Here is a 288,358-nt window from a genome sequence, read left to right as displayed (position 1 = left end):
TTTTGCTAATAAAGTGCTTACCTTATTTGAACACTGCTTTCCCCCAAAACTTACCAAGGTTAGAGCAAAGTCTACAAAGAAGCCATGGATTACTCGAGGAATAGGGGTATCTTGTAAAACAAAAAGAAAACTGTATCTGTCAATCCGAAACATTTCCAATGTTGATGCTATAGCACATTATAAGAAATACTGCAAAATATTAAAGACTGTAATACGGATGTCAAAGCAAATATATTACAAGGAAAAGATAGTCATATCAGATAACAAAATAAAGACAATATGGGATATAGTGAAGGAGGAGACCGGTAGAACCAGACATGAAGAGGAACAAATAGCATTAAGAGTAAATGATGCATTGGTGACAGATGTGTATAGTGTTGCAGAACTTTTTAACAAACATTTTATAACTGTTACTGAAAAGATGGGGTTGTCAGGTTCGGTAGATGCTGCTATGGATTACCTTAGACCAGACATTTCAAGTAACTTCCATAATATGAATTTGACCCTCACTACCCCAACAGAAATAATGTCCATCATAAAATCTTTAAAATCAAAAACATCTAGTGGGTATGATGAAATATCAACAAAGTTAATTAAAGAATGTGATTCTGAGCTAAGTAACATATTAAGCTATCTGTGTAACCAGTCGTTTATCAGTGGAATATTTCCCGAATGGCTGAAATATGCTGAAGTTAAGCCACTGTTTAAGAAGGGAGATAAAGAAATAGCATCAAATTTCCGTCCAATTTCACTGTTGCCAGCATTCTCAAAAATTTTCGAAAAAGTAATGTACAGTCGTCTTTATAACCATCTTATCTCAAATAACATACTGTCAAAGTCACAGTTTGGATTTCTAAAAGGTTTTGATATTGAGAAGGCTATCTACACTTACAGTGAAAATGTACTTAATTCATTAGACAAAAAATTGCAGGCAACTGGTATATTTTGTGATCTGTCAAAGGCATTTGACTGTGTAAATCACAATATCCTTTTAAGTAAACTAGAATATTATAGTGTAACAGGAAATGCTGCAAAATGGTTCAAATCTTATATCTCTGGCAGGAAACAAAGGGTGTTATTAGGAAAGAGACATGTATCAAGCTATCAGGCATCATCCAACTGGGAACTAATTACATGTGAGGTCCCACAAGGTTCCATTTTGGGGCCCTTACTTTTTCTTGTGTATATCAATGACCTTTCATCAGTAACATTACCAGATGCCAAGTTTGTTTTGTTTGCTGATGATACAAACATTGCAATAAATAGCAAATCAAGTGTAGTCTTAGAAAGATCAGCCAATAAAATATTTGTAGACATTAATCACTGGTTCCTAGCCAATTCTTTGTCACTAAACTTTGAAAAAACACACTACATGCAGTTCAGAACTTGTAAGGGGTGTCCCAAGAGTATATGTCTAACATATGATGACAAGAAGATAGAAGAAGTGGACGGTGTTAAATTCTTGGGATTACAGCTTGATAATAAATTCAACTGGGAGGAGCACACCACAGAACTGCTGAAGCGTCTTAACAAATCTCTGTTTGCAATGCGAATTTTGTCAGACATAGTGGATATAAAAATGAAAAAGCTGGCATACTATGCTTACTTTCATTCCATAATGTCATATGGGATTATTTTCTGGGGTAATTCATCAAGCCAAGCTAAAGTTTTCCGGGCACAAAAACGTGCAGTAAGAATTATATGTGGTGTGAACTCAAGAACATCCTGCAGAAGCCTGTTTAGGGAACTAGGGATACTAACTACAGCTTCCCAATATATTTATTCCTTAATGAAATTTGTCATTAAAAATATATCACTTTTTCAAACCAACAGCTCAATTCATGGAATCAATACTAGAAATAAGAATAATCTTCACAAGGATTTAAAGTCACTTAGTCTTGTACAAAAAGGTGTGCATTATTCAGGAACACACATTTTCAATAACTTGCCAGCAGCCATAAAAAGCTTAACAACCAATGAAATTCAGTTTAAGAGAAGCCTAAAGGATTTATTGGTGGCCAACTACTTCTACTCCATTGATGAATTTCTGAGGAAAACCAACTGATTTGTATATAAGTACAACATAACTTCTGCACAATTTCAGTGCAGTAATGTGTTCACTGAAAATTTGTGTGTGTGTGTGTGTGTGTGTGTGTGTGTGTGTGTGTGTGTGTGTGTGTGTGTAAGTATAATCTAACTTCTGCACCATTTCAGTGCAGTAATGTGTTCATTGTAAATAAGTATTACAGTAGTTGTATTACATGTTTCTTACCTTATAAAGAAATATAAAACTTTTTTATTTTAAATTCAGTGCAATAGTATTTGTAAAATGACTCTTAGTGTTCATTAAAAAATGACGATCATTCCACTTGGGACCTGTGGAATGGTACATTAGCTTATTTGTTTTAGTTTAAATATTTGTCATGTATTGTTGTTTTTCTGACAAGTTCCACATCCTGGAGGACCTCCTCACTACGGATCAATTGGAATGAAAGTAAATCTAATCTAATCTAATCTAATAAGAGCAGATATCTGACTGTTGCTCAAAAGACTCTCAACGAAATACGATCCTGGACTGGGTGTCGCCAAGTGTAACCTCCCCACAAAAATTTAAAAAGACAGTAATGTTATTTAGGAATGCCAATGGACATTGCGGTAAGTGTAACCTCTCCACTGAAATTTTAAAGACAGAAATAATAAATGAATAGGAGCCAAACGTAACCTCCCTGCAATTAAATTTAATGACAATAAAAGTGAGAATCGCAATCTGACTCAAGTATAAGTTCTTCATAAAAATTAAGGTCCATTCAGTGATAAGAAAATCTCAGAAAAATGATAATAATGATTCAATTAAACCGAAATATCGGTCTTGGGCCCTGTGCAAAAATCAAAATTAAATTCTTACCTCATTGCAACACCTAGTCAAATTTCTGCTCTTGTTGTTGCGCACCGCTTGGAGGAACTGCATTGCAAATAATAATATTCCCTTTTTTTTTTTTTTTGCAATCTAATTGAAAACTGAAACTTTTGTTTAAGGGAAGTAGAACGAAATAGTTACTTCAATTAAATGAAAATTTTATGTAAAATTGCTTTTGAAATCAAAGTTATTATTGGGGGCACTTGTTGAAAATTAGTTACAATAGTTAAACCTTACATTATCCGATGATTATCTTAATTAACAGTATACCTCATTCAGCATCTTGACCAGTGTTGTCGCCAGACCACATCACGCAATCCCACTGGACTGCTACCACTGACCGACCGCTCTGCATGACGACTACTAGCCTACTGCACGCGACGACTACTGACAGAGTACTGCCCTCAACTAGACAGAGCTACAGACTCGCAACGACTGACTGACAGACTGAGAACCGCTCGCAACACTCGCGCGGTCAAGCGCATACTCTCTGGTCACAGATGCTACAATGCCTCGCCATCGCTGCTATGTTACATACGTGTTTCAACGTCCAGGGATACGGCCTAGCACTGAAAAGTCGCCGACAGCGCATTGAAGGCCTTGTTAGCGAGCAAGCCGCCGAAAGAAATGTAAACGTTCTGAAAATGTCTGTGGGATAGGGAAACTGGCGCCCAGACAATAAGACTCTGTTTCAAAACATGTTTTTGTCAATGCACAAAGCTGTTTCCATGTTTATGGTCATTCTTTGCAAACTTTGAAATGGACACAACAGGGATGATAAAATGTTCAAATGTGTGTGAAATCCTATGGGACTTACCTGCTAAGGTCATCAGTCCCACAGGTTACACACTACGTAACCTAAATTATCCTAAGGTCAAACACACACACCAATGCCCGAAGGAGGACTCGAACCTCCGCCAGGCAGGGGAGGTAATAAGCTATTTATGGAGGGCTGTGCCTCCACCCTGTATTGTGTTAGCAAAAGACACGGCAAAAGTGTGGGAAAGAGACCACGAAGCTGAATTTTTCTGTTCCCTTCTAATTAACTTTAAATTTACTGATTGGTCAAATCTGTTTGCAGTGCAAAGGCTATTCTCTGAGCTTGCCGGCCGGGGTGGCCGAGCGGTTCTAGGCGCTACAGTCTAGAGCCGCGTGACCGCTACAGTCGCAGGTTCGAATCCTGCCTCGGGCATGGATGTGTGTGATGTCCTTAGGTTAGTTAGGTTTAAGTAGTTCTAAGTTCTAGGGGACTGATGACCTTAGAAGTTCAGTCCCATAGTGCTCAGAGCCATTTGAACCATTTTTTTTTTCTCCGAGCTTAGAACGCCAGGCTCCAGCTCATGATTGGCTTCTGTGAAATGGGTGAAGTCAAAAAGAGAAATGTGCTTTTGGAACCGAGCTGAGGAGGAAACGGAGAGGAAGGAAGGTTAGGCCGGCCGAAGTGGCCGTGCGGTTAAAGGCGCTGCAGTCTGGAACCGCAAGACCGCTACGGTCGCAGGTTCGAATCCTGCCTCGGGCATGGATGTTTGTGATGTCCTTAGGTTAGTTAGGTTTAACTAGTTCTAAGTTCTAGGGGACTAATGACCTCAGCAGTTGAGTCCCATAGTGCTCAGAGCCATTTGAACCATTTTTGAAGGAAGGTTAGCACTCTTGTACAAGTCTCTTGTACGGGCGCTTTGCTACTAAAGAACTGCAGGTCTCTACCTAAATGGTGAGACTTGCGTTCTTTGCAGGGTTGTGACTTAGAGCCTGTGCCAGTCACCTTCTGAAACGTCAGAGGTACTGCTTATATCATCACGGTCACAATGAGTGACATGCGCGTGTACTCATTTGTCTTGAGTCGGTCGTCTAAACATTTGACGTATTCCGACATGCACAGTCGTGGCACGGAGTCAAATTGGTTTGGCAGACCAGCAAACAGGTCTACCTGCACTCTGGAATCCATCTGGGTTTCAGAGACTCTTAAGGAAGTACCTGCGTTTTGAATTAACCCTATGTGAGACCGCGTACTTGTATTTTTCGGGAACACCCATTTAACTTCAGTCGCCGAACGCATCGTGGTGCGCCGCCTTGATCAGCAGGACGGTAAAGTATTCGCTGCTGTGACGTAGCACTATAATACATATTTCTCAACACCCTGTTCTTTTGAACCATATTTTTCTTTCCTTTTTCGTATGGTAGAATATAGATGCTTCGTGGTGGCCTAGTCTGATGCCATAACCTGGATTCTCGTGTATGAAGTCAGATAGAGCGAGTAGTGTTCTGATTAGTGTCGTGTGGCGATCCCCAGCAGATCACTTCGTCCACCATAGATCCCATTTTAGTAAGGCTTTTGTTAAATAAATATATTTTGTATAATGTTTCTATAATAGTTTTGTTATCTTGCCATGTTTAAGATCAATAAATCAATTGTGAATTAGACTACAACTTCTCCCTGAGTTCTGATTAACAGTTCCTTCACATTTTTATGGCAGATCTAAAGCATAAGGAGCAGCTCACTTGGTGTCCACTGCGTGGATCCTTACTTCATTAACAGTAATCTTCTTTCGAGTATTTATATTAGTTTTAGTCTAATGTGGGGTTTCTCTTGAATATATATTAGGTGGGGCGTTTATGTATGCCCATGGTCAAGAATTGATCCATACACACGTGATAACGGTGCTGGATTCGATACCACTAGCGCTAGCCTTACCTCTGCCGTTCCTGGGACGAGAGGACGCAGGGCCACGACAGTGTGCGCTCGGTCGGCTTGCTATTGAAGTGACTCGCCCACAGTAATGATCGCTGGAAATCCGTTTTGATGGAGCACGTGTGAGCCTTCTGCTTTGACCGAAGAGGTGCTTGATTACTGGCTTTAAATTCATGCATCACGGTTTCTCATGTGCGTTCTTAATACGAGAGTCGCTCAATACGTCATGCAACACATATTTTTCCCTGAAAATATCGTTTCAAAATGTGCACAATTTCTTGTGGGACATCGTGGAGCGTTCCCACTTCAGCTCCTATACTTTCGTAAAGTCCCGATAGGTGTTAGCGTTATACGTAGCGTTTAAAATGGCTTCTGTAACGGAAGTGCTTTGCAAGGAGATAGCTATCACCGAGTTTGTTTTTGTGCAGAACTGGAGGTTCTCAGATATTCACAGTCCCATTCAGAATGTCTTCGGACACCTGGCGGTGAATAAATGCACCGTGAGTCGTTGGGTGAGGTGTCTGTCATCATCGCAACAAGGTCGAGCAAACCTGTAGGATCTCTCGCGTGCTGGCTGGCCCCACTCTGCTTCTACTCCTTCAGTGTTGGAACGTGCGGACACTCACATTCGAGGAAATCGATAGATCAGAATGAAAAACCTTGCTGCTCAACTGGACGTGTCTGTAGGTACTGATGACACATTCGTCCACCAGTTGGGGTAATCGAAGGCGTGTGTCAGCTCAGTTCCTCGCCACTTAGCAGAAGACCATAAAGATCAACGAGCGACCATCTGTGCCGAATTTCTTGCTCGTTTCGAGGCTGATAGAGAAAATTTACTGTCGAACATCATCACAGACGATGAAGCATGGGTTCATCACTTTTAACCGGATACAAAACGGCAATCCATGGAGTGGTCCCACAACACCTTTTCTCGGAACAAATACTTCAAAGCCCTGCCCTCAGACGGTAAAGTCATGGAGACGGTCTTCTGGAACTCTGAAGGGGTTATTTTGTTTGATGTCCTCCTTCATGGTGCACAATCAACACTGCACCTACTGTGAGACTCTCAGGAAATTGCAAGACCATCAGCGTCTTCGTCTGCACAAAAAAAGCAAGCAACAGAACTTCTCCTTCTCCAAGACATGGCCAGCAGACACAAAAATCTGTACATACAGAAGTTCTCCCTCATCTACTCTACAGCTCAGATCTCACATCATCAGACTTTCATCTGTTTGGATCAATAAAGCATGCCCTCCACAGGGAAGGAGTACATGGATGATGGAGGGGGGGGGGGGGAAGGCAATCGCATTGAAGCTTTGTAAAATAAGATTTTGTAGCCAAAAGAGTGGAGAATAATATGATGCAATAAAACCAACCTGCTTTAAAAAAGAGAATGTGTTGTATTTCTTATTGAGCACCTCTCGTCGTTGTGACATTGTTACCATCAAAGACTGTGGGCCAAAGGGACCAGTTTCTTTTCGATAACTAACCAGGTACTCGTGGATTGTGGCGAAAGTGTGTTAAATGTCTAAAAGTGAGCAGAGTGCCTGCCATTAATGCTCTACGTAAAGGGTTGCTTTCTGATGTCTACTTTGGTACATTACCTGCCCTGTTCTTTGTCCCATGTTCCCAATGTTCTAAAGCATTTACTGTTTGTTACAACAGTGTTTTGGGCGCCTCCTGTTAAGGTTACCCATAGCTTTCTAGCGTCACATGTTATTCAGAATCCTGCGCTTTTTGGAAGTATTGTTTGTCCAGTTTGTTTTGCTGTTGCTGAAGGTGCTTGTAAATCTACTTTACGCTTTGGATTTGTATTTCATGCTGCTTATTTTTATGTGTATGTTGTTGGACACGTAATCCATTACTTGAAGCATTATTGTCTGGTACCTCACTATGCCTTAGTTAAAGCTGTGACGGTAGTCGAAAAAAACTGATCATACGTTAGTGAAAAGTGATGTATTATTCTAAGACAATTGGTTAGCTCAGCACTTAAGTCCGTGTTACTTGCCGTTTATTATCTTGGTGACCTGGCCCTCTGCCTATTAATTATTTGTCAACTGTTTATTTGGTCGTGCTCCCTGAGCCTTGCCTAGTCTGTCGGTAGATTGGAGTGGCTACTGCCTTTATTTACTGTCCTGAAGTTAACTGTTGGTTTCGCCTGTGGGCGTCCTGCCATATAAGCTTAGAATACTACTGTGCTTGGCCACTGGGCGGTAAGAACTTATTGTATAATTATTAATGGGACCTGTGTTCTCATCAAATTTCGGTGAAAATCCTAAGGTAGCTCCGCCAATTCCAAAGTTTGCTTAGTGGCTGCCGGCCATTAGGTCGCTGCAAATCTCGTAATTTTTGAAATTTTATTCTAGCTCTAATTTTAGGAAAGAAACGCTGCTTACAGGAAACCTGAAATATAAGCTACGCCTGTTGCTTGCTTGGCCACTGTGCTACGAATCTCACTATCGTTGCTAGTGGATTTCTTGCATTTGAGGGGGAATTGCAGTCAAACGTTAAAAGAACTTCAGCTATTGTGAACTTGTGTTCGTGGCCACCAGTCGTTAATTCGGTTCACCTTTACATGTCCTGACTCATGTGAATACTGCTGAAGGTCAGTGTCGATGTAACTTTTGATGCACTTAAAAATTGGTGTTCGTTTCATGGTTGCTATTAAGTTTATTGGGCCATATTTCCTTTGATGGAAATTTCAAATGTAAACCATTGATCTGATCTTCTACATTTTGAATCGATAGTTATTCCTTGTGCCTGCAGATTTTTTTATAAACCGCTTTCGTTACTGGCCCTTCAGCCGTTGGGGCAGCGGATAAGAATAATTTTGTATTTACCTTCTTAACTGTACATGGATGTAACAAAATAACTTTTCTGGCTTTCCGGTGAAACATGCCGTTCATGGGCCGTTAAGCCATTTTTTCAGTTGCTAAGTTTGTCTCTTGGTTTCCTTTGCCTGTTTGTGAACAAAGCCACTAGACTATTAACTACTTAGCAGCAGTTTCATTTCTTTTTATTTGTATGCCACAGCAGCAATGCTAAAATTAAATTTTGTTTTGAGAGGCGTTTGCTTTTTAGCGCTGACGCTTTTATTTGTTCTTGGTTTCATTCTTTGTTAATACATGTGATTGTGATCCTCCTATTGCTGCCTTTCCACTTCCCAACCTGCTCCTTACGGTTTTCACTCTGTTGGTTCATTGGATAGGACGGACATAAATGCTAATGTAAGATTTTTCACTACTCTGCAGCTGAAACATGTCTGCTGACATCGACTGTCGCGGCACGGGTCGATGTCTTTGCGTAGGACGGTAGAACACGTGATGTTAGGTAAAAGTTTTTCTCGTGCGACGAGTTGTCATTTGACTGCCGTACATGGAGCGCCTGCTGTAGAAATGTAAATGGTCGAACACAGAACACAGCATGTGATCAGTGTACATGGAACTTCACAGAGGTAATGTGTGCATATCCATCTCAGACAACGTGATACTGGCATACAAGGCTTACTGCATTTCCAGTCAAATTTCACATTTCATTGTGATTTGTTTCAATCCATTTTCCTTTATTTGCATTTTCAATACACTGCATGACAATGGGGTTCCATCTGCGTTTCCTCAATTTGGCGACCACGATGCTTCCTGCAAATACGACATGTACTATATTGTATGGAACTGGGGACCTAGAAACGACGGAGAGGCTCCGTCCCCGCCGTAGTCGCAGTGGCCCACAACCCCATGACAACTACCGCAGTCCACTTCACCCCTCCGCCGCCCCACACCGAACCCAGGGTTAATGTGCTGTGGACAACCCAGGGAACATCTCACAGCAGACAAGTGTAACCTCAATGTTTGCGCGCTAATTATGGTGTACGCGTACGTGGAGAAAGTGTTTGCGCAGTAATCGCAGACATAGCGCAACTGAGGCGGAATAAAGGGCACTAGCCCGCATTTACCGAGGCAGATGGAAAACCGCCTTAAAACCATCCACAGACAGGCCGGCACACCAGACCTCATCACTAATCTGCCGGGCGGATTCGTGCCGGGAACCGGCACCCCTTCCCGCCTGGAAATCGGTGAGTTAGACTGCACGTCTAAACGGGCGGGAAAATACGTCCTACTGCCAGCTCTCCCTAGCTGGTAATCAACACAACAGTTTTCCATGTTATTTAAGATTTATTTAGTACATACTACACTGTTAAGGTGGTGGTGGTGGTGGTAGTGTTTAACGTCCCGTCGACAACGAGGTCATTAGAGACGAAGCGCAAGCTCGGGTTAGGGAAGGATTGGGAAGGAAATCGGCCGTGCCCTTTCAAAGGAACCATCCCGGCATTTGCCTGAAACGATTTAGGGAAATCACGGAAAACCTAAATCAGGATGACTGGAGACGGGATTGAACCGTCGTCCTCCCGAATGCGAGTCCAGTGTGCTAACCACTGCGCCACCTCGCTCGGTTCACTGTTAAGGACTGAAGCACCCGAAGAGGAGGAAGAAACGAAATGAAACCTCACTGGCTGAGGGGGTACGTGATGATTTTTCTGTAATTGTAAAACCGAATAAATAACATAAATAACTCGGCGTATGAACCCATTTCTCTGTTTTTCAGTATGATAAACATCCCTCCTGATTTGTTTGCATGCATTGAGTGCCATAAGGCCACTGCATCCACTCCTGAGTCAATCTGGCCCACAACCTCCTGAGGGTTCCTGATCATTACCTGATATTCTCTGTAACTGAGCAATCACAATTTTTTAATTTAAGAAGTATTTGTAATTTTATGTTTGACGTCAGAGCCGGGCTTGTACATGATCGATCGCGAACAGAGCCGCAGATCTTGCTGTCACAGGAGTAGCTCAAAACCACGCAGACTGTTGATAATAGACACATGCGAGTTGTTGACGAGCATGTTGTTATTGTCGTCTTTAGTCCGATGACTGGTTTGATGCAGCTGTCCTCGCTACTCTATCCCGCGCAAGCCTCTTCACCTCTGAATAACTGTTTCGTGCATCCATCTCTTGGTCTCCCTTTACAATTTTTAGCCCCCATCCTCTCCCCCCCCCAAACCCCCCCCCCCCCCCTCCACGACACACAAACATTTTCGTCCAGTACTAAACAGATGATCCGTTGATATCTCAGAATGCGCCATGTCAAGTGATGCCCAGTCACGTTGTCCCACAAATTTCTTTTCTCCCCAATTCTATTGAATAAATCTTCAATAGTTAAGTGATCCGCCCATCTAATCTTCAGCACTCTTCTGTAGCACCTCATTTCAAAAACTTATATTTTCTTCTTGTCTAAAATATTTGTATGCATGTTTCACTTTCATGCACTGCTACACTCCGCACAAATACCTTCAGAAAAGACTTCCTAACATTTATGTCTACATTCGATGTTAATAAATTTCTATCAGAAATGTTTCTCTTGCCATTGCCAGTCTACATTCTGTTATTTTGATGCCCAAATAGCAAAACTCACCCACTTGTTTGTATCTCGTTTCCTAATCTAATTTCCTCTGCATCAACTGATTTAATTCGACTTCTTTCTTTTATCCTCCTTTTTATTTTGTCGATGTGCATGTAACTTCTTATATACAAGATTTCCGTCCAACTGCTCTTTCATGTCATTTACTTTTCTTAAAGAATTACAGTGTCGTTGTCAAACCTCAAAGTTTTTATTTCTTCTCCCTGAACTTTAATTCGTAATCCGTATTTTTCCCCTTTACTGCTGTACAGACTGAAAACAATCGGTGATAGGCTACAACCCTATCTCACTCCATTGTCAATCACTGTTTCCCTTTCATGCCCCTCTATTCATATAACTATTGTCTGGTTTCTGTACAAGTTGAAAATAGCCATTCACTCCCTGTATTTCACTTCTGCTACCCTCAGTATTTCAAAGAGAGAGTTCCACTGAACATTGACACAAGCTTCCTCTAAGTCTATAACTGCTGTAAACGCAGGTTTTCCTTCTCTTAGCCTTATCTTCTGAGGGAACTTAAATGGCCAGGATTGCTTCGTTTGTTCCTACATGTCTCAGGAATCCAAACTTATCTTCCCCGAAGTCGGCTTCTACCAGTTTTTCCATTCTTCTGTGAAGAATTCGCCTTAGTGTTTTGCAAGCAAGTCTTATTCAATTGATACTCACACCTGTCAGCACCTGCTTTCTTTAGAATTGCAGTTATTACATTATTTTTGAAATCTGATGGTGTTTCGTCTGTCTCATATTTCTTGCAGACCAGATGGATACTTTTGTCATTGCTGGCTCTCCCACGGCTTCCGGTAAATCTGACGGAAAGTCGTCTGTCCCCAGGGCCTTGTTTCGGCTTAGTCTTTCAGTACACTCTCAAATTCTTGACGCAGTATCATATCCCCCATCTCTTCTTTATCCACGCACTCTTCCATTCCTACGTCATTGCTTTCAAATTCAAAACCCTTGTATACACCCTCTATACACTCCTTCCACTATTCAACTTTCTCTTCTTTCCTTATGAGTGAATTTCCACCTGAGCTTTTGATATTCATACTGCCTTCTCTTTTCTCCAAAAGTCACTTTATTTTTCCTGTAGGCAGCATCTATCTTTCCCCTACTGAAATATGATTCTGAATCCTGACATTTGTCTTCTAACCATTCCTGTTTAGCCATTTTGAACTTCGAATAAATCTCGTTTTCAGACGTTTGTATTCTCTTTCGCCAGTGTTATGCAAGGATTTCTACCAGCCATTATCTCATTACTTATTTCATCCTCTGCTGCCTTCACTATTTTATCTCGCAAAGCTACCCATTCGTCTTCTACTGTATGCCTTTCCACTGTTCTCTTCAATCGTTGCTCTCAACGTCCGGTTATTCACAACACATCGCCTTACTGTCCGACCTTTTTGCAATATCTTCAGTTTTAATCTATAGTTCATAACAAATAAACTGTGGTCAGGGTCAGTCCACATGTTCCCCTAGAAATGTCTTAATTCACAATCTGGTCCTGAAATCTCTCTCTTACCATTATACATTCAATTTGAAACTGTTCAGTGTTTCCAAGTCTCTTCCACGTATACAACCTTCTGTAATCATACCTAACTCAAATGTTAGCGATGCTTAAAATAAGCTCTGTGCAAAATTATACCAGGTGGCTTCTTCTTTCATTCCTGTCTCTACTCACATATTTACCTAGAGTTTTTCAATCACTTTCTTTTCCTACTATCGAAATTCAGTCCCACATCACAATTAACTTTTCGTCTCCCTTAACTATCTGAATAATTTTTTTATGTAACCACACATTTCTTCCATCCCTTCATTATCTGCGGAGCTATTTGGTACATAAACTTGTACTGATGTGGTCGTTGCTGACTTTGTGTCTATCTTGGCTATGACAATGGTTTCACTACCATGTTGATAGTAACTTACCTGCATTCCTATTTTCTTATTAATTATTACACCTACTCCCTCCTTACCCGTATTTTATCTTGCATTGATAACCCTGTACTCACCAGACCGGAAGTCCTCTTCCCCCTGCCACCAAAATTCACTAATGCCCACTACATCTAATTTCAAACCTATACATTTCCCTTCTCAATTTTCTAACCTTCCTGAACAAATAAGGGATTCAACAATCCACGCTCCGATCCGTAGAACGCCCCTTTTATTTCTCCTGGTGATGACGTCCTGCTGAGTAATTCCCACTCAGAGACCCGAACTGGCGTGTCGACTGTACTACTGAAAAATTAAACCACAATACTGTAGCATGAAAGATAACATATGGTAACACAGAATTTTCGTGAAGTAATAGTCTGGCTTCGGGTTTCACTTAATCACTGCCGGGCGCGACCAGAAGTCATCCCTGGTAGCACCTCACTCTGTGACAAAAGTAACACCGATGCTCATCTCCTAAACACTGAAAGACTGGGACTTCTCCCCTTGTCGCCATCACACCGCCGACGATCGTTACCCGCGACTCGCCGCTGAACACCCTGCTGCACCATTAATAAGCAGACTCTTCCAGGCACCACTTCCAACATGTCTGTTTTTGTTAGAGCATGTGACGGTAATTCCAAAGTCCGGATACTGCTGGCCGCCGATCAGTCGTGCGGAATGGCACAGAAAGCTGCATGGAGTCAGTTTCTTGTTCTACGATGGAAAATACGGTTGTGAAGGAGTTCCGATGCAGTTCGCGTACAACACAGTGATCCTCGCTTGTAGTGGTCAGACGTGGTTCCAGAATGTCGATGTCGAGTACGTTTGCGTTCACGTCACCATGGAGTCCAGCATCGGGCCACTGTCACGTACGATGCCACACAAATCTCAGTACTGCACGATTCGACCAGCCGTCCAAATGTGGTCCCACACTGAGCTCGTTTCAATTTCTGTCAGGTGTTGATGAAGTTGTTTCACAGAAATACACAGAATCTTCGTGCGCGTTACTAACATCACTTGACATCTTGCACCTTATATACTCTACCAAGCCTGGTATAATGCTAAAAACAAGTAACACTGAAGCACCATAGTGGCCGTTCTACCTGTCACAGAGAACTGTGACTCTACTTACATACTCTCCGATTGTTCGTCCGTGCACAAAGTTACACTGACGTCCGACCACACTTTCTGGATACTTAACTTTTTTGTCAGAGTGTTTATTTCCGAAGTTCTTGCTTTGGCTTGAGCTCACGTTATATTTACTTACACGGAAATAGTTAAATCCGAAATGTTGAAGCCTGCCCCGAAATTTTTTTTATACGGAAAGATTGTAGTTAAAGGAATGTACTATCAAAATTTTAGCTGCTGAGGCGAACAGGCAATATTTTTTGAAAGATGCTAAACATTTCCATATTCGCAGCCCTCCAGGCATCTGGCGAAATGCAGCTTTCGAAATGTGTATCTCTACCAGAGCTGTGTCATACTGAGCATGCGTGACACGGCAGGCACATTTACTTGATTGAAGGAGCAACAGTAAACAGATACACAACGCAATGCATTTGTACTTGTAAAAGGATTTCAGTAAGTGTCAATAATAGACATAAAAGGAATGAATACTCATTGTGTTCTTGATAAATGATTGCTAATGGCATCCGTCTCTACAGGTTCCAGAGTTTCACAGTAAGGCAGAATCGAACGAACCTTCTCATTCTTGCAAAGGCGAAATATAAAGAACTTGGAATGCAGGTGAAATCACATTTCTCCTGGAAACCTACGTATGTGTTATTTTTCAGTTAATTTCTAGGACAATTATTTGAATGATGTCGACTTTTTTGTTGGAAACTGTGGAAACCTTAAAAGAAATCGGCAGTACCTCTGACAATTCCTTGAATTGTAGTTCGAACAATAATTTTTGTTCCAATAAGAATCCGGAACAAGAATATCTCCCTGACCCCCCCCCCCCCTCCCCCGCAAAAAACACCTACAGTAATAGCTTCCAGTGACAAAGAATAGGCGTTGAATCTTTGATTAAACGAAGGTGCGAGAAAAAACTTGAAATTAGGCAGTGTGCAAACTAGATTCGTTTTGTAAAATTTGAACGTTAATTTTATGAACGTAAGAAAGACTGACACAAAGTAAGAAATATGCACCAAAATGAAACTCGAGAAAATGTGAAACAAAACCTCATCCAAGGACTACGGTATTTACTACAAGACCGCGACCTTCGAATATCATTTGAGATGAAAATTGTTGGTTTCGAAGCTTCTTCAGCATGATTAAACAGTTTGAAGAAATCATACAGAATGAGAAGTAGCAAAATTACGAAATCTATTTCAAGTCAACGTGTAGAGGAGACGGCTCTAATTGGCGTAATACAAAGAAATTCGTAGCTGACGTGAAGACGAAGCTTACTGTTATTCCTGCATTTGTTGGACATAAAGCCGATCACTCAAATTTCGTGAAAGAATTTACATGCAAATTGCACTACATCATTTCGAAGCAGAAACAAAATCGGTGTACGTTGTGAGACATTCGTATACAATAACGCCAGCGATGCGTGTGAGTGGATTACTGTTTCTGCACATTTGTATCTATTGTTAGGAACCTCAAGGAAAATTAGGGCTGGAACTAAAAATAAAAGAGACTTCATTTGCAAAAATCTTGCAATGGATTTATCAAAATCGGAAACAATGGGAAAGAATAATTTTAAACATTTTATTCTATACGTCTTCTTACCAAGTGCCTGATGTAATTCTTCTTTTTTTTTTTTTTGTTGGACCTTGGACCTGGGCATAACGACACCTCCCTATTCTAGTACAACGACGAAAAGACTGTTGATATTATTTGGATTCAAGCAAGAGAAATTACTGTGCCTATACCTTTCAATAAAAACTTTCTCGGCATTGGAAAACATTTTTCAGAAAACTGCATGGGGAATGTAACATCCGATAGCTCTTTGTCATTTCTGGTTTAACATCGGAAAAGTATTCTCAACCTGCAGTCATTTATGCATTATCAATTTTCGTCAATACGCTCAACATTCGGAACAACGACATCTATTTCCAATCTGCCTAAACAGAACTAGTAGTACTGTGAAGCGCCTAACCGCATTACTTTTTCGTTTATCAGCTGTATCTAGTGTAAAAAAGGTTGTTTTCATTATTCAACCGACACTGCGCATTTTTGTGACAACTACAGGAAATAAACAAGGAATTCTTTCATTTTAGTAAAATATGCATTATTCATAAATTATCATTAGAACGGTATTACAAGCATTGTTAAAAAATTAAGTATGTGTAATAAATATTTCATTTCGACAAATTCAAACGTCTCGAATGATGGAAGTCGTCTGCAATGTAACATAAAACATGCCCTTGTTATTTTTTCCTCTGCCAGTCACCTTTGTAAGCATTACATCTGAACAATATAGTTATCGATATGACCTGCTAGTTATTAAGAAAACTTATGACACGTGACATTTTTGCTATGGCTCAAATGTTTAAAGTTCACAAGTAAGAAGTCTGAATTTTGGCGCTACGCTACGGTGTCTTGTCAAGGTTGCTTCTGCTTATTCGATGCAGGAAGGGCTACACAAGCGGCCTTAATAGTAAGAGGTTCTTCACTCTTCAAAAATTAGTACCTTCAACATTTTTAAAAAATACTTGCAGTCTGTCTTAGCACGTAAAATTTTGACATTGCCATTATTTCGGTGTATTCTTCCTGTGTACAAAATTACTGGCTAAATTTCGACATGTTGCACTGGATCGTTCCCTTGTTAGTCCGATTATTGTACGTCAGTTTTCTTCAGTTCACAGTTATTGTAACTTTTATTACGTCTACAGTGTAAAAGAACTAAACGAAAACGTTTGCTTCGCAAGGTCTATGGGCACCTTCATTTGTAGTTCGCTACCAGGATTCTCTGAAGATCAACTACAGCAGTACGCTTTTAACAGCCCTCAGAAATTCTGTCTCTGCGCAGGCTATCTTCTGATAGTCGTTTATTATGTATTCACATTCACATCCACACAAAAACGTTCGTACTGTGACAGCTTTATACTGTTTAAGTTATGTATCTCTTCTGTTACTTCAAAAACTATTTAATTGTGGCACGTACATACCGCAAATTCAGTAGCTCTCTGCTCGCATCATCGTTCAACGTGTACGTAGCATCAGACACAAGATACCGGAAATTGATTTTAAAATATGTAAAGTCGCCCGAGAAAGAATTTCCATTTACATTAGTCGTGACGCTTGTGGGGGCAGAACTAACTATGGGTAATCACATTCATAGCTGAATATTTTTTGTAAGCTATTCACATTCAAAAACCAACGAAGCAGAACGTTACCTAACGCGAGACTGATACTGACTACTTCTGTAGAGACCCAGATGGAGCTGTGCTTCCTACGGAGCGGCAGGAATTCTGTGCAGTCATCTTACGTTCGTTTTACGTCACAGCGAGAGCGCAAAAATCATTCTATGGACGCTATGCAATTGGACATAGCTTGCCTACTTTTTTCGTATAGCGAAATTTTTTGCAGGGAAGGCAGAAGAACAGTATTAACAATATTTGTAACAATATGGAAAACATTTACAAATTACCTTGAAGGTTCTGGCATAAATACATAAAAAAATTTCATGCAACAGTGTCCATTCTGAAAATCTAGCGTTCCAATGAAAACTAAATGTACAGTCGTGGACAAAACAAGCGAGACCCAACGCCTTTTCGTTATGCTGATCCGCACGGCTTTAAAGTCTGCTACACAGCATTACAGGCATGGCGACGAAGTGCTACCAATATAATATGCACAGGCGTGAAATTGACAAACTATCTGAACTTTTTTAGACTGTTTTCAACAGTTTGTAAGACTATATTAATGCTGATTAGTGTGTTAAATACAACACGTAAATATAAGACAGAACTGAAATAAGTAACGCTAATTGGTATGAACTGGACCAATAAAAATGAATTTCAACTTACCGAGATAACTGTTTCAGTAAGACAAAGAACCCCAGATCGTTACGAAGCAGCAAAATATTACCCGCATTCGGCCGCGAAACGGTCTGTGTCAACGTTCAGACCAGTCATACTGGATTACCGTTGCTGACCTACCATGAAAGTGTGCAAATTTAGCAATGCGTGAAGATTCGTAACAAAATTCAGTTAAAAATCAATCAGTGCCACGCTTAAGTCAATTCCATTACTGACAGAAGCAGAAAAAGTAGGCAGTAACATGTATGAAATTCTACAAGAGTGTCATATAGACATCCACAGGGCGCCAGCACACAATAAGGGTAGCGATAAAACGTATTGGGGGCGTTAGAATCTCTTAAAATTGCTTTGCTGATGTTCTATCTGCCTCCATAGAGATTAGAACCGAAAACAAACCAGACCTTCCTTTCACTACGCTAGCAGACAACCCAGGCAAACAGCCCTCTATTATTACCACAGACATGAACAAGCCGTCAATTACGCAATGAAAATCTGCAGTTTCTGTTGCATAGAGCTTTCTGGACTCAAAAACATGAATTTTCTTCCTTTATGTCACCGCTTATGTGAAAATCATTCGGGATGTTTACGAAATAACACAATACTGTTATTAGAGAGTAAATTTTGTAGGATAATTCTGCACCACCCCAGGAAATAAACGGCTACATAGCTGCCAAACGTATTCTGCACTGTTTCGAATTCTCCACTAGACTCGCCACAGCCACAAATCGTTCATTAGCCGAAGTGTTTCTTAAGCTAGCTAGCAATGGGAACGTTCGCACTTCTAGAACGCGGTGGCATTAATACTGGGATGTGAATTACCACGTGTATAGGCAAATGGATTCTATTTGCATTCCTGTAAACGTGATTTGGATCGAAAACGTAACTACGATTAATATGCTGATGTATCGACTGCAACTAGTACATTTCGAATAAAGAGAAACGGGTGTTATTTATGCAGCCCTCATTTTCAGTAGCTGTCGTAGCTGTTTTCGTTGTTAGGATTTCGTCACCTAAACCGGTAAAAACGGAACCCTACTAGTCTCACTTTCTTGACCGTCTATCGGTCTATCCAACCATTAATACCCGTTTACCTCCAGAACGGGTGGACATAATAAGCGGAAATGTATCGCACTTCTTGCTGTAACCGGTCCCTTGGTGGTGTAAAAAAGTGAGCTTCTATGTCAACGAAACCTAAAGATACGACCGTTTATGTAAAGAAATTTAACGCGGAAGGTCAAAAAATGACTTCAAGAACTATGCGACCTAACTGCTTAGGTCATCAGCCCCTAGACCTAGAACTACTTAAACCTAGCTAGCCTAAGGGCATCTATGCCCAAGGTAGGATTCCAACCTGCGACTGAAGCAGCCGTGCGGTTCGTGACTGAAGCGCCTGGAACCGCTCGGCCACCGCTCCCGGCGAAACCCCATTCACCTCATGTATAATGATAGTATATACTGTCTAGTGAGGATAAACTGTATTCGCCAGCAACTCAGATCGTTTGATCACGGAACTTTTACGAAGCTATATTTAATCTTTGTTCGAAGTCGTCTGCAATATCCATTTATAAACACCCTAGGAACGTCGTATGCGATATCCACTTCTGTAGACGCTGGAAGATACTGCAATACTATAACAAGTAGGTTGGAATTTATTGTTATTGGTCCATGCTTGACTCTTTATTTCAATATCCATTTAACGCACCTAGGTGTTCGTATATGGCTGAAACTAATGAACAAAAAGTAAATAATTAGCAAACAACTTCGATGTTCAAATCAAACGAAAGTCACATGTCGTAATTACAACATAATTCCGTTGTTACATCTACATGACTACATCCACAGGATTTCTTGGCAATCCGGACTTACGTGCCTGGCAGAAGGTTAGGGGTTATTTCTCTACCGCCCACTCATTAACAGTGTGCGGGAAAAAGGACCACTTAAAACATTTCTTGCGAGCCTTGAATTACATTATTACTATGGTTTCTTCCAGTGTAAGTTCCCGAGGAAATACCCTGATCTTGCTGAATCATCGCTCAGTGAAAGAGGGGACAAAATAAGCGAACACGTGCCTCGGCTTATCTCCTTACGCTTTACCGCTTCTGAGAAAACGACGGCCTAAGTTTCCAATGCGCTGTTGGCATAGTGTAGATACCTCTTAGCGAGTAAGCATTCAACTGAAGCGGTGGCTCTGCGGCTGCCATAGCTTCTTCGGAACTTTGCGCTGCGAGTCGAAACCCGGTTTTTCCTTTTTTTTTACCTCTCACTCACTGAATTATCTACGAATGTTTAATCCAATTTATGTTGAAACGCTGTTGTCGTTATTCGTCAGTTAATTTACTGTGTAAAGAAATAAGTTAAAAAGGGAACACACAGTGCGTAGTGGGGCGATCACTCTGTTGTAGAAATAATTCTGAAGCCAAGATCGCCTAAATACTGTCTACTGGATAGCCGGTTTCAACACACTAAAGGTGCCATCATCGGATCTGAATGTAGATAAACATTTATAAACCATTTGGATATAACGATACATGAGGCAGACCAGATGATTTTAGATCAGCTTGTCTCATTCGTTTATTTTTTTTTTAAATTCATTAATTACACATAAAGTTAATTGGCGAATAATGACAACATTATTTCAACATAAATTAGAAAAACAAATTCGTAGTTAATTCTGATAGAGAGGCAGGAAAAAAAATAATAAAAAAACCCAATACGGTCTCCAACACGGGTATCAAAGTTAAGAAGGAACGAGGGTAGCCACTGAGCCACCGCTTCAATTGCGTTCTCGGCTGCAGACGGTATCTACACTAGAGCAACAGCGCGTTGATAACTTTGACCGTCATTTTCTCGGAAACGGTCGAGTGTCTGCAGATAACCCGAAACACATGTCCGCTTATTGTGTCCTCTCCTTCACTGACCAAGTTTCCAGACAATCAGCCTATGACACTTGGCGAGTTCCCCTCGTTAGTCGAGTCGGTTCTTACGCCCGGCGAGTATTAAGTATGCCTCAGAATAAACTGCGCCACTTGGATACACGGCGAGCGGGGATAAACACGTTTTCCTTCTTATAAGGCAACCTTCTACAGATAAAATTCAGGAAGTGTTCTTCAGCTTGTCTCAGATATTTCAGAAATGTTTATTGCGTTCGGCCAGCCGCATATGCAAAACGTAAACATTACATTTCATGTAACATTTATCAGGATAAGACATGACAAGAGTGGACCAGTCCCTTCTGAGAAAAATTACAGATTCTAAGTTGCTCCTCTATGTAATGACACGGGTACGGGCTTGCGATCTCTCGTTTATGCCATCGATTTCCATGTTACACATACTCGGCCACTGCGTTGTGGCTGCCATCGTGGAGGAGGCAGTCTGTTTCCTGCCAGCGCTGTTTCCGCAGCCGATATTAACCGCGACGAATCATTCAGTCAACGCTAAATGGCCCATCTGGCTGAAGAAAACAAGGGCGCTTTAATAGCACTTCATGCAGAGGGAATTTCAAATGGCTATATAGCAAGAACTATGGGTCTTCACAAGTCGACGGTAGCCATGTGGATCAGACGAAAGGAAGAGTGTGGTAACATGAATGGGAGGCCTCGTGGCCGTCGCCGCAAAACAACAGCAGCTCAGGACCAGCAGATACGCCATTTCAGTGAGAACCATCCATTTGTCAACGCACGACCAATTCAGCAAATTCATGACGCTTGGAATGAGTTACTTGAATCTCCTAGCAATGTGGCTCGAGTTGTGGGCTCGATGCCCAACAGACTTCCAGCTGTTGTGGAAGCCAAAGGGGGCTATATGCGATACTAAGCAGCATCAGCAGAGGTGGTTTTTTTTTTCAACCCTTCGCCAATCAGCTGCAAAAGCTGTTTCGTTTTTATTTATTTATTTTTATTTTTTTACAGACGTATATTTTATATAAGTTCAGGGAAACGCAGTAAATGGAATGTGGACAAACAAATTAATTCACAGCAAGATATGTAATATTTAAGAGAAGAAATACTCACCTTATATATTCGTACAGTCTCTATAAAATACATGACACACGTGTATATGCAAGAAGGGTACAAAACAGTTCAGCACAAATTAAAAATATTGACGAGAAGCTCGCCGATGAAGGCGTAATTGGAGAACAAAAGTTGGGCTAGAAGGAGAGGTAAGGAGACCCGAAAAAGCAGAGAAAATTGAAATACCCAATGTACCTTGAGTCGTTGTCACAGCAAAGGGCGGTTGGTATATGCGATTCGGAGCAACAGTAGAAGATTAGTTTTATTTACTGATTTTTGAGGCTTTATTTTGTGACGGCTAATCAGTGCTGCATCATGAGACCCGCTATTTGTCCACATGTGGCTGAACAGCAGAGGTGTAAAAAAATTTGAGAGGTGCCGAAGTTCTCTGGAAGAGTAACGTGTTTTAGACAAGAAGATGATTTTTAGTTCATTTCATTTTAACCTTTCACACTATGCTTCGACATTCTAATGTTTGATTTCATTTTATTATTATGTATCCTTTCTTCAGTGAAAGTCAACGGTAGTAAGTTTCAAGATATGAAGAATAACTGGAAGTTTTTAATTTGTGGAATAACGAATTTAACAGTTAATATTTTCTACAAATCTTTAGTTATAGAACATATAAAGAAGCAAGTCAAAAGTGGCATTGTGGAAAGATTAGGTTGGTCTCTAAAGAGTACCGACGGTAAAATAGCAAATACGAAACTGTGGGTAACAACTATTGTTGATGGTGAGGAGCCGTAATCGATATGCCACTATTCTGTAATTGTTTTTCTGAAGTTTATCGTCAATCCTAGGACTGACACCGAAACTCTGTTTTACGTAAAGAATATAACCTTCAAAATTTATTTAGCAGCGCAGAATATTATATCACACTTAATAGATCAGGAACCTAATCCAACTGCCTTTAATTTTATTCTCACGGATGACATTGAGACAGTAAATAACAAGAGAATTAACAAAACTCTCAGAATCAATATAGAGAATTCAAGTGTCCAGTGGATTCAAAAGTTTGCTATAATAGCGAATAATTGCTTTTACAGACTCCTTCATGCCAACATTTTCTGTCAAACAATGATTGAAACTAGGACTAACCAGGTAAACAATTTTTCCACAGATTGTCAAATTGGAAGTTGGAGAGCCAGTTACATAAATTACGATGACAACAAACGTTTTTCAAGTAAACTGGTCACAGGAGGCATCCAACGCATTTATTGTGAGTTACATGCACAGTATGTAAACTGGCAACGCCGCCAACACCCAATACCACTAACAAGGGAACATCACTATCACATCGCCCTCAGATTTAGTTATAAGTTGGCACAGTGGATAGGCCTTGAAAACTGAACACAAATCAATCGAGAAAACAGGGAGAAGTTGTGTGGAACTATGAAAAAATAAGCAAAATATACAAACTGAGTAGTCCATGCGCAAGATAGGCAACATCAAGGATAGGGTGAGCTCAGGAGCGCCGTGATCCCGTGGTTAGCGTATGCAGCTGCGGAACGAGAGGTCCTTCCTTCAAATTTTCCCTCGAGTGAAAAGTTTAATTTTTTTATTTTCAGACAATTATTATCTGTTCGTCCGTCCGTCCGATGCGAGGTAACTGCGCCGTAGTATGATGACGCTACACCTAAGCAAACATCGAAACACATGACGTCAGTCGACTACAGCGCACGGAAGTGAGAGTATTCCTCCTAACGAGGCTCTCTGGCTGGCAGTTGACTGTTCGCTACTTCGGACGAGAGTGCATTAAATACGTGAGATGAATTGTGTGGGCAATATGAATCCAGCAAATATAGCTCGAGACTTTAATAACAATGTCAATGAATATTTTCCGAACTGTAAGGCATCGGAAAATTCCTAAAGGGATAGAACGATTGTCGAACATTTGTATGATTATTCCCTACATTTGTTGATAAACAGTACGTGTGGTAATGATTGTCTGAAAATAAAAAATCAAACTACTCACTCGAGGGAAGACTTGAACCTAGAACCTATTGTTCGGCAGCTGTTCGCTCTAACCACGCGACCACGGCGCTCCCAAGCTCAAACTATCCTCGATGTTGCTTATCATTCGCATGGACTACTCAGTTTGTTTAATTTGATTATTTTTTTCATAGTTCCACACAACTTCTTCCTGTTTTATCGATTGATCTACGTTCAGTTTTTCAAGGCCTATGCACTGTCCCAACTTACATCTAAATCTGATGAGGGTGCGATGGGGAGGTTCCCTTGTTAGCTATGAAACAACGGTAGCAAAACGGAGCATCTTCGTTCTCCATGTGATGGATAAGACGACTAATTCGCAACATAAATGTTAATGTAAGCATCAGTTTCTGTTGGAACGTGTTTCCTGGACCAAATAACATACATTTCCTACGTCTTCAATGCGAATCATGTAGCAAATGTAATTTAAAGGACATAAATGTATCGAGTGAATTTACTAACATAATTAAGAAAATACTTGAATTTGCATTCAACAGGCAATGTTCAGAAGTCTGGTGAAGGGTCTGCTGATAGGGAAGTCCTCTCTCAAGCACTCGACCATCTCGTCATATATTTGTAAAATTTTACCTTTCCCAGTCTTGATCGATCATCCGTCAAGGCAATTCATTTCTAGACGAAAATACTCTTAAGACTACAATGGTTTAATGACATCGTTAGAACCAGTAGCTTTCTACAGGCGTAAAATTTGTAAACAAGTTTAGCATTGTCATATCGTTTTAGATATCGTGAAAGAAAATTCTGCTGCTGATTAATTTCTCTTTGATAATTACTGTTGCGTTTAGTAAACTAATGGAAAACGCAAATAAAATATTCACTTTACTAATACAAATTAAATTCAGCTTACTACAGAAACATCACGACGGCAGTCTATCTTAATAAAGCATTAAGTTTCTGTGAGATGATTGAGCCTATTTTAACACGAATTAGTAGGATATTACCGACTTTGACTTCGATAATATCTGTATTTATTTCGTTTCCTGTACCATTCGTAGGCATTACGAAAATGTGACATTACATAGATAAAATTATGTATTCACAACAACAACAAAAATGTCGGCAGAAAACAAAAGTGGCATTATGAATCTGGCAGTACCGTAAGGTTTTCACTCTGATTCTAAGAGTTACTGAAAGTAGCAAGACGAATTTTGCTCGAGCGTTGTCTTACGATTCCCTTAGTAAGTTTTTATCTGCCTGCTTGTAGCTGTGCTACAAAAAATTAAAAATCTGGCTTTCAGCAAGTCTCGAAAGGCGAACGAAAGCAGCTTGCACCTGGTTACTAAGCATGTTACCTGGGAACTGGTTTTTTCCTAAAGTGGGAAGACATCCTTTTGTGGTTGAATTGGCAAATGTCAGTCAGACGTGTACCGTTGGTCTAAGCGTTTCGGTGGGTTGAATTTGTACCAATGATTTTTCTACAGGTTTTTTCTGTCCCAAATAGAGAATTGACGTCTCTCATTAGTATTTTCACGTCATCTTGGTGACTTTTGATCATAGTATTTTCGAGTGTGTTCCAGAATTTTTCGACATTGTCGGTGTTTTTCTTATTTTCGATGTTGGTGGGGACACGTGCATTGATGAGTGTATATTTTTTACATAGGCTCTGAATGACCATGGTCATAAGACGCTTGTTGAAGGGCCGGCCGCGGTGGTCGAGCGGTTCTAGGCTCTTCAGTCCGGAACCGCGCGACTGCTACGGTCGCAGGTTCGAATCCAGCCTCGGGCATGAATTTGTGTGATGTCCTTAGGTTAGTTAGGTATAAGTGGTTCTAAGTTCTAGGGGACTGATGACCTCCGCTGTTAAGTCAAATAGTGCTCAGAGACTTTGGAACCTTTTGATTGTTGATGGCTGTCATTTCTTTGACATAGTTGATAGATCTGTGTACGAGAAATGCAATGCCGAAGGTTGGTACGCCTTTCGCTACCTTTTGTTGTATTTTGCTCTTGAAGATGCAATGGCTTCCCTTATGCAAGGTTCCATTATCAGTTAGTCGTGGTTCTTGAAGAGCAAGGATGAGAATTTTTTGTCGGTCGATTCTTTTTGTGAGATTATTTAGTTTTCGTGTTTGGACCAAGGTATCGATGTTTACTTCTAAATTCATGTTTTTTGCTTGTAGGGAAATTAGCCAGAGATCTTCGATATTCTCTATCGTGCTAACCTGGCCTCCCCAGAATCCGAAAATACACTGCCGCCTGTCGACAGCCGTGTTGTATACCACCTGGGATAAAGTTGACTTTGACTCCATAGTTCATGTTTGCTTGTGTTTCATTGGTTGTGCTTGGATGATACCAGGACCGGACAGGACCAGTGGGTGTTGAAGCCTTTGAAAGCAAATATTATCAGCCAAGCTCATTGAGCTATCAGACGGTGACCAGAGTAGCGGTGATTTTCACTCTGACGTGTCTGGGTTTTGGGTTCAACGGATTGAGTAGCCGTTCAGGATTGTGTTGGTATTTGGTTCACACCTAATATTTGATTTCCTCGGTACCACCCATATGGGGGAGGGTTTCCCCTATCCGCCACACGCGATTATAATTATTATTATTATTGTCATTATGTCTCACCAAATCCGATATGGTGTATCTTCCCACCACTGAAATAGATGTCTATTGTTCGATTCAGTATTTCCATCACATAAATGTGGGTTATAATTACGTTACATTGCTACTAGTAGACATATTTCACACTTTTTCTTAGACAGTTGCTACCTGTTACTCCATCATAGGAATTTATGTGTGGAGCATTGTAGCAACACAGACGTTCAAATTATCCGATTTCTGTAATTTCATTTCGATACCAGTTCGTTCTAATCAGATTCAGCCAGGTAGTCTTAATATGGATATCCGACTACGACTCTCATCATATGGTAGACTGCGTAAACCACATTCTTAATCGGACTGCTGAATATAGATCACTTATCTATGACAGGGCCTGAATTCTTAAACACTGTGGAAAATAATAATCCAATGTGCTTATTACAAATACGTTATTTCAATATAAATATATGAACTAACGAGATAACAGTTTAGTTACAGGAGCAGAATAAGTGTTCAAATGTTCAAATGTGTGTGAAATCGTATGGGACTTAACTGCTAACGTCATCAGTACCTAAGCTTACACACTACTTAACCTAATTTATCCTAAGGACAAACACACACACCCATGCCCGAGGGAGGACTTGAACCTCCGCCGGGATGAGCCACGCAGCCCATGACTGCAGTGCCGCTGACCGATCGGCTAATTCCGCGCGGCTACTAAAAGTATACTCGTCCACAAAACCCATGTGGACAATTATCTGATAATCGGAAAAGCTTTGCTTTGTCGCAGCTCTTTAGGATACAACCCCCTTTACTTTCAGGCTCCTCCTCATAATTCTTGCAATGCAAGGTAATTGAAAAAACTCATCCACTCGTCGCCAACTGAGGAACTGACTGGTGCATGTGTTGTTCAACACACAGTAGTTGTCACCCTCACTGTAATCAATGACTGTGTGCGTGTGTGTGTGTGTGTGTGTGTGTGTGTGTGTGTGTGTGTGAGTGAGTTTTCGTGTTCATGAACAATCTGATTGCGATGGGAAGCTACAAACTGAATTTTCACCCAACCCACGTCCTGCATATTACGTTAAGTAACATGTATTAACTCCATAGTATCGTTAGCAGAGACAGTGCGCTCTTGTTGTCGAGGCCTGCGACAAGCGCAGCGATCAGCAGTGCCCAATGCCGCCGCGATTCGCTTATGTTGGCTGAGCGTGGACACAGCAGCAGACGCTTCGCCATAAACAGAAAGAAATCACCATGGCTCTGACTGCAGTGAGCGGATATCACTGCCTGCGTGTTCTTATAGTAACCAACGTGAGACTCCACTCACAGGTGCCATGGAGCAATTGCAACGGGTATCATGTCATTAGTCATCAGAATATTAACCAGTGATGAAATGTCCACTCTATTTGAATCCCAAGAAAATAGGAACGTTCTCTCAAAGGAATGTGAGGTGATATCAAAATTTATCCAACATACAAAAATTAACTGCAGGGCTTTCATGTATGCAGTAGTAGCACACAAGGAAGTATTATGTCTTGGAAGCGTATATTTCACTTCCTCTTCTCATATTAACGCCCTTGTTTTAGAATGAAGTGAGAAAATTAACACGAAAATCTTAAGTTCCTGAGAAGCATATAGGTCATTTCCTCTTCTCATATCATAGCTTTTGTTTTAGTATGAGGAAAAAAAATAAACAGTTTAGGGTTCTGAAACATAATATGACACCAGATTCCTATCGTAAGCGCTACCTGAAACGCAAAAAGCAGGGGGCTGTCCATTCTCTTGTCCAAAAGCCTGTTTCCTTTCATGCATTACTGACGCTAGGAGTTTCTTATTTAAGGACTTGTGAGCATCAAGTTCTTCAGCAGAACCAGCCTTAAGTTATTGTGCTAATTACAGTATGGAAAAAATGCAAGAAATACGAGTTCCCCTAGAGCAGTGAGGATTTTTGCACATGTCTGTATACAGCAATGGCTGTCAGCTGCCACAACACTTTACAGAATCCTTGCGCCAGGTAACATAACTGTGCTTGCACTTCAGACTTCATTCAGTAAGACGTCAGGAGATGGTTGGAAACGTCAAATTAACGTTGCTTTCAGAATCGTATTCACTACAGAATGAGGTGTTATTAAGGTAGTTTAACGTTCTAGCAATTAGTGTGAAACCATCTGCAACTGCATTAACATCAAACTGCAAGAACTTAAGATAATACGTGGACTCTTCTCTTCACTAGGCGACCTATTACTGATATTTAGGATTCTCTCCGTCCTAGGCGTGATGCAAATGGAACTTCAGAGGCGCTTTCCGCTATTCTTCACAAACATGAGAAACTTGTAATCACTGCGAGTTACAACTGCGTGATGATAATGTTTCAGGTTGTCAGTAGTTGTGGTGGTGTTATGCTGTCAAACTGCTTACAGCAACGTTAATGGTGGCGCACATAATTTAGCGCTGACTACCTACTTAAGTAAAGATAGTGTTGTGGCGTCGTCGCTTGACTTTATTTGGCCTCAGCTTGAGTAATCCGACTTAACGAACACAGTACTACATTCGCGGGCTGCTAATGATACAGTAAAACTACATAGATCATCGTGCGGGTATTACATTAATTCTGCAATGAAGTGCTTAAAAAATATTACTCTCAGCTATGCAGCTGGAATGGCTCATTACACAGGTACACTATGTTGCACTTGGTTAAGTGATCAGTTCGCTGCAATCCTGCTTCTACTGTTTGTAAATACTTGTATACTTCAAAAATGGTTCAAATGGTTCTGGGCGCTATGGGACTTAACGTCTGAGGTCATCAGTCCGCTAGAACTTAGAACTACTTAAACCTAACTAACCTAAGGACATCAGACACATCCATGCCCGAGACTGGAGTCGAACCTGAGACCTTAGCTGTCGCGCGGTTCCAGACTGTAGCTCCTAGAACCACTCGGCCACCCTGGCCGGCATACTTGTATACTGACCATTCGTTATTTGACTAAATATGAACTACAATCTAATTCGCATGTATATGACATGGGTTAGCGCCGGCACAAAGGTATGACTAAGGATTCGATGCCGTTGGAGTCCCGTTATTTTGATGGCAAGACAAATGTTCGCAAATCACCTCTATCGCCTCAAAATACAATTGCATCTTAAACATCGAAGGACCGATGTCCACACTGTCACAGCACGTTAAAATACAGCAACGTCGGCAGATGAAAATGTGTGACCGACTGTGCTTCGAACCTAGACCTCCTGCTTACTAGACAGACTTGCTGATCACTGCACTATTGTTTTTCTTTTTGTTTAAAGTTTGAGAAGACTTTCAGCCCCAGGTAGGCGGAGGCAAAGAGGGCAGGGGTTGAAAATACGAGGCCTGGCCACAATGCCTCCCCCATACCTGACACTGAGCAGCTGCACTATTCACATGTATTACATGCTTGCACTTATATATTCCCTTAAATTGTAGAACAAAACTGAAGTAGTAATTAAGGTAAAATAAATTACAGATTGTCGCCTCCAATGGCGTGCGTTCCTTGTGGAACATAACTTATAACAGTGAGCAGGGCGACGGAAAAATAAATAACAAACATTCATTCAGAAATATATTCACAATTGAAGTTTATATGCACTGGATGCATATGAGGTCTGTAACAAAGCCATTTATTCTTCAACAAATGGAAGAAGTTTCGGAGCCGGAGGGGTTATGCCGAATTAGAACAGTTCTGATTTTAGAACCAACGTAAAAGAATATTCCAGAAATGAAAAACGTGGAAGAGTAGTATTCTGCTTCTAATCAATAAAACTGTCTACCTCTTTGTAGCCTACACAACGCATTAGAAAAAAATAATTTAAACCATTCCTTATATTTGTTATTCTTCTTCAGCTTATAATGTTCTTGTGCAATATAAAACATGCACTCTTCTAAGTTCTAAGTTTTGTTTATTCCGACGTAAAATAGAAACTGTCCCAGCAGCCACGAATAACTGTTATTCTTTGCGGACGGGTAACATTTTCGGGTTGTGATGCTTCAGTTATCGTTATATGTCTTTCTGCGGTTCTGTTGATAGTGCTAATTTCTTCCTAGTCCAGTTCCAAATTCTGAGTCTATTTTCACATAAGGTGTGCGCTACAGTTTCTACAAGCCCACATTTGCCGCAGTATGGAGATGGTCTCAATTTGATTTTTCATAATCTTTCCGCTCTGGGTATGGTTTCGTTTACAGCGTCGCACCATACGGCACTGACTCTAGTTGGTATCATTTTACCGTTGATATTTTTCCTGACTTTCCTTCAGTTTTTTGTAGGTTAATGTAGACAATGTTTGGTAATATAATGATAGACGGTTCTAGTGTTGGTTTGTGCCGGTGGAAGTTTTATACAGCTCCAATCGCCATGGTACTTTCGGACGTAATCTACGTTGGCGTGCTACATTAACATGAGTGTTCCTATCCCCAAGATCTAACGAGAGGAACAGAAGTTTCATGATGCCTGTCTTAGTGGCGTGTATTAGTTTAATAGCACGTCTTTAATTCCAAATCCTCTGTCTTGCCTCTGCAAAGTCGTCGTGTGGAAGGATGGTTTGAAGATATTTTGTATCCACACGTACCAAGAGGCTACAGCTAATATTTTATGTGCAGTGACCTGCAGTATCGGTAAGACTGCTGCGACATGACAGATTTTGCTAACTATACATATATTTATAAAGTGAACTTTCTGGAGTCAGTCTAACGATCGCATGTCATGGGCCTTCAGCAAGGTTCCGATGACATTAAGTTTCCGCTCCCAATTGTTCGTCGCCATGCGTTTGGGTTTCGCCCTTAATCACAATTCGAGTTGGAGTCTCTCTTCAGTTACATCTAACCAATGCGCACCTATTGCACTATTGTAGGAACCGTAATGCAGTACTTTGGATTTAAAATTTTGTAAATTTGTGATAAGAACTTATGAGAACAAGCCCCCCGGTCATTATTCCACTCGCTCGCCCCCACACTGTATTCCCGCGTGGGTTCGGACGATGTCATTCGGCCGGCCGCGGTGGTCTAGCGGTTCTAGGCGCGCAGTCCGGAACCGCGCGACTGCTACGGTCGCAGGTTCGAATCCTGCCTCGGGCATGGATGTGTGTGATGTCCTTAGGTTAGTTAGGTTTAAGTAGTTCTAAGTTCTAGGGCACTGATGACCACAGTAGTTAAGTCCCATAGTACTCAGAGCCATTTGAACCATTTTTGATGTCGTTCGTCTAGCACTGAAAACTTTAGATGAGCCGCCGAGACCCAAATAATTATACAGGATGTTTCAAGAGAAATAGTAAATATTGTAGGAGGTGTTAGTACAGACAAATTGCAGAAGAAATTCCAGATAATATGTGTCCAATTTTTATTTTGTACATGCAGCTGGCTTCAATGCATATCCGCTTAGTATGTTGGTGCTTACAGGACCCAGTTGTCTACACTTCCTTGAAAATGACTTCCAGCGTTATTGGAAGAGGTTCATTTGGCTACAGGAATGCCTATGTTCCTCCAGCATGACGGGGCTCCAGCAAATTATAGTCGTCAAGTGACACATTATCCAAACCTAACATTTCCCGGAAGATTGATCATTACATATGGGCACTTTTCTTGGACTTCGAGGTCCTAGGATGTTCTCTCCTTGGATTTTTGCCTGCGGGGATGGTTAAAGGTGAAGTCTACAAAGAAAAAGTAAACCCAAGAGCCGATTTGATCGTTCGGATTATGAATAGTGCAGCCCTCATAAAAGAACGCAAAGACGACCCCAGAAGAGCTACACGTGGTGTTATCAAAAGAAGTCAAATGTGCATTGAAGTTGGTGAGGGAATTTTTGAAAATCAACTTTGAAGGTCCTCATTTGCCTTTGATTTGAGTTTGTTAGGGTTACGTACTAACAGCTGTACCTCTGTCCTCAATAAAAAGTGGACGCATTTATATGGAATTTCTAATGCAATTCGTCTGTACTACCACGTGCTAAAGTATCTACTATTCCTCCTGAAACACCCTGTATATGGATATATGTGTGGTATCTGTTCTTTCGGACATGTCCGAACGAAAATGCTTCATTGCATTCTGCAACGACCTCCGATATAGTTGTACGGGCTGATAGAGATTTCAGAGGTGCTTGGCTGCCTGAATAAAAGTAGATGCTACGATTTTTGTGGGGTCTACTCTAATTCTCCTCCGTGCACATGCTGGTATAAGATGTCATGTAATACTGTGGGCATCTTCCCTAAAGAGATTCTAGGCAGTACACCAGACCCGGTACTTTCATCTGTTTTCGACCTGTCAGTGAACCACTATATTATGTCTCCTGCACGGTGTAGTAGTTCGTTCTTCCACTGCTCCCTGCATCCAACTGTTACATAGCAACGTTTATTGAAACAGCTAGAAGTTGTTGTATAGTTAGTCGGCATTTCCCGAGCCGCCGGCGTACTGATTTGGGATTACGTATATTCAAACTATATCTAGCTATTTCCAATTTTTAGCCTGTATGTCCCTGCCGCTGCCTCCATTTTAAGCCACTAGTGTAAGGCGGGCATGCCTAGCGTAATATCAATCCCAAGAGTGGATGTCCTGCTAATTCCATCTGTTTGTGAAAGCAGATCAGTCTCTGCACTTTGCCAGACTCCCTAGCAGCCACCTTCTGATCGACTTTGTTCATATAATAGGCCAGTAAATTATCAATGGTCTTATTGCAGAGGTGAATATCCATTAAGTACTGGGTTTAGGCCCCAGTTTACCCTACAGCAGCTTCTACTGCTTATAAGATTGTCTTTGGCAGTGGAACACATTCTTTATGTGAGGTGTTCATAATACTTTTCCATCCAGGGCTACCTCTACATACACTACAACCCAGCTATATGTATGTACAATAAAAATTGGACACATGTTATATGTCATTGTTTCTGCAGTTTGTCTATACTACCATCTCCTCCAATATTTACTATTTCCCCAGAAATATCCTGTATAATTATTTGGGTCTCGGCGGCTCATCTAAAGTTTTCAGTGCTAGACGCACGACATCGTCCGAACCCTCGCGGGAATACAGTGAGGCCGCGAGCGAGTAGAATAATGGCCGGGGGGGTTGTTCTCATCAGCTCTTATCATAAATTTACAAAATTTTAAATCCAAAATACTGCATCTCGGTTCCTACAATTGTGCAATAGGTGCGCACTGGTTAGATGTAACTGAAGAGAGTCTCCGTCTCGGATTGTGGTTAAGGGCGAATCCCAACCGCATGACCACGAACAATAGGGAGCGGAAACTAAATGTCATCGGAACCTTGTTGAAAGACCATGACTTGCGATCGTTAGACTGATTGCAGAAAGTTCGGTTTATAAATACATACATACTTAGCAAAATTTATCATGCTGCAGCAGTCTTACCGATACTGCAGGTCACTGCACATAAAATATTTGCTTTAGCCTCTTGGTATGTGTGGAAACAAAATATCTTCAAAGTATTCTTCCACACGGCGACTTTGCAGAGGCAAGACAGAGGATTTGGAATTGAAGTCGTGTCTTTAAACTAATACATGCCACTAAGACAAGCATCACGAAACTTCTGTTCCTCTCGATAGATCCTGGGGATAAAAACGCTCCTGTTAATGTAGCACGCCAGCCTAGATTACGTCCGAAAGTACCATGGCGATTGGAACTGTATAATACTTCCACCAGCACAAACCAACACTAGAACCTGAGTAAAAATTTCTCGGTGTACATGCCGCGTCAAATCAGGATAAATCTCCGAGCTTTCGACCACTACCTCCATGGTCGTCGTCAGGGCTAAAACTGACTGTCGTGAACTAGCGAGGTTCCCACTTTTATATGCAAAGGACGGCTTCTTATTGGCTGGAATACGTCAGCGATATGGCGCGTAGCGAAGTGGTGCCCTCTACTTCCATAGATGTAGTTGCTATCCCGCGTTGCTTGCAGCGCCATCCCTTAAATCAGGAGGTAAAGTGCGAGAAGTTTTTCTCAGCGATTTTTCTTTATCCAGTGCACTCTTCCAAGTGTTGCTAAGTGCATAGCCGTTGTCTCTATTAAAGTTATTACCGCTAAGCCTAATTTCGACTGCTTCCCGGATCACAGAGTCCCAGTAATTCGATGTGTGGGCTACTACTCTGGTTTCTTCAAATAAAATCTTATGCTTGTTAAGCAGGCTATGTTCATCCACCGCTGATTTTTCCAAATACCTGTATTTCAGGTGACGTTGGTGCTCGATGCAGCGAACGGCAACGGTTCTTACAGACTGGCCCGCGTAATTCTTGCCGCATTCGCAAGGAATAGTATAAATTCCCGCCACTCTTAAGCCGAGACTATCTTTGACTGGTCTCAACATTTCCTTAATTTTCCTAGGTGGTCGGAAAACTGGTTTTATTCCTTGCCTCTTCAGGACTCTGGCTATCTTGCTCGTTGTAGCACCGCAAAAAGGAAGCCGCGCTATGTGTTGGTCCTCTTCTTGTATGTGGCCGGCATCGTGTCTTACTTTCTTGGACAATAGTGATTTAATTTCACCGGCAGAATAACCATTCCTCTTGAAAACAGTCGTCAAATGGTTGATCTCGGGACCGAGGTGGTCCTTGTCGGAAATAGTCCTGGCTCTGTGTACTAAACTATTCAGCATAGCTCTCTTCTGAGACGGATGATGGAAGCTATGGCTATGCAGATATAAGTCTGTATGGGTTGGCTTCCTGTACACAGAATGGCCCAGTCGTCCATCCGGCTTTCGCTCTACCAACACATCTAAAAAAGGTAACTTCCCTTCCTTCTCTACCTCCAATGTAAATTTTATGTTTGGATGTACACCATTCAGATGTTCGACGAACTGCTGCAGCGTGTCGCTGCCGTGTGGCCAGATTAAAAAAGTATCGTCGACGTATCTGTAGAAGCATGATGGGCGGAGGTGTGCACTGCTCAGGGCTCGTTCTTCAAAGTCCTCCATGAAAAAATTCGCTATTGCTGGTGACAGTGGCGAACCCATGGCTGTTCCATCCGTCATTTCATAATAATTTCCACTGTATAAAAAATAAGTCGTCGTCAAGGTATGCCGGAACAACTTCAAAATTTCTGAGGAGAAATGAGCAGACAACAATTGTAATGTGTCATCCACAGGTACTTTGGTGAACAGAGAAACCACGTCGAGGCTGACCATGATATCACTTGGGCCTATCTTCATCTGTTTTATGATATCAACAAACATTTTTGAATTTTTAATATGATGTGGGCAGTGACCAACTATAGGCGCCAACAGTTTAGTTAAGTGCTTTGCAAGCTTGTACGTAGGAGAGCCAATAGCGCTAACAATCGGTCTCAACGGGACGTTCTCCTTATGAACCTTTGGCAAACCGTACAGTCTTGGTGGCCTAGGTGCTCTCGGCCGTACGTTCTTCACCAGTTCGTCGGAGAGGCCAGAGTTTTTTAGTAGCTCCCTTGTCTTCCTGCTGAGCGCCGATGTGGGATCCCGTCTGAGAACCCGGTATGTGCTGTCCTCCAGTAATAATCCAACTTTCTTATGGTAATCTGTAGCATTGAGGATTACCGTGGCGTTCCCCTTGTCCGCAGGTAAAACAACTAGATCTTCATCCTTCTGCAACAATTTCAGTCCTTTTCTCCCCTCTCTGCTGATGTTTGACTTTGGCGGCTTGGATGTCGCTAAAATCCGGCTAGTAGCAAGCCTTACGTCTCTCAGAAGAGAGCTATGCTGAATACTTTAGTACACAGAGCCAGGACTATTTCCGACAAGGACCACCTCGGTCCCGAGATCAACCATTTGACGACTGTTTTCAAGAGGAATGGTTATTCTGCCGGTGAAATTAAATCAGTATTGTCCAAGAAAGTAAGACACGATGCCGGCCACATACAAGAAGAGGACCAACACTTAGCGCGGCTTCCTTTTTGCGGTGCTACAACGAGCAAGATAGCCAGAGTCCTGAAGAGGCAAGGAATAAAACCAGTTTTCCGACCACCTAGGAAAATTAAGGAAATGTTGAGACCAGTCAAAGATAGTCTCGGCTTAAGAGTGGCGGGAATTTATACTATTCCTTGCGAATGCGGCAAGAATTACGCGGGCCAGTCTGTAAGAACCGTTGCCGTTCGCTGCATCGAGCACCAACGTTACCTGAAATACAGGTATTTGGAAAAATCAGCGGTGGCTGAACATAGCCTGCTTAACAAGCATAAGATTTTATTTGAAGAAACCAGAGTAGTAGCCCACACATCGAATTACTGGGACTCTGTGATCCGGGAAGCAGTCGAAATTAGGCTTAGCGATAATAACTTTAATAGAGACAACGGCTATGCACTTAGCAACACTTGGAAGAGTGCACTGGATAAAGAAAAATCGCTGAGAAAAACTTCTCGCACTTCACCTCCTGATTTAAGGGATGGCGCTGGAAGCAACGCGGGATAGCAACTACATCTATGGAAGTAGAGGGCACCACTTCGCTACGCGCCATATCGCTGACGTATTCCAGCCAATAAGAAGCCGTCCTTTGCATATAAAAGTGGGAACCTCGCTAGTTCACGACCATTCGAGGGTTGGATTCCCTCTCTTCTTCATCGAAGAGTTTCACCGCCTGGGCTACTCTCAGGGTGCGCCTTCGACGTGGAAGATCCTTGCCGTGTAGTCTGTTTGTCGCCGCCTTCCGGTCCTTGCCGCCGCCGCCGCCGCCGCCTGCCGGGGCTCGTCGCCGCCTGCCGGTCCTTGCCGCCGCCGCCGCCGCCGACGCCGCCGCCGCCTGCCGGGGCTCGTCGCCCGTCGCCCCCGCCTGGTCGCCGCCTGCCGGTGCTCGCCGCCGCCGCCGGTGCCCGCCGCCTGCCGGTGCTCGCCGCCGCCGCCGGTGCCCGCCGCCATCCGGTGCCTCCTGGTCGCCACCATCGCCGCCGTCCTGACCCTGGTCTACGGCCGTCTTCGTCTTCATCCGTCTTCGTCTTTGTCTGTCCCCGGTTTCTGTCCTCTCCTCTTCGTTCTGTTCGTTCTTGTTTCTCTCTCCCGTCATGTCCGCCCCCACCACCACTGTCACTACTACCACCACCGCCATTGTCTATACCTCCCCTTCCGCCGCCTCCACCACTATAACTTGGTGTGCCCAGTCCCACCTCCCTCCTTCCATTCCACCTCTCCTCACTGTCCCTTCACCCTCTCTCTTTGTCGCCCCCTCTCCCGCTTCTTCCTCCCGCTCCTCTCGTTCTGATCCCTTCCCCCCACTCCCCCAGCCTTTCACTGCAGCTCCAGCTCGGGTGGTGGCCCGTCGGGCCACTGCCCACGCCCAGCTCTCCCCGTCACCTTCGCCATCACCGCCGCCTCTGCCGCCGTCATCGTCATCGTCGCCTTCACCGTCACCGTCACCATCTCCGGCGCCGACTCCGGCCCCGGGACCTGCCCCTCCCCGCCACATTCCCGTTGTTCCCATCCCCCACACCTCCTCCACCGCCGTCAAGCGCCCCGGTGGCACCCCTGCTTCCTCTGCTTCCAAAAAGGCTGCACCTCGTCCTCCTTCCCCCACCCTTGATGCCATGGAAGTCTCCCCGCCTGTCCCTGCCCCCTCATCCTCCTCCTCTCTCCCTTCCTCCTACCGCTACCTCCTCTCCCGTCCTGATCCCTCTCTCCTTGAAGCCCGGAACCTCACCCTCTTCCTTCGCCAGCATTGTCCTGGTGCCCCCATCTCCCTCCTCACTCCTCGCCGAGATTCTGTTCTCATCTCCTCCCCCAGCCCAACCCTCCATACTGACATCCTCTCCCGTCTCCCCATCACCCGTTTTGGTCCCAACGCCTCCCTTACCCCTGCTCCTTCTCCATCTCCTACCCGCCAACCCCAACCCCCGCGTCGCCCGCCGACCCTCACCGCCGTGATCACGCGGCTCAGTCCGTCGATCACGGAGGAGGAGGTGTTGGCGGAGCTCCAGGCCCATCCCACACTGGAGGTGCGGGCGGTCCGCCGCATTTTCAACTCGGCCGGCCCCACCCGCCTTATGCGGGTTTTCTCTGAGGACGCCCCCTCCATTGACCGTCTCCTGAAGGAGGGTGCCCTCCTCTTCCACCAGCGGTACAAGGTCGACCCTTCCCGTTCCCCTCCTCAATCCCTGCGCTGCCAGAGGTGTCTGCGCTATAATGCGCACCCCACAGCTGAGTGCCGCGAGGCCCCCACCTGCCCGCATTGTCGGCAGGCGCACTTCCTCCGGCAGTGCCCTAACCTCCAATCCCCTCCCTCCTGTAATACCTGCAATCTCCCTCATCCCACCTACTCCCAAAAGTGTAAAGCCCGACCCCCTCCAACCACTCCTGAACTCACCGTACCTGTCCGTCCTCTGGACGCCCCCACCCCTCCTGGCAATTCCCTTCGTCCCCCACCCACCGCTGAGGACATCATCAGGTTCCTCACCATCGTCCTCCAGAATGTTCATCCCTTTCAGCGCCCTCACACCCTCCAGCAGATCTCCCTTGCTGCCCGTTCCATCTTCCAACTCAAGATGTACGCCACCTACTCCAACAACCAGGCCCATTTCACCTTCTCCCGTCTTGACACCCTCGTTTAAATCCCAGTCATGGCGCGACAGCAACGTATCCTTTTCAACAACATACGCTCCCTTCCCGCCAACAAAAACCTGTTCCTGCACACCCTTGCCACCCACCGCGTGGATGCCTTCCTCCTCAATGAAACCTTCCTGCAACCCCACCACACAGTCCACACTTCGCCCTACCTCCTCCACCGCTCCGATAATCCCCTCCCGATTGCGCGTGGCGGAGTTGCCATTGGTCACCACCGCCAGATCCCCGTTCGGCTCCAACCTCTCCTTCCCGACCCCACCGAACACCTGATCCTTAGTCTCTTCTTCCCCGGCCTTACCGTTACCTGCGCCACCATCTATGTCCGCCCCAACGCTCCTATTCCCTTCGACTTCCTCTCCCACGTCGATCGTACCTTTTCCTCCTACGTGATCGCCGCCGACCTCAACATCCATAGTCGTTCCGCTGCCCAGTTACGGCGATGGCATCGGTTCCTCTCCACCCTTCAAGGTGACCTCGTCCCCATCCCCCGGCATACCCGTCCTGAATCCAACTCCACTCCTGATGTTATCCTCTCCTCCCCCAACCTCCTTGGCCGCATCACGGTGGATGTCCTGGAGCCTATTGGTAGCGACCATCTCCCTGTCCTCCTCACCGTTTCAGACGGTCGTCGCCCTCGCCCCGACCCTCGTACTGACCCTCCCCCTAAGTATGTCCACGACTATTCCCGAGCCGACTGGAATGCCTACCGGGATACCCTTTCCACCCAGGTCGATAGCCACCCTCTCACCTACCACCACCCTGACGATGTCACCCATGCCGCCTCCTTTCTCCAGCGGACCTTGTCTGAGGCCGTGGAGGCCCACGTTCCTACTGTCGCCATCCACCCCCACCGTCCTACCTTACCCCCACAGGCCGTTCTCCTCCTCCGTGAATCCCGTCGTCTCTACCGTGCCTTCCTCCGCACGCGTGACCCGGACACACTACGACGCCACCGGCAACTCCAGCGACACGTTCGTAATTTGCTCGCGGCTAAGAAACGCCGGGACTGGCGACAGACATGCACCCGTTTAAATGCAACCCTACCAATCAACTCGTCCAAGTTCTGGTCGGCCTTCCGTCGCCTTACCGGAACTAAACCCTCCCCCTATTATCCTCTTCTCCATGATGATCACCCTTTCCCTGACTCCCTTAGTAAGGCCAATCACTTTGCCTCCTACCTCTCCGATGTATTTTCTGTCCCCGATGATCCCCAGTTCGATTATTCCCTCTTCCCAGATATCCGCGATCGAACTGACACCTCTTCCCCTCCCCTCGCTCCTGGCTTCCAGTACTTGGACAACATTACACACACGGAACTCAATGCCCCTATCACTACACAGGATCTCATTGCTACACTCCGCACAAAACGCAACACCGCTCCTGGTCACGATCGTGCCACCTACCGTCACCTTCGTGAAGCTCCTGTCTCTTTCCTCTCCACCCTGGCCAGGCTCTACAATGTAGTCCTGTCCACCGGTTACTACCCCGACCTGTGGAAAACCTCCCGTATCCTCATGTTCCTTAAACCTGGCAAACCGCCGTCCGCCGTCTCCTCCTACCGTCCCATCAGCCTTACCTCGGTCTTCAGCAAGGTCCTAGAATCTATCCTCACCCGCCGCATCCACCAGCATCTCCGCCAGCACCGCCTCCTTCCCGTCACCCAGTGTGGCTTTCGGCCATCCTTCTCTTCCGACGATCTTCTCCTTCACCTCACTCATCTCCTTTCCGAACAGCTTAATTCCCGTCGCTCCGCCATCTTCCTCTCACTTGACCTCGAACGCGCTTATGACCGCGTCTGGCATTCCGGTCTCCTCTTCAAGCTCCAAACCTTTGCCCTTCCCATTAACTACGTCCGTCTGATCGGTTCCTTTCTCTCCCGCCGTCCTTCCTATGTCACCATCCATAACACTGATTCCTACACCTTTTTCCCCTCCGCCGGTGTGCCCCAAGGCTCCGTCCTCTCCCCCCTTCTGTACCTTTTGTACACGGCGGACATGCCGCCGCCGTCGCCCCCCGTCCACCTTCTCCAGTTTGCCGATGACACCGCCTTCCTCGCCCTTGCCCCCACCCTGCAACGCTCCCAACGCCTTCTCCAATCCCATCTTGACCGGTTCACCGCTTGGTGCAACCAGTGGTTGCTCAAGGTCAATCCCTCCAAAACCCAGGCGATCATTGTAGGCAAAACCACCCCTTCCTTCCGCCTCCTTGATTTCTATCTCACCGTCTATGGCCGTCCTATCGCCCTCACTCCCACCCTTAAGTACCTTGGCGTCACCCTCGACCGTCGCCTCTCCTGGACTCCCCATCTCCAGACAATCCAAGCCAAGGCACGTTCCCGACTCCGTCTCCTCAAGCTCCTTTCCGGCCGCACGTGGGGTCTGGACCCCTCCACAATCCTCCACACCTATAAATCCATCATCCGCCCTATCCTTTGTTACGCCCATCCAGCCTGGATCTCCGCCCCCCCTACCTTCTATAAATCCCTCCAAATCCTTGAACGCCATGCTCTCCGCCTTGCCTATCGCATCCGTCTCCCCTCCCCCACACGGATCCTGTATGATCTCATCCCTTTCCCCCACCTCCTCCTTTTCCTTGAAAGGATACGTATCCTGTACACCTCACGTAAACTTGATCCTCCTCACCCGCTCGTTTCCTCGCTCCTCTCCCACCCCCGCCCGCTGCCGCGCCTGTATTCGCACGTCCCACCCGGTCTCCATCTCTCCACCCTCCATACCCTCTCCCAAGGTGGCTTCCGCCAGCTCCCTCTCCCTGATGATGTCCTCGTCCCCTCCATCTACCCCTCCTATCCACTTTGACCCTGCCCCACCCCCCACTTCCCGTGTCCTTTCCTTTCGGCACCCTCCCTCCCTTCTCTTCTCTTCCCTTCTTTTTCCATCTCCCTGTCCCCTCCCTTCCCCCTCTTCCCCCGGGCTTCCTCTCCCCCTTCCTCCCTCCCCCCTATCTCCCCTGCCCGTGGCATCTCTGCTCTCCCCTCTCGCTCTCCCACTCCCCTTCCTCCTCCTCCTCTCTTGGCAGGTCCCCGGACTCGCACACGTATAGTGAACATTCGCGCGCCGGAGATCGTCGCCTTTTGTGCTTCGTGTGTGTGACGTCATATAGTGTTTTTGGTGTCCGCCATCCCACTCCTACGTTCACTTGTGCCGTCGGACTCACCAGTGTTTTGTGCGCCGTGCCGACGTGTTTTCCGTGTTGTTATCGTCACATGTGAACGACTCCGTGTTTTTTTATGTCTCTGTGACCTCTCTCTTTTGCCCGTCACTTTGTTCATTGTTATTCACCATGTTTTATACTCTTGTAAAACGCTATGGCTGAAGAGCGGCGTAGTGTGCCGCTGCCAGCCTACCTGAATTGTACAGGTTTTAAAATAACAATAAAGTAAAAAAAAAAAAAAAAAAAAATAGTTCACGACAGTCAGTTTTAGCCCTGACGACGACCATGGAGGTAGTGGTTGAAAGCTCGGAGATTTATCCTGATTTGACGCGGCATGTACACCGAGAAATTTTTACTCAGGAAATACGTCGCGAAAGACTTCGTAGCCAACACTAGAACCGTCTATGATTATATTACCAGACATCTTCTACACAAATCAACTCCGGTAAATTAACCTACAAAAAACTGGAGAAACATCTGGAAAAATATCTACAGTAAAATTATACCAACTAGAGTCAGCGCCGTATGGTGCGACGTTTTAAATGAAACCATACCCACAGCGGAACAATTATGAAAAATCAAATTGAGACCATCTCCATACTGCGACAAATGTGGGCTTGTAGAAACTGTAGCGCACACCTTATGTGAAAATAGACTCAGAATTTGGAACTGGACTAGGAAGAAATTAGCACTATCATCAGAACCGCAGAAAGTCATATAACGATAACTGAAGCATCACAACCCGAAAATGTTACCCGTCCGCAAAGAATAACAGTTATTCGTGGCTCCTAGGACAGTTTGTGTTTTACGTCGGAATAAACAAAACTTAGAAATTACAAGAGTGCATGTTTTATATTGCAGAAGAACATTATAAGCTGAAGAAGAATAACAAATATAAGGAATGGTTTAAAATTTTTGTATCTATTGCTTTGTGTGGGCTACAAAGAGGTGGACAGTTTTATTGATTACCAGCAGAATACAATTTTTCCACTTTTTTCATTCCTGGAATATCCTTTTACGTTGGGTTTAAAATCAGAACTGTTCTAATTTGGCATAACCCCTCCGGCTCCGAAACTTCTTCCATTTGTTGAAGAATAAATGGCTTCGTTACAGACCTCATATGCATCCAGAGCATAGAAACTTCAATTGTGAATATATTTCTGAACGAACGTTTGTTATTTATTTTGCCGTCACACTGTTCACTGTTATAAGTTATGTTCCACAAGGAACGCACGCCATTGGGGGAGACAATCTGTAATTTCTTTTACCTAAATTACTACTTCAATTTTGTTCTACAGTTTTTAAGGAATATATTAGTGCAAGCATGGAATACATGTGAATAATGCAGCTGCTCAGTGACAGGTATGGGGGAGGCATTGTGGCCAGGCCTCGAATTTTCAACCCCTGCCCTCTTAGCCACCGCCTACCTGGTGCGGAAAATCTTCACAAACTTTAAACAGAAAAAAAATAGTGCAGTGGTCAGCACGTCTGTCTAGTAAGCAGGAGGTCTAGGTTCGAAGCACAGTCGGTCACACATTTTCATCCGCTGTCGTTGCTGTATTTCAACGCGCTGTGTCAGAGTGGACATCGGTCCTTCGATGTTTAAGATGCTATTGTATTTTTAGGCGATAGAGGTGATTTGCGAACATTTGTCTTGCCATCAAAATAACGGGACTCCAACGGCATCGAATCCTTAGTCATACCTTTGTGCCGGCGCTAACCCATGTCATATACATGCGAATTAGATTGTAGTTCATATTTAGTCAAATAACGAATGGTCAGTATACAAGTATGCCGGCCAGGGTGGCCGAGTGGTTCTAGGAGCTACAGTCTGGAACCGCGCGACAGCTAAGGCCTCAGGTTCGACTCCAGTCTCGGGCATGGATGTGTCTGATGTCCTTAGGTTAGTTAGGTTTAAGTAGTTCTAAGTTCTAGCGGACTGATGACCTCAGACGTTAAGTCCCATAGCGCCCAGAACCATTTGAACCATTTTTGAAGTATACAAGTATTTACAAACAGTAGAAGCAGGATTGCAGCGAACTGATCACTTAACCAAGTGCAACATAGGGTACCTGTGTAATGAGCCATTCCAGCTGCATAGCTGAGAGTAATATTTTTTAAGCACTTCATTGCAGAATTAATGTAATACCCGCACGATGATCTATGTAGTTTTACTGTATCATTAGCAGCCCGCGAATGTAGTACTATGTTCGTTAAGTCGGATTACTCAAGCTGAGGCCAAATAAAGTCAAGCGACGACGCCACAACACTATCTTTGCTTAAGTAGGTAGTCAGCGCTAAATTATGTGCGCCACCATTAACGTTGCTGTAAGCAGTTTGACAGCATAACACCACCACAACTACTGACAACCTGAAACATTATCATCACGCAGTTGTAACTCGCAGTGATTACAAGTTTCTCATGTTTGTGAAGAATAGCGGAAAGCGCCTCTGAAGTTCCATTTGCATCACGCCTAGGACGGAGAGAATCCTAAATATCAGTAATAGGTCGCCTAGTGAAGAGAAGAGTCCACGTATTATCTTAAGTTCTTGCAGTTTGATGTTAATGCAGTTGCAGATGGTTTCACACTAACGGGTTCTTTTGGCTATCGGAATACTCATATGGGAATTATAGAAGTGTAATTGCTAGAACGTTCAACTACCTTAATAACACCTCATTCTGTAGTGAATACGACTCTGAAAGCAACGTTAATTTGACGTTTCCAACCATCTCCTGACGTCTTACTGAATGAAGTCTGAAGTGCAAGCACAGTTATTTTGCCTGGCGCAAGGATTCTGTAAAGTGTTGTGGCAGCTGACAGCCATTGCTGTATACAGACATGTGCAAAAATCCTCACTGCTCTAGGGGAACTCGTATTTCTTGCATTTTTTTCCATACTGTAATTAGCACAATAACTTAAGTCTTGTTCTGCTGAAGAACTTGATGCTCACAAGTCCTTAAATAAGAAACTCCTAGCGTCAGTAATGCATGAAAGGAAACAGGCTTTTGGACAAGAGAGTGGACAGCCCCCTGCTTTTTGCGTTTCAGGTAGCGCTTACGATAAGAATCTGGTGTCATATTATGTTTCAGAACCCTAAACTGTTTATTTTTTTACCTCATACTAAAACAAAAGCTATGATATGAGAAGAGGAAATGACCTATATGCTTCTCAGGAACTTAAGTTTTTCGTGTTAATTTTCTCACTTCATTCTAAAACAAAGGCGTTAATATGAGAAGAGGAAATGAAATATACGCTTCCATGACATAATACTTCCTTGTGTGCTACTACTGCATACATGAAAGCCTTGCAGTTAATTTTTGTATGTTGGATAAATTGTGATATCACCTCACATTCCTTTGAGAGAACGTTCCTATTTTCTTGGGATTCAAATAGAGTGGACATTTCATCACTGGTTAATATTCTGATGACTAATGACATGATACCAGTTGCAATTGCTCCATGGCACCTGTGAGTGGAGTCTCACGTTGGTTACTATAAGAACACGCAGGCAGTGATATCCGCTCACTGCAGTCAGAGCCATGGTGATTTCTTTCTGTTTATGGCGAAGCGTCTGCTGCTGTGTCCACGCTCAGCCAACATAAGCAAATCGCGGCGTCATTGGGCACTGCTGATCGCTGCGCTTGTCGCAGGCCTCGACAACAAGAGCGCACTGTGTCTGCTAACGATACTATGGAGTTAATACATCTTACTTAACGTAATATGCAGGACGTGGGTTGGGTGAAAATTCAGTTTGTAGCTTCCCATCGCAATCAGATTGTTCATGAACACGAAAACTCACTCACACACACACACACACACACACACACACACGCACACAGTCATTGATTACAGTGAGGGTGACAACTACTGTGTGTTGAACAACACATGCACCAGTCAGTTCCTCAGTTGGCGACGAGTGGATGAGTTTTTTCAATTACCTTGCATTGCAAGAATTGTAAGGAGGATCCTGAAAGTAAAGGGGGTTGTATCCTAAGGAGCAGGGACAAAGCAAAGCTTGTCTGATTATCAGATAATTGTCCACATGGGTTTTGTGGACGAGTATACTTTTAGTAGCCGCGCGGAATTACCCGATCGGTCAGGGGCACTGAAGTCATGGGCTGCGTGGCTGATCCCGGCGGAGGTTTGAATCCTCCCTCGGGCATGGGTGTGTGTGTTTGTCCTTAGGATAAACTAGGTTAAGTAGTGTGTAAGCTTAGGTACTGATGACGTTAGCAGTTAAGTCCCATACGATTTCACACACATTTGAACATTTGAACACTTATTCTGCTCCTGTAACTAAACTGTTATCTGGTTAGTTCATATACTTATATTGAAATAACGTATTTGTAATAAGCACATTGGATTATTATTTTCCACAGTGTTTAAGAATTCAGGCCCTGTCATAGATAAGTGATCTATATTCAACAGTCCGATTAGAGTCGTAGTCGGATATCCACATTAAGACTACCTGGCTGATTCCGATTAGAACGAAATGGTATCGAAATGAAATTACAGAAATCGGATAATTTGAACGTCTGTATTGCTACAGTGCTCCACACATAAATTCCTATGATGGAGTAACAGGTAGCAACTGTCTAAGAAAAAGTGAGAAATATGTCTACTAGTAGCAATGTAACGTAATTATAACCCACATTTATGTGATGGAAATTAATAATAATAATTATAAACGCGTGTGGCAGATATGGGGAAACCCCCCCCCCCCCCATATGGGTGGTACCGAGGAAATCATATACTGGGGGTGAACCTAATACTAACACAATCCTGAACGACTACTCAATCCATTGAACGCAAAATCCGGACACGTCTGAGTGAAAATCACTACTCTGGTCACCGTCTGTTAGCTCAATGAGCTGGGCTGAAAATATTTGCTTTCAAAGGCTTCAACACCCACTGGTCCTGTTCGGTCCTGGTATCACCCTAGCACAACCAATGAAACACAAGCAAACATGAACTATGCAAGCAAAGTCAACTTCATCCCAGGTGGTACACAGCACAGCTGTCGACAGGCGGCAGTTGGATTTTTCGGATTCTGGGGAGTCCACGTTAGCACAACAGAGAATATCGAAGAACTCTGGTAAATTTACCTACAAGCAAAAAACATGCATTTAAAAGTAATCATCGATACCTTGATCCAAACACGAAAACTAAATAATCTCACAAAAAAATCGACCAACAAAAAATTCTCATCCTTGCTCTTCAAGAACCACGACTAACTGATAATGTAACCTTGCATAAGGGAAGACATCGCATCTTCAAGAGCAAAATACAACAAGAGGTAGTGAAAGGCGTACCAATCTTCGACATTGCAATTCTCGTGCACAGATCTATCAACTCTGTCAAAGAAATGACAGCCATCAACAATCGAAAGGTTCGAATGGCTCTGAGCACTATGGGACTTAACAGCGGAGGTAATCAGTCCCCTAGAACTTAGAACTACTTATACCTAACTAACCTAAGGACATCACACAAAATCATGCCCGAGGCTGGATTCGAACCTGCGACCGTAGCAGTCGCGCGGTTCCGGACTGAAGAGCCTAGAACCGCTCGGCCACCGCGGGCGGCCCATCAACAAGCAAGCCCATGTAAAAAATATACACTCATCAATGCACGTGTCCCCACCAACATCGAAAATAAGAAAAACACCGACAATGTCGAAAAATTCTGGAACACACTCGAAAATACTATGAGCAAAATTCACCAAGGTGACGTGAAAATACTAATGGGAGACGTCAATTCTCTATTTGGGACAGAAAAAACCTGCAGAAAAATCATTGGTTCAAATTCAACACACCGAAACGCTTAGACCAACGGCACACGTCTGACTGACATTTGCCAATTCAACCACAAAAGAATGTCTTCCCACTTTAGGAAAAAACCAGTTCCCAGGTAACATGCTTAGTAACCAGGTGCAAGCTGCTTTCGTTCGCCTTTCGAGACTTGCTGAAAGCCAGATTTTTAATTTTTTGTAGCACAGCTACAAGCAGGCAGATAAAAACTTAATAAGGGAATCGTAAGACAACGCTCGAGCAAAATTCGTCTTGCTACTTTCAGTAACTCTTAGAATCAGAGTGAAAACCTTACGGTACTGCCAGATTCATAATGCCACATTTGTTTTCTTCAGACGTTTTTGTTGTTGTTGTGAATAAATAATTTTATCTATGAAATGTCACATTTTCATAATACTTACGAATGGTACAGGAAATGAAATAAATACAGATACTTTCGACGTCAAAAGTCGGTAATATCCTACTAATTAGTGTTAAAATAGGCTCAATCGTCTCACAGAAACTTAATGCTTTATTAAGATAAACTGCCGTCCTGATGTTTCTGTAGTAAGCTGAATTTAATTTGTAATAAAACAGTGAACATTTTAATCGTATTTTCCATTCGTTTACTAAACGCAACAGTAATTTTCAAAGAGAAATTAATCAGCAGCAGAATTTTCTTTCACGATATCTAAAACGATATGACAATGCTAAAGTTGTTTACAAATTCTACGCCTGTAGAAACATACTGGTCCTAACGATGTCATTAAACCAGAGTAGGTTTAAGAGTATTTTCGTCTAGAAATGAATTGCCTTGACGGATGATCGATCAAGAGTGGGAAAGGTAAAATTTTACAAATATATGACGAGAGGGACAAGTTCTTGAGAGAGGACTTCCCTATCAATATAAGTGCCCGAGAGACGACATTCCTATCAATCTCCTGGATAGTTTTGTTTCTCAAATCAACATAGTGCGTTATCATGCAGTAGCTTAGGTGATGTAGTTTTGTTGCTCGATTTTCTTACACTGCGACCGAATGGTGTCTCAATTGTTGGCAACAAATTCCACCTGTGTTGCACACACCCTGGGGGCAGAATTCGAAGCCCAAACCACTCTTTAGGATTCATCAGATGTAAAATATTATGTTCACACTACTCTTTCCTCGAGTTTACGTCTTTTGGTGGGGCTCAGCCTTTCATTTCTTCTTAGGAAGTCAACGATAAAGGCATCATAACACGTCACCAGTAACAGTACTGCATAGGAATGCTCGATGAGTGACCTGATGACGTTCAATAATAGTCACTCCGTTTGATTTTTGTTGTTTCGAATTAGAGCATACAGTACTCCTACACCAGACTTCTGAACTTTGCCTGTTGAATGCAAATGTCGCATGATGGTAAAATGGTAATCTATCATATATCACTAGTCGAGACTTCCTTAATCTGGAAAATCATTCATGCCAGAACGATCTTTGTTAAAACACGAATATCTTTTTCTGGCGTATTTTTCCCAAAAGCACTCGCTCCAAACACAGTTCAAATCTTTCTGGCTGCCTGCTCTGCATTGACCCCTCTGTTATACCAAAAGTAAACGTTGTGTTGCCGACAAAAAAAAAAAAAAAAAAAAAAAAAAAAATTTGACGCGAACAGGCGACCATGGTTTAGAATGCACGAAGATTACTACCTTTTTTTTTTTTTTAAGAGTATGGAACTGAAAAGTAGTAAGTGCACTCGTTGTGTCGAGTTGGGGACGCACATTACTAAAAACATGCTAATGGTTGAAGAAAAAGGCATAAGGAAGGAGAACAAAGTGCGCGGCTAAGGAAACCATGAAACAAAACTGAAGGGTGGAATCCATACCACCATTAACCAGTGATACATCTTGCACTGCATGGGAAACAAAAACTGCGGAAACCTTTATCACACCGGGGACAAAAAGAGGAAATGGGGCAAATACTGCTACAGAGTGTGAGGGTTCACGACGAAACTCACCATCTGCTGTATCATCCAGATATGACTTCTCGTAATGACCAAGGTAGATCCCACGTTGTACCGTGTAGTGTTCTATCACCGTCTTGTAATTTTAGCTTCTCTTACCCGTGATGTTCCAGCTACGTGGAGGGTCGTGGAACGCACTTCACAAATAATTGGAAAAATATTGTCAATACTTTGGGTTACGAAGGATCTTGCAATATCGTTCCTGCAAATAGTTCGAAAAGTCGAAAGTATTCTCAGTGCCGTCTTGAAACAAATAATGCCGTGCATGTCCACGAAGCCACGTCATTGCATTAGTTTTAGTGCGTGGGTAATACGTCTCATCCGGGAATAAGATAGTCTTGGGGTCGATATGATTCGGCGATACTCGAAGGAAGTATGCTGACATTTGCCTCACTAAGTGCCACACTGTCGCCGACTCACCACAGCTAAGACGGTGTTCATCGTCGTCTTGAACGCCACAGCTCGTGCACGTGGGTGAGTCTACCATGTGGATCGCATGTAGCCTTGATCTGGTCACCTGCTTACCGTTGACAGTGATATACCACATCGCCGTGACGTCAGTGTCCAGTGTTACGTGGTGAATTGTCCTCCACGCTACTCGCCAGTTGACGTTCGGGTGCTTCCTATCCACGACGTTATCGGGTCGTCCACGTTGCAGGACCCGATAAACCGTCTTTTTCATCGCCAGTTGGGTCGCTGGTAAGGCAAGTCGAACGTAACTGAATTCGAGGCAAAAGACACCAATGTAGAAGAGCGAGGAGGGGACGTGGTGTATCGGCACAGGTGGCAACAGGGAGGGCGGTGCTAGTTCTTCTATTAACAAACTCGTCAGACTGTCCGGACGGCGATGCCATAGTTTGAATAATGTGCTCACAAATAGGGGGACAGCTCTGCCACTATACCATGGGCTCACACAATCCGAGAACATCTCGGAAGTAAACAAAAATTCCTCCTAACACTTCCGCATCTAACAGTGTTGCCAGATTTTGCAGATGGCCGGACTTTGAGTTGTCAGGGCGGTCAGTTTTATTGGCCACATTAAGTGAAAGACTCGGACTTAGTCTCTGTGGCGGCCGGCCGGCGGTCAGTTTTTATGTCTAAGACTGTACACTTGAGATGGTGGCAGACGATGCTGTGGCGTCTTCGAAGCGCGAGCTTCGTCAGTGCAAGATATCTCAGCACAGCTGAGCGAACGTTTTCTTCCTGCTGCTAGTCTGGTGGACAATGGCAATACTGTAGAACACTTTTGACAACTATGCGACCATCGATTTATGTTTGTGAGTGGTTCATAATTATGTTAGTAAATTCATTCGATATTTTTATGTAGTTTAAATTACATTTGCCACATGATTCGCATTGAAGACGTAGGAAATGCTTGTTATTTGGTCCAGGAAACATGTTCCAACACAAACTGATGCCTACATTGACATTTATGTTGCGAATTAGTCGTCTTATCCATCACGTGGATAACGAGGATGCTCCGTTTTGCTACAGTTGTTTCATAGCTAACAAGGGAACCTCCCCATCGCACCCTCCTCAGATTTAGTGATAAGTTGGCACAGTGGATAGGCCTTGAAATACTGAACACAGATCAAACGAGAAAACAGGAAGAAGTTGTGTGGAACTATGAAAAAAATAAGCAAAATACACAAACTGAGTAGTCCATGCGCATGATAAGCAACATCCAGGACAGTTTGCGCTCGGGAGCCCCATGGCCGCGTGGTTAGAGTGAACAGCTGCCGAACGAGAGGTCCTTGGTTCAAGTCTTCCCTCGAGTGAGTAGTTTGATTTTTTATTTTCAGACAATCATCACCACACATACTGTTTATCAATGTAGGAAATATTCAAACAAATGTTCGACAATCGTTCGATCCCTTAAGGAACTTTCCGATGGCTAACAGATCAGAAAATATTCATTGACATTGTTATTGAAGTCACGAGCTATATTTGCTGGATTCATATTGCCCACGCAATGCATCTCACGTATTTAATGCACTCTCGTCCGAAGTAGCGAACAGTCAACTGCCAGCCAGAGAGCCTCGTTAGCAGGAATACTCTCTCTTCCGTGCGCTGTAATCGACTGACGTCATGTGTTTCGATGTTTGTTTAGGTGTAGCGTCATCATACTACGGCGCAGTTACCTCGTATCGGACGGACGGACGAACAGATAATAATTGTCTGAAAATAAAAAATTAAACTTTTCGCTCCAGGGAAGATTTGATGAAGGACCTCCCGTTCCGCAGCTGTTCACACTAACCACGGGATCACGGCGCTCCTGAGCTCACCCTATCCTAGATGTTGCCTATCTTGCGCATGGACTACTCAGTTTGTATATTTTGCTTATTTTTTCATAGTTCCACAAAACTTCTTCCTATTTTCTCGATTGATCTGTGTTCAGTTTTTCGAGGCCTATCCACTGTGCCAACTTATAACTAAACCTGAGGGCGGTGCGATGGGGATGTTCATCTGTTAGTGGTATCCCTTAAGCTTACATACTGTGCATGTAACTCACACTAAATGCGTTGGATGCCTCCTGTGATCAGTTACTTGAAAAACGTTTGTTGTCATCGTAATTTATGTAACTGGCTCTCCGACTTCCAGTTTGACAATTTGTCGAAAAATTGTTTTCCTTGTCAGTCTTGGTTTCAAACATTGTCTGACAGAAAACGTAGGCATGAATGAGCCTGTAAAAACAATTATTCGCTATTATTGAAAACTTTTGAATACACTTGATACTTGAATTCTCTGTATTGATTCTGAGAGTTTTGTTATTTCTCTTGTTCTCTACTGTCTCAATGTCATCCGTGAAAATATAATTAAAGGCAGTTGGATTAGGTTCCTGATCTATAAAGTGTGATCAAATTTCTGCGCTGCTAAATAAATTTTGAAGGTTGTATTCTTTACGTAAAACAGAGTATCGGTTTCAGTCCTAGGATTGACGATAAACTTCAGAAATACAATTACAGAAATGTTGCATATCGATTATGGCTCCTCACCATCAACAATAGTTGTTACCCATAGTTTCGTATTTGCTATTTTACCGTCGTTACCCTTTAGAGACCAACCTGATCTTTCCACAATGTCATTTTTGACTTGCTTCTTAATATGTCCTATAACTACAGATTTGTTGAAAATATTAACTTTAAAATACGCTATTCCACAAATTAAAAACTTCCAGTTATTCTTCATATCTCGAAACTTCCTACCGTTCACTTTCACTGGAGAAAAGATACATAATAATAAAATGAAATCAAGGATAACAATGTCAAAGCATAGTGTGAGTGGTTAAAATGGAATGAACTAAAAATCGTCTCCTTGTCTAAAACACGTTACTCTTCCAGAGGACTTCGGCACCTCTCAAATTTTTTTACACCTCTGATGTTCAGCCACATGTGGACAAATAGCGGGTCCTGTTTTGGTTGGCAGGAGAGCCAACACCGTGTTACTAGAGGAGGCCGAAAGGCATACGTTTTACGTCACGCAAGCTGGCGTGAGGTCTGGAACAGGACAAGGAAATTAGAATTTAGAAAAACGGACGTAGCTGGTGGAATACTTAACTTTAATCCATTAATGGTGAACGTCGGTCTGGACGGTAGAGTCAATATCAATAGTAACTGATAATGGTGACTTGCTAGGTCGTAGCAAATGACGTAGCTGAAGGCTATGCTAAACTATCGTCTCGGCAACTGAGAACGTATTTTGTCAGTGAACCAACGCTAGCAAAGTCGGTTGTACAACTGGGGCGAGTGCTAGGAAGTCTCTCTAGACCTGCCGTGTGGCGGCGCTCGGCCTGCAATCACTGACGGGTTCGATTCCAAGCGGGGTCAGGGATTTTCTCTGCCTCGTGATGGCTGGGTGTTGTGTGCTGTCCTTAGGTTAGTTAGGTTTAAGTAGTTCTAAGTTCTAGGGGACTTATGACCACAGCAGTTGAGTCCCATAGTGCTCAGAGCCATTTTTTTGCAATCACTGATATTGGCGACACGAGGGTCCGACGTATACTACCGGACCGCGGCCGATTTAAAGGCTACCACCTAGCAAGTGTGGTGTCTGGCGGTGACACCACAGGTCCCATGATGTAGAACTGTTTAGCCGTCACAAAATGAAGCCTCAAAAATCAGTCCACATTCCACTTGCTGCGTTTCCTTGAAATTACATAAAATTTACTACTGTAAGTAAAAAAAAAAAAAAAAATTGAGACGGCTGATTGGTGAAGAACTGAAAAAAAAACACCTCTCCTGAAGGTGCTTAGTATCGCGTATAGCCTCCTTTGGCTTCCACAACAGCCCGAAGTCTGTTGGGCATTGAGCCTACAACTCGAGCCACTAAACTAGGAGAGTCAAGTAACTCATTGCAAGCGTCATGAATCACATCAGAATGCTGTCGGCAAGTCGACGGTGACTGCCCCTTTTCTCGTATTACTCTGACCATTTCTGCCCAAATATTCTCAATTGGGATTCATGTCAGCTTCTTTAGGTGGCCATTCCATTACAGTAAATTACTATGGTCGTCGAACCACCTCTTAACCACACGTGCCATATGAATAGGCGAGCGATCATGATCATTGCCAAATCTTGCTGTCACAGCAGGCAACATCACGTTCTCCAAAATTGATATGTAATTGCACGCATCGAATCTTCCTTCCACTTCCAACAGGAACCCACACCCTTCGGCCGATATCCATGCCCATACCGTTACCGACTACCTGCCACTCCTTCGGCAACTGTAAATATATTTTCGATTATACCTAGCATCGTTACGCCGGTAAACAATTACTTTTCCGGTTGATGCCGTAGAGAAAACTATTTCTGCGTGAAAATCACTCGCCTCCAAAACTGGAGAGGTTTGTAGCCATTTTCAGTAGCAAAAGCCAGGCAAGCTTCTCTTTGGGAAACAGTCAATGTCTCTTTCGCAGCAGCGCTTCTTGCTCTCAGTCCACCTTCCCTTACACGACGAGTAACGGTCTTACTGCTAACATTGAGAACCTAAGTTTGCTGACTTTGTCGTGCGTTGACAAATGGGTGTTTCTCACTGAAACGGCGTATCTGCTGATCCTGAGCTGCTGTTGTTTTGCGGCGACAGCCATGAGGCCTCCCATTCATGTTACCACTCTCTTCCTTTCGTCTGATCCACATGGCTACCGTCGACTTGTGAAGACCCATAGTTCTTGTTATATAGCCATTTGAAAATCCCTCTGCATGAAGTGCTATTATAGCGCCCTTGTTTTCTTCAGCCAGATGGGCCATTTAGCGTTGACTGAATGATTCGTCGCGGTTAATATCGGCTGCGGAAACAGCGCTGGCAGGAAACAGACTGCCTCTTCCACGATGGCAGCCACAACGCAGTGGCCAAGTATGTGTAACACGGAAATCGATGGTATGAACGAGAGATCGCAAGCCCCTACCCGTGTCATTACATAGTGGAGCAACTTAGAATCTGTAATTTTTCTCAGAAGGGACTGGTCCACTCTTGTCATGTCTTATCCTGATAAATGTTATATGAAATGAAATGTTTACGTTTTGCATATGCGGCAGGCCTAACGCAAGAATCATTTCTGAAATATCTGAGACAACCTGAAGAACACTTCCAGAATTTTAGCTGTAAAGGGTTGCCTTACAAGAAGGAAAACGTATTTATCCCCGCTCGCCGTGTTTCCAAGTGGCGCAGTTTACTCTGAGGCATACATAATTCTCGCCGGGCATAAGAAGCGACTCGACTAACGAGGGGAACTCGCCAGGTGTCATAGGCTGATTGTCCGGACACTTTGCTCAGTGAAGGAGACGACAAAATAAGCCAACATGTGTTTCGGCTTATCTACAGACACTCAACCGTTTCCGAGAAAATGACGGTCAAAGTTATCAACGCGCTGTTGCTCTAGTGTAGATACCTTCTGCAGCCGAGAACGCAATTGAAGCGGTGGCTCAGTGGCTACCCTCGTTCCTTCTTAACTTTGATTCCCGTGTTCGAGACCATATTGGGTTTTCTTATTATTTTTTTCCTGCCTCTCTATCAGAATTATCTACGAATGTTTTTTTCTAATTTATGTTGTAATAATGTTGTCATTATTCGCCAATTAACTTTATGTGTAATTAATGAATTAAAAAAAAAACGAATGAGACAAGCTGATCTAAAATCATCTTGTCTGCCTCATGTATCGTTATATCCAAATGGTTTATAAATGTTTATCTACATTCAGATCCGATGATGGCACCTTTAGTGTGGTGAAACCGGCTATCCAGTAGACAGTATTTAAGCGATCTTGGCTTCAGAATTATTTCTACAACAGAGTGATCGCCCCACTACGCACTGTGTGTTCCCTTTTTAACTTATTTCTTTACACAGTAAATTAACTGACGAGTAACGACAACAGTGTTTCAACATAAATTGGAATAAACATTCGTAGATAATTCATTGAGTGAGGGGTAAAAAAAAAAAAGTAAAAACCGGGTTTCGAACTCGCAGCGCAGAGTTCCGAAGTCGCTATGGTAGCCGCAGAGTCACCGCTTCAGTTGTATCCTTACCCGCTAAGAGGTATCTACACTATAGCAACAACGCATTGGACACTTTCACCGTTGTTTTCTCAGAAGCGGTAAAGTGTAAGCAGATAAGCCGAAACACGTGTTCGCTTATTTTGTCCCCTCTTTCACTGAGCGAAGTTTCGGCAAGATCAGGGTGTGACACTTGGCGTGTCCCCACGTAAGTGGCGTGCGTTTGGATTCAGTAGACAGAATGTGTCCACTTTCCTTGACTAGTCATTGATATGTTTGGAAACTTTCTTTCCTGTAGTGGCACTTTGCATTATGAGGGCTGGTTTTCCTGATAACGAACTACTTATGGACTTAGCTCCTAATTTACGTTACTGTGTAGTAGACCTACTGCAACTACTTAAACCGGAAATGTTTGCTTGTTTGGATACTCCGCTTCTTAGTTGCTACATTTCGCTAAAATATTTTCCTTTGTTTCAAAACTTCAAGTTAAGATGACCACTGTAATATGGTAAGATCAGTAACAATTTAACACGTTGAAACAGTTATGTGTAGTGTACGACGAGTGTACTCTGTTGAAAGAGGAATACATTAAACACGAAAGCTGCGTCCAATAACAATAATTAACTTTCGGTTGCATGACGAAACACAAGTCGAAGCACTATCAGTTCATCTAAGTACCCAGTAAAACTTAAACTGTATCGATCGAAAACATACTTTTGTGGGGAAGGCAAACGAATGACTACGTTTTATTGGCCGCACACTACGAATACGCAACAGGCCAACTGAAAACACTGCCTACACTACGATTGTCCGCCCACTGCTATAATATCCTTGACAGACGTGATTGACTGTGCACGCAAAAACGTCCAAGGAACGGTAGCACAATTTGTAACGTCACGAAACAGGGGAGAGATGATCCCAGATTTGATAATCTAGTTTTGGTAACATTCATGAAAACATAGGCGTTTTTCGTTGCCACGAGATCTTTTCACGAAATTTCAATCACCGCAGGAAGAAATCATAGTAATAATGTAATTCAAGGCTCGCAAGAAAAGATTATGTGGTACTTTTTCCCGCACACTGTAATGAGTGGGACGGTAGAGAAATAGTCCGAACCTTCTGCCAGGCACGTAAGTCCGGATTGCAAAGAAATCCTATTGAAGTAGTCATGTAGATGTAAGAACGAAATATGTTGTAATTGCGACATGTGACTTCCATTTGATTTGAACATCGGAGTTGTTTGCTGTTTATATACTTTTTGTTCATTAATTTCAGCCATATACGAACACCTAGGCGCCTTAAATTGATATTGAAATAAAGTGTCATGCATGGACCAATAACAATAAATTCTTACCTACTTCTTATTGTACTGCAGTATCTGCCAGCGTCTTCAGAAGTGGATATCGCATACGACGTTCCTAGGGTGTTTATAAATGGATATTGCAGACGACTTCGAACAAAGTTTGAATGTAGCTTCGTAAAAGTTCCGTGATCAAACGATCTGAGTTGCTGGCGAATACACTTTATCCTCACTAGACAGTATATATTATCATTATACATGAGGTGAATGGGGTTTCGCCGGGTGCGGTGGCCGAGCGGTTCCAGGCGCTTCAGTTACGAACCGCACGGCTGCTTCAGTCGCAGGTTGGAATCCTGCCTCGGGCATAGATATCTGTGATGCCCTTAGGCTAGCTAGGTTTAAGTAGTTCTAGGTCTAGGGGCTGATGACCTAAGCAGTTAGGTCGCATAGTTCTTGAAGCCATTTTCTGATCTTTCGCGTAAATTTTCTTTACATAAACGGTCGTATCTTTAGATTGCGTTGACATAGAAGCTCACTTTTTTACACCACCAAGGGACCGGTTACCGCATGAAGTGCGATACATTTCCGCTTATTACGTCCACCCGTTCTGGAGGTAAACAGGTTTTAAGGGTTGGGTAGACCAGTAGACGGTCAAGAAATTGAGACTAGTAGGGTTCCGTTTTTACCGGTTTAGGTGACGAAATCCTAACAACGAAAACAGCTACGACAGCTACTGAAGATGAGGGCCGCATAAATAACACCCGCTACTCTTTATTCGAAATGTTCTAGTTGCAGTCGATACATCAGCATATTAGTCGTAGCTACGCTTTCGATCCAAATCACGTTTACAGGAATGCAAATAGAATCCATTTGCCTATACAGGTGGTAATTCACATCCCAGTATTAATGCCACCGCGTTTTAGAAGTGCGAACATTCCCATTGCTAGCTAGCTTAAGAAACACTTCGGCTAATGAACGATTTGTGGCTGTGGCGAGTCTAGTGGAGAATTCGAAACAGTGTAGAATACGTTTGGCAGCTATGTAGCCGTTTATTTCCTGGAGTGGTGCAGAATTATCCTACAAAATTTACTCTCTAATAACAGTAATTTGTTATTTCGTAAACATCCCGAAAGATTGTCACATAAGCGGTGACATAAAGGAAGAAAATTCTTGTTTTTGAGTCCAGAAAACTCTATGCAACAGAAACTGCAGATTTTCATTGCGAAATTGCCGGCTTGTTCTTGTCTGGGGTAATAATAGAGGGCTGTTTGCGTGGGTTGTCTGCTAGCATAGTGAAAGGAAGGTCTGGTTTGTTTTCGGTTGTAATCTCTATGGAGACAGGTAGAATATCAGTAAATCAATTTTAAGAAATTCTCGCGCCCCCAATACGTTTTATCGCTACCTTTATTGTGTACTGGCGCCCTGTGGATGTCAATATGACACTCTTGTAGAATTTCATACATGTTACTGCCTCCTTTCTCCGCTTCTGTCAGTAATGGAATTGACTTAAGCGTGGCTCTGAATGATTTTCAAGTGAATTTCGTTAATGAATCTTCACGCAATGCTAAATTTGCACACTTTCATTGTAGTTCAGCAATGGTAATCCAATATGACTGATCTGAAGGTTGACACAGACCGTTACGCGGCCGAATGCGGATAATATTTTGCTACTTCGTAACGGTCTGGGGTTCTTTGTCTTACTGAAACAGTTATGTTATCTGGATAAGTTGAAATTCATTTTTATTGGTCCGTTTCATACCAATTAGTGTTTCTTCTTTCATTTCTGTCTTATATTTACGTGTTGTATTTAGCACACTAAACTGCATTAATATAGTCTTACAAATTATTGAAAATAGTCTAAAAAAGTTCAGATAGTTTGTCAATTTCACGCCTGTGCATAGTATGTTCGTAGCACTTCGTCGCCTTGCCTGTTATGCTGTGTAGCAGACTTTAAGGCCGTGCGGATCAGCATAACGAAAAGGCGATGGGTCTCGCTCGTTTAGTCCACGACTGTACATTACATTGATTCTGTCTCCTTTGACTGGAAGAAACTAAATCTGAGATCTATATCGTAGCGTCAGAAATTCATCGCGTCTGAATCGGTACTATACGTCAGAATACTATAGTTACGATACGTACACAAGGAGTGGCCGACGAAACTATATAGATCTATAGATGGTGCAGGAGGATCGGAACTAGTCGTACTGTACCATTGCGCACCTCAGTGTGGAAAATGAACGATAGATGAACAATTATTTTTTAAACATCAATACAGTTGCTGAATTCTGTTGTGATGAATATGTCGGCTATAGTGAGACGGTGCGAACGTCACAGCAGTATATATAACTACAGACTTAAATTGAGACTCTTAAAGTTCGCCCACTTTTACGCAAATAATTTATAAATTATTTTTTTAGTCTAGAATTTACGGTTCATGTCAATATTAAAACTGATCATACAGACAGCACAGTGATAGGATTGTGTGGGACATAGTCAAATGCTGATCTACCATTCAATTTAGGAGGTAGTTTGATCATAGGTTATGACACGACACAAGGCAATGCAATTACCTACTTTTTGTTCCAATTTGACAAAAAATAATAATGACTAATTCATCTAGCTGCTTGGTAGTATTATTATAGGTGTTCAAAATCAATTGAAAACAAATGTAACTCTATGATCACGCACGTAACAAAAACAAGGATAAGAAGAAGTAAATTGTAATTTTGGTACTGAAAAAACATTACTAATTTTGATCATATGATTCACTGTAATAATGAATAGGAAATGGATACGTTCAACAGATTTCATGAGTGCTCACACAAAACCTTTCTCTAATTCAAGTAAAATGTAACAGATCTAACAATATATTAATAGTGGAGTCTTAATGTGTCAGCCAAGGGAGTGGAGCCTTTAACGCACTTTTATTGTCAAAACATAAGGAAATTTACATGAAGTACGAGTGTGAAATTTTGTTCGAAGAAAAGTTTATTAATTATTAATTAAAAGTAATTAATTAAGGTAAACGAAACCTTATGCATTGCCCATGAGGCAGAAGAGTAAGCAACGATCGATCGCATGATGATGCAAACGACAATGGAAAGCACTGCATTAAGGACACAATGTGTATGCATTTGACATATGGCCTGTAAATGAGAAAGAGTCATGGTGATCTTTCCGTTGGCAAAAAGAAGCCGGACTAGTCCCCTAATCGGATCTCCGGGAGGGAACGATCTCCGGTAGGGAAATGGCAAGAGGATGGTGACCACGAGAAAAAGATTTAACAAACAATTAATGTATAAAGTTCTACGTGTTGGGGCGTGGAGTGTCCAACGTTTGAAAGTGATCGGAAAGCTAGAAAATTTTAAGAGAAAAATGCTAAGGTTCAACTTAGATGCACTGGGGATCAGTAAAGTGAAGTGGAAAGAAGACCAAGACTTCTGGTCAGATGAATATAGAATAATATCAACAGCAGCAGGAAATGGCATAACGGGAGTAGGATTCGTTATCAAGAGGAAAGTAGGCCAGTGAATGAGATACTGTACTCGTAAACAGTATCGTGTCAGAGTTATTCTCATCAGAGTGGACAGCAAACCAACTCCGAAAATAGCATACGTGCTGACGTCGCAGCCAGCACATGAAGAGATAAGGAAATATATGGGGATACTGAAAGGATAATACAGTACGTAAAGGAAGATAAAAATCTGATAGTCATGGGGAATCGAATGCGGTTGTATGGGAAGGATCAAAAGAAGGGGTTACGGGAGAAAATTAGCTTTGCAATAGGAATGAGAATGACTAATTGAATTCTGCAATAAAGTTCAGATGTTAATAGCTAATACTTGATTCAAAAGTCACAAGAGGAAGGAACATACTTGGATAAGGTCGGGAGATACGGGAAGATATCAGTTAGATTACATCATGGTCAGGCAGAGATTCCGAAATCAGATACTGGATTGCAAGGCGCACCCGGGAGGAGATAAAAACTAAGATCACGATTTAGTAATGATGATGTATAGGCTGAAGTTTAAGAGGAAAATAAAGAAGAAAGAATGCTAAAAGACGTGGGATACGGAAGTATCAAAAGGTACGCTTGAAGTTTTCTGAAAAGCTCAAAAGGCAGTTCAACTGAAGAAGAATGGGAATCTCTGAAAAGGACAAGCACAGAAACTGGAAAGAAAAAATAGATATAAAGAAGGCAACTGTGAAGAAACCATGAGGAACAGAAGAAATACTTCAGTTGGCCGATGAAAGAAGGAAGTACAAAAATGCTCGGGGAAATTTAGTAACACAGAAGGAGAAGTCATTTAGGAATGAAATAAACAGGAAGTGCTGGAAAGCTAAGGTGAATTGGCTGCATGAGAAATTAATATGGATACATCGGAAAAGAGGATTGTCGGAAGGACTCACATAACACATAGAAAAGGCAAAACAACCTTCGTTGAAATTAAAAGCAAATGCAGTAAAATTAAGAGTGCAATGGTAATTCCATTGTTCAATACAGAGAGAGCAGATAGGTGGAAAGAGTACTTGTAAGCCCTCCATGAGAAGTATACTTGTCTGATGATATGATAGAAGAAGAAACAGAGGCCGATGTAGAAGAAATAGAGGTTCAGTAATAAAATCAGAATATAAAAGACCTTTGGAAGACTTGTAATCGAATAAGTAAGAAGAGATAGAAAACATTCCATTAGAATTTCTAAACGACTATTCACTCTGGTATGTAGAATGTATAAGTCTGGCGATGTACCATGTGACTTCCGGAAAAAAATATCATTCACACAATTATGGAGTTTGCAAGAGCCGACAAGTGTGAGAATTCTTTGTTGATCCATTATGGATCCACCTAGGGCTGTTGCATAGCGGTTTGATTCATGGATCCAGGTATAATGGCTCCTTCCGTGTATAGTGATTTTACGACTATGACGTGTGGGGCCTGAAGATGGCATCAATGTAATGCCGAAACTGGTAGCATATAAGAAGTTCATAACATAAATTTCTACAATACAAACGGCTGTGAGTAAATTATTGCATCACGAAAGTGTGAGAATTATCGCACAATCTGCTTAACAGCTCATGGATCCCAGTTCTTGACAAGAGTAATGTATAAAAGAATGCAAAAGGAAATTGAGGATACGTTAGATGACGATCAGTTTGGTTTTAGGAAAAATAAAGGCACCAGGGACGCAGTTCTGACGTTGCAATTTATAATGGAAGCAAGACCTAGGAAAAGTCAAGACACTTTCGTAGGATCTGTCGCACTGGAAAAAGCGTTCTACTATGTAAAACGGTGCAAGATGTTCGAAATCCTGAGAAAAATAGGAGTAAACTATAGGGAAAGACAAGTAATGTACAATATGTACAAGAACGAAGAGACAACAATAAGATTGAGAGACAAAGAACGAGATGCTCGGATTAAAACGGATGGGAGACAGGAATGCAATCCTTTGCCCCTACTGTTCAATAAAAGTTAAGGACACAATGACTGACATAAAAGAAACCTGCACACGCCATAACTGAAGGTAAAAGGCTAAGATTCGCTGATGAAGAATTACAGGGCCTGATAAACTGTAAAGAATGTGGACTTATAGTAAATAGAAGAAAGGTGAAAGTAGTTAGAAGTAGAAGAAATGAGAACAGTGAGAAACTTAGGATGAGGATTGATAATCATGAAGTAGATGAAGTTAAGGAATTCAGCAACCTAGGCAACAAAATCGCTCATTACGTACGGACCAAGGAGGACATATAACGCAGAGCAGCGGTGGCAAAAAGAGCATTCCTGTCCAAGAGAAGCCTACTATAATCAGTTCATCATAAGAATAAACCTGATGTAAACATTGCACTATGTATTGTTCCACATTTGCTGGAACCTCATTGGATTTCCGTATCAAGTGGGACTGCAGCGAAGTTGTCTCGAGTACTGTCAAGTAAGATAATACGGGTACGTTTTGTGCTGTGCGTTACGCGCACATCGACTTAGCGATAATACGGGACAACAACTTGAACAGCACTGGCTGGGCAGTTGGTACAGCCAGCCTGCAGTGACGTAGCCAGCTGCTGTTCACACGTAAAAGGAGATGAGCAGAGTAGCAATACAGAAATAAAATAATACACCGCAAATCTCCCACAATACGCTCCTTAGACGAAAACCGCAACTCGTTATCGTTTTTAGCTAACATATTATTGTAATTAAAAACAAGAATGATGAAAATGTCTTTACTTAACGACATGGTAATTTTCTGCGTAAGCTGTGTGTAACGTAGGAGAGTATTGATGGATTTCACCGTGTAGTTAAATATTGAGGCCACCGAAGTTATTCCTTAATGTCACTCGTCTGGTAATCTCTTAGCTCCTTCCTTATCCGAATCCGAGAAATGCATTTCAGTCCTGTAAGCGTCACCTGCTACACTGATAACGAGCCTATCAACAACAGAATCCACGAAACCAACCAAGTGCAGCATTTTCTCTTCTACTTTTACGACGAGCCATTCTATATCCCATCAGCATTCGACAATGACATGAGAAAGCTGCGTGCGTTAGTTCCAGTACATCTGGCAGCTTAACATTCTTGTTACTTCTCGTGCCAAATCCTGTAGCTTTGCTCTAGATCAGTTCTGTTGGGTCCATATTGTAATGGAACAGTAGGAAACGTAAAAATGCAACATTTGTGTGGTATCGATAGCTACGATGCCACGGCGTTGGTAAAAGTTCTTAGGTTGGCAATACGACACCAACAACGACGACAGCGCCCTCTAGCCGGCGCTGTGCAGCTCTACGAGCTTCGCTCCAGATCCTACCCATTTGATTCCGAATAGGCGACCACGCAACATTTTTTCTATTTCATAGTGGGCGAGCCACTACAGATTTTGCCTTTGTAACTTCTGGCCAATGTAGATCTGGTTGATGTACAGCTTCGAACCTACGTGCTCCTCTCAGCCAAGGCTAAGTACAGTTGATGTAATTACGGTAATATTGTTGTGATATAGTAAAAACATTTCTAAGAGCAGTACCGAGAGACTTTTTCCTCACCTGCTCCTACTCGCTTCCTACATTCGGCCTACCGTTCAGTTTACTGCATCTGACCCAAGCGCCGCCTACCAGGCGGGATACAAAAATTTGTATGATATGCTCAGTGCTATGAAAATGGTTGTTCTTCATCTGTGGTATAAAATGATGGACATAGTCCAAATAAAGAGGATTTGGTTTTTCATTTTTGCCTTAAAAATGAAATTGTTAGGTTTTCTTAATTTAAACAACTTTTATGAACAGTCTTTCACAAAAATCGATAATTAAAAATTTGTTTTTGAATTGGAAACAGGATTTCGCATCCAATTTGTAATTAGAAATAAGAAGATGTGCATAATTCATAAAAAATTAAGATTAGTTTTATAATTAGGAGATGTAGGTATTTCAAATTGAACAAGAATAAATATTGATAGTGGGGAGATTTGAACCAACACGTGAATAATCCCATTTTGTTCACTTTCCATTACGCCACCGACTGTGAGACAAGCTGAGTCTCTATTGAATCATTAACTACATTATCTACAACGCTGAGAAAACTTCAAAGCCGATGATCTCCATAAATTTACGAAAATCATTAAGAACAGCCTATTTCTCTGCAGTTTTTAACCGTGTTCCACGTGTGTATTTCACTACGGAACAGAATGCAGTCTCAGCCATTTTCATATTGCGCATTAACATTGCGACATTCAGCACAAGGCTGCAGAGGCTGTTTTTTAAATAAAAACTACGTAGCTAAAGCGTTATTAAGAAAAATGTTGATTGCTATTAATACATTTGAATATCTTGATTTAACGTAACTTAGTAATAAGATATCTATTACATAAGTAGGACCTACATCCAAGAACGTGACAGCACCAGTGTACGTGTGCTGCGGCTTCTGACCAATCATCGCGTTTGTGTTTCTTTACATCGGGTTCATTCTTATGATGAACGGATTATAGTATCAAAAAAAAAAATGGTTCAAATGGCTCTGAGCACTATGGGACTCAACTGCTGAGGTCATTAGTCCCCTAGAACTTAGAACTAGTTAAACCTAACTAACCTAAGGACATCACAAACATCCATTCCCGAGGCAGGATTCGAACCTGCGGCCGTAGCGGTCTTGCGGTTCCAGACTGCAGCGCCTTTGACCGCACGGCCACTTCGGCCGGCTATAGTATCAAACATAGGTCTTAATTTGAAGAAGAAATTTCTGACAATGTACGTTTATAGTACAACATTGTATGGCAGTGGGACATGGACTGCGGGAAGCATTCGTGATGTGGTGCTACAGGCGAATGTCGAAAATTAGGTGGACTGGTAAGGTGAAGAATGAGGAGGTTCTCTGGAGGATTAGGAAGGAAATGAATATATGGATAACACTAACAAGAAGAAAGGAAGGGATAGTAGGACATCAGTTAAGACGTCAGGGAATAAATAACTTCCGTGGTACTTTACGGAGCGGTAGAGAGTAAAAGCTGTAGAGGAAGACAGAGATTGGAATACATCCAAGAAATAATTCTGGATGTGCTTTAAGGTGAAATGGTGGGCACAGAAGAGGAATTCGTGGATTGGCGCATCAAACCAGTGAGAAGTCTGAGGAAAAAGGAACTGCAGGTAGTGGCGTTGCCCGCAACTGATTTTGTTCTGGCGCCTGATGGCGATGGTTCGGTCACACTTCACATCACTCGCAGTTCTTTCTCTCTCCCTCTTTCCTCTCAACTTCATACAGTTTCAATGTATTCCGGTTTATATCCTTTGCTCATATTAACTCGATGGTCCTTCCAGTTCTTTCTTTGGAGTGTGCTCGCCTGTATTCAGCAAGAAGTCCATCGCACTCTGCTGTACTCCATGTCAGTACGGAGCGCGGCTTCGGACAGAACTCGTTGGGCGATGCAGGCGGTATGTAATACCAGACGGGGCGGCCCGCTTGCGGCGTTTTGACGCTGGCCGATCGCACGCCCGCGTAACTGGCTGGCTATAGCCCTGTATTGGATATCGGCCGCGACAGCGGATACGAGGACGCAAGCAGGCCGGCACGGCACCGCGCCTGAGCGGTCTCCACCTAACGAGATCATCTTTTTAATAGACGCAGCGTACGATGGGGAACAGGAAAAACCTGACGAGTCACAACGAGGTGGAGGAGAAAGTGAGGCTATAGCCACTTTGTTATTAAAAAGCGCTCGTGACGGGCACCCTGAGTTGTAGGCGTTTGCACGACAGGTAACGTTCTTCCGTTTGGTTTGATGCGGCCGGGCACTAATTCGTCTCCTCCAATCACCTCTTCATCGCAGAATAACACTTACTCCCGAAGTGCTTAATTTTTTTGGGGTATTCTAATAACTGTCTTCCCATGTAGTTTTCACCCCTACAGTTCCCTCTAGGACCATGGCTGTTATTCCTTGATGTCGTAACACATGTCCCATCATCTTGTCCCTTCATCTTGCCAGTACATTTCAAACGTCCTTTTCCTCCCGTATTATGCGGGGAACCTCCTCATTCCGTTTCATATAAACTTCTTCGAGTCATCAGTCTTCCGTTTGGTTTCATGCGGCCCGGCACTAAATCGTCTCCTCCACTAAACTCGTCATCGCAGAATAACACTTACTCCCAAAGTGCTTAATCTTTGTTGGGGGTATTCTAATCACTGTCTTCCCATATAGTTTTCACCCCTACAGTTCCCTCTAGGACAATGGCTGTTATTTCTTGATGTCGTAACACATGTCCCATCATCTTGTCCGTTCATCTTGCCAGTACATTTAAAACGTACTTTTCTTCCCCTATTATGTGGAGAACCTCCTCATTCCGTTTCAGTCTACCTGATTTTTAACATTTTTCTCTACCACCACATCTCAATCGCTTCGATTCTCTTCTGCTCTAGCTGTCCTACTGTCCAAGAGTGACTACAATAACTTAAAATACTGTGACTACAATTACTTAAAATACGGTGCCCGAAACATACTTTCCCAAAAAATTCTTTCTCAAATTAAGTGTATGTCTGATAAATTTCTATTCGCCAGGAGTGACCTCTTTGCCTGTCCGTGCTTGAATTTTACGTCCTCAGTACTTCATACGTCAAGGGGAACGTCCTTTCTAAGGTATCACAATTCCTTAACTTCGTCTACTTCGTGACCACCACTATGGATGTTAAGCTTCTCGCTGATTTCATTTCTGCTGCTACTCACTACCTCTCTCTTTTCCCTCTTTATTCTCCATCCATATTCTGTACTTATTAGACTGTCCATTTCATTCATCACATCACGTAATTAATCCCCACATTTACTACCGATAGCAGTGTCCTCATCGAATCTTATTATTGATATCTTTTCACCTTCGTTTTAATCCAATTCTTGAAACTTTCTTTTTTTTCATCATCGATTATTCGCTGTGTAGATGGAATATTATGGGCGAATGACTGCATAGCTGTCTTAGACCCGTTTTAATCCGAGTGCTTCATTGTTATTCTTGTTCTTCCCGTTAGAGGCTGCACATATTCTGTATTACCTATCTATCCCTATACATTATTCCTGTTTTCCTCAGAACTTCGAACTTGCAACATCTTACGTTCTCGAACGTTTCGTCTAGGCCTACATATCTAATGAATCTTGTTGATTTTTCGTCAGTCTTGCTCCAAGTATCAAGTGCAATTTCTGAAATGCCTCTCTGAATCCTTTAGCTCTCCTAAAGCCAAATCGATCTTCTGTATTTGTCAACAGTTTGGTTGCACGAGCTGTAAAGCTGATTCTGCCATATTTGATGATAAAAACTTACTTAATGCAGCCTGCGACACGCTTAATGAAATTGCTATGCTTTAGAAATACTCTAATTTAGCAGTCGCTCTACTGTATGAACCGATTTCCATTCTTTCTCGCACAGCAAATCCGAAATCTGCGCCATGCGGTGGCTATGAAATATGAGCTATCGCCCTACTATCGAAAAAGTGGCGGGAATGAAGTAGCGTGGCAGCACAAAACGAGTAAAAAGGTAAACGAAAAAGTAAAAAAGTTAAACTCAACACACAGGCCGCGAATTTCCTTGCATATTTCAGCCACGGTGGGACTGTGCCGAGTCTGTGACAGCTTTTCAGAAATTCAAGGCCCAATCAGCGGCGTTCGCATGTTGAGGGGTTAATAATTCCCTGCGGCTGGAGCGTAGACCCTGGGACAGCGTGATAACTTTTTAACGCGCGGTGAACTCCGGGCTAGCGATACGTACACACACACACATATATATATATATATATATATATATATATATATATATATATATATATATATATATATATTAGCGTCTCAAGCTCTCGGTAGTTCCGTCGGCCTTCGATTGCATTAACTGCACCCCATGTAGCATTCCTTTCACACGTCCATTCAGCTGACTGCTGCCAGACGCACACTCCTGAATTTTATATGGATATGACTCCACCCAGACATTATTCACCAATCACATAATCATGCAACAACTGGTCTTCGTGCCCCATTGCGAGCAAATCATTATTTTTTTCATGGTAGGTACGACAGGTAATCCGTACACCAAATGTCGATTCTCTGTAGGTCTTACTACATCTCACTACAATTTTCTAGTACTGCGACTTCTCTGCATACGAAAAGTTGTGAAGCTCCGACGTTATCCACTAGGTAATCGTGGAAAATAATGTTTCTATAGCTCTCTGTTGCGATACAGCCGAACCTACTTTTACGGCTGAAGATTAATGTGAGGTGCTATGCTTCCTACGAGCTGTTCAGGCCAGTCAAGCAGCTGGTCTTATATTCCATATGCTAGCATTTTGCTCATTAGGCGGTGGTGCGGTGCACGAAAAACTTGAACCGTTTTCGCAGTCTGAGAGTTACTTCTTCAATCGCAATTATTTTAAAAAGTTTTGACTGAAGTGTCGGCAGAATTTGTGCCACTCGTTCCAGTACACGTCCGTAAAAATCCCAAGTTGGATGTGTGTTTTACAGATGGAACATAATTACAGTAATAGCGGATTGAGTCGCAAGAGATGGTAGTAGTTTTGTTTTACGGTTCACTCTTAATCACGGTTCACTTTTATTTACTCTCCTTACTAGTTTAGGCTAAATTATGCCGTCCTAAGATTTAAACTTATGGTAAATGAATATCGTTGCGACCACCGACATAGGCTATTGCACCTCGTTACAGTTCATAATTTTCGCCATTCTGATGGGCCGTAACATATTGCTCATAAGTATTCCAAAATACATTTGAGGCGCGGAGAACCATAAGAGCCTAAATCACACCGTTATAGATGTTGATATTGCTCCATGAATGCGTTCTCCTGACAACTGTTGATCTTATGGTGACCCTGCTTCATCTGTACCCGTAGACGCATACTATATAAAAACATCCAAGAAAAGGTGTGTCGTCGATTTCTCGGATACTCATTTCCATAGAGGCTAAAAGCACAAATGGAAACTTTTGTTGGTCTGTGTTGCTCAGTTATTGTCTAGTTTTTAAACTATAATTTAGTATCTACATCATGTACGTAGCAGCAATACTTCATAACCGGAGGTGTATAGGCAGTTTTATCTGAACCTCAAGTCACAGAGTGCGCTTAATGAAAATAATGATAACGAGGATCGCCCAAGTGTTAGAATGGGTCATAATTGTGTGTCGATGCAGTTAGTATCTGTTCTTTATTAGTAATTTCCGAGAACATTTCTTGTGGAGAATGTTCTGATTCAAATTTCACATTAATTATAAATATCGCAACAGTAAAAAGGCACTATTGTCGATAGCCTGTATACGGAAATTTAGTGTAGTAACAGTAAGAGTAAATATAATCTTAAATATTAACAAATATTTCATAAAAATATGGGTACTTCATTTTTAAATAGGAATTTTTGGATGTTGAGACTTGGTTAAAAACAGTTTGGACTTATGTGTCTGCTGGTTTTGCTATAAATTTGATTTCCACGGACATCTATTTTTCTCGAAACTTTGTTTCTGTCCTTCGGGTGATTATGGTTCTCAGTGACACAATTGATATCTTACTCTCACACACTTTTAATGCAGTGTAATGGCACATTTTTCTTTGCAGTGATTACTGGTTTCGTTCATATTCTGAACGTTTTCTGATCCACTTTGTAGCTGCAGAACAACTCATCAATTTTATGTGCCTTTTGCAACTTTCTGAGTCTCTGTCACGCTGCCGCTTTCGCAAGTGTATTCTACTTTGCGACTTCTGTGTATACAACAGTATTATCCATTTAGGGAGACTGCACGCAAAACATGCTAGCGGTCTTCGAAAACTTAGGTTACACATTATTATGGCAGGCCAAGTAAGTTTTATTGAATGCTGTTCTACACTTCAGACGGACGCAAATACGTCAACACTAGTCTTCATCACAGTCCCTATGTGTCTCTAAACAAGGGTCGGAACGTTCAACAAACAGTTAAATTGCTAGACCATAGAAATACTAACCTTGGTGACGGAGACATTCGAGAAGCGATGTCTCATTGTCCCAATCACTGGAAAATTTCTTTCCTCAAAGTCCTTTCTTTTAGCTTGCCGAAAACATAATATCAGTATGGAGCAACATCTGGGCTTCTCAGTTTGTTGTATCACCCAAATCGCTGCAACATTGTGAAATTTTTGGCGTCATCTCACGCTGAATCTATGTGAAATTTGGATGTTTTGTCTACAATAATTGTACTGTCTCGAGTACTTAGCCGCGCTGGGTAGCCGTGCGGTCTTGGGCGTATTGTCACGGTTCGTGCGGCATTCTCCGTCGGAGGTTCGAGTCCTCCCTAGGGCATGGGTGTGTGTAAGTTATCCTTAGCGTAAGTTAGTTCAAGTTAGATTAAGGGACCGATGACCTCAGCAGTTTGGTCCCATAGTCATTACCACAAATTTCCGAGTATTTTGGACAACTTACATTCTTCCACGCCATTTTAATCACGCAATGTCATGCCCCTGCCACAGCAGAACTGCATCTTCTGACAACCCACCGTTCTTGTTGTGCAATGGTCTTAGGGTGGGAGGACACATGTAACTTTGTATTGTATTGTATTGTATGTTAACCGGGGTTCTAGAAACGACGGAGAGGCTCCGTCCCCGCCGCAGCCGCAGTGGTCCACAACCCCACAACGACTACCGCAGTCCACCCCTCCTCCGGCCGACACCGAACCCAGGGTTATTGTACTGTTCGGCCCCCTGTGGACCCCCCAGGGAACGTCTCACACCAGACGAGTGTAACCCCTATGTTTGCGTGGTAGAGTAATGATGGTGTACGCGTACGTGGAGAGCTAGTTCGCGCAGCGATCGCCGGCATAGTGTAACTGAGGCGGAATAAGGGGAACCAGCCTGCATTCGCCGAGGCAGATGGAAAATCGCCTAAAAACCATCCACAGACTGGCCGGTTCAAAGGGACCTCGACACAAATTCGCCGGACGCATTCGTGCCGGGGACCAGCCGCTCCTTCCGGCCGGAAACCCGTGCGTCAGACCGCACGGCCAACCGGGCGAGCGTTACATGTGTAATTTACTCTCTAAAATTCCTACGTAAAACTGCCTGGTTGCTCTGCAGTTTCAATGGATCACGAGACATTCAGAATATGATTATTGTCGTTGCACAGACAAATGCGACAATAGAATGCAGTAAAACATATTCGAACAATAGTTCAGATGTCGCAGATTTATCTCCGCTAAGCATAATGTTAAGCTTTCATACAATTTGTGACATTAAACCGCTGTAATTTTCTTCTGTTCATATCGTCGCTCTTTTGTCGAGCACTGCATCATTATCTAGCGTTTTTCGGTTACTTGTTTATCATTATTTCCCTGAAACTTCACTTTTATACACTGATAGTCAGGCGATTGCTGCCTGACCTGACGAGGAATGACTGTTGTCAGACACAGGCACGGTGCATGTAGTATCGGTGAGCGAGCTGTCCCTGTGTAGAGTGGGGAAGGCGCGCAACCTATCGGAATTTCACCAAGGGTGGATTGTTGTGGCCCAGAACCTCGGCAGGAGCATTTCGGAAACTGCATGACTTGTCGAGTATTCGAGAGATGCTGTGGTGAGTGTCCTGAACCAGTGGCGGAACCATGGTAAAACCACTACCGGTCGTCGTAGGATTGGGCGGCCACCTCTCATTACAGATGTCGGACGTCGTAGGCTGGGCGGACTGGTAAAACCCGACAGGCGGCGAACCGTGGCGGAACTAACATCATAACTTTAATGCTGAATAGAGTACAAGTGTGTCTGAAAACAAAGTGCATCGAAAAATCCTAACGATGAACCTTCGCAGTCGACCATACACCGTTATCATTAAGTGAGTTGAATAAAATTATAAGTGCGCTTCCAGTTACTCACCTCTCATGCTTAATTAATCATAGTTTCAGAAGTAGCAGGCACAGGCCTGTAGACGTAGTAATTTAACAATCAATGACAGTATTCTCCCAATTTTTGCATCAAGATCAGTTTTCTCCAGCTAACTATAATCAGTGACCACTTGCTTGACTAGCGGGCTGTAGAGCGTTTGATGTAGAGCAGTTTTCTTCTCCTTCTTCAGTTCATATGTTGGACAAGTTTCAAAGATAAATGAAAACAATCTCCACTGTTTTATTAGATATTTATTGTGTTACGACCGGTTTCGTTCGGAGAACATCTTCAGGTTGTTGATTTGGGCTAAAGTAATGACACAAATGGTCGGGCTGTAGTATTCTGTCGACCGCCTGGGACAAGTACGGCAAGTGGGCACCGCATTCCACCGGCAGTTAACTTTTTACTGTTCCCTTACCGATATTAATCGCTCTAACGTTACAGAGACAAATATTTTGAAAAAATTATTAGTTAGTGTGAATATTACAGTTGTTCCTTTACGCCCTGTTGTATGCTAGGAATCCGTCCTGTTGTTGAGGCTACAGTGGGTACAGCAAATACGTTTATTCAATCACTCAGTGGGATACTGGCCAGTCGCAAATAAAACTGGTGATGCGGCTGCCATCCCTGAGCCGTATGAGAAACAGCTCGTGGCTCACTTGGGTGAGTCTGATTAAGCATTTACTCTGTATCCGAAGTTATGGTTTGTAAATAGGCTGTTTAGGTATTTATGTTGGTAACGCAATGTAGCGCTCTATATGAAAATCACTGGCTGTGCTGTGTGAAGTCTGTGGCTGGTTTACATTGTTGGAATTTGCTGTTGCAGTGTTGGGCAGTTGACTGTTAACAGCACGTAGCGTTGCGCAGTTGGAGGTGAGTCGCCAGCAGTGGTGGATGTGGGGAGAGAGATGGCGGAGTTTTGAGAACGGATGATCTGGACGTGTGTCCATCAGAGACTGGATGTCATATATATATATATATATATATATAGAGAGAGAGAGAGAGAGAGAGAGAGGTAAATACATTGTTTGTTCTTTATCAAAATCTTTCATTTGCTAACTATGCTTATCAGTAGTTAGTCGCCGCGCGGGATTAGCCGAGCGGTCTTAGGCACTGGTCATGGACTGTGTGGTTGGTCCCGGCTGAGGTTCGAGTCCTCCCTAGGGCATGGGTGTGGGTGTGTTTGTTTTAGGATAATTTAGGTTAAGTAGTGTGTAAGCTTCGGGACTTATGACCTTAGCAGTTAAGTCCCGTAAGATTTCACACACATTTGAACAGTAGTTAGTCCCTTCAGTAGTTAGAATCTTTTATTTTGCTAGCAGTAGTGGCGCTCGCTGTATTGCAGTAGTTTGAGTAACGAAGATTTTTGTGAGGTAAGTCATTCACGAAAGGTATGGGTTATTGTTAGTCAGGGCCATTCTTTTGTAGGGATTATTAAAAGTCAGATTGCGCTAAAAATAATATGTGTCAGTTAAGTGTTGGTCAGAATAAGTAAAGAGAGAAATGTCTGAATACGTTCAGTTTTGCTCAGCTGTTTGAAAACAAATAATGTAAGAGGTTTATCAGCACATTCATAAATTTTTCTAAGGGGACGTTTCAGGTTCAACGGCCAATACTCAGGCGTCAGATCCTCGTCTATTAGGTGGTGTACACCACTGGCAGGCGAGGTTGACGGCTGGATAAGATAGTCTGTTCATTCACATTATCCCATCAGTAACTCCTACTTTGATCATTTTTCAAAAAATATTCAAGATAGCGTAAATCAGCGGAAATACCATGGTCGGTACTTTCAAATTCAAGCCACAGCAACTTCGGCGCATGGGAGCACTTACCTCTGCCATGCTCAGAGAACTAGCGCCGTCAGAGGTTCACCATGAAGAGTGCAGGAAGACCGAGCTGCCCTCTTGGCTGAAATCAGGAGGAACGGTTCTCGTTGCTACCATCAGTCAGGGAGGGTGGCTACAATGACCTTCTTCTATCGGATGAGTCATACTGCGTCCGAGGTTACATAACTACTCGGACAAGCTCTCTCAGTCCATTTCGTTTAAGTTCATAGTCGGATTCATTTTCTGGCTAGCAGTAGATTGGCAGCTGCCGTCATTTCTCGAGACATCATCATGTTGGCTTCCATTCCTTGGAAGTAGTCATGAGTAAGTTCAGTCAGCTTTAGACAAGACGTCTTGCGGTAGACTGCTCATGGAAACTTCGTCCACGATTAAGATGCAGAGAGGCGATTTGGATTGCGAGCAACCAGCTTTACGGCTCTACTGATGTTAGAGCGGATGCTTATTCTAGCTGCCCCTTGTATTTTCTCTTTGAAATGATTTTAGAAAAGACGTTACACATACGTTGAAAAATACTCATGTCTAATTCACAATGTGAATTGAACCAAATACGTAATAACGAGTATCGTGTGTGTGTGATTTCGCAGAAAACAACAAAGACATTACAAAAACAAGGTGGCAATTTTTTTTTTTTTTTTTTTATAAAATGTTTCAACTCTCTGGCTAAGTACCGCTGAGCTGAATGGAGGTACTAATCGTTTGATCGATTTCTATTTCTCAAGGTCTGAAACAACTATTAATTTCTTGGATTGCATTTGAAAATGCATTTATTATTGAAAAGTTTAAAACAATAGGCTTTTGTTGGTGTAAAAGTAGCGTCCTCTCGTGGGCAATGCAATATTAAGATTAGAGGAATATTCTCATTGCTGGCCGCCTTTACGTCGCATAATATCGATTTTGTTAAATACGGCCCAGAGAGACAAGTTTTACTAAAGCGGGTTTATACCGATGGTAGATCAAAATGTCCAGGCTGATCAGAGTAATAGCAATACTGAAAGTAATTCTGCTTAGAGTACATTTAGAAGTGAAGTCATTACAGTTTTCATTTACTGTTTTAACCTACAACGTGTTTACATCACAGACAATATTCACCAAGTATTTTTCATGCTCTACTGATAGTCACAACACACCACACCAGAAAGAGGATTTACTTTTTATTGTTTCACTCTACAATGACACTCGATAAGGTTGGGCTTCGTTAAATAAACTATATCGCATACATGTGTATGTAGATGTATATAATGTGTACAATTTGTTAATGAAACTGTGTTTTTCTTTTTCATGTATCTGGAGATAGAATTAAACGAGATGGACGATCAAACAAGCGTATGAGATATACACTGTACTGAACGATATGTGAAGAAAACTAAGTCGTAAAAGCCACACGCCTTTGTTAACGTGCGCAATCTATTCAGGGTAAGGACTTGACATGCATGTTCTGTGAAATTTCTGGAGACGTAACAGTGAGCCTGCGGAGCATGCATCGTTGAATTCTGTATAGGTGATATTAACAGGCAGTAGCAATTCACGCAAGAATCATGTCAAAAGCACCAACTGTTGCAATATGTTTCGCTTGCAGCCAGACAATTTCTGGGTATATTTGTGTTTACTATTAAGTTCTTTGATGTATATATTATGTCATTTGTGTGTCCTACTTGTACAGTACCACCTTATTAGAGAAAAATAGGCCGAAACGTAAGGATAAGACTGGTGTTGAACACAAGTGGTCACGACGCGGATAGCCAAACCATGAGCGAAATGATCACTACTAAAATCCCACCTTAGGAACCGGCAAGTCACAACGGGGGTAAACTACCCGTGACGCCGATAAAGGGTTACCAGAGAAAAAGAAAAATACCCACCATGCCTGATGGCGGGAATTATGAATATCACAATGCTGTTATCCTATACCCAGTAAAAACCGAAAATTATTTTCTTTCTATGATATTCCAGAAACGGGTAGGCAGGAAAAGGAGGGGATTTTAGAAAGACAAAGAGAGTTGGGGCAAGTAATGAAGAAAAAGAACATTCTTGCCGAGTTTCAGCGAGAAAGGGACAGGAAGCTGGCGGTTCTAGAAAAGGAAAGACGAAAAAGTTAGCAAGGTTAGAAAAGTAAGGAGATGAAAAACAAGCGCTCAGGGAGAAAGAATTGGTTAGGCAGCTAAATGAACCTTTAACAAACTGTGACAGGTATGATAGGGAGCTTACCACGGACTGAACCAGCTACTGAACACTCGTGGCACAGCTATCACTGGTCACATTAAAGGGGTCTTAACGAGTCTTCGAAAGGAAATACGCACACTCCAAACAAAGTGTAAGGATCTACTACAAATGGTAGAACAGCTGAGCGTGGATGCAGCTAATATGTATGTAGCTCAAAACACACCATAAGAACACGTAAAAAATGTAACCCAGTTGGTAGATGGAATCACTTCAGATATTCTGCAAACGATAAAGGAAGAGTTCACAGCAGAAATAGAAAATGTAGCCGTGGAACCTATCTTTGACGAGGCAGAGGCCTGCCATGGTTTGCAGACTGAAGTAGGGAGCATACAAGACATTCAGTTCACATTTCCTACTTGGCAATGAAATAGGTAAGATTGGGTTGTGGAAATTGAAAAATAAGGAAACAATGACAGCAAGACAGGACATGATCACGTGTCTTCTATTGTAACATAGTATGGGGATACAACCTTAGTTCAACCAGTATTCGAACGAATGTACAGAAAAGATACTGGACAATATAGCCCAGTGGTTCCACAAGCCAGTGGGACTGGTTCTGAACTAGGTATAGCAACCTTATCCAATTTGATGCAGGAGGAATACCTAATAAAACATAGGCAGTTCCAGACTTTCAATGAAGATAAAGTACTGTACATCCAGTTGTGTTCATAAAGAACTTTCCCAGGTTGTGGAGAGATCTGCAAAAGTTTCAGTTTCTAATACCTGACATAATCGGGGATGTCTCACTTTGAGCTCTTAATGTTATAAAAAAACCACAATACATTTGTAGGTTATGAAAGATATTTCTTAGGACATTTCCGGTTAACCTGTGCGCAGAAGACACTGAGAAAACTTGTCTGTAGCCGAGAGGCGTATAAAGCAACGCAAGGCAACATATGAAAGTTTTTCCAAAAAATATTAGTATGACGATGTGCTGGTCCTACCCTACTTTCAGCAGGGATGTGCTCAGGACACTGAAGCACATTTACCCATACAAAGCAGGGGAAAGACAGTACGTGTGCGGATACGGACTTGGAACACTTCTTCTCTATTACCGATTCCTTCGATCTAATCTAGGAGGTGAAGAGAAATCGAGTGAGAATAATTGATCTAAAAGTTTTAACGGAAAGAAAACCGGAATCATGATAACCATCGTAATGGTGGGAATAAAAAAAATGATTTCTGATAGAGCAATGACTATCGTAACCAAGATTCCTCTAACAGTTCTACACATAACAAGAGTTCGCAATTCAATAGCGACAACTACAGTTACAGTAACAGCAGTTACCAGAGCAGTGATACAAACTTTAACTGCAAACGAAGAAACAGTAATGGGATCAGAGTAAACCGTAACAAAAATATAAAATCTTCAAATGGTTCGTGGCAGATCAGATATCTGTTCGCTGGTATACGAACCCAGGACAAAAGCGACTACAAAAACAAAAAGTAGCTTCAACCAAATGACTGCGACTCTGATGTCCGACTCAAGTCGACAGCAGCTTTGGCCCCTTTTGCAACAGAATATAAATCGGAATCAACCACAAACGCCTAGTGCTTACTACTTCTGAATCCTTGTTGGCCCCCGGTAGCTGAGTGGTCAGCGCGACGGAATGTCAATCCTAAAGGCCTGGGTTCGGTTCCCGGCTGGGTCGGAGATTTTCTCCGCTCAGGGACTGGGTGTTATGGTGTCCTAATTATCATCATTTCATCCCCATTGACGCGACAGTCGCCGAAGTGGCGTTAAATCTAAAGACTTGCACCCGGCGAACGGTCTACCTGACGGGAGGCCCTAGTCACACGACATTTACGTTTTACAACCGTCAATCTACGCGCAGCAGCTTTAAACCTTTAGCAGATGGTCCCGGTGCAGTGTCAGGCGCAAAATATAATGTGTTAAATATGCTGAGTTACAAGAAAGAATATGACCTTATGCAAGAACTGTTAGAGGAACCACGTACTTGGAAAAGGTAGACCATTGAAGTGGTTCAAGCTGCAATAAATGGCAGCACTAACGTTACTGACGTACAGTTGGTGACTGATACAGGAGCGTCATATTCTGTTAAGGACAGCAAATTTCTCAAAGGGGTTAATCAAGTCAGAAAATTAAATACATTTCCTGAGCAGAACTCTAAGGAGATAAGAGCTATCGGTGCAAAAAGTCAATAACTTATGCACCAGTTACAGGCCGACGTAATAATGGGAAAAGAAGTCTACAGATTCACTTCTCTGCTCGTAAATAATATGTCGGTGCCTATCGTCCATGGCTGAGAATTTCTGCGCGAAACCCACGCAAGGACCGACCTCTCACGTGGACTCTATTCGTTGATAGACAAAGGAGAACATAGGGCACTGGAAATGGTTAAGACTATTGACGTACATGGAAAATATTGTAGTGAGATTAGCGTAAAATGTACCATCCCGAATGTTTTGTTTATGTTGAAGAACCAAATGAAGGAGGGTTATTGTGACATAAACATTACCAAAATGAATCGTATACTGCGCCATGGACCATATGTTATTTTTAACAGCCAACATCAAGGGCTTGAATGGATGTGCATAGTTAGTGTGAATGTTAAAGATTTTTCTTATGAAATGTTAAGGAGTGTACTCTTGATAGGATGCACTACCATAAGGAGAGTAATTCAGGAGACGGGATAATTCCTTGGTAGAAGGACTGAATACCTATTTAGTCTGTTCTTGAAGTAATTAGTGTTATTTGTATGGGTATAATCATTTTGTGTATGTCTCATTTCCTAATGTACAGAACCCATGGTTTTATTTGTTTATCGTCATAAAAGTTAACGATCAGTTACAAAACAATGGACCAAGTGTGTTTAAATAGGTACATGCAGCATACACTTCCTGGTACTTGTTCAAGATCATAATATAACATCACTATCGTATGTCGGGAGTATTTGATCCATTTACTTTTTAAGTTGTTGTTGTACGTAATAAGGTCGCGGTTTACTCTTCCTGGCGAAAGTAATTAGTGTTATTTGTATGGGTATATTCATTTTGTGTATGTCTCATTTCCTGATGTACAGAACCCATGGTTTTATTTGTTTATCGTCATAAAAGTTAACGATCAATTACAAAACAATGGACCAAGTGTGTTTAAATAGGCTACATGCAGCGTACACTTCCTGGCACTTGCTCAAGGTCATAATCGAACATCACTGTCGTATGTCGGGAGTATTTGATCCATTTACTTTTTTAGGTTGTTGTTGTACGTAATAAGGTCGCGATTTACTCTTCCTGGCGAGTTTGTTTCTCAGTGTGAAGAACGGAAGTCTATACATACAGGTCCTCTTTTTATGCAGGAAGGTGCAAAGAACTAAATTCGAAGAGTGAATCTTTGTTGAATGCTACAGTAAAACATAATCTTCAGTATGTAGTTCGGTATGATCAGTTGATATAATATTCAGCAAAGGAAGTTATTTATTTGCAAAAGTTATTTATTTAAGCAAACCTTATGTACGAATGGCAACGGCCTTGCCGCAGTGGATACACCGGTTCCCGTAAGATCACCGTAGTTAAGCGCCGTCGGGCGTGGCCGGCACGTGGATGGGTGACCATCCAGCCGCCATGCGGTGTTGCCATTTTCGGGGTGCACTCAGCCTCGTGATGCCAACTGAGGAGCTACTCGACCGAACAGTAGCGGCTCCTGTCAAAGAAAGCCATCATAACGACCGGGAGAGCGGTGTGCTGACCACATGCCCCTCCTATCCGCATCCTCATCTGAGGATGTCACGGCGATCAGATGGTCCCGATGGGCCACTTGTGGCCTGAAGACGGAGTGCTTTATGTACGACTGCATCCAACTGTCATAATGTCATAAGATATATTCAAAGTAAGTGATTGAAACAACCACGCTCTCTGTACTAACTTTGTGTGCGAGCGATATTCATGTAAATAAACTGGGGAAACATTCTTGTGGTGTTGTCAGTGAGTTACGAAAGCTCTGTGAGCGAAACATAACTATTAAACTGAACTGAAAGACATCCACATAATAAATGTTTAAATAAATAATATGAATCAGATCTTAGAGATAAGCAGATGTGTGTAGAAAAGATACAGGGTGTTTCAAAAAAGACCGGTATATTTGAAACGGCAATAAAAACTAAACGAGCAGCGATAGAAATACACCGTTTGTTGAAATATGCTTGGGACAACAGTACATTTTCAGGCAGACAACCTTTCGAAATTACAGTAGTTACAATTTTCAACAACAGATGGCGCTGCAGTCTGGGAAACTCTATAGTACGATATTTTCCACATATCCACCGCCGGCCGAAGTGGCCGTGCGGTTAAAGGCGCTGCAGTCTGGAACCGCAAGACCGCTACGGTCGCAGGTTCGAATCCTGCCTCGGGCATGGTTGTTTGTGATGTCCTTAGGTTAGTTAGGTTTAACTAGTTCTAAGTTCTAGGGGACTAATGACCTCAGCAGTTGAGTCCCATAGTGCTCAGAGCCATTTGAACCATTTTTGAACATATCCACCATGCATAGCAATAATATGGCGTAGTCTCTGAATGAAATTACCCGAAACCTTTGACAACGTGTCTGGCGGAATGGCTTCACATGCAGATGAGATGTACTGCTTCAGCTGTTCAATTGTTTCTGGATTCTGGCGGTACACCTGGTCTTTCAAGTGTCCCCACAGAAAGAAGCACAGGGGTTCATGTCTGGCGAATAGGGAGGCCAATCCACGCCGCCTCCTGTATGTTTCGGATAGCCCAAAGCAATCACACGATCATCGAAATATTCATTCAGGAAATTAAAGACGTCGGCTGTGCGATGTGGCCGGCCACCATCTTGCATAAACCACAAGGTGTTCGCAGTGTCGTCTAAGGCAGTTTGTACCGCCACAAATTCACGGAGAATGTCCAGATAGCGTGATGCAGTAATCGTTTCGGATCTGAAAAATGGGCCAATGATTCCTTTGGAAGAAATGGCGGCCCAGACCAGTACTTTTTGAGGATGCAGGGACGATGGGACTGCAACATGGGGCTTTTCGGTTCCCCATATGCGCCAGTTCTGTTTATTGACGAAGCCGTCCAGGTAAAAATAAGCTTCGTCAGTAAACCAAATGCTGCCCACATGCATATCGCCGTCATCAATCCTGTGCACTATATCGTTAGCGAATGTCTCTCGTGCAGCAATGGTAGCGGCGCTGAGGGGTTGCCGCGTTTGAATTTTGTATGGATAGAGGTGTAAACTCTGGGGCATGAGACGATACGTGGACGTTGCCGTCATTTGGACCGCAGCTGCAACACGGCGAACGGAAACCCGAGGCCGCTGTTGGATCACCTGCTGCACTAGCTGCGCGTTGCCCTCTGTGGTTGCCGTACGCGGTCGCCCTACCTTTCCAGCACGTTCATCCGTCACGTTCCCAGTCCGTTGAAATTTTTCAAACAGATCCTTTATTGTATCACTTTTCGGTCCTTTGGTTACATTAAACCTCCGTTGAAAACTTCGTCTTGTTGCAACAACACTGTGTTCTAGGCGGTGGAATTCCAACACCAGAAAAATCCTCTGTTCTAAGGAATAAACCATGTTGTCTACAGCACACTTGCACGTTGTGAACAGCACACGCTTACAGCAGAAAGACGACGTACAGAATGGCGTACCCACAGACTGCGTTGTCTTCTATATCTTTCACATCACTTGCAGCGCCATCTGCTGTTGAAAATTGTAACTACTGTAATTTCGAAAGTTTGTCTGCCTGAAAATGTACTGTTGTCCCAAGCATATTGCAACAAACGGTGTATTTCTATCGCTGCTCGTTTAGTTTTTATCGCCGTTTCAAATATACCGGTCATTTTTGAAACACCCTGTATATGCGGTGTTTGAAATTGTGAGACAGACTGTGCCTATGCAGCGCTCAACAGACACTCCAAACAGTTTCTTGGAAGTAGCGAGCACTGAGGAACCCGACAAAGTGAAATGTCAAAAGACAGATAAGCACTTGCATCGCCAGAACACTAATTTACGTGAAAACTCCTGATGCAAAAATGTTGAAACTGTGATTAGCCGGAAAAGAATAACAAAATGCCAAACAGATTTTGGACTATTCAATGCTTAGCACAGCACGAACATGAACAGTGATACTACAAAATGTGAATGACAATCATTAACCACTTATCTACAGGTATTATTAACTGTGTACTTTGTGATATGATGCTAACCTTATCTTTTCACGGTCACTCGGTGAGGGGAGGTGTCTCCGAAGATAGTGGCCTGGACTTCACGACCGAGTGAGCTAGGAAAATTTCAACCTTTCCTTCACGCAGCTGATTCACGGACTGGACTGGCGGACAGCGTGTAGAGGCCTGGCGTCCGTCGTGCGTCAACGATCTACGGCTAAGCCTAACAATGACTCGAAGAATGAAGAAAGTAATATTTAAATAAGGACATGAAACCCCACATAACTTAACAAGTTCATTCCAAGTCTTATGAACAATAAATTTTACATGTATTTACGAAACAGCTCCGTATATGCTATTTTACGAATTGAAATTTTGTACCGTAATCTCTGTGTTTCAAACCATGTTTGTAATTTTATGTGTAATACTGTACGTGACATTAATATTAAGATAATATGAATCACAGACATCCAAGTCACAGTATCTTACACATGTCAGATGGTGCGTGTTTCCCTTCTTGTGTTTTCCCATGTCTTGTAACCCAAATGGGGGAGCATTAATTTAATTAAATCTCTAGAAGTATCCAAAGTATTTTCGGGATTATATCCATTCTGATGGGCACCACACAACCACACAGTAGTTTACACCACGTTTTCAAAATACCAGTTAATTCTTTAACAATAACGAATGATGAATGACACATGCCTGAGGGAAATTACTTATACAGGGTGTTACAAAAAGGTACTGCCAAACTTTCAGGAAACATTCCTCACACACAAAGAAAGAAAATATGTTATGTGGACATGTGTCCGGAAACGCTTACTTTCCATGTCACATCTCATTTCATTACTTCTCTTCAAATCACATTAATCATGGAATGGAAACACATAGCAACAGAACGTACCAGCGTGACTTCAAACACTTTGTTACAGGAAATGTTCAAAATGTTCTCCGTTAGCGAGGATACATGCATCCACCCTTCGTCGCATGGAATCCCTGATGCGCTGATACAGCCCTGGAGAATGGCGTATTGTATCACAGCCGTCCACAATACAAGCACGAAGAGTCTCTACATTTGGTACCGGGGTTGCGTAGACAAGAGCTTTCAAATGCCCCCATAAATGAAAGTCAAGAGGGTTGGGGTCAGGAAAGCGTGGAGGCCATGGAATTGGTCCGCCTCTACCAATCCATCGGTACCGAATCTGTTGTTGAGAAGCATACGAACACTTCGACTGAAATATGCAGGAGCTCCATCGTGCATGAACCACATGTTGTGTCGTACTTGTAAAGGCACATGTTCCAGCAGCACAGGTAGAGTATCCCGTATGAAATCGTGATAACGTGCTACATTGAGCGTAGGTGGAAGAACATGGGTCCCAATCAAGACATCACCAACAATACCTGCCCAAACTTTCACAGAAAATCTGTGTTGATGACGCGATTGCACAATTGCGTGCGGATTCTCGTCAGCCCACACATGTTGATTGTGAAAATTTACAATTTGATCGCGTTGGAATGAAGCCTCATCCGTAAAGGGAACATTTGCATTGAAATGAGGATCGACACATTGTTGGATTAACCATTCGCAGAAGTGTACCCTTGGAGGCCAATCAGCTCCTAATAGTGCCTGCACACGCTTTACATGGTACGGAAACAACTGGTTCTCCCGTAGCACTCTCCATACAGTGACGTGGTCAACGTTACCTTGTACAGCAGCAACATCTCTGACGCTGACATTAGGGTTATCGTCAACTGCACGAAGAATTGCCTCGTCCATTGCAGGTGTCCTCGTCGTTCTAGGTCTTCCCCAGTCGCGAGTCATAGGCTGGAATGCTCCGTGCTCCCTAAGACGAGGGTCAATTGCTTCGAACGTCTTCCTGTCGGGACACCTTCGTTCTGGAAATCTGTCCCGATACAAACGTACCGCGCCACGGCCATTGCCCCGTGCTAATCCATACATCAAATGGTCATCTGCCAACTCTGCATTTGTATACATTGCACTGACTGCAAAACCACGTCCGTGAAGAACACTGACCTGTTGATGCTACGTACTGATGTGCTTGATGACTGTAAAGCAATGAGTCCCATGTCAACACAAGCACCGAAGTCAACATTACCTTCCTTCAATTGGGCCAACTGGCGGTGAATCGAGGAAGTACAGCACATACTGACGAAACTAAAATGAGCTCTAACATGGAAAATCAGCGTTTCCGTACACATGTCCACATAACATCTTTTCTTTATTTGTGTGTGAGGAATGTTTCTTGAATGTTTGGCCGTACCTTTTTGTAACACCCTGTATAGAATGGAGCGCCAAAGAAGCTGGTACAGTCATGCGTATTCAAATACAGAGATAGGTAAACAGGCAGAACACGGCGCTGCGCTCGCCAACGCCTATGTAAGACAACAGGTGCCTCACGCAATTGTTCGATGGGCTACTGCTCCTAACATAGCAGGTTATCAAGATTTAAGTAAGTTTGATCGTGATGTTATAGTCGGCGCACGAGCGATGGGATACAGAATGTCTGCGGTAGCAAAGAAGTGGGGATTTTCCGGTACTACAATTTCACAAGTCTACCGTGAATATCAGGAATCCGGTGAAACATCAACTCTCCAGCATCGCTGCGGCCGCAAAAAGATCCTGCAAAAACGGGACCAACGACGACTGAACGGGAATCGTTCAACGTGACAGAAGTGCAAGTCTTTAGCAAGTTGCTGTAGATTTCAATGCTCGGCCGTCAACAAATGTCAGCGTGCGAACCATTCAACAAAACATTATCGATATGGATTTCGGAGCCGAAGGGTCACGCGTTTGCCCTTGATGACTGCACGACAAAAGCTGTACGCCTCGCCTGGGCCCGTTAACACCGACGTTGGACTGTTGATGACTGGAAACATGTTGCCCGGTCGTTTCAAATTGTATCGAGCGGATGGACGTGTAAGGGCATGGAGACAATCTTATGCATCCATGGACCCTGTAGAACTGCTGCAGGGTGGCTCCAGAACCACTCTTATGATTTTAAACATTTCTGCTGGCCACTAAACTCCCCAGACATGAAAATTATCTGGGATGCCTTGGAACGTGCTGTTCAGAAGAGGTCTCTACCACTTCGTATTCTTACGGATTTATGGACAGCCCTGCAGGATTCATGGTGTCGGTTCCTCCAGCACTACTTCATACATTACTCGAGTCCATGCCACGTCGTGCCACGACACTTCTGCGTACTCGCGAGGGCCCTACACAATATTAGGCAGGAGTACCAGTTTCTTTGTTTCTTCAGTGAACTTATCGCGTCAATATGAGCGAGCTGTCTGTTACTGAAAGTGCCAAAATTATATATCCTCAGTTACTTAACTATGTTAAACTAACTCGACGATACGTGTAATGTTTAAGCCACAGCACTTGGTAAAAGCCTGAAACGTTCCAAGGGGCTTTGTGTCGTCTCCTGAAACTGACTTAATATAGACTTTAAATACACGTTAAGAAATACTGACGTCTGCGATGTTGAGTAGCGTGCGAGTGTGATCTCGCAGAAAAATGTTCCATCACTCTTTGAAATACCGCTGAACTGATTGGACATACATTTTGCTCTAAAGGTCTATAACAATTCATAATTTCTTAGTTTCTGTTTGAAAATACATTTATCATCGTAAAATTTACAATAATATTCCTTTATTGGTGTAAAAGTAGCGTCCTTTCCTAAGTAGTACGATATTAAGATTAGTGGACTGTTACCATTGCTGGACGCCTTTAGGCGCATAACATCAGTTTCGTGAAGTATGGTGCAGAGAGCTAAATTTGGCTAAAGAGAAGTGATAAGGTCTTAACACCTGAATAACACTAATAAGAATTTTCATTTTTTCCTTCAACTTTCACTCGTACTGGGTTGCATATGCTGAGTACCTCATAGAGCTATAAAGCGAAAATTTTACATTACGTTACGTAAACGACATCCAGTGGGCTTAGCCAAATAACAGGTGTATTGTCTACATGTAGATCGATCCAGATAACTAATAATAGAACTCATGATCCAAGAACTTGTAGCTCAAGGACTGAGAAAAAAGGATTTTCCGTTACGTAATCATTCCACAGCTCTTCAAGGACATTTGAAAGCAACATTGAAAGTAATTCTGCTCAAAGTTTATTTAAAAGTGAGATCATTAAAGTTACTATCTACATGTTTAACCTCCAATGGGTTTAAAGCAAAGACAATATTTACCAAGTATTTTTCACGCTATGCTGACAGTCAAAAGATAACACCAGAGTAAAGGGTCTTTATTTTCTAATTATCTCACGCTGCATCTTGTCAGTGTGCTCGCTTTACAGGACTCTTCGTGGCTAGCTACTTTCGTTCATCACTTTCAACTCACAACATTCATCTTTGTTTTGGCTATTATCATTCTCTGCGGAGACAGGGCGAGTAATTGTTGTTTCTCGTTTAAGTCTACATACGTCTAGCTTAACCTACAGCAAGCTGGCGGCTCACCAAATAACCTAGACTTTTGGGCTGGCTGAATCCCATGCTGTGTGGCAAGACTGCCTCGATTTATGCGTTTTTATCAACAACATAACAAGTTTAATTACAGCTCCCTGTCTTTTACTAACGTATACTTCTGTCCCTGTTCATTTCAGTAATCAAATCATTTATATTGCCAAAATATTCCTTGCTGCAGGGAATGCAGTGTTATTGGTTCAAATGGCTCTGACCACTATGGGAGTCAACTGCTGAGGTCATTAGTCCCCTAGAACTTAGAACAACTTAAACCTAACTAACCTAAGGACATCACAAACATCCATGCCCGAGGCAGGATTCGAACCTGCGACCGTAGCGGTCTTGCGGTTCCAGACTGCAGCGCCTTTAACCGCACGGCCACTTCGGCCGGCTGCAGTGTTATTCCTCCAAGGTCCAAGGAACAGAAGATCAGCGTGTGGTATTAAGTTATTGTCCTCGAAAGTACCGGGTGATCAAAAAGTCAGTATAAATTTGAAAACGTAATAAACCACGGGATAATGTAGATAGAGAGGTAAAAATTGACACACATGCTTGGAATGACATAGGGTTTTATTAGAACCACCCCATATTGTTAGACGCGTGAAAGATCTCTTGCGCGCGTCGTTTGGTGATGATCGTGTGCTCAGCCGCCACTTCTGTCATGCTTGGCCTTCCAGGTGGCCAGACCTCAGTCCGTGCGATTATTGGCTTTGGGGTTACCTGAAGTCGCAAGTGTATAGAGATCCACCGACACCTCTAGGGATGCTGAAAGACAACATCCGACGCGAATGCCTGACCATAACTCCGGACATGCCTTACAGTAATGTTCACAACATTATTCCTCGACTACAGCTATTGTTGAGGAATGATGGTGGACATATTGAGCATATTCTGTAAAGAACATCATCTTTGCTTTGTCTTACTTTGTTATACTAATTATTGCTATTCTGATCAGATGAAGCGCCATCTGTCGGACATTTTTTTAACTTAAATATTTTTCGGTTCTAATAAGACCCCATGTCATTCCAAACATGTGTGTCAATTTGTACCTCTCTATGTACATTATTCCGTGATTTATTTAGTTTTCAAATTTATACTGACTTTTTGATCACCCGGTATGTTATAACACGTACGGTGGGATCTGTGTAGACTGCTCGACTGACGACTCCGGCAGCCGACCACAGAGCGTGCGCAGCATTGCTGGCGCGCCTGTGACGTCACGCGGTCCAGGCGCGCACGCGTGCGCGCGCTCGCAGGCCGCGGCCCCATTACGGGAATACGCGACGTGCCGCGGCTGCGAGCCAGCCAGGGCGCGAGGCCGCTGCCGACGCCTCCGTGGGGATTCACGGGGGCGCCTGCGGCCGGGGGATTCCCCCAGGGGACCAAAGAACTAGGCCGCCGAAGAAACAACTCTCCATCGTTCGAACAACAATGTGTGTCCGTTTTGCGCGTCGTTCCACTGATGGACGCTGTGAGGCGGATGGTTTGAGCCTGGGAGAGCTTTCTTAGGTTCATACTATTAGCGGTGGCATGAGCATTCGTAAGAACATCATCAACATAATGCCGTGTTAGCAATGGTAGATTACGTTAGGGAAAACAACCAAATGTAGCAATGTGTCACTCACGTATGTGACCATTAGTGCTAGGACACTAATCTAGAATGACTAGCAGGAAAAATGTGAAGGAACTGAAAAAGAAATTTTCATGACCAGACGAAATTACAATCACCCAATCGCATTTCTGGGAGATGGCTCATTGCAATTACAACAGATGAAATATTTGTTCACTTTAATTACATCCATGATATAAAGATATTCTTAGCTTGATACAATCCGTTACCACAGCAGTGCCTGACAGTTTACAGCTTGCATTCACTATTACAGTATCTCTTGATGCACACAATTATATATCATGCCATGAAGCACTATGTTCATCGTTTACAAAATTACAATTTCATGTGAGACTTGATTAACTCTTTGGTCCTCCTCAGTGATGATGATGATATTCTTGCCGCTGACTGCTTCATCTGAGCTCCTGAGCTGGGCAGAGCGCTTCCATGCTCGCCGGCCGCGGTGGTCTCGCGGTTCTAGGCGCTCAGTCCGGAATCGCGCGACTGCTACGGTCGCAGGTTCGAATCCTGCTTCGGGCATGGATGTGTGTGATGTCCTTAGGTTAGTTAGGTTTAAGTAGTTCTAAGTTCTAGGGGACTGATGACTACAGCTGTTATGTGCCATAGTGCTCAGAGCCATTTGAGCTTCCATGCTCCACTCTATGTTGACCTCCGTATGAGGATGTTACTCTGCTGGGAGCGATGGGGTGTCTTCTTCAGCCGCTCTCATTCGTCGTTGCAGATTGCAGCGAGGCTTCGCTAACGGCTGTATTATCGATCGGCGTTGCCGACATTTGTGTGGCACCGCGATCTCTAGCGATACCACGGAAATTTAGCTGCATGTCTGAATGAACAGACGTTACTGATGAGTTCGAGTTCTGGTCTGGCACAAATTTTCACGTGCCACTACATCTATCCCTAACACGACTGATTTCAAGATATTCTCATTTAGCGAATTTATTTCGAAAAACGAAATTGTTGTCAGAAAGAGGTATTCACCCTACTGAAGAGCTAAAAATAACGTTTGGACTTCATACAATGGGGCTTGAAGAAATAAGTTTCACACTATTAAAACAGGTCAAGTAATTTGTATTAAATACTGCATGGCACTCAATGTCTTACAGATACATGACACTATGTTTCAACACAATCACCATGTCTCTGTAAACAACAATTACAATGATCTACTATCATCACTTTTTTGACGACAGAAACCCGCTCCTAGGTGACGGAGACACTCGAGAACATCGTTCTGGGAAAATCTCTTTTGTCCCAACTGTTCGTCTTCGAATCCTTCGATACAGTCGTCTGTTCTCAAGGTCAATGGCCTCCCTCACCGATGTGCGTCACTAATGTCTGTGCGGACTTCATCAATTTGTTGACACCATTTCACTACAGTCAAACACATCATGACATTAGCTCCACACATCGCCAGAATTTGCCGGTAAATCCATATGCGTTATAGATGTTTTGCCTTCAAGAATCGTGCTGAACTGTGTACTTCAACCTTAGAGTATGTGTCCAATAGCCGCGCTATCTCAGTCGCATACCATGTTGCTACTGTTAGGTGTATAGCAGCAGAACTATGTCAGCTGGATGTCCGAAATGTGTACTATCTTTTGAAAATAAGCCAGTCTTGTTGCGTAATGGTCTTAGTGTGGGATAACGTGTGTAATTTACATTCTGCTGTCCTTATAACACTGAGAGTGAAAGAGGAATTCCAGTGTCACACACAGAGGAGAGAGCAAATAGGTGAAAACAGTACATGAAGGCCTGTAAAAGAGGAAGGAACTTTGTAATACCGTGACAAGATAAGAAACAGCTGCCTCCATATCTGAGTAATACAAAACTTTAATAGACGTAGGAAAGAAACATTCCTTCAAACTTCAGATTAAAATCTGAAGAATGGAAATGGATTTTGAGGATCTGTCACACGCCAATCAGATTATCTTCAGGAAAGTTAAAGGCACCAGAGGTATTTCTTACGACGCTCTCAGTACTTTAAGCAAGAATTACCTACGTATAAGATATAAGTTCATCGATAGCATCCATCAGCCATGAATCTCCTAGCATTTTCTTTTTCCTTTCTTTCATCAGTATTCTGACTGTTTTGATGCGGCTCGCCACGAATTCCTCACATTCGACGTTCCACCAGCCAACAGCCTTAAGTCGTTCTGCAGCCATTAATATCATCTATCTACGTTATTGTGCCGATTGTCACTGCTATCGAATAATTCATCTAGCCACACAGTGAAAATCCTATTCTTGACACGTGTACGTCACTGCTTCTATACAAGATACGTGTTTCACCATTAATTCTCATTATATTTCATTTTTCCATTACTAACTGGCAATTACTTATTATCAGTTGTAGTTTCTTTTAGTGGTCTGCTGTATTCATTTTATGTAACTTAGACAAACGTCATCTATGACGATACTAATTTGTCAAGTTACGCTTCAGAAAGACAGTATGAATTTTTTTTCGTTTTAGGCGGAGAAGAATTTTTCAGAACAGCCACAGTGCTGAACCAGTGTAGAAATGGATCTAGAATGTGTTGTCAGGGAAGCAAAAGGACATATCAGGCCGATGTGTGACTGCACTGGAGAGTCCCTAGTAAACAGCACGTCATTCCGAGCGGAAAGAAAACTTCAGATGTAAAAGTAATTTCGGGGTTCCAAGGGAGTAATAAGAGACCATTATTTTTTACAACGTATGTAAATAACGTTAGGAGAATGTCAGAAGTTCTTTGAGGGTATTTACTGGGGATGTCATTGTATACAGAGATATCACAAGGCTAGAAAATTCTATCCACACGCAAGATACGTACAGGATAGTCGCTTGGTCAGGGATTGGCAGTAGCCGCGCGAGATTAGCCGCGAGGTCTCAGGCGCTGCAGTCATGAAGTGTGCGGCTGGTCCCGGCGGAGGTTCGAGTCCTCCCTCGGGCATGGGTGTGTGTTTGTCCTTAGGATACTTATGGTTAAGTAGTGTGTAAGCTTAGGGACTGATGACTTTAGAAGTCCCATAAGATTTCACACACATTTAAACATTTTTTTTTTTTTTTTTGATTGGCAGTTGAACCGCACCATAAAGTAATGCCAAACATTGAGCTTAAATGGGCGTAAAAGTCCATTACTGCATGATTACATAATAGCAGAATTATCGCTGGAGGTAATTGCATATCTAAGAGTACAGATGCAGCGGATTTAAAGGGGAACGGCCATATAAAGTTACCTACGTGTAAAGAAGATACCAGACTGATTTAGTAGAAGGATTTTGTGGATGTGTAATCCTCCAGCAAGTAAAGTAATTAAAATACTCCTTTAACCAATATTGCTCATTAGTCTGAGGTCTAGCCTAAATAGAAAAGATAGAGTAAATACAGGATATTCAGAGAACAGGTCGTATCGTAACTGATTCATTCACTAAGTGAGACAGCGTCACGGATGCGCTCTGTCAACTGCAGTGGCTGACGCTATAAGTGACACGCTCTCCAAAACGAAGCGCTTTACTTTTAAAATTCTAACTTTCCTAGAAGAAACACCGCGTACGCATCTCACGAGAAGGCCATGAAAGTAAAATCAGAGAGATTCGAGCTCACTTGCATGCTTCCCAACAATCGTTCCTCCAACGGACCAAGCGCGACTGGAGCAGGAAAGGGAGCAATTGACAGCGGTACACAAAATACCCTCCGGCACACACCGCTAGGTGTCTTATGGAGTATGGATATGGATACGTTTAAATTAATTTCTTCCGTCAATCACTAGCAACCGGGTCCAAGGTAGCAACGCAATTCTATATGTCCTGTAGGTTAATGGTGTGGTCAATATTGGGACTGTCAGACGAGGTGAATGTACGTTCAAGATTGGAGACGAAAGAAGTGGCTTATCGTACACATTCTTAGGGAGAACTTGGTTGTTGTTTAGGAGTTGGCACTGTGGAGTGGGAATACTGCCTATCAAATGGTTCAAATGGTTCTGAGCACTATGGGACTCAACTGCTGAGGTCATTAGTCCCCTAGAACTTAGAACTAGTTAAACCTAATTAACCTAAGGGCATCACAAACATCCATGCCCGAGGCAGGATTCGAACCTGCGACCGTAGCGGTCTTGCGGTTCCAGACTGCAGCGCCTTTAACCGCACGGCCACTTCGGCCGGCTACTGCCTATCAGATGGCGTAAAGCTGTCTACTACTATTTCGAGTTTTAGCATCGTCTATTTAGTGCATATCTGTTGTCACTCTCCGCGTCTTCCTGCATTTAGAAGATTAGCAGTGAATCCATAAATGTGGCCTACGCATGGCTACGGGGGAAAATGCAGCAGAGTTGAATGCCACTGTCGGGTTCCAGTCAATCTTGGCCGTAGGTTGTATAAATACGTATAAATACGACAATTGTGAAGAGTGTGGTCATAGCTTCAGTTAAGGTTTCTTGACGGATATAAAATGGACAGTACCAAGCTGGACAATAAACTACGTGTTAAAGGACGAGTCAGTGTGGATGAGGAACAATAAGAATGTGAATAGTGGATCTTCAAAGGCTGAAGCTAAAAAGTTTTGGTTTGGGGTCGTGGAAAGTAAAATGAAATTGATAGAAGAAATGTTATTTTAAGAACTACAGCAACGAGCCACATTTTTACGTATTTTTATTTATGTCAGTGCTCGTTTCGGGCTTTCATCCATCTTCAGTTGGCGTAATACGTGATTGAGTCTCCACTGTTAAAACATTAACAGCATGTTTGATGCTGCAGTTGCCTTTCTATTCTACTTCTTGTTATTCCGATTTTAGTCTTTCTAAATGTGAAACGAATACTTTTTCGCCTACATATTGAACAAAAACAGCCCAATGATCGTTGGTCCGCACTAATAGAAAGACGCGCCGCCATGTCATGGATTGCGCTGCCCCTCTCGCCGGAGGTTCGAGTCCTCCCCCGGGCATGGGTGTGTGTGTTGTCCCTACACTATTTGATCAAAAGTATCCGGGCACCTGGCTAAAAATGACTTACAAGTTCGTGACGCCCTCTATAGGTAACGCTGGAATTCAATATGATGTTGGCCCACCCTTAGCCCTGATGGCAGATTCCACTGTCGCAAGCATAAGTTCAATCAGGTGCTGGAAGGTTTCTTTGGGAATGGCAGCCCATTTTTCACCGAGTGCTGCGTTGAAAAGAGGTATCGATGTCGGTTGGTGAGGCCTGGCACGATGTCGCCGTTCCAAAACATCCGAAAGCTGTTCTATGGGATTCAAGTTAGGACTCCGTGCAGGCCAGTCCATTACAGGGATGTTACTGTGGTGTGACCACTCCGCCACAGGCCGTGCATTACCAACAGGTGCTCGATCGTGTTGAAAGATGCAATCGCCATCCACGAACTGCTCTTCAACAGTGGGAAGCCAGAGGCTACTTAAAACATCATTGTAGGCCTGTGCTGTTATAGTGCCACGCAAAACAACAAGAGGTCCAAGCCCCCTCCATGGAAAAGACAACCACACTACTACACCACAGCCTCTGAGTTTTACTGGTGGCACTACACACGCTGGCAGATGACGTCCACCGGACATTTGCCATACACACACCATGCCATCGGATCGCCATATTGCGTACCGTAATTCGTCACTCCGCATAACGTGTTTCCGCTATTATCGTCCAGTGTTTACGCTCCTTAACCACCGGAGACGAAGAGGAACATAGATCTGTGGCCTTTCTTCCTTATGCTGGAGGCTTATCGTTTAAGATTGGACGAATTTTAAGGAGTTTTAGCATTAAGAGTGTGTTCCGTCCACCCTCTAAGATTAGGGCTCTGCTCTGTGAAGGATGATTTGGGACTTAGAAAACCCGGGGTGTACAAAATCCCGTGTCAATGTGGGAAAGCTTACGTTGGTCGTTCTATTCGCACAGTGAATGACAGGTGTGTGGAAACATCGCCGTCACACGAGGCTACAACAGCCGGAAAAATCGGCCGTAGCAGAACACTGTCTGAATGAGAGACACAAAATGAAATTTGAGGAAACTGTTGTAATTGCCAACATTTCCGGTTTTTGGAATAGCGTGTATAAAGAGGCGATCGAAATTAGGTTGGCTGATAATTTAATCAACAGGGACAATGGGTTTCCTCTTAGTAAAACGTGGAATCCTGTATTATCTCGCATTAAAACAGAACGTTCTTCGGTGCGGCCTTGATTGCGATATATCGTTGCCATCAGTGTTTCACTAAGGGCGGCGCCACCTCCCTGTTTTGGAAGTCAGAAACCGTGATGGGCGGCGCATGCGCCGTGTACTGAACGGTGGCCTATATAGGACGTCGAATTGCAATCTTGCGTCAGTTCTCAGCGGGACTCATCAGCAGAAGCAGCATTCCCTGAAGATGGCGAACAGTTGGATCGCCGAAATATCGAGTCAAGTTGATTTTAGGATCCGGCAGCAAACCCGAAAAGACTTTCAAGACTTATTACGCCGGGAAAGCCTACGTAGTTACATAGCATCATAATGATGAAACATTTCGAACAATCTGAATTTTCCAGTCTTGTGAAATATTTTGAAGACATGTTGCATAAGAATCAGTACCTGTCAAACCCATACAGCCCCTCAGAACGTATCCGGATTTGCTTAATCATATTACCTGAACATTTACGACATATTATTTTGGCAGGACGTTACAAAGACGACATTGAAGCCTTTCAGGGACTGTTACAAGAATTAGAAATTGACACTGACAATCGCGGAACGCGAAAACAGGAACACAACAATTACAGGTCACATCCGTTGCAATTCCGCGATGAAAGAAATAATAACGGGACACGACAAGGCTATTCTCACAACAACAATCGTGACCAAAGCAGACAGCACCCGTATGACAACCATTGGCAGAATAATAGTTACAGAGAAAGATCGCTTTTCCATAGTAATGAATGTCACAGAGACAATCAGAGAAACAGACAATATGGCAACCAGAACTATTATTATCAAGGGAGACAGAATAACTTCAGACGCAACAGTCCACTGCGCAGTAGTGATTCTGGGAGAAATTCTCCACCACATGACTGACAAACATGAAACTATGTAAACTACCGACAAAATGACAGACCTGAATGTTATCAGAACTGGCGGGATTCAAACAGAACAGGGCACTCTCGACAAGGTGAATTTGTAGAAGTTAGGTCTCCTAATCCCAATAACGACGCATGCCAACAAAGATATAGCAGACAATTACTCGCACCGCTGGCGGCCACGTGCGCCAGCTGGCTCAGAGAAAAATAACATAGACGCTAACCTTGAGAAAAATTTGAGCATTCTTTACCGATGTACCATATACCACATGATAATTCCGTTGAAGTTGAAACTCTGTGTACTAGGAAGAGAAAAGGTTTACACCACATTTCACATGTAAAACCGTTTCTTGGATGATAATCTGTTTTTTAACTTAGTCTTTGCTACAAAATTATTCACTTCACGTTACTGGTACTCTTTGTCACACTTACAAAGTGTTAACATGCAACCATGTTTTAAAGTTAACTATCCAGTTAAGAACCTAGGGAACTTAGACAAGTAATTATGAATGCATTGTCATAGTGAACAGACGACATAGTGCTGTTATTAGTACATTCTTGCTTGTTAGTTGCACCATTACATAACGACTATCAGGCATATGTACTTAGAGCATATACTGGTACTGCTTATGAGATTTTAGTGCAACATTTTGGTTTACTTGAAAATACATTCTGGATTTAAAGTACTTTCTCTGAGATACCAGATGACACAGTGGTTAGTTTATGTGAAAGCTACACGATTTTATCACGACGCTACTAATGAGTGACAATACACAATGTTGCTTTTGCGGTGTTTCTGTTTCATATCTGCACAGTTTTTCTGAATTCTTCTGGAAAGGAAAAAATGTTTAAGTAGTAACTTTTGTGGTATAGCTACAATGAGACTGGCTTTTCTGTAGCACAACAATACGTTACAGCACAGTACTTTCTTCATCACGGCAATAAGCGTAATAAGTAAGATATCTATAAGCAAAGCATTTCACTTCTGTTTATCATGAGGTAAGTACATTGACTTCATCAGAACTTAGCTTTCGGAGGACGATAACTACGAGACTTCCACAGAGATTATCTTACAAGAAGACACACAGTTTACCGCTACAGTACACGTATTTGAATGATTAATTTTGTGCTTAAACATTTATTTTTAAAGATTTTTGAATTACAATGATACAAAGGTTTTCCCTGATACATTTCATTCCATTGCTGTAATCTGTAACACCGGGGGGTATAATTACATTAATCCTCACAGGGGTACACGCTTACTTTGTGTACCATGTGTTTGGCAAGCACAAGGAGCCCTAGACAATATGGTATTTGCTTTTACAATTTTCCACATCGGTACCATATTTCTCTAACACAGAATTAGACAGCTATCTGATTATTTTACAGAGAAGGAAACATTTTTTTTTAATACGTCAGTGACACATGTTTATGCAGTTACACAGTTGGATAATTTCACACTTATGAAATTGTATTTTGTCTGTACCTTGTGAACTGTTCATATTTTTTTCGGAACCATTGTGATACAATGAGAGCTTTGAATGACGTATTTGGTATGGGCTCATGATTTTTAAAGTACATCTGAGGTAGATGACACTATTGAAATGAGCAGAGAATTGTTTTTAGGTTTTGACATAATTGCAGAAAGCTAAGGCGTTTTAGAGATTTGACTGAGGTGTTATGATGTTATTTTTGCGATGACGATGTGTATTATGCTGTTGAGGTATGTTTATGATCAATAAGCTGTTGCTATGTGAGGAATTTGATTATGCTATGTATTTATTGTGATGAAATATTGAAGAAGTGTCTACTAACATGTATATGTGTAATAAGGTAAGGAATAATGAGTAGTGGCTAGGAACTCTGATTTGTGAAAAAAGTATGTTGGAAACCAAGAATTGTACCTTAAGAGTTATGAAATGTGTGTAATTGCGTGAATGATCACAATGCCAGCGAAAATTTTTTGCATACTATTATACTCATAAGATTTTGTTTCTACACATTTGCAACGTAAATTCTCGACCTGTGAAATTTTTTATATGAGACTGTCACCATAGTGCAAACTGGTGTTGTAAATATTTCGGTAAGGAAGGTAGGTCACTGTAAGCACCCAGCTCGCCTGGATAAAAAGCCATTAGTGTGTGCCTTTCAGAGGCACAGGTGGAAAAAAAAGAGGCAATTATCATCGCTATTGACGTTTCTTTGTAGAAAGCATCACAAATACGACACGCCCAAACTTGAAAACATATGATCAAACTGTGGAACTCTTCATTTATGATATTTACTGGAATGAAATGATGAGAAACATTTCACGTCTATTGTCTTGCTAGTTGAAAGATCGTTTACTGCATTATGAAATGCCGTATGGCTAGTGAATGACGTTTCACACCTTGCTTTGCCTATTTCCTTTAATATCTAGTTTCTAGCTGCACTGCAGCATTGGTTACAATAAAATTTAATGAATGTAATAATTTAGATATTTTATGCCTACGTACCAAGTAAATGATAACTTAAAAAAGAACAAGGAGCACAAAAAGACTTTTCCCTTCACAGGACTTGCATACATAATTTTCTATTCAAGTACTTGGTAATTTTTGTAGAATAAGTTTTTGTGGTGCACCACTTTAATTACATAGACATTAAGATGTTAATAGACATTTCCCTTATCTACATTGTTGTCTTTAGTGTAATATTTTTTCTGCTTAGGCTATGTCTTGTTTAGGTATAAGTTACTGCATTTGTTGCTGCTGTTTGCCAGGCATAGTGTTACTGAATTTGACTTTGTATTATACTGTTAAGCCAGTCTTACTAATGATTTATTTTTATGTTTGTTGCGCATTGCCTTATATTAGTTGTAATATTGCATTTGCTTTGCTAATTCATGCTGCTTGCTTTGCCAATTTGCATTTTTTATCATTGCTGTTTGTGTTAATTGTTTTGCACTGCTGCATTACCTCGTCCCTTAGTTTAGCATCTGAGCTCAGTAGATTTAAGTTAGCTTAAGATGGGGTAGGCTATATAAGAGAACGAGTTGTGATGAATTGGAAGAAATGCATTGAGAAGCTACACGAAAATGGTTTGGCCAAAAAGTACTTTGAAAGAAGATATGAACAAAAAAGTAAAATAAATAATGAGGCAAGAAATATGTGAACATATAAATACAGAAAGGAAGCTTGGACTGGATTTTTTTGGTGGAAACAAATGTTGAAATAAGATGAAAGATCTATGGAATGAAGTTTTGGGTTGGACTGCAGTATCAAATGTTACCCTGAAAACGAACTCTGTCTTTCCTTTTGTATTATTCCGCTATGTGTTTATCTATCCTTGTGTATTTGTCTTTTTCCTTTCTTTATGTGTTTAGCTAATAAGGTTTATGTTGTAGAATTTTTCAAATACCATGTTATTTTCTTTGTAAAGATGTTTAGACATTATTTATTCTGTTCTGTTTTAATGCTCATGTGTGAAGTTAGTGTTTCAAAAGTTATTCTGATCTTTTATGTATGTACTTATGTCATAATTCCTGTAACACTGATGTATATGTTTATTTCTAATCTTTTGTAAAGCCCATATTACTACAAATGATATCTGTATTGTTATGTTCTTTAATGATGTATTTTGTACCTTTGTCATTGTATTTTCACGTTATAAATTTGTAATTGACACCAGTTCATCAAATTAAGTAACTTGTAAGCAATCATTTCACTTCACACATTTCTGTTGGTCATAGGATATGTACAAAATGTGAGAAGTTGGGACTCTTAGTGATTGCATGTGAGTTAATAATTCAGCAAGGGACTGGATAACAGCGTTGCTGATTCTGAGGACCATTACAAAAAGTTTGTGCATGCACAAGTGGTGGTTGATGGACTTGCTATATTCTCTGCACGACTCTTCCATGGTGATTGTGCACCTGCACAGTCGCAACAGATGGCTGCTGGCCGTCTCTACAAGGACTGCAGTGGGTCTGCACCTTTGATGACCCACCAATACCATTATTTCTACAAGGTCTACAATGGGTCTGCATCTCTGGTGGCCCACCAATACCATAACCTCTACCAGGAATACAGTGGGTCCGCTCTGTGACGACCTACCTACCAATATTCTTCAAAACTTCGACTGACTCTGCTGTGGGTTTGCTCTGTTGTGGCCCATTACCTGTCTGCATGTCAAGAGTCAGCACTGTCTTTCCGTTGGAAGGACAACACTACTACTTCAAGACTGCATGGAAATCCGCTATTTCTGTGAGCATTTTCTTTTACTGCTCAGACTTTGAGAAAAACTCTGCAATTTTACTGTGATGAATGATCAGGACTGTCTTTATGGACTGTAAGAAAATGTTAGCTTTTGACCAACATTGTATTAATAAGTGTGTTAATTTGATTTCTTTGTTATTGTAAGTATGAAAAAATTTTTCAAATCTGTATTGGCCACTGCCCAAAACAATTTGTAAAATTTTTTGTGGGGAGCATGGGGGCTATGTAAGTATGCTGTTTAGGTTTTTTTATTGGTAACGCCACGTAGCGCTCTGTATGAAAATCACTGGCTGTGCTGTGTGCAGTCTGTGGCTAGTTTGCATTGTTGTCTGCCATTGTAGTGTTGGGCAGTTGGCTGTTAACAGCGCGTAGTGTTGCGCATTTGGAGATGAGCCGCCAGCAGTGGTGGATGTGGGGAGTGAGATGGTGGAGTTGTGAGAGCGGATGATCTGAACAGAGACAGTAAATATGTAAGACTGGATGTCATGAACTGATATATATAATATGAATTTTGAACAATATTAAGGTAAATATATTGTTTACTCTCTATCAAAATTTTTCTTTTGCTACCTGTGCTTATCAGTAGTTAGTGCCTTCAGTAGTTCGAATCTTTTATTTAGCTGACAGTAGTGGCGCTCCCTATATGCAGTAGTTCGAGTAACGAAGATTTTTGTGAGGTAAGTGATTTGTGAAACGTATAGGTCAATGTTAGTCAAGGCCATTCTTTTGTAGGGATTTTTGAAAGTCAGATTGCGTTGCGCTAAAAATATTGTGAGTCAGTTTAAGCACAGTCTTGTATAATTGTTCTAAGGGGACGTTTCAAAGCCTGTATTCGTTGTGGCATACTATCCACAAGTTCATCAAGGCACTGTTTCTCCAGGTTGTCCCACTCCTCAACGGTGATTCGGCGTAGATCGCTCAGAGTCGTTGGTGGATGATGTCGTCCATGAGCAGCCCGCTTCAATCTGTCCTGAGCATGTTCGTTAGGTATCATGCCAGGAGAACACGCTGGCCACACTAGTCGAGCAACGTCGTTATCCTGAAGGAAGTCATACAAGATGTGCACGACAGAGGTGCGAATTGTCATCGATGAAGACGAATGCCTCGCCAATATGCTGCCGATGTGGTTGCATTATCGATTGGAGGATGGCATTCACGTTTCGTACAGCCGTTATGGGGCCTTCCATGATCACCAGCGGTGTACGTCTGCCTAACATAATGCCACCCTAAAACAGAAGGGAACCTCCACCTCCCTGTACTCGCTGGACAGTGTGTCTAAAGCGTTCATTCTGATCGGGTTGGCTCCAGACATGTCTCCAATGATTGTCTGGATGAAGGCATATGCGACACTCGGTAAAGAGAACGTGATGCCAATCCTGAGCTGTCAGTTCGGAATGTTGTGAGGCCCATCTGTTCCGCGCTGCATGGTGTCGTGGCTGCAAAGATGGACCTCGCCATGGATGTCGGGAGTGAGGTTGCGCATCATGCAGCCTATTGCACACAGTTTGAGTCGTTACACGACGTCCTGTGGTTGCACGAAATGCATTATTCAACATGGTGGAGTTGCTGTCAGGGTTCCTCCGAGCCATAATCCATATGTAGCAGTCATCCACCGCAGTAGCAGCCCTTGGGCGGATTGAGCGCGCATGTTATCGACAGTTCCTGTCCCTCTGAGTCTCCTCCATGTCTGAACAACATCGCTTTGGTTCACTCCGAACGCCTGTTTATTTCCCTTGTTGATAGCCGTTCCTGGCACAAAGGAACAATGAGGAAGCGAGCGAACCACGGCATGGACCGTCTAGGCATTGTTGAACTTCAGGCAACACGAAACGTGTACCCCCTTCCTGGTAGAATGACTGGAACTGATCGGCTGTCGGACCCCCTACCGTCTAATAGGCGTTGCTCATGCATGGTTGTTTACATCTTTGGGCGGGTTTAATGACATCTCTCTACAGTCAATGGACTGTGTCTGAGAGACAATATCCACAGTCAACGTCTATCTTCAGGAGTTCTGGGAACCGGGGTGACGCAAAACTTTTCTTGATATGAGTCTCACTCGTGTTTTCTTCTGAACAACTACGAAAAATAATTTCATTATTCTGTACCGATCTATTTCATTTTAGTACTGTAACAGCTTACAGACTTTTGTTTCAGAATATTTTAACCTAATTCTGCGCTTTTTGCCTAATTATACAAACTCATACTTGTACATTAATGACAACTATCGAGTTTTCGTCATAAAGATGTTTCCCTTTCCGCAGCAGCACAAAAGTTTGCCGTAAAAGCTTAGGCCTTTCATGTAATAAGCTTTACTAAAGGGTGGCGTGGCCAGCAGTGCCTTAATAATATTGGCTTAATGTAAGGGCTCTTTGTTATAATCAGGTATACACGAACTTGCAGCTTGGAGCGGGTGGAAAATAGGTCATCAACTTGTTTTATAATTGAAATAAATAGTTGTAACTCAGTCATAGGTTGCGTAGAAGACTAATATCAGTCCCATGTGGTCTATTTACTGTTACTGAGTCGGCCATAGTGCGGCTTTGATCATCACTGCAGTGCAGCTTTTGTAAGTAGGCTATCGCCTGTATTGTCACACAATATGTATGGTTTGAAAATGGACACAGGTGTCCGAAATTAGTCACCACCAAGAAATAAGAAATGATACTCGTCAGTGCAGCTTATGACGGAGCTACAACCTAAAGTTTCAGTAATCAGTTGTCTTTCATCACTTCTGCAAGCTCTTATTTTTTATATACAGTTTGGTCATTAGCAGTCTAAGAATCTTGTAAGTTGGAGAGTAGTGTGAGATGAGAATTCGATACGTTGCGACGTTTCCAAGTTAATTAGCATTCAGGTTACCCAGTCAGACCGTTGCGCGCGCGAAATTCAAGTTAGTTAGTTAGTTAGGTGTTCCACTGATCAATAGCACGGAAAACATTTATGATGTGGAACGTGTCAAATACACAAGAAATGCGCACAGGAAACAAGTGCTTTTTTTTACATTATAGTGTTATACCTAAATATTTCTATTATCTATCCTATTCCCTTGAATGGCACAGAATGCGTATATTATATCTCAAGATTTATTTACTCATATTCAAGAATTCATCTATGGTATAGAAGGAGTTGTCAAGGAGGTATGATTTCAGTTTGTTTTTGGAACTATTACTGCTGTCTCTCAGACATCTTATTTCATCTGGTAATTTATCAAAAAATTTTATAGCAGCATATTTTGCCCCTTTCTGTGCCAAAGGTAGGTTACGTGAAGGATAGTGATGGTCTTTGTTTTTTCTGGTATTGTAATCATGAATGTCTCTGTTGATTTTAAACTGGTCCATGTTGTTGAGAAAAAATTTCATTACCGAGTAAATGTACTATGAAGCAGTTGTAATAATTCGGAACCTTTTAAACAGATGCCTACAGGATGTGTGACTATGAACCGAACACACTATTCTATTTTCTTTTGAGCAGTGAATACCTTTTGCCTAAGTGTTGAGTTGCCCCAGAATATTATTCTGCATGACATCAGAGAGTGGAAGTATGCAAAGTATGTTAGCTTACTAATTTCTACATCCTCAAAATTGTCAGTTATTCTGATTGCAAAAGTTGCTGAACCTAGTCGCTTAAGGAGATTCAAAATATGAATTTTCCAGTTAAGATTCTCATCTACACATACACCCAAAAACTTAGTATGCTCCACCCTGGCTCCTGACTTCTTTTCATGTGTTATGTTTATTGAAGGAATTACACTTTTTGCAGCAGAAATTTGGATGTACTGTGTTTTTCCAAAATTCAGAGCAAGCCCTTTCGCAGAAAACCAATTAATAACTTTTCCAAAGACCTTATTTGTATCATTTTCTATTGGTCTTTCTTTTACTGGATTAATAATTATGCTTGTATCGCCAGGAAACAGTGTCACTTCAACATCTTGTTTTACATAAGAAGGTAGGTCATTCATATATATCAAGAACAGGATAGGACCCATGATCGAACCTTGTGGAACACCTAATGTAATTTCACCCCAGTTAGATGAAGTGGCAAACTGCTTAGAATCACTTGAAGTGTATAAAGAGACGATTTGATTCCTGTTCTGTAGATATGACTTGAAACACTCATATGCTGTTCCATTTATACCATAGAATAGTAATTTCTCTAATATAATGTCATGATTCACACAGTCAAATGCTTTGGATAAGCCACTGGTTATTCCTACTGGCGACATTATACTATTTAAAGACTCTATTACATAGACAGTGAAATTGTATACTGCTGTATCAGTGGAAGTGCATTTCTGAAATCCGAACTGTGATTTACTAAGTATCCCAATACTGTTGAGATGGCTAACCACTCTTGAGTACATAGCTTTCTCAAAGACTTTTAGAAATGCTCTAAGCAAGGATACTGGCTGGTACATACTGACATCTTTGGTTTCCCTCAATTTTTAGAGAGGCCTGATAATGGCATATTTTAATCTGTCTGGAAAAATACCTGAGTCAGTGATGCATTACATATGTGACTAAAAACATCAGCTGTATTTGTTCCACATTGTGTTAATAACTTCTTAGAGATGTCATCTACTCCAGCAGAACACTTATTTTTCAAAGAATTAATAATTTTCCTTATATCACAAGAGGTTGTGAGATGAAACTTAATCTGACTAAAAGTTTTCAAAACTAACTCGTCCATGTACTGCCTCCCTTTTCTTTTGAATTATTCTCACCTTTTTTTCTCCTACACTTAAAAAGTGATTGTTAAATACATTGACTACCTGTGTACTGTTGGTTAAGTTGGTCTCATTCTCTTTAACAATAATGCTACCTACCCCAGTGGTTACTTTTCCTGTCTCCCTTCTAACAACACACCATATTGTTTTGATTTTATTGCTGAAGTTGTTAAATTCTCCTCTAATTTCTTGATATCCTTACAAATTTTCTCAGTATGTTACGATAACTTTTAGTGTGTAAAACTACTTCTGGATCTTTACTAATTCTTGCTGTCTCATATAGTTTTCTTTTTCTTTCTGAAGACACTTTAATAACTGTAGTAATCCAAGGTTTCTTTGGAAAGTTTGTGGTTTTACATTTAGTAATTTTATCTGGAAAACTATGTTCCAGGAGGGATATAAATTTATCAAGAAATATGCTGTTATCATTAACATTTGGCTCATTATATACATCTTCCCAGTTTACATTCCCTAAACTTTCTCTGAAGTGATCTGCAGATACCAGGTTGAGCACCCTCACACTTTTACTTAATGGTTTCTGAAGTGTTCACCCTGTTAGGTTTTGTAAGTAAATCAGTTGTGCACCACAGTCAGATAATCCATTTACCACAGGGAAAGCATGTGTTTGTTCTACATCATCTTTCTGTACAAATACATTATCTATTAGAGTGCTACTGTCCTGGGCTATATGTGTAAGCAAATTGATCACTGATTCTAAGTTATATGTTGTTAACAACACTTCTAGTTCACTTTTCCTATCAGAATTGCTTAAAACGTTAACACAGATATCACCACAGATTAGTAACTTCTTCTTTTTGTCTCAAAGACAGCATAATAGGGAGTCAAACTTTTTTATGAATAGCTCTCAATCTCCTAGTGGAGACTGTTGCTAATATCAACACAACATTATCTAGCTGAAGTTCACGTGCACGAACCTTAAAGTGCTGATCAACACAAAATTTGCTTACTTCAACAGTTCTGTATTTATACCCTTGTTTTATGAAAATGGCAACTCCTCCTTTATCCATACTAGATCTGCAAGTGTAAGATGCTACATTATACCCATTTATACTTTTTCCCTCCCCACAGTTACATGGTGCTCAGACTGACAAAGTATATCAATCTCATTCGTATTTTTGAGATCATCTAAACACACTATCAGCGCATCTACTTTGTATTTTATTCCCCTGATATTTTGGTGAAGTAAGTTGATATCACCCTTAGCTTTATCCGTATTTGGTGTGCATGAAGTTTCTTTTCGTCTATTTTCCTTCGTTGTTGTCTGTCTGGAATTTGGCTTTAACCTAAGAAACATGTCTGCCTGGTCCCAATAACCACAGGGATCACTCCTTGTGTGACTGTGGCCCCCAGTATCTGCTAATAGACAAGCTAATTTATGTTTCCCCTTCGGCCGGCCGGTGTGGCCGAGCGGTTCTAGGTGCTTCAGTCTGGAACCGCGCGACCGCTACGGTCGCAGGTTCGAATCCTGTCTCTGGCATGGATGTGTGCGATGTCCTTGGGTTAGTTATTTTTAAGTAGTTCTAAGTTCTAGGGGACTAATGACCTCAGTAGTTAAGTTCCATAGTGCTCAGAGCCATCTGAGCAATTTTTTCGCCTTCCTATTAAGGTGCAGGCTATGTGTAGTGTAAACCCACCTACCAATGGCATCAACTGGAACAACACTCATGTGAGACCTTGCCGGTGTCTGGAGCATCCCGTTCAGCTCAATGTTAACACACCTTACAGCAGTCTTTACCCAGGGCTGATAATGGCGCTGAAAGACCCCCATAAACCCCACATTCGTGTGCCAAGTTTCTGCTCCCATTTTGTCCAGGTCACTCCTAATAGTATACCTTGGATTCCTAGCCAGGCTGTTTCCTGCTCCCCCAACTATATTTACCTGATCTTCCTTCTCAAAGCCCTAGCATAGCTGAACTAAGTTTTCTGTCACCTGGCTAAGGCTTGCACTTGGTTTCACAACACTTGTGACCTAGCACTCTGTCTCTAATTTCTCCAGAAGCTGTTGGCCCACACCCCTCCCATGACTGCTACCTATAAGCTGAATTCTTCTTTTCCTATTCTGGTTTGATCCCGACCTGTCGTTTTTCTTTAAGCTAGTATTCTGTTTCAACCTACATTCAACTACATCTGAATGAGGCCCTTCTTCCAGTACTTCAGATAGCAAGCCAAACTGATTTGCTAACTGAATTTCAGAAGTTCTCTCAATTGTTTCCCTTTTTCGCCATTTGCTTGCTACCTTTTCCCAGTACCCAGAGTCCTTTTCCTCCCTTAGCTTACATAATTTCAAATTCTCGATTGCTAATTCAACCACAAGGGCACAAATCTTTGCCTCCTCTTCCACGATTTTTCTGTCCTTTCTACATAACCTGCACTGCCATGGAAGAACCTCATTATCTACCCTCGTTTCCTCACCGCTGCACTAGCCCCAATGAAACCACAACCCACAGTCTATACAGAAAACACTCCTTTCAAATTTCTACAGCAACCACCACATTTGTCACACATGGTTTGACAGCAAGACGTAAAACAAAATCGGAAAATAACTTCAACAACACAATAGTTTCGTAACCTGTACTAATACGTAACTGAACACTATTGTAAACAAACTTATAAATTTGCTTCAGAAACTTTTAATTAACCACACAAATTCTGGATGACAGATACGAATTAATTTAACTTTGGAGCGCTAAGTCTAGTCAAAAACAAATATCTACGCTCGTACGTAATTTACGCCTAAGTATGTAAGCAAACAGCCGGCTTTTAGGAAATACTTACTTTTCAATGTAGTTACGTTTAGAAAAGAGGTCTGCTTGATAGAGTTAGTGTCAGTTGATCTCACAGCGTATATGATAGATCGCGAGACAGCTCATCTCTTGGCTCGGGCTCTGTCCTTGCTACGGTCCCACGTCCTGATTTTGTTTCGCTGTCTTGTTATTGTTTAGGAAACCTAATGAAGAAGTAGTTGGGGACGCCACCTCTGGTGGACGTTGGAATTTTCGCTCGCAGCGGCCGGACAGGCTAACTACAAAGCCAGTTAACTCGGAAACGGGGAACCGTATAGAATTTTTTCTTAATAATTGTTTCTTAACGTAACCCACTCAGCAACACCCTTACAAGCTATTCATACTGTTTCCGATCACGTTGTAGATGACATTATTACCATATCGTCACGTAATAATTTACTGTTTACTTGACATGTATTGTCTAATAGTTGTATTGAATTTCCCTCTGCATGACCAGTCTTCAGATGGTCATTATGGACCGAGATCGATAATTTGACGACATTTTTTTAAGTCCATAGACTGGAAGTGAAGAAAGGAAGACCCTTTGCACAGTTAGATTCAGTTGTATTTCGTTTTAAAGTGGAACTTTTTATTTCCCCTGTCAGATATTTCCAGAGTGTAAAATGCTCTTACAAGAGTTATATAACCTCACGAGTGTTCGCTAGAGCAGAAAGTACGTGCAAATACGACGGCTTTCTGTTCATTGTGACGTTAATCCTCTTAGAGGAGCCTTTCAGGTGGTTCGACTTGGGGAGCGCCAGCAGCCGCTGAGCCGCCTCAGATGTGCCTAAGTGCTCGTCTGCTGTCTCACCCACCTGTTCTGCAGTGCGTGGGCCTAGCGCTCATCATTTCAACGATGCCTCGGTGTCTCCCGACCCCTCCCTCTTCCCGTGGTCGCTTCGAAGAGTAAAATCTAGAGAAAGAAATTACTGAATAGCTGATACAGGAAGAGCCCTTTTATGATATCATTCACTCACATTCACTCAGAATATAGGATATAAGACAAAATATTATGAAGAGTAAATTTTGACAAACGTAGTAATAGCTTGGAAGACAAATATAAAAACGAAAACCGTGTGAAAGTAAAGCCTGTGACACCAAATATAACCATAATATGACAAACGCATATAAAAACTACATACATGAGAAACCTACTTTTTGCACAAGTTCTTAACAGAAAGTCCGTAGCTGCAGTGCTCCAAGCTGCTGGAACTCGAACATTCCAATGTGTCGTATACAGCAATAGCTCACGATAAAAATTATTTCAAAGTATTTAAAAACAATAGAACATGGAAGAAACCGAAGTTATGAAAATATCAACAAACATAAAAATTTTAAAAAAATTGTAAGGAAAGGAAGACGGACGTATACTACGATTGAGAAGGACCATTCGTATTTATCTCCTATTTGCTCGCTACAGTTGTAACAGTGTCGAAACAGCCACTGTCAGCTGAGCGCTAATGGTGTTACCATGTAGTAATTGACAGGGAATCCAGTATTGACACAAACGTGGTGAAGCATTCTTTCAAAACGAACTGTGTTATAGCAAAGAAAAATATTTTGGTGATCAAGTCAAATGTTTCAACTTTTAGTGCCTAACAGCTTCAGCTGCTGGAACACTATTCATTAAAAAGCTTATAGTTACATTATATTGCAATGGTGGTATCCCACGAACCACTCGCTTGTGAAAAGGAACAAAAATGCACATTTCACCTAAGTGCAAATTTATGAAATGACTTCACGTTAAGAAAAATTGTTGTGAGAAGGTGCTAATACTAATTTCGTAATAAAAGATTTCCTTAAGAGAGTCTCGGGGATATTCTCAAATGGAGTAGTAGGAGTTCCACAAACAGAAAGTTTTTAACTCAGTCTGAAATTCCACCACACTAACTGCTAGACATTTTCTTCTCTAAAGCAAATTACTTACGAATCTGACTTACATCTGCACTAATGTAAGCCGGTTGAAGTTTTTTTTTAGAAGTTGTTTTCGACCGTGATGTTACAATTATTAATGTTTTCATTATTTTTTTATTTGAAAAAATATATTTGCGAAAACGATTCCACACGCCATTGGTGTTTGGCGATGTGCTAAACACAGTAGTTCTGTCGTTTGAGATCTACATGAAACTTTAAGCATTCATCCTAGAAATACAACTGACCTTACTGAATTTGTAACGATATAATAAAATTTCTTTATTTATTTATCTTTCTTTTGCTTGTCAAATTTTTAAATAATTCACTTTGATGTATCTCATTATATAATGAAATGTGCTACAAACGTAGCAATTTGTGGGGAAACATGAGTGTAAATACTTTTATTTTGTTTTTGCAAAGTTATAATTTTGTACTGTTTTATAATGTGATGTGTTATGGTTCTTATAGTATGCAAGCGACAGAATAATCCATATAAAAAATAATGTGTAAACATTTTTGCTAATGTTTGAAAGACAACTGCACTGGACAGGCCAAAGTCATTAATTTTTGAAAGGATCTAACACTTGTAATCTGTCGCTGGCCGTGAGTGTCAGTGTATTTTGAAAATAGCTTGTTGCGTCTGGAGGAAATGAATTGACTTGGTACGTACGATGTATTGAGATGACGGAGGAAGATATTTATCGGCATAGATTGTCTGTAGTACTGTACAAAGACAAGTCGTTGGTTAACGTAGTTACCAAAAATCTCGAAAAGTTATTGACCGATTTACTTTAAATTTTTACACGATTTGCTAATAAACGTTCGGATGATGTATGAAAAAAGTATGTAAGCTATGACCATACGAATGTTTTACTAGGAGATAGGAAGACTCAGGGTCAGGGGTGATGCAGACGTCAGCTCCATTTCTAGTTCGCTGGCTTTCTGGACGTAAAGACATGAAGGAAAGCTATCATTGACTTACAACAGATAGAGAAGGTTTGTCAGCCGTTTTGAAGGTAGCTTCTCTAGGGGAAGAACACCCGAAATAACAACTCCCTTTCCTCCAAGACTCGAGGGTGGATAGAGGCCATTAACCACTACTAGTAGGAAATTAACCACTTACAAACTACAGTGCGTAAACAGCTGGATGAGTAAACGCTGTGTCGGCCATGGTGTGAAAAGACACAGGAAGAAAGGTTATGGCACAGGAAGAGAGGTTATGGCATACATGACAGCTTACAGATAGCAATTTCAAATGTTAGAAACATGCCAATCTCAATTACTCAAAGAAATGAAAGGCATGAAAGCAGACACGTTAGCTGCAACGGCAATGCGGTTTTACAGCGGAGTGCCATAAAACATTATACCTCGAGAGAGAATGATCATACTTGCGGACTAAAAATTGGCATCTATAAAGACACTCACATCCTTTTATTAATGAACATATAATGACTGTAAGATTAAAGTACAACAAAGTTATTCTCCTTTGCAAAATGAAATATACAAGCAAAATAAAAATGACTTAATGATTTTACGTCATTATTTTAGTGCAAGGGCAGTTTTTCACTAATTTCTGAGTATTGTCGTGATTTTGTTCCCTCTTGATACTATTGAATATCTTCCTGAGTGATCCTTCCTTCTTCACACATACAGGTTGGATGTCTGCGATCTGCAACTACAGTACATTATCCCTTTCCTGAATGTAATTTACCTAAATATCACGCTACTATAGATACGGCTTCCACCAAGATAATGTACGATATTTCAACTTAAACGTTTTAAGAGAGGTGAATCCCTTGGGGTAGCTGCAAATTACAGCCTTGTTCTTAAGCAGCGTTTAAATTTTTGGAACGCAAAGCTAAAGCAAAAGCTTCCTGTACCGATATTCCGCAACGTCTTTCAGCAAAATTGCAGGGACACAGCCGCTAAAGCTATAGTATTACGCATAATTAACTCTCCTTGCCGTTCAATTTTAAACACCTTATAATCATCCTACTCCTTCCAATTTACAACTACACTCTACTTGTATCATATTTTGTTACAAGTGATTGATCGGACCAGCAAGACTTCGTGACCTTGCTACAACCTTGAAATTTTTAGTATCTAACCACGAATTTGAAAATAATAATAAAATTTTCACTTGAAACACCATTTACGCTTACACTCAACTCTCTTAAACCGTTAACCACGTGTATAACGGTATTAAAATTATGAGGGCTCGATGAAAAGTAATTCCTCAGTTTATTTCATACTGTCCTCAATATCGGTTGAGGCATTACATGTGATGCTGAAAGGTCTCTGTTGGATTCCTTTCATGTTAATTTCTTAAATCTGTTGTCATTTACGGCATAAATTCCTCTTCTAAATTTACTGTGGTGTTCCTGACTATCCGGGAGGAGACTGAGCAGTGAAACATGCTACTTTCACACATAAACAAGAACGATCTGCCACACTACTACACTTTAAAACACAGTTTATATGTAATTCATGTAACACCATCTCATACGGAACCTACATCTGCTTCCTTTTATATACTGTGTATGATAAGATACTGTCATCCCCCTCCCCTTCTGTGTGAGAGGATGAATGAGCAAATGTATTTCTAGTTGCCTGCTTGATGGTAGCAGACAAGCTTGTCTGGTAGGGAACAGTAGGACCAATATCGGAATAGGTAGCTACTCTTTCTAAAAGCAGAGAGGTTTCTATTCTTAGTATGGTTCTGTCCATCCCTTGTCATGTTGGTATAGGAAGCTGCCTCTCTGGTCACTTCCGTTTGTATCTGTTAAGCACGCTCGGTAGGGGCCCAGGTCAGTCTGTCTGCGGCGAGCGTCTGAAGTGGTAAGATCTCTGGCTAAGCGCGTGTCTACTAAGTCTGTAGGACAATGGATTCCTTAAATTCAGCCTAACTGAAAATTTAATCACCTTTATTTCAGGTTTAGCTCTAAAATATCTAATGTTATCTTAAATTGCAACGCAGTGTAATTCGAGTGTGAAGTTCAGAATATCTTCCGGTAGTTGCTTTGTCACTACTTTGTGAGTAAAGTGGAACCACGTGTTCATCAGTAACTCTAACTAACACCATCAATCTTAAATGCGAATGTGCGTGAGATTATAACGTCTCGTCTTGACAATATTTTTCAATATAGTAATTTTCCTTTATGTTCAACCCACATGGCGTGTACTTTATGAGACCAGTACCACGTGCTTATACAATTGTTTGACCCATCAGGTTAATAGTAAGACGATAGTAACCAGTTTGAGGTTTTTCTTTTGTAAATTGCGTTTCGATATAATTTATTTTAAATATCAAAATTGTTGTGGAGTTACACTCTTTGTGTAAACCAATTTGACCATGTGAAGCAAGTGGTGTAAGCATCAAAGTAGCTCTCAGCTATTCTTTTTGGGAAGATTTCACAGAGAGTTAGTATGAATTTAGTATACCAGTGTGTGGTAATTTCATGACGGACAGGATTGTGCTGTGAACGTCACTTCCTTTGGTGAAAATTGAATCGGTTGGTTGTGGTTAATTTCCTCTTGCACATGTTTCAACTTCCTTCATGTGTTATTTTATGAATGCTTTGTTGTATGTAGTCTGCAAATCTTGGCTTTCTATATGATGTGTTCCATAAGATTACAAACTCACATTTACACAATCCTAAATAAGGCACTAGTTTAGTTATGAATCAAGTTAGATACGCTGAAATTTTAATGGAACAATGATCAATGTCAAAATAAATGTCCAAATATAAACTGATTTATTTCTTTTTATTAAAATTGTCTTTGTGTGTGCCTATATATATCATCGGTTATCATAAGATGTGTACTAAAAGATTATAATTAATGTTAGTCTGGTTGGGAATTTGGTAAGAGCTAAACTGGTGATGCAGTTGTGCAGTAATGCAAGGTTAACTTCCTCAGATAGCTCACAGCTTTTAACCCACTTTTATGGTCTTGAATATCAGCACCGCTATCAGAACAAATTAATGCAACAACATTACAATGCATATTACTCGGTCGACTTCGCCGCATCGCTCACGCATTTTGTAACCAGCTGTCGCTAAAGGGCTCTGAACTGTAGTGTGTAGTTTTGAGGCGTGGAACGTTGCTATTACGGTGCCTGAGAAACAGTGAGCTGTAATCGCGTTGGGAAAACGAAGAGTTCGTCCGAATTGGGTATCCTCGGCTTCAGTTTAACAATGCCAGACGGCGCACGAGCGTTACGACATCTGCAACGCTACAACGCCTTAGGGTCACTGTCGTCGGCAATCTTTCACACGTTCTCGACTTGGACACATTCCATTTTCACCTGTTTCCAAAACTTTAAGAACACCGCCGGCCGCGTTGGCCATGCGGTTCTAGGCGCTGTAGTCCGGAACCACGCGACTGTTACGGTCGCAGGTTCGAATCCTGCCTCGGGCATGGATGTGTGTGATGTCCTTAGGTTAGTTAGGTTTAAGTAGTTGTAAGTTCTAGGGGACTGATGACCTCAGATGTTAAGTCCCATAGTGCTCAGAGCCAGTTGAACCATTTTAAGAACCCCTTCAACCACTTCACTGTGACAGAGATAAAGTGGTGCAAGCAGAGGTGAGGTCGTGGCTCTATCTACGAAGTCAAACATTCTACAATGGCGGTATCAACAATCTCGTCTCTAGTTGGGAGAAATGTGTTCCCCGTCATGGTGACTATGTTGAGAAACAGACATGTAGCCAGAAAGAAAAAAAAGATGTTGAATGTAAATATAGTTTGTTATATTTAAAAAAACCTTAACAGTTTTTACATAAAAAAATTCGGAGGCATTGCTTTTCAGTATCCCCTCGTATTTAGACTATCGTAGCTCCTGAGTGCTTTGTGAAATGCTGGGGGCTCGTTCTGTTCTGAAACAAACTTTAACATTTCATTTCATTCGTTACTGTAATTATCTTTTTGATAGCTGAAGTTTTCCACTGAGAAACAGAATCACCTCTCTGGAAACGAATAACTCTGCCTTCGAAAGTCGGTTGCCAATGCTCATGGGACAAACTTTGAAAGTAATTCCGTTCATCAGACTAGAAACAGTTAATAACTCCAACTTTAAGTAACTAACTATAAATACACCTCTTAGTACCAGTAGCACTTTAACGATTTTTTCTTTCAACAGTTTCTTTATGTAACATTTCAATTAAAAATGAAGGTAGTTGTTCTCCCGAGACTGAACTTACTTTAATCTTGACCAGCGAAGCAAATAAACTCGCTAAAGCTCTGTTATAACGCGACGCATCAAAATTGTGCGTTTTGACTTTCATAGTTAAATGACACACACAAAGCCAGCTTTAAATGCCGTTACTTTTCTACTTGCCAACTGATAATCCTTAGACAGAATCCAAGCGAAGTACCTGAAATGTGGGATAAACACATTCTATAACTAACTGATACTGTATTAACCCAAAATCACAATCACCACAGTTTCTGTTAACGGAAGTCTAGCGTTTTTGTTGCGTTAGTAATTACGAAATAAAGAGTCAATAGCTTGCCTTGTCAGAAGCAGTACTGTTGTGTATATAATGAAAAACTGATTCCACGATTCTTCACATCTCCTATTATTTAGAAGGATTCAACACTCCGCAGTGAGTATTGGAATTATTCTTGAAGTAAGATGGTGCAGCACTTGCAGCACCGTAATTCTACCTGAAAATATCCTGAATCTATGACCAGAGTTTACACGAGACAACTTATTACTATGAAAGTGGTAATTATCGCATTCCTCCATAAACAACTCCAATATCAGCATAGAGTATTAAAATCTTGAGAAAAGAGATTGTGCAACATTTATTAGACGAAATGCTAGTCAGCAGCTCCCGTCCTGGTAGCAGCGCTCAGAGTACAAAGTTCTGTTTGTGATATTTAAAGGCCTTCTAAGAACAGGTAACGCATTATATTTTTGTTTAATGTGTGCATTACAGTTTAAAATCTTAAATTTCTTGGGTATTTGTGTTTGTAGTATCCACGATTTCCTGTTTTAACTACTGTGTTTTCTGAATTCCAGCCGCTTGCTTTTTGTGTCAAGCGCTTGTTTCCGTGTGGCTCTCGTTTTCGACTGGCCGCAATCAATACCTTCACTATGCTATACCATTGGTAATATTACCAATGACAGCAACACCACAGAGCTATTGAACCAAGTTTTCAGGAATTCCTCCACCAAAGAGGACGAAGTTAATGTTACAGAATTCGAATCGAAAAAATCTGCCAACGTGAGTAGCCTAGAAGTACATATCCTCTATCCATATAGCGTACCAATAAGGTTCCTTTCAGAGTATGGTGATGCAATAGCTCCATTCATAGCTATCATATACAGTCGCTCGCTCGCCTGAATATCTGTGCCAAAAGGCGGGAAAGTTGCACAGGTCATACCAACACTCAAGAAAGGAAATATTAGTAATTCTCTGAATTACAGAACCATATCACTAACGTCGATTTGCCGTATGATGTTGGAACATATACTGTGTTCAAACATCATAAGTTATCTCGAAGGTAACGATATATTGACTCAGAGGTAGCACTGATTTAGAAGCACAACTATCTCTTTATTGGCACGAAGTAATGAGTGCTTTCGACACGTGATCTCAAACTGATTCAATACTACTAGATTTCCAGAAGGCTTATGACGCTGTTCCTCAAAGGATACTTCTAATCAAATTGCCAACCTATGGAGTATCTATCGCCTCAGTTGCGGGAAGGGATCCGTGATTTCCTCTCAGAAAGGTTACAACACGTAGTAACTGACGGAAAATCATCGAGTAAAGCAGAAGTGGTAGCCGGCGTTCCCCAAGGATGGGGACAAACTACTAATAAACAAAGTACTAATATACAAACTACTAATATACATTAACGATTCAGGTGATAATCTGAGCAACTCTCTTATATTGTATGCAGATGATGCTGTCATTTTGATATGTGAGTTGTGTGAGAAGTGGCAATTGTCGCTCACAAGGGGAGGCCGCCAATTGTGAAATTCAGATTCGATTCATACTGCGCATAATAAAAGCTCATGGCCAGAGGTGTAATGTGGCAAAGCACCAAGATGCACTTCTCAGCCGTTGTCGAGAAAATCGACAGTTAAAAGAAACCGTTGCGATGAAATACTCTCTACGATTTACTATTTCCTACAGCGTCGTGGCGCAGATGTAGCTCGGGTTCGTAATCCGAAGGTCGCCGGATCGAATCTCGCGTCATGCAACTTTTTTTTTAGTATTTTTTTTGTAATTAACGTATATATATCGTGGGGTCTCTGCTCTAATTCGAACGTTTGACTTACACTATACGTATTCGTTTCGGAATATCGTTTCTACGTCTTCTGTTAACTACACGTGTAAACATTACGAAGACACTTAATAACATTTATGAAATACAACGTAGTTTGCGGAAAACATAATCATGTTCGAAGTCGCCAGTTTTTCCACGACGAATGACTTTCAACAACTAATTATATGCATAATTGTAGCAACTGATTGCCGGGAATTTTATATATATATATATATATATATATATATATATATATATATAACTTTTTTTAGTATTCGTTTTTTGTAATTCAAATATATATATATTACAAAAAACAAATACTAAAAAACAAGTTCCATCGTGCAAGATTCGATCCGGCGACCTTCTGGTTACGAACCCGAGCGCTTACCGCTGCGCCACGACGCTGTAGGAAATTGTAAATCGTAGAGAGTATTTCACCGCAACGGTTTCTTTTAACTGTCGATTATCTCGACAACGGCTGAGAAGTGCATCTTGGTGCTTTGCCACATTACACCTCTGGCCATGAGCTTTTATTATGCGCAGTATGAATCGAATCTGAATTTCACAATTGGCGGCCTCCCCTTGTCAGTGGGGATAAGTGTGAGGTCATCCACGGGAGTACAAAAGCAATTCGTTAAATATCGATTACGCGATGAATCTCACAAATCTAAATGTTGTCAACTGGACTAAACACCTTGGAATTACAATGAGGAACAATTTAAGTAGCAACGAATACATGGATAATGTTGTGGGGAAGGCAAACAAAGACTGCTTTTTACTTGCAGAGCACGTAGAAGGGGCAACAGGCCTCCTAAAGAGATAGCCTACACTGGTCTTATTCGTCCTGTGCTGGTGTACTGCTGCGCTGCATGGGATCCTTACCAGCCAGCCCGCAGCTCTCAGCTGATACATGTTTACAGTGCGGCCAGCTATGTGTTTGTATTTTTCTGCGTATTCCTGGTAGTATATTTCTTCAATTTAATGCGTGCGTTTTTGTAAGCGCAAAGTCATTTAGTCTGTAGCGCAGTAGTTCCTCATTGAACGGCCAGCTACGTAACTCATTAACGTACCAACGTCCATTGGTGACACATCAGGAGGGAAGCATATTGCACATCTAGGATTCTGTTTGCTTTTATAGTTTACTTCTTCTGTTAGTCTAGCTCGGATAGTTAGGATGTGTGCATGCTGTTGCGAATGCTTGGGGGGGGGGGGGGGGGACAGCTGGACGCTATAGCCTACGGTCATGAGACACCTCATTTGCCGCTTGTTTTGCCCAAGGGCTCCACCTCCGGGGCACCTCCTAAGGTACCCCATGCGGTGCTTCTACCCAACGCAGCGGAGTGATTGGCGGGTGGTAGCGCGTTTGCGTCCCTCGAAGCAGAGGGCCAATGTGGAGACTTATTACGTGGCCTCGTCCATTCACCCAGTGAACGGTCAGGTAGCCGCTCCTTCAGCAGGGTCAGAGCAGGCACACAGGTTAGATGTTTATTAGTTATTGAGAGCTGCAACGTTAGGAGCGTTATGGATCCTCTTGGGTGGATAAGCGTTCAGGAATAGAAAGATAGGCAATGTCTGCTGGGGCGTCTAATGTGAGGCGGCTTAGCCTGCTGGCTGTCGAGGGTGCAGAATGCAGTCGTTTGCGAGGTGTGGCTCATCTTGGCACCAGCGACGCCTGTCGCTTGTGATCTGAGGCCATCGTCAGTTCATACAGGTGGCTGACGGTGGTGGTGAAGACTACTGGCCTCGCGCGCGGGGTGGAAGGAGCAGAGCTCGCAATTTGCAGCATTGTTCCCAGAGTTGATCGCGGTCCTTTGTTTTGGAGCGGAGTGGAGAATCTCAACCAAAGGCTTTGTCGACGCTGTGACGTTCTTGGCTGCAGATTCCTACACCTACGTTATCATAAGAGAATGTGAAGGGCTCCCGTAGGTAGATTAGGAGCGCACTACACAAAGGAAGCGGCTACTCGGGTAGTAGAGTACTTGAGGAGCTACTTTTCATAACGCATTATGTCCCAAAAAGTAAATTTTTCAGGAGAATCGAAAAATGTATACCGCAAAAAATATTCGATTAATCTTTATGAATTTTACACCACATATTCATGTAGAGCTGTTGATCAAAATGTGATTAATACAACGAAATTGCTTTGTATACTTCCAAGCTATGAACACTTTAGTGATGGACGATCTACCTTTTGATGTGAGCTATCTTGGATATAATGCGTTTTGATTAATTTTCAGTGACACAGAAATGGTAAAAATACTTATTATTGTTTGAAAATACATTTTTCAGCATTCAGTAAAACATTTTAACATCAGAATTAGGAACAAAAACGAAAATGTGCTTCGTTTACAATAACCAAGATCACAATATTTTTCCCAAAACAAGCTCCTCTTCTAAACAACCACAAATAGCAACTTGGGCAATAAATTCGTTACGTGGAAGGCTGATCTGTCTGAGCGAAAAATTCAAGTATTTCATTTTCTCTTCAGATGTTTCCATGTCTGAGGCTTCGTAGTTTTTCCACATCGTCTTTCTTTTCTTGTTTCAACCTCATCAGCGATGACATTTTGGAAATATTTGATACTTTGTTCAAGCTGTATCCACGTTTACCTAATGGCAAAAAGCGGTTTGAAGAATAGTGGGTGGTGTGCGCTTTGATTTTCACATCAGTTAACCTTTCACGTACCTTATATTTCTTCAAATGGATCCTTTTCAGATCACTGATCCTATCTACAGGTCTCAAACCTGTACTTAGTTCCTTGAAATCAAATATTTTTCAGTCTTTCCCTAAAACTCTTCTGTCGCCCATTTCTGCATAAACATTCGGGTACGTGTTTGGAGTCAACATTTATGAAATTTTACGAAGTTTCTTTTCTACTCGTCCACATACTCTGTCTGGAGGTAAAAAGGAATGTCTTCGAACTGGAAAGCAGAGAAGTACATCTATCGCAAGCACCGCAGATTATTTGAGTAACCAGAAAGCAGTTGCAAAAATAACGTGCTGATTTTTGTTTTGGCCAACACATCCATCCGCGAAAAATCTGAGAAACGTGATAAGGTGTGTCAATGGTCAATTTCTTTAAGAAATCGGTGTTGGTCGAGGAAATTTCTTGTGACCCTCTACCTGCCTGCGTTTCATTCCAAATGTAAGATGTAGGTTCTGTACCTGCCATGATTGTTAACAGAAAGAGTAAAGAGATATCTGTTTTGCATAGTATGCCTCACCAATAGATAATTTAGGGAGAGGTTGTACCTGCTCTAAATCAAAGGCAAATGTCAGGCTACAGTCATACGTTTGCTTCATTAATTTGTGAAAAGCTCTAGCTCTTAATTTCAATCATTAGCTTATTCTTTGTGTTAATGTCTGTAGCAGTTTTCATTTGGTGATACATTCTATGGCAGAAGTTACAGGTATCACTTGCTGGAGTTCGAAAACCTAGATTCAATTTTGTATCAAATATTTTCGTATAAAATATTTTCTTCACTTACTGATCATATGTGACTGAATTTTTACACATGAGGAGAAGTTTGTTTGTACTCAGGTCACTTGGCAGATGATGGCTCTGGGTCTTACTTCTGAGGTGCCTTGCCACGGTTCGCGCGGCTCCCGTCGTCGGAGATTCGAGTCCTCCCTTGGGCATGGACGTGTTGGTTGTCTTTAGAGTAAGTCAGTTTAAGTTAGATTAAGTAGTGTGTAAGCCTAGGGACCGATGACCTCAGCAGTTTGGTCCCATAGAACTCACCACAAATTTCCAAATTGATCTTACTTCTAGAGTAGTGACTCTCCCTTGCTTGTACATGTGACATGAATTCAGTTACCTTTTTCTTTTTGCACTATACTTTTCAGCTTTATGGTCTCCTCCTCTCTTGTGAAGCACTTGTTCACCTGCTTTAAGGCCATAAGCGATGGTACGACCTCTTCTTTCACAATGCCAAAAAGCTTCCTCAAGGAAGCAAAGCAGCACACACATAAACCCTACCACCTTTTGAATAAACTTGGAACGCTTTAAAGGTAGCAATTACAGTATTATTCCACTAACATGTTTTATCAGAGAAATAAATAATAAATTTGACGATTTTTTATTTACATCGTACTGCACTGTTAGAGCAGTTGGTTTATTTTTCGGATCATTTCGTGCACTCCTGCACTTAGAACTTCTCACACTGAGAAGGAAGGAAAGCCTTTCATCTTGTTCCTTATTGTCAGGTTTAGCAAACACTACCCTTTTGGTTGTGTGTAGACTGTTAACAGGAATCGCACAACAGCAAAAGCGTCCTACTTTATGCTAGCAAGGAGGTTCGAAGCTCATGAGATGAGGATCCTTATCCCGATATCAACAAAAATAATTACAAGAGAATTAGTTATACGGGTAAGTACAAATTAGTTAATTTGTATAGATTTGCAATAATAGAAATTTTATTACTCTTTACTCTTATCTGTTTTCATCATCTAACTCCCTTTTAGATTTCCACTTCATTTGTTTTCTCGTTACACTATTCATTTCCTCCCCAACAGTCACACATTCACTCGATATAATACTCTCCATCTTAGCACAACAACGTTTTTACGTCTTACTTCTGTAAGTCAAACAGACAGAATGATAAACTTTTATACACAACAATGCTATAATGCTGAAAACGAGTATTAACTGGTCATCGTTGGTCAGTTAAAGGGTTTCGCTTTCGTCCACCAGTCTTCCATTGTAGACAACATAGCTAAAGAAAACAAAATAAAGGCAACTGTTATACTTAATTCAGTTTGTTTTACTCATATTAGAGGACAGAATGCTATTTATTGCATCTGCTACTTTTCAGCCCTCTTTTTGAAGGTGATATCTGATTGTAGGAGTGTGCACAGCGGGTAATAAAATATCGGATTTAATATCTAATTCAATTTTGTCCACGAGTGGATATAAGGTGCTTTGAAAAGTTGCTCCTCACTTGTGGAGTTGGTGGGTTGGTTGTTTTGGGGAAGGAGACCACACAGCGAGGTCATCGGTCTTATCGGATTAGGGAAGGACGGGAAAGGAAGTCGGCCGTGCCCATTGAATGGAACCATCCCGGCATTTGCCTGGAGCAATTTAGGGAAATCACGGAAAACCTAAATCAGGATGGCCGGACGCGGGATTGAACCGTCGTCTTCCCGAATGCGAGTCCATTGTCTAACCACTGCGCCTTCTCGCTCGGTGTGGAGTATAAATGAGGTTTTTTCAGGGTACACGATAGTTTGAGGTACTTAGGTGAACACTCGCCAGTAGATATGCAGCAAGAAAGTCAGACAGCGCTCGGAGCAGACACCCATCGACTGTCAAAATTTTATCAGTAAACTGTCGAAGTATTCGTAATAAGGTTCCGGAAATTAGTGTCCTCCAATTATTCTTGGGAACGAGAGCTGACTGAAGCCCGAAGTGGAATGCTCTGAGATATTTAGCGACACGTGGAACATATGTCGGAAAGGCCGATTAGAGTCCATTCGAGGGGGATGTTCATAGCAGTTGACAAAAATATTGTACCTACTGAAGTCGAAGTTGAGTGTCAGAGTGGTCTGGCGGCGTATAACGCGTGCAGGTGAAACCAACTGCTGGCTGGAGTGGCCGAGCGGTTCTAAGCGCTACAGTGTCGAGCCGCGCGACCGCTACGACCGCAGGTTCGAATCCTGCCGCGGGCATGGATGTGTGTGTTGTCCTTAGGTTAGTTAGGTTTAAGTAGTTCTAAGTTCTAGGGGAATGATGCCCTCAGCAGTTAAGTCCCATAGTGCTCAAAGCCATTTGAAGCATTTATTTCTGCAACTAACTCAATTGTTGGGTGATTTACCGGTCATCTGATTGAGCTGTGACAGTGCTAGAGCCATCCAAAGAAAGTGTACTATCAGTAATGCGTAAATACCAAGATCATGCAATACTACCTGGAGGTGACTTTAACCTGCCGTATCATTCAAAGAAAGTGTACGATCACTAGTGCGTAAATACCCAGGTAATGCCATACTACTTCGAGGCCACTTTAACCTGCCGAGTATAGACTGGGATGTCTAAATATTCATTGGGGAGAGGGTGTAAGTAGGCTGTTTAGGTTTTTAAGCTGGTAACGCCACGTAGCGCTCAATACGAATATCACTGGCTGTGCTGTGTGCAGTCTGTAGCTGGTTGGCATTGTTGTAATTTGCTATTGTAGTGTTGGGCAGTAGGATGTTAACAGCGCGTAGCGTTGCGCAGTTGGAGGTGAGCCTCCAGCAGTGGTGGATGTGGGGAGAGAGATGGCGGAGTTTTGAGAGCGGATAATCTGGACGTGTGTCCATCAGAGAGAGTAAATTTGCAAGACTGGAATTCTTTTAAACATATTTTCTGAAAACTGTCTTGAGCAGCTAGCTCGGCAGTCCACATGCAATTTAAATGGAATTTCGGACGTTATCGACATTGTCATTATAGAAACGGGGATTAGCACTAATGATTTCGGAAGTTAAGTAGTCACTCAAGAAAGCTAGGAGAGTGTTTCTTCGAGATAGAGCAAATAAGCAATTGTTAGCATTTCACTTAATGAATGACATCATTTAGCTCCATTAAGATGGACGTAGGGGAATTATGGCGAAAGTTTAAGCAGATTGTAAATCGTGGTCTGAAGAGTCAACTGCCTAGTAGGTACATAAAGAACGGAAAAGGCCCATGATTGTTTAATAACGAAATTCGGAAGATGCAAACAAAGCATAGGCTATTGCACTCTCGTTTCAAGAAGAGAACGCACAAATGACGACAAGCGAAGTATAATAGAGATTCGTGCGCCTGTGAGAAGATCTATGAGCGAAGCGGCGGGCCTAAGTCTTCCATTGAGTCCCTTGTCGACTGCTCTGGTATAGCAGTTGAGGATAGCAAAACGAAAGCTGAAGTTTTAAATTTCATCTTCAAGAAATCGTTCACACAGGAGAATCCACTGATAAAAGCCGGATCCACGAGACTGATGATAATTCGACTAGAATTTTTCCCCTCTTTACTTTATTTATCTTCTGTGAGACATTGTAGTACATCAAAGTGGAGTGTGAGGAGCTTGAACGCCGCGATCGAGCCTGTGACAAACGGTCTACACAAGATTATAAGCCACAACAACGAGCAACAGGTTTCTAACCTGGTCCGCATTGTACGGAGCGGAACTCGACGACTGATTTACTAGTTTCCTATTTTCAAAGTGAATGTAGATAAATTTGTTAGATATGGTCCTAGCACACTGTTACAAACTTTACTGAGGCTAGTTACCAGTAAAATCGAAGAGGTAGTATACAGTCTTGTCACTCCAGAACTTTGGATGTAGCTCCAGATGAAACGTACTGCATGGACATGGGCTGTCTCTGGTCCACACCTCTGGAGCAGCTGTACTGCCTTTCTGCAACACCACCCGCAGCTGTACGAAGGCTTTCGGCATCACATAAGAGGGGCCAAAGCCACAACACCTGTAGCCCCCATCCCCCCGCCACTATATTAGAATACCTGCCAGCACAACGAAGATTTAAGTCAAGGAAGAGCTTTCTAGGATCGACTCAAATGCTTGCAAAACAATCCAAGCAAGCAAGGCTTTAGGAGTGGCACACCAGGAGCCACCACATCAAAGACTAGCGCCAGACGAAAGAATGCTCCCTGGCCAGGTAGAAGACGATCAGCCAACTTCAAAGGGATGTCACAAGGGGGAGATCTAACTTATACAGATGGGGATACACAGTGAACAATGAGCAATTGTTGTGGTGAACAGACCACAGACCACCTGTTGCAATGCAGTCTGTGTCCAACTACGCGAATTGCCGAAGAGCTAGCCAAGGATTCAGCTAACACACTCTCTATGGCCAAATACGTGTCGGGGAAAATTTAATACATGTGTAAGAGCTACCTCTGGTTCGTCACTATATAAATATATAAATAAGGAATGTTCAGTAAGATATATACCTTTGGATCTTGTTCAGCTTCAACGCGGGGTCGTCCTCGTAATTGCGGATTTGGCTAGATGTTCTTCCTGGCACCACCTCGACCCCCCCCCCCCCAGGGGTTCTAGTGGAATACATGGAGAAGAGCGAACGTATTCAGATGTCAGCAGGTCATGTAGCTGAGGCGCAACATGGGAACCAGCCAAGTATTTACATAGCGGAATGTGGAAAACCGCCTTAAAAACCACATCCAGGCAGGCCGGCATACTGGCCCTCGTCGTTAATCCGCCGGGGGATTCGATCCGGGGACTGCGAGCCTACCCGAATGCAGGAAGCAGCGCATTAGTTAATGCAGGACGCAGTAACTATAGGCTGCCGCGACAGGGGCCAATACCGGAACCCGCACAACATCTGCCACGCCAGAGCGCAGCAACTAGACAACAAAATAGAATTTAATAAGAACAAATAAAAAATTTAAAAAAAGACATGAAATGATGGAATATAATGGAATGAGATAAGGAGTGGAACTTTATTTAATTTCTATGTAAATTTGTAAAACTTGGTACTATCTTCGGTGCCATGGCTAGTATTTCTGGAGCGTCATGTGTGTCAGGCAGTCGGCTTCGGACGGCGTAGCGAGGAGGTCCACAGTGCAGGGGCAGACTGGGATCGCTGTCGGCGTGCAGGCACTGTCGAACGAAGGGGCTGTAGCCCACGACAGAACCAAGGATGTGTTGAAGTTGAGTGAACCTTATCCGGTAGTTAAACCTCTACTGTTTCTGATCTCGCTGTTGTCTGCGTGATGTTGCTCCCAGGGTCAGTGAGCCCAACCGCAACAAGTGGAATCCGTCATGTTGGTGGAAGGTGTTAGCCGCCTTCTACTGCTTGATATTAGTTTGGGTTTAGTGTTCTTATAGCTGAAGTGCAACCAGCGGTATCTTATTGCCTAGTGGCCGTTAACACCCCAGGTACCTCCCTTGGAGGTTAGCATATTTTGCGGCGGTGTACTTTTCCTCGTCTTGCCGATGCTGTATAGCATGGTGGGTAATTTGACAGCTTCCTTGATTTGGGTATGGATAATTGTTTTCCTTGTCTATCTGAGTTATAGTGGTTCCTTATGTCTTTTGGTGTTTTAAACACCAGATTCTGGAGACGCAGTGTTGTGTGTCACTTCACTCTCGCCTGAATTATTCCATCGTTGTACTGCTTATCTGGCGTTAGGTGGATTTGCTAAGAAGGTTGATCAGTATTTAAACCGTCTCTAGTTTGAGTTGTCCTCCTTAGGTGCACATTATTCTTGGCTGCCTGTCTCACCGCTTACACAGCTGTAGTCACCTTCCTCAGGTCGATCCAGGGAGCACTGTCTGTGGATCACTCGGTCTTACTCGGTCAAGTTGTTATAATTGTTTAAAATTTTCCCCAGTGTTATAACCTGTAATTGCCTTCCTCACTGCCGGCCGGTGTGGCCGTGCGGTTCTAGCCGGTTCAGCCTGGAACAGCGTGACCGCTACGGTCGCAGGTTCGAATCCTGCCTCGGGCATGGATGTGTGTGCTGTCCTTAGGTTAGTTAGGTTTAAGTAGTTCTAAGTTCTAGGGGACTGATGACCTCAGATGTTAAGTCCCATAGTGCTCAGAGCCATTTTTCTTCTTCACTTTTAATTGAGGCCTTCAGCTGTTAATTGTTTGTAACACTGCTGGTGGCTTTCAGCGGACAAATAATTTTTAATTCTGTCTTAATAGGGTCTTCAGCCGTCACTATAGCCTGTTGAAGTTTGTTAAGATTGGTTAAAAAGGTTTTAGTATTTTTTAACATGTAATGCCTTCTTACTTGTAATTCAAGCTTGCAGCCATTGAGTATTCTGAAATTGCTTGTGGCCTTCTGACGCCAAATAATTTTGAATCCTTTCTTAATCAGGCCTTCAGCCATTAATTGTTAATAACATTGCTTGTCACCTTCAGTTGACAAATAATTTTCAGTTCTGACTTAATAAGGCCTTCAGCCGTCACTATAGCTTGTTACAGTTTTGATTGTTTAAGAGGAAAATGTCTTAGTATTTGTTAATGAGTCACTTCCTTCCTCACTTGTAATTCAGGCCTTCAGCTGTTGATTCTGAAGTTGCTTGTTGCCACCAGCCAAAAAAATAAATAAATAAATAAATAAATAAATTGAATTCTTTCTTAGTATGGCCTTCAGCCGTCAGTGTAGCAAAATCTTTGAAAATGATTGTTGAAAGTTATTTCTTCAAATTAAGTGTACGTGTTAACTGCAGCCAAAGGTAGCTGATTACGGCCCCATCCATATTCGTTGCCTTTTCCTGCCTCTCCCTGACTACCAGATTACAATCTCCGTTTTCATACAGACTTGCACGTGTATTAATATGCTTTGTCTCATCTCTTTTGCCTGTGATGTCAGCATGTATAGCTAAACTACTGTGGTTAACGTTAATTTGGTATCGACTGTATTGAGCGTAATGCTGTCATTAACCTTTTAACTGCGACTCACTTTCTGACCTACGTTCCTATTCATGGCAAACCATTTTTTAGTTATTCCATTTTCTGCAGCTGTTAATATCACCCAGTATTAGTCTGACTAAAAATCCTTCTCTCCATTTAACTTTATTAATGCCCGTTAGATCTATACTTAGCCTTTGCACTTAGTTTTCATTTTTTTAGACCTCCTACACCTTCAGATTTCAGACATTCCACGATCCAATTCTTAGAACGTTTCACTTCCATTGCTTACTAAATCTTGTTTTCAAGGTCACTTCTCCCTTGGCAGTCCAATCTGATGATCCGAATAGGGGACTAATCTGTATTTTTTTGCAAATGGAGAGACATCTTGACACTTGGAAATACAGGCGGCATGTCAGGTGTGGGTACACATCATAGTTCCCTAATTTTGTGGTTTCCATTACCTTCTGCATTCTGATACTCTTCCGCCTTCTATGGGCATTTTTTCACTCCAAGAGCGAGGGAGTACACGAACCTCTGTCTACGGCTCCCTTCTTGTCAAGGCCGTTAACAGAACTACGATCTCTCCATAAACTGTCAGTCTTCAGCTGCCATTACTAATGAATTCTGTTTGATACACAATCTGTAGCTGGATTCTAGCTTCCAGTCCGGGACTGGTCACACATGCTACCCCTTGATCATACTCCCACTTGAGCGTTTATACCCTTAACGGGATTTCCACAGCGTTCCATAGGTTGCTCTATGAGAAGGAACGTTTTGGACGTTGAGCGGTCTTTAATATTAAATAATGTGTAACATTTGTAGACGGCTTATGTTATTATATCTCTTTTTACAAAGTACGAAGGGGCTGGTTAAGAGATACACTACAAAATTATTTATGTTTCCTAAATATTGAGGTCGAATAACATGATACGGTTCGGAAGACACTGCACTTGTAGAGGTAGTGAGGTTTTGCTGATGCCAATTTTATGATTCAAATGAAAAATTGTACCATTATTCATTTCCAGATAATGTCAGAATGAATTTGTCAACAGACTGAGGTTCCTTGTGTGTCTCATTCTTTGGAAACTCAGTTACGGAACTGTCTTTATGATACTGAGATAATAAATTTCGTAATACCATCTGTAATAAAGGTAGCTTATTTTAGAAAGAAGCAGTCAAAATGGTCAACTGTCTGGTGAAGGTCCACATAAAGTTTAGCCAAAGCTTATGAGCATGGAGGAATTATTCAGTGAGCAGGTGCGCTTGTCTGAAAAGATGTTGAAAGCAGTTTAATAACTCGAGGATAATTTTGTGGAATGTGTGAAAGATTGTAATGGCTGTAATCGTGGACGATGTTCACAAAAGCCCTTAACTTTTTAAGTCCAGTGACAACGTATGTGATGTGTGGATACGGCCAGCGCTGCCGAGCAACGAGCAGTTGCTCGTGACTCCTCTATATCATAACATATTTCGATTATTGCAATTGCATTCTGTGATGACACAATATTTCTAATACAGATTTGTGTTCACGGTGTCGAAATGACCAAGCAATCGGAGATTTATACTGCTGCGAGCAATAGTTTCCGAATTACTAGCATTTTATCGTTGTTTGGTTGAAGCCAAGCGGCACCATGGATTACACCCACGAATATCAAATTTGGTATGAGGGTTCATCTTTACACTATATTTATGGAGTAAGTGCCACGTTGTGATCAGAGTATCAGTTTTGGAGTTACTGTTTATTTTCGATTTTGATCATATTGTGATAGATTATTTAGTATAAACTTCTGTCAGGGATCACATTTGTTAATGGGTTTCTGAAAGTTACTTTAAATGATGATTGTATGCCTAGTTTTTGACTCTCCAAATCATAAGCGTGAGATGGAACGATATCTGAAAATTTGTTGTAAGTCCTGAAAGCAAATTTTTTCAATTAAAAATGTTTCACAGACACAAATTTACAGGTAGCAATGACTACTTTGCACTGCTCAAATGCGGTATCATGCAGGGTTTAATGTTTCATTATGGAAAAGTCAGGCGATTACAGGTTCTACGCAAGTGTTCAGAAGCAGCAGAATGAAAAAGTCAGGCGATTACAGATTCTGCGCAAGTGCTCAGAAGCAGCATATATATAAGTTGCGGAATCCAGGATCGGAGAGATAGTCGACAGTTCAGTACCCCACATCTAAGTCGTTCGATTTTCTGATGTTAGGAGAATGATAAAATTGTGGACAGACAATGTTTTCGGCCAGGTTGTGACGTGAAGTAGAAATGGTTACATCAGGAATTCTGAATAGCGGAACGGAATATTGACTGAACTATGTGTGTGGAACTATAAAAGAATGACAGTAATAGTGAAAGAACCATGACTATGTATGGGTCATTCATTGCCTGGAGGTGAACTGTATACTGCTTCGGAACAACACGTCGAGTTGTCTCCTCATTTTCTGCTACTCTTCCACAACTTCAATGGCTTCCTGAATTCCTTCGTAGTTGTAATTACCCTCAGAGTGGAGGTCAGGTTTTCCATTCCGGAGCAGTGCTGTAGTGGTATTTAGGCCTGCCATAATTGCGTCAGCAGTCATCACTGTACAGTCCACTGCCAACAATCTTCCCCCACATCGCGTCATATTACTCCAGTGAATGATTTAAGTGCAATGTATATGGTGGAGAAGGTGTTACACGTCGGCATGAACAGGCTATTACAATTGAGGGGGAAATTAAGCTACAGGGGTTGGATGATACTGATGACTCAGGTTTTCAGTTGTGTCAAACTATGATGCTTGGATACCTGATAAAGCGGTGGAAGAACATGAGGCAGGCCCACGTTCTGCTGAACCTCCTTTAAGAAAATGAATCACACCTTTGTAATAACTAATTCCACTATCTTCTTTTTGGACTCTAAATCCTAGAAAGAGTTGAACCAGTGAAAACTGAGAAAGGTTTTTATTTTAATCTGGAAGCTAATGAAGTTGCCAATAGCAAAATTGTTGGAGCGGACGAAATGAAACAAGTTTGTGCGGTGGTGGGTTCCTAGTTTCATTTCTGGAGGAGGCCCAGATGATAATACAACACATAAAAAATTAGACAATTTTAATACAGCTCGAACAAGATGAAATACTCAACTCTGTAACAATCCATGTCCACTGGAATGGCGTGAGTATTTATTGCTGTCATTGAACATCAACCTAACACTTGATACTGAACAAGAAATTAGTTCTTCCTCATAGAGTTCAATTGACAATAAACATATACGCAGAGTTTTGCCTACCTCAGCCACCGCACTTGGTAGAGAGGCGACGCTGTAGTTTTGAGCGTATGGTAACTCTTAAGGGTGTGTCCACGCCGATTGTGCTCATTCGTCGCAGGGACTATACATACTGGTGGTTTCGTTGCGAGGCACTATCCTTGTCCTGCACCTTACTTTTCGGACGACACCACAAAAATAATTGATGAAAAGTTCGAAAAGGACGTATTGAGATTTGGGTCGGAACACAACTACCTAACGAGTGAATTAAAAGCGGACATAGGCGCAGAACAGAATCTCTGCTGGGAAATGTATTACAATTTAGAAAGGTGGCAGAATAAGTAGATCGAGTGTCCACAATCTGCCTCAATAAACATACCAAAGTGAAATCCAGTACTGGAGACCTTCAGGAAAATGTAAATACTGAGAGTAGTGAAGAATGCACAAACGTATAGTGAAATAGCTCGCCAATCCGAGGATAGAGATCAGTTTAACCGTAATATTAATGTTCGAGAAGAACCTGTTGAACCGAATGTGACAGCACTGAGTAAAAAGGTAACAAAGGTAGAAAGCAAATACGCAAACCTGCGTCCGAGAAATGAAACCGCAAGTAGCGGGTAGGCAGGACAGTATTATTGCATAGTGCACCAAAAGTATACGAGCAAGCTGTATTTACTGCTTCCAGGCAGTTTCGGTGTTTTGATCCTGGTGCTCACTTACATTGTCTGGAATTCAGGAAAGATTTTGAAGCTGTATTGAATCGAAAAGAAAGAAAAAAACTGCTTGGTAAGGAATCACTTGCCAAGAGAATCTCTGCGTTGGAGAGCAGAAGGGATGTTAAAAAGCGAAACTTTGTCTGAATTAAAGGCCGCTGTTACTAAGGAGTGCTTGTCACGAGACAAAAAGAACGAAGCATTTTGCGAATTCTGAGGTGGAAAAAAGTTTTACCCTGGGTGAGAATCTGTAAGGGATTTCAAGCTGAGAATGAACTGCTAAATGGTCCCATTTGTTAAATAAATTGCTGCCTGAGGATACAGTGTTGGGGTGAGTGAATAAGTTGCCCATTTACTGGAGTAAGAGATTAATTTCAGTACCACCGGATAGTACAGACAAGTTCAGTCAAAGGGAAGACTTGCTATACAAGAGGTAGTCTAAAACACAGAGGATAGAAATCAGCCTTGGCACGAAAATATAAGCCTGTGGAGTCTAAATATCCTAGATGAAATGAAATCTAGTAGGCAATGGGGTATATTCTAGAACGCTGTGGCGTTAAAGTAGAAGTAGCGACGATGTAATCTATCAGATATAGCACTAGGGTGAAGTGAAGAGTAGTCCCACCATTCGCCGACGCGAGAAGTAAGCATTGCTCCAACATTGCTTATTAATTCAATTACTTCTCATCTCAGAGACGGTGCTACATCAACGAGCTATAATAGTAACTGGGTACTGACCACTTACACACAGAAGTAAACTCTGTTCATGATAAGATACATTTTACGATATAGAAGGAGCAAAATAGACAGTTCAGTTTCTTGGACATAACCATAAAAATTCAACACAAATAACACACATTGGCCATATACCGAAAACCAACAACAACAGACATAATTATACATGAGACATCACCACACCCAAATTCTCAAAAGGAGGCAGCTCTTAGATACATGCTCCACAGACTAAACACAATACCATTAGATACAGTCAATTGCAAAACAAAATGAGTACTATAACACAAACAGCCTCAAACAATGGATACAAAGAGAACATAGTAACAAATCTCAACAATAAAATCAAGCAACAGAAAAGAGCGAACACTCAACTGTCACCAACACAAGGACAAAATCACACACAAGCAAATAAACAAAAAACAAGAATAGAGACAATACGAAGTGTGAAAGAAACAAAGTAAAAGATGGTACACATTGACATACAACCACAAATACACATACAGAATATCCAATATTTTCAAAACACAAGGCATAAAAATAGCACCACCAAACTAAAAACACAATTCAGATATATTCCCCAAAAACAATAGAAAAAACTGATCTGTATCAGAAATCAGGATTATACCAACTGAAATGCAATACATGTGATGGAAGATACATAGGACAAACAAGGAGGACATTTGACGCCAGATACAAAGAACATGTAAAAGCATAGAAGTATAGGACAATTAATTAAATTTTTTCAGAACACTTACACAACACGAACATAAAATTAAAACCAGAAACACAGACATGGAAATCATAAGGATAAACAACAACAAAAAACACTTCCTCACTTTACAATAAAACTACCACTGTCAAAAAACCATAACAGAAAAGGAACAACTCATAAATGATCAGATCAAATTGGCAAACCACACACTCTGTAGACTGATTGACCACTTAATATAACAATATAACATTAAAAGTACAAATATAGCCACAGGATCCATTGAACAATAGAATTTCCTCCAAGATCTATTCCATAATCACTGTCTAGCCCATCCCTGTCATTCTTCGCCCCCCCCCCTAAAAGAAACACCAACCCCCCCACGTCTCTTTCTACTTACAGAAAAATTCCACTAACTCTCTCTCTCTCTCTCTCTCTCTCTCTCTCTCATACACACACACACACACACACATACACACAGAAAATCGTTTCACTCACAAAGTGAACGAAAGTAAACGAATAGGTATAAACGCTGGAGAAGTGACAAATGAAATACAGTTAAGAATATCAGTTATAAATAGGGTAGCGCAGGAAATAACACAAAATGCCAAAACTGCAGACGTGAAATTAAGCCTGTCGACATCAACCACTGCTAAGAAGTAGGGAAGGTGCCGACTATGTTCATAAAGGAAACTCTCTTCTCGACCTAAAAGAATCAAAAAATAAATGTACAAACGTGTTTATAAAATTTACAGAATGCCACAGAAGGTGCTTTGTAAATAAAAGCAAAACACGTCTGGTGTAATTCTTTTTAATTACGTTGCAGTGAGCTCGAGACAGGTAACCTATAATAACAGATATTGTAAAATGAGTTTAAAAGTTCATGTGCCAAAGCTGCCTACACGAAAAATACTCACAAGCTTGGAAAAAATAACTGAAATTCTGTTAGGCAATGATCTGTTAAGCTTCAGGAAGGGTAACGGCACCAGAGAGGCAGTTCTGACGTTGTGCTTGACAGTGTAAAAAAAGACTTAAGGAAAGTGACTCATAGTATTTTCCGAACAAAAAAGTGGTTCGACTACGTGAAATGTTGAAAGAAGTTCAAAATCGACACAAAATTGATGTAAGCCAAATTTGTAATATGGGTAATATGCATTATGTTTTCACGAGTGAACTATTTTAGGAAGTAAGGAAGGCAGCTCAACAAATACAAGCAGATCCTGGCAATGTGGTAACGTTTAGGATTCAACAGAAGAATTATGAATGACACCCTGAGAAAGCAAAGTTCGGCAACACAGGACACAGATAACGAGTGTTTGCACACGCAACAAATTTTAAAGTACAAGCTAATGCAGTGAAGTAGTTTATATGGTATCTCTGGTACATTAGTGAGTGAGAATATTCTCACAAAATGCTTAAGAAGCTATGTCATTCTGCCATATTTGGTAGTGATAAAGTAAAGATTTCAGCATTATGTATTAAACTGCTGAAGGTACTGTAAGATGTGGTTAGTGGAGGGCGCTGGAATTAAGTCAACAAAGTTCTGAGGAGATTAGAGGGGCAGGTAATATGCATTGTGCACAAATCGTAAAAATGAGACAACAACGAGATACTCAGATGAAGAAGGGTGCCAGACAGGAATGCAATCTTTCCCTGATATTAATCCAAAGTACACAGAAAAGAAGCAATGACGGAAATAAGGGAAAGCTTCAAGAGAGAGTTTAAAATTCAAGGTGGAAAGATATCAATGACGAGATTCGGTGAGACATTGCTAGCTGTTGTGATAGGGAGGAGAAACTGCGGCATTTATTAAACAGAATGGTCTAGTGATAACTTCCGCATCAAAATTTGGGACCTCGAAGTAGATAAGGTGAAGAAAATTTTCTGCCATTTAAGAGAAATAACATATAACCGGCAAAAGTAAGGAGGACATAGAAAAAGGCGGTCATCTGCGGCGTCGTCATTCCTGGCCAAAAAAGTCCTAGTCTAGTCGAGTCGGTCTAGGACGGTCGCTGACAGCTAGAAGGGTTGCTGCTAGTTTTCCGCTGTGTAGCGTCAGCCGCTGTAAGTGACACAGCAGTCGTTTATTTAGTTGTGACACCGAGGCACTGCTGTAGAGACGTTTACAAAATTCCGTTACGTGATTGGTTGAGGTAGGCGAGCAGAAGCTGCAGCTCCCAGCTCTCTGCAGCTGTCAGCGACTTTCTTAGGCCATCTTCAGTATGAAACTGCTGACTTAATCAGATGAATAAATTACTGATGCGGTACGTTTGGAGTATAGCTTTGTAGGGAGATAAATTGTGAACTGTGGAAAAGCGGAAAAGGATACAGTCCAAGTGTCTGCGTTGTGCTACAAAAAGAAATTAAAAGTTTAATACATTAATAACGCATGAAATGAGGAGGGTTGTGGCATCAGGGAATAATTTCCGTGGTACAAAAGTCAACTGTACGGGAAAAGATAGATTTGGATGCACTGTATACAAACGTAACTGAGAATGTCTGGTGCAAGTGCTACTCTGAGGTGAAGCAATTAACGCGGGAGAGGATCTTGTGCCAGTTTGCATCAAATCAATAAAAATCCTCATAACTTCAAAACAAAAGTTGGAGAACATTCGTCGTGAGGCGATAGTGCGATCCCTTGTGAATTATACAAAAAACTTTCTTTGTAGCCAAATAAACTTACCAAGTATCGTACAGCAAACAAAGCACGTAATTGTCATAATAATAAATAATAAGAATTATTCTTTTGGCAACCACCGAGAATCGTGATTAGCTCTCTGTCTCAGAGAAATATTGATTCAGGAAGGACAGTAAGCTAATGTGCTGGTGAGAGATGTGAAGAAGAAAGCGCCGTGGAATATGATGTTTGCGGATGATGTGGTCCTTTGTGAGCAGAGCATCGACAGACTTGAGGAAAAGCTGGAGGTTTGGAGGAAGGCACTAGAAGAAAGAGAGATGAATATTAGCAGGACAAAGTCAGAATATCTGGCACTGAAGGATGTGCAGGGGAGGTCTTGCAAGATCCAGGAAGATGAGCTGAAAGTCTGAAAATTTAAATACCTGGGGTCGTATATACAGAGGGACGGAGAACTGGAAAGCGAGATACAATACCGAATAAATTGCGGTTTGAACAACTGGAGGAAAATGAGTGGAGTGTTGTGTGACAAGAAGGTGAGTATTGGGTTGAAAGGGGAAGTGTACAAGTCGGTGGTAAGGCCTGGTATGATATAAGGGGCAGAGACATGGCCAATCACAATAGCCCGGGAAAGGAAGATGGAAGTGGCGGAAATGAGGATGCTGAGGTGGATGTGTGGGGTAACAAGGAAGGACAGCATCAGAAATGAATTTATTAGAGCAGCTTTGATAGTGGGACCCATGGGGGAAAAAGATACAAGAGAGCAGCTAATGTGGTACGGACACTTACAGAGAAAAGAAGGAAGAGTATATCGGAAACAGAGTTGAAAATATAAAGATTGAAGGAGCGAGAAGGAGAGGAAGAACGAAGATGATGTGGAAGGATAAGATATCTGGGGCCCTAAGGGAGAAAGGATGGAAGAAGGAAGAAGCAATGGATAGTGTACTATTGAGGAGAAGGATCCAGAAGGGCAACACCGACCCAACGTGACGTGGGACAAGGCAACGATAAAGAAAGAAAGAAGAAAGTAAGCTAATGTCATAATTTCTCATTTGGGAACAATTCGGCGGCACCGTGAAGGAATTGTTGCTGCAATATTTATCATGTATGCCTTTACTCAGTATGTGATAGAAATTACCATCTTACTGGTTCGTGCTTTAAATGACAATCTGTTTCATATTTTTTGTAATGTGGCCGGCGATTAGTTACTGTGAACAGTCATTACCCCAGCTACCTTATTGTGTGGGGTAAGCAGATTTGAGGTTCAGATTTGTTAGAGGGAATACCAGGCAACTATAACGCAATGATTACAAAGCTTATTTACAAAAATAGATGTTCGATCAAGTCTTAAGTGTAGTTTAGCAGCCTGAGACTGTTACCAAGCGAAGTAGATGGAACGGCTTTATATATTCAGTAAGAGGGTATCACTGAAGTGCTGAATAATCCGTGATGTGGGTCGTCACATGGAAGATTATGCGCTCCACATAAAAATCTGTACTGAAATGATTAGTACAAGTGGCCATGTTCGAAATTGACTTAGGAATGTACCATGGCAGATTTCTTTCTCCCACACTCAGACTTCCAAGAGTCTCCAAGCTCCGGTTCACAGTAACAATCATTGCTCAAAAGTAGCGCTGAATTTTTTGCAAGGGATAGTGTCATCTTGAAACTATGGTCATTAACATAGAGATTTCGATTGCCTTGTGTTTCTTCAAACTGCTCATAATTGCTGATTCGGACTATTTTAGGTTTTCGAACAATACGCTGAAAGTTGCCTCTTCATTTGACACTTTGATTTTATGCCCACTATAATCAGCTTTTCGTAGGCCATGTCAGTTATCATTACATTACTTTCCGTATCTCTACCATACGACTTCACCTTTTTTGAAATATGGTCGCTGAGCAACCTCTTTGCTTGTCCACTAAGTGTATTATCCACGCCTATATTTTAATCAGAATCGTATTCGCGACAGCGCTGTGTGTGGAACGTGAATGAACATTCTCGTGATATTAATAAAAACGCCTTCATCGATAATAAAAGAATAAACAGTTATTGTCAATGACATAATTTAATGTTCTGGGAGACATTATATATCAGACAATGCCCATAAAAAGATAATGAAAATCTCTATCTTTTTTTATCCATGATTCTTCTAGAATAATCCTTCTTTCAGTTCGAACTATTGTACTGAGTAGATGGGACTGATGTCTCGTAACACGGAGGTCTGTAAAAAACTGTATTACGTTGTTAATTAATATTTGAAAAACAGAGGTGATGTGTCATTGAAATGAATCTTCTTTATATCGAGTTTTATTTCATTATGATTCTCGTCCTATATAAATGGTAAGTCTTTCTGATCTGCTACAAAGGAGCGCATTCATTGCCCCTATTGATCTACAGGCCGATTTATTCGTAAATGCTGAATAATAACCGATTAACAATGAGTAATACTTTCAAATGCTAATGGATACAGTGAAGGTGCAAAAATGATTTAATATATATTATTTGCCAGCAGTAAAACAGTGTCTGAAGCAGAATGATAAGTGACTGTCTTACGTAAGCAGCCATCTTAGTGAAATATTGCAGCGGCAGTTTTAAACTGAATTTTTATACAGACGTAAATGTTGTTGGTCATAATTGCGATAATAATTGTGCATTGGTGGCCCAGAACGCACTCAGAGGTAATAAATTTCAGTTAGATTGTGAGTAATCTTTAAATATAGTGAACTCCTAAGAATGCAAACAGCATCTTACGTGATATAATTTATCTGATGATATTTGAAGCCCGGTTATGTCGTAACAACTTTTATAAAATCTTTTGACAGGAAACAATACGTTAGTGTTGTGTGCGTGTGGTATTGCGTGGTAAAACTGTTCACTTTGCTTGAAGGAAAGTGTTGCCACCGCGAGCAGCAGAAGCATTAAATTCGATAGACGAACTGAAACTAGTAATGAGACTATTATGCAACAGCACCGAAAATTACTAAAAATTATTACTCTTGTATAATTGAGATTATTTATTATACATTTAGCTTGTTTGCTGGTGATATATTATCACCTTTTTGCATGAACTTAGTGCAATGTACACTGCTTGACAGAGAACATTGCTCCTCGTTCCCAGGCGGATATTTCTTTAACAAAATAACGATCATTAGCCGGGAAAAGCACAGATTAAATAAAACTCATGTTACATTAATAGTATGTAATTGGTTTTGTTGTAGTCTTGCTGAAATAGCACAATACTGTACGACACACCACTTGAGACACTATCGCATCTTTGGGAAGTCAGTTTGTCTATTAGCCAGTAGGAAGCTACCGTGGTTGCGAAGCTACTAGTTGTTCCTTGTTTGAATATGCTATAGTGATTCGGATCTAGGTCTTGTTATAAAATTTTTTCTTTTCTTTTGTATTGACCTTTGTCTGGTACCGATTTGTGTGTCAAACGGGATGAGATCTCTGCATTTACTTGCCATGGTGGCGCAGAAACGAACTGATTATTACGTTTGCGGATTTTTTGATAAATTTCTCTCCGTTTAGTCGCGATTACTCTACATGCAGGTTTGCAGTAGTGTTCTTCTGCATAGAGTAATGGAAACTTGCAGGTTGCTCAATTTTGGATAATGGAAATTTTTTATCATGGTGAAAGTTATCTTATTTGCCTAACATAATGTAAATTCTCCTAAGTTATAAAAGAGCTGTTGTCTTATAAAAGTTGTATTCTGGGAACTTACTGAGAAAGTAGATTTGCAACTAACATTGTGTGGTAGTGAAACATGGACCGTGGGGTAACTGGAACAGAAGAGAATTGAAAAATTTGAGATGTGATGCTGCAGAAGAATTTTGAATATTAAGTAGACTGATAAGGAATCGAATGAGGTGGTTCTGCGCAGCATCGGCGAGCAGAGAAATATGTGGAAAGCACTGACAAGAAGAAGAGACAAAATGGTAGAACAACTGTTAAGACTTCAGGGAAACACTTCTATGGCGCTGGAGGGAGCTGTAGAGGGTGAAAGCTGAAGAGGAAGTCAGAGATTGGAATACATATAGCTAGTTACTGAGGTCGTAGGTTGCAAGTACTACTCTGAGACGAAAAGGTTGTCACAGGAGATAATTCGTGGTGGGCCACATCGGACTAGTCAGAAGGCAGATGAAAAATAAATTGAAAACTAAGTATTCATATTGCTGATTGTAAAATTCATACATAACTTTTTGCTTTGAGAATCCATGTGAGATCATCTGTATTCTTCAGTAAAGAGCTATTCATTACCCTTGGTTGTGCTCGCATATCAAACATTATCATATGATAAGTGCTGATGAGTAAGTAAGGTGTTGTACATGCTATAACGTCAGCTGCCCTCAAGTGTCAGCCTGTTCTGGTAAGCGCAGCTAATTATGTGAACCACCCGGCCCATCCAACCACCACCACATCCACCTCAACCTCACCACTTCCCCGATGCATGATGTATGCACAACATCTTGACCAAGTGGTGCTTGCGGAGCGGCATGGACAGGAGCAAGCATGTATGTATTATGCTACTGATGTATCTATGCATCATTCGTCGTGGATATAAGGCAATGAACTTAATAATCTGTTAACATAGTTTATGTTAACTTCTGTAGAAAGATGTTCCACACCTAATTAAGATTCTTAGAGGTAGGGACTTGCTCCTTTTTTGACTTTCTAAATTAGCATATGTTCTTTCTCAGGTTTCAAGATATGTCCGTATCATATTTCGTTGACAGTGGTTTGGCAGTGTAGTCGTAAAAACTTAACGGGCTGTATTTCTTCTGCATTTCATTGTAGTAGTGCGGGAGTTTGGCAACAAAACGTTCAAGAACGCATCAGTATTACATTCATTACATTGAATCACCTTGCGTAGAACATATCAACCAGTAAAAGCAATCTCTAAATTATAATACAGTTCAAATGTCAACAAGTAACCTGCTTTCAAAGAGTATATATGTCTCGTTATATCGTTCAAACAGATAACATTTTAAATTGCGATATCTTTCTTTCCCATGATCATATTTTGATGAAATAAAGGCCATAGCTAGTCCCAAACTACGCCCCCATTACCTGTGAAAACTCCTAGAGAATGTCCACAGCTTGTGGTCTCACGGTCGCGTTCCCGCTTCCCGAGCACGTGGTGCCAGGTTCGATTCCCGGCGGGGGCAGGGATTTTCACCTGCCTCGAGATGAGTGGGTGTTTGTGTTGCCCTCATCATTTCGTCATCAATCATGGAGGTGGGGAGATTGGGCTGAGCAAAAGTTGGGAATTTGTACAGGCGCTGATAATAGTGCAGATGAACGCCCCACAAAACAAACATCATCGTCATCGTCATCCTAGAGAACTGGTTTAGTAGAGTTCGACGAAACTAGCGTGTTCAGACAGAAAACAGTAGACATGACGATTTTGGATAGAACTTTAAATTATGATATCCTCTTATGGCAATCCGATGTTGATGAAGTAAAGCGTGTACATTGCCTCAAGTTACGCTCTAGTTACCTGAGGAAACCCCACGATAATTCGTTATTGGTTGTGGAAATTAGTGTGTACAAACAGACAAAGCGACTGAGACCACAGTATTACAGTTTCATTATTAGTGTAGATGATCTTCTTTCTGAATTATTTTACCAGAAACAAAGTCATTTCTTTTTTACATCTGCGTGCCTGACCGACATGTAGCTATATCGCTGTCTTGATTTAACCTGTCGATTCTAATCACAACCATAAATATTGCTATGCATCAGAGGCCAATAAATGAAATAATTTTGCTACTACAAAACATTGCAAGTAAATATTCTCTCGAAGCATGAAATCAAGAATCAGGTGCAGAATGGTAGGTCGATGACTGTAGTTACGGCGATCGATGCCTACTAAATGTGCTATAAGGATCAGTTTATTCTTCATGCTGAGAATCAATGACTGCATGTGTGTTGGAACATTCTCATTAGTACTAGTAAGTTTTCATTGGAGTTTACTTGGTAGTAGTGGTTTAGAAAATGAATCTTCAATTGGGTAAACCAAAATGGTCCAGTATATCTGTCATAATTAAATCATGGTGGTTCAGAACAATGATAAAGGAGTTCGATGTCTACGAGAGTAAACAAGCCTCTGTGTTAAATCAATTTTAACAGCGACTGAAAATAGTAAGATATTGCTTTGGCAAACTGGGACAAGGGATCTAGAATGTGATTCAAATAAATGCGTATCTGGATAGAACTATTACACTCTCTAAAGTCGTAGAGTGATTGATGAAGGTTGGCGTACAAAGATTGAAAGTACTATGGAATGATATGTGTTTGCATCTATGGCCCAGAGTTGAATATATGACAATTTTAGGAGTGATGGTACTGGGATCGAGGGTTGTGGGTAACAATATGATCACAATTTAACATTTCCTCAAAATAATCTGAAAGACAAGTTCTCTACCAGGAGGCGCGACATTGTACTTCATTAATAATTAAGAAACCAGCAAGCCAGGATAATTAAAATGGTTTCAAAGAACTGCGACTATTTGTAAGAAGAGTTGGTTCTGTATCAAGATGCACTCTCCCAATTCGCTCCTTGCCAGTTTTCCTCGGAAGGAGGGTGGTGAACTGTGGTCGTTGGTAGGCGCAGTGATAGAAGATAGAGAATTAGTTATTTATTTCCATAAAAACGCAGGTAGCGTCTTGGCTGTGGGTGGCATTGTCTGTCAGTGCCAGCTGCGAAATCGCGTCATAAGTGGCCCTCAGCCCGCTCAAGGTGCTGAGGGCGTTGCAGCCGGCTGCTGGACTAGCAGATTGCCGCGATTGGTGGCTTCGGCTCCGGCTGTGCTGTGACGCCGCGACGGTGAGTAACGGCGGCGAGTGTATTGAACTTACATACGCTGACTTCGGGGGTGCTGCCCCCTCCCGCTCACCACCCTTCTCCGTCCTCCGTCGTACCGCTATGACGGCTGCCATCGATATTAGCCTGCCGTCCAAGTACGCCCTATTCAGTCCACCGGAACGTCAGGAACGCTGGTGTCCTGATCCTGGTGGGACGGAAAGACCTCCGGGTCCTTATATCTGCGACATAGGCAGACTGTGATGTTGAACTCTGTGACATCTCTCCCAGTAGCGACTGTTATTGTCCGTAGCGTGCACAAAATCTGCGATACAGTTGTACCAGATGTCCATTTCGCTGCAGTCAAGGAAAGGAGGGCGAACGTTATGTACGCCATCGATCTGTCTGACTAACTGCCTTACGAGCTAAACTGCTGAGGTATCTATGGAGCGAAGTAATGGCTAATGTTTACCGGAAGTCATTTCTCATTACCACACAGGGCTTGCTTAATGAGTTTGTTACAGTAAAGAATTAGTTTGTAAAAGCTCTTAATACCGTTTGTTGCATTCGTATTAGCCTTTCTCTCGACACATAACGAAGGTGGCGTGACCCTGTTTGGCATCTCTGACCAACTACATTTTATACATATAAAGAACTGATACCGGCCATTTGACCATCTTCATCTGTGCGGATGCACAAACAGTGCCCGTACTCTTACGGGAATCGGTAAAAAGCCGATAGTAATGAGTATGATGGGCAGGGGCACGATGAATATAGTGCTGGACAATAAGTTGGGAATGTGGGTCTCACGGGAGGCGTGCCAGAGATCCTGCAGTCACATTATCCTCTCTATCCTCGGTGGTTCAAATGGATAGAGCGACTGCCATGTAAGCATGAGATCCCGCGTTCGAGCCCGGTCGGGGCACACATTTTCAACTGTCCCTGTCGACTTATATCAACGGCTGTATGCAGCTAAGGGTATTCATTTCATTGTAATTTCAACTACATTTTGCTGAAGTCTGCTGTCTGGCTACCCAGAAAGGCCGATATTTTGCTGTGACCCGCACTCTGCGGTGAGATATTTTCATCGTGGTCGTTCGAGAAATATAACGCGCTGGACTCGCTAAGCGATAATTCAAATCCGTGACTACTAGTGTTGGACATGAACCGTCACAGGAAGATTGTTGTACCTCTGACTGCAAGCAAGTCTTCATAGTGATATTACTGAACACCGTTAAAAACGACTGTACTTTGCCTACATTTCCCCTCTTGATTGAGGATGGATCTTAATATGGTCACGATATGGCTTCTGAAGTGAGTGCAGACACAGCCATTGGCTCTGTACGAACAACTTGCGTCTCAGTTCAATTCAGCATGAGGAGAGCCTCTTGCTGCAGAAGTGAAGTCTGCTGGTTGAAGAGATGCTGCAGTATGAGGTGACTATCATCTGCTCGGGGCAAAGAAGACTTGGGTCCTTGCGTTTTGTGAGGCCACATAATTTTGATTGGCTGAGTGTTAAATACTCCGTATGACGACCAATGAAGTCTTAAAAAGGTGCCGACCTTTCTCCCTCATTCTCATTTTAAATGGTTAACCAATTACGGAAATCGCTATACTTGGCGCTACAAAACTGTATACTGCTCTGTCCCCTGTCCCCTTTTTGTCTCCATTTTCGTGTCGGCTGGTAACGGTCGACGTCTGTACGCATCGTTTTGTTTCTACATTCGACATCTAAATTGTTTGGACTGACCAACCGTAGGTTTTTACGTGTTTCGTTAAACATTTTGTGTAGCGGAGTCTGACCGCGGCGGCAGTATTGCACAGTCTTCATAGGTGTCATAAACTTCCTGTTTCCCCTTTATTCCCCAAGATGCTGTCTTAAGGTTCCCTGTATATCGGCGAATTCTGACGGTTTGCAGAATTGTCCACAATAAGAGTACTTCTGGGACTCGGCCGAAACAGCAGGCCTTCTCAGACGAGGCAGCTCGTTAAAATCCGCCTCCGCTGCCCCTACACAGCACACAGATACAATCTGCATTGTCCCTTTTATTGCGTCTTGCGCCAAGTCGGCTTACTTCAAAGCATTGTCCAATCTGACTCCCTGCCTGCTTCGTTGCACGTGCCATAAGGTCTTCCTCGAATTCTGGTGAGAGCTGTGTTCATTTCGGCTTTTACGACCCACGGCACTTCCCATTTCCTTCAGTCAAGAACAAGACGCTTTTTATAGACGTTTCTTAGTCAGATGTCCATATAGTTTGGTGCAGGAAGTTGTAATTTGTATTGTTAACCCTTAACTACTATGGTCATTCACAGGAACACAATTACTATGAAGGGGTCTCACAGACCACATTTTTCTATTTTATGTATCAAACCAGACTTTTGCTGAACATATATAGTTTCTTGACTTCCAGTCATTCATTACACTTCTTAGAGATGGCTTTGGTATATATTTGATTTTTTTTTTAAACACTGTGGTATTTTAAACACTTGGACAGTTAAAACAAAGCGAAATCTGGAGTATATTTTTATTTTTTGAGTTACGAAAGTAACAGCAAATAGTTAGCTCTCTACTCACACTCATTTTCATCAGAGGGATTATTTTACATATTGGCAATATAACTAGGTGGAAAAATCAGACATGACTTACGATGAATTGTGTGCGAAGTCAGCTTTCAGTTTACGACTCACTTTGCAATGTAGAGCGAATATTTCAGTCCATAAGTCTATGAATGGAGAAACTTTGCCACCATTTTACTTCTAAAATTACAAGTAAAAACTAAATACTTGTTCTCATGTGCCACTGAATCATACTTTAGTCAATTTCCACCTGCAAACACTTCGCCGGCCGCGGTGGTCTCGCGGTTAAGGCGCTCAGTCCGGAACCGCGCGACTGCTACGGTCGCAGGTTCGAATCCTGCCTCGGGCATGGATGTGTGTGATGTCCTTAGGTTAGTTAGATTTAAGTAGTTCTAAGTTCTAGGGGACTAATGACCACAGAAGTTAAGTCCAATAGTGCTCAGAGCCATTTGAACCATTTTGAACCAAACACTTCACGCAGACCTTCCTGGTACACTCCAAACAAATCGGAACACTACGCTGTTGACATGGATACTTCGTTTTGCTCTTCAGACGAGGAGGGCAAAAGGTGCACGTTTTTCGATTTTGGAATTCTTCTTTCGGTATCTGAGGCTCATCTTGCAAGTGAAGACATCTGTCTCACATAACACACGTTGTATAGAAGGCCCTGCTTTCCCCGCCATGGAGAAACAGTAGCATGCAATAAAAACGCGGCACGCAAACACTATGGTACGTCTGTGAGACCTCTCAAGGTTAATCATTACGAAACAAAGAGCAGCAACAATGCAAGAATCCTGGCACGTGTAGCTTGACAGCCAATAGGAAGGTACATGGAAGAGTCCATTTGGCTTTGCACGGGTGTGAGAAATATCTCGACACAAAGTTAGTAGCGGTCTGAGAGAAGGTTCATAGTAGTTAAGGGTTAAGTAACGGCAATATTAGCATTGGTTCATATTTTATTTACTGACGAAGGTTAATTTATTGCGATTTGATTTGTCTTTCATTTCAGGTTTTATATCAGTTACGTGACAGTTTCGTAAAAACGGTCGCGTAATACACAGGTGGATGCTACAAGCAGGAAGCCGAAACCTATTTAATTTTTGGTCAGTTTTTGATGAACCATTACTTACTGTGCAATGTACAAGTGATAGGTTCATACTTTATTCACATCTTAAAACTTCCCGGCTGTTATGTGCGCAGCTCATGAAAGTAGTTCTCTTCTCTAGCAGTACACAACTTACAAAACGGCAAAAGGAAGCCCTCAATTTCTATTCGATCATCAATCCTATTTTAGCGAAGACTCTTGTTACACAAAGTGACATACTTACAACGGAATTGGCGGCCGTTGTGGCCGAGCGGATCTAGGCGTTCCAGTCTGGAACCGCGCGGCCGCTACGGTCACAGGTTCGAATCCTGCCTCGGGCATGGATGTGTGCGATGTCCTTAGGCTATTTACGTTTAAGTAGTTCTAAGTCTAGGGACTGATGACCTCAGATGTTCAGTCCCGTAGCGCTTAGAGCCATTTGAACCATACAACGGAATTTCTCGGTCGCCGTATCTAACTATGTCAGTCAAAGTCTGATGGTTCAAATGGTTCAAATGGCTCTGAGCACTATGGGACTTAACAACTGAGGTCATCAGTCCCCTTGAACTTAGAACTACGTAAACCTAACTAACCTAAGGATGACACACACATCCATGTCCGAGGTGAAAGTCTGAACAGTGCCTGGAGTTGAAACCAGCATTCTAATTATTTAAATTAGTGAATACCACCGATAAATGAAGTTTTTAAGCACAGGGTAGTTATAATTAATCATTCTCTCCTTGTGAGGGTCCCCAATGAAAAAAGAGTGATCGTAGGACACTGAAATTTTGTGGTAACATATGAAATGTTGTGCCAAAGAGAAATAACGAATTAACTATTGAATTAAGCACGTTTTAGTTTCCACATCAAAGGATAAGAATTGTTAATTTCCTACTATGTTTACCTCCCTGGTCACAAATGTTGCTCAGTCTGACGTCCATTTCCATCCACGACAGTCTGGTTACCTTTTCGAATTGTTCATAGCACATTTCGAATGGCAGACAATGAAATAGTTGCATTTCTTGAAGTTGACACATTGCATGTAGCGTCCTCAGCCATGAAAATAATAACTTTTTCAAGAATCTGCAGCAGAATTGGCCGCCGGCCCCTCCAAGGAACAATTCCCAAATCGGCAGCTAGTTCGAACTTTCGAATTATGTTTTTCAATACCCGTGTATGAAGAAGGCTTCTCTATATTCTTTTAATGTGTCGGTGCTCGCAGGGAATAGTTTTGATAAACCAGCTTTGCAAGTGAAGCCCTGCTTGCTTTGTTCAGAACCATGTTGACTGACTGCAAATGTAAAGGTAAGGCCGCACTGAGGGGAACTGTACGGCAGCAGAGTGGCGCAGCGCGTCAGGACTCTGTTTAGTATAAGCATTTGAACTGCAGAGAAGCGACAGTGCGTAGCAGTTAGCAGGGAAAGGATGTCATTAATATATATATGTCGAAGCTGGTGACCTTGAAAAGAATAGCGATGTGGGGATCTTTCACGATCAAAGTCAGCAAAGAAAGTGGAAAGAACCATCTTGAATACACTAGGTCCAAGAAAACTAGCAGGCACGAGTGTTCGACTGTCTCACGTGATTGTTGCAGACGAAGCTTCTTCATTAAAAACCTTTTTGATGAGACCTCATTGTGGTACATCACTAGATGACCAATCGAAAAAAAGTGTGCGACTACACACAAAAATGGGTCAAATGTCTCTGAGCACTATGGGGCTTAACGTCTGAGGTCATCAGTCCCCTAGAACTTAGAACAACTTAAATGTAACTAACCTAAGGACATTACACACATCCACGCCAGAGGCATGATCGAACCTGCGACCGCAGCAGTCGCGCGTTTTCGAATTGAAGTGCCCAGAACCGCTCGGCCAGAGCAGCCGGCACTACACACACAACAGAGCCCGAAATGGTTCAGCAGACGCTTTTGGAATATTGTGCCAAAAATCGGTCTCAGATTGGAACACGTGATTCTCGTGTCGGCCTCAGTTTTCTCAAATACTATATAGTGTTGACTGACAGTAAGGAGGCTAAAGAGATACACTTACGTGACGTTCCTCCTATAGGAGGCAATTTCGTAAATAACGCTACCCAGATACTGGACAGATTCAAAGATTATTCACATTCGCTGCAAGGTAGCTTGGTGTGGACAAACAATGGTAATCAAAGGATGTCGATAAAAAGTAAATAGCATAAACCCTAATATTAAGCATGTAGTCATAAAAAGTAAAGACTTAAGAGACCATAAAAAGTAAAGACCTAACTGTTTAGTTCACAAAATGAAAAAAAAGTGATTTGCAGGTATTCGTACGATATGTTTACTCCCATTTCCTTGACTATTTATTTCCTAATGTAGCTTTTATTGGTACTATTCATACAATGTTTCTTTCGAGGGTCACGTAACTTTTAGACAGTTAGTTAGAATTCCTTGTCTAATGCCTTTTTGTGTGTATTGCGTGTTAAACCGGGGACGTAGAAAGGAGGGAGAGGCTTCGTCCCACCATAGCCCTCAGTGGTTTACAACCTCACAACAGGCCACAGCAGTCCACCCACCCCACCACGGCCCCACACCGAACCCAGGGTTATTGTGCGGTTCGGCCCCCAGTGGACCTCCCTGGCAACGTCTCATACCAGACGAGTGTAGCACAGTTGTTTGCGTGGTAGAGTAATAATTGGTGTACGCGTACGTGGAGATACTGTTTGCGCAGCAATTGCCGATTTGGTGTAACTGAGGCGGAATAAGGGGAACCACCCCGCATTCGCCGAGGTAGATGGAAAAACCGCCATAAAAACCATCCACAGGCTGGCCGGCACACAGGACCTCGACGCTAATCCGTCGCGCGGATTAGTGCCGGGTACCGGTACGCCTTCTCGCTCGGGAAGCAGCGCGTCAGACCGCACGGCTAGCCGGGCAGGCTAACGCCTTTTTTGTAAACAATCTATCGTTTCACACATCAAAAGAGTTACAATTTGAATGACGTGAAGTGTCGCGAACTTGCTATACAGCACTATCGACAACGGAACTACGCGACATCGCACGGCGAATCACAGCTGGCCAGTTGGTCAACTTTTCCTCTCAGCGCTGCGCTGCGTAGTTCCGTACCCGCGTATCGCGTTGAATCATGTACGATTTCACACAAACAATATTTGGTCGCGTCTTGCCGAGGCACTCTGCTATAGTTCAGCTTACTGCGGTCTTATCTTAATGCACTCTAAGGATTTTGTTTCAGCCCTACGTCGCCGTACCAATGCCGGCAGCTAACGGTAAGTCATGACATTAACGTTACTGACGATGCAAATCTTGTAGCCCATAGTCTGAACATCATTCCTGTAAAGTTGGGTAGCCGTAGGATAAACATTTTTCCATTTACACTGGCTGAAGTAAACAAAGCCCCGCAGTATACTTTAGTTAATTTAATCCGTCTAATGACCTTCGACTGGAAGTTAAAGATTAAATTCCTTTTTCCACTGTAACGTTACTGTGTTATCACCACAATCCAGTCACTCGTCCTCTTCAGTGACACACACACACACACACACACACATGCACAGTGGAAGCCGGCTGGGCTGGCCTGCGCATTGTAACGAGCCCCACAGAGGGCCGCCGCCCACAGAGGAGCTGTAATCACAGGGTCGGCGGCCGAGCGCTGAGCGGCCGGAAGGCCATTAGGGCCAATCTCAAATCTGCTGCGGTCGACGGCGGGTCGATTAAGATATGCAAATACCGCGCACCGGCGCTGCTGTATCTGCAGAAAACCGCCCGGTTCACTTGCGAGAAAGAAATTAATTTCCTATCCTTTAGGAGACACTCAGCTGGCGACTGAATGCATCGTGTCCAATTTTCAGGTTTCGAGTTTCTACATTACGGCGCACGGCTACACTCGTTACTAACAATAGTCGTTGAGCACTTTGCTGCCTCACTTGTTACGCGCTGGCAGCTAAGGGCGCTCTACACAAGGCGAAATTGCACTTCCTTCTCAACAACCCCGGTACATGACTTGCACTTGGTAAATCTGGTGAATATATTTAGCAGCACAATATCTTCTTCATACGGAAAGGGTTCGTTATCGTCTCCGAAAATAAGTACCAAATTAACACTGAAAACAGCTCTCGTACACTCCCAATACAGAATCATTCACGAATGTGGAACTTATTTTAAAAAGTAAGCAACAGGATGGAAAAACCTTTGCCCTTACACCTACACACACTCATATCTTATCCCAACGCAACTTCAACCAACTCCCTCTTCCAGACAATGAGATCTGCCCCGATATTCATCCCTTTTCCCTATTTCAACCCTTACTCACCTATCCTACTCCAAATCAGGGCTCATCTCTACTTTCCCTCTCCATTCATCTCCGTACTTTCCCTACTCTGTCTTTCCCACCACCTCTGTTTGGCAATATCCACCTCAATTCCTACCTCCTATTTGAATAGTTTTCCTATCTAACAGACCCTTATCGTTCTGCCCACTCAGCTCTGCCCCATGGAACATACTCTATACGCCGACAATGTTTCTCACCCTCTTGCATGTTCTTCCGATTTTAAATGAGTGGGAAGTGCTTCAGTATTTTTATGAAAAGAATTTTACCGTCCCGTTACGTGTGTGTAAAATGTGTATTTTTCATTCTTTAACATTTGGGTTTTGATTTTTAACTTAAAATACCAAGCAGCCACCAATTTTCCTTGCATATTCTGATTATAGTTTCTTTAATTCGCTTGGCTGAAGAGTGGAGAATTCATAACCCAGACTGCACCCAAATGGTGTGAGGAGGATGAAACAACAACAAGGGTGGCCGAGCGGTTCTAGGCGCTACAGTCTGGAACCGCGCGACCGCTAGGGTCGCAGGTTCGAATCCTGCCTCGGGCATGGATGTGTGTGATGTCCTTAGGTTAGTTAGGTTTAAGTAGTTCTAAGTTCTAGGGGACTAATGACCTTAGAAGTTAAGTCCCATAGTGCTCAAATCCAAATAACAACACGAAAAAACGAAGGAAATACTGCAGTACCACTACAGAAGTTCAAATGCCTTTAACTTATAATCGGCTGAAGTATAAGATTAATTACAAACGTATTTATGGATGGTAGGTGTCTCCTCTTCTAGGATCGGCTTATAGGCTCAGTTATATATTTTTAATTACAAGATCCGGTCACATTATTTTATTCTGTTCAATTTTCACTTTTGCTCTGTTATTTTTACTGCAATGGTCAACGACTTTGTAGCATTACTTCTATTCAGTAATTTGTCATGTCATTTGTAATTTACGTTTACTAATTTGAATTTCCTTTGTAGTTTTATGTGGTCGACAACATCAGGAGATAAAACGATAAACCAATGGCTTTGCTTTGATGTTAAACTTTAGGTCCTCTTTCCCTAGTTGGATAACTGGAGTAGTTTACGGACATTTAAATCGTCGAAGTGGCGTCCAATTGAAAGACTTGCAATCAGCAATGCGCCACAGGAAATTTTTATTATTACTTAAGAGACGTACAGTTTAATGAAAATAAACCAGTACTGGAATGGTCGTGTGCTGGGAGGGATGAGTTCATAGCACTGTAATAGGCACTGAGAGAAACACTTTGTAAATTGTACATGTGTTGTTCACCTTTATCCAAATGCATACATCTTATGTTAGTAGTGAACACAATGATTTACAAAACTTTTACTTGCATGAATGAATGAATATCATATAAGCTAAAGATTAAAACAAACATTCATAGAATATGTGTTATTCGGTAGAATGAGAAAATTTCGTACCGATGTCTTTGGTTAGATATGGTATCTCAAGAAAGGTTTTATGTTTCTCACTGTATAAAGTGAAACGTCCCCTTAGAAAAATGATGAATGACAGTACTAGTAAACTTCGACGTTGATGACTGAGTACAGTGTACTGAACAGCGTTACATCGATATTTCCTTCAGTTGGAGACTAATTGAAGTTACAGCTATTACGAGTAGTGTATTTTCACTTTGATCAGCCCCTCCAATACATCTGGGAATGTTTCATTTCCTCTAGACAGCGAGACAGGTACTGGTGTGTGGACGAGTAGACGCAAAACGTCTATAATGACAGTCATAGACCACTTAGAGGCGCAGTTACAACTGTACAGAAAATATCTGGTACTACATTACGTTACATCTTAGTGGGGAGACTCTTATACCCAGAGAAAAAGTCCAACACACTAAAGAGGGTATATGTTAAGGTATCAATGATCGTAATATCTGTGTTTACAACCGTGAAATCCTGCAGAATATAGCATATAGCGTAGGTTGTATAGTATAACATATGGGGTGTTACAAAAGGATACCGACAAACTTGGAAGAATTGTAGAGGATGTCTTGACGAATTGAGGATAGGAACCCGGAAACGTCATCCAACGACGCTACAGAGCAAGTAAGTTATAGGCGCCAGTACCTGCAGATAGGCCAACCCTTCTGCAGAAAAAGTGACTTTTTAAGCTGATGGACCGTAGGTGGAACGTCTCGCAATGTTGTTTATAACTCAGCGATCGCGACTGAGTGCCACGATCCGCAATGGATACGATGGGCCTAGCTGCTGTATAGGCAGTCTTTGTCTCTTATGAACGCGACGCTCTGTGGCCTCGGTGGATCACGGTATTCTCTTGGAACTCTCTAAAATCTTCAATGTTTTTGATGTACAGGAGAAAAGTGAACTGCAGATGGATATCCTGGTCTGGGAAAGTCATTCACCGAGGCAAAAGAGCATCGCAATCGTAGGCGGGAAGAACGATCTAGGCAACAAGTAGCTCCACCTCCTCTGCTGGTAATCGTGGAAATCTGTAGCGATCAGTGGATAAAAAACAGCACAGCTCCATTGCGAAACGTTCCGTCTACAGTCTACAGTCCTTCCGGAGGGCTGCCAAGAGGCACGCACCGGCCCCTGTAACTTCGACATTCTAAAGCGTCGTTGGATGACGTTTCTACACACGGTTCCCTGCCCTCTATTTGTTCTTCAACACACCCTCTAAAACCTCTAGAAGTTTTTCAGTATCGTTTCCTAACACTGTACATAATATGCACTGTACACCGTATCCCAGGAGGAATGCTCAGTATACGAGAGAACCTATCATTCAAAGCAAGAAAGTCTATAAGAGCACTTCTACATCACAGACACTGTGAAACAAATCTCTTCGACCGCAAGCTATTTGCCTTCCATAATTTGAAAGGAGGTAGTATGGATCAAAAGAAGAAAAAATGTCTACTAAACGTGGCCTATAAAGTGCATGCCTCAAGTGCCATGAGCACTGCCAGAAAGAAGTTGCACCTAAATGCAATATGAGCAAGTGCTCGTACCTCTTAAGATATGCACTTTAGAGCCGACATTTAATATACATTTTTTCCCTGTTGTGGTACACACAGCCACCTCTAAAATATGGAAAGAAAAGAGCTCGCTGTTGAAGAGATTTGCTTCACAGTATCGGAATGAAATTTAAAGCTCATAGTTACTGGACTTTTCTGGTTCGAATGATCGTCCCTGTCATATCCCAGAAAGTTGATCGTTCTTCCTGGGGCACCATCTATACATGAGTTACACCACAACGTACACGAAACGCATTTTTTGTTCTTTTCCTTTTTTCCTTTCTTGTCTACTGAAGGCTTACCGCTGACCGCGGTTCCTGCTTTACACTTGAAGACAAGGAAAATTTAAACTTTATTTAACACTTTCACTGGAGAGAATGAGCACAAAGGCGGATCCGTTTCACCCCTGGGCCTGAAGGGCAATGCGTTTACAATAATGTAAGCAGTATTTGGAGAAGTAAACTACAAACATTACAAAAGTATAAAACCTCATCTAATTAACAATACGTTGGCTAGTGACCTAGTAGCAGCATCACGGTCTTTGGTGTACAGCACCCAAAATTCGCAATTGACGGACAACATGGCGTAAGTCGTCGATCCGGGGGAAAATAGCAGTCACCTTTTTTCATCCTTTGTCCACGAGATATTGTTCGTAAAGTAACTGGTGAATTTCTCTTGTACTCGTTCACCGTCTGCATTGTCTGGAGAGTCTTAAAATTAATGGGACACGTTATCTCCCAGGCGACAATTCCATAGAACTAGGTCGATTGTACCGTGGCTTTAAAGAGTCTAATCTTAGTCGACGGGTCAAATCCTTACTGAGAAACAGTGACATTAAAGCTTAGAACATTCAGAGCGGGGATTGTTACTTTTCCAGATCGTGACGAGTAAAGAGCAGGCCTTTACACGTCCATACGCCTACGTATTTAGCCCTTGCCTACCAAGGGATCTGCACGTCATTCACCGTGAAATGCATGTTTAGCAGAGGCCCCTTCTTCGTAAACGGCGCTGCTGCCGTCTTCGTAGCATGAATGGTACTTTTATTCATGGTCGGCCAGGATTCCAATAAGTCAATCTGCTGCTGCATTCGGTGTATCGTTTGTGGAATACTGTGTCCCGATGTTAAGAACGCTGTGTCATTAGCGTTAAGTTGCAGGTCTTTATCTAAACGCTAAATGGGAACGGTGCTTAACGGAGCCTTGAGCAATACCGGCGGCACGACGCTTCGCCACATAATTCTTCCCTTCAGTCTGAACAAACAATTGTCCTGCAAGTTTATCTGTCTATTAAAGCTTAACGTAACAGTATTCAAGAGGAGTTTTCAACGTACACGTCCATCCTCTCGATACAATTTGAAGCGAGACTCGTTCGACCAGGCAACATGTCTCCAGTCATCAACAGTCCAATATCGATGTTGATATGTCCAACCGAAGAATAACGCTTTGTGTCGTCCAGTCATCAAGGGTACACGAGTGGGCCTTCCGCTCCGAAAGCTCATACCGATGATGTTTCGTTGAATAGTTCGCGTGCTGACACTTGTTGATGGCCCAGCATTCAAATCTGCAACAATTTGTGGAAGGTTTAAACTTCTGTCACGTTGAACGATTCTCTTCTGTCGCTGTTGATCCCGTTCTTGCAAGATTATTTTCCGGCCGCAGCGATGTCGGATATTTAATGTTTCAACGGATTCATGATATTCACGGTGCACTCGTGAAATGGTCGCCCAAAAAATCCCCATTTATCGCTACCTTAGAGGTGCTGTGTCCCATCTCTCGTGCGCCGACTGTTATACCGCGTTCAAACTCACATAAAACTTTATAACCTGCCATTGTAGCAGCAATAACCGATCTAACAATTGTGCCAGATACTTGTTGTATTTTATAGGCATTGCCGACCGCATCACGGTATTCTGCTTGTTTACATATCTCGGTATTTGAATATGCAGTCCTATACCAGTTTCTTTGGCGCTTCAGTATATTACCTGACTTTCACTATAGCTCACTCCTGTTTTTCTAAGGATATCGAACATCTTGCATCATAGAATGAAATTTTCATTCTACAGCGGAATGTGCGCTGATATGAATCTTTCTGGCAGACTAAAACTCTGAGCCGGACCGAGACTCGAACTCGGGACCTTTACCTTACGCGGGAAAGTGCTCTACCGACTGAGCTACCCAAACACGACTCACGCCCCGTCCTCACAGCTTTACTTCTGCCAGTACCTCGTCTCCTACCGTCCAAACTTTACAGAAGCTCTCCTGCGAATCTTGCAGAACTAGCACTCCTGAAAGAAAAGATATTGCGGAGACATGGCTTAGCCACAGCTGGGGGATGTTTCTAAAATGAAATTTTCACTCTACAGTGGAGTGTGCGCTGATATGAAGGTAGGAGACGAGGTACTGGCAGAAGTAAAGCTGTGAAGACGGGGCTTAAGTCGTGCTTGGGTAGCTCAGTCGGTAGAGCACTTGCCCGCGAAAGGCCAAGGTCCCGAGTTCCAGTCTCGGTCCGGCACACAGTTTTAATCTGCCAGGAAGTTTCATATCAGCTCACACCCGCTGTAGAGTGAAAATTTCATTCTAGAAACATCCCCCAGGCTGTGGCTAAGCCATGTCTCCGCAATATCATTTCTTTCAGGAGTGCTAGTTCTGCAAGATTCGCAGTAGAGCTTCTGTAAAGTTTGGAAGGTAGGAGATGAGTTACTGGCAGAAGTAAAGCTGTGAAGACGGGGCGTGAGTCGTGCTTGGGTAGCTCAGTCGGTAGAGCACTTGCCCGCGAAAGGCCAAGGTCCCGAGTTCCAGTCTCGGTCCGGCACACAGTTTTAATCTGCCAGGAAGTTTCATATCAGCGCACACCCGCTGTAGAGTGAAAATTTCATTCTAGAAACATCCCCCAGGCTGTGGCTAAGCCATGTCTCCGCAATATCATTTCTTTCAGGAGTGCTAGTTCTGCAAGATTCGCAGTAGAGCTTCTGTAAAGTTTGGAAGGTAGGAGATGAGTTACTGGCAGAAGTAAAGCTGTGAAGACGGGGCGTGAGTCGTGCTTGGGTAGCTCAGTCGGTAGAGCACTTGCCCGCGAAAGGCCAAGGTCCCGAGTTCCAGTCTCGGTCCGGCACACAGTTTTAATCTGCCAGGAAGTTTCATATCAGCGCACACCCGCTGTAGAGTGAAAATTTCATTCTAGAAACATCCCCCAGGCTGTGGCTAAGCCATGTCTCCGCAATATCCTTTCTTTCAGGAGTGCTAGTTTTGCAAGATTCGCAGGAGAGCTTCTGTAAAGTTTGGACGGTAGGAGACGAGGTAGTGGCAGAAGTAAAGCTGTGAGGACGGGGCGTGAATCGTGTTTGGGTAGCTCAGTCGGTAGAGCACTTGCCCGCGAAAGGCAAAGGTTCCGAGTTCGAGTCTCGCTCCGACACACAGTTTTAATCTGCCAGGAAGTTTCATCTTGCATCATTTTACAATGTCGAACGTCTTCTTCAGGTCGACAGATCTAGTGAATGTGTCTTGATTTTTCCTCATTCTAGCATACATTATCAACCGCAACGTCAGAATTGTCACTTGGGTGGCTTTACATTTCCTAATGACAAAGTGGTCTTCATCTAACAGCTCCTGAATTTTATTTTGCATTCCTCTGTGTATTTTTCTTGTGAGCAGCTTGGATGCACACAATTACCGGCCAGTTTAACTGACATCAACTTGTTGTAGAACCCTGTAACATATTTTGTGTTTAGACGTAATGATCTTTCTAGAATCTGAGAAGCTCATCTGCAGAAACCAGCACGGTTTTAGGAAACAGCGTTCATGCGAGACACAGCTGGCTCTCATTGTGCATGATATACAACAGGCTCCAGATATCGGCTCCCAGGTTGATGCCATATTTCTCAAATTTCGAAAGGCGATCGACTCAGTTCCTCACTGTCGCTTGCTACAAAAAGTGCGCGCTTACGGTCTATCCGATGACATGTGCGGTTTTCTAACAGACAGGGAGCGGTATGTCGTCCTGAATGGGGTGACTTCAACAGAAACAAGCGTAACTTCGTGTGTGCCCCAGGACAGGGTAATAGGTCCTCTGCCTTTTACGATTTTCCTAAACGATCTGGTTGGTGGTATTGACAGCGGCCTTAGACTGTGCTGTAGTCTACAGGAAAGTAGTATCACACGAAAGTTGTGTACAAATCAATGTATATTTTCGGAAAATAAATGCGTGGTATAATGACTAGCAGTTATCTCTCAATATTAGTAAGTGTAACCTACTGTGTATAACAAAGCGACAATCCCCATTAATGTACGAGTACAAAATAAATACCCAGTCTTTGGAAGCGGTAACGTCCGTCAATTATCTGGGTGTGACTATTGGAAATAATCTCAAATGGAATGATCAGATTACACAAGTAAAGGGTAAAGAGAACTCTAGATTGCGGTTTATTGGTAGAATCCTGATGCGATGCTGTCCTTCAACAAAGAAAATAGCTTACAATATGTTAGTTCGTCCAGTCTTGGAGCTTTACCAGTTGGGTCTGATTCAAGAGCTTGGGAAGGTTCAAAGAAGAGCGGCAAGATTCGTGACTGGTACATTTAGCCATTGCGAGAGCGTTACAAAGCTCATACAAAATTTGAAGTGGGACACACTTGCACATAGACGGCGCTCTACACAAAAGGGGCTGCTCACTAAATTCCAAATCCGATCTTCAACGAGGATGTAGAGCATATATTATCACCACCAACCTTCCAATCGCGCAGTGATCACCATTCAAAGATAAGAGAAATAAGGGCTCGTACTGAGGCGTTCAGACAGTAGTTTTTTCCTCGCGCGATTCGCGAGTGGAACAGAATGGGGGAAATATGACTTTGGCGCGAATTGTGCCCTCCACCACACACCGCTTTTTGGCTAGCAGAGTATATATGTAGATGTAGATGCATGAACTGTTAAGCTCTTGCTTATCGGCTCTTGCAATCTTCGGAATTATGTAGATGATGTTTTCCGAAAGTCTAGTATTATATCGCTTGTCTCATACATTCTGCACAACAAACTGAATAGTCGTTTTGTTGACACTTCCTCCAGTGTCTTTGGAAATCCCGATGGAATGTACCTACCACTTCTGCCTTATTTGATCTCAAGTCAGCCAAATCTCTCTTAATACTGGATCCCCTGTCTCTTCCCTATTCACTCCTGTTTCTTCTTCCATCAGGTGATCAGACAAGTCCTCCTCTTCATATAGACCTTCAGTGTAATCTTCCCATCTATCCACCACCTCCGTTGATTTAACAGTGGAATTCTCACTACACTGAATGTTAATATCACTGAATGTTGTTTTGACTTACCTATATGTCGTCCTTCCGACAATAATTTGTTTTTCGAGATCTTTTCCTTCCTTCACTTAGCATTTAATTAATTATTAAGTGACATGTGTTTCTGTGTTCCTCGAACTCCCTGAACATTTTTGTACTTCTTCCTTTCATCGATCAAGTGAAGTACTTCTTCTAATACCCATGGATTCTTCGACTTTTCTTTCCTACTTCTGTGATTGCCCTTTGTAGAGATGTCTATTTCTCTTCATCTGAATTGCCTACTGAGCCGCTCATTATCGTAATACCTATAGCCTCAGAGAATTACAAGCGTATTTCTGTATTGCTTAGGGCCTTCGTTCCCACTTCTTTGCGGACTGATTTATCCTGACTATTCTATAAACATCAGCCTACTATTCATCATAACTTGTCATCTGAATCTCTATCTGCTCCTAGGTACGTCTTACGTTCCAGTATCTGATTTCGCAGTCTCTGCCCTACAATGATATCTCTGCCTGACATTGATATCTAACCGTAATCCTTCTTTATCTTCCTGCCTTTTCCAAGTATACCTCCTCCTCAATCGTTTCTTGAACAGAGTATTCATTATCACCAGCTGAAATTTATTGCAGATCTCAATTAGTCTTTCTCGTCTTTCGTTCATAATACGAAACCTATATTCTCTTGTAAAACTTTTTCTACAATTCTCCGACAACCGCATTGCAGTCCCCTATCACTATTAGATTTTCATTTTCGTTTACATATTTAATTACCCTTACAATACTATCTCGCTCTTTCCCTAACTCTTCGTCTCCTGCAAGTGCCGTCGGCGTGTATATCTACACTATTATTGTTGGTGTTTATTTGCTGTCGATTCTGATGAGAATAAACCTATGACTGAACTGTTCGCAGTAACGCTCTCCCGGACCCATCTTCCCGTTCATGACGAATCCTACTACTGTTATACAATTTTCTACATTCGTCTGACCAGAAATCCTTGTCTTTTTTCCATTTCACTCCATTGACCGCCATTATAGCTACATTGAGCATTTCCGATTTTAGGTTTCCTAGCTCTCCTACCACTTTCAAACTTCTGACATTTCACGCCAATTTAGTAGAATGTTACCCTTTCTGTGGTTCAAATGGTTCAAATGGCTCTGAGCACTATGGGACTTAGCATCTGTGGTCATCAGTCCCCTAGAACTTAGAACTACTTAAACCTAACTAACCTAAGGACATCACACACATCCATGCCCGAGGCAGGATTCGAACCTGCGACCGTAGCGGTCACATGGTTCCAGACCGAAGCGCCTAGAACTGCAAGGCCACACCGGCCGGCTTTCTGTGCTTATTCAGTTTTTCGTCGTGGTAACTTCCGCCTTGGTTGTGCCCTCAAAAATATCCGAATGGAGAATTCAGTCTGGAATCTTTAGCGAATAGAGAGATCTTCATGGCACTTGTTTCTATTACAGGACACATGGTTTGAATATACGCATTATGTGTCTTTAACGAATTGGTTACCATTCACTTCTGCAGGCTCATGCCGTTGATCACTGCTAATTCTTCGGCCTTTAGTGGCAGCTTCCCACCCCAGGCGCAAGAGAGTGCCCTGAACCTCTGCCCGATACTGTCCCTTCTTTGACAAGAGCGTTGACAGAGCGAAAGTGACTTCTTATGTCAGATGTCTTCGGCCGAACTTGTTGATGAACGCGTAAGTTTAATGGAATGCACACATCTGTGAAGCAGACTGAGGGTTTTACCAACCATTGTTATGAGCGTCAATATCCCAGGCAACCGAAAGGCCTGGTGCACGTGAATTAGCTAATTACAGTCATGGTTCAATTTCGGTCTGCCTTTAAGGCAGTTGCTCGACAAACGCTAAAACTGACATACAGAGTACAAGTGAGTCCGTTGGCACCCTAATGACAAAAATAGGGTTACATATATAAAAGATCCTTCAATATTGGAGTCGCAGAAACTGAAGCATTAATGTAAAGACCACGCATGCCTTCTGAAACTAATATCCTCTTACAATTAAATAAGAATTTGATTGAGACAGAATCTTGTCACCAGGATGCCGATCCACATAACGGCATCTGCCAAATACGGGAGTTTCACCACCTGAATTAGTTTACTGCCAAAGAAAAAAATGTCAATCAGAGATGACTGCACAAGGCGGGTACAGTCTGGCGAATCATGACCAATATTTAACCCCACATGAGTGGTGAACACCGTCAATGAAGCGAATCAAAGACCTTTTTTGTACCGCGTTCATCAGCCAAAGCAGCAGGAAGACTCCCTAAGTCTATCTCCAGAATGCGGCCGGTTACAGCACAGAAGAGCAGAGTTGCAATTACGCAGTAGGCCTAGACTCCGTCCAAGGTGCAAACGTCAACTGTATAGGCATTCTAGCGACCCCCACGACTCTAAAGCGTGACTGCACGAAAACAGCCAAACCCCAGAAGACCACATCCCAGATAAAACCCTAGCCGAGCAGCCGAGCAACCACCACTCTATTCGTCAAGGAAACATTAGTAACGCAACGCTGAGAAAAGAGTGTCCACAGGCAAAGGAATCGATATAACCCCGCGCACGGCTCACCAGTATTGTGGAAATTTCCTCACTTGCAGATCTATGGCACCACATACCCCAGAAACTTACTAAAGACCCGTCGAAGACATGCCATACAGTATCTCTTCTATGTTGAATTCCAAACGTGAAACAACAGTTCATTAACCAGGTGGTTACAATATTTCGCTCATTGCTGTAAATACAAGCGGTCACGGAGGTACTGCTGTCTTTTCGGTGTTCAGCGATTTGATTTAGTCAGTATCTGCTGTTTTGGTAGTCATGCGTTGAATGTAAGAAGGTACGGTATTGAGGTAATCTACGATGAAACGATTTTGGATGGACACATTTAGTGCTTCGTATTTTCCCTGTCATCCTCTTCATCGATATCAGTATGATCGGCATGTGTCTGTGTAGATGATTGTGATTATTCCTCCGGGTCTACGTGAGATCCCAACTGCTTAGACTTTCCGTCATATTCATTGGCAAAATGTTACTTTGGATTTCACTGAACGTCTCTCGTATTGCTCTTCTGACGTTAATTCTCACTACACATTTTCCTTTTGTGATCAAGACAATACAAGAAAATAAACTACTTGCTTAAACTGCTATTTCTTTGATTCCAAATTTTCCGGATGCAGTTGAGTAGGGCTGGTTGGTCCTATACCTGAAAACATTCTCGGCACAATAAGGGTGATGTCGCCATTATGCGATGTTTGCGAAAGCATACTTGATGCCCGCATCTCGTGGTCGTGCGGTAGCGTTCTCGCTTCCCACGCCCGGGTTCCCGGGTTCGATTCCCGGCGGGGTCAGAGATTTTCTCTGCCTCGTGATGGCTGGATGTTGTGTGCTGTCCTTAGGTTAGTTAGGTTTAAGTAGTTCTAAGTTCTAGGGGACTGATGACCATAGATGTTAAGTCCCATAGTGCTCAGAGCCATTTGAACCATTTTTTTGATAATGCTGATCCCACATGGTACACAAATTAGGGCAAATCGCTGTTGCAGAAGCCACAAAAAGAGCATGCAAAATATAAAATAACGCAAAATCCCCAAGATTGATAAAGTTTTGCAGAAGTTTGAAATGTAGCGCGAACTTCAATGGGAGATGCTTTTAGTAACTTCCATAACGAAACTCTGTCTTGGAATCTGGCAGAAATCCCTAAGAGATTCTGGTCATACACAAAGCACACCAGTGGCAAGAAGCAAATAATACCTTTGCTGCGCGATAACAACGGTGAAGTCACTGCTGACAGTGCCACTAAAGCAGAGTTATTAAACACGGTTTTCCAAAACCCCTTCACCAAAGAAGACGAAGTAAATATTCCTGAATTCCAATCAATAACTATTGCCAAGAGGAAAAAAATAGAAGTAGATATCCTCGGTATAGCAAAGCAGCTTAAGTCACTTAATAAAAAAAAAAGACCTCCGGTTCAGATCCATACCGGTTCCTTCCAGGGTATGCTGATACAATAGGTCCATATTTAGCAATTACACTCCTGGAAATGGAAAAAAGAACACATTGACACCGGTGTGTCAGACCCACCATACTTGCTCCGGACACTGCGAGAGGGCTGTACAAGCAATGATCACACGCACGGCACAGCGGACACACCAGGAGCCGCGGTGTTGGCCGTCGAATGGCGCTAGCTGCGCAGCATTTGTGCACCGCCGCCGTCAGTGTCAGCCAGTTTGCCGTGGCATACGGAGCTCCATCGCAGTCTTTAACACTGGTAGCATGCCGCGACAGCGTGGACGTGAACCGTATGTGCAGTTGACGGACTTTGTGCGAGGGCGTATAGTGGGCGTGCGGGAGGCCGGGTGGACGTACCGACGAATTGCTCAACACGTGGGGCGTGACGTCTCCACAGTACATCGATGTTGTCGCCAGTGGTCGGCGGAAGGTGCACGTGCCCGTCGACCTGGGACCGGACCGCAGCGACGCACGGAAGCACGCCAAGACCGTAGGATCCTACGCAGTGCCGTAGGGGACCGCACCGCCACTTCCCAGCAAATTAGGGACACTGTTGCTCCGGGGGTATCGGCGACGACCATTCGCAACCGTCTCCATGAAGCTGGGCTACGGTCCCGCACACCGTTAGGCCGCCTTCCGCTCACGCCCCAACATCGTGCAGCCCGCCTCCTGTGGTGTCGCGACAGGCGTGAATGGAGGGACGAATGGAGACGTGTCGTCTTCAGCGATGAGAGTCGCTTCTGCCTCGGAGCCAATGATGGTCGTATGCGTGTTTGGCGCCGTGCAGGTGAGCGCCACAATCAGGACTGCATACGACCGAGGCACACAGGGCCAACACCCGGCATCATGGTGTGGGGAGCGATCTCCTACACTGGCCGTACACCACTGGTGATCGTCGAGGGGACACTGAATAGTGCACGGTACATCCAAACCGTCATCGAACCCATCGTTCTACCATTCCTAGACCGGCAAGGGAACTTGCTGTTCCAACAGGACAATGCACGTCCGCATGTATCCCGTGCCACCCAACGTGCTCTAGAAGGTGTAAGTCAACTACCCTGGCCAGCAAGATATCCGGATCTGTCCCCCATTGAGCATGTTTGGGACTGGATGAAGCGTCGTCTCACGCGGTCTGCACGTCCAGCACGATCGCTGGTCCAACTGAGGCGCCAGGTGGAAATGGCATGGCAAGCCGTTCCACAGGACTACATCCAGCATCTCTACGATCGTCTCCATGGGAGAATAGCAGCCTGCATTGCTGCGAAAGGTGGATATACACTGTACTAGTGCCGACATTGTGCATGCTCTGTTGCCTGTGTCTATGTGCCTGTGATTCTGTCAGTGTGATCTTGTGATGTATCTGACCCCAGGAATGTGTCAATAAAGTTTCCCCTTCCTGGGACAATGAATTCACGGTGTTCTTATTTCAATTTCCAGGAGTGTATATACAGCCGCTCGCTCACAGAAAGACCTGTGCCTGAAGACTGGAAAGTTGCTCTAGTTACGCCGATACCCAAAAAAGGGAAGCAGGAGGAATGCCCTGAATTACGGACCCACATCAATAACGTCGATTTACAGTTGGGTTTTGGAACATATACTGTGTTCGAACATTATGAATTACCTCGAAGGAAACAATTTATTGACACATAGTCAGCACGAATTGGAAATATCGTCCTTGTGAAACACAACTAACTCTTTCTACTCATGAAGTAATGAGTGCTATTGACAGGGGATGTCAAATTGATTCCATATTTTTTGATTTCCAGAATGCTTTTGACGCCGTTCCTCACAAGCGTCTTCTAACAAAACTGCGTGCCTATGGAATATCGTCTCAGTTGTGCGACTGCATTCGTGAATTCCTGTCAGAAAGATCACAGATCATAATGACAAACGGAATGTCATCGAGAAAAACAGAAGTAATATCCGGCATTCCCCATGGAAGTGTGATAGGCCCTCTATTGTTCCTGAGCTATATTAACGACATTGGAGGTAAACTGGGTAGCCGTCTTATAATGTTTGCAATGATGCTGTCATTTACGGTCTTGTAAAGTCATCAGATAACCAAAATGAATTGCAAAATAATTTAGATAAGATATATGTATAGTGCAAAAAGTGGCAATTGACCCTGAATAAAGAAAAGTGTGAAGTTAATCACATACGTACTAAAAGAAATCCGCTATATTTCAATTACGTGATAAGTCACACAAATCTGATGGCTTTAAATTCAACTAAATACTTAGGGATTACAATCACTAAAAACCTAAATGTTGTCGATAGAGGAAACGAAAGACTGTGATTCATTGGCAGAACACTTAGAAGGTGCAACAGGTCTACTATAGACGCTTGTCCGCCCTAATCTGGAGTGTTGCTGTGCTGTGTGAGATCCGCATCAGGTGGGATGACATCGAAAAGTTTCAAAGGAGGACAGCTCGTTTTGTATTATCGCGAAATACGGGAGATAGTGCCACAGACATGAGACGTGAATTGGAGGGCAATCATTAAAACAAAGGGGTTTTTCGTTGCGACGGGAGCTTCTCATGAAATTTCAGTCACCAGTTCTCTCCTCCGATTGCGAAAACATTCAGTTGGCACCCACTTACGTAGGGAGAAATTATCATCATGCGAAAATAAGAGAAATCAGGGGTCGCACAGAAAAATTTAAGTGCTCGTTTTTCCGCGAGGCGTTCGAGAGTGGAACGTTAGAGAGACAGCTTGAAGGCGGTTCATTAACCCCTCTGCCGTCCGGCCCCGGTAGCTGAGTGGTCAGCGTGACGGAATGTCAATCCTAAGGTCCCGGGTTCGATTCCCGGCTGGGTCGGAGATTTTCTCCGCTCAGGGACTGGGTGTTGTGTTGTCCTAATCATCATCATTTCATCCCCATCGACGCGTGGCGTCAAATCGAAAGACCTGCACCAGGCGAACGGTCTACCCGACGGGAGGCCTTAGCCACACGACATTTCATTTCATTACCCCTCTGCCAGGCACTTTATTGTGAATAGCAGAGTAATCACGTAGATGTAGATGTACATGTTACAAACATTTAGGGTTGATGGAGTAGGGTAAATGTAACAGTCTGTGAAAAGGAATCCTGGTCCGGAAACGAATGTGTCGAAAGCTATATGTGATAATCGATCTCATACCTGTCGCAGAGGAATACATGTACCGGATCTGTTGTTGCTAAGATTGTAGGCTAGGAGACTTTTAGAGGTGGTATTGCGAACCAAAACAATAAAAATATGTCCTATTAACAGAATTTTCCGTCGGTTCTTGGTAGAACAACGTTATAATAATAAATGAAAAGCACCGGTTTGCTTTTGTTCTACAATATTATTTTTGTTTGTAACCGGTTTTCGAGTTACAAGGCCATCTTCAGACATTTACTGAGTATTATCACCAAAGAAGTTAAATGTTAGCAGACAACATTGGAAGAGAAGTAACACATCTAGAGTGAAGTAGAAACATACAGTGAGTAACATCTTTGCAATGAAATAGTAAAAACTAAACAGTACATAAATAACAATGGAGTTGACAGGAAAATCTTTAGCACAGAATAGGAATAGCATGCCTACATAACAGTTTCTATTAATAAACAAAACTAATAAAATAAGATAAAATTAGTACTAGACAAGGCTGCATCAAGAGGTATGGAACACGGAGAGTGATACACAACCAATTAAAAAAGAGGAGACAGTTGTCAATGTAAATACAGAATACACGAGGAACTTAAGCAATATCAATAAGATAAACAGAAATTAGTAAATGCAGGAAAATTGAGGTGTTTGAGGGAACCTACAGTTTGAGAGTGTGGTGGTATCGCATTTTAACATTAACATTATAATCAAAGCAGTAGCTGTGTACCAGTTTACATTAAATAAATGAGCAAAGTAAAATATGAACAGTATTATTAAAAATATGTCTGGTACACATGGGCACTTAACAGGTATGTACTTGTTCATCTTCAATACTGTGGAATATACATATTCTGTTGCAAGCTCTTTGGTTTCCATGTTTTTGGAGGAGGTAGTTTGCACCAAAGCAAGAAAAAATGTCTACTAACTAGGGCTCTATAACGCATACTCTAAAAGCTATGCACACTCTTCAGGGGAAGAAATATTTTAAGAAAAGCAGAGCTGAACAAGTACTCGTAGCTGTTCGTTTTAGATTCCATGTTCACTAGGTATTCTTGCTTGTTTTGGTCCAAACTGCCACGTTTAAAAGCGACCTACCTCCATCTTAGCAACGACTATACTGGTACATGTATTCGACAGTTAGAGGTATCAGAACGTTTTCGCTTATAACTTTCGATTCAGTCATTTGCAGACCGGGTTCCCTTATCTCAAAATGATACGATTACCTTTCTCTATCAAACTTAAAGCTCGTAACATCATCATGGTATCACCCTATGTACGGCTAAAGCTCATTTTGTTATACTTTTGAATTGTACCTAATGCTACACCACATCTTCGTCCCCTAAAATAGAAGTTTGATATTGACTGCTTAGATTGTCTGCAATAACTACCAGCCTAATTGAAACGGTAAATATGCATATTACGTATGGATTGTTGTGATGATGCTGACTGTGTTTTTCCAGCAGGGCAGATACTATCGAGAGTTTTAGTCTTTCAGAAGCATATCTTAAGAAGCTTCCGCTTCATATTTGAGAACTCCTAAGGTTACTACCAGCTACGCTTTCAAATACAAAATATTGTAAGCAAGCATAAGCACAAGTCGGCATTCAGTCGGAGTTGACGAATGGCAGGGTACTTGAATGTATCCGGTCCGATATCTTCGCTGCTGTAAAGCCATCGTCGCAACTTTATGGCCCCGCGACAGCTTTTTACGGTCTTACGACCGTCCAGCGACTTTTCCACAAGGACTCTTTTACGAGTCGTAAGATATTGTAGACTAACGCTACGAATCGCTTTTATTATCGGTTCGGCTGGACGACATCCGTCATGTTTTCCCTTTAAAGGAGGGACAGCTTTCTAAATGAGGGACAGCTCTCTGAAGTTGCTGTCATACGGCTACGGCTATTTATACTTCAGTTGTTTTTAACATTTGAATAAGTAGTTCACTATCACTCATTTATTTTGGACTAGTGTAGAGAACGATTGAAGCAGAGTGTGAGAAATTATCTACGATGACTTCTTGATGCGTAGAGCAATATCCCTTGGGGTTACTGGATTTTAGTAACCGCCTCCTCCTCCCCTGCCTAACAAAAATTTGTACCGTAATGAAAAAGAATTATCTCTTAAGATTTCTTTAAATGGCGTAAGATGAATTGCATTTTGTTTTTTCAGGTGCTTTATCAAGCCACAAACTAACGAGTTAATGGAATCAATTGCTTAACAATCAATTTTTATAGAATGCGTAAGAAATTCTCTGTGCACTACGAGTGCTATCTTCGACTCCCTCTAATAAGAGAAAGCTAAGTATCCGCTTTGAAGGTAGACACCAGCTACAAACTATACTTCCTCTGCATCACTCCTCTCATTAACGACATTTGCTTCACCACACCGAGCACCCCATTTAAAATCAACCAAGTTAAAATGTGACCACTACTCTTATATTTGGTAACTGACTTGAATGTTGGCATCTTTTCTTCTGAGTTGGTAGAAATCGGAAACTTCTCAGTGCTGGTGTCTGACCATGGACAGCAATAGTAATGGAAATGCCGTGTGGCTAGGGCTTCCCGTCGTGTAGACCGTTCGCCTGGTGCAAGTCTTTCGAGTTTTCGCCACTTCGGCTACTTGTCGAAGTTATAATAATAATAATAGTGTGTAGACCTTACAGCAACATAGTAACCATTAGTGATAGTTATTCTTGCGTTGAGATGTCAATGAGTTCTTTTACCAGCTGCTAGGTGAAAAATGAAACTATTTCTGGTCCATTGGGAGAACTTTTTTTAACTTGCAGAGAGCATTTTCATGAGACATTTACGTGCTTCAATTTCACTGTAATAGATGTATGTTAAAAGGGGCAAGCGAATATCTAGTGGATGAACTATGTGAGGAAGATATTGGTCATATCTTCGTTTCACGGCTACAACCTCCATCACACATTAATGCCAGTATTTGAAAAAAAAAATAATTAGTAACTTGTTTAATCAGAATTACGGTTTTACAAAATACTGTCAATAGCCATGATCTTTTAACAGTTATTTAGTTTAGTGACCAAAACACAATCACCCACAAAATTTCATTTTACCCCTCAAGGTAACTGTCTGGAGTTTGGAACCAGTGGCTTAGACCCTAAAAGGACAGTGTACCTAAAAATCGTATGATGTCTTTTCGTCGTTATTTGACTCTGGTCACTGACATTGGTATTATGTGAAGGAAATCACAATAGAGACTGCGATGAGCAGGTTACGTCAGTGTCTACAGTTTTTGTTGTTGCTAGACATAAAGTTGTGTTTTGTGCAGCTTTTGTAGATATTTCAAGTTCTACGTATTTAAGTGCTGTATCATATATATTATAGCTGTTTTGGATATACTGTTAATTCTTTAGTTACAGAATTTTATGGCCAGAAAATTTCAGTGTTTGGTTGCATAATATGTGGACAGTGTGGGTGTATTTCGTCGGTCATGCACGATCTTGTACTACCAAAAAAAAGCAGCCGCTTCTTTACTATACAACGGCTGATATTTGCAAATCAATCGGGATTTGTTAATGTCATAACAACTGTACCTATCTTGAAAATTGTAAATTTGTGTTACTTTCCAATAGCTTCAGTGTAAAAATATTTTTAACTTGTAACTGTTTTTTTATATAATACTTTTGCTTAATTCGATTTTAGATACTGGTTATTGGCGATTAGTAGAGTAAAAATGTAACAGACGACTAAATACACTATTGACAAGATCTTCTCAATTACAAAGCTAAAGAATATTTTTCCCTTGGTATATGACAAAGAGATAACTTGGATATCTCCATAACTAGAGAAACCTTAATTTACGGAAATAATTTTTGTAATTTAAGATAATGATTGCAGAACATAAAAGAGAATCCCATCCATTACAGGGCAGGCTAGGGGCGAAAAGCCTGAAATGAGTTCCATTGTACAACACTCTACTCGTCGCTGAAGTCCGCATTTTCAGTCACTGATTAGGCGTTCGATTCCAAGTGCAGCACTGAAATGCATGAAGATTTACTGTCGAAAATTTGTACAGAAGATCATCACATTAGCTCTCGCAAGGAGCTGAAACAGGGGAGGAGATTTCTGTGTCCCTTCCTCCATTCCACTGGATCCACGCCTGGTAGCCATGGGAATGTGGGTGGAGAGAAGGCAGTATCATACTCTTAGTATCATGAAGAACCCAATCTTGAAATATATTACACACCAGAGATTCACAATTAACGAACCAAAGAAATACTTTTGACTGACAGAAAACAATGTGCACACATATTGATTACCAGTAATTACAGATCAATAAAAGCGTCAATCTACAAATATTAAGAAATTAGGAAATGCTTATTGGGGCTGAGACGAGGGAGAGAAACAGCTGTGAACAAAGATGCGTGGCGTCGCAGTTTGATGTCATATTACACAGTGTATGGGCGGTAGCGTATACTGGTTTAGTCAGCTAAGGCAGTTCACCCAAATGTAGTGCCACCACTACATTTGCCGAATGTTTGGAAGGACAGTAGGACAGCTTTGCTGAATCCGTAGCCAGCCGGTGGGTGCGGGATATCTTTATGCCAGTTACAGCAACAGGGCCCTTTTCCCATTGTGAGATAAATCGAGGCCAGGGTTGCAAACCCGCCAACTTTGCCATAAGGCAGCGTTCTCACAGTATGGGCCAAGCAATTTCTCTACCGACCGGCCGCAGAAATGTTACCAGGAACGTGACTGGATGCGGTACATCAGCACGACAAATTAGCCGCTTTCACCGGTAACTGTCACTTTTTACTAGAGTTATTCAAAAACCAGCAGTGCTAACAGGACGACTGGGGTGTGCCATGTGTCAGAGCGTTGCAGGACAGCAGCAGCAACCGGGATTACACTGACAAACCACCATTCAGCTTCACATCCCCTCCATTGCTGTGGCTCATTTCTACAGCGGCTCCACTCCCACCAGAGGAGCAGCAGGTCGTGACCGAGGTTGAACGCCCACCCATCTTTGTACGCCTGTGTCTGCGTCATGGTGTCACGCACTATCACTTGCGGGGGCAGAGTTCCCCGCCGGGAGGCTGGAATCCCCTGTAAGTGTTCAGATCGTATTCTCCACCTCTGACGGCACACGCAGCACGAATATCCCGGTTGCGTATTGCTAACTGGTGGCATGGGTCAGCATTTCGGTGCGCACACGCCACAACCTACCACCTGAACACCATCCATTACCACGTCACATTCGTTTTCCACGCCATACACCTCGCGGGTTTCCGACACCACGCCACAGCGTCAGAGTGTGGCTGCATGAGTCGTTATAAAGCGAGTGATCTGATAATATTGTTTTGCCAAAGCCACCACCAGTCTGCGTTGCCAACCACCCTCCCCACGACCCTCTGCTGCCATACAGTCCTGCACAAAAGTGACCAGTCACCCTCGTCTCGACTGCACTAAAAATATCCAGAGTGAGCATAAGCGCTGCGATCCGTTTTTCGATAAACTGTAATGGACAATTTGGAAAATTTTCTGGTGCACACAAGAACTTTTTTAATACATACAGCAGCCACATTATAGCACGTTATAGCATTTCTACGGCATTTGAAAAAGACAACGTCGTAAATTTCAATGGCACTTTTGTGGAATTTGATCGGAAAGTAATTACATAACAGCGATGCATATTATTGTGCTGCTGCGAAGCGAAGGGAGCATTGTTCTGACTGTTTCGCTAAGGCCGTCCACGAATATCTCTTCTGTGCCAACGTCTTCATCTCAGAGGAGCGCTTGCAGCCTACGTTCTCAATTACGTGCTGGTTGTATTCCAATCTCCGTCTTTATCTACAGTTTTTACCCACTAGAGTTCCCTCTAGTACCATAAAAGCTATTCCCCGATGTCTTAACAGATGTTCTATCACACTGTCCCATCTTCTGTCCAGTATTTCCCATACATTAATTTCCTCACAGATTCTGTGGAGAACCTCCTCACTCCTTACCTTATCATTCCACCTAATTTTCAATATTCTTCTGTAGCATCACATCTCAAATCTTTCTATTGTCTTATGGTCCGGGTTTCCAACAGCCCATTCTCATTGACAGCCAATGCTGTGCTCCAAACGTACGTTCTCAGAAATTTCTTCCTCAAATTGAGGCCTATGTTTGATACTAGCACATTTCCCTTAGCAAATTAGAAGTATATTAATACCTTCAACTGTTGACGGGCGTTGATTTATATCAACGGGGACAGGTGAAAATTTGTGCCCTGACTGGGACTCGCACCCGGGATCCATATAAGTATACATTTCTCTTAGCCAGGAACGCCCTTTTGGGAAGTGTAGTCTGCTTTTGATGTCCTCTTTGCTCAGACCGTCACGAGTTATTTTGCAGCCTAGGCATCATAATTCCTTAAAATCATCTACTTCCTGATCATCAGTTATGGTGTTAAGTTTCTCACTTTTCTCTTTCTTTTATTCCTGACTTTGCTTCTTCGACTTTGCTTAGACTGAACAACTAGGGCGAAAGGCGGCCTCCCTGTCTTACACCCTTTTTAATCCATGCACACCGTTCTTCGTCATCAACTCTTAATGTTTCTTCTTGGTTCTTGTACATATTGTATGTGACCCTGCTCTGCCTTTAGCTTACCCATTTTTTCTTAATATTTTGAACATATTTTCACAATTTCATATTGTCGAAAGCGTTTTACAGGTCTATAAATCCTATGAACGTGTTTTGATGTTTCTTCAGGCTTCTTTCCATTGTCAATCACAACGTGAGATCTGCCTCTGGTGCCTTTACCTTTCCTGAATCCAAACTAAACGTCATCTAACAGATCTTCAATTTTCTTTTCCTTTTTTCTATATATAATTCTTGTCAGCAACTTTTTAATGCATGAGCTGTTAAGCTGATTGTACGATATTTCTCGCTTACGTTAGTTGCTGCAATCTTGTGAACTGTGTGGATAATGTTTTGCCGAAAGTCTGATGCTATATCGCCAGTGTGCTACATTCCGTATACAAATGTGAATGATCGTTTCGTTGCCACTGCCTCAATTATTTTATAAATTTCGATGAAATATTATCTATCGCTTCTGACTTATTCGATTTTGTCGGCCTGCTTAGCTGGGTGGCAACCTGCTCGCCTCTCATGCAAGCGGACCCGGGTTCGGTTCCCGGCCGGGTTCGAGATTTTCTCAGCTCGGGGACTGGATGTGTTGTCCTCATCATCATTTCATCCTCATTACCGCCACCAAAGTCATCCAATGTGGCATCGAATGAAATAAGACTTGTACTTGGCCACCGGACTTCCCCTAATAGGGGCTTCCCCGCCATCGATGCCATATGCTCATTTCATTTCCATTTTTAGTTGATTTTAAGTCTACCAAAGCTGCTCTACATTTTCATTCCGATGCTGAATTCCCTATATCTTCCCAGTCGACTACTGGATTTTTCTTCCGTCACGTCATTAGATAAATCCTTCCACTCATAGACTGCCTCAATGTACACTATACACTAAGCCGCTATCTCTTCTGCATTAAACAGCGATATTCCCATTGCACTCTTACTGTTAATCCCTTGCTTTTAATTTCACTGCTGTTTCTGTAAACTCTTCTGTATGCTGATTCAAGCCTACCGACAATCACTAATTTTCGATTTCTTCTCCTTTTTCATGTAGGCATTTCGCCGTAGCTTCCCTGCACTTCCTATTTATTTCATTTCTAGGTGACTTGTATTTCTGTATCGCTAAATTTTCCTGGACGTTTTTGTATTTCCTTCTTCCGCCGATCACCTATAGCATTTCTTATCCTTGCTTTCTTTGTAGTTATCGTCCTTGTACCTACGTTCTTCTCTCCGTCTTCTGTGATGGTCCTTTTTAGAGTCGTCCATTCTTCTTCAGTTGAACTGCCACCTGAGCTGTTCATTATCTAGCATATCTCCGCATTCCTCTCTACCTCCGTACGCCACTTATTTGGGCACTGGTTCTTCCTGACTAGTCTCTTAAGCTTCAACCTGCTCTTCATCGTCACCAAATTGTGATCTGGGGCTCTATGTGTGCATATAGAGCCCCAGATTACGCCTTATCATCCAATGTCTGATTTCGAAATCTCTTCCCTACCATGAAGTTTTGTAACTAATCTCTTTCTATATTTCCCAGTCTTTTCGGTTGTGTACCATCGCCTCTTGTAATTCTTGAAATGAGTATTCGTTTTCGGCATCTCAAATAGAATTTCTCCTCTCTCACTCCTACTACCAAGCCCATATTCTGCTCCCTTACAACTACATTCCAAACCACTCGTCATTTAGATTTTCATCTGCGTTTAGGTACTGAATTACCCGTTAAATATCCTCACTTGTTTTCGCTCTCTTCCGACGTCTGCATATATACCTGAACTACCGTTGTCGGTGATGGTTTGCTGTCGAACCTGATGAGAACAACCCTATCACTGCACTGTTCACAGTAACACAGTCTCTGCCCTACCTTGCTATTCATAACGAGCGCTACTGCCTTTACCCCGTTTCCTGCTGTTGCTGACATTATCCTATCCTCGTCTGAGTGGAAATGCTTGTCTTCCTTCAATTTCACTTCACTATATGTAGACTGAGCATTAGCATACCCCGTTTAACATTTTATCGTTTCCCTACCACGTTAAAACTTCTGACACTCAAGACCCGGCTAGTAGAACGTCATCCATTCGCTGGTTATTCGCTCTTTTTCTCATGGTCATCTCCCTTGTGGCAATCATCTCCCGGAAATCGCAGTGGAGGGCTATTGTGTAATCTTTTGCCAATGGAGATATTATCATGACACTTTTCCAATTACAGGTCACTCGTCCGTGGATACACGTTATGTATCTTAATGCAGTGGTTTCCATTGCCTTCTACATTCTCATTCCGTCGATCATAGCTGATTCCTCCGCCTTTAGGGGCGTTTCCCACCACAAGGACAAGAGAGTGCCCTGAACATCTTACCGCTCCTATGCCCTCTTTGAGAAGGCCTTTGGGCGAATGAAAGTGACATCTTATCCCGGAAGTCTTCGGTCTTCTTTTTGATGATATTTTTTTCCAAATTTAAGCACCGTTGGGGTTCGCACCCGGGACCGAGTACATTTTGACGACTAATTGAAGATGCTGCCTTCTTTTTTTCTCATTTTGATTGTCATTTTTCTCGGTTTGGTCTGGTTGGACGTCATGTGCACCTGTCCAAGTTGTTCGATGAATAATTCATTCAGTTATTATTATGATTGTTATTTCAGAGAGAAGATAGCTATTCGACTGAACACGCTCAGCTACCGTGGCTGCACGCCTCGACAATTGGTGTTTATTACGTCTGCCATAGTGCACCGAATGTCACCACGTACACCTTTTTGTGTTTCCAGATCAACCAATCATACGATTTTCCAGTATTGTGTTGAAGAATGTAATTATCTGTGCGGAATGGACCGAACGTCCATCGTTTTAATACCGTACGGGATGGCTTATTTCCAGTGGGATGTCGTTCAATAACTGCAAAAGCTTTTCTATTAGGAACTCTACATATTCGTCGCTATTTGGAGTCCCGTCAATAAAACAGAGGACCAATGATGCGACTCTTAAAAAGCACGTTTCACACGTTTATCAAAAGCATTTCAAACCATCTAATTGTCCTCCTTGTTCATCTTCTTTTTCTTCTTTTCATTGTATGCAACTTACTAAAAATTAGTCAAAAGGTTAAACAACCTTGTTGTTACTTTGTACAGTTTCCTTACGCTATGCTGGTTGTATTTTCTTTTACTCTTATAGTACTTCATTGTCAGACATACTTCCAGTCGCCGATTGACTGTTATCCTTCTTTGCATTAGGCATTTCCAATCTAAGTACAAGAAGTTTCATCATTCACTGTTAAATAATGTCATCATCAAAACACTACGTGTGTGTATGTTTCACTAACACGTCGTCCCAGTTCATCGACCTAGGAACATCACTTAGGACAGAGGAGAGCAGTTTGATGATCGGAAAACTTTGGTTTGCTTCTATTTCATTCTTATTATTAACAAATCTAATGCAAACTGTAGCAACGGGTAATCGTTCTTCGCTATTTTTACAGAGGTCAAATCAGTGGCCCACTTCTGTATGTCCTTCAGTGCAGAACCGAAACAACAGAGTCAAAATCTATTACCACCAGGCAAAGCTGCAGATTATATTAACCAAACGAGACTATGGATCGGAACAGAAGTTCTGCTGGATAAAAAAATTTTGAAGTGACTCCAACAAGATTTCACTATGCTAGTAAGGGCTGATGAGATCCGAGAAACAAGGTATCTCAAAAATGTTCAATTGGGAGGTCTGAAGAAATACATCAATATAGTTATGAAGAGTGAAAATGGGAAACGTTGTAAGTTCTTCTTTTTTTTAAACGCATTTTCAGCACTGTTGCGTTTTTGGTAGTCTGTACCGCGTCCCATGACTAGCTAGTGTCAAATCACGGAGAAAATGTTTCATTCATTACTAGAAGGTACATGGCCCTGTGCCAGGCGTTGCTTCCCTCAGGAGTTCGGCCAGCTAAAATTATGAACCCATTCTATGTAATTCGAACGTATACAACTAACTTATTTAATTTTAAAGACGTTGCTGAAACATGCTTACTCTGAAACAACAGAATGAAAAATGCCATTGTGTTCAAAAAGAGGAACGACTGTTGCTGATGTACGCCGTGCTGTACTTCAAGTACATACTTTTATCGGCTGTAAAACGGAAAGACCTGTTGACGATGTTTCCATTTTTCCTCAACTTCACAATGAGTTTTACAGAAAACTTTACAAAATCTAATACCAAGAACGGAGTTGTATAACAAACAGAAGGCAGTTCTGAAAGATAATTATTGTCTTCAATTAAATTTTGTTATTCTCTTGTAAAGAAATGCAAAAGAAGTGAAAATGGATTTTGTTGACTACATTTTTACTAATTAAAATATTGATGTATTAATAGACTTGCATTATCGCAGATAAAACGTAACGCTTCTTTATTGGAGAGTCTTGTAACAAAACATTTCTTATTCGCACTACAAACCAGTCAGTTTCCCGGTAAGATACTTAGAACGTCCTCGATGAAGTATCTATTTTCAGATTTGTGTTGTTACTTGTAGTGATGAGGTGGACAGAGCAATTATGTGGGTCAGAATACCTTCCAAGCTTTTGGATACAAATGAGGTACATACAAAAAGAGATACGAACGTCCAGCATGCTGGAATAGCTCTGAGTCAGATACTTTTGTTAATCAGTACAACGAAAACACCAGTCCAAAGTTGCCAATTTCACTGTTTTGTTCGCTCAATGGGTTCCGGCCATAAACTAGTCATCGAGTGAATAAAAAAGTGAAAGTTTCAGCTATTGACTGGTTTTTTTTTTCGTTGTAATGAAAGGTAGATACACTGTTTGGCAGTTTCAACATTTGTCATTTACGCTCTTCATATGTAGATACTTTTCCAAATATCAAAACTACAGGGCTAGACAAATATAATGAATTTTTTTATGAGGGAAATTATTTTTTTTATAGACTGTTTTTATTTTTTAAAGAAACACTTTATTCCGAGCTTTTTCAGTATTAACGTATTTCATCCCTTTGGTCATTTACAAATTACCTTCGCGATGGTCAAAAAGTGTAATTCCATACATTAATGCATAGGAAACATCAGATCCGCTTGTTTACATTTTAAATAAAACTGCCCATGACAATAGTTGTGTTGAGGATAATGTGGGGGTTGTTTTGAAGTTTTTGAGAATGAATATATTTATCTTCTTGCATTCACCTTTTGTAATAAAATACACTGAGTTAGTGGGAACGGCATTGAATCTGAGGATATCTGAATATGCTAATAGCTGACATTCGTATTAAAATATATTTCATTGTTACAAATGTAATCCGCACAGAATACTTCAATACCAAACAGAAATGTTACTCTCCAGCATAGTCCGATGGGCAGAGAGATCATTAGGAATTCCGAGCAGGTTAACGAGATGTGATGAGAGGACATGTACAAAAGTGCTCCGTTCACCTTTCCCTGGAGATAAATTATTCTTTTCCTTTCAGTAGTCCTCTACAGTCGCGTGAAAAATATTTTTTCATGGCGGTTGCCCGTAATTAACGCCCAGAACGATTCTGCAGAAACTCCAATTTATGAATAATGACACGCTTTCACGTGTAGTTCTGCCGCTCAGATCCTACTCTTATACGTTCGTCTGTCCATCGGCGCGAGAAAATTCTTTCTTCGCGGCAGGCGGTCGTCGTGAGGAATGAGGCGAGAGACGGGAATGAGGATGAAAACAAGAACTGGAGCAAACACACACACACACACGCACACACAAGTGGACGTGAAAGGGAGAGGGAGAATGGTCTGGTTTGGAGAAAATGAGGGTTCCCTTTATTCGGCGCCATCGCAGGCGCACGACCACTTGAGGGTCTGCCACAATGAAGCCTCTGATTCAGCGGGCGCCGAGTGGATCCTCCAGGAGTAACATAAGGGAAGGAATATTGCTGCCATTAATTACCGGCGGGTTCCGCAGCTCGCAGATGACGCCTCGTGCTGTGCGGTGACCTTGGCGTTGGCGTCTATCGACGCTCCCGGGTCCAATCGAGAGATGATTCTCCCCACCACGCTGCCCGACACTGCTGCCCGCACGCCCCTGTACCCCCCGCCCTCTTAACCACCCGCCCTCCTCACTCTCCATCTCCTGTCTACTGTGTTCGACAAGTCCTTAGCTCACCCTTCCCCCCACCCCGCCCCCTCCCAGTCCACTAGGTTTCTGCCAACGGGGCCACTTGAAAAATCCCTGAGTAAGGGGGAAGCTGCGCTTGAAGCATAGTCGACGGGCAGCCCGTGTGAAGTAGCGCACTAGCAAACTGCCTGCTTGCGCCCGCAGGCACAGCCAGCGCAGGATTAAAAGCGCACTAACGAACCGACATCACACGGGTCACGTTCGATCTCCGTGCTCTCCATTCGCCTTTATCAAATCTATTTGACTTACGTGAAGAGCATCACACCGGAAATGGAAACCTGAGAGGACAAGACTAGATAGCGAAAGAAATTTTTCAAAATGTATCGTCTGTTGATGAAAGAAGCTGGCACTAGCCAGAAACGATTCAGGGAAGAGAAGAACATCTGACTGCACCATAGTGACCAAGTGACAAATTACTGTTATGAAGAAGTTAATTTGTTGTGTTGTGCTAAGAATTTCTTAAATATAATACATTCCTAAGCCATCTTCTTTATACTTTTGGCAAAATTAACTGAAAATTATTTACTTCTTGTTGATTACAAAAGTTCACGACTAGCTTGTTTCGGCAAGTGTGACACTATCAAGCGTTTCTGTTGACATTAGATTTATGTATCATTTTAATCTACGTCTATGTAATAGTGTTACGAGATTATATCTTATATTGTTCTTATTTGTAGCTGGATTGACGTACATAAACAATCTTAGAACGTAGGTTCTCTTAAGTACTCTGTTGTTAACATGGGTCACTTATTTACTTTCGATTGAAGAATAACAGTGAAAACCTTTTTTGACAATCATAATTTTATAGACCGTTCCAACGTCCGTGTAGTAATACAATGAGATTTTATGTTATATCTTACGTACGTCTAGATACGATGACGTCCACAAATCATACTAGAACATAAGCATTTTAAGCACTATGTTGTTAACATAGGTCAAGGGTTACGTATTTTCTTTATATAATTTTTTTGAGACCTGTAAAATGACAGATCATGCCAATGGTGTTTTATGGTTACATATAAATTATATCTTAGGTAGTTACGGATTTTGTGCCAGAGTTATTGTCCATAAAAATGAAATAGACAACACTGTGATCGCACCTCCGCATAATGCACGATATCTCTTTCAAAAAATATCCCTTACTACCTAAGATATAATTTACGTGCAGTCATAAAGCACTACTGGAGCCATCTGTCGTCTCACAACTGTCAAAAAGTGAAACGAATTTCACAGGAAGTAAATACGTGAACTATGTAAGCAACATAAGACATAAAAGAACCTACGTTCTAAGATGATATATGAACGCTTCTCCATCTAGACTAAGAATAACTTAAGATAAAAACTCATAGTTCTATTATATTGACAATGAAACGTTCTATAATTTTATCACTTTCCAAAAATAATATCAAAGTTCACCATTATCCTTCAACAGAAACTAAATGCATGTCCAATTTAAGAACATAGAACATAAAAGAAATTACGTTTCTAGCTCATTTATGGACATTGCTCTAATCATACTTAAGTACAATACAAAATAAAATCTCGTAGTACGACTTTATAGACGTAGAATAAAATGATACATAAATGTAACGTCATAAGTAACATTTGATAGCGGCATGTGTGCCTAATCAGGCTTGTCATAAACTTCCGTAATCAGAAAGAAATATGCAAAATACACCTAATTTTGACAAAAGTATAAAGAAGATGTCATATTATTACGTTATGCAAGTTGTGGAACAAAGTGAGAAGAAGATATTTAACAGTGCTAAGCGTTTCGTGGATGTTTTCTACAACATCGTATGATTTTATTGAATGTATAAGAAAATGGAATATAAGGAAATAATCTTATATTAGTTACTTGGTAATTTACTGCCTACTTTCAATGTAATCTTGACATAGTCACTTCTTTAGAGAAAATAGGGGTGTGGCAAAAGTGGAATGTAACGTACGCTTTAGTATTTGTTGTTGTTATTGTTGTTGTGGTATAAACTATGACATGTAACACATTTCACGTCACTTTTACTCCCCCCAACAACGAACTCCATCGTCATCATTCGTAGGTAGCAATCATCCACTGCAGTAGTAGCCCTTGGGCGGCGTGAGCGAGGCATATCATGGATAGTTCCTGTCTCTACGTATCTCATCCAAGTCCGAACAACTTTGCTTTGGTTCACTTCGAGACGCCTGGACACTTCCTTAGCTGAGAGCCCTTCGCACGATCGAACCGCGGTATTGACAGTCTAGGCATTGTTGAACTACAGACAACACGAGCCGTGTACCTCCTTCTTGGTGGAATGACTGGAACTGATTGGCTGTCGGGCCCCCTCCGTCTAATAGGCGCTACTCATGCATGATTGTTTACATATTTGGGTGGGTTTAGTGACATCTCTGAATAGTGAAAAAGACTGTCTGTCATGCAATATCCATAGTCAACGTCTATCTTCTGGATTTCTGAGAACCGGAGTGATGCAAAAGTTTTTTATGTATGTAATTGCCATTATAAGAAAACGATCGACGACACGTTTGAATATTATCGAACTACCGGTTTAATGCGTCTTGCCAATATGTTTAAAGCGTGTGTTCCTGAATACTGGACGCCTTCCCCAACCAAAGTAACTGGCTTTAAATATTTGAGAAGATTAAATGGTTCATATGGCTCTGAGCACTATAGGACTTAACATCTGAGGTTATCACTCCCTTGGAACTTAGAACTACTTAAACCTAACTAACCTAAGGACATCACACGCATCATTGCCCGAGGCAGGATTCGAACCTGCGAGCGTAGCGGTCGCGCGGTTCCAGACTGAAGCGCCTAGAACCGCTCGGCCACTCCGGCCGGCTGAGATGATTATTTTAGATTCAGTGGACTGAGCTATTGGTTTGAGAAAGATATATTTTTAACGACGAATTTTATTAATGAATAAGTACGGGAGTGTGCTATGAGTACCGTTAAATGTTTTGAAATAACGCAAACGTTATTAACGTTATACATGTTTATTCTTAATGTCTCCATACTTATTTTCTGCTCATTTATTTCTCAACACAGTCACCTTTGCGACAAACACATTTCTCTCAGTGAGAGACTAGTCTGTTTGAATAGTCACTGTAGAATGTTTGACTTGATTGTTGGAGCCACAACCTCATCTCTACTTGTACAGATTCATCACTATCAAATTGAAGTCCTTGAATGAGTGCTTTAAGTTTTAGAAACACATGAAAATCGGACGGGGCTGAGTCAAGACTGTATGGAAGATGATCGATGACAGTGAACCCAAGGCACCAGATTGTAGCAGATGTCACAGCACTGGTATACGGTCTGGCGTAGCACTGTTGCAGGAGAGGGTGCTCCACGTGTGGAAGAGCTCTCCGAATTCTTGCTTCCGCTTTCCTGAGGGTCTCTCGCGCACACTCTTATTTCCGTTTCATAGCGACACGTAACAATCTACAATTCGGAGCTCTCTTGCTGGAGACGGCTCCAACTTCCGTCAGCGAAGCGGGCAGGTCGACCGAGTAACATGCATGAAATGAAATACCTTAGCCGATACTGAGATCATAAAAAAATTCGGAGGCATTACTTTTCAGCGTACCGTCATGTATAGTGGGAAACAGTAGTTAGTATCCTTTGTTCCTGGAACAGCACTCTGCAGGAACAGGAGAGGCTATTATGATCATATTTAAAGGAAATCAGCCCTATATCTATTCCATTTATAGATTCAGACAAAGCGTTTGATAATGTTAACCGGAAAACACGCTTTGAAATTGTATTACTGTATGAACTCGAAGCCTTACAGACCTCTCTGGTGCCTCGTACGTCTGTTGGATATTTTTGTTCTTTAACTTTCTCTTTATGTTTGTTTGATGTGGTGAACAGTTATTGCGTCATGTACACATCAACTTAGAATTTAGTATTCATTTTCTTCACGTTTTTAACAGTAGATTCACTTTATTTAATTAGCTTAATTATAGAGTATTAACATCAGTTTCGTAACACAGACCGATAAGCAACATGAATTATGAGTGGTTTACAAATTCATAGGTGGCAAAGACTGTCTGACATAGATATTTGCCTAACGAATGATTGCTACCGACTGCAGATACGTCCATTTTGACCCCCAAATGCTGATTGTTGAACCTTTCATGTTGGATACTCATGACAGATGTTGCATTGCACATCCTAATCTTAACAAAGTTCTTGTAGAATGTTAATTTTTTGTGGTGGTATACATTACAAGAGCCGCCTAGGGATTGAAAATTACTAATTCCGAATTGCGTGTTACCCAGTTTTGTCCTGCTCTGATGCAGAGATTGCTGTTGGACAGTGACAAGTTGGGTGTGCGTGACCGTGTGAAAATACAGTACAGTGTGAATAAATATGTAACAGTGAACGGCTAGAATAATGTAATTACTTAAGGCAAATCAAACTGTTGGTCCTAAAATACATGATTTAATTAAGCATGTAGCAGCGCGCGGATGGTGCAGAATGGTTACAGAGGAGACTAACAGCTGAAACACAGAGTGCTCTCATAGAGCAGTTAGTGATTCATGATGGAAGTATCTAATGAACTTTTACTCATTTTATCTTAAAAACACGGTTATTATTAGCAACTAGCTTAGCAGTAAAAATATGGACGTCTTACCTCTAAGAAAACGATACGAGAAAAAACGATTCCGAAGGTCTCGAAACAAGAAAAACGAAAATATGGCACTGACATTACCACACTGAAATCAAGGACGATTCTTCATAATCATCAGCTTCATCGATAAAAATTAGTGTGCTAAATAGCCCCTTTGAATGACTATGACACAGTCTTCAAAATTGGTTCAAATGGCTCTGAGCACTATGGGACTTAACATCTGAGGTCATCAGTCCCCTAGGGCTTAGAACTACTTAAACCTAACTAACCTAAGGACATCGCACACATCCATACCTGAGGCAGGATTCGAACCTGCGACGTAACGGTCGCGCGATTCCAGACTGAAGCGCCTAGAACCGCTCGGCCACTAGCGGCTGGCATGACACAGGGCTGCAACAACTTGAGTAGCCACTCAGATGTACAACTGGGGCTTGTTCCTTGTGATACAGCAAACATAAATTTAGTAGTTACGTTATTGTGAATGTAACTTATTACAACAGACACACTATTCGGTAGGCATTGGTTAATAGGAAGTAATCAAAGTTCAACTTTCTGTGTAGTTACATAAAGTAGTGTTATTCTCTAATACAGCCAGTTAGTCTAACAAAACTGTCACTTCATGTCGGATTGCCTATCTTTGAAATAAAGTTTTTTAACAGAATACACGAAAGAATATTGAAATCACCGCTTGTAATTAACATTTAAAAAAATTTCATGCTCTCATCGCGATTTAGCTTACGGCACTTTGCAGTTCAGAAAGCTCAACACACACCTTTGGTGACAGTAGTTTCTTATGGTACTGTAGACAAATGCTTTGTTTTATGATGGAAAAATTTGGAAATTTGTGGTAAGTTCCTATGGGACCAAACTGCTGATGTCATCGGCCACAAGGCTTACACACTGCTTAATTTAAGTTAAACTAACTTACACTGAAGACAACACATCAACACATACACCCATGCCCGTAGGAGGACTCGAACCTCCGACGGGGGTGGGGGGGTGGGGGGGAGCAGTGCGAACTGTGGAAAGGCGCCTTAGACCACGCGGCCGGTTTATGATGGAAGATTTCAGGATCGGACCCACATTGCGGTACATGGTGAGAAAGAGATTCTGTACCAAAGAACTGGGACAGGCGACGTCATTCGGCATTGTTTTGGTCCATTTTGGTAGCAGCTTCTGGACTGCACGTCATCGGTCGGAAACATTGGAGGAACCATCAGTCCATTAGGTTCCATATCTCAAGGTCACCTCAGTCAGCTCATCAGTTCTAGTGTGCCAAACCTGACGTATCATAGGCTTACTATCACGAAGAGCATGACATGACAGGACATATGAGGCGTGTTTTCTAAGTAAGTACCGATTTGAAATTTAAAAAAGACATGCTAAGATATCTCAATAATTTTATTTTTAAATTAAACCCTGTACCTTATTTACTTTTCTACATAATTTCCGTCAATATTGAGGCACTTGTCATAACGTTGTACCAATTTTTGAATACCCTCCTCACAGAAGTCTGCTGCCTGACTTGTTAACCACTGCATCACCACTGTTTTGACTCTGTCATCGTCTTGAAGGCGCTGACCGCCCAGATGTTTCTTCAAGTGCAGGAACAGATGGTGGTCACTGGGCGCAAGATTGGGGCTGTACGGAGGATGACCCAGAGTTTCCCATCGAAAAGAAGTGATGAGATCTTTGGTCTGATTCGCAACATGCGGACGGACATTGTCCTGCAGCAAAACGATGCCCTTGCTCAACTTGCCACGTCTTTTGTTCTGAATTGAACGGCGCAGATTGTGCAATGTCTTACAGTAAGCTGCTGCATTGTTTGTCTCATTACGAGGCAGAAATTCCACAAGCGACATTCCTTTTCTGTCCCAAAAAACTGTGCACACGATTTTCCGGGCAGAAATTGTTTCCTTGAACTTCACTTTTCTAGGTGAATCTGAATGCCGCCATTCCAAGGACTGTTGTTTTGATTCTGGTATGACGTAGGCCACCCATGTTTTATCGCACGTAACCATTTGGCTTAAGAAATCATCACAGCCATTGTGGTACCACTCAAGGAAAGTCAATGCACTGTCTAAACGTTTGGTTTTGTGCACATCCGTCAACATTTTCGGTACCCAACGTGTGCACAATTTTCGGTAATTCAAGTGCTCGGTCACAATGCCACACGAAACAGTACGAGAAACATTAGGAAAGTCATCCTGCAAGGAGGAAATCGTAACGCATCTGTTTTCTCTCTCCTTATTGTAGACTTCCTGCACCAAACTTTCATTAACGACTGAAGGACGCCCACTCCGTTGTTCATCATGCACATTTGTGGGGTCTTTATATGCTCTCACCCACTTCCTTACCATTCCATCACTCATAATGTTTTCTCCGTAAACTGCACAGGTCTCACGATGAATATCGATCGCTTTTAGGCCTTTAGCACTAACAAATCTTATAACAGCCAGTACTTCACAGTCGGTGGGACTCACGATTATCGGAGGCATCTTAAACACTCAGTACACAACGTAAACAAGGAAGAATCAGACTGTAATGGCGTCAGTGCGTAGACAGCAGATGTAGGTGCCAGTGCGCATGCGCAGAACGCCGACCACAGAGCTGCGGCCGCGGTGTGGCAAAACGATACTTACTTAAAAAAACACGCCTCGTATTACGAAAGCGTTGGTTCTAACACGTAGATAACATTTCACATGAAAAAGAAAAGGCTTATTTATACATACATTTACTATATATACGTCATGGTCTCGCATAAAGTGTAGGAGGTATTTTAATTTACAATGATCAGTGTGGTGTCACCGCTAGATACCACACTTGCTAGATGGTAGTTTTAAATCGGCCGCGGTCCATTAGTACATGTCGGACCCGCGTGTCGCCACTGTGTGATCGCAGACCGAGCGCCACCACAATTCAGGTCTCGAGAGACGGACTAGCACTCGCCCCAGTTGTACGGACGACGTAGCTAGCGATGCACACTGACGAAGCCTCGCTCATTTGCAGAGCATATAGTTAGAATAGCCTTCAGATAAGTCAATGGCTACGACCTAGCAAGGCGCCATTAGCAGTATATTGTCTGAAACTATAGAGTCTCACTTGTATCGTCAATAGCGATGTACCAAGGATGGATTAAAGTTAAGTATTCCAGAAGCTACGTACTTTTCTTTATAGCATTCATTACGTATCCTGTTTCAGACCTATCTCTAGCCTGCGTGACTTAACGCGTGCCTTTCGGCTACTTCCGTGGCGTGGCTGTCTTGCTACGCCACAACAATCAGAGCATGACTTTTGTAGTTTATATTGTCATATTGGTGGCTAATGAGTAAATTCACTTAACAATAGAATTTTTTTAATGATTTAGCATGCGCAATGTGAGCGTCTTTGCTGATTATCCTCAAAAGGTTTGATTTATGATTCAAACCCTGACTGCACGCCAAAAAGTAAAGACGCCGACAATCATACTGACGTCACACTTCGCAGAGTGGTTGCTCACGCCGGTACACAGTCACTTCACGCTCAACGGCTGCGTGGAATACCTTAGTGAGAATTCGTGACTTGTTTGAAATGAGCTGCAAATCTCAAGGGGTCCAGCCTCAATTATTTCTGCACGCCACCAGAAGTAAATGAGAAGCAGCTAAGTGCATGACAAGGTAGGTGCAGAGCAAGCCCAGAGCATAGGCCAACATTTCAGTTTGTCACACATATTAGCATATTGCGAAACTGCACTACTTTAGCTGCACCGACAAATTTTACAAGTAAGCAACCATAGCTGTTCTGTCCCCTGCCATATTCAGTACAACAGCAGTTCTTTGAAGCTGTACCTCGCCATAGGACAGTGTATGATCATACCTTTCATAGTTTATGTTCTCGTAACTTTCCCACACGGATTCCAAGATCTTTAATCTGATAGAAGTAGGTAATCTGTTCACAAAATGATTCTATACCTATATACAGGGTGTTTCACAGTTCGTGTTCCATACGTCTGGAGGTTGTAGACGGGACTAAGTAGATCAGTATTTACATAGATCAAGATTTACACAGGAAACCATGACCGTAAACGTGATCCAACTACGCGACAGAGCGTCAAAGCTACAGGCGCCGGTGCCTGTAAATGAATGTATGTGCAGGGTGACTCCGTGATGATGTTACATGTTTTCAAGGACGGTAGAGAAAGATAAATGTATCAGTCTGAGGTAAGGGTCCCATTACCGGAAAAGAACGAGTTGGAAACTATAGGCCAAAACAGTTCTGATACCTCTGACTGTGGAATAAATGTACCGGTAGGGCTATTGCTAATATTGTAGGGTATGAGACTTTCAGATGCAAAAAATATAACATACCTAGTAAATATGTGCTTAAAAATGGATACCTTAACAGCTAAGCTCTTGTTCAAGACAGGAGACGCGTTCCACACTAACGAGATGAACAAGTTCTCATAGCTATTTAGGTATGGATTTTAGAGCCCATGTTTACTAGAGATTTTTTCTTGTTTTCGTCCGTACTAACACCTCTGAAAGTTGCACACCCCAAATAGCTACAATACATGTACCGGCACATGTATTCTACTGTCAGTGTTATCAGAATGATTTTGGCTCTTAACTTTCAACTCTTTCATTTCCGAACCAGGGACCCTGCCTCACATTGATATGTTTATCTTTTTTCCGTCATCTCTGAATGTTTGTAACATCATCACGGAATCATCGTGCATGTATGAAGGTTGGAACTTTAATAATGGCCCAATTTATTTACAGCTCGTACAAAATAGATACGTGTTTCAAAGCTATACTGACCTTCAAAGTAGTCACCAGCATTGTATATAGCCCGTCGCCAGCGATGAGGAAGTAGTAGGATACTCTTACCAGTGCCAGTTGTTTTGACTGTCCGAGCGGCGCGGTCTATTGCCAGACGAATTTGTGGCAATTCTGAAGCGAATGCCGTGAAGAGTTTCCTTCATTTTAGAAATCGAGTTGAGCTCACGAGTGCTTAAGTCAGGGGAGTGCAGCGGGTGGTATTGCACTTAGCAGCCCAATCAGTCAAAGAAATCAGTAACAGCTTGCACTATACGTGCTGGAGCATTGTCCTGCTAAATGATGGTCAGGTCCTGCAGAAAGTGTCATCACTTCTATCTCTATGCCGCGCGCGATTTACCGAGCGGTCTAGGGCGCTGCAGTCATGGACTGTGTGGCGGGTCCCGGCGGAGGTTCGAGTCCTCTCTCGGGCATGGGTGTGTGTGTTTGCCCTTAGGATAATTTAGGTTAAGTACAGTGTGCGCTTAGGGACTGATGACCGTAGCAGTTATTTCCCATAAGATTTCACACACATTTGAACATTTTTTCTGCCTCTATGCTGTTCATTTTTGGAACACAACCTTACGTATTTGTATACATATTTGCAATATTCCAGTTGTTAAGCCAGCATTATGACTAGTTAAGTGTCTCTCCTCCAGTTTAACATCGTCAAGAAATGAGATTAGGTTAACCTAAATATATGTTCTTCTGCCACCTCGCCTTATTAACGAAACAGTACCCTCCCGTAACTCTGTTAAGGCATCTCGTTTCTGTTCGGTTGTTGATTTCTGCAGACATCATTAGAGACCACCTTCAAAGTTAAACACAAATTCACATGTATATAAACATTGCGATTCATTAATTATGAAAAATTTCTTTATGTTGTGATGGGAGTGTAATCCTTTATTTTGTCGCTTTTAGGATAAGGGCTACGGCCTCGTCGCAGTGGTAACACCGGTTCCCGTCAGATCACCGAAGTTAAGCGCTGTCGGGCTGGGCTAGCACTTGGATGGGTGGACATCCGGTCAGTCGAGCGCTATTGGCAAGCGGGGTACACTCAGACCTTTTGAGGCAAACTGAGAAGCTACTTGACTGAGAAATAGCGGCTCCGGTCTCGAAAACTGATATACGGCCGGGAGAGCGGTGTGCTGACCACAATCCCCTCCGTATCCGCATCCAGTGACGCCTGTGGGCTGAGGATGACACGGCGGCCGGTCGGTAGCTTTGGGCCTTCATGCCTGTTCGGAAGGAGTTTTAGGATAAACAAGGAGGTACCCTACGGAATGGGGTATTCTCACAATCCTACATGGACCAGTATACAAAATGTACCACTTACAACTCTTTTGTAGAAGCGATGACGTCAGGTGTGTTCTCAAAGCAATGTAGGCTTGTACTTGGTGAGTTTGCACTTGTCGTAGCTTCCTACCACAGTGCGATTTATATGAGTGTATCTGTTGCGGAACTGTGTTTCCTTACCTTTTCTCCCAGGAACACTCTTCTCTGCATACCCTCGGCAGTGGGTCCACCCATTCATTCTCCTCTTTACATATCAGATCGGCTGGAGTGAATTGAACGTACCACCGGTTTCATAAAGATCCAAGTACTCGACCCAGTTTGTTTGACGATTGTCTGAATGAACGTACCACCGGTTTCATAAAGTTCCAAGTACTCGACCCAGTTTGTTTGACGATTGTCTGAATATGTTAGAATGAATATGTTCGTTCACACGGAATTTCTTCTGGATGAAACAGCTAGAGTAATTCTGTTTAACGCCTTGTTCATGCAAATATATTTCCAAGTGTGACACAGATGTGTGAGACAGCAGCGGAGCAGCTTTGCCAACTACTCGGATGTAATCGTTTACATTTTCTTGATGACTGGACCTGCTCCTGTTGACTTTGTACAGTATTACTTAACATACTTAGTGAATTTACTATATAAAACAAGGAGTGACAAGCGACGTCTACGCGGACTCTTTGAAGTGGTCACGTTGTTGTAATGGGATGCAGCTCTGTGATATGGTTTATAAGTATGTGTGGATTTATGATAAAGAAAACAAAATTTTAGTAGCTGCAGTGCTCGCTTTCTCATGTTGCAAAAATAACAGTGTAAGTTAATTTTCTGTACGGACTTAAAAGTTTCATAATGACCCCAAGCGATCTGCATGTAACAGATCAATGTATTTTCATAAGTGCTAGGAATGCAAACACATAATGCATCGTAATTATGATTTCGTCTGTAGAAGAAGACATGGTTGTATGTCATGTAGTAGTGATTCTGTCTGTGTGATGGATTCTCTGAAATAAGTGTTTTTATCCTCTGCTAACGATTGCTGCATTGTCTAACTCAGTCACGTCCTTGCACATATCTAAGTAATACTAACGAAAATAGCTATCTTGCATTAATAGGATTCGGTGGTCAGTTGTTTGTTCAGTTAGCTCAATGTATTCGGAGAAATCTTTTAGAGTTGACAGTGCATTTGGTACAATGTTGTGTCTTCCGGAAATCTAAATGATCTCATAGGTGAACTCTAGCAGAAACAAGAACATCACGTTAAGTGGTGGTGTACTAACTTCTGTGTATATGTTTACGTCATTCAGTGGATGTGTGGATTAGTAGTAATAGCGGTAGAGTACTAAACGTTCTGTCCATCGTTAAATAATATTTCTTGGATTGTACCTATGTTGAACTGAAGGATTGTAATCTATATTTCTCGAATAATAGCACAATCTCTTAATCGTCACATATCCTTGAAAATAATAGTATTAGTTCAACCAGACGTTCTCGCTATTGTTGGTTGGTTTGTGTGTTCTGTCTTAACTTGACTGATGAAGGCCTAGAAATGCAAAAACGGTTTCACAACAATACAGTAAATAAATAATCCTATGAAAAATAAACGATGTATGTATCTATTTTTAATACGTGTATGTACCTGCAAATACACATGGAACGTTGTCCAAATTACTATGAAGGGTTGCAAGAAACTAGTTTAAAGATGCAAACATTTACAGACTTTGACGAAGTTGATTCTGATCAAACTGAGCTTAGAGGCTTGTTATTCGTCTACTTTAGGTAATGAATTGGCGTTATTTTTAATTTGAGTTACAAATAATACTCCGAGTAGGAGTTTACCTATAGAAAAGTGTATCCGAATTAAATTAAAGAACTATGACCATGAATATTCCTAAAAGTCTAACTTGCAGAATTAATGATATAATGTTCAGTCACATGAGACTTGCAAAACCCCGTTTCGATTCCAACACTACTGTAAAAATCATTTGCGGTGTTAGTAACCTCCCCACGAAAAGAAAAAAAGAAACTATCATGAGCACCTTTATAAAATAAGCAAATGAAATGGTAATTTTGTCCAAAGATTTTGATCATAACCAGTCGTTAGTTAAATTCCAGCCAAACAGAAACAAACCGAAAGTAAATGGAGATCCAAGAATCGATCAAACATTTCTTAAACCAACATCGAACGAGGAACAGACTTCAAATATCAATTGATCCGTAAATCACTATTATGATAAAACCATGCTATCAGATGGAGAACAACAGATCAAGAAAAATAACATACGGAATTTATAAAGAATTTTGGAGAATATGCGTAAAAATATAAGGCATGCAGTCTCTGTTTCCCAAGTATGTCAGCTGGTAAACTCTCTAGCACCTCATGGCAACTATCTCAATAAGTTGCTATTCTCTTCTCCTTAACTGCATGAGCTCCGTTTAGTCTTGATTCATATTTAGGCCAACCTTCTGTACATATATTTTAATTTTTGGTACATTTATTTCTGTGCATGGGTCGACTCACTCGGTTGTACTACATCATTTGCATGTGCGAGACAACTGAAATTGCCTACATCTATATTGCAAGTCCTTGGCTAGCACTTGGGTAGCTGACCGTCAGGTCTGCCGAGCGCAGTTGGTAGTAAGGTGTACTCAACCCTTTTGAGGCAAATTGAGGAGATAACTGATTGAAACGTAGCGACTCCTGTCACGAAAATTGACAAAGCTGGGAGAGCGGTGTGCTGACCACACGTCCCCACGTATCTGCATCGAGTGAAGCCTATGGGCTGAGGATAATACGGCGGTCCCAGTACCGTTAGGGTCTTCCGAGACCGGTTCGGACGAGATATAGTTTAGTATTGCTCCAGTTCTATATTGGCGCCTACATTCCCGTGTTTTTCTTATTTATAACTTGAGCCGACGAGAAATAACATATTTTATTGCGATTGGTCGGAGGAAAAACTATATTGGTGGAATCCACACGTCACGCTCATTTCACGCGGTGTAACAAATACACTGTGGGGAAAAAAAACGTCACACCAAGAAGGAGTTTTGTAACAGGAACGAAAGTTAGTTGGCGGGTTCGTACATCTGAAAAATGTCTATTCAAATTTTGCGCCAGTCGCATAAGAGATGCGCCATGTTTGCTCTATAAAAAACCTTGTAACCGTAGTAAGGGTCACCTAACTTTGATATTGGACGTGCTGAGTTTATGTTAGTCAAGAATGCCTTTAAGGCAGCTAAGATATGATTATCAACACCTCTCTTACTTTGAACCAGGTCATGTAATGGGTCTACGACAAGACGGATGCTCTTTTTGCGATACTGTAGAACGACTTGGCAGGAATGTGGCCACTGTAAACGATGCTGGCAGCTGTGGTCACGCCGCTTGGGATTAGCCGAGCGGTCTCAGGCGCTGCAGTCATGGACTGTGCGGCAGGTCCCGGCGGTGGTTCAAGTCCTCCCTCGGGCATGGGTGTGTGTGTTTGTCCTTAGGATAATTTAGGTTGGGTAGTGTGTAAGCTTAGGGACTGATGACCTTAGGACTTAAGTCCCAAAAGATTTCACACACATTTGAACATTTTTTTGAGCAGTGATCACTAGATTATACAGCTAGACCTGACTCCAGACGGCCACGTAGCACTACTGAGAGGGAAGACCATCGTGTTCGGCGTATGGATCTGACGCATCACGCTGCAACAGCAATTTGAGCAGGAGTTGGCATCACAGTGACACAACGAACTGTTGCAAGTCGGGTACTTGGAGGACAGCTCCTAACCAGACGTCCTATTAAAGAGCGTTCCGCTGACCTCAAACCACCGCCATTTGCGACTTCAGTGGTGACAAGCGTGAGCTTATTGGAGGACAGGGTGTTTTCTGATGGGAGCTGGTTCTGCCTTGATGCTAGGGACGGCCGTTTGTTATGTACAGGGAGGCCATTTGATGGCCTGCATCCAATCGGTCTGCGTAATAGACACTCAGGAGCTACACCTAGAGTTCTAGTCTAGGGTGCGATTTCGTATGACAGTGGGAGTACACTCGTGGTTATCCCTTATACTCTGTAAATTTGAACGTTTTTGGTGACTCAAACTGTTCTGTTGCCATTCTTGAACAGCATTCCAGGCGGTGATTCCAACCGGGGCTCTCGCACATACCTCTGTTGGAAGCCAACATGCTCTACAGAGTGTTGACATGGAATAGAGAGTTTACACAATGGAAACTTAGCTAAACCCATACCCTAAGCGTTAAGGGGAGGTTTACTATCTTCTGGCTCAAAAATCGATGTTTTTAAAAAAACTGCATTTTTGGATCCATAAAAGGGTTTAGAATCCACCCCTGAAACGGTTTTTCCGAATACTGGAGGTAAATGTTTGTTATTCACGGTTGAACAAAAAATGCAACCACCTGAAATCGGCCTTTTTCTAGCACAAGTTTTTTTCTTTCTGAGGACGAGTTATTGTAGCGGTGCTTGGGAGGAAACACTCAAAATTCAAATGAAAGTTTTAACGCGTGTGTCTGGAAGATAGACCTCAAGCATTTGCATTCTGGTGCGAACACTGTGAAGATTGCGACTTTCCTGGCTGTGAGCAGCGACAACGTAGGGTATTCACCAATTGTGAAGACAATGAGAACAACGGACGTCACCCTGGGACTCTATTCGACGCAGTTCGCCAAGTATTGGAACGACCACCGGATCCAAGCGGCAAAAACCGCTTGTCACCAGCCGTACGAGTGACTCTGGGGCAGCGCAGGATGGCCCAGATGGAACAGAACGCTCTCTATGAGGAAGAGGAAGGTCTAGTTTATGGACCCGGAAAAGCAGATTGAGCGTAAGTTGCATAGTATTGCGTTTATATGTAGTCAAAACTTCAAACTCGTTTTTCTCATAATGAATTTTTCTTTAACGCGCGGCACGGTAACTTCAAATGTATTGAACGGATTGGCATGATTCTTTTTTTCCGACGAAGCTAACTAAATTGTCAGGGAGTTGTACCACTTCTATTCCGATCCACCAACTATAAATACTTTTATTTGGCCGACGAATTCGAGAAATCGATGAAAAAAACCCTTTCTTTCAAATGGCCTCCATTTGCTTCCTACGGTCCAAATAACTTAATCGAGGTACAAATCCTAACGAATGTTATATACTTCGCTAACGTCAACTCAATTTTGATTTCGCGACTAGCCGGCTGACCTGTAACATACCGCGTGTGGAGTTCTACATCGAAAGTTTGATTCGTTCCGCCTTTGCTCTTCGACATTTCCGGTCGAAAAAATTCCAGTTTGTAGAGAAGATATCAATAAACATTTTGACCAAATGTGACACTGATATCTATAACACATGCGGAGAAAAAAATTCTCAAAGAACATGCTTCTTTCAGCCGAAAGATAGTAAACCTCCCCTTAATACACATGCGCGAAAACCGCCCTACTGAGGCAACTTTGTTAGATGCCAAAAGCAAACGGATGTGTTTTTGTTTACATTTTAGGTGGTGGGCTTTCCCACAAGGCTGTTGATTGATGTACTGTGAGAGTCAGAAATATATAATGAGCAACAATAAGAGAAAAGACTAAAAGTAAAGTAACGAGCTATTCCCAGAAAGCGGCTGATAGCCGTACACGAGGAAAATAAAATTTCCGGCTTTCTTACTGTAAACAATAAAGGCTCATTAAAAAATTGAAAAATACTGCATGTCAATGAAGTAACCTCCTCAACTCTTAGCGTGAGTTTATCGGTAGATGTTCTCCATGTCGTTTAAGAAATTGAACAAGAGCACGCACTGCCTGCGAGGGCAGCGACTATTAAAACGTAGTTTTTAAACAGCCACAAGTCGCACTTAGTTTTTCTTATTTACCGGGTTCACTCTTCAAATGAACAAGATTATCATCAGAATATACGCTGTAAATTATCTAAATTGAGTTACTACTGAAAACTTACATTGATGTTACGTAAAGAATATATTTCTATCTCAATTCATATAGCATAAATTTGGAGGAAATGGGTGAAGACGAGGAAGCGCGGTAGCCTTGGCAGGCGGGAACGGTTCGTGGAAGTCGCGTGTCGCAAAGTGGTGATCGTAATTTATTGTAATACTTATCACTGGAAAAATATGATGGTGAAGAAGATGAGACTCTAAATCGGCAGTTACATAATGGATGAGCTGAACGTATCTCATATTTAGGCCCATGTTTGACAAAACTTTCTTTACGGCACTTATCTATCCCCAGAGTGAACTTACAGGTTTAGGCCTAACGCAAAACATTTGGGTTAGTTAAATTTTAATCTGCCTACTGGCATTATTTAAAGCAGTCTGTGCGTTACTTTCAGTTTTTAAACGTGAATAAGTATTCCAGCACTTATGCAAACACTAAAACTCCTGCAGAGTGTTCGTTAACAGGTGTTTCTCTTGGAAGTGAAGCTGGTTTACCAGTTCACATCCGAGAAAATAAAAATTAAGGAGTAAAATAAAATTGATACTAGGAGAAAGCTGATATTTACAAATGAAAGTAGCTTCATTGTCATCTGAAGCTAAAGGCAGTCTGAAGCTAAAGATAGTGGCCGTTCACAGGTTGCAATGTGAATAGTAATTAATTGAAAATATCATGTGATAAGTTTTAACTGTAGTGTGGTATCGATAGCTATGAAGCCACGTCGAAGGTGCAAGTTCTTAGGTTGGCACTATGACAGACACCTTCGACAGCGCCCTCTAGCCGGTGCTGTGGAGCTCTACGAGCTCCGCTGAAGATTAAGCCCATTTGATCACGAGCAGACGGCCCGGACACTTCGCTTCAGCTTCGCTCCATATAGAGACCGTGCTCATCTATACAAAGTTATGTATGCCTCTGTATATTATCCTACACCAGTAAACCACTTTTACTTACTTGCAGTACCGACGTGTTTTACCTCATCTGCTCCTACTAGCTTCCTTCATTCGGCCAACCCTTCAGTTTTCAGGAGCAGACCCAAGCGCCGCTTACAAGGCGGGATACAAAATATAGATTCATCGCAGTTTATTTCATTACCGTTTCTTTTAGTAAATCTTCTCATTGAGTTGGTCACATTAGTTCTGTTTTGGAAGAATGTCCATTTCGAGACGTAGTACTAAGAAATTATCGTTTCATCGGTCTCAATATGGTGTCTAGCGCAATGCTTGGTTTCATACAAATCAAAGGTGCCGGCCTCTGTTTTTGGTTCAAATAGCTCTGAGCAGTATGCGACTTAACTTCTGAGGTCATCAGTCCCCTAGAACTTAGAACTACTTGAACCTAACTAACCTAAGTACACCACACACATCCATGCCCGAGGCAGGATTCGAACCTGCGACCGTAGCGGTCGCGCTGTTCCATACTGTAGCGCCTAGAACCGCTCGGCCCCTCCGGCCGGCCTTCTGTTTTTCTTTCGGTATACTCGCTATTCTGTGGTGTCCACATGTTGCCTAGACCTGCTCGATCACCAGATCTGTCTCCAGTCGAGCACATATGGAAGGTCTTCGGACGACAACTAAAACTTCATAACCGTCCCTATATTATAATTGTGTAGGCTTCCGCGGCCAGAAGAAACCAACGTTTCGGCCACGATTGCAGACCCAGAAGAAGGCCGCTGCAACCGTGGGCGAAACGTTGGTTTCTTCTCCCGTAGCAGTAGTTTTTACATTATGACGCGGTACCATACCCAGAAATCTTTGCCGGCCGAAGTGGCTGCGCGGTTCTGGCGCTGCAGTCTGGAACCGCGAGACCGCTACGGTCGCAGGTTCGAATCCTGCCTCGGGCATGGATGTGTGTGATGTCCTTAGGTTAGTTAGGTTTAACTAGTTCTAAGTTCTAGGGGACTAATGACCTCAGCAGTTGAGTCCCATAGTGCTCAGAGGCATTTGAACCAGAAATCTTCTATGTCGACCGCCCCTGTATTGATTGACGAAGTGCAACAGGAGTGGAGTTCCATCGCACTCACTGACTTCCGGCACTTGCTCAAAACATGCATGAACGTTTGCATGCTTTCATTCAACATTCTAAGTTAACGTACTTTATTTTACATTTGCAATGGTTAATCTCGCACTTACATAAAACTGTAATCTTGCAATGTTATTCACTTAAATATGTTACCTAGACAAATGTATTCCGGAAATTTCATTATTCTACCTTAGTTATTTCTTTGGTGCAGCGATTTTTTCCATTATTGTAAGTACAAAAACTTTTCGGCAGCAGATAGGCGGTAGTGGCGAATTTGTAGCGGGTCTGTTAACGTTAAAGTGCAGCTGTTACATTCTCCTGATGTGTTCATAGTCCATTAGAGGACTGTGACATTCCACCACAAAACCTGCTGGATATGGGATATTGGTAATCAAATAGTATTGTAGTTCATTAACGACCTTACTTGGCCAGAATATCGTTTCGACCTCACGGTACAACTCATAATGTGTGGTTCATAGTTTATATTACATTCTGGATGACATCAACTGGAGTAATATGAAAATTCAGTTCGTCTGTTTTTGTTACACGACCCACACCTGCGAACTCGCATTCCGATAGTCAAGATTTACCTTTATAATTGTAGAGCAAACTGTTCAACTGTTTTCATAGCCGATTTCCCTGTCAGGCACCAGAAACCATATTAGCTTACTAATAAAAATCACAAAGCCCCTCAGTTCTTGCCACTCGAGTCACATCACCGAATTCATTCCAGCTAAGCAACAGTCACCGCTTACCAATGTGTCGAAAATGGTTCAAATGGCTCTGAGCACTATGGGACTTAACATATATGGTCATCAGCCCCCTATAACTTAGAACTACTTAAGCCTAACTAACCTAAGAACATCACACAACACCCAGTCATCACGAGTCAGAGAAAATCCCTGACCCCGAAGAGAATCGAACCCGGGAACCCGGGCGCGGGAAGCGAGAACTCTACCGCACGACCACGAGCTGCGGACACCAATGTGTCCGTTGTTAATATAGATTACAGCATTTCGAGAGGCTCACGTTATTTGAATCACTGTGACACTTCCTGCGCAGATTATCACGGCAACAAGAAGCCCATACAGTATTCGATATTGAAAGTGGTCAGGTGTGTTTGGTATACTTTGGGTTCGGATACGAAACCGATCCGTTATAATCTCTACATTTGCACAGAATCCTTGTCACTTTCCGTCTACCGGTTTACCTCTCGTTCTCTGCCATTTTTATAATATTTAATAAAGTTAAATATCGGGATTATTTGAACTAAAAATAACACATAACCAAAATTAAAAATGGTACGATATCGTGCTGAAAATTAATGTCTCCGAATTTTTTATGCAGTAACAGTTGAACTTCTCAAATAAAGCATACGTTATTAACATTCTACATTTGTATGCCTTGTATCTACGTATTTTCAGTCCTCTGCCGCTACAGAATTCCGAATTGTAAAGAGTAAAACGGCCGTGTGTGTCGTAACTACGTCAGTGCGTGAGAAACAGCGTATCTTAGTTGAGTTTCGAATCCGAAGAGTCTGTCACACATGGAACACCCTCTGCTTAGCATGTAAAATGCCAGACCTCGGTAGAGCGCTGCGACGTCTCCAAGAACCTAACGTCTTGGATTCACTGTGCTCGATCATCCTCCAGTAAAGTCCCGACTTGGTCTCATACTATTTTCATTCGCTTCAGAAACTTAAAAACCTCCTTTCCAGGACTTTATTTTTGATAGTGATGAAGCGGTTCAAGCAGAGGTGAGGTTGTGGCTCCGTCAAAGCAGTCACACATTCTACAATGACACTATCAACAAACTGATCTCTCGTTTTGGCGAAATGTCTTCGTTACCAGGATGACTACGTTGAGAAGTAAGTATGGAGACATGAAAAATAAAGACATGGAAAGTTAATAAAATTTATTTTATTTAACTAGCTGTAAGGCTATCCACATAAAAAATTTGGAGGCACTGATTTTCAGCGCGCCATTGTAATAATAAAAAAGTAGCATAAGATATTAAAAATAATGCAGAGTTATCCAGTTTTCTGTAAAAAATGGCTCTGAGCACTATGGGACTGAACTGCTGAGGTCATTAGTCCCCTAGAACTTAGAACTAGTTAAACCTATCCAACCTAAAGGCATCACAAACATCCATGCCCGAGGCAGGATTCGAACCTGCGACCGTAGCGGTCTTGCGGTTCCAGACTGCAGCGCCTTTAACCGCACGGCCACTTCGGCCGGCACTTTTTTGTAAAATATAACACTCTAACCGCCTAAAATATGTATGGGGCGCCCACATGAAACCTCCCTATTCCAAATTCAATTTGAAACTCTATGAGGTATAGATACTAGCGCTTAGCGGCTTCATCTAAATCAACTGAGTAAGTGTAGTGAAGATTTTTTTTTTAAACGACTTATTTGTTTCGTTTCAGGTGCCACATAATTATAAAAAATATCTGCACATCAAGAAAGAGCGCAGTGCGTGGTGTGGTATGCGGAAACGAAACCGACTACTGCTGTTCAAAGAAATTTGTGACGTGAATTTGAATGGGAGATACGAAACGATAAGACAGTTAATACTTCGTGTGATGAGTTCCTAAACACAGGGTTCGTAGACGGACAGACAGTCACGTTCTGGCAGAAAATACATATCCGTTGACATCGCAGAGAAGATCAGAGAGACCTTCCAAAGGAGGGCATAGGAATCTGTTCGCTGAGCATCACGAAAACTAATCACCCCTTACTCAAAAGATCTCAAGATGCTGAATAAAAGGCTTCGTCTTCACGCTTACAAAGTTCAAATTATGCAAGCACTGGAGCGAAACGACTTTCTTCCTCTCCATGAATTTACTGTTGAGATGAAACTTCCTGGCAGATTAAAACTGTGTGCCCGACCGAGACTCGACCTCGGGATCGTTGCCTTTCGCGGGCAAGTGCTCTACCATCTGAGCTACCCAAGGACGGCTCACGATCTGTCCTCACAGCATCAATTCTGCCATTACTCATCGCCTGCCTTCCAAACTTTATATCTCTCAGGCTGTGGCTAAGCCATATCTCCGCAGTATCCTTTCTTCCAGGAGTGCTAGTTCTGCAAGTTCCTCAGAAGAGCTTCTGTGATGTTTGGAAGGTAGGAGACGAGCTACCGGCAGAATTGAAGCTATAAGGACGGGTTGCGAGTCGTGCTTGGGTAGCCCAGATGGAAGAGCACTTGCCTGCGAAAGGCAAAGATCTCGAGTTCGCGTCTCGGTCCGGCACACAGTTTTAATCTGCCAGGAAGTTTCACATCAGCGCACACTCCGCTGCAGAGTGAAAATCTCATTCTGGTTACTGTTGAGATGTTCGAAAACGGGAAAAATCTCCAAGTAACTAAGAAATGGCGCTCCCTTTGACGAAGCAATGTTCAACACGTGGAAGAAGGTTTCTGTATTGTAATGTATTGTATTGTATGTTAACTGGGGACGTAGAAACGACGGAGAGGCTTCGTCCCTGCCGCAGCTGCAGTGGTCCATAGCCCCATGACGACTACCACAGTCCACTTCACCACTTCGGCGCCCCAAACCGAACCCAGGGTTATTGTGCGGTTCGGCCCACGATGGAGAACTTGTTTGCGCAGCAAATTGCCGATATAGTGTAACTGAGGCGGAATAAGGGGAACCAGCCCGAATTCGCCGAGGCAGATGGAAAACCGCCTAAAAACCATCCACAGACTGGCCGGGTCACCGGACCTCGACACAAATCCACCGGGGACCAGGCGCGCCTTCCCGCCCGGAAAGCCGTGCGTCAGACCGCTCGGCCAACCGGGCCGGCTGGAAGAAGGTTAGTCGGCACGACATTTGCATCTGGTGTTCAGAAAATCCCCACAATTTTCGTGAAGATATGAGAGAGAGCGAAAAGACGATTTTTGTGTGCACAGATGAAAGATGTTACACGAATATGTCAATGTATATGATGCCGCATAGAAGAGCCTACATGTCTCATAGATTTTTTTAATTACATATGGAGGTTTAGGGAGATTCATGTGGACACCTCGTTTAATGTATTCATACCGTAATGATGAAGAATGCGAAAATAATATAAAAATTGTAATAACGGAAAAGAGTGTACATAAGAAGAGAAGAAGCAACAATCTCGAAAAATAAAATAAGTGTGGGCCGAAAGGAAACCGCACTTCGAAACAAAGGAGAAAGAATGTTGATCTTTCATACCCTCGAAAAAGCATGTCAAACAATAAAATATAAGAAATATAATAATACCGATTTGGCAATTTCTTCACAAGACATGTTCCATTTTTTTCTGTGTGTAAGGAACGAACCCTGAAACTGTGGACGCAGCTAATCATACACGTCTTAGTTGACTCTTCCTGCCCCGAAGCACAGCGGCGCTGTAAGCAGACGAGCAGCATTCCCCATGGCTTGATGTCTGGCTGCACAGTACTAAGGCTGTTGATGTTTGTGCATAAGCTGAGGTGTGTGCATGAGAGCCTGCCCTGTTTGTGCGTGCAGCCGTGTGTGTGTGCGGGGCGGCGGCTCTGCCCGGCCCAGACGGCGGGAGGCCCACCGCTGTGCAAACTGCTGTGCCGGCCGCGCTACACCAGCTCAGTGCGCAAATGGCGGCCGCCTGTTGACCGTTCACAGTCGCGTGACGGATGGCTTGCCTACCCTGCCGTTTGCAGGCGTCGCCAATATGCCACAGTTGTATGTTAACGCGATGCAATAGCAGGTTGCTCGGTGGGGTCTCGCTAGGAGCAACACACGGTTTCTTCAAATGGTTCAAATGGCTCTGAGCACTATGGGACTTAACATCTATGGTCATCAGTCCCCTAGAACTTAGAACTACTTAAACTTAACTAACCTAAGGACATCACACAACACCCAGTCATCACGAGGCAGAGAAAATCCCTGACCCCGCCGGGAATCGAACCCGGGAACCCGGGCGCCGGAAGCGAGAACGCTACCGCACGACCACGAGCTGCGGGCCACACGGTTTCTAAACAAAGCGTTGCAAAAAATTAAATTTTCATTGTTTCATGAAGTTGTTTAGCGTAAGTAACAGATTCAGCAACGTAAATCTTGAGAAGTAAGTTTCAAACTCGATCATGTTCTTCGGTCTGCAGCGAATGAAAACGATTCATAAAGAGAAGGTAAAGAGAAACGGCGAACTGTCCGATTCGTATTCAAATAAAATTTGATCGTACGAGGGTTATTCCAAAAGTAAGGTCCGATCGGTCGCGAAATGGAAACGACTATGAAAATCCGATAAAGCTTTGCACAGATGTGTTGGGTAGTGTCTCTAGTATAACCCCAGTTAGCATCACGTCGCTCTTCTCATTTCTGAGCTCGCAGTGAGTGCGTAAACATGTCTAGAAAATAGTGTCTGCCGCCAAGTACGAGGGCCTGGTGAGAAATTTCGCCTGAAGCTATGCAGCCAACATTACATAACTGTCGTGCTGTTTCGTCTTCACGACAATTCTCAGCCGCATTCTGCAGGGGCAATGAAGATGCTCCTGCATCGTTTTCAAATGGAAATGTTAGATTACCCACAATACAGTCCGCAATTGTCTCCCCCTGAGTTTCATCTCTGGTCACATGAACCGCTGTCTTTGACGACAACATTTTGACACAGACAACGAGGTGTAGGCCAGCGTGGAGAATTGGCGGAAAGCACTGGCGGCTGCCTTCTATGATGAGGCTGTTGAAAAGTTGGTACAACGCTATGACAAAAGTCTAAGTCAGAACGGCGACTACGTAGAGAAGTAGCTGAAAGGTGTAGCTAATTGTTACAAGTAAAACATTTCTGATGATCACTGTGGTTTCAATTTGGCAATCAATCGGACCTTACTTTTGGAATAACCCTCGTATTTACAGTTGTTGTGCATCTCTTTTTTGTGCGTAATCTACGATTATCTCTCTTAACACCCGATGACATACCACTTCTTTGATTGCCGTAAATAGGAAATCATCGACAAGTGACTGAAAAGCATATAGCGTCCCCAGAGCTATATTACGAAAAGACTTAAAAAACGGTATTTATAAAGAAGAGACATTTAAAATTTGAACAATAAGTGGACACTAGCCGCTCAGGCGAACATAAATTTTTCTCCGTACTGTAATAATTTCTCTGTGCAAGATCCGAGGGCAAAGAGACGACAAGATACGCTCTTTTGATAATTTTTTAGTAGTCTTCACTTCTTCTCTTGTCTTGATTGCGTGTAGACGGACATCCTGCGCGTGCTGGCAAATGGAAGCATATTTGTATGAATTCAGCAGATAATATATTTATTTAATATCATTGTTCACTTTTAATTTGTAAGTGGTGATCCCGATTTCATGTCCGCCTTCCTTTGAATTAACCTGCATTCGAGTAATTTACAGTTCAACAATCCCAGCGGCCGATGCAGCCAACGACGCCATTACGTGGCGATATTAACTTATAAAATCCAGCGGAAGCGAAAAACTCGCCCGCTATTAACATAATATTCATTGTTCTCCACAGCCGCACGAAATTGCAGAAATACGTAGATTTACGATTCTTATTTACCATAACCGAGATCCAGAGCCAGGACTCTGACTACAATGCAATGGTAGGTAAGAAAAGATACTCTCGAGCGTGTGTGGGCCGCAATTGTAATTAATAACTAAAGATTTTTTGCTTTAAAGTGAACTGACTAGCCGAGGAAATTAGTATGAAAAGTTTATTCCATTGTTCAATTTGTATGCTCCTGTTTTAAGATTCAGTGAGTCTAACGTTCATTAACATAAAAAATAATTTAAGATTAATATTGTTAAAAAGGAGAACTTCAGAAAAGAATTTAATCGAAAATCAAAATTGAATGAAATATCATTTTTATGAATGCCCACCACGTAAGTCGGCAACTATCAATATAAAAAATAATAAAAATAATATATTAAATTACGACGGCCGACGGACGCGAGAAGCATTTTGAATATGGTACTGTAGAAAGACGTTTACAGTTCAACGGACAGACAAAGCATCGGAATTAATAGACAAAGAAAGAATTAGATCACAATGTTTACAGAAGGAAGTAACTGTGTAATGAGGCATTTGCTGATGGGAGAGAGACACTATGGTATACAGTATCTATGTAAGAAATTGCTAAAGGAACGGTTACTAATGTACGAAGTGTAAGACGAAGGGCAGGGCTATACATAGATAGTGAAAGAAAAGCACTAGGCTGTCAAGAGAACACTGAGTGCAGCCTTCAATGACGGCGTAGCAAAATATTATCGACAGACCAATCACAAAACCAAAGAATCTCTGGTCACATATAAAGGCAATCAGAGGCACCAAAGTCACTGTCCAGACACTAGTTGACAACACAGTAACAGAAATTCAAGGCATCAAAGAAAAAGCAGAACCACCGAAAACGATTTTTAAATCTTACCTTTCTAGCATAGTGCCGCTACCATATAAGAGTTAAATGTTTGAAATGGCGTCGGAAAATAAAATTAGCCGCTGCTGTCAAGTGGGCATGCCGTGTCAACTTTTGGGGCCCGTAAAACTATTGCGAAAGGAGCTAGCTCCACTTAACCTAACTTGCCAGTCCAGCAGTAATGGACAGCGCAGATAAGATAGTGTCTACATCATCAGGATTTCGGTGGTGCTGTCGAGTACGTGACCAGGGGCGGTGCTTTGGTAAAAGAAGTGTGCTGTTCTCTAGTAAAATTAAATACTGATTTTCTGGTGGACTCATTCGCAGTACAGCAGCACATCAGATGTAACGCCGAACAAAGAGGCAACAGGGAGCAGCCAGATTCTGCCACAAGTCCGACCACTTGACTTCGCGCTACAATGCAGCAAGCCTGTCGGTCCACTCCAGCAGTAGCCAGACTCCTGCCACGAGGCAAGGGGTCACACTCTGGGCACAGTAGCCACTTTCCGACAACATGATGAGTGTGCCTCTTCCCACTCTCCTGGGCTGCACGGGTGTGATCATTCAGCAAATAGGGGCTACCACTGCAAGATTCTCGCATCTACCGCTGAAGTCGGTGGTGTCTCGCGCAACATAGGCAAGTGCCCGGCGGCGAGTGAAATGTCTGCAAAGCAGCGTGACAGCACTTGTTACAGCTAGCTTGAGGGATGCTGGCCAACGATTGTCCAACTAGCAGCCCATTCCTTTGGGGTAGGGGCATGATCGTCTCCCCTAGAACCAGTGTATAAGTTGGAAATAAAGTACTAGTTTTGACAGGTCTTAGTTCTCGGGCCTCATCAGCCTGTCACGCGGTCTCACTGCTCTGCCACCTAGCGACCTGGAGTGTAGCTGCCACACACTACCCCCCGTTTCTATCTTAGATTGATATCACAAGTACTGACGTCAAATTCTGTGGGCAACATAGGGTGTGTCGTCCATGGAGTACTGTGCGATAGGGTGAGAAGAGAAATTGTTTGTTATTTCATAAAAATGGTTCAAACGGCTCTGAGCACTATGGTACTTAACAGCTTTGGTCATCAGACGCCTAGAACTTAGAACTACTTAAACATAACTAATCTAAGGATATCACACAACACCCAGTCATCACGACGCAGAGAAAATCCCTGACCCCGACGGGAATCGAACCCGGGAACCCGGGCGTGGGAAGCGAGAACGCAACCGCACGACCACGAGCTGCGGACTGTTATTTCATATTCCTGTGAGATGTATGTACTGTAAACTGCCTGGGATTTTCAAACCATTTCTGAATTTGTATCTGTAAGTTGTTTTTTATGTCATCGTATTGGTTATATTCCAAAGTAGAGTAGAGTATGTAGAGGGTTGACGATAAGGCCCAAAGTGTAAATGTTTTCTTTTTGTCCACTGGTGGTTGCTGCGTATTCTATTGTGTATCAACGAAGGATAAAGGTGTTGTAATGGCACTGACAGGGACGCGGGGTGTCACTGTGCTGTTGGCAGTTCAGCCATTAGTTCATGAGAATCGTGATGTAAAGGAGAAAATACGACCTTGCTTAATATGTTTGCAGATAGAGATGAGGAGTAGCCTTAGTCAGGGCACTGCGCCTTGTAATAGATCCACTGCCGCTAACGTAGACAGGCCCTTTTCTGGAAGGTTGTTTGAGGATGCAGTGTCGTTCTTGGAGGACCAGACAGTGTCAACGGGTTTTGGAAGTTGGTCCTGTAACAATTGGTAGCAAGTAGCGAAGTTAGTTTAACGGGGGGAGAGAAAGACTTTTGTGAGTTGTACAGAAGCGTTGAATAAGTGGTCAAGGCAGGGGCTTCCCCAAAAATTATTTTTCTTTTTTTTTTGGTCATCAGACTTCTGAATAGTGACTGGTTCGATGCGGCCCGCCAAGAATTTCTCCCCTCTGCCAACTTTTTCACCTCAGAATAGCAATTGTAATCTACTTCCTCAATTATATGCTGGATGTATTCCAGTCTGTGTCTTCCTCTACAGTTTTTGGCCTCTACAGCTCCCTCTAGGATCATGGAAGTCTTTCATCTCTTAACAAATGTCCTGTCAACTTGTCCCTTCTCATTATCAATGTTTTTCACATATTTCTTTCCTCTCCAATTCTGCACAGAACCTTCTCATTTAATAGGTACCTTATCAGTACACATAATTTTCACCATTCGTCGGTAGCACCGCATCTCAAATGCTTTGATTCTCTTCTGTTCCGATACTCCCACAGTCCATGTTTCACTACCATACAATCCCGTACTCCAGACGTGAATTCTCAGAGCTTTATTCCTCTAATTAAGGCCTATGTTTGATACTAGTAGACTCCTGTTGGCCAGGAATGCCATTTTTGCCATTGCTAGTCTGCTTTTGATGCCCACCTTGGTCCGTGCATCATTGATTATTACACTACCTATGTAGCAGAATTCCATGCCTTCATCTACTTCCTGACCGTCAATCCTGATGTTAAGTTTCTCGCTGTTCTCATTTCTACTACTACTCATTACCTTCGCCTTTCTTCGATTTACTCTCAATCCATATTCCGTACTCATTAGACTGTCAGTTCTATCAAGTAGATCATTTAATTCTTCTTCACTTTCACTCAAGATAGCAATGTCATCAACGAATCGTATCATCGGTATCCTTTCACCTTGAATTTTAATTCCACTTTTGAACCTTTCTTTTATTTCCATCATTGCCTCCTCGATGTACAGATTGAACAGTAGAGGCGAAAGACTACATTCTTGTCTTACTCCCTTTATATACGAGCAATTCGTTCTTGGTCGTCCACTCTTATTATTCCCTTTTGGCTGTTGTTCATATTATATATGACCCGTCTCACCCATAGCTTACCCCTACTTTTCTCAAAATTTCGAACATCTTGCACCATTTACATGATCGAACGTTTTTTCCAGGTCGTCATATCATATGAAAGTGTCTTGATTTTTCGTTAATCGTGCTTCCATTATCAACCTCAACGTCAAGATTGCCCTTCTCCTGCCTTTATCATTTCTAAAGCCAAACTGATCGTCATCTAGCATCCTCAGTTTTTTCCCATTCTTCTGTATAATATTCTTGTCAGCAACTTGCATGCCTGAGGTGTTTAGCAGACTGTTCGATAATTCTCGCACTTGTCATTTATTGTAGTCTTCGAAATTGTATGGATGATATTTTTCCGAAAGTCAGATGGTACGACGCCAAACTCATACATTCTACACACCAACGTGAATAGTCGTTTGCTGCCACTTCCCCCAATGAATTTAGAAATTCTGATGGAATCTGATCTATGTCTTCTGCTAATTTGATCTTAATTCCTCCAAAGTTCTCTTAAATTCTGATTATAATATTGGATCCCCTATTTCTTCTATCACGTCAGACAAATATTCTCTCTCATAGTAGTTTTCAGTGTATTCTTTCCAGCTTTCAGCTCTCTCCTCTGCATTTAACAGGTGAATTCTTAATGTTTCAATCATAGCTTTTAATGCGACCGAAGGTTTTTTGTCTTTCCTCTATACTGACTCCGTTCTTCCGTCAATCATTTATTTTCCGATTTCTTCACATTTCTCATGCAGCCATTACGTCTTAGTAATTCCTGCATTTAATACTTCTTTCATTTCTCATCGACTTGTATTTCTATATTCCTGAGTTTCCCGGAACATTTTTGTACTTCCTCCTTTCATCGACCAACAAGTATTTCTTTTGTTACCCATGCTTTCTTCGCAGCCGCATTCTTTGTACTTTCGATTTTCTTTCTAACTTCTGTGATGATCGTTTTTAGAGATGTTGATTCCTCCTCAACAGTACTGCCTACTGAGCTACTCATTATTGCTGTATTTATGTGATCGCCGTAAGCTTATTGACACCAGTGCTTACTAATTTAAGCTATAATTACAGCACTGAAGATGGTCACTAAGTGACCGAAAATCGATTTTGCAATAAACAAAAATATACGACAAATGCTGTCTCTCTTTCCAAGTATACCCATTATCTGGTCGTAGTGCACAGGACACTATGGAGTCGCCAATCAATGTATTTATAGCGTTAGATAACTTTTAGCGTATCTCGCCATTCCCTAACACTCCCGTACCCCACTTCTTTGCGTATTGATTCTTCCTGACTACTACATTGCATCTGAGTCTACATCTGCTCCTGGGTACGCCTTACAATCCAGTTTGGAATCTCTGCCTGACCATGACAGAATGTAACTGAAATCTGGCGAATCACCCAGCCTTTTCCAAGTGTTTCTTGAACAGAGTATTCGCCATTACTAGCTGAAATTTATTACTGAACTCAAAGAGTCTTTCTCCTCTCTCATTCCTTGTCCCAGGCCCATATTCTCCTGTAACCTTTTGTTCTTCTCCTTCCCCTACAACTGCATCCCAGTTCCCCATGGCTATTAGAGTTTCATCTCTTTTTACGTACTGTATTACCTTTCCAATATCTTCAAATATTCCTCTGTCTCTTCATCTTCAGCTTGAGACGTCGGCATGTATAACTGAACTGTCGATGTCGATGTTGGATTGCTGTCGATTCTGATAAGAACAACCCTGCCATTGAAGTGTTCACAGTAACACACTCTCGGCCCTACCTTCCTATCCATCACGAATCCTACTCCCGTTATTCCATTTTCTGCTGCTGTTGATGTTCCTCTACACGCATCTGACCATAAATCCTTGTTATATTTCCATTTCACTTCACTGAGACCTGGTATGTCTAGACTGAGCCTGTGCATTTCGATTTTCAGAGTTTGCGGCTTCCATACCACGTACCACCTTCTGAAATTCCACGTCCGACTCGTAGAAATTATCCTTTCGTTGATTATTCAATCTTTTGCTCATGGTCACCTCCTCCTTGGCACTCCCCTCCTGGAGATCCGAGTGGGTTCCTATTCCGGAATCTTTTGCCACTGGAGAGATCATCATGACACTTTTTCAATTACAGGCCACATGTCCTGTGGATACATGTTATACATGTTACGCGTCATTTATGCAGTGGTTTGCATTGCCATCTGCATCCTCATGCCGTTGATCACTGCTGATTCTTCTGCCTTTAGCGGCAGTTTCCTCCCCCTAGGATAAGAGAGTACCCTGAACCTCTGTCCGCTCCTCAGCCCTCTTTGACAAGGCAGTTGGCAGAATGAGGGTGACTTCTTATGCTGGAAGTGTTTGGCCACCAATGGTGATTTTTAATCAAACTTTACAATCCTATTGGAAGAACATCCGCAACAGAGCATTGTATCAGAGGTTGAAAATACCGCTTGAGTTGTAAATTACTTTATTTTTAAGACGACCCGTTTCGGACTGTTATAAGCCCATCCTCAGGTCTCGTAGCTGTGCTGTAGTCCCCGAGCGCTGCATGTACCAGACGCGATGGGGTGTCTATGAGCGCAAAACAGGGAGTTCTCATAAGCAGCACACCACGCCTGGTACACGCGGCGCTCGGGGACTACAGCACAGCCACGACACCTGAGGTTGGGCTTATAACAGTCCGCAACCGGTCGTGTGAAAATAAAGTAATTTACAACTAAAGCAGTATTTTCAACCTCTGCAGTCAAAATTTAAATAGTGACGGGTTTAGAACCCAGGCCCGGGTACGTTTCGATTACTAATCGAAGACGCTACTCGTAGACCCCCCTCTACCCTCTCCCTCATTTTTCTTTATTTTGTTCCGCGTTGTTCGGATGCATCCTTCTTCAAACGTACAAGCAGGAAAATAGTACGAGATTCTTTCGGGAGCATTTGATCCCTATTACGAAGAGGCAAGGGGTCGTATGGAAGACTTCGCTGGCAGGAGAAGCAAAGGAAATATACGTACGTATGGACAGACTTAAAGTGATGAAGGGGATAACGTTTTAAAGCAGGACACCGAGCAGAGGGCGCTGGAAGCTATCTTAAGGGCTTTGCGACCAAATATGTTGAGGAGGCTGCGCCTAAGGATATGCTTTCAGATGTGAGATTAGCCATAGAAAGTGAAGAGACCGATGCGTCGACAGGTGTGAAGGACACACATGGTGCCTACTTCCACTTCTACATGGATACTCCGCAAATCACATTCAAGTGCCTGTCAGAGGGTTCATCGAACCAACTTCACAATTCTCTATTATTCCAATCTCGTATAGCGAGCGGAAAGAGTGAACACCTGTAGTGTAGGCAGTATTTCCTAAAAATGTGAAGTCTTGCAATTTTGGACTTACTGGGCATGTTCAAGCGCAGTGCCGCCAGCCTCAGTTGAATGGGAATGGTCTGGACCATCAATAGCATCATCGTAATGGCAGCAGGGATGGTCAGGGAGAGTTAAAGCAGCAGATAAGTACAAGAGGCGACCCGAAGCCCGCCGAAAGGAGTTCCCGTTAAAATTAGATGTAACAAGTACATCTGCAGAAGTATAATGTGCAATAGTGGGTATGGTGAAGGAAGGGAAGTATAAAATTTTACTAGATACAGGGTCGCATGTATCGGTAACCTGCATAAACCAAGTGGGTTAGAAGCAATGGAACCACTATAGATTACTTGGGGCGTTAGGTAATGATGTAAGGCCGTTGGGGTCAGTGGAAATAGATTTTCGGGCGGAGTCTGTCGAGTTTAAGCAATGTGTGGAATCAGTCACTGGTGTGAGCAATGGAATCATGATTAGTCTGAGATTAGATTTTCTGCATCAACTTCATCCTATAATTAACCTTCGGCGAAGTGTGGGGGAAGTTAGTGAGAAGACATTTCGGCTAGGGGAAGCCGTCAAGGGGAAGCCGTCGACAACGTAGATATGTTGTGAGGTGCAAACATCGCAATGTGCAATGCGATTAAACCGTGTGCATATACATTGAGGCTTGATTGACGCGACTTTGTGCCAAGTGGCACTGGCCAGTGACTTTGGGTGAGTGTGGAACCGGGCTTACCAATGGATATGTTGTGCGCAGTGGAACGCCTGGAAGGAATTGATTAGATTCGGTGAGTTCTTTGGCTGAAAGGAGTAGCATATTCAGGTGGGAGATGGGCGGCAGGAATGTAGTACCAGTCAGTATTAAGAATTTTGTTTCTGAGGAGGTAGAACTGCCAAAGAGAATGATTATATTGAGATTGGACAATCCACAGGGGAAAACTGCAGCATAGAAGGTGTAAGCCAAAACCACCCCAGGGCGGCACTGAGGCTGCCTTATGCACGAATGTGGAGCATCTAAAGGGAGTAAGGAAGTGAACATGGATGGATGACTATTGGTGGAATTTCATTATTCGTTTTGTCATTGGGGTCCATTGCCGGTGATGCCCTTTACGCAATACAGAACTCCGAAGGGAAATGAAGCACCGGTGTCCCGCAAACCGTGTTGAACACTTCGCTGTTTGTAACCTGTCCAGAAGGAGTTGACTAACTATCGGTTGGCTGATGAGGTAACAGAAGCTGAACAGGGAAATTATGATTGTATCACAAAAATCTACGGATGATTCCAAGCAATACATATTTTCTGTGATTACCGCCATCTTAATAGTAAGGTGTAACAGATACATACCCCATACCAAACATCGGAGAAACCACTGATAATTGGGGCAGTGACGGTATTTCTCTACCTATGACTTAAAAAGTGGAATAAATTGGAGGTAGTTTCGCAGAACCAAATAAAGAGAGCTAACTTTTTCGTTACTCTAGGACCATTAGACAAAGCAAGGGGCCGGCTCGGTCAAAAATACAGAAACACCAAAAACACAACGCATTACTGTGTATAATGCTGGGAACGCAGCCAGTCGGCATTCAATAATACTTCAAGTTGTTTCGGAATGGATACGTACATGTCTTGTACGGAACTTTATAATATTCTTCTGAAAAATACTGGCAATTACCGGTAACGACGAGGGGTGTACGTAACGACCACTCATTATTCTCTCCAAAGTAGACAGCAAAGAGGCTCAGAATACTTTCTCATGACCGCTATGACCAGGCAATATGCGACAGTTCATTATCATTCAGACAAAATCAGTCCTGGATGGTGCGAACTGTGTGAACAGGGGCCCTGTCATCTTGGAACACATCATCATCATTGGAAAAGATGAATCGACCTTAATCAGTCTAAAAGAACACATAATCATTGACAGTAATGCGACTGTTCATGGAATACTACAATATGGGTGCCGAAATCATCACTGAATTCCGGTCACGTTCCACTCTTTGGACATAAACTCGGCCAAAAGTTGGAAACAGAAAAAAAACCTTCCGACCTAATGACTTTCTTTCCTTGCCCCATATTTTAGTTTTTGTGAGATTGGCACTATATTTTCCTTTTATGGACATCTACGTCACTGATCCGTCGTTTTGAAAATCCATGTCTCCCTGCTATACCTTGCTTGTGAAGCTCCCTTCATTTTCCTTTCGGGCTGAAATGCTTCGGATGTGCGAATTCAGTTCTGCAGTGACTTCTGTAGCTGCCATCCACTTATTTTTCGTCGCAGTCCTTGTTAATCACTGTCTGTTACGACCATTCAAGGTACACTTTCGTTCGTGTCGTTACCTTGCTCGTATTGTTACTCTGCTTTCCCAGAATGCGTTACACCTTTGAATCCCTTTGTTACGTAAGCAATCACCATGCGAGCACTAACAATTTGTCCACTTTCGAAATCACTCAGCTTCGACATGTGCATTCACACCTATACAGATCAAAGTTCTGGCAAAGACTGACGGTTGCATCGTGTTGAAGACATTTTACAGATACCACTCGCTGTCAACTACAGCAGCGCAACCTGCAGGCTTGCCTCTCATCTGTATTTATTTTCCAGCATGCATTTTTCGCGATGTCTCCATTTTTTGTCCAATCACTGTAAGTCGAAGCAAGGCTCCTGGAGCAGAAGGCTTTTCCATGGAATTACTGACATTCCTGGGAGAGTCAGCCATGAAAAATAAGTCTCATGAGAAATATGTGAGACACGGAAATAATTACAATTCCAAAAAAAGCAGGTTCTGACACCGAAGAGTTTTATCGAGCTACTATATCAATAAATCTTGGTTGCGAAATGGTAACTCAAATTGTTTACAGAGAAACGGAAAAAATATGGAAACCGACACTGGGGAGGTCAGTTTGGTTTCCAGACAAATGTAGGAAACGTGGGGCAATACTGACCCCACTACTTGCGTTAGAAGACAGGTTTATAGCAACTGTAGGCTTACAGAAAGCTTTTGACAGTGCGAACTTTAATACAGTGTTTGAAACTCTGAAGACAGCCGGGGTAAAAGACGCGGAGGTAAAGGTTATATACAATTAATGCAGAAACCAGTCGGCATTATAGGAGCTGTAGGGCACAAAAGCACAGCTGCGATTGAGAGGAGTGTGAGATACGGTTGCTGCCTATCCCCTATGTTATTCAATCTGGACAATGAGTACGCACTAAAGAAAACCAAATGAAAGATTGGAGGAGGAAGTAAAGTTTAGAAAATAGAAACAAAAACTTTAAGGTTTGCCGATCACCTGATTGTGTCAGGGTCAGGAAAGGACTAGGAGGAGTACCACCCATCGCCCCCAGTGTGGTGCTGAAAGCGGTTGAAGTGAACAGAGAGTATATTAGAGAGGACATAAGACGAATATCATAAAAATTGAACAAGGGCAATGGAATGTAATCGAACTAAATCAGTCGAAGTGCGTAATAGATGAATTTTGCTATTTGATTAGCAAAATAACTGATGATGGTCGAGTTAAGGATGATACAAAATGTAAATTAGCAATAGCAAGAAAAGCGGTTACGAAGGAAAGAAATTGGCTAATACGATCTATAAATAGGAATTCTTTTCTCAAGGTATTTTTATTGAGTGTAGCCTTTTACAGAAGAGAAACGTGTACGGTCAGAAGTTCAGACAAGAAGATAATAGCTTTTGAAATGAGGAGTTACAGAAGAATGTTGAAGATTAGATGGGTAGATCGTGTAGGTAATGAAGTACTGAACAGAATTAAGGATAACAGAAATCTGTGGCATAAACTGACCGAAAGAAGCTATCTGTTGATCGACCCTACTCTGAGACTACAAGGAATGATGTTTAGTACTGGACGGAAGTGTGGGAGGATAAAAAGTTGTAGAGATAGATCAAGAGGGTTGCAGTCAGCAGAACAAAATGGGTGTTGGTTACAGTAATTAATCGGAGATGAAGTGGCATGCACAGGATAGAGTAACACATAGAGCTGCGTCAAAACAGTTTGAAGAGGACAACAACATCAAATCTGTACCGGTGACGGAATGCCACCACTGTAGTGACCACTGTAGATGACATTTTTGCGCAGTCCATATGGCTCATCACGGTGAACAACAACCATTATGTGAACGTGCGATGATACTGTTCTTGGTAGCCACTACAGCACTCACTAATGTTTCCGTGTGTGGACCATAAATACAAACAATTAGCAGCAATACAATGATAAACAGAGTAGGTAATGTGATGCTGAATTACTGTCAGACCGCAAGTACTACTTTGGCGTTCGTATGTCAGAGTTGGCCAATGATTCAAATTTTCACTGATAATACACTTGCTTAAGTAATAGTGAAGCTGGGCATTCGAGTAAATTTTTTGGACAAATAAAACCTGGTAAAATAATGGGTTTCGGAAAAGTTGTTCACAAGTAATAAAATTTAATGACTGGCCCTTGACTTTCAGTAGGGAAACGACTCACTTTCCCGTCTTAGAGTTTCCATTTTAGCAATGAACTAACTTGTAAATGTTTCGCTTCTGACTCAGTTAAAAGTGCTGCTTTACTATACCGACATGATCGTACTAGCAACTTTCTGAGCAGACTGGCGATGACATTGTTAGCAAATTTCCTTACTGTCCGTACGACATCATCATGTAGTTGTGGACGAGTATGAGCTACACGCGCTAGACACGCCTGTGGTGTTTGGCAAATCTGTCAGGGCGGCCGCTGTGGAAGGTAATTGCGAACCGTATGTCAACCGAATGTCGTCGTTAGCCGCAACGAGCTCGAATTGCTTCCGCTTTGCAGGCGATATATCTACAAACACCAGCAATCTTTCACCTCTGTCGGAAGAGTTTAGGTGGTGCTGCTTGCTGTTTTATTGCGACATTAATGTCTTGCCAACGACGAGAGAAATGATGACTCTTAAGGTGAGCATCCATCCAATATTGTTCAGAATGAAGTACAACCAAGTTACGCGCCATTGCATCATGTTGACCTCTGCAACGATAACAAGTACAGCGTGCACTGTAGGCGTGGTGCCACCCTTCTAAAACTAAACCATCTGGCTGAAGAGAAATGCGAAGTGAAATTACATGAGACAGAAGATGGGAGAAGACATGTGAGGCTACATCAAAGCATGGCAGCCATGTTCAAATTCGCCAACTTGATTGCAATTCGTAATTTTCAAATGAAAAGTAGTCGTGTAACAAATCAAACAGACACGTGATACCAGGAGAGAAGAGCACCTATGTTACGGCAGAGAATTTCTACCAACACCACTCAGACAGACCACCCACCGCCCAGTCTCGTGCTGAAATTTGTCGGTAAATTTCATAAACCGGATCTGCCGCAGAAATATCGAAATGTGATCGAAAACTACGGATGAAGCAAGGTCAACTACTGTTATAACACTCAGCCGAACATCGATCATCGAACATATAAATGGCCTTAAAAATCGTAATATGTCAACATCTCACCGCTGGGATTCCAGATCGTAGACTTCAGTGTTCATAATGGGTCAAATGCAAGCTATGGCGCAAATAATCGTTACCCCTGTGACATTCACGATAAAGATAATATCTGTGTGAAAAGATAGGTAAATAAAACGAATCACAGATACTGGTCAGTGTCTTTCCTCACTGGACAAATCTTCTGTGGCTAGAGTCAGTTGGCGTAAAAGTTTTCTGAATATGGTACCGCGCTACAATGTCAACACCCTATAGTGGGGAAACCAACGTTTCGGCCACGGTTGCAGTTGATCGCCTGGTTAACCAGTGGACCCAGAAAAAGTCCACTGCAGCCCTGGCCGCAACGTTGCTTTTCACAGTACAGTACAGCTCTTTAATTACAATGTACATCGATCATCAGTGGCAGTCGACACATCGAAAGTGATGGTTTAAAGTTCAAAATGTGGCTCTCGTATTGTTGAACCTTTCTTCACTCAGGGTGTACTAATAACAGTCCGCAGATGTCCTGCCGTCGCTCCTGTGTGAAGATGAGACATTTTCAACTCCGTTTTAGCCCGATGATGCTTTCTTTACGTACTTGGATCCTCCTTTTCCCCAGAGTTGTGTAGGTAGTGAGATTTCGCGTAGAGTGACCACCAAATTCCCGAATTTGACTTTATGAAGTATCTGTCGGTAAAATTGTGAAGGCAACTGTATATGGTTAAAGATTATTAACTTGCACATATCAGGGAGCGTGTTGATGATGCTTCTGTTCACATTACGCTACATGTACTCGGTAAGGTCCATAAGGAATAGGTGAACCGGGTAACAACAACTTTATGATGTGCTGTACAACGCATCAAGCCCATTCTGTAGCCTTTATATGCTATCACAAGCATGTGCCTTGTTCTGTACAAAATACGACATAACTCAAAAAGAGCCAATCAACCCACGTAAGAAAGAACTCCTTATTTTTCTGGTGTAGGCTACTTCTCTAACTGTTTGTTAATTCACAGACCGTCTTTTATATTTGTGAATTATGAGAAATACCTGTTACTATCGTAAATTTACTGTTTCGCAATATTATCTCTTACGTGAGAAATAGCGGGTCTTCTCGGGTGTCATAAAAACATTTTGCCATCAGTTAGATAATAATAATAGAGAGAGACTGAGAAAGAATTCACTGTAATTAGGACACCGTAGTCGCATACTGCCGAGCCAAGGCTTAAATTTAGCCCGTGTGTATTTTGTGTATTGATCGGGGGACTTAGAAAGGACGGAGAGGCTTCGTCCCTGCCGTAGCCCTCAGTGGTTCACAAGCCAACAACAGGCTACAGCAGTCCACTCACCCCACCGCCGCCCCACACCGAACCCAGGGTTATCCTACGGTTCGGGTCCCAGTGAATCCCCCTGGGAACGCCTCATACCAGACAAGTGTAACCCCAAATGTCTTCATGGTAGAGTAATAATGGTGCACGCTTACGTGGAGACAGTCTTTGCGCATAAATCGCCGACATAGTATAACTGAGGGGAACCAACCCGCTTTCGTCAAGGCAGATGGAAAACCACCCTAAAAGCCATCCACAGGCTGGCCGGCACACCGGACGTCGACACTAATGCGCCGGGTGGATTCGTGCCGGGAAGCGTTACACCGCGCTGTTTTATGTGTTGCTTGATACCTTTGAATAAGGCTGCACTCGATGTCCTTCCTCAACGTTATCAAATACATTGTTGTTGTCCGTCACTAATCAGCATGTAACATACTGGATGTTAAACTTTACAATTCCACTCGTTTGTTTCTTAAGCGCTTATATTCCATTCTTACGTGCATGTTTTGGACAAAAATATTTAAACACTGCGTGAAATGTATGCTTGAACATAAATGCAGACAGTAGCCAAACCTCAAAGGGAACGGGATCTGTGCAATGTCGTCAATACGTTGCAAGTATCAGTTGTGGTCAGAACAGTGTTCTGTGTGGTCTGGATTGTATTGAGACGGAGCTAAATGAATTCGAAAGTGGAAATCCGTTGGTGCTCGTATGGTGAGTGGTTCCGTAATCCGGATAGCCCAAGTGTTTGGTAGTTCGAGAAACACCGTATTCGAGATTTATACTGCATACAGAGAAGGCAGACAAACATCATCTGGTAAGCTGAGTGATCTTGACAGACTGTCATTGAAGAGGATTGGGACGAAAAGTAGGAGGACGACACCCTCCAGTGTCAGTGCAGAATTGAATATCGCACTATCGAACTTTGACAGCACGGAAACAATACGAAGGGAGTTACACCGCTGGCTGTCTTTAGCACCCACTAATAATTCGGTGAGGAAATACTTGGTGAAGTATTATTCGGACTACAGTCGGTTTACGTGCTGCGTTTAATTGGTGGTCGACACAGGTTAATTCGACGGCCATTTCATGGCTCTGAAGTATCGCTTCTCGACAGAACCATAACGTTCGCTAGATGTACTGTCGGTAGCCGGTATTTGACGAAACTCTATAGAATGGTTTGTCTCAGCCTTCCGGTATTGTAAGTGTTCCCCGATTAGCGTTACTTGTGTCCAATCTGAGGTGTTCTCTGTATGATACATCATAACGCCCATGCCTATCTGGCCATTAATCTGCGGGTCACAATCGTGTTAACGTAGCTTGTAAGGCATCAGTGCTGTGGGTATTGATTTCACTGTCATATCTCCTCATCGTAAACTGTGCAACCGAGCGTCCCTTCTTGCCTGGGGCCGCTCTGTAGTGTAACTTCCTTCCTTTTCGCGGCAAGATTAAAGAACAAATTAGATGTGGAATACTAACGCATTCGTCTTGGGGTGTGCGTGCTCAGTTTTGAAAAACAGTGAGTTGGACCTACTTAAATTTTCTGGCACTTTCTGCTGTTTTTCTGCGCTCTCTTCTCCCATGTCAAATTTGGTCATTAATCTATGCTGACCTCTTCCTGGAGCTCCTCGCGAGTCGTTTACTAATTCGAGATGAGGAGAAGTATTTAACACCTTAAAACTAATTATTCATTGCGTTCTTGATTTCGCTTCATCGGTCTGTACTAAGATGAGCTCATACACGATACTGTTTTTGAAACTTTAAATTGGTATTTAATTTTTATTCGTGTTATAGACGTGCTCTGCCCTCGTGCTCAGCCTAAGGGCCAGTGCGGCGGGACGGTTGGCCAGTTGGCGCCGGACGGGGTAGTACACTCCCGCCTAGGCGCCTAAGACCGTCTGCACTAATTCTGATGTGGCCACATTTATGATACCGCTCGTGTTCTATAGCTGCTCATGATCTTACCTCTTTTGGGTTTCTAATTAATATAGTTAATTGTCATTCCCGTAAAATCTAAAATGTACTTAATAATCGATGTTAAACAGCGTTAAATTTGAGCGATGATTTGCCATTAGTACTTCAGAGTAATTGTTCAGTTGATATTTCAAAGCTCTAACCAAATCTAAAGGCTCTTGTTCTTTATTAATCGAAATATTATTATTATTACTAAGATTGGCCAGCCGGGATGGCTGAGTGGTTCTAGGTGCTACAGTCTGGAACCGCGCGACCGCTACGGTCGCAGGTTCGAATCCCGTCTCGGGCATGGATGTGTATGATGTCTTTAGGTTTGTTAGGTTTAAGTAGTTTTAAGTTCTAGGGGACTGATGACCTCAGAAGTCAAGTCCCATAGTGGTTCAAAAATGGTTCAAATGGCTCTGAGCACTATGGGACTTAACATCTATGGTCATCTGTCCCCTAGAACTTAGAACTACTGAAACCTAACAAACCTAAGGACATCACACAACACCCAGTCATCACGAGGCAGAGAAAATGCCTGACCCCGCCGGGAATCGAACCCGGGAACCCGTGCGCGGGACGCGAGAACGCTCAGAGCCATTTGAACTTAGACTGTTTTGTATTTTATGTATTTTTAAGCAAACTGTCTTACGTACTTTGCGAATGGTGTTAATCTTCATTTGGACCCAATCTTTTCAACCCATAGCTATCAATAAATCCCAAGAAGTGTCCGTTCTCTCTCTCTCTAGTTCTCTCTTTTCTGATGTTTTGCAGGGACGAGTTACTGGCATTGTAAAAACATTACCCTCCACTACCGGTGATGACTTGGAGTCGGGCTGCGGTGCTCCCCTTGCTACCTGCAACGGTCGTTCGTTATCCAGCATCCGTTCACACTGAGGCTTTCTCCTTTCTTGTTGAAGTTGTTGTCGCATTTGTGTACTTCTGTAGCCCCAGTGAGAAAATTTGTATGATGGTTCTTCTATGTGGTCGGTCTCACACAGTGCGTGCCCAGCCACAGCCTATTTTTCCACTTGCCCCAGACTGCAACGCCGCATATGGTCGGTGATTCCGATGTTTACTGATAGTCCAGTAATTCGAACATAGACATTGATGAGCCAAAACGTTATGATCACCTGCTTGATAGCTTGTTCGTCCGTTTTCAGAGCCGGCCGAAGTGGCCGTGCGGATAAAGGTGCTGCAGTCTGGAACTGCAAGACCGCTACGGTCGCAGGTTCGAATCCTGCCTCGGGCATGGCTGTTTGTGATGTTCTTAGGTTAGTTAGGTTTAACTAGTTCTAAGTTCTAGGGGACTAATGACCTCAGCAGTTGAGTCCCATAGTGCTCAGAGCCGTTTTCAGAACGAAATACATAACTCAATCGACGCATCAGAGATCCGACAGTTTCTTGGTATATTTGTGGAGGTATGTAGCACACCATGTCTACCCACTGATCATATAATTCACGTAACTAACGGGCCGCTGGTTTTTGTACACTGTAATGATGCCAGATAGCGAGCCAAATGGGTTCCATATTATTTACATCAAGTGAATTTGGTCTGGGAGACATCAAAGTGAGTTCACTATAACGAAGGGAAGACATCAAGAATTAAGGGATACAGCTGGTAGGGTGCCTTCAATTACTGCCACTGGACTCATGCGAACGCAGTAGAATGTCTCCGGTAGCGTAGTACTGCTACCACCGACCTTCGTCCGTGGTGAGCTGCGCGTTGCGAGCCACCGTTCACCTCAATGACAGCATTTGTCGAGACGACCAGCGAACTAGTGTAGCGAAAGTGTGATTCACCCGAAGAACCCACTGATTGTCGGTCGAATTCCACTGCAGTCGTAAATGACGATCCCTTTGGACGAACAAGTGAACACAGAGGTGCTTTGTTGTGCAGCTCCGTGATGAACGGTGTGCTTTGAAACATTTTTGCGAGCACCAGCATTGTGCTCTTCCGGCAGACATGCAATAGATCACTATCTACTCTACTTTACAGAGCAGACAAGCCTCCGAACGCAATGTTCTGAGAAGAGTCGTGGACGTCCAACCATTTAGCGCCTACTGCTATGTCCCCTGCCCTACCTTTTTGAGGAGATGCTCACGGCAGTAGCGTGCTTACATTCCACCAGTTTCGGCGTTTCGTTTACGGGCTCTCGGTAATAATAATCTGCCATTTGTCAAAGTCGCGTATCTCAATGGATTTCCCCTTTTGCAGCCATATGTTCGCCAGGGTGACGCCTCTATCTTTTTCTGCTCCGCTTACATATTTTTGTTAATATGCCACGTGCCATCAACGCCAACAGGCGGCATCTAACATCGCGGTGGGCAGTGATCATAATGTTTTGGCTTATCAGTTTACATGATAGGCGGTATATTCTCGACACTGCAGGAGGGGTCGGTCTGAGACATTCTTTGATCTTCTTTGTACTTTTGTAAATAGCCTTTACGCCTGATTGCGCAATATATGGCCGATTCTGTCCGTCACCTTCAGAATGTATGGCAGAAAGGCCGTACCCGACATTTTTTTCCGTTGTGTCACTTGTGACACATGTTATGTAACTGATGGAGAATCCATTGCTCTTCAGAACGCTTTCCAGGTGTTTCATCGGGCACCTAATTTGTTGCGGTTCTGATATTCGTCTTTCGCGCGTTGAAGGTATATTGATCATGCCTTTTTTCTGGCTCGAATGGTGATTTGCAATTTTTACAGGTATTTGTACTACAATTTACGTTTACAAGGTGGGGAGTCCAGTCCCTGTGCTACGAAATGTGCTGTACGCTGACGACAGCTTCGTTGTGAGGATCCGAGAAACAGGTCGTTGAGTTCCTAAGGCACCAACATAAAATTTATCATGGGGGTAGAAGAAGGCCAACAGTTAACCTTTCTAGATGTGTTGATCACGAGGGCTAGTAAAGAAACTGGGACACAGCTTGTATCGTAAACCGACGCACACGGACCAACTCCTCTACAAAGGTCAAACCATAGCTACATCCGGGAATGAGGCATGAGTAATACGCTGGCAACGCGAAAAATACTAATATGTAAGACACAGCACCTCAAACGTGGGAAAAAAGATTTGCAAATTTGTGATAAGATCCTTTGGGACCAAACTGCTAAAGCCATCGGTCCCTAAGCTTACACACATACGCTAAGGACAACACACACACCCATGCCCGAGGAAGAACTCGAATCCCCGACGGGGGAGCAACGCGAACCGTGTCAAGGCGCCTAGACCACGCGGCTACTTCGGGTAGCAACACCTTGAAGGCGTTCTGAGGAGGAATTGGGAACTGGTGCTCCACCAGTCACATCAGAAGCGTCGGAGAATCAAACACTCGGCAAAGGGATACATTGGAAAATGAAATGTCGGGTATTGCCTTTTTGCAATACATTCACAGAGTGACGGACAGAATCGGTCGTATATTACATAAACATTTATAAACCGACCAAAAAGGTCAGATCGGCAAAGGAGGAAAGTCACTTGCAATGTAGGGATTATATTACACTCCATATATGCGCGCAAAGACTGTGCTGGAATGACTGGTCGATCAATTAACAGCAAGATGACAGAGCATAAGCTGCATTTCAGCTTGGAGAAGGTGGACAAATTGCCAGTGGTGGAGCACGCCCCGTGTGAGACCGATCACATAGTCAAATTCGCCGACATGAAAGTTGTAACTGTAGAGAGGAGCTATAACACCCACTTATTCAGAAAAGCTGTAGAAATACACAAACTAACTACAGGTTCAACAGGAAATAAGAAAGACGCAAGGTGAACAGATCCTGGATTCCCGTGCTGCAGCGAACGACCGGGGAACTGCAGCGGAAATGACCACGGTAAAGGCCTTGAACGTGGGCGCGAGTGGTACATATGAACTGCGGCCGCGAACACGACTGTAGTTCACCACCAGCTTAGACAATGCCAGATACTCGTGCTGGCTAAATGTTGGGAAAGCATCAAACAAATATCGCCCGAAGAACCGGAGACAGAAGCCAACAGGCAGTTTGTGAATTAGAGTATGGTCCAAGTTAAGATTTATTGAGAGAAACTGTTGTAACTTTTCAAAAGAAATGGCAGGTAATAGAAGATAGCTCGAAAAGCCGCATCATACGAATTCGATATATACTGAAGAAGATCAGCAAGAACCGCATAAGAAACAAAATCGCTATACATTTAGCAGTCAAAGGGAGAAGCTAGCCGTACAAGTGGGTGCAGTAAAATCGACCTCGTGGAAATCGGTCTCTCCTCTGAGAAGTCATAAAGAACGAGAAATGGAAATGAGCGTACGGCATTGTAGGCGGGGAGTCGCCCACTCAGGGAAGTTCGGCCGCCGAGGACAAGTACTTATTGCATTCGACGCCACATTGAGCGACTTGACCGTCGGAGATGGGGACGAAATGATAGTGATGACTACACAACACCCAGTCCCTGAGCGGAGAAAATCTTCTGCTCCAGTCGGGAATCGAACCCGAGCCCCTTGGCGTAGCATTCCGCCCCGATGACCACTCAGCTAATGGGGCGGACGTAATCACTTAGTACACATTAACTGTGATTACAGCTAAATGTGTACTAACGGGTCTTAGGAAAAAAACACATGGAATCGACGTTAGGAGTATACCGAATAACGCACAGACCACGGTTACAGCTTCTTATGGAATTACTCAGAACAGCTGTAATAACAGAATCGATATCACTAATCTTATTCGCTACAGCACCTATCTGAGCTACCCAAGCATGACTCACCTCCCGTCCCCACAGCTTTACTTCCGCCAGTACCTCGTCTCTCTCGTAGGAGAACTTCTGCGAAGCTTGGAAATTGGGAGACGAGGTATTGGCGGAAGTAAAGCTGTGAGGACGGGGCGTGAGTCGTACTTGGGTAGCTCAGATGGTAGAGCACTTGCCCGCGAAAGGCAAAGGTCCCCAGTTCGAGTCTCGTTCCGGAACACAGTTTCAATCAACTAGGAAGTTTCCTAACAGCGCACACCCCACTGCAGAGTGAAAATCTCATTCTGGATCTATCCCGTTAGCTCAGTGGTCAGTGAGGCTGACTGCCACCGAGGGACTCGGTTTCGATTCCCGGTATCAAATGGTTCAAATGGCTCTGAGCACTATGGGACTTAACATCTGAGGTCATCAGTCTCCTAGAACTTAGAACTACTTAACATAACCAACCTAAGGACTTCATACATATCCATGCCCGAGGCAGGATTCGAACCTGCGACCGTAGCGGTCGCGTGGTTCCAGACCGAAACGCTTAGAACCGCTCGGCCACTTCATCCGGCAATTCCCCGTATCACCAGAGATTTTTTTCTTGATTGAAGGTCTGGCAAGTAGTACAGTCAGCCTGGTGAGGCCAACCGAGAAGATACTCGAGTGATTAGCAACAGTACCAAAGTCAAGAAACCCGACAACGCCCATGAGAACGGTGTGCTGACTACATGCCCCTCCATGCCGCGTCCGATTACGCCACTGGCAAAGGGTGACACGGTGGTCGGTTGGGCTCAATTATCCTGCCAGGGCCAGAATGCTCTCTTTTACGTATTCGCAACAAAAATACACGAAATTTCTCAAATCCCTAGAATGTTTCTGATAGACACCTGAGCCACCTTCGTACTGCTGATGACAATAAACTATTATGCTATCATGCAGTTAAGCTACATGTACTATTGGAATAACTTAATAGAGCAGCTTAATAAAGCAGCTTAAAGACACATAACGTTTATCCACAGGACGTGTGACCTGTAACTGAAAAAGTATCTTCACGATCTCTCCATTGGCAAAAGATCATCATGATCTCTCTATTGATAAAAGATTCCGGAATAGTCCCCTATTCGGACCTCCGGGAGGGGACTGCCAAGAGGTAGGTAACCATTGGAAAAAGATTCAATAACCAACGACAGGATAACGTTCTAAGAGTCGGGGCGTGGAATGTCAGAAACATGAACTTAGTAGGGAAGCTAGATAATCTGAAAAGGGAAATGAAAGACTCAAATTAGGTGTACTAGGGGTCAGTGAAGCAAAATGGAAGGATTTCTGGTCAGAAGAGTATAGAGTGGTATCAAAGGCAACTGGAAATGGAATAGCCGGAACACGATTCGTTATGAATAGGAAGGTAGGGCAGAGAGTGTGTTAATGCGAATACTTCAGTGATAGTGTTGTTCTTATCAGAGTCGACGGAAAACCAACACCGACAATGATAGTTCAGGTATACATGCCGACGTCGTAAGCTGAAGATGTGGAGATAGAGAGAAGATATGAGTATATAGAAAGGGTAGTACACTACGTAAAGGGGGACGAAAATCAAGTACTAATGAGGGACTGGCATGCAGTTGTAGGGGAAGGAGTAGAAGAGAAAAATATAGGAGAATACGGGCTTGGGACAAGGAATGAGAGTGGAGAAAGACTGAGTTCTGTAATAGATTTCAGCCAGGAATACCGAATACTCCATTCAAGAAATGGTGTAAGATGTTCCAAATTCTGATAAAAATAGGGGTAAGCTATAGGAAGACAAGGATAATATACAATATGTACAAGAGCCACAAGGGAATAATAAGAGTGAACGACCAAGAACGAAGTGCTCGGATAAAAAGGGGTGTAAGACAGAGATGTAATCTTTCGCTCCTAATCTTCAATCTGTACATGGAAGAAGCTATGATAGAAATAAGAGGAAGATTCGGGAGTGGAATTAAAATTGAGGTGAAAGGATATTAATGGTAATATTCGCTGATGACATTGCTATTCTGGGTTAAAGTGATCTGTTGATTGGAATGAACAGTCTAATGAACACAGATTATGGATTGAGAATAGATCGAAGAAATACGAAAGTAATGAGGAGTAGCAGAAATAAGAACAGATAGAAACTCAACATCAGAATTGATGGTCACGAAGCAGACGAAGCAAAGGAACTGGACTACCTAAGCAGCAAAATAACGAATGATGGACGGAGCAAGGAAGACATCAAAAGCAGACTAGCAAAAACTGCTAGCATCAAACATAGGCCTTAATTTGAGGAAGAAATTTCTGAGAATGTACGTTTGGAGCACAGTTTTGTATGGCAGTGAAACACGGACTGTGGGAAAATATGATCACGAGAGAATCAATTCTCCAACGGAAAGAGGTTCCTACTCAATGGTCTGAAGATGACCACAGCAGTGGTCGAAACCGGTCACCTTGATAAAAAAAAATCGTGATCAAGACTGTTTTTAATAGTAAATATTTTCAGATGTTGTATTACAGACTGTTGAAAATCAGGTGGTCTGGTAAAGTAAGGAATGAGGGGGTTCTCCGCAGAATCGGTGAGGAAAGGAACGTATGGAAAATACTGATAACAAGAAGAGAAAGGATGACAGTACACCTGTTAACACGTCAGGGAATATCTTCCATGGTTCTAGAGGGAGATGTGGAGGGTAAAATCTGCACAGGAAGACAGAGATTGGAATGCATCTGGGATGAAAAAGATGGCACAGGTGAGGAATTCGTGGCGGGCCGAATCAGACCAGTCATAAAACTGGGGACTCAAAAGGAAAAAAGGAAAATAGAGCAATTTGCTAAACAAGCATGTCATACAAAAACAATGAACAAGTATTGAGTATTAACAACTAGGGAGTGAAGGAGAAAAAGGAAAAAAAAAAGTTTAAAATTAATACGGGAGCTTTTAATAAACTAAACTGAAAGCAGGAAACTGAAATATTTGATATCCATAGTGTATTATCAGTCTGATCACTGTGCATTTCCAGCTTTGACTTATTTTGCTATGAGAATTATTAAAAGAAACACCAAAACAAACAAATGTTTTAGGCAACAGACTAAAGGAGAAGGTTTACTTTTGAGTGAAATTAAAATAAAACGAAGGGTAACAGTTTAATGAATGGGAACTGGATCAAGGAATCTCCCTCTGAGTATTTAAAGAGAAAGGGAAACATCATTGCTGCAACCTGTGGAAGTGGAAAACATTATAAGCCTTATAGGATCAACGTGGATGTGCATGACTTACGCCCTCATTAACCGAGAAGCGTGAAAAAGGCCTTTATTCAGAGGTAGGTTAGTCTTAGCTGATGGTAATGAATGTCGAGCGAGTAATGAATTTGTAGCGGAAAGTGTAGAACGTACAAATCTCACATGTTAACAGACTTCAACATGAGTAAAAGAAAAGGTAAAATCAACATTAGGGATAATATTGTTAGAAATTTTCAGAATAATTAGCTATTGTTTTTCAGTTTGCCATGAACAAGAACACCATTAAATGTATAAATATTGTTTTCGTAGATTTTTGCTGTTTTTCTGCAGCCGAGTTTACACTAATTGTATATGATAATATGGTCCTTAGTGACTGTAGTAAAATTAACCTTAAAGACCTTTATTACGGTCGCTAAGGACAAATAAATTGTTCTGGCATAAGCTACAGTTGTATGAAATCGCACTCCAGTTATATATGTCTATGTTTGATCTCACTCTGGAACTTTTTAAAATGAAGTCGAACATTTTCCATTCGTACCAGTCATCTAAATTAATCGCACGTACATGTGTCTCACCGCCATTAACTTAGTTTTATAGTACACTGTGTGGACCAAGCTTAAATTGCAAGTAGTTTTACACAGCAACCTAACCACGTTTTCCGGAAACTGTCTGGAGCAGCTAGTCCGACATCGCACATACAGAGTGGAAGTATCTTAGACGTTGTAGCTATAAACACACTTAAGTGGCTTAAAGACGGAAGAGACCCAGAAGTTAGGGCGACTGCAGGGACTTATCTCTGGCACGCTCCCTGTGAGACCCACATTCCCAGTTTACTGTCCACACACTACATTTGTAGTGCGACTGCCCACTATACTCATGTCCGAAAGAATAGATACCATCTTCATATAAGTAAGGCTTACCGCCAATGATCTTCTTCAGTGCGGATGCACTCACATTGCCCAAATTCTTACGGAAATCTGTAGATTGACTTCCGCGAGTAATGAGCACAGTGGGCGAGGGCACTACATATGTCGTGTGTCGACAGTAAGCTGGTAATGTGGTTCTCATGGGGAGCGTGCCAGAGAGAAGTCCCTACAGTCGCGCTATCCTCTGTGTCCTCGGTGGCTCAGACGGATAGAGCGTCTGCCACGTAAGCAGAAGGTGACGGGTTCGAGTCGTGGTCGGCGCACACATTTGCAACTGTCCCCGTAGATATTTATCAACGACTGTCAGCAGTTAAAGGTCTGGATTTAATTGTAAATTCACTCTTCGAGAGCTGCAAGATCACCAATGGCATACCATATTCATATACATTCCTAGTTGGTGCCATGGATGGTATCTAGCTCTAAATGTAGAAAAATGTAAGTTAAGGCAGAGAATTACGAAAGACAAACCAATTATGTTCGAATACATCACTGTTAGTGTGCTGCTTGAAGCAGTTACGTGGATTAAATACCGTGGCGTTAAACTGCAAAGCAATATGAATTGGAATGAGCATGTAAGAACTGTAGTAGAGAAGGAGAATTTAATAAGGAAAGTATAGTTCATCTGTGAAGGAGATCGCATTTAGGACACTAGTGCGACGCGTTGTTGAGTAGTGTTCGAGTGTTTACGATCCCCAACAGGTTGGATTAAAGGAAGACATCGAAGCAATTATGAGACGGCCTGCTAGATTTGTTACCAGTAGATTAGAACAATATGCTTGTTTTACGGAGATACTTCGGGAACTCAAATAGGAATCACTGACGCGAAGGCGGCGTTCTTTTCGAGGACGCTATTGAGAAAATTTAGAAAACCGGCATTTGACATTGTGGGACGATTCTGCTGCCGCCAATGTATACTTTGCATTAGGACTACCGTTGCCGCCAATGTATACTTCGCATTAGGACTACGAAGGAAAAATAAGAGACAGTTGGGCTCATATGGAGCATAAAGACAGTCGTCTTTCCCTCGCTCAGTCTGAAAGTGAATCTGGAAAGGATATGACCAGTAGTGGTGAGGAGATCCTTCGCCACGTACCGTATGGTGGCTTCCGATGTATGTATGTAGATATAGAAGTGCTGGAGATTATTGCTGTAAATCACAGCAGTTGTCAGTAAAGGCGTACTTTAATCCATACAATCAATTTGGCATGAATCATGAGGTTCTTGCTAGTTTATTGTTTACACCGAGGACACCACAGTTGCACAATAAAATTTCAAATTTCAAACAACTATTGCGACCCGATTAGTTGGCGACTATTGCAGGTGGTGGAATGTTGCAACTGGGCGTCCGGATATTGGTAGTCTACCTCCCAAGGATCGCAGTAAGACAGTGACTAGATGCCTGGTAGATGTCCGACGTGTCGTCAATGAAAGAGTACTGATAAACAACTTCTTCTGAGGCGTGCTGCGGCTCGCGTTGGTACTGTTTGTAGGTTTCTGCCCTCTGTTGGAGGATTGGCATGGTTGCTGTTGTTTGTCTTCATCTCGTGTTGACTGGCGCCACTCGGTTTCGCAAGTGTTGCCTGCCCGCTAGTGGCGGCAGCGGCGGTTATCGATATGTAGTAACTGTTGCCCTTTCTTTGGGCAAACGTCATTGTTTTCCTGGGTGATGTGAGTGTGCTAGTTCGGTTGGGGACTGAGGGGAAGCAAGGTCCGCGCAGTGCGTGAACATGTCGGGACCGCTGGCGGCATGCATGAACTGCCGGATGGAACAGCTGTGGTCACAAGGGTGCAAGACCTCGTCGTAAACCGGATCGAGCAAGCTTTAAGATGAGTGCATTTCAATCCAAGTAGAGAAACCTCCACCATTGGAATACCTTCCGATTCTGCTGTGACTTGGGTTCGTGTTGCTGCTCGTAGTATCGCCGAGGCGAAGGGCAGCGAGTGGAGTGCTTGGGGTAGGCGGATCTGCTTAGCTTTCCTCGACTTTTTATTACTATTTATTGCGCTCACTTCTTAAAATTTGTTAAGTACCGCCAGCGGGAATTTTTCTTGCCTGGTGGCCGCTAACGCCGCAGTTACCTGCCCTGGGGGATAGTGTATGTCAGTGTACGTTTCCTCGCCTTGCCGCTGCTGTCCGGTAAAGCGACTTTTGACAGCTTGCTTGATTGTTGGCCGGTTGGTGATTCTTCTACTCTGGTGGTACTGATTCCTTTCTCGTGCCGGGCGCCCTAAACACAGTGTTCTGGGGACGTAGTGAGGCCCGCCGGTTCTGGCTTTGGCGTATTGTTCCATCATTGCATTTGGTTTATCGGACGTCAGGTAGCTTCAGTAGGATTATCATTAGTCATTCGATGGAGTGCCACTAGTCCGAGTTACTACCTTGTGAAGTGAATGCAACTCATCGCTCGCGAGGGTTTTGGTTCCCAGACCTCCTCAGAGGTCGATTCCTGGAGCACCGTCTGGATCAGTTGCTTGTTTTCTTTAATCATATTTTGCTATTGTATTTTCTGTTTTACAGCAGGTTTCAAAATTCTTTTATATTATTGCTGTTCTTGTACTGTAAGGCCTTCAGCCATGATTGTGGTTATTTGCCTTAAAATTATAATTTCGTATTTGTATTTTAGCAGTAAGCCTTAAAACCTTATTTACTACCATTCCTGGCGTCTGCTGCCTTCTGCTGTGTTTCTGGCGACTTACTTTAACATTTCAATACCTGCAAGTTTTGAATTGATGCGAGTTCTTAAACAATTCTTAATTTATCGCCATTCTTGGCGTATAAGGCCTTCAGCCGTGATTGTGGTTGTTTGCCTTAAAATTCTAATATGGTATCTGTATTTACGCGGCAAGCCTTTAAAACCTCATTTACTGCCATTCCTGGCGTCTGATGTCGTCTGCTTTGTTGTAGCGACTTGCCTTTAATATCTATATGAGTAACTGTAATTTGTAAGTTGCAGCGAGTTTTAAATAATTCTTAATTTATTGCCATTCCTGGAGTGTAAGGCCTTCCGCCCAGATCACAGTGGCTTGCTTTTAAAACATTATCTGCTGTACCTTTATTTAATGGTAATTTGCTAAATTGTAACTCACTGAAAACACTATTATTTACACAGTTGTTTATTCTCTCATTAATAGCATGTGGTATTCTTTCATTTATTGTTGCGTCTGGAATCGCTGGTTTAAAATAAGTTGTGTCTACCTGTAAAAGGCAACCATTAGTAACTGATTACGGCCCCGACCACAATCGTAACAGAGTCCTTTCTTCCGTTGACTACCAGGTCACAAATTCATTACTCAGTATTACAATATTCATGTGTATGCTGAGACACGGCGACAAACGTGGCATGTAAGCCATGCATACACCGTGGAGAGCGCAGGGTTGGTTTCATGGTGCCCTAAAGGAAACCATGACGCCAACAGCAGGGCAAGCCGCTGACACCATGAAGTCGGCATCCTACTGCGGCAGAGGAAGTCAAATAGCTCTGGCTGAGGCGTGCCAATGCGTGTAAGGTCACGACGACTGATTGTAGAAAGGACAGCGCAGCACAGCAATGTCTGAACTCAGGGGCAGACGCTGGCAGCCTCTCCAGGCGATGACCAACAAGCTGCTCCACATACGTCGACGAATGTCAGAGACCTCCAGGCTGGAAGGATGGCATCAGGTAAAGTAGCCCACCTACCCAGACACTCTTGTGGTCCGCTGTTTTAGAGTTTGCAACGTCTGCTGCACTGGATCTGGCATCAGCTGCAAAGCTGCAGGTAGCACAGGCAAAGCTCAGAGAAGGTGAATAGCTCAGCCTATTAGACTAGTAGATTCGTAGGCCCATAGGCGTGTAGACTCATGGAACAACATAGGTTATCCTTCGGTACTGGTAACCGGCATTGTGTAGCAGTTCTTTCTATCATCACCAGCAGTCCACAACTCAGTATCAGATCTGGTCTGACTCGCTTATGCAGCCCTTGGTACATGTCTTAATTTTTAATCAGCTGCACCAGATTGTTTATTTCTAGTCCACGTCCCCCCCCCCCCCCCTTCCCGTTTGCCAATGAGAGGACTAGGAAGAGCAGTTAACGGAATGGACATTGTCCTCAAAGGGGGATGTGAACATCAACCAAATTAAAACGAGGATTATGGTATACTGTTGAGGGACAAAGACTGGCTGGATGCATCTGTATGAGCCCTAGTTTCTCGTATATTCTCCTCGTAATCCTTACGCGAAATACACTTTGGCAGCAGTAGAATTATTCTTCAGTCAGCTTCAAATTTAGCTTATCTAAATTTCCTCAATAGTGTTCTTCGAAAAGAACGTCGCCTTCCATCCAGGTACTCCAGTTTGAGTTCCCCAAGCACCTCCTTAATATACACCTGTTATTCGAACCTACCGGTAGCAAATGTAGCAGCCCACCTTTGCGGGCCTGGTGTGGATTCAAAATATTCGAGCAGTACACAAGGACATTTCGCACTAGCATCCTACATGTGGTCTCCTTTACAGATGAACCACAATTTCCTGAAATTCTAAAAAAACTACAGGAGTAGTCGTTTGGTTGCTGTATCCCTCAATGATTTTAGAAATGCGGAAGTAGTATCATCTACCCATTCAGCCTTATTTGATCTCAAATCATCCAGAGCTCTCACCCAGGATGTCCTATCTTGGATTCACCGCTCGCTTTGGGAGGATGGCGAAAAGTATGCAAAAAAAAAAAAAAAGAGATAGAGAGAGAGAATCCTCAATCTCAAGCTTTACTGCGGGCAGGTGAGATACGTGACTGTTGAGGAGATACAGTCGTTAGAATTCTACCTTCTAGATAATTTAGGGAAACGTAGCGTGGTTTGCCAGACTAAAGTTAGGAAGTAGCGCCGTCTCTGGACACGAGTTATGTGACATCAGAATGAATGTGTGGCAGGACTACTGTGTGAGACATGTGTGAGATACGTGTGAGACCGAACGCGACCATTGTGTGTACAATGGAAAATCAAGTCTATGTAAAGCTATGTTATTAACTGGGACAAGATCATGACAAGTATGAGAAGATGCACGAGCCGCCAGGAATATGAGGATCCTGCCAGAAAATACGTCATTTCTAATGAAAGTGTGCTCGTTAAACGTATGCGGAACAACAGGAGCATTGGCGAAGACAGCGTCTCAAAATTCTTGTTGGGTTTCCAGCCCGATCAAACTGTCACCTGAGCTCAATATTTTAGCGATCTGCCTGCGCGCCATCATCAGGTGAGAAAAGCTACGCTGCTCTCGCCGACAACTGTCTGGAAGACGCCGGGAAAGTCTACATAGTCACAGCGGCTCAAAATCTACAACAAACTCTAAGATCGTTTTACTTCCGTTCTCGTTTTGAAACAACGTGAGGCACAATTATCCAGGGACTTGAAGTTAAGATTATTTCAGTAATAAATGTTGTATGTAAAACTATAGAACACCATTCTATTTATTACCCTATGGGATTCTCACAGACATAAGGATCGAATCCATTCCTGTCGTGAAATATTCAACTGTGGTTTCTTAAAGCTAAAAGAACATTACTAAGAAAGAATAATAACGCCAGTTTATTGCCTTATTGATTTGAAGGTATAGCTAATAATTGTTAAGGACATCACAGTAAGTTAACTGACCTATGAAAGTTTTCAGAGACAAAGCTCGTTCTTGGAACGCAAATTTATGTGAAATCGAGCGTAATTTAAATACTGTATCATTGTCAAATATACAGTCTAATTAAAGCTGTAAAGTGCATGTGAAAATATTTTACTTATCGAAGTTGGCTCGGTTCGCATTCCGACGCTGCAGAAGTATTGAAGTTCAATGATCAATTATTCATTTGAGTGGTTTTTGTGGTGTCACCGCCAGAAACCACACTTGTTAGGTGGTAACTTTAAATCGGCCGCGTGTTGCCACTGTCAGTGATTGCAGACCGAGCGCCGCCACACGGAAGGTCTAGAGAGGCTTCCTAGCACTCGCCCAGTTGTACAGCCGACTTTGCTAGCGATGGTTCACTGACAAATTACGCTATCATTTGCCGAAACGATAGTTAGCATAGCCTTCAGCTACGTCATTTGCTACGACCTAGCAAGGTGCCATTATCATTTGCTATTTAACTTGTGATGCATGTACCGTCAGACCGATGTTCACCAATTATGAATTAAAGTTAAGTATTCCAACAGCTACGCACTTTATTTGCTAGACTCAAATCCTTTAACTGTTCCAGACCTCACGCCAGCCTGCGTGAGCTTAAACGCGTGCCTTTCGGCTTCCTCTCATAGTGACTTGGCTGTCTTGCCAAGTCACAACAGTTTTTCAAATTAGTTAAAACATTTTATTGTGCTTAGCTTGCAAATTCCAGGTATGCAGATAAACGTTAGAATGAGTTTGAATGATTATTTTCGTAACAAATGTCACGATCAAGTCATCATTTTCAGTGAAAAGAGCTTATTACTGTTCCACATCATAACGTTCTCACTTAATTATGGTCCGCCCCGGTAGCTGAGTGGTCATCGTGACAGACTGTCAATCCTAAGGGCCCGGGTTCGATTCCCGGCTGGGTCGGAGATTTTCTCCGCTCAGGGACTGGGTGTTGCGTTGTCCTAATCATCATCATTTCATCCCCATCGACGCGCAGGTCGCCGAAGTGGCGTCAAATCGAAAGTCCTGCACCAGGCGAACGGGCTACCCGACGGGAGGCCCTAGCCACACGACATTTCCATTTTTTTTTACTTAATTATCAACTCAAAGTGATTGTTCACATTTGTACTTTATTGCTTTGTACCATGCTGTGTTGTTCGAAATGTGTGTGAACCTTAAGTTGTCACCCATGTAACTAATCTTATATGTAATCAGTGCAGTTCTCATTATATTGCAGTGAGCAGGTATTGCCCTGGTGGAATGGAGACCGTGTTAATCATTTGCAAATTATTTAAACCGAGTTTACTGTACCCCTTTTCGTTTTGTACCTTACGTGTGTGATAGCACTGCTTAATAATTATTATTCAAAACTGAAATGAGGAGAGAGTAATGGAAATGGAATAAGTTGTTCCTATTGACTCGTACACTTCTCTGTACTAACCGGTAATTTTTCTTTGGAAACGATTGCCTTTCCAAAATATAATTTTTCTAAGAGGTTCATGTGATCTTGGTCAAAGTTTTGCATTAAGCGATAAGTAAAGTGGGAGGCTATATCCCATTTCTATATTCATAAGGGAAGTCCACTAAACTGTTGCAAATTGGTTCCTTATTGGATGATACTAACAGTTCAAAGCAAGTGGAACTTCTTAGAAAGTCACAAAAACTAGATGACAATGACATAGTTTGAAAGTTAAACCTGTGGGGCTGTTATAAATGATAGCGAATGTATGCAAAGTTTACTAGAGTTCTAACAACGTTTATTTTTCAAAAGAAAAAATACAGACATAAATTATGCTAAACAAGTTATTGATTGAATACCGAAAACAGCTAACAGGTGAAACTTTCTGGCAGATTAAAACTGTGTGCTGGAAAGAGACTCGAACTCAGGAGTTCGAGTCTCGGTCCGGCACACAGTTTTAATCTGACAGGAAGTTTCATATCAGCGCACACTCCGCTGTGGAGTGAAAATTTCATTCTAGAACTAACAGGTGGTTTAAGAGTACAATGGACAAGGATCCGGGGTGGCAGAAGAGAGTCGAGTACACTAGCCCTAAAAATATGGATAATGGAATCCGAACTGATCTCATGGAGAGTACACTTTGATTAATAAAATCTACAGAAGTTTCTGTACATAGGTGCAACTGAGAGCAGGTGGCCATTGCGATCTGTATGCCCTGACAATGCCGGAGCAGCAGTATGTTACCCTGTTTGCTTCGTTTGGCGATGTAACTTGCAGCTGCCGTGATATGTGCAGCGGAGGCGACACGTGAGGTAGCACCTGTGAATCGATTGCGGCCACGAAATAAATGCAAAAATCTCACGGTCTAGTGATCAGCCAGACAGATCGCAATTTACTCTCTACCAGAGCCATGAATCACAGTAGATGTCAGTATGTGACAAACCCATTTGCTGCTTGTACCAAGAACCAATTCAGCTCACTTATACAACAGAGCAGACTAGGATACCAAACGTCAAGGCTCGTAAACCAAAAATGTATAAGTGTGCCCTCGGAATGCGAGTAGTCCGAGACGTTTGAAGTCACACTGTCGGTACAGTAAGAACTTCACCACAGGCTCCCCAGTCTAAACTACTCGCAAGTGTAGTCAGTCTCACAACATGTCCTAAGCACCAACCACAAATGCCAGAGCATCGTCCAGCAGTGCTTACCAGACCAAAGGCCCACACCCGAGTTCTTCACATATCTGCAGAAAAAAAATCCGTTTTTCCTCAAAGTGCACGACCGACACCGCCTTCACCCTGCCTTGACCCAATCGCAGGGCTCCAGGAGCGCTAAATCTCCCCCCCCCCCCCCCCACACACACACGACAGCACAGAGTCATGTAGAACTAGGGCAAGAGTTAAGAAACCTGCGTCTATGGAAAAAAAAGAAATAGCCAATTACTGTCTTTTTTAAATTTTCACGGAGGGAGAAGATGATTTTCTCCGAAGTCGTATTGCTGCCCATGTAACAAGTGAACAGATACAATCTTAAAGATCTTTATCTAAATTGCCTGTACCGTGGAGCTAGGCGCTACAGTCTGGAACCGCGCGATCGCTACGGTTGCAGATTGGAATCCTGCCTCGGGCATGGATGTGTGTGATGTCCTTAGGTTAGTTAGGTTTAAGTAGTTCTAAGTTCTAGGGGACTGATGACCTCAGCAGTGAAGTCCCATAGTGCTCAGAGCCATTTGAACAATATGAGAACACCACCACCTTGATTGTGACCTGCAATTCTCCAACCAGCTGAACACGTCATGTTAAGGTTCCTCCATCTCCAACCGTTTCTCAGACGCCGGAGTTTCTTATACAACCGAGGCGGCCGCTGGAAGTGGTTCACAGTCATAATTTCAGTATCAGCAAACACGAAAACTTGTGAATTTTTACTACGTGTGGATCTTCACACAATGCCTAGTTTACGAGTCCACGGTGTAGCCTTCCGCTGGCGCCGTTGCACGTACCTCAGCATTGTTCTGCTGGAGACCTGTCTCGATGAGGGGCTGCCCTGTCTGCTCTGTTCAGTTGGGGGCCTGTGTAACAAGATTTATTGAGGGATGGGCTCGCCGCCAATTGCTTTCAACTCTCAACATGCCGTTTCTATGAGCTAAGAACCACAAAAATACCTCATGCTTTTAGCGCCCTACCAGGCTCCATCAATATCTGCTCAGACCGTTAACTTTCTAGAGTCTCACTCAAGGTGCATCAGGTTGTAACAAAATCTTTAATAATTATCCATATACGAAAAGTAGATGAGAGAGTGACTTGTCCACCCTCAAGTTTTTGGGATACTCAACTCCTCGGCTCAAGCATGGCTGTGACTGCATGCCATGATATTATGGATATACACATATCAGAACTGAAACACGAACGGGCGTCACAGGGGATAGGCGATGTTGAACAAAGGACGTAGAGGAATGGTGGAGAAACTGAGAACACCGCGCCGGCCAGAGTGGCCGAGCGGTTCTAGGCGCTACTATCTGGAACCGCGCGACCGCTACGGTTGCAGGTTCGAATCCTGCCTGGGCATGGATGTTTGTGCTGTCCTTAGGTTAGTTATGTTTAAGTACTTATAAGATCCAGGGGACTGATGACCTCAACAGTTAAGTCCCATAGTGCTCAGAGCCATTTGAACCATTTGAGAACACTGCCACCTGGATTGTGACCTACAATTCTCCAACCAGCTGAACACGTCATGTTAAGGTTCCTCCAACATAGAGTTAGGTTTTATATATAGACTGTATGAGATGTAACAAATGGCAGTCATTTAGCCACACTATTCTTGGTTGAGAAAGTCATGCGAACTGCAGGAGATGTGGAAAGGCAGGAACTGAATATAACACTCTCTTCTCTTAATATATGCATCGACTACTCGGAGTCACTCAGTCTGAAGCTGAGACTGCCCAAGTGTCACTGAGGACATAACGTCAGGAAATAAAGGTAACAACGTGAATCCTACAGGAGGCACTCTAAACAGAATATAAGGCACCGAAAAGCCTTGAATTTGCCACATGTTATGCTTGCTTTGTGAAGAAACCTGTTCCCAAGCTAGACGCTAGACTCAGACAACTTGCACAGTATCATTACCCACAACCAGCACCTGTACTAGCAACTGCACCTGCCAAAGCGAAGAGTGTAAGATAGAGCCATGTAAGCAGCTCTGAAAGAAGAATAAGGCACCGCTTATAAATGTGTGTAGAAAGAGCAACCAACAGCAGAGTGCCTCTCAGTGTCACCATTCCCCACCATCGTCGAAAGAGGAAACGGCTAGGGAAGGGTTCAGGATGTTCGAGTCCAAAGCAGAAAACATCATAATGGCATGTCTAGCGGATAAATAGGACGACTTTATGTAGTTACATGCCTCATCACCAGACCCAGGCAACCCTGGAATACCCCTTAGCTCTCTAAGTGCCTCATCGTCCCAGTATAAAGAATGGCATTCCTCTTTTAGGAAGTTGGATTTTGCGTTGTCAGTAGCTCGTGACACTGCGCCTGGTAACTACCTGTACGCTGAAACAGTTGACCACCCAGTCTAAGGGTCGAAAGCTATCCTTCAGCTCATTTATGAATATGTCTGACATCAACAAGTCCGGCCGCGTGGAAAAAGTCTGTTGTAACAGCGATTTTAAAACCAGGAAAGGATCGGAATAACCTCAGTATTTGTCTAGCGTTCGTCTCACTTACTGAATAGAATGACAATGGAGCGAATGGTTAACCATTTAGGAGGTATCACCCCACACTCTTTACCCTGACTAGCGGCGATTCAACAAGACTTCCTAAGTAACAACTTGTCCGTGCCCTCTTCGATTTGCAAAAGACATAGACCGGGCGTCCATCCTAGGAGATGGGTTCCGAACCCAACTCGGCGGCAACGCTTTGATATTATCGCCGGCAGTCCGAACTCCAACCAAGGAAAATCGCTTCGTTGGCTCCGATATGCCGCCCATACACATTAGTCACGAAGCGCTTCGTTGACGTTCGTTGTCTTTCATTGCCCTAGTATGTACCCGCCCTTATGATATGCATAAAATTCGTGTACTCTTGGCAGAGACGATGATTACTGACCAGCGAATAGTGACTGAGCCAGCTGCACATGCACGAGAAGTCCACCGAAAGCTTTAACTAGTTCGTCACCCTTTTTTTTCCTTTCCTGTCATGAATTGTTTATTCAGATGCTTTCCTCCGCGTCGTACCCGTCGATCACCACTTCGCAGTACGTCGTTAGTGCGCCTCGCTGGCACATACTGCCCCGTGAGAGTTACAAGCGCGCTCCGACGCTCGGCTCCGGACGCCCCGCCGGCCATACTCGGGGTTGTAATTGAGTCAGGTGCGCGCCGCGGCGAGCGGTCGTTGCGAGGATTATGTGGCCGCCGGCGGCCGCTGGCGGTGTATTTATTGGCAGCGCGCAAGCGAGCAGGTGCGGGCAAGACCGGGCGATTAGCCGCGTGGCTAACGACAGTACGTCACGGGCCGGCGCTTCGTCTGCGTTCCTCATTATTACGTGGATTAGCGTTCGTGCTCTTTAGCCAACACTGTCCAAATATCGATCGCAAAAGAAATGGACGAGAGCCACACTGGGAAAACACGTTTAAAACTTACGACGTCGAATGGCTAGAAGAGGTAATACGTGATTCAGACAACCGCCCATACCTGACCAAGCCACTGTACATACGTGAGCTGATGGCTGTGGTCGGTCTTATTTAGTACCTGTTGCTCTCGCCTGCAGTTCGAAGACTTTTCTGATGCAGCTGTCATCGCCAGGCTATCCCCGGTTAGCCACTTTGTCTCTTTATAACTACCACAACCATTTGAAACTGCTTCCTATATTCGAGCCATAGTACTCCCCCGACGTTATTTCATTTCGTAGTGTTAGGCCTCTATTCTTTTCCGTCCAATCGATTCAATGTCTCCTCATTAGTTTTGAGACCTAAAAATCCTGTTCTCAAAAATATTACTTAGCATCATACCACAAAACCTTCTATTCCTTTCTTATCTGAACACGTAACATTTATGCCACACTTGCCGTTCCCAGCCATGCGTTGCTGTGTCTCAGTCTGGGTTAATGGAAAAGAAAGAAAAGAGAAAGCACACACTTCTAATATGAACAGAAATAGGATAGACGCCCCGACCCCTTCTCTCCCTCCCTCTCTCCATCCATCTTCTCCTCCCCCTCCATTTGCCACCCTTCCTCCTTTCTCTTTTCATCATCTCCCACTCCCCTCCCCCTCTCTGTCCAACTCCTCCGTTCCGCATTCTCTGTCCATTTCCTCCAACCCCTACGCCCATCTCCTATCCCCCCTCTCTAACCTTGAGCGTTTTTTATTGTTATTGCAAATTCAGATTCTGTTGTTCTAGTCATAAGGCGATAAGCCATAAACACAACTTTTCTGTTTGATAACAACATTTCACTATTACACCTTTTATATATATTTATATATTGAAAGTATACAGCCTGTGTGTACCTGTATGTTGAATGAGGAGGAGAAGATTAGTGTTTAACGTCCCGTCGACAGCGAGGTCTCTAGAGACAGAGCAAGAGCCTGGGTTAGGGAAGGATTCGGAAGGGTATCGGCCGTGCCCTATCAAAGGAACCATCCGGGCATTTGCCTGTATGTTGATTACAGTAAGGTAAGGAAATAGAAGTTTTTGAGATTTTTCATGACAATTTTCCCGTTATACAGGGTGACATCGCAGCGCAATTCCTCACATACTGGCAATACAAAAATGTGTGTCACAAAATTTCGTCCTGCCCATATTTCAGGCTGTAAATGGACGATAAAGACTGACAGTCTGGGAAAACTATAATCACATGCACTGTAACTACCTCTTTCAGCAGATAGAGCAGGGCAGTGCAGTTCCTGGAGTGGATAATGTTTTGGGTTAGCAAGCAGGAGGTCTAGGGATCGACTCTGGATGGAGCCATATTTGTCTTAATTTCCTGAAAACAGCCTGCGTCGTATGGTATCTGGTGTCTTAAAGCTCATACAACGAATACAGGGGTGTTCTACAAAACATTTGCAGTTGTATACTACGAACACGGAAATGGAAGTACAATCATTTTCCTTGGTCAGCTCTTAAACAAGCCTTTTGCTTACCGTGGACGCGAATTGTTTCACTCCACTGAAACTACTAGTTTCGAAACCTGTTTTCTGTGTACCCTCCCCCAATTCCACATCGAAATTATTTGCAAAGCACGTTACTAGCCCTAATGGTGACGTAAGGCCCTAATGGATTGTAATGGACCTGAACGTGGCAAGATGGTATTAATTGATGAGATCATTGGGGGAGGGTACATGCAAAACAAGTATGGAATCTAGTAGATGCAGTGGTGTGAAACAATTGGCGCACACGACATGCGAAAGGTTTGTTTAAAAACTAACCAATGAAAACGATTATATTTATATTTCTGTGATCGTAGTATTTAACTGCAAAAGTTTTGGAGAAAATCCATTGTAATCGCTGTATAATTATTAAGACGCCAGATACCGTACTATGCAGACTACTTTTAGCAAATAAAAACAATGAATCCACTACCGAGAGTCGAACCCTCGACCACCTGCACGCTAACTCAAAACGCTATCAACTGCACTATATGCACAGAGCTACCGCTGTTTCCTGACAGAGGTATTTACCATACCAGTTATTACAGTGTTGCCGGATTGCCGATCTATATCATTCATTTACCGCCCGAAATATGCGGAGCACGAAATTTTGTGACAGACATTTTTGTATTACCAGTATGGAAGAAAACGCGCTGTGAAGTTCGAGTGCGCGAATTTTTCTTCATACTGTATATATGTATCTATATACTACACATATGTAAAAATGTGTAGCCTATGTCCGTTAGAATGTATAAAAATGTGAAGTAAATTGGTAAGTAGAATGTCCAGATTTTTGGGTTCCCACTTTACAATTTACACATTTATTGATATATACTACATATATTAAAAACATGTATATAAAAACGCGCGTATCTGAATGAAACGTTGTGTCAAAATTTCGTAGCAATTGGTGAATTGCATTCGCAGATTTAAGATTTTAACAAAACGAACATTTCCATTTTATTTTAATAGTTTTAAACGTTCGTCTGTTGAAAATCATTAATCTCCTGACGTTCTTCACTGATGTGTTTGAAATTTTGACAGAAAATGGCATTTGAATAGAAGCTTGTTTTTACAAATCTACAAGAGCAGCAAGTGATATAAGTGGGATGCATTGTCAGCAAAAATCTCACGTTCCTTTGTTCAGAATATTAAAACACCGAACGTTCTTCACCGATTCCTTTGACATTATGATATAACATTGCCTTCGAAAACACACACGACTTTATACACCTGTGGGAGTGCCACATTTTTATTAATCATATATAGGGTGTCCCATTTGTCTACACCTTCCTAAATAACTGTTTGTCCAGATGCAAATTACAAAATGTTTCAAGCAAATGTTCTTTAGCCATTAGAGGTACATTAATCAGCGTGATTGCCTTTGTTGTTTTTTACAAAGATATCAACAGCGGTATGACTTATTAAATGTCACCCTGTATTTATTATTCGGTAATTCATTTCCTCTCCTAAAGACCTATTCAAAAATATATCACAGTGTACCATTCACTGAAACACAACGTTACTAATTACATAACACAACACTGACTTTGAGCCCGGGATCACAATCTCCTCCATTTGCTGGAGTTGTCAGAAAACAAATGAAAACCAATTAAAAACATAAGGCAAAATTGACTATCGTGATAGACTACGTCTTTAATGGATCCCCAAAGAAAAAAGTCCAAACGATTTAAATCAGGAGACCTATGAGGCCAATAACTGCTCCTCCTCGAACAATCCTTTCTGGTAGGATACCTTCGGTTCAGAACACGACCTGCATGCAAGGCATTATGTGCTAGACATCCATCATGTTGATACCGCGTAAGCATTCTGGTTCTTAGAGGCATTTCATTCAGAAGAGGACGAAGAATTCGCCTGAGGAAGTTGGCATACGCTGTGCCGTTTAGACTACCATTGATCAAATAAGGGCCCATAATGGTAGTACCAAGCATTCCACACCAGACGTTAACTCCCCATTGATGTCGATGTTCCACCTGTCAAAGCCATCGTGGGTTGTCGATGCACTAATAATGCATGTTACTTGTATTTATCTCCCCTTTGTTTGAGAAGGAACATTGATCGGTATATAGAACATTGGAGAAGAAGTTCGCTGCTGTGCCCACTGACAAAACTGTACAAGATTGTGGAAATCGTTCTCATGCAATTCTTGATGTAGGTGTACCTGGTAAGGATGGAACTGATGATGTGTAACAATACGATGTACACTGGTTTTAGGAATGCCAATCTCGCGTAAAAGCTGTCGTGTGCTCACATGGGGATTCATAGCAACGAAAACGAGAACAGTAACTTCGGCAGCTTCGTCTGTGCGAGAGCTACGACGATTGCGTTGTCGTGAGGTGAAACTTCCCGTTTCCTAGAGCGACGCAACAAGACAAGAAAACATCCGTCGGGAAGGTGGGTTCTTGTCAGGATATCGCTCTCTGCCTGCATAGCATTTCGCCTACCTTCAACAACAACAATAAAAGAAACATTATGTCGATGCAGTTTGTAGGAAGAACAGCATTTACTGTATGCCTACTCTACAGAACAGTATTTAAAAGACTAAACTACTGTACTAAATGTACCTGTACATAAGAAACAGAACTGCAATTACTATTCTGCTCACTTAGATATCCCATACGTGAGTAGCATTTCTATCATCTCTTCGTTGGTGTACTGTCTACTCACACAACTCTTCAACTGATGATGGTTAACGGAATGACGGGTGCGCACTCTACTTATGTTTGCATCTGTCTTCTGTCAACATCAGCACGTTGATGTATCCCATTGCCCCGAGCACCTGCACTAAGCGTCAACGTCAATGTTATGTTATGTAATTAACGACGTTGTGTTTCATTGAATTGTACACTGTGATACATTTTTGAAGAGGTCTTTAGGAGAGGAAATGAATTACCAAATAAAAAACACAGGGTGCCATTTAAAAAAGTCATACCGCTGTTCATATCTTTGTAAAAACCGAAGTTAAAACCAAGGAAATCATGCTGATTGATGTCCCCCTGACGGCTAATGAACATTTGCTTGAAACATTTTGTAATTTGCATCTCGACAAACAGTTATTTAAGGTGGTAAACAGATAAATGGGACACCCTGTATAACCGATCCCGGCAGCGCTTTAACTTCGGTGATCTGACGGGAACCGATGTTATCACTGCTGCAAGTCCCATGCCAACGGACTTGCAGCAGCGATAACACCAGTTCCCGTCAGATCACCGAAGTTAAAGCTGTGTTGGGTTTGGCTAGCTAGTGGATGGGCGACGGTCCGCGTGTGCTGAGTGGGGTGCACTCAACTCTCGTGAGGTCAGTTCAGGAGGGGCTCTGGTCACGAAAGCTGAGAACTACGGGAAGACTAGTGTGCTGACCACATGCGACTCCACAACTGCATCCAGTGACGCCTATAAACTGAAGATGACACGGCGACAAGTTTCATTTGAACTGGTGGAGAATTTTCCGAGATTTAATATTTTGAACAGACGAACGTTTACGTTTATGTTTTGGTACGTAAGATTGTGTAATACTGCGAAAAGCCCACTGTCTTCATGGAGGGAAAATATGGCGTCAGAAAGACGTGGAGATTCCAGCGCAGCACCTCGGTGACATGACGTCACCACTCCAGATACTTGCGAATGGCTGAACTACGCCCCAAAATATATAATAACACAAAATATCCTTTCCTGGTGTTGGCTGAAACAAGCAACACAGGAGCTCCCTTGTACCGACGGGATCTCGGAAGTGGCGCCTGGCAGCGGCAGTCCACGTTGCAGTGAACAGTCGCATCGGTTATGACTCTTGTGTCTACTGCTGTGTGTACTCCACTGCCAAAGCAGTAGTGGCTCCCGTTAGCTGCTGACAAGTGTCATTGCAATTTTCGGTTGTGATTACATGAGCGTGCGTCAATCTACAGTGCAATCCCATACTTGCGTTGGAATTAATTACAACGTAATATGCCCTCACTGGCAGTACTGTACTAAGAACAAATGTACAGAGCGGTCGAAGCAGTCTGAAAAGCTTGTACGAGTGTTTCAGGGTAGATTGTGCTGACAACTAACTCCTGAAAGTAAATCGATACAATGCGCCGTTCACGGGTTAATTTGCGTCGACGTTAGCCAAACAGAACGTTGGGCACGCAAATTTGAGCGGCCCGACCAGCTACAGTTGGTGTCAGTTTTTCCCACTGCGTAGATGATAGCGCACGAGACTGCTCAGCCTTTGGCCATAGTTCGATCCTTACTACATTCCCACGTCCAGTTTTTGTTTCGCTCTCTTGCACAGTGTTAAAGAGTTACATGTTCGGCAGACCACTTGTATTTGAACGGGCAATAGCCTCACTGCCTAACTTCAACGGTAATTAATTTGTTAACGGCACGACGTATCGGAATTTTTTCTTAAGAATTATTTCTCAACACAACATAGCCTGCAGCACCCATATATGCTTTTCCGACTGTTTCTGACCGTCCTTCATTGTGTAATGCATTAACTGTACAGTGAACTGTGATGCGAAAACCACAGAACCATTAAACGGCATCCCTTGAAAAAGTTAAACTGTGTGCTCTTTACTGCAAGCCAAATAGTTAGAGATATTCACCAAACGTTGTTGTTACAGCGCTATATCCGCCACTTCTGTACGACTCCACGTTAGGGCTCTTCCACTGCAGCAACGGGCATCTCTGAAGACGTAAAGTTAGTGGATTTCAGAAAAATCACGAGATCTGACGAATTTGTGCGTCTTCAGAGACAACCTCATTTGTACAGGTGCTCTATTACAATTAGACTCCTGGGCATGTCTTGCAAAGCAAGGAGGGTGTTTCAAACTGCTTCTGTTCAGATTTTCTCTTCCGCAGGCTACACTCCTTATAAATACGTACAGAAAAGACCTTTCCAATACTTAAATGAAATGTTAATACATATCTCTGCAGGACGGTATGCAAGAGTATATAATACCTCTCATCCTGACGCAGTTTTCATCTACATTGCATTTAGGTGTGAAGTGACTGATTAACCAAAAATTGTCATAACGTCTTGTGACTCATTTCTGGTGCCTTTGCTTCAGTTTTTTGGCTTTAATGAATTTTTCGTAATATTGATATAAATGTGTTTGCAATTATTAATGCAGTTTTCCAAGTTGGTGATTCCATTTCAAAATGATGACTCAGTGCACAGAAACTAGTAATGTACCCTTTTAAAATTTTATTGTTTTCGCGACTGTGGCTTTATCACCGTTTGTGGTGTCAAACGTTATAAATATCTTTCAATTGGTAGTCTGTAATTCATAAATTTTCTGCTTCCAAAATACTGTAACAAGAGTCGTCGACTTCGTTTAATGCCTCATTTCCGTAATAAGTTATCTCACCTTCTCCTGGTTTTACAAGATGCGACATAGTCCTGAATACAAACAGTGATCCAGGTACTGTCTAATACTGTAACTGATTATATCCTACCTATTCATGGATTGCATGGTCACACTATATGATCTTATTTATGGACTTTTAGTGCGTATGTTATACAAGCCTTTGTTGTGGAAGGCATATGTACGAAAAGCTCTCTAGCGGTTAATTTCATACGATCGGTCCGCGCCCAAGTAACATCCTGGCGGTCGAGCCAACAGAGGACACTGATCTGTCTTATGTCCCATGTAGTTATTTTGGCGTATAGTTATTTTATCTTTCATAGGTAATTTACAGGTTGCTTTAGGCAGTTACGATTATTTTATTTTTGACCGTAAATTCTCCATAAAAGTGTCAGACCTAATATTTTCACATATATCCTTTAAATAATTTTATATGTTTAACTGTATTCGTCTTTTATTTTATCCCAATTGATTTCTATTAAAGTTATCAAAATTTAGTAGTTTGCTACATGTATTTTACCCACTGTATTTTCATCATATTATGGTTCTTACGTAAATGAAGAATAGATATAAGCCCACAGCAGCAACATCTATGAAGCATGTAGGTAAACATATTTCTGGTATGCTACTGCACTTCAGTATGTATTGTACAGTAACTGTAGTTGCAAAATGACTGTGCGGACGATGTGGCCTATTTTGCACCATATTTTAGTTCTCCGTGACGATGCTTTACATCGTGTATTTATACGTTTTGACGACGCTATCACGGCTTTATCACATTAGGACATGGTGTAGAACAAGTACTATTACCTTATTTTATCTGCACATTTCCAGTTTGCATGAGAGTATATCGTGATATGAAATACTGTATTGCTTTGATGGATAGAATACCCTCTAATTGTATATCTTTTATATTGTAGATCTGTAAACGGTCATTACTGACTGAAACTGGTCATCGTCGAAGGACTTAACATTGTGATCAATGACTGGAATAAAAAATATTCTCCTGGCTTAACTCGACTAACTTTGTTTCACCATTTTTAAGCTATGGCTTCCTTTCAAGATGCTATTGCTTGCTCAGTGTATACATAGAATAGTACTGGGGAGTGGTTTACACTTAAGCTCGCGTCTTCCTGAACTACAACGTCCCCTTCTTGCCTCTCGACACTCTTAATTGTTTTCTGATTCTGTACAAGTTGTAGTAAACTTCCTGCTCCCTGAATTTTACACTTCCTACATTCAGAATTTCTAATAATGGCTCCTAGTCACCTCTGTCCTAACCTTTCTTTGTGCTTATAATTCCTACAAAGGAACGCTCAGTTTTCATACATATCTGCTCCATATTCCATAAAACCACGGTCAATGGAAGATTGAAACTGGCAACCTTATTTTACAACAACTATCAATAGATAAATAGTACTACAGTTTCAGAATTTCTTGGCCACCAAACATTAACGAAACTTAAATGGAAACAATCTTGTATCCAGAAAAGTTGAAGTGCACAAAAAAATAAATAAGCAGAAGGAAATCACATTTGAAGTTCAACAAAGCCATGAGATACATTTGATAATTACGTGACGGTCTTCACAGCATGATAATCTCGCGCAGTGTAATGTATGACATGTGGAAGATTTATTGTGTTTCTTTCCACCTCTATTATGGCTAAACACGGAAACCAGTCGGAATAAACGGAATGGCAATACACCAGTGAGTCATGCGTTTCTTATGATATATTTCTGGTGTTGATTATTGCCTACAATATGTGTTTCCTCTTCAGAGAGCTGGACACGGCATTCGTATGATGGACATTTTTCTCGTGTAATTTGAATGAGACTCCCTGCCAAGACTTCCTCTCCCATTCTAACCTCTACGTCTCACAGTAACAACTAAACTCACAGTTCACAATCAGTTGTTGGTTGTATTCCAACCTCTACCTTTCCCTACAACTTTTACCCATGCAGCTCCTTCTAGCAACATGCTAGTTACTTCCTTAAGTCATACCGACCTAGCCTTCTTATTGTCAATGTTTTCTACATATTTGAATCCTCGAACATTCACTGGAGATCTTACTCATTTCTTATCATATCACAATAACTAATTTCAGTATATTTTTCAATAGCACCACTTCTCAAAGGAATCTGTTCTCACCCTCTCAGGTTCTACAACAGTTCATGAGTCACTTCCATACAATGCTGTACATTCTCAGGAATCTCTTCGTCAAATTAAAACCAAAATTAGGAACTTACAGAATTCTAGCGACCATAAATCCCCTCTTAGCCTGTACCAATCTACTTTCTAAGTGCTCCTTGATTCGCCTTCATACATTATTTAGCTCCGAACGTAGCATAATTCCTTCCGTTCGTCTACTTATTTCTTCAGCTCCTCATTACTTTCGTCTGTTTTCTGTTAACTCTCAATCGATATTCTGTGCTCAGTAGACTGATCGTTCCGTTCAGTATATCTTGTTATATTCCCCGCTCTCCCTGAGAATAGCAATGTCATCAGCGAACCTTATCGTTGATATCGTTTTACTTTGTGTTTTAATCTCAATCCTAATTCTGTATTTCATTTCCGTCATCCCATCTTCGATGTAGATGTTGAAAACTAGGACAGAAAGACTGCATTCCTTCACAATACCCTTTTTTTTTTATTCCGAACACATAGCCCTGGTCTTCCATTCTTATGGTTCCATCTTACTATCCTTCTTTCTTCTTTTCCTGTAACTGAGGTCAGTCGTTCTCGGAGATTCAAACATTTTGCTCCGTTTTATATCGTCTAACGATATTTCTATGTCGATAACTCACATGTCTTGCTTTTTATACAGTGCAATGTCACAACAGCAGAGTAGCAAAATAAATTTGACAACCTGTATGTGGCAGGGAATGAGGTAGATGCCATGACCTCATAATATCCAGATATTGCACTAGTGTCATGAAATAAATTCCAAAACCCTCTAAAATGTCTCATGGAATTAGAATATGTGATACTGTTCCACGTAAACGATTTATAGGAGCATTATATTGAGATCGGCTGTCTCTGGAATAGACTATGTCCCAAAACCAGGAATTAACGCCTCCATGCTCTTGAACTCTATCAGTAACAGAAACAATTTGCTCCATTCCACACGAAATTGTGCCGTAATACTCGTTTCAGATTTCGCCAGTTGAGTGCGTTTTCGTTAGGTATTGTATCTACCATGTAGCGTTAGCATTTATTTGTATTAGGAGATTTCAAAAACCTCTAATTTCTTCTTATTTGTAGTTTCTATCAGAAAAGACTTCCGAACAGTCACATCTATATTAGATATTAACATGTTTCACTCTTCTGCCAATCTCGATTTGTCATCTAACCATAAAAGTCTAGTTCACACGTAACTAAGCAAGGCAATGAGAACCATTACTTGGACTATTATTATAAAACCATTCCAGTGACTGCCTTCACCGAGTAATATCGCATCTCCTGAAACTAGAGGGCTAGGAACACTCAAATCCCAGATGGAAAAATGTAATGCCAAACCATCCCATCGCATTCATGTCAATGCAGATTTCCTCAAACGGCAGCAACTGACACCGACGTCAAGACATCCACCTGTAGCAGTCGCCAACAATCTCAGTATTTTATTTCAGGTTTCCAGCTATTACTATAATTTTTAAGTCGCAATATGTGTAGGTTCTATTCGATATATACTGGCTTCTTGGCCCCACTTCGTATGATCATTACGTGTCTATGGCCAGACAACTTGCGTGACATAGGCTACTTCATTCATAGCGCACTGTACAGAGTTATCAATAAATATCAGAGTAGAACTATAAGTAACTGAATATCAGCACTTGCACATAACTTAAGCGACTTAAGCAGCACATGGTAAGTTAAGTTGTCTGGGTTCATGAATGCTATGTGTTGCATAGTGAAATGGCACTTGGAGTCACATGTCATGGCAACGATGGCAGTGTTGAAAGTAATATGTTTACAATCAACGCAAAGATTGTATTTCAATCATCTGTGTATGTGTGAGTGTCTAGGCAAGAGAGAGGGATTCAACATGTATCAGAGGCTGGATGAGGTGGCACAAATACGAGGTCATACTAAAAAAGCAATTACTACGAATTTTTTATTCTGTTCTCAATATCGATTGACGTACTACATGTCACGCATGTTACTTAGTCGAATTTCCCTCTTCGCTGGTGCAAGTTGTAAACCTCTACCGCTAGACGACTCAAAGTTGTAGTGTGCAACATGGAGGTGTGTAACGTAACTCTGTAATGCTCGAGAAACAGCGTGATGTAAACCAACAGAAACCTGAAACCACAAATTCAATAACTTCTCCCACATATGGAGCCACCCCTCCTCCTGCACGACAGTGCCAGACCACGTAAGAACGCTCGCACATCTGCAACAATCGGACGCGTTGAATTCAATATCACCGATCATCCAACACACAGTTGGTCTTGCCCATTCGATTTCCATGATACTAAAACTAAAAGAACGCAGAGGACTTCATTTTGATAAAGCTGAAGTGGTGCAAGCAGAGGTGAGGTTGTGGCTCTGTCAAGAAAGTCAAACATGGTACAGTGGCGGTATCATCAAACTGGTTTATGGTTGGCAGAAATGTGTTCGCCACCAGGGTGACTATGTTGAGAAATAAATACATACACCAGAAGAATGAAGATATAGATCGTTTATAAAACTCGGTTCCATTTAAAAAGCTATAAGAGTTTTCACATAATAAATTCGGAGGCGTACTTTTTTCACGGCCTTTTAAAGGAAAAAAATTCAAAAATATGAATAAGATGTGCATGTTTCAATCGTGTTGCAGCACTCCTTTCCTGCACTTAATGGCATTGCGATGAACGTTATAGACTCGTTGCCGCAATTTTTGTCGTTGACTCTTTATGGTAGACCTCTTCGCCGTACCACGCAAAACGATCATGTCCACATGTAAGACTGATCCAAGGAAGGAAGAAAGCTGAAACGTATTGTATGCTAACAAAACAAATTTGCTGCAGCAATTTTTCGGAAACCGTTTTATTGGTTCAAATGGCTCTGAGAACTATGGGACTTAACATCTGACGTCATCAGTCACATAGACGTAGAACTACTTAAACCTAAGGACATCACACACATCCACGCCCGAGGCAGGATTCGAACCAGCGACAGTAGCAGCCGCGTGGATCCGGACTGCAGCGCCTTCAGCCTCTCGGCCACCGTGGCCGGCGAATCCGTTTTATTAGTTGCATAAAAAAAATACCAGATACTTTTTCACTATGCAACTGCTCTCTGAAACGATGTCATGGAAGTCATTAGTTAAAAATATTCGATTATTTCTAATTTTTAGCCGCACATCACAACCTGGTGATAAGGTGGTTATATTTCCGTTACCGATCATCAAAACACACACACACACACACACACACACACACACACACACACACACAAATCGTTAGCCATGTATTTGACTTTCTGCAGGGTTGACGTGAAATTCATGTTGTAAATCATTCCATTCATCCACCACCACGATTGACAACTGATAGTGCACTGCATACTTCCAATCTTCGCCATCGCTTCTCTGCTCTCATCTGAGCAGAGATCCCAGTCCCTGTGTTTTTTGACCTGTTCGTAGATTGTTTAGAAAATTTGCGTGATAGTCGAACGATCACAGTTTATTATGTATGTTAGTTCTCGAGTTCCCTGGCGTGGATGAATGCAGGTTAATGCGTTCAACGATCTTCATCGAAACCTGAAGACTCAGTAGTGTACAAAACGAGAAAACCCTTTTCTTAGCGTACTCTGACCTCTGGCGTTATAACTGTTAAAATGTTTCTAGTATCCTCCGCTGCTGTCAGCTCTCTCTTGATCTGACTTGCAGCTAATGATGATAGAAGGTCCAAAGAAATTTCGAAGATGGGACATGGAGTTTCACATACTGCAGGTAATAGGGAAAACCATCTGATGGTTTACTAAGCCTTGATTTAATCTGTTAAATATGCTGGGATAGTTGAATTGATAAGGTAATTCTTTTTCCTATATAAAAGGAGCTGTATCGAATCCCTACACAGATTACTGTCAACAAACTTCAGTTAAGTTATTCGCAAATGATGTTTCCATGTACGCCGAACTGCATGATTCCTGAGGAAATCTAGCTGTTACCGCAGCTCACTTGTGCCAAGTAACACTTTACAGTTGAGATCAACACAGTCAACGAAATAAAAATTACATTGCTACTGGTTGTATTTTATAAATCGTTTTTGGATATAACTTACCTTAACCACTGCATTATGCTTACTAGTGACATATCCAAGTTACTTTAATTTAGGTTGAACCTTCGATGTCCTATATAAAGTTCCTGATTTAGTGCTGTACCTAATACCTTTGAGATATATGTAAATCACCCCGTGCTCGTTAACTCAAGCAATGTCACCTCATTCTGTGTACCCTTGTTTTATACCGCGTACTTGCAGTATTGGTTAGTGTTGAAAAATGGTTCAAATGGCTCTGAGCACTATGGGACTTAACTTTTGAGGTCATCAGTCCCCTACAACTTACGACTACTTAAAACCTAACTAACCTAAGGACGTCACACACAACCATGCCCGAGGAAGGATTCGAACCAGCGACTGTAGCGGTCGCGCGGTTCCAGACTGTGGCGCCTAGAACCGCTCGGCCATCCCAGCTGGCTGGTTAGTGTTCATTACAGCTAGGAGAACCGACCACTGCACGTGAGATTCGTGGTAAAAGTGACTTCGTCTGACTTGTTATGAACCGTTATCTGTGGAGAAGTTTACTAATACTCAGAACAAATTTCGTGGTGGAATTCAGTATGTAGCCGATGTCTTCTGTGTGTGTGTGTGTGTGTGTGTGTGTGTGTGTCTGTGATCCATGGAGCTAATTTCACGTTATTATTTTACGGATCCACTACCTGATTGCCCGGAATCGCCTTTGCTACCAACATACATGGACGAACCACCAGGGTGGTACTTATTGTCCATGAGGAGGAAGAGGACAGTAATGTTGAATTTTTATGGAAAGTCATAAAAATGGATGAAAATAAATGCGTATTTATTTTTTATAGAAAAAAGCTATTTTTGTCACGGTCTCTCTTATATACCTAGTACCTTTTACAAGACCTGTACCTTAGAACAAAATCTTAATGTGTGTGTTTGTGTGTGTGTGTGTGTGTGTGTGTGTGTGTGTGGTTGTGTGTGTGTGGTTAAGCTTAATATCAGCAGATATTCTTTGTACATTAATACTATGCTATCTGACGAGACTCGGTAGCTAAATCCCTGTTTCCATAGTAAATGTTAAAGTTTTGTAGGCAATCTCAAACTTTTATCCCGTGGGATGTTACGAAATAACACACGTTTTCAAACATTTTCATTTTACTTTAGTGCAATGTTATAAGCGATGGAGGAACATATAATGTTCTAAAGGGACATATTTTCGCCATGTGTTCATATTTCCGCTAAATAGAGAAATATATTTAATGGCGCTTGAAGGGATGTAAGAATTCATAACGATTGTTTAATTAATGACAGTTTCTAACCTCCAGATTCGTTAAAACTTGGCGCCATGTATCTGTGGTTGTCATCTCCCCCCTTCACAGGGAGAAATGTCCATCGTAATAAAATCACCTATATATATATACAGAACCTATTAAGTGATACATGGTATTAACCTATTATTTACTACTCCTCTGGACTGTTGCTTGAATAAGTTTTGGGATTTCTTATGTGACCATCATGAGACAAAATTGACTTTAATATTCCCATACTGTGATGGGGCTGTACCATATATTAAACTAAAAAGAACACTTTTTGCAACGGATGAGAGAATACTTAGAGGAAGTATGTAGTCTATGACGTACTGCTATAAAGGATTTCCACGATGCTTTAGCGATGTGAGGAAGTGTGTTTACCGAGTCTCTACGAATTCAGGGTGATAATGTTTGTGAAGTGGTGGTCAGCAGACAGGTATTTTGCTCTTCGTAACAGATTCTGCATGTTTCGGTTTGCAGAACGAATTTGCCCGCAACGCTCTGTAATGTCTTTGAAACCAAAACACTTAATGGTTCATGTGATATTCTACACACGAATTTTGTCTACAAATAATAGTTTGGTATCACTGGACGCGTACCACACAAACAGACAGAAATATGCTAGTGTTCAAGAGCAGCGGCAGCTTCTGTTTGCTTTCCTCCATCTGTACACGTGAGTCTAAGTGCGTATTTGTGAGTGCAGAATCTGGAGAATGGACAATGTCACTGGAGAAACTAGCGCGAGACTAAGGGGAGAGTAGGAAGGTGAACTGTACCCTTTTAAGTTACTTTTTCTACACTGTGTTGGTTTTCCCAGGTCTGGCATTCGCTACTGTACAAGAACGTACGTAACATAAATAAAAGATTCGAGGTTATTCTAATTGTGATTACGCTCTTCATTCCTTGACAAATATGCGATAACGGCGATATAGCGGAATGGTTTTGCTACCGGGAAGCTATTGTACGCCTTGCAAAACAACATGCAGCTATTAGTGTGAACGTACCATAATTTTTCTGGCACTGTACACACATAATTGATAATCTCATTACTTTTCGGGAATGTTATGCTGCTCGAACGTAAAGTTCGGACATATCACCAAACGTGTGGGAAGTGATCACACTCCTATTTCGGTAAAGAATTACGTCTGCCTAGCCGTAAGGGGAGGATAGATTTTATATGGGCAGTATGAATTTAAAAGCGTTGACGTGTATATCTGACCGTAATGGGCGATAGATTCATTTCGTAAACAACTGCATGATGAACCAGTACTAACCTTCACAGGATGTGTTATAGTTTACAAACAGGGCAGGCAATACAGTTTAACATCAACGATACGCAGAATGTCCTCTCATCGGCCACCTAAACAGATCCTCAGATGCTCTTTGTCGCACCATCGACTGCGGTGTTTATTAAAGCACATCAGACCATATCGGTGCTGTCTTTCCAACTCTGTCGTCCGCGGGAGCGCAGTTGATTACCACATCGGGTCAGACGCCCGTCCTTCACAACACTCGTTTTCGAGACCCTTGGAGGAATGCAGCAGCTTCCTGAAGTGCTGACTGGAAGTAAACGCAGTCTGTTCTCGCATCGGATTAGTTGGAAGACCTAGATGACAAATAATTTCGTAGAACAGAGGAAAATCGAGACACCTAACCATGTGAGTAAGTGCGTACCATATATTTTCTGACGCTGTACATCTATAAATGATAATTACTGTGCTTGTCTCATATGTGTATGTCTTGCAGTGTAGAGGTACTATGGTCTGTGTTCAGACCTGGGCAAAAAAAATGGTGTGCGTGGGAAGTGAACAGAATATTTCTGGTTCTAAGGGAGATACAGATTCTTCAATTTTTATGTGGAAAATTGTGACTTCAGAGCATGTCAAACCGTAGGGGTGTGAAAGATTTTACAAGTAAAATTATCGTCAGTCGTACGGAAGATATAGGTTTACGTAGTAAACTGGTACTTCCAGAGACACAGCCATCATGAAGAGGTATTTCCGATATTTTTCTCATTTTCGCATTTCGTGTATGTATAGAAAGAAGCTTGCCTTGCTTCGAATACCTAGTTTAGAACCTACACTACTGGCCATTAAAATTGCTACACCCCAAAGATGACGTGCTACAGAAGCGAAATTTAACCGACAGGGAGAAGATGCTGTGATATGCAAGTGATTAGCTTTTCAGAGCATTCTCACAAGGTTGACGCCGGTGGCTACACCTACAACGTGCTGACATGAGGAAAGTTTCCAACCGATTTCTCATACAGAAACAGCAGTTGACCAGCGTTGCCTGGTGAAACGTTGCTGTCATGCCTCGTGTAAGAAGTCGAAATGCATACCATCACGTTTCCGACTTTGATAAAGGTCGGATTGTAGCCTATCACGATTACGGTTTATCGTATCGCGACATTGCTGCTAGCGTTGGTCGAGATCCAATGACTGTTAGAAGAATATGGAATCGGTGGGTTCAGGAGTGTTATATGGAACGCCGTGCTGCATCCTAACGGACTTGTATCAGTAGCAGACGAGATGACAGGCATCTTATCGGCATGGCTGTAACGGATCGTGCAGCGACGTCTCGGTCCCTGAGTCAACAGATGGGGACGTTTGCAAGACAACAACCATCTGCACGAACAGATCGACGACGTTTGCGGCAGCTCCGAGACCATGGCTGCGGTTACTCTTGACGCTGCATCACAGACAGGAGCGCCTGCGATGGTGTACCCAACGACGAAGCTGGATGCACGGATGGCATAACGTCGTTTTTCCGGATGAATGCAGATTCTGTTTACAACGTCATGATGGTCGCATTCGTGTTTGGCGACACTGCGGTGATCGCACATTGGAAGCATGTTTTCGTCATAGCCATACTGTCATATCAACCGGCGTGATGGTTGGGGTGCCATTGGTTACACGTCTCGGTCACCTCTTGTTCTCATTGACGGCACTTCGAACAGTGGACGTTACATTTCATATGTGCTACGACCCGTGACTCTACCCTTCATTCGATCCTAGCGAAACCCTGCATTTTAGTAGGATAATGCACGACCGCATGTTGCAGGTCCTGTACGGGCCTTTCCGGATTCAGAAAATGTTCGACTTCTGCCCTGGCCAGCACATTCTCCAGATCTCTCACCAATTGAAAACGTCTGGTCAATGGTGGCCGAGCTACTGCCTCGTCACAATACGCCAGTCATTACTCTTGATGAACTGTGGTATCGTGTTGAAGCTGAATGGGTAGCTGTACCTGTTCACGCCATCCGAGCTGTGTTTGACTCAATGTCTAGGCGTATCAAGGCTGTTATTACGGCAGAGGTGGTTTCTGGGTACTGATTTCTCAAGATCTATGCACTCAAATTGCGTGAAAATGTAATCACATTTCAGTTTTAATACAATATATCTGTCCAATGAATACTCGTTTATCATCTGCATTTTGTCTTGGTGTAGTAATTTTAATGGCCAGTAGTGTATTTGCCTCGTCGGTACGGCAGGTCCAGGAGTTCCAGAAGCCTTAAGCTCAACTGCGAGGTACTCGTATATTGGCGTCCTACACATTTCCCGACTTCATTTGGTTGTGAGAACATCAATTGTGACATATTTTTTGCATCAGGATGGTGAAACACTAGCGAAAGAGACGTTTGCTGGTTCTCTAGATACAAGAAACACATACGATTATGAGTATTAAAACCATAGATGGCTTTGTTAGGTATAAGGATGATCTGGAATCTGTTATATCACTGACATCGGGATCGGTTAAAAAACGTGAGTGGAACTATCAATTTCCTCTATTTGCGAGTTTTCACACAAAAAATCGTCACAAACTCAATGGTCTGCAGAGCGTCTCATGCAAAAATTTCGACTCTCTAGATACATGGTATTTACTCTTTATCTTCTGAATTATACCATGCAGGTGATTGGCAGTAGATAGCTATGTCATTGATATTGGGAAAGGTCGCGTAAATGGTATGACATTCCTGCAAACTATGAGCTAATAAATGAAATTCTGTGAATTTTCATCTACTACTTGATCATTTTCTCATAGTCCGCCCCAATAGCTGAGTGATCAGTCCGGCTTTCGCCGCCGTGCAGTGCGGACGTGTTGTTGTTCCCGCTTGCGGAGCGCGCACGCTCGCTGTTGTTTACATTTCAGCGGCCGTCACTTACGAGTCGCTTACGTGCACTAGAAGCATGGCCAACCGTTTTCGAAAATCAACATTACGATTCAACTTCTGCATCGATCAAAGGCCTTGGAAGTGAAACGATTCCTACGCGACGTTGCTAAGATCCCAGCTTCCGACATCTTGGGCATTCATTTGTCCATATTAAGCAGTACGGTGTACGTCAAAGTCGTCAATGACGCGATATGTGAAGGAATACTTCGTGACACCATCCATGGATTACGCTTTTGCCACGCCGACGGCAATGTCGGGGCGGTCACTGTCGACCATGCCGGCTTAGGAATGCGCACCATAAGAGTTTTCGAACTCCCGTTCGAGCTTCCGGCGGAAGACGTTATCGCGGCTTTCCGCCCCTATGGCACTGTACTTGGCCACACTGCCGAACGATGGGCGCAATTCCAAACGTACCCCGTTCTTAACGGTGTACGGCAGATCACCATCGACCTCCATCGCCACGTGCTATCTTACCTGCAAATTGGCGGGTACCGCGCGGTTGTCATATACGACGGCCAACCCAAGACCTGTTCCGGGTGCGGCAAAGAAGGCCACCTCAGATCTGAGGGTCTTCAGCGACGAATCACCCAATTGCCAGCCGCTACCGTGGCACCTCCGGCTCCGACGACGGTTTTACCGATCACCTACGCATCGGCGCTCTCTTCTCCTCCCACCGGCCGCCGACCGTCGGATCATGTACCGGTGACGCTTCCAGCTGCTACGGATACCGCCGGGGCCGACACGTCGCGCTCAAAGCCTTACGCTACTCCGGCGCCACTACCAACAGCGACGACTTCCAACACCCACCCGCCTGAACATATAGACGTCCCTTCATTTGACGTTCCCGCGACGGCCTTCCTCTCAGAGCGACGCGACTCCCTTCCGTCTTCCGACACGGAGGGACGAACCCGCAAACCACGTTCACCTAAGAGGCGTAAGAGGAGGCGCCGTACGGTCTCGGAACGAGACGGATCACCTCCCCTTGATGCTCCAGAGGCCGTCCGACCCGACGAGGCCTTGGAGAACCTACACGACGATACGAATGACGACAACAAGACGCCGACTGTGGCTGTGTCGATGCCAACACTACTGGCTCGCCCAGGTGCTCCTGAACCAATGGACTCCACCGTTGCGACTGCCGCCGAGACGTCCTCCGCCCCTACGACCGAAGTGGAACGTACGATCATCACAGCGCCTTCCATGAGGACCCGGATCACACGCTGGCGACAGAGTTACCCCTGACGGAAGCATAGTTACGCCGCTGATAACGCCGTCAGGTGGCGTACGGCACGACTCGCCGTTGCCTCGCCCCTCTTCATCCTCCGCCGGTGGAGTTCCCCTCCACGGCGGGATACGGCTCCAAACCTACCGGAAATCGACGATCAACGCTAACACCATTAGCTCACCCGTGAAACTTCAACTGCTGCGAGAGATGATATGGGCGTCGGACGTCAATATCGCACTACTACAGGAAGTACACTTGGCCACACTTCCAGACGTCGCGGGATATAACACTTATCCTTTTCCTGGTGACCACCTGGGACGCGGCGTAGCAATCTACGCCAGAGAAGGCATTCCAGTGGCCGATATCACATACCTTCCATCGGCCAGAGGCATGGCCGTCACCGTCATGGGGACGCGTATCGTCAACATTTACTCTCCGTCAGGCTCCACCCGCAGAAGCGACGAGGCACTGTTCTATTCAGAAGAAATCGCTCCTTTATTTCTTGGACGCTGCGACCATTACTTGCTTGGGGGTGATTTTAATTGTGTCTTGCACCCTAAAGATCAAGTGCCCCACTACAACACCTGTCAAGAACTGCGTCTTGTCGTCCGAGATCTGTTGCTCCGCACACTTGGGAAGTTTAGCACGGCGACGCGCCTGGACATACTTACTAGACGAGTCTCTCCGCGAGCCGCCTTGATAGAATTTACGTCTCTCGGGAACTCACTCCTGCAGTAAAAGGTGCAGAGCTTTGGCCCCTGGCCTTTTCGGACGACTGTGCCTACATCTGCAACATTCTCTTCCCCAAGCAAGTGGTCTGGCATAGTCGTGCACCCTGGAAGCTAAACACCTCCCATCTTCATGATCCCGAATGTCTTCAACGTGTTACCGAGACATGGGCCACCTGTGAACGTCGCTTACCTAAATACTGCACGACCTTGACCTGGTGGCTGGAATGTGCCAAACCCGCCATTCGACGTACTTTGATTCAGTATGGAAAGGAAGTTGCTACGTGGTGCCGGCACACTACCGACTATTTCTACGGCGTTCTCCACGCCCAACCGCCCACACCCGACACCCAGAGGGAACGCAGCAGGATTAAGGCGCTAATTGTAGCTTTGACACGCCGTAGACTATGGTGCGAACCCGACATCAAGATTCGGCGGAACAAGAACATCCGATCATGCATCATATCGCCTCCGATAGGAAACATCGTCGACAACAACTCATCACCGAGATCACCACCTGTCGCGGCCAGCACGCCACTTGCCAGGCCGAAATCGTCAGTGCCTTTGTCGACCAGTACCGCACAATGTACCAGGAGGAGACTACCAACAACCACGCTGAGGAGTCTGTGTTACCACAGGTAACTCGCACCCTCACCATCGACGAAGCGGACGAGCTGATGGAGCCCATTACGCGTGACGAAATCCACGATGCAATCAAAAAAGGTGCTCTGAATAAGTTACCTAGTGTCGACGGATTACCGGTAGACTTTTCTACATCTACATTTATACTCCGCAAGCCTACCAACGGTGTGTGGCGGAGGGCAGTCTTCACACTAATGCCGTCACGGTGGACAACGACGTTTCATGAACTGCTGACGATGGGGAACGCCGTACCGCCGTCCTTCGTCACGGGAATTATTATACCCATCCACAATCCGACATCAGGTGTGACGATAGCACATTACCGTCCCTTGACTCTGCTTAACGCAGACTGTAAAACTTTTACGCGCCTGCTGGCAACGCGATGCCGCAAGGTCCTGCCTAGCATTCTATCCCCGGAACAGACAACTCTGGGCGGCTCAGTTAATATACAAACGGTCACAGGAGAATGTCGCGATTTAATTGCACTGGCAGCGGCGTGCAGACTCCGCGCCGCAGTGGTTGCCATTGATTTTGACAGCGCATTCGACAAAGTGCGGCATCTTTTTCTGTTCTCAATGATGAACCTCATGGGTTTTCCACGAGCCTTTATCGATGGTCATCCGGCGCCTGTACGGCACCGCCGAATCGCTGATTCAGGTTAATGGCCGTGTGGCGGGACCAGTGGCGATCCGGCGTTCCGTACGGCAAGGCTGCCCACTTTCGACCCTACTCTATGCCATAAGCCTGGAGCAACTCATCGGGAGTCTGACGAGCCACCTTTCTAGTCTCAATTTGCGACAGCACAGTTTTCGATGTCGTGCGTATGCGGACGACCTCCTCCTCTAGATCCGCTCACGGAGTGAAACACACACGGTACTTGATTTGAAATCAACGCACGGCACTGCAGCAGGCAGTAACATGAATGTGGCTGAATCCGCGGCGATGCCCATTGGACGTGGCCTCTCACTCGACGACTTAGCACCTCTCCCGTGTGTACAAAAACTACGATACCTTGGTATCATTTTCACCTCTACCGTGCGCCGCTCCGCTGCCATCAATTTTCGGCGTTGACTCCAAACTAGCCGCACGACGGTGCGACAAAATCTACTCCGACGACTCGATTCTTTACAACGTGTCCAATACCTCAATCAACATGTGGCTTCCAGAATGGTCCACATTGCACAGGTCCTCCCGCTGCCATCAACTATTGGACGCAGCCTCCAGGCTGCCTTCGGATACTTCCTTACGGCCGGTACCCTCTTTAAGGTCCGTTACGACACGCTCACCCTTCCCCCGCGAGCGGGGGGCCACAGCCTTGTCAATGTGCGACTCCGCGCGGCGTCCTTGTATATGTCCACCATGCACGCGCAGCTTGCTAGAAATTCTTGTGTCCGCGACCATAACACCACCAGTACCAGTCGGCCACATCAAGCACCATCTGACGCACATTTCTGACTTCAGTTATGCGCACGCACACTTACCGACCACGCGTTCTCCTCGACCTAAAGATTTTTACACCCACTCCTTCGCTCCATATCCAGCAACAATATCGAACTGAGACATCTGTCCACGCGGTCGCCCGCGGTTTGGCGTCATATCCACCAGCCTTTTCGTCCCTCCAACGTCCGGGCAACATGGTACCAAGCCCAAAATGAAAAATTCGCCACAAATCATCGTCTTCACGCCATCGGACTGAAGGACTCTCCACTTTGTTCCATTTGCCCCCTCGTGGATGACGATGTCCATCAACTGACTTGTGCTGCCACCAGTGACGTCTGGAAACTTGCCCGACAGTTCGTTGTCTGTTACCTCCGCGTTCCGCCGGACTCAATTGACCCATGGACTTTTATCCATCCTCAGAATACTTATTTCCCCGCCACCAAAAATCATGCGATTGTATGGGTCAAGGGATGGACGATCATCCACATGTATAAAGACGGCGACAAATCACGCCTTGATTTCTGGCAGTACTTACAAACTGCCCACCGACCGCGCTACCGCGCCTTCTTCGCCAATTACCTACATGCGATCTTTACGTCACCCCCGCTCAGTTGGATGGTGCCACACGCCGACAGTACTCCCACCCTCCCCCCTGCTGACATCTGAGACTCCCCGCGCCACTTTCTACATTGTAACCCACAGTGGAGTAGGCGCATGGACACACGCCTCCTTTCTTTATGCACTATACCAGGAAACACTGGTCTTTCCCTCACTCCACTGTATATTGCTTCACACCTCTTAGCTTACATCAGTATTATTATTCTTTTTTTTCCTACACCTTGTTCAAAAAAAAAATCGCTCCCCTTTTACGAGTATAATGTCTTGTGTTATTTTCGCCGGAAAGATGGCATTTCTGTTGTATTTAAGTTTGTACCAATAAAGATCTATTGTTCGTTTACCCTGTTCCTGGTAGAAAAAAATAGTGGTCAGCGTGACGGATTGCCGTCCTACGGGCCCGGGTTCGATTCCTGGCTGTGTCGGGGATTTTATCCGCTCGGGGACGGGGTGATTTGTTGGCTTAAAAATTCCCATCAGGCGCGCAGGTCGCCCAATGTGACGTCGAATGTAATAAGACCTGCACCAAGGCGGCCGGACCTGCCCCGTAAGAGGCCTCCCGGCCAATGACGCAAAAGTCTCATTTCATTTCGTTTTAGCATAGTTGTGCTACAATTACCGTCGATTTTGGCGTGGTAAAAGCGTATATTGCAGCTGATATTGTTTAATTTACTCGCGATTGATGAGGTAAATATCGACGTTTTTTGGTGCGTAAACACCCTTTTCGACAGCAAGGTCCATGACGTCCATGACGTCTCTCTCTCCCGTCTCACCATTCATCAGGTGATTGTACTGGATTTGAGGTCCGTTACAAGATAACCCATTCATCAGTGGACAGCGCCGATGACCTCCCTAACAGACTACAACGGTCACTTTCCTTTTTATTAAATCACGCATGGCATCGAGACGCAATACTAAAAACTTTTCCTATAAAGTGCAGTATGTTTCGTGATTTTTATTATGCTACAGGGATGGTTTTCTTTATCCCAAGAAGGATGCTGAATTTTTATTATTAGACACATGACGTTGTCTTCTTTCGTAGTTTTCTCGTCTGTAGAACTGTGCCACAAACTCCACAGCATTTGAAAAACTTGACCTAACAGTGCAACGCACGCCAGTGCTGAGACACGCGGCACCTGTACGTTACGGAGTATGGGCCCAAATTAGGACTGGAGGCTAATGCTATGGGCGGCGCTGGCAGGAAAATAAGGTGGGATTTGTCCAGAAGATTCTTACCCTCATGGTGGCACAGAGCACACTGTGTCTGCTCCGTATCTGAGAATATGGTGGCATATACTCTACTGGCCATTAAAATTGCTACACCAAGAAGAAATGCAGATGATAAACGGGTATTAATTGGACAGTTATATTATACTAAAACTGCCATGTGATTAAATTTTCATGCGATTTGAGTGGATAATACTGAGAAATCAGTACCCAGAACAATCACCTCTGGCCGTAGTAACGGGCTTGATACGCCTGGACATTGTGTCAAACAGATCATGCATGGCGTGTACAGGTACAGCTTCCCATGCAGCGTCAACACGAAACCACAGTTCATCATGAGTAGTGACTGGCGTATTGTGACTAGCCAGTTTCTCGGCCACCATTGCCCAGACGTTTTCAATTGGTGAGAGATCTGGAGGATGTGCTGGCCAGGGCAGAAGTCGAACATTTCATGAATCCGTGAAGGCCCATACAGGACCTGCAACATGCGGTCGTGCATTGTCCTGCTGAAATGTTGGGTTTCGCAGGGATCGAATGGAGGGTAGAGCCGCGGGTCGTAACACATCTGAAATGTAGCGTCCACTGTTCAAAGTGCCGTCAATGAGAACAAGAGGTGACCGCGACGTGTAACAAATTGCACCCCATACCATCACGCCGGGTGATATGACAGTATGGCTATGACGAATACACGCTTCCAATGTGCGTTCACCGCGGTGTCGCCAAACACGAATGCGACCAACATGATGCTGTAAACAAATCAGCATTCATTCGGAAAAATGACGTTATGCCATCCGTGCATCCAGCTTCGTCGTTGGGTACACCATCGCAGATGCTCCTGTCTGTGATGCAGCGTCAAGGGTAACCGCAACCATGGTCTCGTAGCTGATAGTACATGCTGCTGCAAGTGTCGTCGAACTGTTCGTGCAGATGGTTGTTGTCTTGCAAACTTCCCCATCTGTTGACTCAGGGATCGAGACATGGCTGCACGATCCGTTACAGCCATGCGGATAAGATTCCTGTCATCTCGTGATACGAGGCCGTTGGGATCCAGCACGGCGTTCCGTATTACCCTCCTGAACCCTCCGATTCCATATTCTGCTAACAGTCATTAGACGACCAACGCGAGCAGCAATGTCGCGATACGATAAACCGCAATCGCGATAGGCTACAATCCAACCTTTATCAAAGTCGGAAACGTGATGGAACGCATTTCTCCTCCTTATACGAGGCATCACAACAACGCTTCACCAGGCAACGCCGGTCAACTGCTGTTTGTGTATGAGAAATCGGTTGGAAACTTTCCTCATGTCAGTACGTTGTAGGTGTCGCCACCGGCACCAACCTCGTGCGCATGCTCTGAAAAGCTAAACACTTGCACATCACAGCATCCTCTTCCTCTCGGTTAAATTTCGCTTCTGTAGCACGTCATCTTCGTGGTGTAGCAATTTTAATGGCCAGCAGTGTATGTTTAGAGGCGAAGGTCAGCTAACAGGCATTTTGCTGTTGGTCACAAGGCTGGCATGTGTCAATTTGCAGAAATCATATCCCTCAAAGTCTACTAATGTCTCTGAAGCCAGAATGCTTAATGGCTCTAGATAATCTACACAGGAATTTTGTTTGGTTTCATCAGCTCTCGTTTCGTTTTAACTCTACCTCTCTCTGTGATGAGTAAGCTTATCGCATTAATTGCAGAATTCTTTGGGAAAAGCGATCTTATGGGAGGCTGCTGTTGAAAGTTAGGGCGGCTGGAAAGCTGTATCTCAGGAAGGACTTCGTCTGCGAAAATGATCAACAAGGTCCATTATTTACTATTGGAGAGGTCCATGGGCCACACACGCATGCGCGTGCTCACGCACACACACACACACACACACACACACACACACACATTCATACACACACACGCACACACAGGTGCTGCGAAAGCATGCTACTCTGAGCACTATGGGACTTAACATCTATGGCCATCAGTCCCCTAGAACTTAGAACTACTTAAACCTAACTAACTTAAGGACAGCACACAACACCCAGCCATCACGAGGCAGAGAAAATCCCTAACCCCGCCGGGAATCGATCCCGGGAACCCGGGCGTGGGAAGCGAGAACGCTACCGCACGACCACGTGTGCGGGCAAAAGCATGCTACTGTCCTAGACCGACGACAGGTTTAACTTTCTCTTGTCCATCTATGTACATGAGGCTGAGTACATATTTGTGTTTGGATGTGTGTAATGGACCAGGTCATTCTTGTGAAATCATAACAGAACGCCGCGTGTTATCTCAGACAGCAGCCGCTTAGAGAGCTGTGCTGCGTGCCTTGCTGTAGTCCCGATGGCGGCCGTCAGTAATCGCGGTAGTCAACTCTGATCACTGCTGCCCTGCTACAAGCTACAGTCAGCGGCAGAGCTCTGAGAGAGCTATGGCTGTAGCTCTGCTGGTGACCCGGTCCCTAGCACTGCACCACTCTGTGGGGAAAGTACGCGAGTACGAACATTGTGTGTGGTGGTACATTTTAACCTCCACTGGGCCTGCACCCAGTAATTTACAAAGCTTTTTCGTATTTTCAAAACATCCTGCAGTATATGGTTGTAATTTACAAAGTGGTGTTAATCTTTGCACAATCGTTTTTAAGATATTGTTGTTTCAGCAGTAGGGGGTGTGTGTAGTCCGATTTCTTAACATCACTGCAGTTCTGTTTTTTTTTTTTTTAGTACTCCATAATTTGTATGCCTATACCAGTTTAGAGGGTTGTTTCGTTATCGTTTTATACTGAGCATTTTTCCTGCCAACTAGGCAGATTTATTTCTACTTATATGTGAAGGGAGTGTCTTATGTGGAGTTACTGGAGTTACTGCTACTAGTTTCGCGTGGTATTGTAAATTTTTTCCATGAAGATAAGACCAGATGTGTGACACCGACAATTTGGAGCTGTATTGCGATTTCAGGCGATCTTTCTGAAGTACTATGCATATAGACATAATTAAGAGCTATCTTTACTTCGGTGTCCTGCCAAAATTGTATAAAGTACACTAACACAGCCTTCTTCTCCTGCAGCTCAGCACATACCGACTGTTTCCCGCCATTTCCAAGCGAGGGTTGGTAGTTGGGGGTGCGTGACTACATAGGAATGTGGGTAGGAGTGGCTGGAGTTACTTTAGTGGATGCCCCATGGCCTTATTTCGCACCAAAATCCGAATTTCCCACCATGACAAAACAGTACGATATTGCCGCCTCTATAGCTACCACCTTGGATCCATCATCTTGAATAAATTTGGCTACAATGCTAGCTGCACCAGAAACTGCCTGGGTTTAGTACTAATAATCGCAACAAGCGTAAATTATTTAGTGAGTCTGATTTCGTCACAATAACTATTACATAAAAATGTTTAAAGTGAACAAATATATCCACTGATACTGGCCCATAGGGTCTATGTGTTGTTTGGCTAATAGGTACAGATGAATTCCCATAAACCTTCTTGTCTCTTTTGCTGAGGTACATGATACCACTCTGAAAGTAGATATTTGTTACGCTACATGTATTCCCTAATTTACGTTCGTTATTCTTTGATAAACTGTTAGAAATACATGATCATGTGATCAATAACATGTATCTGACTGGCAAAAAATAAAATTGCGAACGTAAACTCAGATTCATTTTATGGAGGACTCCAATTACACCAGCGACAAATCTTTAATGAAACCCTGTTAACATGTGTAGCACAATAGAGAAATATATTTACTTTGTTGATAACTGCAGATTTCACTTGTACACGAGTAGCGACAAACACTCATACATTATTATTCATTAAGCACAAACCGCTGTACATAAAATATTCTTTAAATGTGCAACATAAAGCCACAGAAACTACGTGCATATGGGTTGTTAATTTAATCGTTCCAGATACTTTCAATAAAAATAGCATAAATGATCGATGGACAGCAAAGTGACCTAATTTATATATATTTCACGTTAGGTAATTTTCACTGTAGGCAGCATAATGTTCAATATATATTACTCAATTCCTTTCAGTGTTTCTCTATACATAGATGTTAACCGTCAGTTGCTCACAGTTATGACTAAGCTTAAAATCCGTGGTCGGATTAACGAGTAATACTTTGGTAATATTGAAGTTCTTAAGTCGGAGTTCCTGCACCATTAAATAAATCGATTTTCGAGGTGGTGTGCGGCAATTGTTTAACCGTTACGCTCTACGTTGTGTTTCTGCATAAACAACGCCGAAGCCAAGCGAAACAGGCGGATATTACAAGCCGTTACTCCCAACCGCTTGCAGTGAGGCAGTATAACGTAATCCTCCAGATCTCATTGCAGTTACACACATATACACGTGCCCTATCTATGTGATGGCCAGTAAACTTGACACTGTTGTGAGTTAATGGCACAAAGGTCAGCACCCGTGCGTCATATTTGCAACGTGTCAGTAGAGAACAGTGGACCACTCTGAGCCATGTAACAACGAATAAAACTAGTGGTCGCATGCAGAAGCTAACTGACACTTGTATAGTCAGTTATAAAATTAATTCTGTTGTGATGAAAAACTAATTTGAAAACGCTAAGCTTTTATCTGAGAAATCTGATTGTTTGACATGTACGAGTACTCTTGTAAAGGGTGATTCAAAGAAAAGGGCGAATTTAAAAGTTATTTTGGTAGACGTGGGTGACTGGTAGTACTGAACAACGAAGGCCTGACAACAACACCTTGACATTTAGTTATCATGGATGCCAGCAGTGGAACTCAACGTGCATTTTCGAGCAGAGCGTTTTACGAGAACAATGACAGTGTGGAGGGAGCATGTAGAGAATTCCGACGTCATTTAAATTCAAGATGCCACTATTGTGTTCCATCAGCACATGCAAATATAACATTGATAATTAATTTCGATGATACTGGTTCGACAATGAAAAAGAAATCTCCAGGCCGTGTGCGAACCGATCGTGCACCAGACAATACCCAAGCTGTTCGCCCTATGCTGTCAAAATAAGTTCACGTAGGTCAGTCCGCTGTCAATCGGCACTTTTACAAATGAATAGTACAAGTGTTCGAAGTATACTAGCACAGCACCTGCAATGTCATTCATACAGGTTGCAGGTCGTCCAGGAACCGGAACCCAACGATCATTTTACGCGACGACGATTCCGTGAATTAATGTTTCAGAAAGACACCCGAAGGCGAGGAGTTTATTTAACAAGCTGTAGATGTCAGAAGAAGTCCATTTCCACCTCAGTGGATTTGTTAACGAACAAAGTATTAGAAATTTGGAAGAAAATTATTTACTTTTCAGCACTACGGAGCTACACAAGCGTCCACTGCACACCAAGTAAGTTACCGTGTAGTGGTCTCACAGATCTCCTGGTCTGTCAGCTTGTGATTTCTTTTTATGAGATGAATTTAGTAGAAAAGTTTTCCTTAGTCGACCTGCTACAAGGGAAGAACTGAAAGCCAGGAGTCGAGAAGTATTTACCAAAATTACAGTTGAGATGGTATGTGAAACATGAGAAAAATAACGCCGAGCCTGCAGGAATGTTTGCGTAGAGAAGATGACATCCTCAGATAATAAACTGTATTGTATGTATTCTTAAATGGCATTGTTTTTACTGTTGAACGTCGTAAGCAACTGTTTAAAAACAATTTGTTTTTTAGAAATTATTTACTTTTGAGAACTTACCATTTCTTTACATCACATTCCAAAATGATATAATTTTCGCTATTAAATCATATAAATAATTTAAAAAATTGTTTTCGTGAAAGTATACACTTTTCAGAACGTCTCGTTTCTTTCAGCTACCACGGCAGAGGTAGTGTACCATATGACTTTCAAAATGGTCGGGATCTAGGTTCTGGAAAGTGAGGGAACTTCTGTTGTCGGGCGATGCATGGTTGAAGTTAGGAAACCTTCCAACATTCGCTGAAATTCGTGGAGCATGCTCTTTGATATTTTCCTGCTGTATCAAAAACGAACATAATGAAATGAAACACCAGTATTGGTATTTCACAAACGGACATTAAGGCAACCATCTGTCTTCACAGATATACACCACAGTTTCAGTATACTACTGTCCCATCATCTGTAGATTCAGCAAAGGACTTTCAGCAGTATGCAGCTAGCCACTCTGAAAGGATATTTCAGTTAAGGACATTAACTGTACATGCAAGAAATTCTGCTGTGGTTTGTGATCGCAACTAGCCTTAATAAACCGACAGAGGCAGGAAGAACGATCTTAACAGTTCAGACAGTGGCTCCTTAAGCGATGGCAGTTTACACACGTCAATTTGCTACGCGTGTCACACGGCGAACCAGACGACTGGAGAAATTAGTTCGGAATGGACACAGAGAGATGTAAATATCTACTGACGCTCGTTGCTCCTCCTTTATCATACCAGAATACTTGTACGAAGAGACTAATTTCGTTACAAGAAGAGGTGACAGAGATATCTCGACAGAAACGTCAAACAAAGCACTGAGCGGAAAAGTATGTAACATATGAGAAGTTATGTAGCTGTACTGGACAAGGATTTTAGAGAAAGACATTTAGAGCGTCTCAATTACGTAAAATATCGAAAATGGCAAGTTAGATATAATATTTTCACATTTTTATGTGTTTTGAACTCCTATTCCACCTAATATGCATTATACAGGGTGTTACAAAAAGGTACGGCCAAACTTTCAGGAAACATTCCTCACACACAAACAAAGAAAATATGTTACGTGGACATGTGTCCGGAAATGCTTACTTTCCATGTTAGAGCTCATTTTATAACTTCTTTTCAAATCACATTAATCATGGAATGGAAACACACAGCAACAGAACGTACCAGCGTGAATTCAAACACTTTGTTACAGGAAATGTTCAAAATGTCCTCCGTTAGCGAGGATACATGCATCCACCCTCCGTCGCATGGAATCCCTGACGCGCTGATGCAGCCCTGGAGAATGGTGTATTGTATCACAGCCGTGCACAATACGAGCACGAAGAGTCTCTACATTTGGTACCGGGGATGCGTAGACAAGAGCTTTCAAATGCCCCCATAAATGAAAGTCAAGAGGGTTGATGGCAGGAGAGCGTGGAGGCCATGGAATTGGTCCGCCTTTACCAATCCACAAATCATGTACAGAAAAACGGAAAAACTGGTAGAAGCCGACCTTGGGGAATATCAGTTTTGGTTCCGGAGAAACGTTGGAATTTGTGAGGCAATACTGACCCTACGAATTTCGAAGTAGACTGAAGTAATGCTAATCAACATTTATAGCTTTTGTACACTTAGGGGAAGCTTTCGACAACGCTGCCTGTTATACAGTCTTTGTATTTCTGATGATAGCAAGGGTAAAATAAATTGAGCGAAAGTTTATAAACAACTAGCGCAGGAACCAGACGGTATTATAAAAATCGATGAACGGCTGGCGAACCAGTAGCTAAGTATGGCTGATGTTATTCAGTCCATACACTGAGCAAGCAGCAAAGGAAATCAAAGAGAAATTTGAAGAATGAATTAAACTTCATTTAGACGAAATATAAACTTTGAGGCCTGCTGATTACACTACAGTTTTGTCAGAGACAGCAAGGAACTAGAAGTTGAATGGAATGAGCAATACCCTGGAAGGAGGAGGTATGATGAACTTTAACAAAAGCAAAAAAATTTTTCCAGTTAATATAGCAACCAGTCTAAAAGATATGAAGAAGAAAGCTGTCTTGGTTGCAGTGTTGAAAAATTTCTCACAACGCAACCAAGATTTCTTGTTTCTTTATAAAAGTACAGCAAGGGTAACGGAATGTAGTAGAATTAACACTAGAGGTACCACACTTCTCTTTACCTCTTGAAGTACCGCCTGAGTCATTTTTAACCCACAGAAGGAAATCACTTTTTTATTGGTGTGGTCATGTTAACAATACGTTCAGGAAAAAACTAAAATGTAACCAAAGGATAAGCTGGTCTCTAAAATGAAGAGTACATTGTCAATAATAAATTTTCAGAAACAATTTTTTTTTATTTTAAATTTTACATAGGACTATCCTCAGTCTTTCGGCATACATAATTAAAACAACTAAGTAAAACAATGTTACATGGTTTTTCTTTATAAAAAGATGGAAACAGAGCCAAAGCATTCTGTTTATGTGAGCAGTAATAGTATTTTTACTTTTACAGACAAATAAGGGAAGTATTTTTTAAAGATTCTAAAAAGCGCCATGTGACTGAAACGCTCTGCGTGTTTTGGCTTGACAGATTTTGCAGACATACTTGTGGCACTTGAAAGGCGTGTGTCATTTTTTATTCACTTTTGTTATTGCAGGAAACTGAATTCGACATCGCTTTTATTTCCAGTTTGGTCGGCGCCCATAGTGAGTGCCAGCAGGGTGAGATTGCCTCCTCTCTGCAGGTTCTAAGAGCCAGCTACTCTGAGAATAATGTGTCACCGTGAAATCTTCTTAATCATGACAAGGTCAATAATGTTGTAAAAGACATGCACAGACCATCGGCGGATGCCAAATCGGATTCTGTAGAGTCTAGTTACCTGGTCAACTAGATCGACTCCACCCTTCATTTCATCTAATACTTCACAGTTTCGGGAAGTTTCTTCTCAGTATTCCCATTGAACTGACATCCAACATGGATTTTACTCTTATTAAGGACATTTCTTCCTTTTTCTGCGTTGTATTGTGAGAAGATTGTCGTCCAACTTGCACAAATATGTTGCATCAATCCACTTCACCCCGCAGGAGGGAACTCTTTGAGGGGTCTCCGAAGCTTGCTGAGAAAACTTGTGGCTTTTTATTCCAGCTCTTGCCCCAGTTTCACCACAGTCAAGAAGCTGTCACTAGCGATGTTGAGGAATAGCTATGTCAACTTTGTAACGATATAGCGACCAAGACCCTTTCATGTTTGCCACGGTAAGGGAATTCATTCAGGAAGTACCGCTTTTCAGCATCACAGAGTAACCAGTATTTTGTCCCATACTTATCAGGTTTATTTGGCATGAACTATATGAATGGGCATCTGCGCTTGCAGGGACACAGCTTCTCGTCGACAGCGACCTTCTCGCCTGGCTTGCAGCAGGCAAAGCTGTTCTCAGTAAACGGACTTCATATTTCTGAAACAGAGATAAATTTACTAGTTTCCTTGCTTTTTCTCCTTGATGACATAGAATGAAACTGAAGCTGACAGCATATTTCTGCGTCACCTCGTCTCCGTGTCACCAGTTCATAGGGAATCGAGTCCGCCCCCGGTAGCTGAGTGGTCAGCGCGACGGACTGTCACTCCTAAGAGCCCGGGTTCGATTCCTGGCTGGGTCGGAGACTTTCTCCGCTCAGGGACTGAGCACTGTGTTGGCGTCAATTCGAAAGACTTGCACCAGGCGAGCGGTCTACCCGACGGGAGGTCCTCGTCACACGCCATCATCATAGGGAACCGAAAACCGCGCTGATATAAAGCATCGTTCGACCTCCGAGTTCTTCGTATTTCAGGTTATTATTGTCCAAAACTGTCGTAATATACTCCAACATGTCGTGAGTAGTGTTGAGATACGCCCAGAAACTATTTAGAGTCTGAAAACCGCTATTCTTGGTATGAGGTTGCGTTAACCTGCGTATGGGACGAAAATGACCCACTTGGTACTTTTGGAGTTGCAGGTAAACGTGTAGTGTGATTCATGTGAAAGTCTGCGAAAGTTTTCTAAATATTTGCGAGTCGCCTAACTGAGGCGGGACTCTGGGTAACCTAGGTGATCACCTAGTCGGGTGATGATGATGATGTTTGGTTTGTGGGGCGCTCAACTGCGCGTTCATCAGCGCCCGTGTAAAGTCCCAATTTTTACACAGTCCAAATGAGCCACAGTCAGAAATGATGATGATGATGATGATGATGAAATGACGAGGACATCCCGGCCAGGAATCGAACCCAGGACCCTGTGATCCAGAGGAAGCAACGCTACCCACTAGACCACGAGCTGCTGCCTTAGTCGGCTGAGGAAAACATCGTAAAACTCTTATTTAGGCTGTCCTGCACACTGACTCTCGTCGCTAATAGGCTGGGTGGATTCGATTTGGGACCAGTGCACCTTCCATCGCGGAAACGACGATTTAGCACCTACATCTGTCTGAACGGGATGAGCAATAAATACTGTTATTTTTATTTTATCTACACTGCCACAACTGGTTATAGCGTAGGACAGTACTGAGAGAATTGATGATAATAATTCCTAGGTCAAAATATTAGAGTTTTCCAAGCGCAAAGGATGCAGAACTATTAATTTTGGTTACGTATACAACGAGTTTTTTTATAGACTTACTTTTTCCCTTTTTTCATTAAAATCAGCTGTCCTTGTTTCCTCTATTATACAACTACAAGTATCTGCCTCTTCATGTCGATCGCAGGAAGCCTTGGTCTTAACTTTTCACAGGTATTTGTGACTCCTATATAATTGAATAAATTTAGCAATGAACTCCATAAAGCCCTTATGGACGCCAACTGTTTTAGAGTTTGCCGTCTACACAAAAGTGAGAACACTATATTGGGCAAACAACTGACTCAAACACGTTTTTCGGCACAGATTTATGGTGTTCTTTTGTCCATACGCTACACTTTGTCTGCGCTAACGTCAGTGGCGCCCACAGATTTGAGAAAATTTGCTCAAACCTCCATCTTCTATTTTCAGGTCTGTACACATCGCAATCTGCGCAAGTCACCTGTCTACAAAAATGGTTCAAATGGCTCTAAGCACTATGGGACTTAACTGCTGAGGTCATCAGTCCCGTAGGACTTATAACTACTTAAACCTAACTAACCTAAGGACATCACACATATCCATGCCCGTGGCAGGATTCGAACCTGTGACCGTAGTGGTCGCGCGGTTCCTGACTATAGCGCCTAGAACTGCTCGACCACCACGGCCGGCTCTCCTGTCTACAAGCTGCAACCTTCTGTGCAGGTGTCATGTGCACATAAATTTGTGCAGGTAGATCATAGAATGTGGATCAGATTTCCGTTTTTCCAATCTCGATACAAAACGTCCATTGTGTCAACTGTATGTTAGTCAAATTCAGAAAAGGATAGCGGGCAGCGGAGAAGACAAGCCCGACAGTTATTTTGAGGTGAGGAGCCGTATGGGGAGAACAAGCCACTCCTGCCGCTGCAGCGTTAGCGCCGTGAACTTTTCTTCACGCTCCCGCGAAAGCAGAAATCAGGCACGGATCTGAAAGCCGCTTAAATGATGTTTATAAACAGAACTAAATTGTCTTACTCATTGACATGTTTTATAAAGATGCTAACTGCAGCATTTACGCTTACTATCGTAAGGAAAGCAAATGGCGTAAAATACGGCGATGCTCAACAAAGTCACACGATAACATTGGGTATGTCACACAGTACTGTCAGCTAACTAATTTTGACTGTATCCAAGAACAATTCACTACTGTCTGCAGCCTTCCAACGTTTACCATTACCGATTCAGGACAGTGGAGTGGAACGACCAAAGTACGTTCATTTTACCTGGTACATGACAATGAAAATAAGCAGATAAACTGTGAGTTTACTTTCGACATGCACAAACACAAACTTGAGCAACATTGGCCCGTTTCCTCTAGAGGCACGTGAATTGTTTGTTCTTCCCAACATTAAAAGAATCAATTGTTGTTTCATAAATGGCCTTTAAGCGCTAACATTTAAATACTGAAGCATAATTTTAAAAAAAAGACATCATCCTTGAAAAATTAAATACAGTGCTGTACCTATACGCCAAAAATACTAAATTGTACTTATTTATCTATCGCCATTAGGCTTGGGGCTTCCCTACTTGTGAACAATGCGTACCTCATCGGGAAAGGAAGATTACATGTTAACAAACTTCGAGCATTGGTAATAAAGTATAATGAAATGAAATGTAGCTGCCAATCGACTGAGTGGCTAAACTACTGCATTTTTACGCGGTCTTCTCGGAAATGTATTCTACCCAGGAAACGAAAAAGTCACCGGGAAATTCCAGTATCAGTAGGAGCACACATCTTCAGAAACCTGTAATGGCCATTGTCGGTTGGCTTTTACATCATCCCTTAATGCCAGGATATTGCTATAACTATCTAGGCATTGATCGACATTTCATGACGTCAATTAATTGGTGACTGAGATTTACTAGATAATGATGGATTGCATATGATGGGTTGAAACAATAATGACTTGGAAATGTGTGGTCTCCATCCCTTAGCAGCTACAAGGGCCATCTGTGTTTCCTGGCATCGCTCCTGTCACACGTTCCTAGGTTCCGGATGTACCGGTTTCGAGATGTACGTCACGAAAGATAAAAATAGGATCGCAGTGCCATGTATCACTGGAGAAATGATGGGTTGTGCGTTCCAGGAGCCACTCCGCAAACACAATGGATTACGGCGGCTATAATGTTCACCGAAAGGCTACGTTTTGTAGTCCCTGCAACTCTGTTGATCTTGTCTGAATCAGTGTAGAGCAACTCGGGAGACACATACTAAAAGACAAGACGATTATCACTCGAAACAATCATTTGCATTTACTGCACAATCTAATTTTAGAACACAACTTAGGAGCTTTCACTGCAACAAAAGTAAATTACACCAACTTTGCAGGACTGAATATAATGGCCAGTTTTCTTCCGAAATGTTCATTACAAACCATTTGCATTCATTGCGTTGGCGGCGAATATTGGCCATGGTGGTGTAGTGGCTAGGGCACTAGGCTATAGTCTGTACGGTCCTGGGTTCATTCTCGAACAAGAGCCGGGACTTTTCCATGTTCCAGTTCTTCTATGAGGGCCCAGGTAAACGCACCCTGCTGTCAAAATGAGTACCAGCGGTATTTCCCGAGGGCAATAGGCGATCGAGTAGAGAGGTGCTCGTCATGCCTCCCAATCCCAGTGACGCGACGAATGGAAAGCTTGCATTCTATCTGCAGTCAGGCCAATGGTCACGTCTTGGGTTGGCACCACGGTTTGCACATATAGTGGGATTTACTATAAATCTGTTCTGAGCCCTACTTAACCAGCTATTCAATAAAATATGTGTCTCTAAATGTCAGTGTTCTGATAAGAAAACCTTTATAGCCATTTAGAACATCATTTATTAGAGAGGGGCGCAATAACAGGACGAATATGTCGGCCTAGAAAGGACGTAGTACACAATCTGAAATAAAAAGTACCTATGCGCTTTGATTCGACATATAGAAAAACAATCTTCAATCCGTCACTCAGAATCTACACATGAAATTACAAGTGAATACGGCAAAATACAGGAAGAGATTAGAAACAATAATTTTACATAAATAAAACACCTAATAAATGGTAGACTAGAGTACGAATTACAACTTACAAAATTTTGAATCAAACTTTCCAAATTCCATAAAAGGAAATGTGAAAAAGTGTTAAAGATGCCTGCAAACACCATGAATCACTTCGCATTTCAGTATCTTCCAAACTATTTCGATGAACCTAACTCCTACGGGCGCATTCTGGAGTTGGTAAACGACTGCACGTCGCATACTGTATAGGTTGGAGAGGCACACTGCAACAAACAACATTTTTTAATTTTTTTTTTTTTTTTATTACTTTTGACTGGCTGAATTTGTAAATGGCATTGAGAAATTACACAAACTTACACATAGAAACCACAAATAAAATGTCCTATTTAGCCATTATAATGGCTGAAGTAAAAAATAGAAGAGAAACTGACATGTGTTTCAATTTACCACACCAGAGGGGCACGTTGCAACATACCAAAATGTCACTGAAAATAGTCTGCACGTTTTGAAATGTAAAAAGTGTCTTCAACACGTCCACAGTCTGCACACATGTAGTATGAATCATTATTCGCAGATGACTAACGAGAGCATAATTCGCATTTAGTACACAGTACCCATTCCTCTTCCCTTCTATAAACTTCCTCACGTAACAAACAATAATATTTTTCCCTCTTCTTCTTCGGGGAAATGGATGTAATTGCCATTTTCTCTCTTGCTTGTTGTTGCTTCTTTCTTTCCTTTTCTATTTCAGTTCTTTGGTGCCATCTTATAATTTCTCCCCTCCCTTACTTTTTCTTGAGCATGTTTTTCGGGTATCTGTTAAGACAGCACACTTCCTCCACTTTCTTCCAAGTTTGTTATCTTTTCTTGGATCAGCTTAAAGAAAAGGGTCAATCTACTTGGGGTGGAAAATGCCAGGACGCTGAAGTTCCTGGTATAGCACTAACAGCATTCGCCTCATTGATGGAGTTAGCCAGAGGATCTGAAAGTTTTTCTTCTGGAAGAGGCCTATCGATCACGAACTGTTTTGAAAAATCACTTTCTTGGAATTTGTAATGGTCTAACTGGAATATGACTGTGGCTGAGAATCCTGAAGTGATGTTTGCTGGTGAGAAAATGGTGAGAATTTCTTTGTTGATAATGAAAGGAAACTCATAAATAGTTGTGGTTTTTCTGGATTTCCTTTCAACCAGACATCAGTTGTCCTGCTGCACATTTTCTTGAAATGGCCTTAAACACTTACATCTAGGGGCTGTAATCTATGAAATGGAAGTTGAATTATACCATTAAACTTACATTTATTAAGGGTTTCTATGCTGAGATGGGACGAATGGTTGCCTAGCAGTAGTAGGACAGTTTCTTCTTTTATTTGTCTGGTACGTCTAATAAAATGATCGAGATATGTTGAAAAGATTTCTCAACCATCCATCTGGAACCTGTGGCAGCACCGACGCATTCGGTGAACACGTCACGAATAAAATAATCTTTAAAATTTATCCTTGGAAAATTGTCATTGACGGAACGAAGATCCCTTGAGCGCATACAACATCAGCTGCAGTTACCATTTCTTCCCGTTGAACAGAGCTCACAACTCCTACTTGTTTCACACCATTCTGCGCAACTATCGAAAATGGTTAAAATGGCTCTGAGCACTATGGGACTTAACATCTGAGGTCATTAGTCCCCTAGAACTTAGAACTACTTAAACCTAACTAACCTAAAGACATCACACACATCCATGCCCGAGGCAGGATTCGAACCTGCGACCGTAGCGGTCGCGTGGTTCCAGACTGAAGCGCCTAGAACCGCTCGGCCACCAGTTGCCGGCGCGCAACTATCCTGCTCGGCTTTTAACACTGTAGCTACAACCGTTTCATCCATGTTCCAAGTTCTGGAAGCGGAATGAGAATGACGAGAATAAAGGTATCCTAAATCAGGAAAAACTCAGCTACGTTTTTTTTGTTATTAAATGCTGTCATACATCCAGGCTTGTGCCTTCAGTTTGTTTGATGGAGTAGTCGTTGTTTCTGTCCAAAAGTCGTGAACGCCAATCGGCTCCAGCTATTTCCTTTTGTACCCAAGAAAATGGCATTTCAATGTTAAAGTATTTTGCACAAAAGATCGCCATTTTTCGCACTTCCTCTTTGGTCATTTGGAACATAATTTCGTTGGACCTCACGGTATAATCCCTTTGTAATATTTCGTGATAGTCTAAAAATACTTTTATGCGTTTGAAGTATCCACCAGTAACTTAGTAACTTTTCCGTCTGCTTCCTTTTTTTTTCTTTGATGCATCGGGAGAAGTTAAAGTAACAAATATTTAATTTCTACGCAATTTTTCTAAGAGAATAATCGTCCTTCCCTCCATTTTCCAGAACCAAAGTGGCTACTCTCTGCATCACATCTGAAAGTGTCAAACCTTTTTCTGTTTTTTGTTTGTAAACATAAAATACAAGAGGAAGGAAAATAAAGCCATTGCATTGTCGAAAAGGCACCAAATGTCTATCTAACCAAGGCAGGGGTACGTTGCGACACTGTGTTGCAACACACCGCACTTCACACCGCCATATAAAACACAAGCAATCACTTTAAACTAAAACCAGTTGTTATATTAACAAAGTAAAAGAATGGAATTACCTATCACTTGTGAAAGTCAGTCTATGTCAACAAACGTGTTAATGTAAATACAATGTTTTTAAAACTAGTAAAAGTGTTCACCAATGATGATTTCAATGAAACAAAGAGAATACAAAGAGAAATGCCTTCTAGCTCTAACTACGACTATCATAGTGAAAATACCATGCAGTTGAAGGCACCTCACACGATGGCAGCCCCTAATAAAACACTTCATAAAAGATGCAGACTTCACCAGGTATCCGTGTTGCAGTGTGCACTCTCTCCCATATTTCAGATTGTTACGAATATAGAGAGGGGCTGCGTTTGACCTCACAGTATCACCCAGACTTTAGCGCTTTCCCCAAAGATGCATCTCCTCAAGCGACTTAAACGGAATGCCTGCCCATTTAAAAGGATTTACTACCAAATTCGCACATTACTGGAGCGTAAGACACATAAATTCGCCACTCTTCTTCCATCCTGTGTGAAACATTGACATCTTAAAGGGTTTGCCCTTTGTTCCGCTATCGTATTTCACAAAGGCAGTTAAGGGCGCGGAATTGTCGGATCTGACAACCGCGTGAGAACAGTCGAAAATTCAGCTTCTCATGAATGGTTTCCATCAGAAATCTCATTAAAGCTCACGGCTGCGCATCTTACCTAATACAGACAGCGTATTATGGTAACTATAAACGTCCCACGTTATTCGAGTGAGTATTGCAGAACACGAGTGCAATCGCTTGTCGAGTAGTTTCTCTCGATTTTTCTTGGCTTGTAAATATCATCATTTTATTTTATAAAAACCAGTGACAGCGTCTGCATTCACGTTAAGAACTGAAACATAATACTCTTCATTTGGTGAGATGCACATCCAAAAAGAGCAACTGCAGTAAATACCTCGCTTCTCATCGATCATTTCTCCATTTTAGTTAGTATTGCAGTAAGTTTGTCTTTGTCAGGGGATTTATATTAAGAATCGACACTAAACAGATTTTGTAAAATCAATAATGGGTGACCATAATGGACATTAGCACTTAAAAACGCCGGTCTCTGTGGGAAAAATTTTATACATAGCCAATTTCCTGCCATAGGTCACCACTGCATCTGACATAGATTTTTTAGGAAACGGTTAACGGCTTCCACATATTGATGGGAGAGCGTCACACTGCGTATAGGGTTAATATTTTTTTTAATATACCGTACTGAATCACACTTTCCCCATTTATTCTTTCTGTAATTCAATTAAATGTTCCAGTACCAGTTCGGATGAAAGTAAGTGATATATACCTAATTGTCTTCATTATACTGACGGATTAATTTATTAGCCCTTTTTAAGCTTTACTGGAGTCAATTTCAATGACGCTTTTCGTGCTGATATGCTATTAGAATATGTAGTTTAGTAGCAGATACTGGTGCGTGTGTCCTAATAATAGTGTTCTGAAACTCAGATGTAGCGTTTCAAGTTCCCATTCGTTTATAAATTGAATTTGTGCTGTGCAGTAGTACATACAGATTTTGCATGAAAGTAATATAAATGGTAATATATGAACATCACTTAATAATGAGTAACATCCGCAAGCGGAGCATGAGATCCGTCATTGATAAATCTTTCCAGTTGTTAGTAGAGTGGAAGTAAATGCCTGCATGTGTATTCTACAGTTTACCTTTAGCCATTCACCTAGAAAATAAAGTAAGCCAAACATCGCAAACAAAACATATACATGAATTACAGAATACATTTGAGTCGGACCAGTGCTGCATTCCTAACAGGAATAGTGTGGAGATTCAGGTAAAGCCGATCACATATGTTGGAGTATCACTCAGACTTCTGCACACGCAGATTAACGTCCCTAGAGTGGTTCTTCACTGCAATCCCCGGCGTTGCATAGTGGTAGCAGAGGTCCCACAATCGAAATAAAAACAAAAGATGAGAGATGGGAAAAAGAAAGTGAAATCCTCCATGTTATCATGGGTACATTCGTTGTGCTGACGCCTCTTTTACAGTCCGATGTGCACACAGCAAGCGTATCAGCATACAAACAGTCAGGTTTTGAGAAATACTCTCTCCACTATCGTCTATGTAATCTCTGAAATCTTTTCTTACATTTGGAAAAGAAATAAGAGAACGACCACACGTTTTTCTTAGATTTCTCGCCTTCTAGACGTGGGATTTCCATGTCAGAGGGTCATAATTATTGTCCTAAATATCGGTTTCTTTCCATGACTGATTTGAATTCTTCATTGTCATTCGAAATTATGTAAGGCGCCTGTAGTTTGGTCACCTTATTTTGGTTATCTTACAAGTTCGATTTATTTTAATTAATACGAAATATTGTACCAACAAGATCGGTGGTCAATAGAGTTGTCACTTTATTAACGGGAAGGGTTGATTCCTCCCTTCCGTGGAACCTAACCGCCATCCCAGCAAACCTGAACCAGTGTGGGGTTCACAGCTACACTTCGGTGATCTGTAACAGTTTCGCGCCAAAGTGAGGCTGCGAAACAATGCCATTCGTCGCTAGTTTGAGCATGCGTTTGCTCGGATCTTTCGAGAAACATCTCGAAGGTTCTGGAAGCGCTGTGTAGGCTGGCGAGCGGTTTCACATCCTACAAAGGCGCGAGAAAATTGTTTCGAACGGACAACCGCGATTGGCTGTGTCCAAAACGAACACTGCAGTAATGAAGGCTAGGTAGTGAGCGTGTAGCACAGTCTAGCTAGAGGAGGCGAGCAGGACTGTCAAAAAGCACAGCTGCTCTGAGCGTTGCTGGCAACGCGTCCGGTGACTAGTCTGTCTTACTTAGTACAGTGCTAATAGCACTACTTGAAGTGTGAGTAATGTGTTGATACTTCACAGTGGCTTGAAGCGTGAGCAATTTGTTGATACTTCACAGTGGCGCTGTTGGCATGTTCTTTTACGCTAATGCACCAGAGACACACTACAGCTCCTAGCCAGTGTAGGCAAGCAGACTGCAGAGTATCGTAAACGACTGAGATAACTATCTTCAACCATAAGAGTTTTCGCACGCAATAACACTGAAATGCCTGGGCTAGCAGGAGCGAGCGGATTAGTTTATGGAAAGGGGCCATAATGATTTCCTGTCAGTTGCACTCATCATACAAACTTTATTTATCAACGCAAAATATTACAGCAAGGATGCAAAACACTCAAAACTTTAATCAACCTCCTTTAATTAACTTTAGATCGGCTGAAGGCCACATTCAAAATCCAAGACACAAGGCTTAAACAAAATTGAAAGACAAGGTTCTTCTGGAGGTTTCACCCAAGAATACTTTCTAAATCTCCAATCTAATCGGCTGAAGGCCTTAGAAATTTAATTATAATGGAAGTAGGTTGGAGATGGCATATTAAGCAAAAAAAAGGAGTTTCAATCAAAAGGCAGAAGGACTTACTTAAAACATTTCATGTAAATTGGGCTGAAGGCCCCATTGAAAAGCATATCAATCTTAAGCCTTAAGGACAAGAGAAGAAGATTAATTTAAGAGATATTAAAACTCGGCCGAAGGGCGCTCACCAACAAATAGTTTAAAGGCTTAAGCCCTAGAAGAAGAGTTTCAATTTTAAAGGGCAGAAGGCCGCATCTTAAAACGTTTCATATATAATAAAGAATAAAAATCCTATGTCTTAAGAGCAAGACAAGGACTTTAATATAAGAGATATTAATACTTGGCTAAAGCCCACATATCAACAAAATACGTTTAACGGCTTAAGGCCAAGAAAGAGTTTCAATCTAAAAGTAAGAAGGCCTCATCTTAAAACCTCTCCAGTAAAATTCAGCTTAATGCCCCATATAAAAATATAACAATCTCATGCCTTAAGGGCAAGACAAGAACATAAATTCAAGAGAAATTGATACTCGGCTGAAAGCCACACATCGACCAAATAACTAAATTCCAAATAGGGAAATTATTACATAACACACAAAGTACGACGCTCAGAAGTTTCCAAGGGTCGGCCTGGGATTGTAACACTAACGCCCATTTTGCAGAGACAGGCAGCCTGTCCAACGACTTCTTAATCTGGAGGCAACCCAACCGACAGACAGCCGACCGACCAATCAACGAAATCAGTTCTGATCCACGCAACCTGCAAAACGACCACAAGATTTCAATACACGACACACAGAATATAGGCGCCCACAACGACCAACAAGACCTCAGCTGTCGAACTACACGCCACACTGAACAGCAACAACACGATGAGGAAAATACACTGCCTAAAATTACGTCAACAACCAGGGCAGGTAACCGGAACGTCAGCGGCCACAAGACAGAAGATATTGCTGGTGAACTTCCATTACAAGGAATAAATTAAGTTTCACAGGAAGGCAGCTGGAATCTTAGCTGACTTACATACACTCACATTGTTGCTCGCGGGAATGATCCAAAAGCGAAAACCAGGATCAAACGAAGAAATGTAAACAGTTGAGGCTCGATATTAGGTTAAGTGAGGACTCAACTTTCATGTCCAAGATCGGTGGGCGACGAACTTGTAGCACTTGCAAGCAGCACCTCACACTCCAACCCCACGTGCACGCCGCCAGCGGCTCCAGTCAGCACAACGGGGGCTTACTTGCTGCTCCATACCAACCGACCGACTGAACTGCTGGTCCATCAGCGATTGCTGCTCCGTCGCGACTGCACTGCTGGTGCGTCTCCCATTCACTGACTATCCGATACACGACGACCCGGAAACACTATCAGTCGCTCCAGAGATGGTACGACAGCGCGCTTATCGATACGCGCTGAAGCTGCTACTCATGGGCAAGTAAGGCAGGAAGTTAGTGACACCAGTAAATGGAATAAGAAAACGTTGTGGCACTACCGTAATAGTAGATGACAAACAATTAATGGGATGAACATGAGCCATGCACGGCTCTAATACGTCCATTGTGTAGCCATATTTTTCTTACGGACGCTACGATCCATCTCCACAGTGTCACGAGTCCACTACCACGCGGAAGACCCAGACTTTGCTTATCACTGTGGTGATATTTGCACACTAAAGTTAAATACATATAATTTCACTGGTCCGTCTCTCTGAGTTTTTCGTTGTCTACGCCAGCTTAGGTGGTGACTGCAAGTAACGAAAGGTTTAACAGTATCAAACTTAACGAACATAATAGGGACACGCTTAGACAGCTAGGTGTAGTGCCAGTCCTGGATAGGGTAAGTAGCAAGTAGGATTTATAACTGTGTATTTGTTTAGATGATACACTGTCTCTCTTGCACTTTAATTTTTGTTTTATAATTAAACATTTATTAACTGAATCCTTCGTATTTAACTAGGATTAGTCCCTATACTCATCCTCAATACATTAGATAAGGAATAGCTCTCTTGGAAAGGGTCAACTAAATTACTTTCTCTTGTTAAGAATATGTCAGTGTGGTACTGAAAAGCAGAGCCCGAATCAGACAGCGAAAAATCCGCTGTTAACACCACTGACGGCATCTTGTAATTAGCCTTCGTCTTAAATTGTCACAAAGGCTCTGATATAACTGTTTCCTGTTAATCTGGGTAGTTATTCTGTTTATTTCTCTTCTGGATACCAGTAAAACATCTTTGAAGCGCCCTTCAGAAATAGATTTCTGTCCGTTGTTCATGCGGCACCTGGCATTTCATGCTAAAGCCGCAGAGAATTTCAGATGAAATTTTTGCGAAGGACCTAAAGGCGTTCAGAAACAATAGGTTAAATACGGTTGGTGGTGGCGTATTTGTTGGTGTTAGAAGTAGCTTATGTTGTAGCGAAAGTGAAGTAGATACTTCCTGTGAGCTAGTCTGGGTGGAGGTCATTCTTGACAACCAGAATAAAATAACAATTGTGTCCTTTTACCGACCTCCCACTCTGATGATACAATTGCTGAAAGGTTCAAAGAAAACTTTAATTTCAAGCACGTACAAGAGTCATATAATTGTAGTTGACGGTGACTTCAGTTCATCCTCGGTATGTTGGCGGAAATGCATATTGAAATCCGGAGATACGCATAAAACATCATCCGAAAATGTGCTAGAAGCATTCTCTGAAAATTATTTGGATCAATTTGTTAATGAGCCCACTCGAATACTAAACGGTTGTGAAAACAGAACCTCTTAGCAATAAATAAGCCAGAGCTAATAACCAGCATCAAAACGGATAAAGGGACTGAATACCTAACTCCCAAGTCCACCAAAAATAGACTTAAAATATACTTTTAAAGAAGCAGATAAAAATTCTAAATTCGCTTGAGAATTTCCTGACGGACAATTTCCTTTCCATCCGAATTAACAGCTTTAGTGTAGACTTTATGTGGCTAAAATTCGGAGACATAGCGTAGACAGCAATTGCCTAATTAACAAATTAAATTAACAAATTAACAACGATTGAGCTGATCCCCCGTGATACACTAAACAGGTCAGAGCACTATTGCAGAAACGATGAAAAAAGCGTGCCAGATTTCGAACGCAAAACCCCAAGGATTGGCGATCTTTTACTGATCCTCGAAATTTAACGCGGAATTTTATGCGAAGTGCTTAGAATAGTTTTCGCAATGTAACTTGGTTTCTAAATACGATAGAAAATCCAAAGAGATTCTGGTCGTATGTAAAGTACGCTAGCGCCAAGATACAATCAATGTCTTCTCTGTGCGATAGCAATGGCAATACTATCGCTGACAGTGCTGCAAAGGGAGATTACTAAACACAGCTTTCTGTTACTTCTTCACGGAGGAAGACGAAGTAAACATTTCAGGATTCGAATCAAGAACTGCTGCCAACATGAGTAACTTAGAGACTGACATCCTCGAAGCAGTGACGCAACTTAAATCACTTAATAAAGGCAAGTCTTCCGGTTCGCATTGGGTACCAGTCACACTGTGTGATCAAACTTATCCGGACACCCCCAAAAACACGTTTTTCATATTAGGTGCATTTTGCTACCACCTACTGGCAGTTACTCCATATCAGCGACCTCAGTAGTCATTACACATCATGAGAGAGCAGAATGAGGCGCTCTCCGCAACTCACGGACTTCGAACGTTGTCACGTGGTTGGATGTTACTTGTGTCAGACGTATCTACGCAAGATTTCCACAATCGTGAACATCCCTAGGTCCACTGTTTCCGATGTGATAGTAAAGTGGAAACGTGAAGGGACACGTACAGCACAAAAGCGTAAACCGACCTCGTCTGTTGACTGACAGAGACAGCCGACAGTAGAAGATCGTAATGTGTAATAGGCAGACATCTATCCAGACCATCACACAGAAATTCCAAACAGCATCAGGATCCACCGCAAGTACAATGACAGTTAGGCAGTAGGTGGGAAAACTTGGATTTAATGGTCGAGCGGCTGCTCATAAGCCACACATCACGCCAGTAAATGACAAACTACACCTCGATTGGTATAAGGAGCGTAAACATTGGACGATTGACCAGTGGAAAAACGTTGTGTGGATTGACGAATCAAGGTACAAAATGTGAGCTCTTCCCGTACCTCTGATTATCCATTCGTGTCCTTCGAATACCTATGAGAATGAGCTTTCAAAGCCTGGTAGGACTTCCACGCTTCTTGCACTGC

Source organism: Schistocerca americana, chromosome 7 (genome assembly GCF_021461395.2).
Source record: "Schistocerca americana isolate TAMUIC-IGC-003095 chromosome 7, iqSchAmer2.1, whole genome shotgun sequence".
Classification (NCBI taxonomy): Eukaryota; Metazoa; Arthropoda; class Insecta; order Orthoptera; family Acrididae; genus Schistocerca; species Schistocerca americana.
Note: the sequence above shows the minus strand (reverse complement) of the source record.